Source organism: Taurulus bubalis (genome assembly GCF_910589615.1).
Source record: "Taurulus bubalis genome assembly, chromosome: 10".
Lineage (NCBI taxonomy): Eukaryota > Metazoa > Chordata > Actinopteri > Perciformes > Cottidae > Taurulus > Taurulus bubalis.
Window position 1 is genome coordinate 9628816 of NC_136598.1, and position 288358 is coordinate 9917173.

Genomic DNA, 288358 nt, shown 5'->3' on the forward strand with positions numbered 1-288358 from the left:
GACCAGCCTATATGTGAAAACGCCATTGCTTTCCCCAGAGGTTGTGACCTGGTGTCGGCACTCATGTCAGGAATCAGTGCACAGGCACAGGAGAGGTTAATGGGCTCTTGGACATCCCTCTTCCTTCAAAGGCTTCTATGATCGGTGCACATGAGTGTGACCATCCCTAAAGACAGAGGTGGGAGGAAAGCAGCTGCTGCAGCCAGGGATGGTTTTCTAAGGCCATCGCAAGGATTTTACACATGGTTTAACATGCTGCCGGTCGAATTTGGTTCAATTTTGCACAGTGGCCTTCCATGCCACTCCCACTTCAAATCAAATTGCTGACCTGGCCGTATCACCTGAGAAAACGCTGTGGTGCAAAAATTGTATTCCAGGGTTTTAAATCATCAGCTTTTTTCCTTCATTAGGAATAACATGTAAATGACATGTGACGTTCATTATCTAAACAAGCATTCACTTGGACTACTAATATTCATTGCCAACCAAGAAATTAATGTGTTTTACCGCATGTTCTAATCCATCACAGCGTTTCATCAGAATAGGCAGAATGACGGCCTTTTACTAAAACGTGTGCTCATTCACTTTTGCATGCTGATGTTGCATTTTAGCCTTTTAACTTGGAACCACGCACATCTCTAATCCCCGGGGGAAACCATTGTTGCCTTTCAACTCTAAACCTTGAAGCACTGAGCACTCTTGTGTGACATACATTCACAATACATAATATTATTCAAAGCTACTATAGAAAGCCAATTACCATGAGGGTGGTGGTAAAGAATCAATCCCATGTGTCCTGAAGGTCAATTCCTCGTCATTTCATTAGATCTTTGAGAGTAGAATTCTACTCATGTGCCTTTTAAACAGAGAGAATTTATTGACCATGTGGGTTCAGCAGAAAAAGCTTGGGGTGCTGACACAGATCTGTAATGCAGAGGAGCACGGTCTCCTTTGCATGCATCTCTGGGATGTTATATCGTATACTCTGTGCTCTGCATCGTTTCCAATATTGTGTGCATTGTCATATTTACAATGTCACCGGCCACAGTACACTTTTGATCTATGAATTATATTGAAAATACAGAGTTTCCACTAAAAATGAGAATACAAGAGAGAGATTCAAAACAAAGGCAAAAGGCAATAGTTTAGGCTAAGCTGAGTTACATTAATATGCATTAACCTGTCACTGATAGCATTTAATCCTTCGGGCTGATTGAAAAACAACTCCAGACACACTCGGTGCACAATCCATTTCAGGATGGGCCTGAATGGCAGCAGTCGTGAACGCTAAATGCTTCATGGAAATGGCGAGTGATGAAGTGCTGCACACAGGATCAGGGCTCTGACAATCATTTTGTCATTTAAACAATAAATACACTACTATATCCAAATAAGACATTTAACAGTTGGGTTTTAATTTTTCTTGAGAGTTAACATTAACTTTTTCAACAAGATAGACCTTAATAACAACTTTGACTTGAAGCAATAGCCTTGTTACACTTTCTCACCTGCATATAACATGTTTTCCTTTTATTAAATGGAGATTTAAAAGGTAAACTACAAAATAGTTTTTCTTTTCTTTTCTTGTATATCCTGAAACATTACATTAAAACTCTACATTAATAATGTAGAGGTCACCGTGACAATTATTGTCTGTCCTCGCTAATAGATCAACCAAATATTAGCTTATAGCAGATATATTGTATACATGTGTTGGCAGTACAGAGGATAGTACATGATTGAAGATATTTTAGATAATAAACAGTGTCACCATTACAGAGCATTTACAAGTTACATTTTCAACTGTGAAATGTCCTCCTCAGTACATGTCTTGGTCGCAATGCTTTCATAATCAAATTGAAGGCTTTATATAAAAAAATGTTTTATGTTAAACAATGAATGCTGGTGGGGTCTGTATATGTGTGGAACTATGCTTTGTACCTTAAAACAGGATGGAAATGAAGAAGTGGTGCACCTAAATGATTAAGATAAGCACACCAATGTAAAGAGTTAGCCTGAAGATCTGGTACTGGTCTCAAAATATTCAGTATTTGTTGAGCTCTAACTATTTATATTATTTCCTCTTCAGCTGGCGACTGGACAAGCAGAGCCTAATTGACCTCATTTGGACACTGTTACACATTCCCATGACAAATTTGGCTTTAATTAGAGAGCACAAAGCAAAAGGGTGAACTTGTTAATCATGAAAAGTTTCTATCGGGTTCTGGTTTGCCAAGCTCTGCACTGGATGAGTGTAACCCAGCAAAGGTCACTTTAAATCAGCCTCGTTTGAACAAGATGTGCACAACTCTGCATTTCATAATCACAGAGGAGTCGTACATATTTGAAAATGCTGCAATACACATTGTGTTCCCAGTATGCATGGGTGTTGTTAGGATTCAGAAATATCATGCAAATGCACTGAGATTTAAATGTTCAGGTTTCACACTAATGAGCTCCCAAAACACCCTGAATTAATGAATTCATCAGAATTAATTAAAAGTCACTCACAAAAGCAAGGCAGTTTGATGCATACCTTGAGGGAGTATAACAGTTCTATTTTACACATTAGGAATACAAAGACTGATCACTGTGGAAGCCTAGCCGAGCTTCTATCCCCCACAACATATTCAATACATAATGCAAATGTTGTCACTAAGGTAACAACTTTTAATCCCGCTTTTCATCAGACACATCATCAAGCATGTATGTCTCCTCTGTTGAACGTTGGGAGTTTTTCAGTTTTGGAAAGCCTGGCATATTGGACTGCAGTTTAGTTGCAGGACTTTTTCATTATTATGAGAACGAATCATACTTTATCTCAACAATACAGTGAAGTGGAACAGAGATATGCCAAACATTTTACCTGAGAACATACAGTAGAGTTACTGTGGCATGTGTGGATGGTATGTTCTCATATTCTTTTCTTGATCATGTAAAAGAGGTTGCAAATGGTGCTGAAGAAGGACAGAGTGTCTTAATTAGCACTACACTATCACAATGAGATAAACACCAATATGTCTGTCCACAAATCATTTTCATTATTCTGCATCCTGTTCAGCTTCTGTGTAATGATGTGCAGAATGTGTTGCAAGACACAGATGAAGAGGAGCGTTTGGAGTTAATGCCATTTCTCTGAATGATGTGAACACATCATGGCTTTCCTGCATCACTGCCAATTGCGATGACAAGCATGTTAGGTGCAGCACTGCTGCTCATGGATGTCTGGTGACTCTCCAGACTACAGTGGAGAGCACAATACTTTGTATACAGCTCTCCATACGAGCCTGTTATGACCCAGCATGTCTAACACATCAAGTTGTATAATGTCAGTGGTCCACTGGGAAATAACACCTGCTCTCAGCTTTGTACAGCTTGAACTTTAACAACATGTTATAATGAGAGCTGTATGTTCCCTGTCCCGGTAAGAATACAATTCCATCTATTTATTGCCTTATCGACGGGACATTGGGACCCACTACATTTGATAATGGATTTTCTGTACAAAAGTGCATGCAAGTCAGCACTCTGTGCATTTCATGATATGCAGCATACGTATTAATCCTTCATAAATGTTGTCTGAAGATGTATGAACCTCACGTAACGTCAGCATTAAATATACACAAATTTACACAGCGTGCCATGTCATGATTGTTATACACGGCGGTTGTGAGGACTGTTTTCCAATAAAAGTGCAACCATATGCTCGTCTAATCTGATCAGCTATCTTAACTCAAAAATGCACTCTTTATATCAGCCATATGCTGCCAACAAACTAAAGCGTTAGTCAGCTGGATGAGTGACAATAAAATCAAAAGTGATTCAGCTTTGTGTGGCAATGTCAAAGACAGTGATGAAGGGAAACCAGAGGCCCTTTAGTAACATTAGATCGTCATTACACAAAGAGGTTTCATATTGGCTTCGTCAGATGTTAATTTATATAACGCTATAAACCACCCTGGTTTATCTGGTTGACCTATTGGCCATCATCATACATGTCTAGTAGTGTAGCTGAACCTGCAGGAACTAAACATCGTATCCTCAACAAACATTTTACAATTTAGGCTTGACAACAATATCTTTTGTTTTGAGGGCCACAGCTGACAATTGCATTCCCTTAGGGACTTTTTTAGTTATCCATCAGTATGAGTTATCTGGCGCAGTGTAGGAAAATATTGGATTCAAATATTTGTTTCACCCCAGGAAAACATTTTACTATTTTGGACTGACATCTGTGACAACAGATACATATTTCCCTTTGTTTTCTTCTATGTGCTACAGAAAAACAAATTAACATACAGAGTTCAGAGGTCACAAATGGTTCTAAGACAGAGGATTTCAACGTGGGAGAAGGGCCTCTAAACAGTTCAAGGGGAGGCTAAATGAATGCAATCAAAAACTAAATCAATTATCAAAAGAAGAGCAAATAGAATAACCTAAATATGTGTGATTTGGTCAAAGAGATAGTCCATACATCCAGAAGTTTTGGGTCATTTGACGGTTTGACTCAGAAACTAATACATGTCATAGGACAGACTTTTTTATGTATTTGTTATAGTCTGAAGTGATGTCCAACAGCAATGTAATGCTATTTTGGCAAAACTGTTTAGTGTCCGTCTATGGGATCAATTAACATAATCATGACCCCATGATTAAACTAAGAAAGTCTAACAGCACCTTTGCTTAGCTTTGTCTGAAGGGATTATATTGAACACTGTACAAATATGTTATATAACTAATTAAGAATAATTTTATTTGGAGTTAATACATCTTCAGGAGGAGGAATCACTTTGCTGTGTAACAACTGTTCTGGGTTTTATTGTGATAATCTTATCTGGGTAATTTTGTAAATTGAAACAGGGCCCAGAACAAGTACATTCCAACAAGTACAGTATGCTCTGCAGCACAGGATTATTGAAAATACAAGGAAAAACCTTAAACGTTATTTTAATATATAATGCAAGTTGAGCTTTTTCTTGGAGCATGCTATTGTATAAATATTTGCACAATAATCCCTAGAAGCCCCATTATCCAACATTGCCCTCAGTTTTCATGTAATTTGACATATATTACAACTCCGGCTGTGAGGGCTTGTGCTGGAGTAAAATATTTCAGCATCATTTAATGTGGAAGTGGTTACAAGGATATTCCGCACAGCACCACAGTGCACTGTTGTATTACTCACATCGCAGAACTACTGGGCAGAGTATGGCTCATTAATTGCAAATGCAATGTTAAATAAACACTGTAGGACAACAGACCCCCAACCGTTTTTCTAGAGAAACTACTAGTGAAAGATGAGTCACCTTTGTGCCAGGAGAGAAGCAAGGTAATTACTGTGTCCTTATTGCACAGTTCCAGGAACGTGGAGCTGTAATAATTCAATCAATACTGGCCTTTTGTCTTAACTTTACAAACCGAGCATCTCTTCAAGGGCACACTCCTCCCCCGTGGGACATCGGTGGCATATTCAAGCAGACGCTCCCCTATCCACCTCTCCATCCTTGCTGATACAAACAAAACCTAGTGCCCTGGATATGCAGAGTGAAGTACTTTGTGTTAGGGCTCACGTCCACGATGGCCCACAGCAGCTGGTGTTCTCACAGACCACTGCATGGAAAATGGTCCGCTTTCACGATTAAGCAGCCCATGGTGGATTTCGAACTCTGTGCTTATTGGGGCCAGAATCACTTTGATATGGATTTGCACAAGATTAGCAGCAAGATTTTAAATCCCCAGTCTCAGTTTTGTTACATGTTGCTGCAGTTATTGTCATTATGCTTCTACAGCTATTTCATGTTTTTAATGTAATGCATTTGAACTGAAGATTGAAGCTCAGATTGTAACACCCTGTGTTTTCTGTGTGTCTTCCCAGTGTTTCCTGATTGTTTATTGCCTTCACCTGTTCTCGTTCCAGACTCCTCCCTCCTCATGTGGCTTTCCCCTGTGATTGTAAAGCCCCACCCTGATTGTTTCCACCTGTGCCTCGTTGCCTGTCTTCCCCTGTGTATTTAGTCTGTGTCTTTCCCTGGTCAGTTGCAGGATGGTCTTCTTGGTCTCCCATGCGTGTACATTGCCTTCGAGCTGTAGTAGTTGGTTTGCTACAGTTTGTGTCCCGTACCAGTCTTTATCTTTGTTTGTGACTTTGTTTAGTAAAATACCTTTTTGATTTTGCCTAACCGTGACCCCTGTCGTCTCCTCTGCTCCTGAGTCTCTGCCCCACCACACCTGGCCGTGACACATTGTATAACAGTTATGATGTACATGCCCCTTCAAACTAGACATGTGTTGATACCGATATCGGATATTGGCAGTGGTGTATAAAGTACCCAAAACTTACTTGCGTAAAAGTAAAGATACCTTACTTGAAAAATACTCCAGTAAAAGTCACCTCTTAAAATATTACTTGAGTAAAAGTCTTAAAGTATCTGATATTTTCTGTACTTAAGTATCAAAAGTATTTTTCTGATATAATAAAGTACTTAAGTATTGAAAGTAAAAGTAGAAGTACATGCTTTTAAAAAAAAAGCAAAGGGTCAGAATTTGGAGAATTATGAAGTTTAGTCTTTTAAGTGCTGTGGCCACCATGACCAAGGACCAGGATATGGGTTGATAAAATAACTGGCTTGGCTGTGATCCATACATATATATTATGTTCAACAAAATATATTGTACTTAAGTATACCCTTGCATCTACTATGAACGTATCATCATAATTCTCCAAAAAGCAATATGACACTATGAAGGAGTTGTAACAGTGTGGTTATAAGTATGATCATTTCACCCGGTACCGGTGCGTGGGTCTCTCGGTACCGGTCCGTGGGGGCCTTGGGGTCCGTGGGTCCCTTGGTATCGGTCCGCACAGAAAGAATGAATGAAACATTAAAATTAAATTTAAAAAAATCAAGGCCGGAAAAATGTTTTATTGTGAAAAATAACCGATACATCCGTCTGTAGTAACCTCAGCCGGAACCTCTTGACACATGTCAAGATGTTACGTTACTCTAAAAATGAAACTTAAAAATCTGTTAACTCTGTCGGTGTTCTGGATTAAAACCAAGGCAGAGTATCCTGAGATCACCAAAAAAGCACGAAAACCTGCTTCCATTTTCAACATCCTGCCTTTCAGCGGGTTATAAGTTAAGCAGTAGACTGGACTTAAGGTTTACTTAGTTAGGAGTAGAGTCAGTAGACTGGACATAACGAACACACGTCGGGTGTAGCCGCTCCTGTCTCTCCAAGATCGGACCCGGTCCGTGAAAACATTGTCTTCGCGTAACTGGTCCGTGGCGCATAAAGGTTTGGGAGCGTTGGACTAGAGGATATAGAGGCAAATGCATAATATTGTGATTCGCAAAACTTGCTTGTGTGGAGTCTGTGTTCCACCGCAGTCCTGGATGTTGTTTTTTTTCTAAAGATAGATTTGATTTTGTAGCGAGTAACGAAGGTTTCAGGGGAAATGTATCGGAGTAAAAGTACCAGTTTTCTTTGCAAAATGTAATGAAGTAAAAGTGAAAGTAAACAGAAATATAAATAGTGAAGTAGAGTACAGATATCCAAAAAAACGACTTAAGTACAGTAACGAAGTATTTCTACTTTGTTACTATACACCACTGGATATTGGTCCAATACTGACTTAAATACTGGATCAGGTTTGTTGCATTTTGTTTTTCAAAGTGAGGAATGTAATGTTTAAGTCATGCCTGATATTGCCCTACACACATAGTAACATCCACACGGAAAGCCATACATTGTATTAATAACACACTAGTATCAGATCGGTACTCAGTAAAGTCCAGGTATTGCTATCTGAAAAAGTCAGTGGATCTCTATTTCAAACTCCAAGGTCATTGCATCACATTTGTCAAAAGTGAGGAAGGACAACATTCAGTAGCTTTCACACAAACCTGAATGAAACTCCTATTACATGATGTACTACATCCAAATATATGAAACCTAAACCGCTCCATCAATCAAAAGAAAAAAGAAGGGAAAAAACACCACATCTGGTGTCTATCAGTTGAGATGAAAAAAGATGAGGAACAAGTTTGAGAAGCATTGCACGACCTCTTTAGCAGTCTGACACGGCAAGCGCTAACAAAAGTTTAGATACTTGGGTAGCTGTGTTATAAACAGAATGATGATGCCAGTGTCTCACAGCTCATCAGCACTCTTAGCACCTCCTTTGTTTATCTTTGCATAACTACACATCCTGGTCATGTTTCCTTTCTCCTCCTGACCATCTGTTCCCTGCTGCCAATCTTCTGAGTGTGCCAGCTTCTGCCTCTACGTCCTCTCCCTACTGAGTCAATCTGAGTATTGATATAATATTTTTCCTCTATACACACACACACTGTGATTTGTGTCACATCTTGAACATTGTAGAAATTGGCATCAGGCTATATAATGCAAATATGGAAAGTCATAAATAAGGATTCAAACTTATTTGGAGTACAAAACATGTTACAAGCATTTAAAGCAATAATGAAACACATCAAACTACTCGTTACTTTTATGAGCGAGCAAATTGAACAAATTGTTTTATGTTGTTCACTTGCAGAGTCTATGCAGGTAACATAACTTTCACATGATGTACCAATAATATCATATCTACTTATGATTCAGAGTCATATAGTGTGAAACAATAACCAAAACACTGATGCTAAAATATGTTGACTATAGCTTAATTAGCTTGGTTATGGCAATATTGATGATAACACAAGTGGTAGTTTTCTGATCAATACAGTGTGTATATCATAATATGGCAAGTGAATAGTTAAATGTATGTTTAAATGTATAATTAAATGTCTAAATAAATGTATGTTTAAAAGTATAATTCAATGTATAATTAAATGTATGTTTAAATGTTGTGCAATCATAGTTCTGCTCTATTTTTTTGGTACAAAAAACAAGTGTCACCAAGGCAAGAAGTTAAGAAGATAAAAATGTGTAGCGCTGCCAGATTGGCTATACTTCCTCTTCAGACCTGCCACCAGCAAGCAGCTTCCCCGCAGGTCTGCTTGCCAGACCAAGCAACCCAATAGTGAAAGCTTTTAAAGGGCGAAGAATGTACGAAATAGAAAATTAGTTACGTAATGTAACTCCATATTTCCATGAGTATAGAAGTAGCCCTCTAAGCTGTGGGGCCCTCTGGTCCACCAACACAGCGAAAGAAACGATGGTTTAAATTGGGAGCAGAACTATGGCTCCACGGCCGTTATATATTGCAAGTATGGATATAAGAGAGGCACCAGCAGGCTATAAGGGCGAGAAAAAAAAAAACTTCAAATTTGCATATACCCAATAGTGACAGCTCCTTGAGGGCTAAGCTTGTAGAATCTAGAGTTACCACACCTAACTAACTAACGTTCTTAGGTGTGTCAACTCAACACCATGTTTGTAGACAGTTTCTGCAGGCAAAATATTTCTCTTGTATGTGCCAAAGAAGATTGTAAGTTGTCCAATTCAAAACACAACCTTATTTTCTCCCACAGCACATTACTGTACCTGTTCCTTGACAGGCTTCTACACTTCTTATTTCCTCAAGCAACCAGTGGCTGGCATTCACTCCTGTGTATTAAGAACTGCACTGCTTGCCTCGGGCTTTTAAAAGGAATGACTAACACACTCTTTGCAAACCACTGAAAGACTGCTGTAAAAGATCTCAGCCTAAATAGAGTGATGCATGTGTGTGCAATAATACTCAGTGGTCAACACATTTAACAGAGAGGTCTGCTTGTTCTGTAACATTCAGATAAGTAGTTTTTGCAAATTATATTGTTATTATGGTGTTTGGAAAAGGCTTTCCCTTAGTTGGTTTAATACAAGCATCAGACATATGGAAGTTACCACCAAGTGATATATATACATATATATTTTCACGAGTTTTGGAGAAAAAGTGGGATTCCATCAGTGCAATTTGCATAACTAATCCATAATTCATACAGAGATGAAAATTTCATCAAGGAAACATGATGACTGAGGTACACGCAATTACAAGCTTTGCTCACATCAAAGTAAAATAAACTGATATAAATAAGTGATAGGTAAGGAAACATGCATTCAGGCTAAGTTGTATAATGATGTTTTGGGTCAAGCGAACTCCACCACTGATAAATTAATACAGTATAAAACAGCAAGATGATGGTCAGATTTTCACACTTATCCAGAATTTGAAAGTGCACTTATGCTGGTTCAAACTTTAGGATCCTTCTCCCAAACAGCTTGTCAGACCACAGCAGGGTGATTAGAGTGTGTTGCTGCGCCGTGTGCTAACTATGGCTGGGTTTGCAGACCTGACAGGTGTCACGGCAGATGCATTAGAATGCATTTGCACCTCTCCTCTAAAGAGAGTATTTCGAGACGTGCTCTCTGGTCAAAACAAAGCTGCCCGGGCAGCAATGCCAGACAAGGTGGTGTTTTGTCAAGCAAAAACCTCCCTGACAATCATCAAGTGTGAGAAATTCTACATTTTAAATTCATCTCTTTTATGCCTCCTGTCCTGTAAATATATAAACCTGTACCACATATTAGCATGAATTATATTACATCAACAAAACATTTGAATAATTTACTGTGTCTGTACTTCAACATTGTAGATTTACACATACACACTTTGGTCCAATCAACACATTTTTCTCTCAGCACTGTTGGTGTTCCATTTACAAATTCACTTTCACCCTCACAAAGACATCTGTTATCGAGGTGAATTAGCCTTTTTAGCTAATGGCTAATTCACCTCCAGAGTCTATCAGGAGGGTGCACTACCTGCTGTTTCTCAAACGGTGCTGCTAATTTTAGATGACTCTCTAGTTGCGGTACATGTAAAACAAGGTGAACCATAAAAACAAAAGCACACTTAAAATAAAGCCTGCATTTCAGTGCTACACACAGACATTGGAAGGATTTGTAATGTCACGTATTGTCGATCAAAACAGATTTTCCAAATTGCTAATTTTTGCACAGTTAAAATGTTTTGCATTAAAGCACCAGAAAACAAAACTAGCCTTGCAGATAATAATAATTTCCCCTGGGTAGGCTATTATCACTCACTAACAGTGCAAGAAAAAAAATCTCCTGTGACTTGTGTGGCCCTCTGATATATCTCATTTACTTGATAAATATTCCAAAACCATTCTCATACAACTTTTGATTTCAGCAGTTTCACATTTCATACACCCCTTTTTGCTGGCAGATCTTGATTGATTCCTCCAAATGAAATGTCAACATGTCATGGATCAAACCAATTTCCCGATGTTTCTATTGTTGTCTGGAAAATTGGGAGGGAATATCACCTGACACAAAGAATGTGTTTCTGTGCAGGGGTGAGGCAATACATCAAAATGCAGTGATTCTTTTGCCAGACAGAAAGCAAACACTGATGCTGCTTTCAGCGTGCGCAGCATTCCATCTCGCCAAGGAATTTGTCAATTATCTCGATACACTCTCTGTCTGTGCATGCAGGGTTAGATTCACGGTTTTGACTATTATGAGGCAGAAATATGTTATTTTCGGTGAGGTACATAGAAATGAGCCATTTCCAACTGTGCTTAAGTTTTTCAAATGTAGCCCTCGGAAATGAAATGCACCCCGTAATGCTTTGAATGCATCTCATTTGAAATGATGAATACTCCAGGTTGTATAAACTATAATAAATCTAATAGTCTCATGCAGCTCTGCAGTGGAGAAGAGGAGCTAGTTACAGCAGCTAAATCTGCTGCGCGTCCCCCAATCAATTAGATCTGTGAAATCCATTTCTCTTTGCATGTTTGCTCTTGTTTGCAATAATTACAACCTCCACCCCAAACAGGCATGATAAACACCCCCTGATTTAGAAGTGTTTGTTCAGATCGGAGGGACCTGCTGCTTGTCTTGCTGTTTATAAACCGTGGAAATCTACAGGGATTACACAGGCTCATCACCATCTGTGGCATTACTCCAAAACAAGTCTGCACAGAGAAGAGCCCTATCAGGGCGCCGAGAGGAGGAGGCGAAGTCAGACTGACATATAATGGGCTGCTCTCACCTCGTCTGCAGAACAATGCCATCACCATTAATTGGGCTGTTAGCGAGCTCAAACACACACACACACACACACACACACCCACACACACACACACACACAAACACACACACACACACACACACACACACACACACACACACACACACTTTAAGGAATTTTGACTGATTTTAACTCTTAGCTGTATCGAACAATGTGCTTTTTTGTTTGATTTCATACTTACTTAAAAAAAACTACACATTTGTACCTCTTATTACATAGAAAATCTCTAAAATCAAAATACATTTGATCCATTCTTGAGCAGTAAGACATTTCATGATTAGCTAGGATAGAACATGTTGTTGTTTCAGAACCCTATTGTTGAGTTTATCAAACCCCATTTTTCTGTCAGAACAACTGTGAGTGACCCGCAGGAATTTCAAAAACAAAACACGAGGCACAACAACAAAACTTCCGGATACTTCCTGCATCACAATGCTTCATATCAGATAGAGACTGTGTTTTTGGTGATTTGATTTGTTAGAGAGGCAACAAAATAACTTCATTGACTTTTGAATGACGGATGTCACAAATCCGACTCCTGATGATTGACAAATGCTGTCAACACATCTGACAGAGAGCATTTTAGTGACATCTGAAAAACACTGACAATAATAAAACATTTTTGCAACAACAGTGCTCGACTCTGGATATCAACATCAACTTAAAGAGTCATTGTTGGCCTGATAAACTGGCTGAAAGATATGAGTGCATTTGTATACAACTTGCATATTAATGGTATGGAAATATAACATTAAAGCACAACTCAATATTCACAACTCGGACTAACATACTGCATGCAGAAAGAACCAAACTCTAAAAGTTCTAATAATTAAAAAGAAAAGTAAAGAAGAAGTGAGATCGGTCCCCTCAGTTAACTGTGACAAATATTTTTACATACATAGATCCACCCTTTTCACAGCTGTTTGAAGGCCCTTGAGCATGAAAGTCCCCTCACTGTGGCCTCATCAACCATATGGAATTTTTCAAAGAGACCTTGCAAGCAAATTATTGGTTAAGAGGGAACGATTTAACTAACTCACCTTCGACAAACCGGATCTTGCGACTCGTGGAGGATAATTACATGTCACTCTTTGTAATGAACTTCTTTCAAAGCAAACAGGCACATTTGAATGGTAGAATGAGGCCACAGAGGGAGGTCTTTTAAGTGTGAGTGCAAAAGCTGAACTAAAATGGAGGGTAATCAAAGTGTCTTTTATGGCCGAAAGAAACACTTGCCATAATGCGTCCTGTTGAGAGAAAAATATCTTGCAATTAACCACTGTGGCACTGAGGGCTCACTATGTTCTTAATCAAAGTTTAAAAAAAACATGGTTCTGCTCCTGACCAAAGCTTTTCTATTCTTTTTTTCCTGTATTTGGGCCCAGCCCCAAAACAGCTTTTAAAGTTGAGTGTATCATATAATATAAGGTTGACAACTTAGACTTGAATGCAAAAGCCTTCTACATGTGGTGCCATTTGTTCTTACCATTTAACCTTTCAGAGAGCCCTTTGGTCAAGTTTTAAATGTATTCATCTTAACAACCTCGTCAACCATCAGAAATACAGTTACTATATCTCATCTGCTGTTGTTTTTTAAAGAAATAGATTCGACCACTCTTTAAACTTGATATTAAGAGTATAATTATAGCAGTAAACAACTTTTTATAGTGGAGTAATGTCCACCTGAGCAGAAAATGAAGTCCCTCTCTCTGTAGGTTGTGATCTGAGCTTATCTATTCTTTGTTGACATAACCGAGCTGGCCACCCATGATTTTAGTGCATGCTTGTGCATATGAGCGTGTCCAGCTGGATAGCTAATGGCCCCTGCTTTGCACTGAGCTCATACGGCGGTTACAGCTGATAAAGCCATCCGACAACACAGAAAAGTAGCGCCTGCCCTCTGACTCCCCCTCAGTTATACACCTTCCGCCATGTTGAGAGGCAATAGAAATGCTCCCAATCTCGCATAAAGCATGTTTAAATCTCAAATTATATAGCACTGATACATGCCTTCTTAAAGTAACAAATGACCTTTTAACAGTGTATGCTGGGGAATGTTCGATCTTAATCCTTTTAGATCTCAGCGAGGCTTTTGATACAGTAGATCATGCAATTTTAATTGACTGCCTCAAGCACTGGTTGGGTATCAGAGATACAGCACAGTGCTGGCTCAGCTACTACATTTCCCAGAGAACCTTTTCTTTCACCGTCGGCAATTTTTCATCCTCATTGCCAGACACACTGTTACTTGCTGAGTCCCACAGGGTTACATTTTAGGTCCTATATTCTTTTTCTTGTATATGTTTCCACTTGGCCATAACATCCGTAAACATAATGTCTCTTTCAGCAGATATAACTGTGGGTTTCTTGATTGTATTTCCCGCTTTATAGCTCTTTTTATCTCTTCTGGTTTTATTTTTAATGGCCTGACACAAACACAGAAACATACTTCCTATTAGCCCAAATAATAACAAGCTGCCGTTAACCTCTGCAAAAATGTGATGTCCGTGCTTTTCTTTCAGGATTCGGATGTGGCACTCAACAATGACAAAGCATCAGAGCATATTTTCACAAACTTGAGGATTTCATCACAAAAACACTTAAAACAGCAGACTGGAAAAATGATCAACTCAAGTAAAAAAATGACTTTTGAAATTTCCAAATTTGCACAGACTTCCCATGAAGTTATTGTACTTTTGACAAGTAACAAATTACCATCAGTATGTCAGCATGAAACAGGTTTGGACTTACTATGAATATCTTGTTTAGATAATTGGACATGTTGTTCTTCTTCCATTATGACTTCCACCACCTACATATACATTCATATAACTGTAAAATGGGTAAATGTTATGTCCATTCAGTAAATTATTCCAGTCGTTCGTGTGTATTATATGCAGGGCCAGCAGCCAACACAGTACAGTTCAAACTGTACAGTCTGTTTTGGTGCAAAATCTATTAGAAAAGCACAAATAAGTTTACTATTTTTATGTGTAAATACATTAGAAACTGAGAAAATAGTGTTATCGTGAAGAGAATCAGCACATATAAAGTGCATTCAAAATGAGGCTAATTTCAGCAGTCGTCATTCAAACTGATTGATACCTCCACAAAAAATAAAAAACTAGACAGTTTTTTTCTTTTGATAATTGCCTTTAATGATACATTAAGGCCATGTTAATACCGACATTTTGTTCCGTCTGTGAAAAGCGTGAGGGTAAATTAATATTAAAAGGTTACGGTATTCCTGACTGAATAGGTTATGTATCTATAAGTTAAATACCCTATATATTAATGTGTATATTAATGGATGTGTTATGGGCACAATTGAATTCAGATCATCGAGGCATTCATGCATTCATTGAGGCTAATCGAGGACATTATGTGCCTCTTGAGTCAATGACTTTAATGCAAATGTTCACTGGTTTGAATTGACCACTATTTTGGACTTAAAAAAGAAACTGAAAGTGTGTCTTCGTTATCACATTTAAAACATAATATTTAATAAAACTATATTCATAATAGTATTAATAAGACGACAAGAAAGCTGCACATTCTCATGTACCCAAGAACACAGGTTTCTGTAGCTAGTGTCTTATTAACAAAATAAAAGATATTGGCTCTTTCATTCTGAATATTCATATTTTTTCACTAATGTTCTTAAGTATTTTAGTAGCCCTCTGTCTTCCGGAATAACATAATCTGGTTCGGTTTGTTTCTTTTCCCATTTTCAATGCTTGATCTTGAAAGGTTGTGAAGACAAAATCCCACACTGTGAAAAGAATATGAATACAGCACACATTTGATGTTTTAATGCCTCTTTCATCTTTGCAACAAAATGGAAATTGGGCACGTATGATCGACTGCACTTTTGTTTCAGGGTTTAAGGTCTGAATGTTTGTAAAAAAAACATGTGCGTTGAGTTGGTTTGTGAGCCTAATCTCATTTTAACCAGTATTTTAACAGCAAAAAAATCCCTTGTTCTTTTTTTTCTGTTTCAGGGGATGACTGATGCTCTAAAATCCTACCTTTTTTTAATTTGCAACGTACTGAGACCTTGTAGCACAAGTTTAAGACACAGTCGGATTGAGCTTGTTAAGACCAAGAGAGACATTATCCTCACGGTGTGTGTGCCATGCAAGTCAATAATGAAAACGGCAGGTATTAAATTAGTCATCAGGATATGTATTATATTCAATCTTAAGAGAAGGCCAAAGTAATTATTTTCCTCTAACCTTATTTTACAATTGTCTCCTTGTTTCTGTTAAGGAAGCCTTGACTTCCCCTCTCCGAGGCCCAGCTGAAATTCGGCCTCTTCACCCTCTTTCTTTGGCGGCATCCCTTGAGACCCCGCTGCTCGATTTAAACCATTTGGCCTGTTATAGTGTGAGGTCAGGTGTTAACAATCCACTCCTTCTGAAGGGGCTGACTAGTCTGAAATCCATAAATTAGTTTTGCCAAAATCCCTGAGTGTGGCAATACAGGCTCTGCTCGCCTCCTCGTGTCCTCAAAGTACATTCAAAACCGTGACGTCAAGCCGTAGGAAACCACTTTGAATCACATATTTTAAACTCACTCAACATATCCCCAGTATGGCTGTGAAACATTCAGAAAGAGTACACATGCTATATCTCAACTCTTCATGTACCTGGTTGGCTCAGTCAATGCATGCCTTGTGTTCTGCCACACACACACACACACACACACACACACACACACACACACACACACACACACACACGCAGCCACACTGAAATCACCGCTCCCACCTTCTCTGATGTCTCTCATTAAAGATCTCCCTCCCCGTGTCAGTCTGTGGTCCTTTCTGAGATCCCAGCTCCTCCATCCTTGAAATTGAAGGCTGGAGTGAATCTTATCGCCCCTCATTAGCTTCATTCCCGTCCTATCTGGCTCCCTTTATTGCCCGGCGATGCCCTTCTCCCTCGCTAGCATTCATGGAGAAGTGGTGTCCTTCTGTCAGAGGACTTATAGGACTCCAACAGAAAGTATTGTATTGTGCCTGATCATGTTGCTTTGTTGTTTTTCAATTATCATACATTTCCATTCGGTGTCATTGAAACTTGTGACAATATAGCATATCAACTGTTTTAAAGGGATGGGTGCCAAAAGGCATCTGATATTTTATATTGTAGGCGTTCATCGACTGTAAAGCACAAAACTGTCTGAACTTAATTGTCTGATGAGGAAATATGTAACATTCAGTTCCACAGACTCTGAAATCAGCAGCAATTTGAGGCTTAGAAAATATATACTAATTATGTTACGTTGTGGATGCAGTTCCAGAAGCATTGCCTTATGCTTTTGTTCAGTTTGATTGATGTGTTTTGCATTGATGCAAATAAATTGTCCCTTTTTTTCCCCAAGTCACAAACAGAAGAGCTGACTCTACTCCTGTCTGACAGCACGAGTTGGGAGACGTCTGTTGTTTTGAAAAGTGGCTCCCCTGAAAATATCTTTCCTCAGTAGACTGCTGTGAGGCAGCGTCCTGTCCACACAGTCACTTAAAAACGATTGCTCCCCGACCAGAAATACTTCTTTTTCATCTTAATCAAGCACTGCACGTACAGAATCAGAGCCGCAATTCTCAGAGACTGTGCATGTATCAGAATCAAATTAGCTGCAAATATGAATAACAATGAGAGACTGAGATGCCCACTGTTCATATATTGATATTTTATATATATATATATATATATATATATATATATATATATATATATATATATATATATATATATATATACATATATATTATATTTGAGGAAAAAACATAAATATAAGATATAGTATGATAATAATATATTAGCTGAATATCAGAAACGCTTGTATCAGGCATTTGGTGTTTTTTGTTTATTTAAAAAATAAGTCAGCTTTTTCATGTGATCTAAAAATGCCAAAGTTGTACTATTGTACTTGCACAAAGTCTGTCCGTACCATATTTTAAGACTTTAAACCGGAACAGAACTCACTCAACATATTCTTTGGCCACAAATGGGTTAATACATATCAGGGTCTTACAGTGTCACTTTCTATCTCAAGTTGAAGGAATTTTCCAGCTCCTCTTCATTTTCTTTGCTCATTTACTTGCCTATTATAGTTTCCTCGCATGGCCCTCAGAAACATTGCACATGATTTAGCATTTCATTTCCACATCAAACTGTCAACTTCTCCATTGCGAAGATATTCTAAAAAACAGTTTTTCTTTACCTTTACCTTGTCCTTCAAAATTAATCAAACATTTCCTTCGCTGACTTTTTCAAACAAAAGTACGGTACAAAGGGACGCATAGTTGAACATTTTTTGAAACATCTATTGCATCTATCCAGAAATAAGAAAAGTACAATTATGAATATGTAGTTTTTTTCTTTTCCCCCCTTATGTTTATCCAGTATTCCTGTGGAGTAAACATGCACATTCTCTGCCCTCTCCACATTAATACGATTGCATGCAGTCATAGGTTGGAGCCACCACAATTTGGACATAGTGATTATACTCAAAGCTTTGATTTTACAAGAGATGCTCAGCTATTAATTCACCACTTTGTCTTTTATCATTTGAAATTGTGTAATAAATAGCTGAATGCAGTTTCTGTCTATTCTGTTTCTTATTAAAACATTTAGAGCTTCAGTTGTATGCACTGGCTATATTGTTTTGCCTTAGAGGTGTATTATGGAGATTGAACTCTGGGAAGTAATTCTCTCAGCTTGGATGCATTAAAATCTTTTGAAGAATAATTACAGGTATTGAAAGACTAATTGCATTTTTTCATTATGATATCAGTGTAGCATGCTTGTATACTCACATCAATTTAGGCAAATGAGAAGCTTGTTTGTATCAGCTTCAAATAAAGTATCACTGGCAGTCGAAAATGGCATTTCAATTGAGTTTTGCATCTGTCATCGTCTTCCCAACTAAAATAGGATTCAGCGGTGGGACATACAGTTCAGCACAACAGTGAGGGGGACGCTCAAAGCTTCGTCATCAACATCATCTGAATTCTCTCTGAATGAATAAATTACTGCCATTCTGGGTTGTAAACATGGTGTCTTGGGAAAAGGAAATGGAGAAAAGGAAGATTTTGTTGGGGTGATACTTGGGTGAATAGGTTTGGAACAATGGAGGAAAGCTGTCATACAAAAAACCTTTGAATCTGCCATTTTCAGTTTGATTCTGTCTCTGCATCAAAGATAGAGATGTTTTAAGTCGATAAGCCATCGTTGATAAAGCCTCTTCAGGTGGTATAAATAAAAGAACATGTGTGTAATGCGATGGACAGGCCAGCGGCAACCACAATAACCACAAAAGCCAAGCAGACCCATAAAAAAACAAAAGTAGGACACATACTTAAGCAACATTTTGTTGTCAATTCCTATTGTCCTCCTAAAGTCTCATACATTTCCTGTCATATTATCTCTGTACCTGCTGACATGTTAAATCATGTTTTTGTGTTAACCATTTGGAGCTCTGTTAGCTGACTTGCTCTGCTTTGGAAAATCAAATCAAGATCAACTTGTCTGACTTATTTAATAGCTGACACATGTTGCATTAAACCTCATCCATCTTTGGATAAGCGTTTGTAAATTTGTAAATCTTCATTTAATGTCATTATTTTTTCTTCTCCATGGAATTTGTTGTGTTTATTATTTACTAAATCTGCTGTCAGACTATAGTTTAGACTCTGCAGTCTCTTAGTGTATAAGGATCTGTATCATCACTGAAGTGTTATTTGGCTCTTTATTGACTCACGCAAGATAATAGATTCAGTCAAATGAAATATTTGACGTATTGAGTATATTTGAGTCTTTTCACAGTGATCTTAACTTTTAGGAATGGACTGATAATCTGCCACAGGTGACTTGTGTTCACTTTTTGTTTCTGCTAAAAGCAAGTGAAACAAGGGGCCTGTGAACTGTGCAGTGATGAAAAACAGGCTGCCAGAAATCTAGTGGGAAAACAAATATTTCTTTGCTGTAGCAATTTTACATTTAAAACATCTCCGTGTTGTCCATTACAGCCGAGGAAATCGTTTAACTGAATCAGACAGATTGCCTAGGTAATATAAATTGTAGCGGCTGCTCATTTTGCCATATTGCTTACAGATAGCCTAAAATCAATTAAATGCTTCCTTCCGCTCATCAAGTTAACACCCTTCAGATAAAATCTAATGTTTGTGTCAGCTGTTGTCATTGGGTTGCCGACTGTGTCTTTCCACAGACCCCTGTAAATATGTGTTATTTAGCTGTGAATCCCAGAGACAACATTTATTGGCATAACCTTCTGGGATGGACAGTAACGCGCTTGTTTCCTCTATTACCAACAGATGGCTCTTTAAAACGACACTCTGCTTGTGACTTTTAGCTGGGACAGTTTTATTTCGCGACAAGGACAACACTTTCAGGAGCCGCACTATTTCTTCAGTCAGTGTGCATGTTTATCAGCCTTTTTCCAAGAGGGATTACATCTAAATTATAGCAAGGTTACCCTAAATAGACTTCTTAAGTCTATTAAGTGAGTTCTGCCACTTGACTGCCACGCTGAAGTAGTTTGTGGCAGAACATGTTGAGGCCACGGACAACAAGATCAAAGCAGTGAATTTTAGAAAGACATGTAGATTAAAAAGAAAGAAACACACACACACACACACACACACACACACACACACACACACACACACACACACACACACACACACACACTGGTGCGTTTGTGTGCAAGGGAGTTCGAGGTTAAACAAATTTAACTTTGCCCAAATCAATGGGATCTTGCTCAATGACGTCTGTCTCTGACCTTTTATTTTACTGAATAACAAGCAAATTAAATCAATGCAGTTTGTTCCGATTGAGTTTCTATGGAAAAGCTATGCAAGTGTGGCTAGTATAGTTTTTTTAGTGGTTGAAAGAAACTGAGTATATTTACTACATTTCTTTCAGTGCAATTCTTGCTACTTTATAGGTCTACTCTACATTTCAGAGGCGAATATCTTTACTCCACTATATTTATTCTAAAACTTAAGTTCTTTGCAGATTCAGACTGATATTAGAAAGTATAATTAACAAATACATTATAATGTACTAGGTTAGAATACAATTATTGATTCCCGGAGCAAATTCAATACCCAACAGTATATAAATTAATTCAACTAAGCTCCACCTTTATCAGCTGTCATATTAAATCATTGTGCATATTAATGCACCACTAATTCACATCCAATTATATAAATTACATTATTCTGAAACAGACTATTCTGCATAATGAGTGGTATTACCATTAGTGCTTCAAATATATCCTGATGCTAATATGTTGCTTTTCCTTAAGTAATAATACAGGGTGTTTACTTGTAAGAGTATATATACTGTATTGTTACTACTCAAGTAAAGCGTGTACTGCTTCTTCCAACATTGGTTGTTGGTATACATCTTTCATGTCAGTCTGACCTGACAGTGTTGCTAAAATAAAGGTCACAGGGTCACCAACATCCTTAGGAATCATCCTGTATGACAATGCATATTAATACAAAATGCACTGGTAATACGCCAGTATTTATCGAGATAACAGACAAATCCTTCTATCCAGCTATTGAGCACCAGAGACATTGAGGCCTTCACAAAGCTGCATTTGTATTAGGCTTCTTTTTTTTTAAAGCATACAAACAGCCTGCGAAAGCTGCACGTCTGCATTCCGAGTCATCTCCCTCTGACGCGCCAGATGCTTCCTCTGCTGTCATCTTAAAGTTACACAGTATGCCGGCACCGCGCGGCTCGGCTCGGCTCTCCCTCACGCCTGACCCGCTGCAGAACCGCGCGTGTTGTGATGGGACGGGCTTGGCACAAAGCAGTGTGATGCGCCGTTGTGTCCGCATACTATAAAGAGGCGCACAGTGCACGCCCGCCCGCCCGTAGCTACACGCTGTCAGTGCGTCCGAACAGCAGCAGTCGGTGCTCGATTGGTTTCGTCTGGAGAAAACCATGGCAGACCGAGAGGATAATGTTGCAATTCTTGACTTCAGCTGCCTGCTCCAAATGGATCCCTGTCTCAAAACGTACGAGAAGGACTTCAAGAGGAGGTAAAACGCGGCTTAAACGGCGCTTGCGTGCACAGATTGACGCCCAAATCAGTGCCCGGTGAAGCGAGCAGAAGCCAGGCTTACGACGGCGTCCGTGTCTTGAAATAAACATGCACAACTAACAGATTAAAAGCGATGTTTGTAACACACCAGACCGTCGCCCTCTGCGTTGCGTTCAGGGTTGACATTAGGTGTGCTTGGAGGTCGCATTGAGCCGTGCGCTCCCCTCTCACGCCGTCCGTCCTCCCGCTTTCCCCTCCTGCTGACTAACACGCACGCACGAGAGGCTGTTCATCTTATGTATAATTAATGAACCGCTAGCATTGTATTTGACAAGTTGCCGAAGAAGGCGAGCCGTGTCTTCACTTCCTGTGTTTGACAGTTCGAGGGCAGCGTGTGTTTCGCAGTCAGCTGACGTCCACGTTGCGTCGTGAGCTGCTGCTTTGGGCTGAAACGCTGTCTGAGCCTCGCTTGAGCCGACCGGAGCACCGCTGTGGTCCAGCTTCACAACAGCATCGCCTTCCGCAGGCCTCAGCCCTCCATTATGATGCGCGCTCCTCCTTGTCATTGTGCCTGGTTGTTATCGAGGCATCAGTTGGATTAAACTCTTGCATGACTTCATGCTGCACTCGTATGCTGCATGTTTTTTTTTGTATCCCCTTCCAGCCTTGATTTGGCCTCATTACAATTAATTATTAGGGTGAAAGTTTTAAGTAGCTGACTTTGTATGTCGCTGTCTGGGAATCCTCATTGTGCAGTGTGTGTTTTGGGCTAGTTCATTTAATAATCTGGTTTCATGTCCAGCACACATTCAAATCATATTGTTAGTGCAGTTGCCAAAGTATAATGGTTGATGGTATCAAACTATGACTCTCAAGATGTTATTATGACCAGACTAGAAATGTTTCCATGATGCATCTTTGTAATTGAGTCATGTTTTTGTGCCAGTGATGCACAAACCAAAGAGGAAAGTTATGTAAGGTCCTTGTTATTTATAAAATAGTGAGAGCTGTGCATGAACCAGAACCATTCAGATGATAACTTTTGTGACCAAAACATGTCTTGTACTGTTTAGTACTTGACGTTACATACATGTATACACTTTATATTTCTGAATCAAAAATATATATTCTTTGGGGCTAATTGTCCTAGTTCCTTGTGGCATAATTTGGAGATTATTAGATCACCAAACATACTCTCATGCCATGATCATTTTTAAAGGAGGACAAACCATACAAAACATATCAACAGAATAAGGTTTAAATGTCCAAACCTGAAGTTAATACACATGTTTTTTTGTTGTTTTGCTAATTAGTCAATCAGTGACTATTCAGGCCTGTTTATTCTGAATCACTTTTAGCACCAAAATAATACAGAGAATATTTATAGGAATTTTAAAGGGTGAATATTTGCTTAAAGTGAACACAGACACTAATTCTAAATACCGTTGTACTTAAATGACCTCACCTTCCAGAGACCTGAAAATACTTGTACTCCAAAAGTAAATAGACTTTCCCTAAGTCAATAGTCTGCACAGGCTCACAAATTGTGTTCATCTTTTTGGTTCTTATGTCTTTTTAATTGCTGTGAGTTCTGGTTTTAACCTGATAAACAGACCGGACTGTTAGGGTTGCACTTTAAATACAAATAATTGCATAATGAATGAGTGGCAACACAATGTTCCATTTAATAGTAACCCAATGTTGTTTTCATAATGATTAGTTTTTCTTGGAGAGCATCCTGTCGGCCCATTTCTGGGTGGAAGGCCATATGGCTGACGCTCACACAATGATAGTGTAGTTATTTAGCTCAATTCCACACCTCCTTTCAAATTAGCCTTACCTGCTGGATGTCTTGATACAAAATGAGTGTAAAGTTTTGTACTTACAAGCAGACAGCGATACTGATGTGCAGCGCTCATTCCTGCGGTATCTGCTCTCTGTTGGGTTGTCCCCAAAACTAACCCTCAAAACTTTGCTTATAGGGCCACATTGGTTTAATCCATTTTCATTACTATGTCCGATCCTGCCTCTAATGTGGCAGGTAAGGGACCCCCTGCTTTGTATTTGAAGCATGTGAGTGGGGCTCTAGTCTTGCAGAGAGATGAGCATGTCAGTTCCATCTCAGACACAGCTTGGGATCGATCGGCTTCACAGAGCCCCAGACGTGTCTCAAACACCTGTCACGCTGATGAAACTCGCACATAAATTATTTTACATCTAGGAGCACTGCTGTGTGAAGGTTAATTCTTGATGAGCCCCCGATGTCCTAAGGCCCATGATCCATCCAAACACCACACCATGAGCACGGGCAAAGCAATCGAGTACTTTTTCCGACTGCGGTGTCACGCTGAGTCCCTTCGCCGAGCTGCACAGTGCTAAGAATTCAGCTGGCTTACGAGGAAGAGACCTATGACCACGCAGGCTGATTCTTTAGATTGCACCGCCATGTCATGGCTCAAGGCCGCCCACATCTGAGGTTCGTTGAACTTTGTTTCCCGCCAGATACAGCCCGGCATGGACGGGCCATTAGAATGATTCCTGCAGATTTTGCAGGCCTCCCATTCTAATGAGTTGTTCGGTGGTTTGTGGGCAGCTCTTATTTTTATTTCATCAGGATGCTACTTTCAGAATATAACCGTTGATGCCGGACTGGGGTTCCAGCCCCAGTGAGCAGTGCTCTGTTGACATGCTTCATTATTTACCCTGCATGTTGCGCAAGTCTGCAGGAAGTTCTGCAAGGAGTTTGCAGCTTGTGGCTCCACGCATCTCCTAAATTGGACCAAATGAAAGTCGGGAGCATTGGGAATGCTGCTTATTGCAGCAACGAGTTTTTGCAAAGACTTGAGTATGTCAACACAACTCATTTCAAAGTGAAAATACAGCAATAAGTCTGAGTCTTATGCTTGTGATGGTGATGCAATATATTTAAAGCAGACCTGATTATTGAGTTTGAAGTGTGCTCTGACTGAAAAGCAAAGAGCTAAAATACAGGGATAAGTGGAGAAAAGGCAATTTACAGTTCCTCGACTGGAATTATTGGAACGACTGGATCACATTCCTGAAACTATTGTATTATAATAAGTGAATGTTTTATGTGCCTTCGTTAAAGGGCAGCATTCATTTTCCTGTCACCTTGCTTGAGGGTCAACAAAGGTATGAGGTGAGCAGGAAAGTATCGCTGTCATCAATCAACCTCAACGTTCAGGTCCCTCTTTAGCCTCATTAATGGATTTAGTCAAAGAAGGACATTAATGGCATTATTTGAAAGTCACCTTGCTGCTGGGCCGCATGGAGGCCCTGTAGGCGAGCTGAGATCTGGAGGAGAGTTCAAGCTTTGTCCTCCTTGTGCTTTTCCAGGCTGTAGTGGACGGTCCTGACACCTCTGTGCTTCAGCTGTCACCATCAGTCATACACACAACGCAACAGACCTGAACACACTCTCTAAATTTAGAAGCCCGATTGTCTAACAGTGAGTGAATAAACAGGTTACAAAGTTCAGCTGCTCCGTGGGGCGAATTTTAAAAAGTGGATTATAATCATGACTACAGATTTGAACCTCTGACCGTTACAGCCCCTCATATCTAATTTCTGGAGATATGACTTAACCCATCGAATACATTTTTTTCTGACTTTATATTGACCAGTTACAAATTATACGTCTCCCCCCCTGGAAAATAGATACGTACCCCTATCGATCAGATGCAGAGCTTCTTGTTTGAAGAACGAGGGTCAGAACAATTATTTTAACTGACTTGATTTCTCTGATTCATCCGCCTCTTGCATTTTAATCCATCCATGTGATTAAGTGGGTCACCATAAAGCTAGCCCAGCGATTCCTTTCACTCGTGATGAAGATATGTTCAACATTGTAGAGATGGAAGCAAAAATGACCGGACTATTCAATAAACTTTGGTTAACCTCGAGAACTCTGTTTGAATCATACATTTGTGTTATTGTGTTAACTGACAAATAAAGTGCAGTAAAAAGAAACATTTGCATTATGTGACTTCAGTAATGCAGCACCACCAATATTTGTTTGCAACTAATGTATACAGTTTTTTTTGCAAGGATCGTAGTGTATCAGAATTATCATAGTTGAGCTACATTATGATATTTCTAGAATGCATTATGATAGGAACAATTGATTGCTGGCAATAAAATGAATAAAACATCCTTAAATCCAAGCAATAACACACCAAATACTGTACAATGAATACTTAAAGCAAACGATGACCACTCAGTAGTTTATATTGACAATACAATTCATTGTAACAGTGATGAAATGCATTATGGAAATATTGAAATTATGTAGGACAATACTTCACCATATAAATAATTATAAAATACTGTTGGGTTGTAGTTGAAGTCTTATAGATATTTATTACATTTTTATTTTATTATATTTATAGAGTGTATTTAACTATACTTATACAGTGCTGCACATTATAAGGCGTTAGTGTTTGACTGTTTATCGTGCATTATAGACATGGGCATCATAGAAAGTGTTAACTTCCAATTGCTATAGCAATGATACAATGCAGGAATTATTTGATTAAATAAATAAACATGATGTATTGAACTGAAGATAAGACTGTGGAATAACTAATCAAGTCCAAAACATTTTTTAAGCCAGTTCCACCTACAACCATGAGACAAAGGTTCTCATCTCTGGCCGTGTTTTTTAAGAATCCAAGGACAAGCTCACCATGATGAACCATGCATATAAGAAGATGCCTGAGGAGGACGATGCCCTGAGAGAGCCTCCTACCACGGGATGCTGGGATGAAATAGTGTGACCTGTCTTCCACTGGGTCCAGGCATGGAAAAAGCTTTTCTTCTTAGACTTTTTGCCAGATTGTCCAGCTTGGATGTCATGCTGCTCTGCTTCTTTTCCCACTCCAGTTCAGTCTCCCGCAGGGCTTGTTTGACCTCCTCTGGGGCCTCTAAGGAGGGAGGTATTCTCTCTTTTGTTTCTGCACATGATCGATGTTCTGCTGCTCCTCGCCGTGCTACTGAACCGAAGTCTCTCCAGCTGAGCCTCATTTCTCTTATTCAGGAGAGTGTGCCCCAACTGGTGTGCTACGTGGAGCACCCTCGAAGCCTCAATGAGATCTTCACAAACTCACTTTCACCAGCACCTCCGGAACGTCTCCTGCTAACCGATTTAGCTTTCTCTTGCGCCTGCTGGGCCCAGCTTTCCCCCTGTAAGACAGCTTCCTCCACAAGTCCCGCTTTCAGTCGCTTCATAGTCGAAGTCTCAGCTCGTGACTCTGGGACTAATTGAAAGTTTCCTCTTGTTTGTGAATATCGACACGATCCAATTTGCAGTTTCTCTCCGCAGCATTACGATCTGACAAGTTCTCAGGGAAATTGGGTTGACATGAGAAGAAGCAGAAATGTAGCCGACGCAAAGTGATTGGACGGGACGTTGATGTCTGTCACTTGCAATTTTGCTGTGTGCAGTAATATGCAAGTCTAATATCTCAGTTTTGCCACATGACATTTTCTCCAGTATCTTCATAGATAGAGAACAGTTATCCGAACGGAGAGATAAGAGAGCCAGGACTGTAATCTGTGACTCCCATCTATAATCTCCTGTTGCTCTATTACCACTGAATAGGATACAGAACCAGACTCTTTTGTAATTTGTGGCGACAAGGATTAGTAGTGTCTCTCGCCGTGTACTTCTTGAGAATAAGCACCAGTGCTTTTAGTGAATTTGAAATATTGCTGTTGTAGTATGAAAATACGGGGATGCATAACAGATCTTTCTAAGGTTGTGCATTTCATAGACCTGATCTACATCACATTTTCACATTAACAATGGGTCACATGAGTGTCTGTAACGGGAGACGCTCACAGTGTAGTTCCTCTCGAGTCTAAGGAGTGATTCGCCGTGTTTAGCTCATTGTTTTGGTTTCTCGGCCGTACCGTATCCTCACTCCTCTGGTTCAATCTGACTGAACTCATCAGGGTCCTTTATAGCCACAGCAGGCAGCTATTTTCAGCAAAAAGCTCTGATAAACCCGTAGGCTCTCTGCCCAGCTCCAAGTGGCAGACAGACACAGTTGTAATTTGTATAGAAAAATTACCATATTTTCCATAGCTTTTGACATACAATGAGACTTCCTTTTTATCGTAGACGCCTTAAAAATAAAAGCATCTCATCTTAACGCAGGTAAAACACACATTTCTAAAGCCAGAACACAAATTGGGGGGAGAAGGAGAGACGGGAACGCGCAGCCTTGGGCCAACTGAGAATGGCCCCTCCGGAAGTCTTTTTTAGGATGCTGATTGGATAAATTGTACGTCACTCATTTATTTCTTTAATCAGTGATTGGCGAAACTGCTTATTAGACCTGTCTTTCTTGGGCCAAATCGATCTGGCCCCAGCACGTGCACGACGCAGCAGACGTGCACGGGGGCAGCTGATAGGTGCACTAGCACAGAGGACAAGCAGGAAAGCATCTATTTTGCGCAGATATCCTATTTTACAAATATTACTGGGTATATTCCATAGCTCAAAAACACAAATATTGACAATTTGTATAATTTATTAATATTATTATATGTCTTATAATTGATAATATTATATTTTATATATGTTATTTTTTTGGGTGGCCCAAGATGGGCCCTCTATTGGCTGGCCGCCACTGGTGCCAAGTATTAATGCACTATAACGCAGTCCATTACTTTTTACTTTAATGATTGTTTAATTCAACATGCGTCCAACCTTCTCCATAAACTATAACACTGAGACTAGTCTCATTTATTTGAATTACAATTAAGAAATACATTTGTGGGAAAACTGAAGAATATTATCATTTAAGAGACCATTGATTCTCACATTATGATTCAAGGTGCTCATATTTTTTCTGACAAACGTAACACTGAAGGAATATTGTTATACTCTAGACTCAAAATGTCTGACTTGAGCAATATTATATCTAATGAAGGAACTGGGACATACAAATACTTATGCGAGCTGAATCATTTTAAAGATGGCATATTCACATGAAAATCCTTCACTTTTTGGCTTTAAGCCATAGAGAAAAAAGATGCTCCTCTACATTTGATAGAGGCACATGACTATCACAGATACTGATGAATTATGTATCTTCTCTATTGTTATATTTGGTGTGACATGTAAACACAGCAATTTGGTTTTAGTTTGAATAGGTCTGAACATTGAATGTATGGCTTTGGAACCTCATAACCTACTAAGAAATGTGGTGGCTTCAACTGAATACAGGAAGACAACAGTTAAAAATCCAGCTCCAGCTATTCTCACATTGACTTTCCTTTATTAGGAATTCAGTGCCAGCGCCAGGGGAATAAAGGTTCGCTATTTGTGACGAAATGGTCACACTCTGAGACTCGGCACTTTGCAGCTCGATGGGAGAGTGTTTTACCTATGGATACCGTGTGCAGTCCCGTGCTGGATAATGTTGTAAACTGTGGAAAAACTGAGTTCAAGGTGTGGAGATGTGGTTCCAGTGCCAGCATGGAGCAGAGTCAGAGGGATAACGTCATCAAAATAACATTTGTAGACAAGGGCACAGAGGACGGCTGCTTCTGCCTCATCAATAACAGGAAAATAGATCAAAGTTTTGATTTTGCCCATACCTTCAACTCCGTTAATGACTTCCTGAAATGAATTGTTCATTTTTTATAGGCGCACAATTCATTTGTAATTTGTGGTCTCATCTCGCCTCCTCGCTGCAATCTCGAGTGGAAGCAGACACAAGAGATGTGCGGTGAATACTGCATCCACAGGATTTTGGCTCTCTATTCCCGCCCGTCCAACTTTCTGCAACTCGCTTGTTATAATCATAGGCGTGACTTTCATTGCCTATTAATATTGTGGCAGAGGAGCTCTGCTCCTTTTTGGTGAAACCTTCCCCTTTTTTTCAGCATATTCTGGAAATGGTGACAGAGTGGCAAAGGAGGCATGTGGCATCATTGGTTGGACTTTAAAGGTTTACATTTGGCAAGTACTGCCTGTATCCACTAAGCTCAACACAGGGAGCAGCTGCTGAGAAATGGCGCTGTTACTTCAGCCCATCATCACCAGCCCCAGGGCATTCACAGGCCAGTCTGAGTTTGGCTTCAGGGCTATAGGGGAGAGAGTGCACTTAACTCAGCTGGCTGAAAGAGGCTTTCTGTACTGGGGGGGCAGGGGGGTCTGATATGGACACCAGCTGGCTACAGGAACTTAAGTGAGATAAATTGTAAAGTAGTTAGTCTATCCTTTTCAGTTGAAGGTAACAGTGGTGTATTTCTCCAGATATGCCCATAGTCGCACATTGTTGAGGGAGGGAGGCAGGTTTACATCCCGTGGTATGGACCTGAAAGAGCTGGCGTTGGTATGGAAACATTAAGATGCTGCTAAACTTGTGCTGCAATATTTTAGAAAACTTGTAAACTATGCAACGATGAAACATTTTCAAACGCATGTGTTTTGTATACACACATATTCAAACAGTTCAAATTGTCTCACAAACCTCTCCTATGGTTGGTGTTCACGAATTTCATCCAAAGTGACACATACTCCCATTTAATAGTTGGTAGAATGACAAGTTAAGTACTTTAATTTATTGGGGAAGTATGAAACATTATAATGAATGTACTTCTTTATGTTTGTATTGTAGCTTGAATCATCGGTTTATAATTCCTGTTTCCATTCATTGCTGTTCAAAGAAATAATTTTGATTGACCATCACTAGTTCTATGCTTAAAAGAACAAATATGGGCATCCCGTTAAAATGTATGACTGTTAATTACACCGGAATTTGTAAAAATAATTCATTAATCAGTGAAATTGATTTTTTTTTATTCATTTGGAATGACATGCGAGTGTGACCAATGATTTAGGAAATTGTGTTCATCACTAACTGTGTGGTCAAATAGTTGTTAATGGGTGATAAGTGATATCACTGATGGGGTACAATAAAGGGGCTGCTTATTCTACTGATGGATATCTTCTTCCCCAGTCATTTTAATGCGGGTGTGTATACATGGGCACGCGGCAATATCTTGCTGGCATCAACTCAGTGAGTACTTACTGGAAGGATAAAAAAATATATCATTTATTATTAGAATCTCCACTATTTTCCTTCATGTGGAGTACAGAAGCCGTTGTTTGGAAATGAAGACGGGTGTATGATGTTTTTATATGTTACCAACAACACAGTGAGGAGACACTCCAGGTGAAAAGGGTTTTAAAAAACTACTAACAAGTATCACCACGAGACTTCCCCAGTTGATTCCTTACTTAAAATATAAATATGCAAATGGAGTATTCTCCCATCAAAAATCTAAACATTAGATTAAGCCAGGTTTAAAATAGTATTTCTTATTGTTGAACTATTAGAGTCAACGTTTTTTACTGAGGGGAATGTTGGATGTGTCTTTATCATTCAATAAGTCAAAAAATTAAAAACATTTAAAACAGTCATGATAAAAAAAAAAAAAATGCCATGTTTCAAGGAAGCTATGAATGATGGATGAATAAAACCCTCTGCAAAAACCTTCAGAATTTATATGGGAATGACACGAGTAAGTCTGGTAAGTGCTCCTGAAGTGGAGATTTCTGGCTCACAGTATTAGAAAATCCTCATTTATAGAAAACAGATTTTAAATGAAGATTGGCATTTGGGGGGCGGGGTCTATTTGCATAAATGTAATTCAAAATAATAATACTATTTATAAGTATGTTCTCCTTGGTGTATAATCACCTGAAAATCAGAATTGTTGTATTCCGTACAATGAGCCTCAGGAGCTGGTCCTTTACATGGAGCTGGTCGCCATGTTTCTACAGTAGCCTAGAAAGGACAAAGCACATGCTGGCAAGCACCTAGATATGGACATTTTCTTTTTCATTTTTTTCTGCATGCCTGTCATACGAGAGAAGTTTCAGTTAGTTGCAATCTGCAACCTCACAGCTAGATGCCGCCAAATACTACATGCTGCGTCTTAAAGGTGTATTGTAAAACGTCATACATGTTGTAAGACACTACAGGGAAATAGGGTACATTTGTTTAACTAATAGACTAATGTGAAACCTCTCCATTTGATAATTTATTTTTACATTTTTTAAACGAGACATTATGTAATGCAAACCTTTGGTGAATTTAGGAGAATTCTACAGATGCAAATAAACAAAGTATAAAAAGCTAGAGGTGTATTTTTAGATGTTTTCTTTCCACTGTCTGAAAGAAGACATGTTATGGAAGCAAAATAGCACAACATCTCGAAATTGACCAGTGCATGAAACGCAATGTTTTTGCCTTTAGAGTCGGTGTTACCTGAATCAAATCCTTTGGCTCACTATATTTACTCTGACATTCAGCAGTCACACTGAGAGAAAGCTATAGCAACTCTTGCACGGTTATCGCCGTTTACTGTCATTTCCCTCTCCTCCCACACGTAACAGCCAGACATGAATGCAGTTGATGTTCTTCTTCGGGGGGGTTGTCAAAAAAGCAAAGGAGTGAAATCTATTCAACATCACTGACGATATATAACATGGTATGTGTCCATCAGATTATGTTTTCACTGGTGGGTTTTTCAATTTCGACTCATCCACCTGTGTGTGTGTTCCCTGTGGTTTGAAGGTATGAGCTGCTACAGAAGCAGCTTTCCCAGCTGGAAGAGGCAGAAGGAGGCTATGACCAGTTCACAAGCAGCTACAAGACCTTCGGTGTGCAGCGACAGCCTGACGACAGCCTGTTTTTTAGAGAGTGGGCTCCTGCTGCAGAGGCCCTCTTCCTCACCGGGGACTTCAGTAAGTAGCCTGAGGAGAACTCCTGTCAGCTCCTGAACATATCAGCGGTGTGATGTCCAGGTAGTTTCTCTCAAGCTTGTTCTTGAGTTTTAGTGCTGCTCATTTATTATTCACTCATGCATGTTAAGGTGTCCCAATTCTTACAAAATGTAACCCAATATGAATGTGAACACCCTAGATTTCAAGCTGAAACTCGACGCGTTAACCTCCATAGTGATTGTTTTCGCCATCCGTTCATTAGTACAAACTAATGAGTCTTTTTTCCGTTCAGAAATCTTCTTTTGTTTGTGTTCTTAAAGAAGCATGCAGCAGGTTGATGGATGAAAGTGTCCTTCTATCCAGTTGTATAATTGCAATCCATTTTTTGATTAATGAAAAGACATGACACTTAAAAATAAAGTTACATTCACTGTTGGGGCCAGAAAAGGACAAAGAGGTTTCAGGGCTGGAACAGTAGAGGAAGGTTGCATATCTTCGCGGTGCATTCAATAAGAAATGTGACATTGCTGATCTCTTCAACACAAAGGGTCCACAAATTAAGAAAAAGCGGAGAGAACCGCGGCACAAGGGTAGCAGCCCTTTTCATCAACCAACCTGGAAGTAGGAAATGTGGAAAATATTGATTACACAGGATATACTTTTATACTGAAGAGGGTTCTTTTGAATGTGGGAGTGTTTGTTAATATTTCAGTAGCTGGTTATTTCATCATCGCCTGCAAAGTTGTTGAGAGTGCAACCTCTGTGTGTGCGCTGAAATCTCTTATTCCCCCCGGTGCCAACTTTGAAAGTAATTTCAGGTTAATAGTCTTTTGAGTGTTATTTTCTATTAATGTGGGCTGTGAAAATGCTGCAAGATTATTTATTTTTGTCATCATTAACAAGATTAAATGAGACTTGCTCTCATCTATCAAGCAGATATACAAGGTTATACAAGCCCTCAGTGTCATTTTCTTTCCTTTATCAAATATATTAATGCTTCTTTTACACATGCCAGTAGTAATATATTACAGACAAACAAAAAATATAATAACAGAAAGAAAAAAAGGATGGTGAAATAATTCAAACCTGTGCACATAACTCTGTGCCACAGCTATTCTAAACTGACACCCTGCAGGTAATGATAAAGAAATGCAAACGCTAATAATAATACCCTCAGATGGATGTTGTGTGCAAAACCGGAGATTTGTCAATTTGTTTATTGTCCCTACACATTTTTTTGTGCTAGTTAGTTCTGTTGCTGCCATTCCCTCTTTCCATAATTTCCCCGTTCCTTTTTCTTTTTTAATTATCTTCCCAGGACCTTGGGCAGCAGCTCAATTCCAACATTCAATTCTGTGAGAGATTACATTTTGACACGGCTCAGTCATATTATTTGATTTCAATTTCATAGTAAATGTGGAAACAGCCCAGCAGCCCAAGTCATGAATATGGTGCAGGTTGGATGCATAATGCACTATTTCTGTGGAGCAGTTTAAGCAAAGGGAGATAAATAAATTGTGAAAAAAATATGGCTGTGCCTGCCCTGCCAGTGAAAAGTGCTGGTGTGGTGCCCGGTCACTTCTGGAGCATCTCCTGTGATTCATTTCCCATCCTGCGGTTATTTCTGCTCATGAATAGCAAACAGATGTGGATTGCTGAATAAAAACGACATCCTAAATTGACACGCCGAGGTGGATGTTTTGCGTCCTCATATATTCCCGTCAGTCAATGACAATTGGTAATGTGGTATCAGCAGGTTACGAATGTAACCCCTCTTTGTCGTTCCCTCAGAGATATAATTCAATGAGCAGTGAAGTGGTATTTTATCAGTTTTGCTTTTAGATGACTGAGCCCGCCCGCTGCTTTTCTCACTGTTGCGAAAGTCGCAGGATGCAGGCGAGCAGTGCGGAGTATGAAAACAACCAGACAGATTATGCATAACGAGAGAGCGGGGGAGAGATATTGCGATCACTTCATACCAAGTGAGATTCATGTTCCCGTCTTGGGCATCTATGATCGTATGGCTCTCTTTGATCACTACACTGCTAATCAGAATGATGTCTGGCTCTGTGTTGTAAACCAATTAATTTGACGTGATTTGAATCCTTGCCGTATTCCCCCTATAGATGACTGGAACAAATTCTCCCACCCCTACACCAAGAAAGAGTTTGGCAAGTGGGAACTGATTCTACCGCCCAAGCATGACAGGACACCAGCTGTGGACCATGACACCAAACTCAAGGTAGAGAACAGAACATCTTCATGCCTATTGCCGCGCCCTCAGCAGGTTGTCATCTTGCCACGGTACGGGGACGTGTCACCGTAATGTGCGAGGGAGATTCCCTGTCAGGTGTGGTGTCTTATTGACCAAGTGAAAACCTGGCGTGTCGCCGTCAACAACATGTCATACTCTCAGCGCGCGAGAAGGGAGATTACTGCATGTACACAATCTGCACAGTGGAGGGTAGATACACCTGAGGAGCCCAGCTGATTGGCTTTTATTTCAGCTCGTGCCAGTGCTCCCTCGGGACACGTTGCTGTGTTTGTCTGTGCAAAAAAAACAAACTCTCCATGATTGTTTTTAAGCTCTAGTAAATAATTCATCAGGGTTAAATGCAAAAGATGCAATGCCCATTATGCATTGTCTCCCAAGCAAATAGCGTGAATGAGAAATTATCCTGAAATGAGATGCCAGGCGCGGATCGGACGGCGCCGTGGCACCACTCTCCTTGGGACCGGGTCATCGCTGGCACACTCCCGCGCCCTGGACAGGTTGCCCAGCTCCCATTGTCAGCGGAGGTCAGTCTAAGGACGATAAGAAGCAGATGGAAAAGCTGGCACCTGGCCTTTCTTTGTGCACCCCCCGCTGCCTATGAATGGCTGTCTTGCTGCGAGCTCCACTTCAGAATTAGTTCCACAGCACTCCCTCGTGGAAGCACGAGCCTCGCTCCAATCACTCTCGTGTAGAGCAGCTTGCCCTCCTCTCCCCTTTGTTCGGGGCCCAATTTGTCTCCATAAACAAGCGGTGCCCTTTTGTGGGTACAGTACTTACAATGAGCTCCTTATGTTGAGAGTATTGTTAAGTTCAAAAACCTTTGGGCGATCGTGCGAAGAGAGCTCCAGAATTTGATAGGTTATAATAAAACTGATTTAATAAAAAAAGTTGATGATGATTAGCATACAGTTCTCGCCGCAAGGTTGCCTCGTTTCAGCAATCCACAGCCCATTCACAGTCCAACCTGCAAATAGTTCCTGTCTCTTGCGTCCACGAATGCACACCGAACAAAGGTTTCGCGTTGTTAAATACCCCTCCGTTGCTGAGCTTATTCGTTTCACAGGGGCGGAGTCTTCCTCTTCTCCGGCCACAAAAAAACAAGGTCCGGTAACAAAAACAGTCCGACACTCTAGTAGCTTCCCTACTTCCGGTGTCTAAAAGTCCTCACTCCGCCCTCCTGATCAACTAACAAAAAGTAGTCCCTCCTAAAGGCAAAGGTTAGTTGGCACCCCCTTAAAGGAACAGTTACACAGTCCTATCACATGCAGCATCCATCTTGTTTTACACATTTCATGCATACCTGAAACGCCTCTGTGACAAAAACAACAACAACAGTGTCTTCCTACCATTACTAATACACATTTCATACGGCTTCAATAATATCCCTCTTATGCGTTGCAATTTAAACATAGACTATCTTTATTCACCAGTGCAAGTCATAATACACCTATTACAATTCTACAGTATGCAAGACTTTAGAGAAGTGAACGGAGGTGTTATCAAAGTAATCAAATGGCCACTTTTACATTTTTCTAACTTCTCGCATATTGCCTGGCTCTGAGTTGTTTTTTTCTTTTCATGCAACCCCTCACCCAGCAGTCAGATTTTTCTTTAATATTCCTAATGCTGGCCAATTTGTCTGAAGGACCACTGCTCTCTCAGGCTTTATGCCAGTCCATTTATCCAACTATCTTTTACTAATCCTATAAACTGTGAAGCATGTCATAAGGGGAGCAGGCAGCTAACCCCTAGGTGGCCCGGCCATAATGAAAAAAGCCCAGAGGGGGGTCTGGCCAACGACTCGCTGGCAGGTGGCATTGGAACAGTCATTACTTCGCAAAAGTAGCCAGAATTAGTTGGGTTCTAATGCCTGTTTCTGCAGGGGACAAAACAGGGCGAACACATACTGCGGGTAACGCTACAGGATCGATTTCTCGTTGGCTTTTTCCAACTCTCACGCTGGCTTCCTCCTTTTTGCTTTTTGACTGATGGAGGCAAAATAACTTTTCATTTAGATTTCCAAACTATACTTATTTGACCCCCTACCAGTCCTGAATTGCAAACATAATAGATGAGAGGCGAAGGATAATGATTTAGATTTCCTCCTTTTTCTAAATTGCTCCCTGGCTCAAATCCCCTCTCAAGACGAGCCAGTGAGTGGCTTTGTTAATACCAAGAGAGGACAATAAAAAGAACACACCATTGAATCCAGATTCCCCACAACAACTTATCTGTTCAATACTATAGCTTATGTATTGTGTCTCTGGGAGCAAAGCATAATGGTTTAAAGCTGTGATTTTTATTTTATCGGAGAGCAGGGAGCTGCTTCTTGGAAGAGCAGTGGTTTTCATGTTGACATGTTGAAAAATGTTTGGTTTATTGGTTGAACAATCTGCACCTTCCTTCCTGTATAATATATGAGGAGTAACAGCACAGTTTTATGATGTAAGCATTTCCTGGCTGGAAGATATAAATAAATGCTGATGTTTAAAGTTTAAGACGTCACAGAAGCCCCTGAAGCCCAGGCCTCTAAAACTTGAGGACTATTATTTCAGCCTAATTCTTTTTTTTTCTTTGCAATGATCTTTTCATTATGACATTACTTTTTTCCATTCTACTTTAGTTTGAATACTATGTGTCTGACCTCTGAGCTTATGTAAAAAAACCCTCGTGTCCCCTCTCTGTCATTGTTTAAATGCCCTTGCTATAACACAACACTCATTTGTCTTTTTTTCTTTCTCTCTAGGTGGTTGTTCACACCAAGAAGGGTGACCGGCTGTACCGAATTTCTCCCTGGGCAAAATATGTGACCAGGGAGGAGAAGTCTGTCGTCTACGACTGGGTTCATTGGGATCCCCCTCAGCCCTATACTGCAAGTTATTTTAATGTTTTATTTGAAAAAAAAAAAAATGTTTCCTTTATGTTGTTGTTCTTATATTTGATTGATTTATTCCTGATTTATAGAAAGGTAAAAATCTGAAAAAAAGGATTTGAAAAACACCAATGCAGTGCAATCATTCATACAGACTGGTTGTTTTCCCCAAATGTTTTGTTACTGGAAGGGTTTTCTGAAACGCCAATATTGAAAGAGAACATTGTTTAATGTAAACAGCATAATCTGTGTCTCTTTCCAACAGCACAATTTAACAAATGGTTGGATTTGGATGCCAAGGACGGTAACATTGGTGTGGAAATCAGTTTAAACTGAGCAGATCCTTTTTTTTCGGGGGGGGGGGGGGGGTATAAAAACATTGAGGCATAATTCTAAAAGCCTCATCACAACTTTCATGGTTTGATGGCTAAAATAGATTAAAAAGAAAATGCTTTGTCAAGCTAGCCTCCTCTGTAATGTCACTAAAATGCCTTTATGTTGGGTCTCCTCGGTGTCCGCTTGCAGTGTGAAACATACCATTCCATTTGAAATCAGTCTTACGTCTCATATCCATTGTTGACGGGGTTGCTTGATGGTGAGAGGGTCTGAATGTGTCTCAATCCCTGACGCCCTCAGCACAAGTGTGCACAAGCAAAACAATAAGAGGCTATTAAAGACCACTGTGCCTTTCTATCGCTTGTTATTTAGCACCATTTTAATTAGAGGAGCCCTTGTACTGGCAGTATATTCGCATTATTCACAAGTGGCTCAATCATGCACTTCAAATAGTGGGTTTGTGAGGCCTGCTGGGTAGCCATCAGGAAATGTGTTCTTTGTATGAAACGCATCCTGTTGCCATTGTGTAACACAGACCGTGTGAATCATAGATCTCTTCATGTTTAATTAACATGTGCAGCACCGTTATCTGCCTTGAAAACCCACACTGTGTATTTGACCTTTATGGATCATAATTACTCACAGAATGTACTGTATTTTCTTTTTTTGTTTTAAATTTTTCTGAAAAAGTGTTATGATTTCTTGTTGTATTTTTGGGTTCCTCTCCAGCAAATCCACCCTCGGCCAAAGAAGCCCACGAGCCTGAGAATATACGAGGTCCACGTAGGCATCGCTTCACCGGAGGGAAAGGTCGCCTCATACACCAACTTCACGACCAACGTGCTGCCTCGTATAAAAGAACTGGGTAAGACGCAAGGCTCCATGAGATTATTCTCTACCCTTTTGGCATCTCTCGTATTCCGTTGGCTACTCAAGTCTGAGAAAAGCGCACGGCAATCATCCTGCTGTGATCCTCTTCATCTGAGTGTCAGTGAGAGCTTTTGTTGACTCAACTTGAGAACATTTTGTATCTCTTCGAGCCAAGAACAGAGAGAAAGTGGAGCATTGAGGTGATCAAATCAGAGCCAGCAATGTGCTCATGGGAAAAAAAAAACTATTTGAGGGGTTCGTCGAGAGCCATTTCTTTCCTGTGCCATCTCTGTCAACACTGTCCCTCCAGTAGCAGTGTTTTCAGTGGCAGACCTGTCACTCTCCCTTTGCTCAAAGCCACACCAGCAAGTCAACATCCTGTTTACTGGCGTGCCCTCGAGGGACCGCTGACCGTTACAGTGTTTTGTAAAGAGGGCTCCACAACACTAGTCGCACACAACACGGCAAATGTGGCTCCGAAACTGATAACTTATTCCTTTCTCTTTTCTTTCTTGACCTTGACTCCCACAGTTAATACAAAACTTTGTATAATTCAGCTAAATAAATACCATAAAGACAACCTCTAACGGATATTATCATAAACTGTCACAATTAGTTTGCCATCAATGCAGCTGCAACTGTATTCTTTATAGAGCACTATATTTCAACTCTCCTGCTGACTCACTTCTGATTTGTTTGTTCAGATTAATTAACTATAATCCTCTGAGGTGTTGGTTGTCTGGCTTATTGATTGTTTGAAACTCTGGTTAAATGTCAGTCGCCGTTGCAGCTGTCTGAGTTTAACTAAATAGGACAATTTTTTTTTTTTTATATTGCGAATCTTTTACCAAGATGACTTATGACAATGTGTGTATGTCAATAAATTCAGTTTATTTAGCCTTACTTGATCTTAATATATAACAGAACAGTTTTTCCCCATGGGCTACTTGAATTCATTAAGTGACTGTGACTGTTAATGCTTCTGCATTTCCCTTCATCTCTAAGACAATATTCATCACATCTTTGTTTACTTAGTAAAGCAGACAGAGGACATGTGGTAAAAGACTTGAAATTATTTTGACATTTTTGCAGGATTTAATCAATTTAAAAATAAAATATCTTTTTTAAAAATACAAAAGAAATTTGCACAGATCCAACACAAATTGGATTTCTTTTAATTTTCCTTAAAACTAAAAATATTTCCGAAAACATGTGATTAAATAAAACGTTCATATTAGGCTGCCTCACATAGAGGTAATTAGAATAGACTTGCCCCCAGACCATGAAGAAAAATAATGTGTAAACATGTCTTGCTAACAACTAAAAATACACATATTATGATGAACATGAGTATGATATGTCCTCTTTACAACAAACAAATGCTAAGAATGACTATAGTATAGGACTAGAGAATGACCATACGTCCATAGTGTTGCTTACAGCTATAATGAAGATTAGTTATACTCCAAAGAAATATCAATAAATGTTGTGCTTTGACTTGTGAGCAATTTACGTGTTCTCATGACACATGTGATTTATGAACTGCAAGGTGTGATGCATTTTCATAATAACTCAATTTATAATAAAGAGCTAGATTCAAAAGGAACTTTCAACTCCCTATGGTGGTTTGCAATTCTGCTTATATGAGCGATGTCATTATTTTCCATTCAAATACAGCCTGCTGCACTGACATTATTAAAAGGCACAGATATAACTGGCACGGAAAACCAGGATCAATCTGATGAATGCCGTTTCCTTGGTTGTGTCATTCTGTTTAGTGGGAAAGGGAACAGTCAGAGTAAATGCTGTCAAAGAATCTACCTGCAGCAGCTGAGGGAATCTGCACAATAGGATTCTTCAGGAGGCTAAACTCCAGCATCTCTAGACAGTTGCCTCTGCCAGCCATTCCATTTTCTTGACTGAGAGAGTGTGTGTATTTATAAATATAAAAAACAGAAACTTCCTCTCACCCCAGCGCTTTGTCACACCCCTTCAAAAGCCAACTTTTGTTTTGTCTCTAGCTCTCTCTAGCCTGAAAAGAAGCTGCGATATATATATATATATATATAAAATGTGCTCCACAACAGTGAAAAACCGCAGGGCTTCCCTCTGGAGTGCTCAGTGGCAGTTTAAAAGCCTGTTGTTCTCTTATTCATAGAAGCAGTTCGTAGCTCGTTTGAAATGTTGTACATGACCTCCTGACTCTGATAGCTTGTGTTTCCTTGTAGCCAAGGCTTGTCTTTGGGATACCAGAGCTCGTGTCAAAAAGGAAATGACTGGAGCTCACATATACAGTGTGACTGACAGGGGTCAAATAGTATTGAGTCCTGCTGTCCAACAGTAATGTGGCCAAATGCATCAGAACAGTAGAGACCTTTTCAGGTAATGCTTTCCGTCTCCAGAAATGTTGTCTTGTTTTATTCCATCCAACCAAGCACACGCATCATTAGAATATTTGCATTTTTAATCGATGTTTGGGATAATGTATTAATCAGCTGGAATCATAAGAAAAGAGAAGATGGCAAAACAAAGTGAAGCTATCCAAATTGACCGGATGTAATGCAATCGGTAACAAAGAAGCACCAATGTCGGGCGACATTGTATCATGCTGGCATACCTGAAGTGTTAGCATCAATTAGACAAAGTAAGTTTAATAATCTGGTTGGAAAGCCAAAGAATCTTTTTTTTTTAAATGTCTCACCTCCCTCTTCGCAGGTTACAACTGTATTCAGCTGATGGCAATCATGGAGCACGCCTACTATGCAAGCTTTGGATATCAGGTTACGAGCTACTTTGCTGCTTCCAGGTAAATGCTCGTCAATTTCACAGTATGATACGACATGTATTTTGTACACGTTTGAATAAAAGGTTTAAAAATAAATAATTATAAATACACTAATTTTTTTTATTAAGTGTGGCTTCAGCTAGAGGGGTCATAGACCCCTATAGCAAAGCGCACTTTATATTATTGCTCGGGCTTATTAAGTGTGGCTTCAGCTAGAGGGGTCATAGACCCCTATAGCAAAGCGCACTTCATATTATTGCTCGGGCTTATTATTAAGTGTGGCTTCAGCTAGAGGGGTCATAGACCCCTATAGCAAAGCGCACTTCATATTATTGCTCGGGCTTATTATTATTATTATTACTTATTATTATTCTTCTTATTCCGCCAAACTTTGGACCGTATCTTCTCCCACAGCATTGCCCACACATGCGTAAAAAATACATCAAAACGTGCGGCCCGATCGGGAATCGTGAGCTATGACTTTTCTAAGAGATTCGACCAGCCATTTTCCCGAAAAGTGCGAAAAACGGCGAGAAATTGTCCCATTCACTTGACTGGGGTTTCGGACTGAAGAGAGCAAAAAAACATACATCTTTGTGCCCACAGTGACTCGCCATAATGTATCGTAGAGAAATGATTTAAAGTTTAAAACGTTGACAAAAGTCTGGAGTTTATTTGCCCAATTGGGCATTTTTTGATAGCTAGCACAGTTTTCATGTAATTATTGTTCAAGTTTAGGAAAATGTGGGAACCATTTCAGAGTTTACAATGGGTGTGTGTGGGGAAGGTTAGAGCTGTGATGTCATCGCTAGAGCACGAGGAGCTGTGTCCTAAACAACCTTTTTGTATTTGTATTTTGCCATTCACTCCACAATATTGACTTTTGAGGCATAATTTATATATGAAAACGTTGGAAATATTGTGCCGGTGGTACACATGCGTCGTGGAATCCAACAAATGTATACTGTTTTGTCAGCAAGCCTGAAAGCGACATGAAGTCCGGCCAACTGCTCCATTAACCTCCATGTTAAATCGGACCACAATTTTCTCTCATGACGGAAACGTGAGCACTTTACAAACTGAATTTACGCCCTCATTTATAAATCCTTACAAATATTTAAGTAGACGGAAACGTTCTCAGAAGTCTTGTGCTTCTCATGATGTCATTATTTTCGTGATGGGATCCATGGTTGTCTGTCAAATACAGTAGTTTGAAAGTTAGTTTTTTCATTAAATCAACTCTCCTGTCTCTCTCTCAGTGAACACCATGGCAACGGTGACACACACGCACACACGCGCAGGAGGAACTGTCAGTTGGTCAGCTGACATCCTGACTGTTTGTGCTTCTCATGATTTCATTATTTTCGTGATGGGATGGGATTCATGGTTGTCTGTCAAATACAATAGTATTATTTCTTGGTGTAACCACACCTCCCTACTCAATTCTGCGCCCTACCTCGAATAATGGCCCATCTTCATTACCTACACTTACACCGGTCTCAAGACACAAATAAACGCCTCTTAACTTCTTTTCTTCCATATGCTTCCTCTTATTAAACACTTAAACAAGCTTAAGACTCATAGACACGGTTTAAACATCCTAATATTACCAATAAGGCACACAAATAGACATTTTAGACCATTAATAACGTCCTCTGTCAGACGCTCATGAGCCACACCCACGGTTTTCCCGCCTTATGCAAATGAGCTGCACCCACAGAGACTTTCACCCAGACCCCTGCAAAGAGCTCCTCTCCCCTCCTCCTATTCTAATTAATGTTAAATATAAACTAATCTCTAAATCCTTGAACTTATTCAATCCCCTTGGCTTTTATTCAAGTTCAGGAACATAGAAATCCACTACAGAGCTGTGTCCTAAACAACCTTTTTGTATTTGTATTTTGCCATTCACTCCACAATATTGACTTTTGAGGCATAATTTATATATGAAAACGTTGGAAATATTGTGCCGGTGGTACACATGCGTCGTGGAATCCAACAAATGTATACTGTTTTGTCAGCAAGCCTGAAAGCGACATGAAGACCGGCCAACTGCTCCATTAACCTCCATGTTAAATCGGACCACAATTTTCTCTCATGACGGAAACGTGAGCACTTTACAAACTGAATTTACGCTCTCATTTATAAATCCTTACAAATATTTAAGTAGACGGAAACGTTCTCAGAAGTCTTGTGCTTCTCATGATGTCATTATTTTCGTAATGGGATTCACGGTTGTCTGTCAAATACAATAGTTTAAAAGGTTGTTTTCTCATTAAATCCACAGTTCAGTCTCCTGCTCTGTGACAGTGTCACACCTGTTTTAAATTAGCCAATCAGGGCTGTCACCACGACAACCGGTGATACAAACGCAGGAGGAGCCAACTGACGTTGGTCAGCTGACATCCAAGACACTCTATTTTAAACTCTACAAAAAACGTTTCACACACATTCTTATATATCATACATTAGACTTAGACACACACACACACACAGAATTATCACAAAACGATTGACTGTGTGTGTCTATGTGCGCCCGCGTGTGTGTGCGCGCACGTTTTTTGACCCCAGAAAGTTGGTGAGTGAGGAGATACAACTTGGATCGACCTTTCACCCAATGAGTCTGTTGTTGCTGGGGAAAAATGGACAACACAACGAATCCGATTAGGCTCCTCCCATAGAAGAAGTCTGATTGGCTCTTTTTTATTTGGCTTTCGGTTAAGGATTTTTTTTTTCATTGTGTAAAAAACTACGTTTTTCACCCTCTCAAAGAAAGTCATTTGATCTGATAATTCTGAAGGTGGCAGAGGTTATTGAGGTTATTGTGTTATTGAGAGATGTGTTACCTCAATAACACATCTCACTACCGGTAATGTATACATATTGCGACGTCTTACGGCAGTAGTAGCCACACTTTCAAAATTTCTTGTGAAATTTTCTAGTTATTACTTATTATTATTCTTCTTATTCCGCCAAACTTTGGACCGTATCTTCTCCCACAGCGTTGCCCGCACATGCGTAAAAAATACATCAAAACGTGCGGCCCGATCGGGAATCGTGAGCTATGACTTTTCTAAGAGATTCGACCAGCCATTTTCCCGAAAAGTGCGAAAAACGGCGAGAAATTGTCCCATTCACTTGACTGGGGTTTCGGACTGAAGAGAGCAAAAAAACATACATCTTTGTGCCCACAGTGACTCGCCATAATGTATCGTAGAGAAATGATTTAAAGTTTAAAACGTTGACAAAAGTCTGGAGTTTATTTGCCCAATTGGGCATTTTTTGATAGCTAGCACAGTTTTCATGTAATTATTGTTCAAGTTTAGGAAAATGTGGGAACCATTTCAGAGTTTACAATGGGTGTGTGTGGGGAAGGTTAGAGCTGTGATGTCATCGCTAGAGCACGAGGAGCTGTGTCCTAAACAACCTTTTTGTATTTGTATTTTGCCATTCACTCCACAATATTGACTTTTGAGGCATAATTTATATATGAAAACGTTGGAAATATTGTGCCGGTGGTACACATGCGTCGTGGAATCCAACAAATGTATACTGTTTTGTCAGCAAGCCTGAAAGCGACATGAAGACCGGCCAACTGCTCCATTAACCTCCATGTTAAATCGGACCACAATTTTCTCTCATGACGGAAACGTGAGCACTTTTCAAACTGAATTTACGCTCTCATTTCTAAATCCTTACAAATATTTAAGTAGACGGAAACGTTCGCAGAAGTCTTGTGCTTCTCATGATGTCATTATTTTCGTGATGGGATCCATGGTTGTCTGTCAAATACACTAGTTTGAAAGTTAGTTTTTTCATTAAATCAACTCTCCTGTCTCTCTCTCAGTGAACACCATGGCAACGGTGACACACACGCACACACGCGCAGGAGGAACTGTCAGCTGGTCAGCTGACACTTGACTGTTTGTGCTTCTCATGATTTCATTATTTTCGTGATGGGATGGGATTCATGGTTGTCTGTCAAATACAATAGTATTATTTCTTGGTGTAACCACACCTCCCTACTCAATTCTGCGCCCTACCTCGAATAATGGCCCATCTTCATTACCTACACTTACACCGGTCTCAAGACACAAATAAACGCCTCTTAACTTCTTTTCTTCCATATGCTTCCTCTTATTAAACACTTAAACAAGCTTAAGACTCATAGACACGGTTTAAACATCCTAATATTACCAATAAGGCACACAAATAGACATTTTAAACCATTAATAACGTCCTCTGTCAGACGCTCATGAGCCACACCCACGGTTTTCCCGCCTTATGCAAATGAGCTGCACCCACAGAGACTTTCACCCAGACCCCTGCAAAGAGCTCCTCTCCCCTCCTCCTATTCTAATTAATGTTAAATATAAACTAATCTCTAAATCCTTGAATTTATTCAATCCCCTTGGCTTTTATTCAAGTTCAGGAACATAGAAATCCACTACAGAGCTGTGTCCTAAACAACCTTTTTGTATTTGTATTTTGCCATTTACTCCACAATATTGACTTTTGAGGCATAATTTATATATGAAAACGTTGGAAATATTGTGCCGGTGGTACACATGCGTCGTGGAATCCAACAAATGTATACTGTTTTGTCAGCAAACCTGAAAGCGACATGAAGACCGGCCAACTGCTCCATTAACCTCCATGTTAAATCGGACCACAATTTTCTCTCATGACGGAAACGTGAGCACTTTACAAACTGAATTTACGCCCTCATTTATAAATCCTTACAAATATTTAAGTAGACGGAAACGTTCTCAGAAGTCTTGTGCTTCTCATGATGTCATTATTTTCGTGATGGGATTCACGGTTGTCTGTCAAATACAATAGTTTGAAAGGTTGTTTTCTCATTAAATCCACAGTTCAGTCTCCCGCTCTGTGACAGTGTCACACCTGTTTTAAGTTAGCCAATCAGGGCTGTCACCACGACAACCGGTGATACAAACGCAGGAGGAGCCAACTGACGTTGGTCAGCTGACATCCAAGACACTCTATTTTAAACTCTACAAAAAACGTTTCACACACATTCTTATATATCATACATTAGACTTAGACACACACACACACACAGAATTATCACAAAACGATTGACTGTGTGTGTCTATGTGCGCCCGCGTGTGTGTGCGCGCACGTTTTTTGACCCCAGAAAGTTGGTGAGTGAGGAGATACAACTTGGATCGACCTTTCACCCAATGAGTCTGTTGTTGCTGGGGAAAAATGGACAACACAACGAATCCGATTAGGCTCCTCCCATAGAAGAAGTCTGATTGGCTCTTTTTTATTTGGCTTTCGGTTAAGGATTTTTTTTTTCATTGTGTAAAAAACTACGTTTTTCACCCTCTCAAAGAAAGTCATTTGATCTGATAATTCTGAAGGTGGCAGAGGTTATTGAGGTTATTGTGTTATTGAGAGATGTGTTACCTCAATAACACATCTCACTACCGGTAATGTATACATATTGCGACGTCTTACGGCAGTAGTAGCCACACTTTCAAAATTTCTTGTGAAATTTTCTAGTTATTATTATTATTATTCTTCTTATTCCGCCAAACTTTGGACCGTATCTTCTCCCACAGCGTTGCCCGCACATGCGTAAAAAATACATCAAAACGTGCGGCCCGATCGGGAATCGTGAGCTATGACTTTTCTAAGAGATTCGACCAGCCATTTTCCCGAAAAGTGCGAAAAACGGCGAGAAATTGTCCCATTCACTTGACTGGGGTTTCGGACTGAAGAGAGCAAAAAAACATACATCTTTGTGCCCACAGTGACTCGCCATAATGTATCGTAGAGAAATGATTTAAAGTTTAAAACGTTGACAAAAGTCTGGAGTTTATTTGCCCAATTGGGCATTTTTTGATAGCTAGCACAGTTTTCATGTAATTATTGTTCAAGTTTAGGAAAATGTGGGAACCATTTCAGAGTTTACAATGGGTGTGTGTGGGGAAGGTTAGAGCTGTGATGTCATCGCTAGAGCACGAGGAGCTGTGTCCTAAACAACCTTTTTGTATTTGTATTTTGCCATTCACTCCACAATATTGACTTTTGAGGCATGATTTATATATGAAAACGTTGGAAATATTGTGCCGGTGGTACACATGCGTCGTGGAATCCAACAAATGTATACTGTTTTGTCAGCAAGCCTGAAAGCGACATGAAGACCGGCCAACTGCTCCATTAACCTCCATGTTAAATCGGACCACAATTTTCTCTCATGACGGAAACGTGAGCACTTTACAAACTGAATTTACGCCCTCATTTATAGATCCTTACAAATATTTAAGTAGACGGAAACGTTCTCAGAAGTCTTGTGCTTCTCATGATGTCATTATTTTCGTGATGGGATCCATGGTTGTCTGTCAAATACAGTAGTTTGAAAGTTAGTTTTTTCATTAAATCAACTCTCCTGTCTCTCTCTCAGTGAACACCATGGCAACGGTGACACACACGCACACACGCGCAGGAGGAACTGTCAGTTGGTCAGCTGACACTTGACTGTTTGTGCTTCTCATGATTTCATTATTTTCGTGATGGGATGGGATTCATGGTTGTCTGTCAAATACAATAGTATTATTTCTTGGAGTAACCACACCTCCCTACTCAATTCTGCGCCCTACCTCGAATAATGGCCCATCTTTATTACCTACACTTACACCGGTCTTAAGACACAAATAAACGCCTCTTAACTTCTTTTCTTCCATATGCTTCCTCTTATTAAACACTTAAACAAGCTTAAGACTCATAGACACGGTTTAAACATCTTAATATTACCAATAAGGCACACAAATAGACATTTTAGACCATTAATAACGTCCTCTGTCAGACGCTCATGAGCCACACCCACGGTTTTCCCGCCTTATGCAAATGAGCTGCACCCACAGAGACTTTCACCCAGACCCCTGCAAAGAGCTCCTCTCCCCTCCTCCTATTCTAATTAATGTTAAATATAAACTAATCTCTAAATCCTTGAACTTATTCAATCCCCTTGGCTTTTATTCAAGTTCAGGAACATAGAAATCCACTACAGAGCTGTGTCCTAAACAACCTTTTTGTATTTGTATTTTGCCATTCACTCCACAATATTGACTTTTGAGGCATAATTTATATATGAAAACGTTGGAAATATTGTGCCGGTGGTACACATGCGTCGTGGAATCCAACAAATGTATACTGTTTTGTCAGCAAGCCTGAAAGCGACATGAAGACCGGCCAACTGCTCCATTAACCTCCATGTTAAATCGGACCACAATTTTCTCTCATGACGGAAACGTGAGCACTTTACAAACTGAATTTACGCTCTCATTTATAAATCCTTACAAATATTTAAGTAGACGGAAACGTTCTCAGAAGTCTTGTGCTTCTCATGATGTCATTATTTTCGTGATGGGATTCACGGTTGTCTGTCAAATACAATAGTTTGAAAGGTTGTTTTCTCATTAAATCCACAGTCCAGTCTCCTGCTCTGTGACAGTGTCACACCTGTTTTAAGTTAGCCAATCAGGGCTGTCACCACGACAACCGGTGATACAAACGCAGGAGGAGCCAACTGACGTTGGTCAGCTGACATCCAAGACACTCTATTTTAAACTCTACAAAAAACGTTTCACACACATTCTTATATATCATACATTAGACTTAGACACACACACACACACACACAGAATTATCACAAAACGATTGACTGTGTGTGTCTATGTGCGCCCGCGTGTGTGTGCGCGCACGTTTTTTGACCCCAGAAAGTTGGTGAGTGAGGAGATACAACTTGGATCGACCTTTCACCCAATGAGTCTGTTGTTGCTGGGGAAAAATGGACAACACAACGAATCCGATTAGGCTCCTCCCATAGAAGAAGTCTGATTGGCTCTTTTTTATTTGGCTTTCGGTTAAGGATTTTTTTTTTCATTGTGTAAAAAACTACGTTTTTCACCCTCTCAAAGAAAGTCATTTGATCTGATAATTCTGAAGGTGGCAGAGGTTATTGAGGTTATTGTGTTATTGAGAGATGTGTTACCTCAATAACACATCTCTCTACCGGTAATGTATACATATTGCGACGTCTTACGGCAGTAGTAGCCACACTTTCAAAATTTCTTGTGAAATTTTCTAGTTGTATTTATAGTCAACATTTTCTTATCAATAGTCGTATCCTTTTTTGCAGTCTGTATTGTGGTTGTGGTTCATTGCTAGTGGCAGAGTCAGCCAGTCCCGCGCTGGAATCAAGTGATTCAGGCAAAACGATGCATGAACATATTAAAAGTGATGTGGAAGACAAAGGGGCAACATGCGATCATGAGTTCAGTATCACCTTGCCAGAAGACATTGTTTGTAGTCTTCTTTAGTCTTTATTGAAAAAATATGACGTGATAAATCCTTTCATCTCAACCAGGAGTGAACTCTTCTGTAATCTCTTCTAAAATTCAAACTCGGAGGCATATTAATTAGTGTCACATGCCATTTACACGTCTTTACCTGTCGCTTGTAGTGTCTGCCATTTTCATGCAAAAAGTTTTCGAGAACCTCACTTCATAACATCATGAGAACAAAACTAGGCGAGCAACTTCCCACTTGATAGAAATAGTCACCTTGAATCAAGGTGAGGAAGTCTGACACCAACAATAATCTCTCTGTAAATACATTTGCTGTTAATCCAGCGAGTGGAGGGAGTCTTAGATAAAGGTGGGCTAGTCGGAGTATTTATCCTCTCTCGGAGATCCATCCTCACTTGCTTCGAGTAGAGTATAAACCCAAAGTGTAATGTGTATATAGTGTAATTTCACCCATGATTGATCTCTCAGTGTCATTTAAAACCTGAGCGGTCGAATAACAGGAAGCGGGGTAATACTGTCGCTATGTGAAAAGGAAGCTGATGTAATGATAGCTGGAAGGACAGCTGGGACGTGATTGGACAATATGAGGAGTGTACACAAAGATATGTGTGTGTGTTTGTATATGGCGGTGTGTACACATGCAAACAGTTACATCTGTGGAGTTTCCCACAGTGTCTTCTTTATGACCCTTTTAATGGTATTAAAGGACTGTGGAAGTGTTAGAATACTACCGGTTGTAGTGGATGATCTGTTGTGATCTGAGAAGGAGATTATGTTCGGCTCAATCGTCTTGTTATTTGAACCACAAACGCATTCTAATGAAAATGATAATTCAGTGTGTGCCCTTGCACTTTCTCTTAAATTGTAGACCCGTTGTCACCGTGATGCAAATTTTTAGGAAAAATAAATTCAAAGTCAACGACCTTTTTTTCATGGTCATCACCTTAAACAAGGCACAAACCAGGTTTTTTTTGGGGGGGGGGTGGGAAGAGAAGTTATTATCTAGTTTGGGCATTAGAAAAGGGGGATATTATGACATTTTGACTTAGATTTGGGGTTATCATTCGGATTGGTGGTTTGGATAAAATAATAGAAAGGGTTTAGGACTAATACAAATCTGTGCGTGTGTGTTTTTAGTCGGTATGGTACCCCGGAGGAGCTGAAGCAGCTGATCGACGTGGCTCATTCAATGGGCATCGTGGTGCTGCTGGATTGCGTCCACAGCCACGCCTCCAAGAACACCGAGGACGGCCTGAACTGCTTTGATGGCTCCGACTCGTGTTTCTTCCACTCTCCACCCAGAGGGGAGCACAATCTGTGGGGCAGCCGCCTCTTCAACTACGGCAGGTACTCACTGGTCTGGTTCCACTTTTCTGTGTTTGTATTAATAATGCATTACTCTGTGATGTACTGCTTGTATGGATATGGCTTGCACTTATTGACAGGGTGTTTTCAAAGAAAGAAATAACAGATTTCTGTGAATCAAGATTGAAGGAGAAATTTCTTCTTGCTACCACCGACAGTACCTCGAGGTTCGAGATTATTTTATTGCCATTGTACAACATGGTTGTTCTTCTAGTTGTCGTGGTCGATGCTACATAAGTAAAATAGGAAAAATGCTGTGCTGTAGTCTGATGCGACTGCTGCGACTGCTTCTCTATCACTTGCCAGACGGCAGCAGGGTGAGCCGGCTGGGGCGGCTATAAACAACACGAACCGTTTCTTTTCAGCATCAAGTTTTAGCATTTAAGTTTATTGGCATCAAATATGTTGTTGTTGTGCAAATATAAACAACATATGTGGATGTGCAATGATGCATATGGTCACAACATGATGGTCAAGTCAAGTCGCTAATGTTTACCGTTTGAAAACAGGGCTGATAAATGAGCACTAGAGTTTTAGGGGTTCTGAAACGGAAAGAAAAATGTACAAGCGACATATGAAGAGGTTGATAAATGAGGCCAAATGGGAGCTGACATACCATTTTTTTCTATTTTCTCAGACTATCTGATACAGCATGATGTGCTGAAGGTCAAAAGCAAGACATGATCTCAAAATGACAGATTGCATCTCTCACCAAAATGGCCATGCAGTCAGGTTCACTGTTCATCTGATATTCCTCAGGCGTAGAATGGCCTATTAATGATGACTGTAAGTTTCTTCAAATGCTCTTGATTTTACCCTTTCCACATTTTGTCAGACAGGTGTGGAATTTTAATCGTTGTGAATAATGATTGGACGTTACAGCATTGACGGCTTTTGGTATTGTTCATATTTTAAGTCGTTGTTTAGTGTACACCAAAACTATTGATTTGTGTTGTTGTATAGGCCCTGTTAATTAAGTGTCTCCACTCTTGCCTCTGTACCCAGAAAATGATCCCAGAGCACATTAAAGAGGACCCGGCACTGTTGAGTCTATCAAATGCTTTTTTCTTTTACTGGCTTTTAATAAGTGTGTGTCGGTGTGCAGCAGTTTCCAATGCATTATACCATGTTTAGTGCCAGACATGGGGGCTATAATAAGGGAACAAGGTTCTCCTTTCATTACTTATTGAACTCTCCTCATATCCGCAGCACTCATTAGACACAGTGCAGACATATGCCACGACTGGGAGGCATATGAGGAGTCATTTGTAAAAGCCCTAAGGAGCTCCGCAATGTCATAGCCGGTTCATTTGTCTTCTCTGCCTCTCACAGGTTGTTTGGACGTGTCGGTTTGTGTCGAGCTTTTCTGCTATTCCCTTAGGAAGGAAATGAACCTCGGAGGCAAGCCGCAATCCTGGTTTGAAACACAGGCGGTTTTTAATCAAGCAGCTTGGTATCAGCCATCACAGTCCGACCATGATGTTCTTATTAGGTTGACAGACGCTGACTGATGCTGGCTATTGGAGCAGAGATATATTTTCCTTGTTGCTGCCTCTTCTGCTCCGCTTGTACTTCTGCATCTTTTATCAAAGAGCACCTTTTTCCTTCTTCTTCTTCTTCTTGTACGTGTTTCCTTCATAAAAAATGCAACTCAGTCTGGAGAGAATGTTGTTTAGATGAATGCCTGGTATGCAGTTGTTAATTTGAGTTGTCTCTGAGTCAAATGCATCAGCATTATAGGACATATACTACAGCCGCTTGCCCTTGCTGCTGATACGAGAGCTGTTGTATGTCAAGAGGTATTTGGCGTCTCAGTATTGAAAGTAGCTTGTACTTCCATTTACTAAATAGTTGAATTAGATGAATAGTTTGAGTGCAATGGCGGGAAAGGAAATAAATCCTCTGCTTAAACCTGTGCTTTGAGCTAAAATGTTCCAAATACCCTTGAAACCTCAAAATATATTTTCCTTGTATATCAATTGACCGTCTGATAAAGAATTTTTCAACTCTTACATTTATAGAGTTTAATTTAATGTATGAGTAATGCATCGGGCTCTAGGCAGAAATGTTTCCTTCATACACCTTTTGAAAAATGTCAAAGTCACCTTGAGACAGTGACCGAGCCCACGGTTCGCCGTGCAGGGCGCTGGCAGCCAGAGACGCCGAGCCTTTCCACAGATCAGGGCCCTCAGATGTGAGAGTTCTAAGAAGCTTGATGTGGGCTTGTTCTGTAATCCCCCCACCTCTCTCAGGATCATTTGCATCCATTTTTCATCAATCTTTGTGTGAATTCTTAAGATATGAAAAATAGGCCCAGGGCCAGGCTTTTGAAAACTCTTTTTAACTCTTCTGCGTGTTCTCATACTGAGACCGGCCCGGTGTTTGAGGACCAAGGAGCAATAATTCTCCCTTTGACAAGATTATTCTATGCGTGTCTTTTATATTGTGTTCAAATAATTGTTAATGATGTGTGCATGGGGCAATATAAATAGTGTATGTTACTGTTCCTGTGTGCCGCTGGTGATCCTAAATGAATGAGGACCAAAAATAGCTTCTAGACATTCAATAAACAAGATTAGCACTGCTTTGATTGTAAGTATATTCAACAGTATGAGAGCGCAAATAAGGCAGTATCACATAATATAGGTTCTGTGATGCATAATGTAATGCAAAATCCATTGATCAAGGTATGCTTTGTACTGTCAGTCCCATAACAATCAGCTTATGCTATGTAGGTGTCAATACTATACACTGTATATGTTTAGTATTTCTTTGTTTTAAGCACACTTAAACATACCTTTTTCTGAAAGAGAGAAGATTATGGAATGGCTGTTTTTTCCTCGGCATGACTTTTGACTGAATGAGATCTGTGTCCATCTTTATTATGAGCTGTTGAGCTTCCAGTGTGCCGGTTTGACAGTTTTTAAATCAGGAAATTCTAAAATACCAGTACTGTACACAAAGGATGACATGTAGGAAAGCAAAGAACCGCTGATAAATTATGTTTTTATTTTAAAGAAACTGAGCAAAAACCATCACAAAGAAAACACAAAATTAATAAAATGTATGTTTCATTTTTGTTTTGATATACTTGGGCCAACTTTGCACGGCAGTTGGGGCCTGGCTACCGTCTGATCAATCAATAAACCAACATTTGAAATGTCAATTCCAATTTCATTCATTTCAGTATTTAGTACCCATGAGTTATTTCCCCTGCCCCATGAAGTCACACAGCAAGGGGTAAAGCTGTTTTCCCCCTCTGGTGGGTTCTCGCTAATGAGCTCAGCTCAGCTGTAGGTGTGCATGGTGCTGGTGGAGCTGCCTGTAGTGCTTCCAGTAGGTGCTGGATGGAGCCAGTGGGTAGGAACTCAGCAGCTCTGCACTGTCATGCCCCTCGGCCCCTTTAAAACTATCTGACAAATTGCAGAAAAGTACCATGCTTCTCAGTTAGCAGCCAGTCATTTCCGTGTATCATTCAAATGTAATGAATAGTCTCCATCTTATACACACATTTTATTGAGTGTTGACTGCAGAGAAAATACATTTGACGTGTTAAAAGAAATGTATTTATTTTTTCAATTCACCGATTTTTTTTTCCAGCTGTAAATTAAGCGCCAAAGTTGAGTCAGTCAATCTCAGCGTTGTAATATTTTTGCAATTGCATGTTTAATTGACAACTAAACTGAGCTAGCCAACAGTTTTTTGTAACTGGTCTAAAATTCCTTACTGACCAATGCAAAAGGACTTTTCACAGCCATAGACTGTGTTGCAGAAGTGAACATGGCCACAATGATGTCTCCCATTGGTCGTTTTAAAGCCTCGCGTTCCATATTTTGTCTGTCAACGCCTTTTTTTAATGTCGCCATGTTCTTTTTTTGCAAATAGAAGAAACACGAGATGCTGAATGACGTTTTTATGCAACCAAAACGGTCAAATTAAGTTTCATGAACTGAAAATACTGCGAAAGGGTTAGAGTTTTTTAAGATACCAAAACATTATAATACGGACAACACCCTGACTGCACAATGCTGTGGCAGCATACCCTGCTTTATTGTCTATTTTTGTCTAAACGGTACCATCATTTTCAAAAGAACATCATGATGTGTTTAAGCAACTAGTTATTGGGACCATAAACTCAATGTTTACAATGTTTACTGAGGTAGTAGATCAAGTGAGAAGTAGGGTCATTGATCGTTTGATAAACTTCTATCCAAACGGTCTTCTTCATGCAACGAGAGGAGTCACCCCCTGCTGGCTGTTAGAAAAGAAAAAAAAAAAGCAAGTTTAAAGTCCTTTCTGCAGCAAAGAGCAGCGCTGGCCCATGGGGCCGTTGTCGCGCTCTGTGTAAGAGGCCCTTCCTCCTCTACTTTACCAACCCCAGGGACTGTTATTCCCCTCAGCAAAGCCTGTAAGGCTGCACTCTCCCTCAAGACTCACTGCTAGGTTCTGGCACACCTCTTTTTTTTGTGTAATTAACCCATGCCAGGTGTGCCACTACTAAAACATGGTCCACTGGAGAAAACTCCAATGGGGCAGAATTGGCCTGCCACACAAGTACAAGGTGATTCTAATTATAGGGTGATAAACATACAAATAGTCTCATAGGCAGCAGAGTATCTCTCCCAGGATGCCAAGCAAAAACAGCTAGCTGCCAGGCAACCTAAAGAATGCCAGACAAATGGCAGATATCGGACACAAAGCACAGCAATACAGGGACAATCTGTCAGGCAGCGAGATGAGAGTTTAGCCAGCGAGGCAGCCAGCATTACCAGACTGCCTAGAGGGCTGCTCTACAATGCGCTGCCAAATATCAAGACGTATTTCTTCCACATGTCCAGCACAAGGCGCACATTTGCATTTTAAGAAACACACATTGCGGATTGGCGGAGGGAACCGTCTTTTACTGGACATTGACTTATTTGATGAAACTAAACACGATTCAAATGTCTCCCTTTTTTAGTCACACATGTAATAGAAAATACATTAACATCAGCAAGTCATATCCGTCAAGAATCTGCAGTGCATATGTGTATTTAATGTCCCCACAAGCTGGATGAATAATTCCATGATTGAATAAATAAATAAATCAAGCCTCAACCTAGAAATGGAAATGTATTGCAGGTGTCTCTCCTGTCAAATTTCTTTGTCCTGGACACATTAATGGCTTCGGGGAGAGGAGGAAAGTTTGAAATGCGTTAAATGAGGCACCTTATTTGTCCTTTTTTGGTCCAACAAATGCACACCATCCATCAGGCTGTCGAGCATCGTTGTTTGAGCATCACACTTTGTGTGGAATGACCTGTCAGCGTCTTAAATTTATTTGGTCTTATCTGCGGCTTACCTGTGATGTTGTGAAAACAGGGACTTTAATCTTTCTCTCTCCCATCACGACAAGTTGCCTTGACCCCTTATGCAAAGTTGACTTCTACAGGCACGGCATGATTCCAAAACAACAGAACCCAAATACCGTAATATGGGTCAGAGGAAATAAGCTCTGATGAGGATCAACTAAGCATGAAGCTGATGTGGGGGAATAAAAAAAAAGGGTCTGTTATTTGAATTGACTTTGTAGCAGTGTGTTCTTGCAGGTAAAACAACAGCACATATGATAGATGACCTTATTGTACTCTACAAGCAGCAATATCAGAGGTTTACTCTGTTAGTGCTCCCTAACCAGGTTTCGCTGTCATTGCTGAGCTTTAGCATGAGGACGGTGTAATATGCAATTTGCTTTTGTATTAACACCACAGGGCGAGTGATTACTTCATTGAACTGCATAGATAAGCGGTGTATTGCATCGGGTATAGAGATCTAACTTTCCCACTGTAATTGGACTTGATGATGAATGGCATTGTGGGTCCTAATGTGGCAGTATGGTTTCATCTTGGGGCCTCTGGCTATTATCTCCCTCCCGTGAGGATACATTGTGTCTGAGCCTTTGTTGGCTCTGCGCAGTGGAGTGGAGGACCTAATCTATTTATCACAGGGTCTGCGTGACCACCCAGCCAGGCTGCTATATCGGATCATACCAGGCTCTCTTGTGCTCTTCCTCTAGGGAAGGAGGAAGCGCCGATGTAACATGCAGCTTCACACCTGTCAAACAATGCTGAGGTTGATCATCCCAGAGGAATGGAGCACAGAAGGCAATGCATTTAAATGTATTCTTGAGTCATGGCCTACCCGGCCAAAAATATCTGGGATTGTATCTTTCACAAAAGAGGATGTAATCCTCAGAATTTCAATGTTGAAACATTCAGAGGTTGAATCAGTTATACGACTTTCAGCGGAGGTGTTGTTGAGAACAATACATGTCTGGTCTTTGGATGGACTTTAGTTCTTTTGAGGTATTATCGAAGGGTTGTTGAAGCATTAATTTGGGATTCCTCGCTGGTTCATCAACTTTTTGGCATGGTGAAATTGCATCATTGAAGCAAGGATTGTTGAACCGCCTCTCAGTGTGTGAAGTCACAACTCGCCCAAATGAAAATCAATGCAGAATTTTTCTAATTCAGGCTCTGAATGAGGTTTGTAAACTGTAAATATAGAGACCTGAAGGAAAATTCCCAGTTACGTTCCAAAACTAAGATGATCTCCATTCAATGTCATGGTTAATTTTTTTTTTTAAATATTTTTTTTATTCAGTCTTCCCATATAACTAAAGTAAAAAGTAAAGGCTAGTTGACAACTGCAGATTTCTGGTCTCAATCATATCTAACAACCACAATCTTTTTTCCCTGAAGCAACATCTTATCAAATGGGGGTCCTATCTAATAGATAGACACAGGACATTGGCTTTCAGGGTACGGCAGGGAGGGGGCGGGACCTGCAGCACTGCCAGCTAATGACCACATAGAGACCAGCTTCTCGCTACAATATATAATATATCCAGTTTCTCGGTATGGTGTACATTCAGGTCCACTATACACACATGATTACAGTCGTTGTTGTAGCTGAGTGTACAGAGAGCACCTGAGTGGAGAATGTCAAACTAAGCAGAGACAGCAGTTCACATTTCATTAGTGTGATGCATGTGTCATTCGCCTCACATCCACTGGGCTTTACTGCTGCTTTGGAGCATGGCCTCGGTGTGTACAGTGCTTCACTACGCACACGGCAAAGAGAGAACCAAATCCTGAGTTTTTAACTGACGTTTCCATGGAAACACACCACTGAGCAGGAAAAGGTGAGGTGCGTAGCGTACTTTGCCTTGAGTGGCTGTTCAGATCCAGATGACTCCCCCATCACGGGAACGGGATCCGGGGCCAGCACAGCACAGTCCAGCCAACAGGCGCGTGGGACATGTTCATGCTTTGTAGGACATCATGGGCAACAAAACCCAGCCACAAGATCTGCTTTTATATTCAGATATTTGGTTGGTTTTCGGGCATTTTTTCTTTTCTTTTTAGTATTTTCCCTCTTGCACAGAGGTGCTCGTCATACGATGAATATGGAAGCCAAAGTGAGGTTTATTAAAATTCCCCTGCAAGGTGTTTGTTTACTCAAGTGTAGCATGACATCCTATCAGTCCAAATACTGGTCAGTGGTCATGCAAGTGCTCTGATGGAAATTGGGGAAAACTTTGCTGCCGACTGAAAGCCACTAATTTCTCATCCTGACACCCAGATACGTGAAAGGCAGCGTCTCCTCTACAGTGAAGTTAATGAAAACACCATCTCCTGTCAATGACACTCCATCTTCAACATAATGGAGCTTTGGATATCAATACGTGAATGTCCTGTAGTGGTGAAAATTAATCGCTGGTGCCTAAAGTGCATGATGAGCTGTGTGAATAATTCACAGCTTCTTGTTTATCTGACCTTGTGTGTGTGTGTGTGTGTGTGTGTGTGTGTGTGTGTGTGTGTGTGTGTGTGTGTGTGTGTGTGCTCCTGTTTGTGTGTTTTTCTAGCTGGGAGGTGCTGCGGTTCCTACTGTCAAACCTGCGCTGGTGGATGGAGGAGTACTGCTTTGACGGCTTCAGATTTGATGGCATTACCTCGATGCTGTACCATCACCATGGCATCGGTAAGGCTGGTTTGTGTGCATCTCATATTTCAGGACTGGGTGTGTAACGCATGTCATCCTCCACTCCTTTGAAACCCACAGCGTGTTATGCAGCACAGACTTGTGTGCTTATATTTCTGATCTGAACGGCTTGTTTCAATTTAAAAAATAGCGATCCAACTTTTTAAGTCCTGATACAGAAACTAATACGTGGGCTTTTGGTATCGGCCGATAAGAATCCCATAACAGTGTTTGATCAAAGCTGTATGCCTCACTGTGTGGACTGAGATCATTATTTTATGGGGAAGGTAACATCAACGCAACATCAGACTTGACTTAAACATTGCTTTCTTGACTTTGTAAAAATATAATAAATGCACACAAAAAACTAACTGGAGCCTGATTAAAACATGTTTTCATTTCAAATGAGGTCAACCTTCTGACTGAAGTGTGTAATTGAATGAATATATACTTTATTAATCCCCAAGTGGAAATTTTTTGTCATCAGTAGCGCCTTACAACTTGAAGATACAAACACACAAGATACAAGATCAAATATATAAAGAAGCAACAGGGATGAAAGAGATATATATATATATATATATATATATATATATATATATATATATATATATATATATATATAGAATAACTGGAATGAAATATATTTATATTTACAGCCACAGAGTGTATTCATTAATTAAGTAAATAAATTATACAATGTTGTCTGATTAGAATTATTCAGGAAAGAGATTGAATTGAACCAAGCAACGATGTCACCCTTGGATAAACTGTTAACACCTTGAAGATACATCGTCATGTGCCAGCGAAAGGTGGGATAGAAGAAGACTGCTAGTTTTTGTAAACACAATACATGTCCAGCTTTGCGTTTGTATTGTGAGCAGGGAAATGCACTCGACACATTTGCCAGGCCGCCTGAATGCGCACAATGCATGTTGGTGTCTGAGGAACTTTGACGACTTACACAAACCTTCCGCAGAGAGCACAGGAAGGAATCCACATGGCCCTTTGTAATCACTGTCTCACAGTCTGTGATATGGATAATATGTGATTATGAATCTCTCTGAATATACTACAAGTAATGCTAGGTGCTACTTTACGGTCTCTAAAGTGATGGCATCTTACTGTGTAGCTCATGTACTTGTTATCAGATAATGAGTCAAAGTCTCTGCGCTGAACTGAATGAGTTTTGCGTTCCACTTTTCTCTTCATGTTGTGCACTGTTCAGAATGAAAGCCACGGAGTGAAACAGCACCAGTATCTTGAATATGCTGAGAAACGGATGATTTTAGGATCGGAGTGAAAGATATGATGTGTTGACTGTGTGGGTGTTTGCTCCTCAGGCTGTGGCTTCTCAGGGGACTACAGCGAGTACTTTGGCCTCCAGGTGGACGAGGACTCTTTGGTCTACCTAATGCTTGCCAATCACATTCTCCATACCCTTTATCCGGACTGCATCACCGTTGCAGAGGTAAAAAAACACACTCCACAACACACCTTTCAGCTTCCACTTACTTTGCAATGACACTGCCCACAGCTATTATTAATTAAAAGCACTTAATAGTCAGGCAAGGCTTACTTGCATATTCATTGGTGTAATTAAGAGGTAATGCAAAAGGAAATGGGGTGTCACTCTTTTTAGGCCTGTGGTATAGGAGTTTCATCCTTTTTTTTAATATGCGAATTGTGGAGTGGTATTGATGTGATCTTGGCTGACTAGAGGGAAAGAAAGCTGTGCACACAAAGGGAAAATGTGATATGAAATAGTGTGACTTCTCTGCAGGACGTGTCTGGGATGCCTGCTCTCTGCAGAGGAGTGGAGGAGGGAGGGCTTGGGTTTGATTACCGACTGGCTATGGCCATCCCTGACAAGTGGATTCAGGTAAGATGATTTACTTTCTTTTTTTTTTTTTTTGCCCCCTCTGTTTGTTTTGTATTCTCCCCAGCAGGTTTCACACACACACACTGTAGGCCTCTGCTCACACAGGAATGCATGAGCCACAAATACAGCAGAGGGAAATCTGAAAGCAAAAACGGGGGATGAAAGACAAAGGGAATGCCGGGACATGTTAGGATGCCTTAACCACTCTTGTGTTATATTATAGCTGAGTTTTGCTCAGCAGTTGAGCCTTTTTAAGAAGCTTTCAAGTGTAAAACTTGTTGAGCAATATAGTGACACAAGGCACTTGCCTGAAGGAACCTGCACACTGTTTTGCTCTGATGGGACTTGAACGGACGGTCTGCACAATGCACACAATTACAATGTAACAGTGGGCTAAAGGAGACATATCATGCTCAGTTCTGGGTCCATACTTGTATTTTGGGGTTTCTGCATGAACATTTTTACATGCTTTAATGTTCAGAAAAAACTTTTCATACTGCCTGAATATACTAGTATTAATCCTTCTCTCCGTTTAAGCCCCCTCCTCCCGAAAAAGCCCAATCGCCTCGAATTGGTCAGCGCTTTCCGGTCTTCCGGTCTGTTCTCCCGGCTCGTTTATTACGGGCTGCGTACATTTCTCCGTGGATGGAACGTTTTGATACTGACACATGTGGCACCTAGACCTGCTATATAATCCCAAAAAGAAATGTAAATGATGAATGAATGGACAGCAAACTTAATTTACACATTGACAGTATTCCACATTGATTGCTTGCTGTGATGAAATCAATTGATTGTTTTCCATAATTCCAACTATAAAATAGATCTTCTTTCACACTCTATAATAAGAAACTTCCATTTTGTGGACTCTCCTGTACTTAAAACAAGTGCTTTGCATAATATTATATTAAACACAATTAAATACAATACAACTGAGGATACAACTTTTTATCAAGCAAAGCTTCAAACAAACGACTGAATGTAAGGACTAAGAAGGATAACTATAAATATGCTTCTACAATCACAATGTCACATTCACAGGGAGACATATTTACAAATGTAAACAGGTCACATTGTTTTTCTTGACCTCTTTTGCTGTTATTAAGAGTGTCAAAAGTCTCCTGTTTGTTTTTCTTTTATTCTCCCAGAGCGGATTTTTTTTTTCTTTTATCAAACTGAGGAAGGTTTTTGTGCTTTTTCTAAAGCAGTGTTAATTTATTTTTCCTTTCCTCCCCTGCTTAATCCTACCCGCTGTGTGAATGGGAAGGTCATTATTTATCCCTTCAAACACAGAGTTATGAATAAATGATGGAGGAGAAATAATTGTGATTGAAAACAAAGACAAACTTTCATAATGTTAACTAAAAGGTCATCTCGTCACTGATCCAAGCTGAAATCTCTTTTGTGTTTTTTGTTTTTTAAGTGGAGCATTTGAATAGGCTGGCAGTCACCTTTACATTTCATGTTGATTCCTTTTTCCGTCTGATATGTCTGTCCTTGTGGTGGCTTAACATGATGTTAAAGCAAAGGTTATTTTTCTGTTTAAAATCAATGCTCCGTTAATTTTACTTTCCTGACGACAAACCCTCGTACCAGCAGGTATATCACCCACCACTCGTTCATAAGGCCAAAGGTCTTTTCAGCCGTAATGAATTTAAGAAGAAAAAGGTCAATTATGTTCACTCTGACATTAGGGAACACTTTAAGCTATGAAGAAATATAGAAAATGTAATTATTACATTTTGAGTGATTTTGAATTTCCATTCATACATTTAATTAAATGGCAATAGAGCATGACGATTTATAGTCCTAAAGTCCAAACATGCTTTGAACACAGAGTTCCCAAACCATATTTCTAATGCTTCAAAATATCTTCAAATTGTGCAGTGGTATCTGTGTGAGGTAAACGTACCTTACACATGTGTTCATGTGTAGAGATGCTTCTGCTAAACAAGTGTGTTTCTCATCAGTCCATGTTCACCTCAGAGCTTATTGTCTTCAACGCAATTTCCATTGAAAATTACGAAAACTATTGACCGCTCAACTTAAAGTTGAAATGTGACTTTGGAAAAGCAAGGGTGTTGTGCTCCTGTCCTTTTTTAAATGACCTTCCCGTGGCTGTTCTCTCGTTTATTTTATTTTTTTTCAATTTAAGTTTCATTAGTCAGTAAAAAGTAAAGATTATTTGACACATCACATTACCTTCCAAATTCAGTCTGGGTTGTAGCATAGGGATATGTGGTTGGGAACTGGTTCTCAAGCTTCATTCCGATGAGCTGAAATATGCGGGACCAGTACCACCACTTGGTTATTCTGTGCTGAGGAAAAGCTGGTTTGGAAGAGTGAAGTCTTGTGGGTAAAGGCCCTTTTAGGGAGACCAGTTTTTCTTGCCTACTGTCAGAATTTTCAGTTTTTCCATGTTTCCTCAAGGTTACCACCATCCATGCCACACAACATATATATACACTGTGTGTGTGTGTGTGTGTGTGTGTGTGTGTGTGTGTGTGTGTGTGTATAGTGTATTTAGAATATGCTCATCAAAATGTTGCTTTATAGGACCTGCAGCAATGATTGCAAAGGTTATCATCTAGTAAAATAAAGGATTTAGGTAAGATGAAAAATTAATAACTTAAATAGCAGAGTGAATAACTTAGTGATCACTGCTAAAATTGAAAGGGGATGATTACTCATTGCCAGCAAACGTAATAACACCATTGAGTGATATGTTACCACCCGGCACGGCTTCAGACTGGATGGGGAAATGCTGGACGCCAAATATTCTCCGTCCTTCCACAACAACTGTTGAAGCACCCTTTAGCTCGCCACTTCAGCCCAAACTGCCACTGTGAAAGTACTTAATGGCCCACAATGGGAAAACATTGCTTATAACCATCAGGCCATCAGGTATGAAAGTCCACAACTGTGTGATATGGAAGCCGAGCAGCACAGGGAAGGGTAAGCATACTCATCCATCCATCCAGAGATAAATAAAGATTATTATGTATTTCTTTATCTGAGAGTTGCGGTCTGCACTGATGGCACCATCACACACTGCCGTACACATGCACACTTGCACTCAGAAAGCTTCTTTCAACCCTGTTTTGGAGCAGTGTTTGCCTCTTCTGGAGAATAGATTCACTGTACTCGGGATCAGTACATAACTCATAATTTATTTCCTTGAGCCCCTCGGTGGTTTCTCAAAGCCTTTATTAGGAATGACGCCCACTCGGCATAAGTACTGCACAGTGTTTTAAGAAATCAGCAAGTATTACTTAAGAAAGTACATTTGTCGCAAAGAAGGCAACCAGTGTGTTCTCTCTGGGGATGTCTGTCTGTTTGGGTTGGCTGGAATGCGGATGCTTTTTTGTTGTTTTAGAACAAGTAGAGGACTTTTCTTGTTTGATATTTGAGGGAAAATGCTGCTTGTAGAAGGCCTAAAGAGGCTATCTTTTGTAAGATTCATGTAACGCTGTGGCATTTCATCCAGTTAGCCCACAGTAAAAGTTATATTTTGGTGAGAAAGCAGAGTGTGTGACCTCAGCGCCGCATGCGTCCTCTTGCACTACGGTTTCTTGTGTTTCTCGATGGGGGAAGTCTATGCATCGTTAATCAAGTATGTCTCTCACAGCGGTGGGTTTTACTCGGTTGCGACGATGGAGGGAGGGAGAAGGAAGGAAGGGAGGGAGGGAGAGAGGGAGAGCGAGAGAGATAGTCCCAGACTTGACCTTCCTCGGTGATTCTTGCAATAGCTGTGCGGCAGGCTGTGCTGCACCGCTGAAACGCAGCCTCCTCCACGGTAACCAAAGGTTTTACAGGATTATCCTCGGGACGCCTCTGGAGAGGCTGTTGCCACTTTTACTTTTCAAACAATATTGCTTGCAACACAATATTCGTTTAGGTACTTCTTCTGGTTGCATTTTTTCAATTACATTTGTTGCCTCTCCGAGGAGCCTTGACATCGCATGAATCGCAAAGCTGAGGGAGTGCAAGCGAGCTGCGAAATTCATGTATTTCTGTGCAGGGAAGCATTCACATGAACATGCCTTGGTATAGTCAGTGAAGTGCACTCAGGGCTAGCCTTGCCTCTTCTCACAGAGTGTCAATTAGGGAAGGATTTGAATGGACTGAAGTGGAGCCTCCAGTGAGGGGTGTGTTGTGGAGAAGGAGACATGGCGCAGGGGGTAGCAGGCATTCAGGAAGACAGACAGACAGGCAGTCAGACAGGCACGAAGAAACAGAAGGAGTGTGAGACAAAGAGACGGAGCAACATGGCTGTTAGCTTATTTATAGATTTACGTGTGCATCAGTGATTCTCTCCCGCTTCCTCGAGCGGGGTCTCACGCTGCGCTTCGTCCCCAGCATGACTGATTGATATGACTCATTTACTGGCTGCAGAGGGCTGTTAGGGCCAACAGGCTGGGGGAAATTAAGATATCCTAATGAGAACCAGATAAGGCGCACAGCACAAGTTTGGAAGATTCGATCTGATTATGAGCATAAAATGCTGTCACTCCTAATGGATAATGTTACAAAAGCCCTCTGATTTAACAAGCACCCTTCCCTCCAGCTACAATAGATTGAGATGTAATTGAAACAATTAGAGGCGGAGGAGGTAGGGGGCTCGCCGGTCGTGGTGAGGAGATGCAGAGACTTCTCCGGCATCTCTCTGCTTCTCTCCGCTCTTCAACTTGACAAACCTCAGAGTCAATTGTCACGATTTTTGTTTCTGTTCGTCCATTTATTTTAATTGAATGAAAATATCAGTCTGCAAAGCTCTCTCCTTATTAGTTCGAGGGGGAAATCCATTTCTGGTCAAAACGCGTTACTCCATCATACCGGAAACACTTTCATTTAACATTACTTAATAAAATGCAGGCTGCCGGTGAGCAATGATGGAGTCCAGCTTGTTTGTGTAAACATGTCAGCAGCTTCATCTCTGACCGATGTCACCCTCCTCTCACCTCCTTTTAACATTCATATTTCAGCTTCATTCTGCCTTATTTGTATGGGCTAATTGTACTCTGAGGCCTCCCTTGTACGGTGTTACTGGCGGTGCGAGATTTAGACTGTGACTCCTTTAGCAAACTGTGAGGCGAGCTGAGGAGTGCCTTTCAGCCGAGTCAAGCCAGAGACATTTGTGTGGGCAGAGTGTTCATTAATTTCAACAAAAACTGTGAAAGTATAAAGATAGGGAGGCATTAACTTGATCCGTGTGATTGCGTGTTGCACACCTTCGTTCCCTGCTCATCTCTGGGGGCGGCACTGTATGTGAGAAGAGAGGATGTCCCCATAGCAACACGGTGCCAGTAAAGACAGGAGAGGCAGGATGCTCGGGCCAGCCACCGAATGTAAAACAAAGAGCTTTACACTAAACACATCTCTCGCTCCGAGTCCTTCCCAGCATGATGTGATGGTAGTGGAGAGGCTCTGGAATCAGTCACAGCACGCCAGTGGCAGTGCAATGACCTCATCCTGCACCGTTAGATTTTTTTCTTATTTTATTTCTGGCTCTGCCTAATTAATCCGGGCACTCTGGTTGGCTCTTGACAGCAGGCTTGTAAAGTAAGATTTGTGCACTGCTCATTATCATTGATGAAGTGGAGTGTCAGTGGTGCCAGGAAGCTCGGCTGGTCGGGGCTGATGTGGGTGAGCTGGTGGTAGGGAAGTCGTCAACCCAGTCACTCTCGTCTCCGCTCCGACAGCCCCACTCCCAGATTAATTTCTCCCAGACCACTTTTGCGGTTGAATTGAATTGTAATGATTCATAAGGAAGTGTAAAGTGTCTGAATGTACGTAGATGTGGAGGCGGACAGGGTGATCTCCGGGGTATATTCTGCAGATTCAGTTGTTTGGCTTTTATATTGGAGCCGGTGGAAAAAAGAGGGCCGCATTTAGAGGATACATTTATTTTCAGCTGGTGTTGCATTCTGAGTGCAGGAGTGAAATGCTTTTGTAAGCTATGTATTACTATTCAATGTATCCATATATTAACCATTGTATTGTAATAGTCTCCAAGACGCTACTAACCTATCCAAACAATACACTTTTCATTTAATAGTGTCTTGAGGACAAAAATCTGATAACTGAGACCAACCTGCCTTGGTTATTAGGAAATGTAATTTCTTATATATATGCATACTTATGGCAGGTTTCACATGTGATAATGTGTATGCACCTAATAATCTTCTCGATGTTTTTCTATTCAATCGATTTTCTATCCCACGAGGTATGCAAGGACTTTCTCTGTCCCAATATACAGTAGCACTGAATATAGATCTCGGACGATGGAAGCATCGGTTTGTCACACATCTTTAAGTTGAATTTTAAAATAACACCTCAAGGCAAATGACAAGCTTAATTTTTTGGGGGGGCATTTAAGTTCATCTTTTATTCCTTTTTTCTTTGAATGTATGTACAATTTTTTTTCTTTGCTCCTGTCGTTCCTTACTTATCTATTTAGTTCATCGAATGTCTTTTACCATAACGTCTTAATGTGCCTGAAAATGTGGCTTAATACATCTCATTTTCCTCTAAAGTGTATTTAGTCATGAATGTTTAATGTGAATAAACTTTAACAAAAAAGGGTTCATTAAAAAAACAAGCAAATAAACTAATTAAGCAATACTACATGGTGAAAAATATATCATTTGAATACTATTACAATCCAGTTACGTGGGAGAAAAAGAGGTGGACATTAGATCAAACCTGGCAGCTGGGACGAGACAGTCTATGCCAAAGCCTGCTTGTTATTACGTGTTACTTGTCCTTTAAACTGTGATTGTTGAAATTATAGTGATGTTTGTTCCAAGGTATGAGGTCCTCTGCATCAGGGGCCATGTTGAGCTAAAACCAAAGAACAGCTAGCGTGGCTTGGCTCGAGGATCTGAGGCAGCGCACTGAGCTCAAAGGGATTTAAAAGGTCTGAGAATTTGCCGCACATGCAGATGAGAAGTGCCTCACTGAGGTGTTCTGGTGGCAGTGGGAATAACTAATATGGCCACACAAGGCTGAGGTTAGGAAGAGTGAATGTGAACAGATGGTGATGTATAGAGCTGGAAAGCCTCTATTTAGGTGGACCAGCCAGTTCATCTCAGACATATTGATCGACACAATTACCTTCTTTACACCGAGGATCATGGCTCTGTAGAGTAATATAAAGGTTTCCTGACATGTCAATCAGCTGTCACAGCAAATTCCACCGAGCAGACTTCAGCCTGTCACTGAGATGGGCTCTCCAACTCCCCCACCAATCAGACAGGCTGCGTGTCTATCACCAAGGGTTCTTTGAGGGCATAAACTCTCTCTTTTTTTCCATTTAAGAGTGATATAGATACTGTGGCTTTCTAACATCTCTCTTGTTTACTAAATCATCTCCGTTGCCCACTACTGTCGATGCGATTATCTTCACTTTGCCCCTGTGCTCTCGTTAGCGCCTCCACCTCCTGAAAATGACCCCTTCAGCAGGAAGTGTGCATGTACGCAGGCCAGTGGCAGGGCATTGATTCCATGGTTGGATTTATTGTTGAATCCCTCCGTTTGGATGAGAGGCTCTGACCTTGCCCATCTCAGGTGGGGAGGGCTGATGCCTTACCACCCATGGGCTGTAGTGAAGTTATTAAAAACTCCATTACCGCCATTCAAAGATAGACATAACTCACAGTGCAGGTATAGAGATGTCAAAACTGAGATTGATCTGAGAAAGAAGTGTAACCCAGAGAAAACTTAAGAAAGGTAGAAAGAGTGCCAAAACTGAAATACTGAGCTTTAGACATCAGTCAGAGCCTGAATGGATCTCTCAGTAACACATCTATCACGTCCTTTTTCAATAACCCGTCTCTGTCACCCTGTAGATCCTGAAGGAGTTAAAGGATGAGGACTGGGAAATGGGCAATATCGTCCACACACTGACCAACAGGCGCTATGGAGAGAAATGCATAGCCTATGCAGAAAGCCATGATCAGGTAGGCTATTTTCTACAAGATCCCACTGAAAAGTGTCTGGATTATCTTGCTGTGGGTCATAAAACATAACCCACCTTTCTAGGCGCTGGTTGGTGATAAGAGTCTGGCTTTCTGGTTGATGGACAAGGAGATGTACACCAACATGAGCTCCTTGATTCCTATGACAGCCGTCATCGACCGCGGCATGCAGCTGCATAAAATGATCCGCATCCTCACTCATAGTCTGGGTGGAGAAGGCTACCTCAACTTCATCGGTGGGTGATTGTGGTAACACAAAGTGTGTGTGTGTGTGTGTGTGTGTGTGTGTGTGTGTGTGTGTGTGTGTGTGTGTGTGTGTGTGTGTGAGAGAGATTTAACAAATTGGTATGTGCAGGTCAAAAGGATGCTGTGTTTTGATGGTGTCCTGGTGGAAGATTTCAGTGTTGGAACAATTAATCAATTAACAGAAAATTTACCAACAACAATTATGATAACGCATTGCTAATTAAATTCACAAAAAATTACAAACATGTCTTTGTTTCTCTCAAGTGTGAGGATTTTCTATTTTTCTCTGATGTACATTGTTGTAAATTACATATGTGTTGGTTTTCTTAACCATTGGTAAGACAAAACAAGCAATTTTACTTTTCCTTTGTCTCAAAGACTATTTTATACTATTGAATTATTGAAAAATAATTGGCAGAATAATCTTTAAGAAAAAACAACCAAATGCTGCAACCCTGATATGCTGTAATTATGTGTTTGCATAGAGGAGTTATTTTACACACATTCCACTTAAAAATTATGGCTCACAATATACATACTGTATAATAATATTGTTTAGCTCTCACATCATGTATCATATTGCGTATGACACAGCATATCAAATTGCATAGCATTTGCTTGTCGTATAATCATTCTATATATATGTATATTGAAATCATATGAATAGGTAATATTATTAACAGGCTGTATAATGAACAGTCAAGAGGGTTTGTGATTGTGAGGCATGGTCTTTCTGCTAGGTTCACTTTTTGTTGAGGGTTGATTTTAGACCCCTCTCATGTACCGTATTCATCCTGAATGTGAAGCGCTCCCCTCAGGCGAACACAACAATCCTTAAGAGTTCAATGAAAAGATAGAAATGCACATTTATTCTCCTGTCCATCCAACAGCCAGGAACGGACTTCACTCTACATTTTTAATTGATGAGCTGTTCCTTGTGTGTTTATTTTGCACCACTGTTCCAGGGTGTTTTGTCCATTTATTCGTGTGCATATAATTATGCCATAGTGTGCTTCTTTAGCTTCAGGGCAAAACAAACAGAATTTATTTTTGCAATAATAAAGATATCCTAATTCACTAGGGCTTGAAATAGCTTGAAGTATCCCTTGCCACTTATTTTTCATTCGGGGTGAAGTGCTCAGTTATTAGATTTCTTATATTTCTTTCCTAATCCCAATCAAAGCAGCTGACAATTGTACCAGCGCAGCTCATAATGAACAGTATGTCAGAACTGACCCCCTGTGGGCAGTTGAAGGACAGTTGATAGTAATCATATCTCATTCTCTGGCTTAAGTATAGCTAAAAGTCGCTCTCTGCTGTGCTCTCGGTACTGCGTGTCTCATGTACTTTTACCCTCAATCAGTGCAGCATCAGAATCATCAGGAGGTTGTGTGGTGTTGGAAAAACAACTTGAAATGTCTCTTTGACAATGATTTCATTAAGTCAGTCCAATCCCTTATCTTTTGTGAAAACTACTTAAGTTGCAGACTTGTCATCTTTGCCGTAACCTATACTTTTTTTCATTGCATATTATGATCACATATACTGTATTATTGCACAGTCCAAAGCCATAAACATATCCGGTAGCTAGAGGACAATATTTTATCAGTCTCTTGTGCCAGTTGATGACTGAATTAACCAGTAACTAGTTGATGCATTGCAGATTGAAATACTTCAATCTAGTTAAATATGCAATAATAAAAGGGCATGAAACTCATTGTAAGGATTGACTGTGTTTATTAAGCCGAGCCCAGTTGTCTACTATTCACTTCATGTTAAGCATTTCTCTTACAAAGCTAGAACGGAGTCAGAATCAGAGGACTTGTGTTCTTTATACTTTTCATTGATGAAAATGGGAGGGACATCTTGTCCAAGTAGTAATACATACTACATGTATGCTATATTAACCTTTTTATACTATACATTTGTCCGTGCTTTCCATTTGCCTCCACTTGTAAATCATTGTGTTTTCATCTTCAGCATCAGTACTTTCTGTTTTATAGAATACATTTTAATTAGAGCTGTTAAAATGATAGACGCTGAGATGTAGGTGCCGATAATAAATACCTGTATTCTGAATTCATATTCACTTGAAATTTGAACGAGAGAATGTAAATCAGTAAATTCCTTCTGAATCCTCCACCTTGATATAATGTGGAAACATGTCTCATCGTTGTCTTGTAAAATCGCCCCTTAATGGCGATCTGGCTTCTCCTCCTTCTGGCTGTGAGCAGTTTTTAACCTCTAGATCAATGATAATTCTTCTTGCAGAGTCCAGCCTGCAAGCCCTTTATTACCCGCTTTACTGAAGGAACAGATGGATACTTTATCACACATACGATTTTCCTCCGCTCTCTCAGTTATTCAAATTTCCTTCTACTTTTGTTTAAACCTTTCATGCATCGATAAATCTGTCAGTTTTGGTTTGTAGGTGTTGTATCATAGCACAAATGATGTTGTAGTATTGACAGAGCTGGAACAAAGGTACCCCAATAAAGTAAAATTAAGTCCTCCTTTTCAAAATGATTACTTCACACGTATGCCTAATTGTGCTCCATTCCCTTAAATCAGAGTTGGCAGAATTACTCAGACAAATAAGGCAGACGAGAATTTCGACGAATTAGCCCCTTCTGTCAAGTTCAATGCTCGGTGGTTTGAAGCGCATTTCTGGAAAAGAGACCGGCAAGGAGGCACAAAAATGAATATCGTTCTCTTTTGAGAACTGCTGTCTGGCTGACTCAAAGAATGGTGCTATCATCTCTTGATAACAGTAATAACAGATGAAAGTCAAAAGTTACCCTGAAGAACACAAAATCTGAAAGTTTCACAGTGACGCACGGCTCTGAAGTTCATCCCTGAGAACTTCCAGCTGTCGGGCGAGCATTAGGGAAAAAGAAAATCAAGTAGATGTGAGATGACACGTCGTGTCAGTTGATCAATGTCGACAGTCATTTAGTCAGTGCTGAGCAAGAGCAAATTGTTTGAGCAAGCAAATCAATTGGAAGTGTCTAACCTAGAAAAGACCATTTATTTACTCATGACCAATAGCAAACACCACACAGCAAGAGGACAGAGGGCACATCGGCATTTGACAGGCAGGGAGATGGATACTGTCAAGGATGTGGAGTGTCAATGACATTAAAGCGCCGAGTGGCGTGGCAATAATGAAACGCCTCAGTGGTTTTATCATTACATCAGCAGGGACAGAATGGAGGCACTTGCACTTTCTGACTTTCAGGGCTCACAGAGACTTAAGATAACCTTGCAGATTTACAATCTAAATCATTGAGCTAAAAACTTCTCCCAGCACTCCGTATTCATGGATCGCTACAATGCAACAGGCCGCTATTATACTGCAGCCTTGCAAGGTGAATTTAGAAACCAGCGCTCCCTCCTCATACATTTCAAATGGATAACCTCACTGAGAGCTCGCTGTGCTTGCAGGCTTGTGGTTTTCGGAGGAACATGGCACGGCCACCGCTGCTGTTGGACCAGTAATGCGTATTTAATGTGCGAACTGGGAGCGGGAGTGTACGATAACGCAGTAACAGGAAATCAATCTAGCAAGCGTAAATAATCATTGCATCGTGTTTGCAGCTTCTTATATATTTTTTTGTCTCTTTTCACTACGTCTGAAACCTGTGACTCTCCCCTCCCCATCCCCTCTGATTCCCTCATTGATCTTCCTTTGCCAGAATCCCTACAATGGAAAACACATTGATCTTTGGCTCCTTCTTGTGCTGCTAATTACTGAGGGGACTGTGTCACTGTCAGGCCCTTATCTGATGCAGGGCTGTGTAGAGGAGTAATGGGATGTGCCAGTTGAAAAGCTGTCTGACATAACCTCGTGTAAACATGGTTGCTCCCCATTAATCATATCGTTATTGGAAGCAGCATAAATGTAAGCATCAACATGTTCCAACAAACTTGTTTTCACCTCTTAGCATAGGTTCAACATCTTTGTGCAACTTCTTAAATTAAATGTAATAACTTTCTCTTATTTGGGTGTTTTAGCTATCACTTTTTATTGGCTTTGATAACATTTAACTGGACACCTTTTATTGCTGACATGTGGTGACCTCTCCATCAGGGTGAGGCGTAATCTGGAGATCAGACTTATTATTGCTATTTCTACCCTAAACTAAACCCTCAACCATTAACTTACCTTCCTTTCCCCTAAATTAAAGTGTTTATGGGAGTTTTGGTTTTATTTTTTAGTCAACAGCCGTGAGAGCTGCTCCGTGAAGCAATATAGCCACAGTGTGCTACATCTTAGAACTTGACATTTAATGGCAATCCATCCAGTAGTTGTTTCACTTGCAACCACAAATGTAAACCAGCTGGTGGAAGTGGAGGGAAATACAGAGGATCACAATTCATCCTCTGGAGACCCTGCATGCCGGTACTGAATTTCTTTGCAATCGATTCAATAGTTAGTGAGATATTTCAGTTTGGACCAGATTAGCCATGCCCAGAGTCATGCAGCTAACATTGTATTGCTCTTTGTACCAGTGGTCTATTACAATTTGGGGATTTACTTGTAAATATGTAATATTGGCCATCAGTAATACAAACAACATTGGACTCACCAAGTTAATTTATTAAATCAAAGCGGAAACATTACTACAAACCTTTTAGGTTTTATATAAACATCCATCCCACTTCCTGGGTCAACTGTGACCTTCCACACTTGCTGTGTTTATCTGTGCAATTTACCTGCAAATAAAGTGGTTAAAATAATCTGGCTGGTTTGTTTACAACTGGATCTTGCTGACTACTAGTGTTTCTCCACGTCTGACTTTATTGTAGTCAGACGTAGTAAAACACGGCAATTATCCTTTAATGAATGTTCCAAAAACAAACTTTATATATATTACACTGAAACCCCTCATGGTATTTTATCTTGGATAATAGTGCCCCCGATATATTATGAGACGTAAATGATGATTTTATTCGTGTGTGTTTGTGGTGAGAATCCATCATATTTTGTCCTTTTTGCAAACTGTGCTATCTGGTTTATTTCAGCTGTGAGGAGGCAGAGGAAGGTTATTATCACGGTGATTAATGCAGGCATATGGGAGGTACATTGGCGTGTTATCGTAGAGGAGAGGGAAATGATTACCTAATGGAGGTGTGTCCAATGTGTTTCTTTAAAGCCCAAATGAAAAGAAGAGTCAAAGACTTCCACGGGGCACTGAATCAACCTGAACAGGAAATCAATCATCTCCGCTAGACTTTATAAAAAAATAACATTAGGAAAGTGAAAGCAAATACAGGCAAAAGAGGCTGGTGCGTTTCCACTGTTAATGAAGTGTAGCTCTTTTTTGAGAGCTTTTATCAAAGCTGCAGCCTGTATCTGGGCACTCTGTCTCGGACAGAATAGGCAGATCACAGTTTTTTCCCCTCTTACTCCTGTATTTGTGTGTATGTTGGTGTGTGAACACGCCTTCCCTGTAACACACACACACACACACACACACACACACACACACACACACACACACACACACACACTCCCACAGAGCAAGTGGACGATAAGGAATGGCTCATTAATGTAAAAGTCCACACTACAACATTTGCACATATTTATGGGTGCATTTTGTTTGTGTGGTGGAGTTCTTATGTGTGCAGGTCAAGTGCGGGCCTGTAGATGAAGTCGCATCACGTTGAAATATGTCGAGTGCAGCGTGGAGTAGCAGTTCCGTTATCTGCTCGTCATTTTGCCCGACAGTGTTCACGCCTGTTCGGTTCCCGCATTCTAAACCAAAGAACAAAAATGATCCATTGTTTCCTTTTTGGTTCTAGTCCATTTGGGGTTTACACTGATTTATTACAAACAAGGCAAGAGTTGTAAACATGGACTGACAGGTAACTCATTCATTGGTCAGTATTCTGCATCATCGGCGCTACATGAGGCCCATTTGGGAAAATCCAAACAGAATTTATTTCAGTGACCGACCGCAAGTGATGCCGTGCCCACGGGTGCCTGAAGCCTTTACTTATTTTTCCCGCTATAGCCACAAAAAACTCACACATAGAGAAACAGATGGTTGTGAGCAGCAGTTCAGACTGTAACGGAAGGTTGGAGACGGCAGACAGATATGAGCCGTCGTGTGCTGCAGTGTGATTAGATACAATTGTTGCCATAATCAGCGCACAGATGATGCAATACTGTTTTCGTTTTTCTTTCTTGTCTCAGTGCATTAGTTTGGTCGATGACATAGATAGCAGTGTTCTCACTCTTACATGAACAAGACCAAACGGGCCTCGGAAAAAATCCCACGTAAGGAGTCCATCGTAGGGCAGGGATGTCGATGTGTGGCCTGCAGGGACGGGTTGTTACGGTCTGATTTGGCAGGTGGGGGAGACCTTCAGATTCAGAGTGGCTGACAAGACAGTGTTGGGGACGCTTGTGAACACGTCTGGTTATTAGCAAATATCATAGATAATTATTCATATTAATAAAATGAGCCATAGATAATATCAATAAAGACAGGGCACCAAACATATGTAACTGCAGTAGCTCAAACGGCTATTGCAATTGCTATCCTTCGTAATTATTATTTAACAAAAATAATTATACTGAATGATTTAATTGACATTAAAATCACCTTGGGGCACTGCCTTTAACAAAAGGAAAATGATAGCCACTTAATGTATAGTCTTATGAAATGGTCTTATGAGATATACTAAGCTTATCAATTTGGAACTTGATTAATACTGAGATTATTAACCGTAACTAAAGTTTGTGTGTGTGTGTGTGTGTGTGAGGGAGGCAGGCAGGCAGGGAGAGACAAAGGATGGCGTTATTGGTTCAACATGGTGTCTGAGGCGGCATGGCCCACAAAACTCAATGGCTGACCTAGTAAAACTAGAAAGAAGGCTGAATTACAGATTGCAACTGGGACCTTACATGGTCTATTTGTCTTGAATGAACACGTGTTCAGTCATAACACGGCGTGAACGGTGCCAGAACTTTGACGTTAGACTATGTCCGTGTTTAAAACCAATTTACAGTTTATGTAAGTGATTGTAATATGTGTACGATAATACGGCAGGTTAGAAAAGATAATACATGTGCATGCAAGACCCTTAGTCTTTGTGAAGCACAACTAACGCATCAATTTTGGCAAAGTCTGTAGTGGATCAGACCCAGTCACATTACCGGGTACATGGGGGAAAACTTGCTTGTTGCTTTTTGTAGCTTGAAAGGTCAGCAGGCAGACTTTGTTGTAGCCGCTGGCGCTAAACTTGTTTACCCTGGGTTAGCAGTGCGTCCTGATCTAACCAGAGTCTGTCAGGTCCCTGCTGTGAAAGAACAAGTTCTGTGTATGCCTGCTCAGTTTGCAGGCCGTACCTGAGAGACGAGGAGTTGAACGGCGGTGCCGCTCTTGCTGCTTGCAAAGGTGAGAGAGAAGAGACAGCTGAAGTCTGCTGCTCCTTGCAGTGGAGGTGAGGAGACAGAGAGAGAACAAAGAGGAGGTTGCTGCTATTTATCATGGGTGAGTTTTCGCCTCGAGGCGTGATTACTGATGGATCCTGGCAAACTGAGTCAAAATGGCAAACAGGTCGCCAAGTTGCACATAAAACAGCTTGTGTGTTTGATAGTGTCGGTTGAGCTCTGTTCGAAACATTGACACAAGGACCACTTCAATTAACTCAGCCAGCGAGATGCATGTGAATGTTAAGCTCATGCACCACAAGTTTATCAATAGCTGCACGCATGATCCCACTGAAGACGAGGGACGATGATTGGAAAAAGGATGTGTGTTAAGTCTGTGGTGATTTGTTGAGTGAGTAGTAAATGGCACCAGCTGGAAGGAACACCAGTCTGCAGCACACTCTTATTACTATTATTTATGAAACTGCCAATGAGATTCAGTAACGTTGTTCCAGATTGTTCCGGTCCTCTTAGAACCCTATGCAATGATATGATGTGTCATGAAGGGTTGAATACTAGTTTTGGTCCCAATGAGCCCGTTATGACTGATGAGCACATATTCAATCAGAGAGTAGGAACTAATCAGAGATATCACCTGGTGTCCCTTTGGCTGGAAAACCTGAGCTCCGAGAAGCCAAAGCCAAATTGCATACCATTTGCAAACAGTGTTCACTATACGCAATTTCATATTCCTTTTTTTTTTTTTTTTCAGTGCACAAGAAATCAAAGTACTTCTGTTTTTTACTTGTAGACGATACAGTGTGGGCTGACAGATTTCAGTTAATTTCAGCTTTGGGAAACTGCTGCACATTAAACTTTCAGAGAAATTGTATTTCTTTTTTTATTTGTTTTTTTGTTTTGTAAGAATGTCATTCAGTTTTTTTTTTATCGCCATCCACAAATTGTTCAAACAATTCTACAAAAAAAAAAAAAACTCTACCATTTTGCATTGCTTTATATGACTATACTTGTGAGTGTGCTGTTGATGGACTCTAAACACATTTAGTATTCCTAAAGAACAATAGACTGCATCCCTAAAACCTAGAATAAGTATGTTGCATGGATTGGCACACATACACACGAGACATGGCTGAATACCTGTGTAATGCCTTTGGCATTTGAGTCTTCATGGATCCTTTGTCTGTGACATGTGAAGTACAGCAACCTCTGTAGTGCATTACACACATTGATCCATCTCACAGTCATTCGTCACCACAACATGTTTAATACTACAGTGGTTGCTCTCACTCACACCACCTACATGAACCCTATGAAACACATTGCAGCACAGAGAACATGTCGAAAGTCATTCTGGGAAATGAAGGAACTCAAAAGTACTGTAAATGTTGTTGAGCCAGACAGACAGAGGGTGGACAAAAATAGTAAATTATGCATTGAACATCACATATTGATGCCCGACAGTGACAGAGTATCTGGATGTGTTTTTTCTCTTCTTTTTCTCCTCGAGAATGAGTTCCCCGAGGTAATCGTGGGGCTTATTCCTTAGGTCCTACTTAAAGGCAGGAGCATCTCGCACAGTGTTTTCTTTCATGCCATCGCTCCCTCTTGACAGGTCTTGATATCACATGAATGCTACCTGAATCCATAATTCATAATGTTATGCTGTGACTGCCTTTGTAGAATGAGAAATTAAGAAATTAGGTTTCTTTTCTTGAAGGAGGTTTGTCAATTGGTAGCATGTCCTTGACATCTTTCATACAGCACAATCCCCCATTGCAAACTTTTCAAGTGGGTTGAGAGTGTAGACGGTAGCTAGTTTTCTTCATTATTAGTTTATGTAATACAAATCCAGCTATGTAGGCTCAGCCACTAATTTACCCCATTCTTTGTGATGTGCATGTATGTGCTTGGCAAATCAGAATGAGCAGATTCCCGTATGTACTTCAAGGAAACATTGATGCAACTCCTGATGCTCATGGAGGGTACATTGTTACCAATCTCCTTATGTCATCTAACAACTAGTTACAATGTTTATATTTCAAACCGGCAATGCCCTCTGTTACCTACAGAGCCGGTCAACCACCAACTAACTGCCATTCCACACCTGTTTATGCTGTAAAACAGAGGAGAGGGGACAACCAGACTCCTCCATGTGCATTCAATTCTGATTGACTGTAGCCTAAAATGCATGTTCAGAATCAGAACCATTTTTTGCTATGTATGTTTTTATATACAAGGAAGTTGTCCTGGCGGGAGGTCCATAACATTTAACATTTAACAATAAACAGAGTGCAATAACAGGGAGCATGAATATTTACAATTAAATCTACAGTAGAATATAAAATGAAAGTTAAAATAAAGTGCACAGTCAACAGGTCGTATAGAACAAGCCGTCTGTCAATACTATAAAACTGTCTCGTAGTAAGTCTCCCAATTCCTGGTACCCAGTGCGAAGCACAGATGTGGAGAAAACCTAAATTTCCATTAAGTCGGTTAGAAAGAAGAAATGCAGTGCTTTTAACTGTTTCTATTAATCTCCATTGAAGGGGACTGGAATTCTTAGTTTGATAAATCTGGTTACTGCAGGTATGGTGGACTGTGAATCTGCATCTTGTATGCTCAGTCTGCAAAACAGCTGTTATCAGTTCTTTACACTCCCGTTTGTCCTTGTCAGGGTCCAGGTGGGCCGATTGGGCTTGTGCACCATGGCCTGCAACAATTTCCCCCCAGTGCCTGAGGTTGTCCATCACAGTGCTGCCTGCAGCTTAGTCATTTCCACATACATTTCTCTAAGGCAGGTCCATACACATTAGTAACCAATAAATTCAACATTTGTTTTGTTCAAGATGTGTTAAACTGTAAAGTGGTGTCATTGTTGAGCGGAGAGAGAGGATGAACGCTGAGGAAGGCTCTTGAATTGGGCGATTTCTTCCTCGAGGCTCTGAGGACACCGGGAAGATTAACACATTGGACAGTCCATCTAGTGGCAGCATAGCACTATCAAGAACTTCATCGTCTCTTTGCTTGAGGGCAGTCATCCCTACCAGACATATCAACTGCCGCCTTGCGGCCGGGGCCATGACATGGCCCACAGCGGCTGCAACATCCATGGTGAAATTGCTCATTTGTGTCGCTAAGGCAGATACAAAAACAGCTCAGTCAAAACTGGGGGCCTGAAACTTTAAGAGACTCCTGCCAGGAAGCCTTGGCACACACTAGTTTTCTTCAGGCACTGGAAGATAAAAAATGTGCCCTCTGGGGCCACAATGCTTACTCCTGATGGTCCTAGACACAGACTTCAAAACACTCCACAGTCTTCTGTGGAGTGAAGGTATTGTCTTCAGTCCTGCCAGGAGGTGTGGAATTGTCTTCAGTCTGTAAAATGGCAGAGGGCTTATTGCTATGAATGTAGAATAAAACTCGTCTGAAACTGATCAACAGTACATCAGCTGATCTCCTTATTCAACAAAAAGTAATTTATACACATTACACTATGCTGTATTTTCCAGAAAATAAGTTCTCACTTCAATCTGCTGTTTTCTTTAATGTGGTACTCCTTGCTCAAAGGATTTTTCTGATCACTTTCATTCCATGTTTGTGATTTGTGACCATCATATCTCAAACATGAATGGCTCCATGATTAGAGTAACATTTAATGTGTTGATTCAAACTCCCCCGCGGAGGAAACATGACGATTTTGGTGATCCTTTGATCTTCTCTCTTGCGCTATGGTAAGGCCAAACTTTTAATGTTCAACATATCTCAAACAAGAAATTTTACTTTTAGGAAGAATCATATTTGTTTTTGCTGACCTTCTGACCTATTCTGATGTGCCATCATTGCTAAAAAAAAAATTCTCATCTCATGGCCAATTGCTAACGCAGCTGTTGTCTGTTCTTACAAAGTTTCCCAGGATTCGAGTCAAACGATCTATTTGCTATTTTGCTTCTTGTAGTGCAGGGAAGAAAATCTGCCTTTGACTGCCAGTGTTTAAAGTCTGTGATGTAATTTTCTCCTTTACATTTCAAGTTCAGATGTGTAGGAGGCTTGCTATTCATGCAGATGTCACAAGAAAAGTCTCGCTCTCACTCTCACTCTCTCTTCCCTTCCTCTTTCTCTTTCCTTTCTCTCTCTCTCGCCCTTCCCTTTCTCTCTGTGTGTGTCTTTGCTGCCCTAATTCCTAGGCGAGTGCTGCAGTGGGCTTGTTCTGTTGGCAGTCCGCGCCTTATTGTTTGCTACTTCTTTAACACCTACATAATGTATTTCATTAGAATCTGCTGTCAGCCCCTGTCTGTTCCACTTCATCCCATTACTCTGATTTTTTTTTCTTGAGGAGGTGTGGGCTCTTGGCACCACAAACAACTGGTCTGTATTCTTCTCCTTCTTGTCATGCATCTTACTCTGTCTCTTGTCTGTGCGTTTCTTCTTTTGCCAGGAATTCAATTATCCTGGCTGTTGTTTTATGATGTTGTGGTGACATCTGATGACTGATTCATTATCTCATCTCCGGGCGTGACAGCATTGTAGCAACACGACCGCTTTTTTCCTACACTTCGACAGTATGCGTTCAGCTTTGCAGCTGGACTGTGTGACTCCTTCTTCATTGACGCTGCCAGTCTGAAGTTTTCTATTCTCGCCCTTGCTGGCTTTCCCTCTCAATTAAAAGATGTTAAGGAAAATGAAGAATATTCCTTAGTTACATGAAAAGTGCAGTTCTGGTGGTTGTGAGGCTGCAGAATAATTCCGATATGTAGTTAACGCTGTAATGAATATGAATTAATCAATAGTGGGATGAAGAGAGATCTCCTGGAGAATATCCTTTTTTCAAGATTATTTGTGTCAGATAAATAAGAAGTTCGGTGCAGTTTCTCCCCGTTTCCAGCGTTGACTTGAAGTTTGCTCTCCGTTATGGAGAAATAATATATATATATCCTGGTGAATTATTTTTGCATACATTTGTTGAAGCACTGAGACTCAATTGAAAGCAATGGGATTTATTCGCAATGTTTTCACTTGTGTTTATGTTTTTTTATTCATGAAAGGGCACGGTCTTGGGTGACAGGAAGGTTGGCACACTGTAAATGGTGAAAATGTTGCAGGAGCATTGTGGCTCTGTTTTAATATGGAAAGTACTAACCTCTGCTGGGGTTATGCGAAGGTCGCTGACTCTGGTCGCTTTGAACCATCTTCTTTTGTCTTTTTAAAAAAATGCACAAAACCTGAAAAAGAGCCCCACGTAGCACGGCACAACAGAGCATGCTAATTCACAGAGAATGTCTGCCTTTCCCTTCATTATGTACGTTCTCTAATAACGCGTCGCACTCTCTGTTGCAGGGAATGAGTTTGGTCATCCTGAGTGGCTGGATTTCCCTCGAGAGGGGAACGATCAGAGTTACCACTATGCCCGGCGGCAGTTTAACCTATTGGAAACGACTCACCTCCGCTACTATCAGCTCTACGCCTTTGACCGGGACATGAACCGTGCCGAAGACAAGTACGGCTGGCTGGCTGCCCCACCTGTAAGGACACCACACTCTCGCTGTACAGTAGGCATTGTACACTCTCAATGACAAACTCACACGACAATATACCGTCACGGCATCATTCTTTAGTCACATACAGAAGATTTGATAATGTCTAGTGTCCCAGCAAATTGTTCATAAATGATTTAGCTCTGTGAATAGTATTTTTCAAGAATGACTGCATTTCCAAAGCCACCATCTTTCCACATCTTTACAGTTGTCTTCTTTCCACATTGGAGTAGTCAGGCAGGTGGTGATGAATGCACCATAAGGAGAGTTCATTTAGAAGATGTCCTGTTCCTCTGGCTGCTGTCAAGGTGAACAGTAATAGATTTCACTCTCATCCTGCAGCGTCTCTCTTTACCTACATTTGAAGCCCACGAGAGAGAAAAAATTATGTTTTTCTCTTCAGGGGCTGGTAGCAAAGTAATGGGATAATGCAAATGGAGAGTGTGGCCAAATTGACAGGGATTAGAAGTGAGTCGGTGTAATTGATTCAAAAATACCCTCCCTCGCATCCCTGGGAATCAATCGTCAGATTAGAGCTCCTTCACCTTGCTTTACACTCTGGCCTGGGTATTTCTCCTCCACAGACAGACAGACAGACAGACAAATGCAGCAGAGGAGAACATGCATCAGAGAGCATAATTAGGGACATGTCTGGTTCACAAGTATAATTTCTGTACATTGGCCTATCAATCAGAAGTGTTCTGATTTAGGGGAACCTCTTCCACCCTTTACAACCAGATGAAACGGAGCGTTGGCGGTAAGGCAAAGGAACATGTCAGAGCCCGGCTGATTTCTGAGCTCCTTTGTGGGGGGAATGGGAGGGAATGCTGATCCCAAAGGATGCTGCTGGCAGGGAAGATGCATACATTTGGCACTAGTGCTGACCTGCTAAACATTAGGAGCTGTTTTTCTTGTCTTTTTCTGTCCCTTCAATATGTGAAACCATGCAGATGACAGCTCTACAATGTATCTTTAAGACACCAGCTAATTTTGTTCTTCTTCTGATTTATCACCTCAAATCATGTATAAAATGTTCTCTTCCATTATATAATAGCAGCCTTAAGGTTATCATTATGTGCAAAGCTCTTGGCTGCTGGAGAACAGGAAGACCATCCATCACCAGGACAATTCCTGAATATTGGGCTTTATTACAGATACCTTGAGTTGACTCTTTTGAAGTGCACTTGAGGCAATTCCCAGAGCAGATGTGCATGTCATTATTTATCATGTTTTCTTTTACTATTTTCATGAAATTATATTTTTGGTCAAGCGTGAGACAAAGTTCTGTTTTAACCCCTTGACGTCCTATGGCCCGCTATCGGGCCAGGAAACGTACACTGTACAGTTTAAATGTACAGTGTACGGTACATGCACACTTTAGCCGATCTTTATTTATAGTTCGATACGAGTGTGGTAGTGCGTTAGAAAGCTACGGTTCTCTGGATTCTAATTATGTCAACCATTTCAAGATCGGACCACCACAGCAGCTATAGTTAACGTTAGTGTCAAACAACAACAAACAAACAAACAATATACACATCTAGGCAACTCACCGACGACGCCTCATGGTGACCCGTAGCTCGATCACATTACAACAAAAACTGTCTTGTTACGTCGTAAAAACGTCCAGACAAACCAATCCAGTAAAATATTTTGTCCAAAACACTTGATTATATGCATAAATATCCACAAACTGGTGCTGCATCATTTGAAATCAGCCAGCAGATATGACAAAATATTTCCGTATCTTCCCTTTAAAAGCCGTTATCATGCCTGCACTGAAGAAAACATGATACCGGACTGTCCGTTGAACTCTAACCTTTCGATTGACACCAAACGTGAGCCAATAGGAGCAACATGTCCTCTTCCCAGCCTACATTAGCCAACGCGAGTCAGCGTTGGACCGCGCCCACTGAGCCCGATTTGAGCCAATGAAAAGACGAAAACGGTATGCAGATTAGGAGCGCGTCAACAACTGCGTCACGGTAAACAGTGGACGTAGTTTCATTCATTTCATTCAGCGTCAATACAAAAACTGATAATGGCGAATCTGTCGGGGAAATCACGTTATTATTCTACAAAAGAGGCAATGGAAATGTTTCTGAAAGGAGACAACAGGCTCGTTCGTTAGAGCTGCTTCTCGCCTGGAATCCAGACGAGAGCTGCGTCATCAGCAGGAGGCGTTCACAAAAAACTGAGACCGAGTCTGACAGTTTTCAGCTGACTGAAAAAGTAAACACAGGAAGTCACAGATAAAATGACTTCCTGTTAGTTCCGATCTTTAGTGTACTTGTAGTTTACAGATCACGTTTTGATTTATGTGTTTATAAATATATATTTATGTAGAAATGTGTGTCCATCCTTCTTTTTATGTCTGCCTGTGAAATTCTGCGCAGAACTGGCTCATCTCGAACGAGCCTATTATTTTCGACAGGTATTTTATTATTGTTGTATTATTATTATTATTATTATTATTATTATTATTATTATTATTATTATATGTTGTAGCATAGATATTATTATAGTATTTCGACATACATTTAAATTTGAATTATGAATACATATTGTGTAGATTGCCTTTCACATGCATTTCCCCAGTGAGGCTGCTGACCTGTTGGGGGAAAGGAAGGTGTTTGTGTAAAGACACTTTAGGTGTTACTGTTAGTCTGGGTGTGGTGTGGTGTGGTGTGGTGTGTATTGTCTTTTATTTTTCTCTAGTTTTGTAAATGACTAACTGTTATTTCTTTATTTTCACATAATAGGCCATCATCTCCAAATTCTCCAAATTGGCCTTTATTGGAAAACGCCTAGACATAACCTTAGTAAAACATGTGTAAAATATTCATATTCATATATTAATGTTTTCACTTAGACTAGAAAAGGCTTCAGGCTATTGTCCCATTCAGTTTTCCAGTTCATAAATCCTATTTATAGTCATCTACAGGCATCTATTTGCAAAGAAATGTTCAGGCGGAAATAAAAACCTTATGCTTTAGTGTGTTCAAACTCATATAACTCAGTGTCAGCAGCACTTAAAGTGATTCTGACTATTGGTGGGAAATACTTCAGATTGTTACCTTTCAAAAGAGACCAAGACCATGCATTTACTCCAAAGAGTTCAAGTACAGCTTCCAATTTACTTTGGGTATACCTGGATAGGCGTTTTTCATCAAATTTTACAGGAACGCTAAGAGGTTAATATTAAGCTTCCAAATGATTATTCTGTGATCACTGTAAAGGTTTTTACAGAATTTTATTAGGATTTCAACACTTGTTTTTTGTCTCTAAATTGAAGAAGAAAAAAATCAAAATAATTCAAAAACTGTCTCGTCTCCACACTACATTTTTTTTTTTTTGCAGTATCATAAATTTGAAACTAAATTTATAGACTGTAACTGCTGTTACAATGTACATCTACAATTGGACAATGTCTAGGGGCCTTGATTTAGTACAAGTTAGTTCCAAGACCAGGTCTATGTAGAGTCAAGGCACCTGAAGGACTACTCAAATATGAGTTTCCAATACAGAAGATGCACAGACAGAAAGTGACCCCTTAAGCTGTCTATGCAACTGGTGTTAAAAGACTAGAAGTGACCAGTCAAAGTAGACACATTAATCAAAATAGCCATTATGTAAAACCTAAACCAGACTGAGGCGGTACATAATAAATCGGTTTCTGTTGCTGACCCTGCGCTCCGGTCTCCGACAACGCTCGGAAGCAGCGGAGACAAAAATGGCTTATTCAGGGATTGATGCAATATCACAAAAAGACTTTGTAGAACATCGCTCACAGATAACGTCAATAACCACTCAGAGATTCTGCTGTAATAACCAGATGAGACTGAATCCTCTGTACAGCTTATCAATGACATTGCCAAGGTAATCATGCTTGGAGGGAATATTCTATATCTGCGTTCAATATATCTCTGTGGTGGGAGCTTCCAAGGGCGTTTTGTAGTTTAAGAAGCAGAAGAGGATCTACCGGCAACTCTCCCTGTTTTACCAGCTGTAAGTGAACTAAGCGGAGACGACCACATGCAGGGACTCTGCTTTAAAGTGGGATTTGTGCACGCCTCTTCAAAAGGTCAAACTCTGGACATTAAGTGCAGCGATAACATCACTTGAGGTGTTCCTCTGTGATGAAATGTAAATAAACAAACCAGTTCACGATGGCATCCTGAGTCTGTGTTCTACTTTAGCTAGCATTAATTAACTGGGATGCAAACCATTACAGTTAGCCATTAGATTATATTGTTTACCGGTAATATAACCCAAATCTAATTTGTAGTAGTAAAAGTAGTCAGTGTATCCCAACATTTATATTTTTGTGCGCATTAAAAAGTAAATTTTCTAAATTGAGGTCATTGGATATTACTCCGTATGATTTGGTCACACAGTGTTCCCTTTTACATAACCCGTTATTTTAGGGTTGCGTCTTTTTAAATGTATTTCCAATGTCTCTTTCCTCTCCCAATACATAAAAGATTTGCTCTTGCGAAACCAATGTTGAAATACAATTTTTCCACCAATGTGCCGGCAGCACCTGCAGCTGACTTAACTTCTGTTCCAGTGGAGAAAAGCAGCTGTTAAGAGGGTCACAGTTTGTGGAAATGTTGAATTTGAATGGTAGTTTCATTGCCGAGGTCACAAATGGGGATACTGTAGGGATTAACCCTGCTCTCATTGTCTGGCTAAATTTCTCCCAAAAGTGTTGCTTCAGGTCAGAATGCTGCTACATGCAGAGACCGAATCAGAAACATCACACACACACACACACACACACACACTCTTCAGCCCAATGTTAAAACTATGCAGGACATAGAAAAATATCTCCCTCCGATACTTAGGGAGGTATCTTTCTTGTCGCACACTTGAAAATTATAGGTTAGATGATCATTTGTATTTTTCCCACAACAGATTCAGAATATAATCACAATAATTTCATGATCACCGCCAAGTCTACTGATTGCATTTCCATTTATAAGTGAGAATAAGTCAATTGTACTTGTTCATCAGGGTGCCGGCTATGTTTCTTTTCCGATGTGGAAGCAGTTGCAGGCAGCCAGAGAAGCTTGACATTGCTCCAACTTTGTGGACTTCTCGCTCAGAAATGGACTTAGTAAAAGTCTGTCTCCTCACTCCCTCACCTCCATCCTCTCTGCCGGTCCAGTTGCAGGGGCGCTTATCTTCTCGTTCAGCCGTGAATATGCTGCCCTGAAATTGGCTTGGCGAACAAGACACTAAAAATAGGGGGTTGGGTGACATTAATAATCTCTGCTAATGACACGTTAACAGTAGCTCGCTCCGCAGGAGAGCAGTGGCTTTATCATGTGCAGCTGTCTAAAGCTGACGGCGTGTGCCTCGCGCTATCCTGGGCCGCTGCCTTCTGCTGATGAGTGCCACCTGAAATGTGGTGTGGGAGTGTTGCTCAGCCTATTTGGAAATGTGTAGTCCACTGATATAATGTGCCCCATTATAACTCTCTAAATCCAAGATGAGAACGGTAATGACTATTCATGAGGAAATATTTTATTAGCTTTTTTTGCTCCCTCCCGCTCTCTCTTTTCTCCCTCCAGGCTTTTGTCAGCGCCAAGCATGAAGGGGACAAGGTCATTGTGTTTGACAGGGGACACGTGATCTTTATCTTCAACTTCCACCCAAGTAAGAGTTTCCAGGACTACAGGGTGGCTGCAGAAGCTCCAGGAAAGTATCCTTTTTCAACTAGTCTGTCACGTCACTGCTTCCTCCTTTCAGATGTTCAGACATTGGCTTTCCTCTGTTGCACCTCAGTGCACACTCGCTCCGCCTCTCAGAGTAATGACATCTTTGTTAGCTATTCCTTTCATACAACATGACTCGTCTTTTGGGCTTGACGAAACCCCTAGCTTTTGATATTTCAACCGAGGCAGTGCATGTCTGGTAAAAGGGACAAAAATCGAAAGATGTGAATTCCATGATCCGTGTGCACGTGGATACTTTTTGGGAAGGTGTTATGTGTGTGAAGCACTTTGAGCCAGAGTGAGGTGAGGCAGGGCATATACTATTGAGTACATTCATGGTCCTGGGTGGATACATTGTATCAACGTATGTAACTTTATCTATCTCCACTTATCCGACACTTTATGACAGGATTGTCTAAAACCGGGAACCACATTCTCATTAGATCAGCTGTACTTTCTAACATTACAGTGCCACTAGTGTGGCTGTGTAGATATTTAAATAAAAAAGTTTTTTTTTAACAAACCCCATGAAAAGACCAGAACCAATAGCACATTAGTCCGTCTTTTAATACTTTTGTTTCAACTGGAAATGTTATATGTATCCATGTGTGTATATATAATATTGCGTTTGTTGGGGACTATTCTCTGCTCTGTCACAGTGGCCGTGTTCATTGAAAGTGGATCAGGGATCTCAACAGTGTCAGACTTAAGTAAATGTGATTTATAGAGAACTGTGATTTTGATGTCACTATTCTCTGAGGCTAATACTTTTGTGATGTAATATTAGCAGTCACTGTTGAGAGGAATTTGAGTCAGTTGTTTATGCTGGTGTAGTTATGCCATTACAGTGGAATAAAAGCAAACAAAGCAGTGATTCAGAAAGCACTCTCTTTAGAGGTATTGGCTGCCTGTCTTCCCAGTGAGCAGCACAGAGGAATTTAATGAGTTCCACAGTGATTACAGCAGGCTTAATGATCAGGGATGAGAAGGGGGACTGAAAGCTGACAGATTTGTATTTATTATAACGAGACATAATTCTCTTCTGGGGCCCACTGAAGCCACAGCCAACGGATACGAAGCGGTGTTTCTTTTTTCACCGATGCTTTAAATAAAGTGATGGCGAGCCAAAACGCAGACAGTTTGTTACTTTTCTCTGGATGCCCGCGGTTCAAATTCCTGCACATGAGCAATTCAGTCCAAATTATGATGATTCAAATGGCTGAAAACAAGGCTGTTAAACAGCAGTTGTTCCTCTGCATTTTTTTTAATTTAGATGGATAAGGTGATGGATAAGGTGACGCTTCTTTCTAACTATATTAAAATATTAAAACTCTTATTAAAATGTAATGAAATACCTAAAATTACATTTTCTTTTAACAATGATATCATTAACAAGCAGTATGTTTTATTACGCCTTATTGAGGAAAAATAATTTCATTGCATTTTGCCTAGTTACATTATATAACATAGTTAACATTATCAGGCAATTATTATATTACATACTGTTACATGGATTTTTAAGTTGTAATGTCATTACAGACTTGGTAGCATGATTATAACTGTCTATGAAAAACAATACAAAAATATGTTAATCAACAAGTGGAAATATAAAGACAATACACATGAGACGGAACAATAAACACTTTTATTTTTTTTAATTAAAACAACCAGCGAAGTAACCCCTGATCTCTTAATATCAAGCGTTAATTGTGAGCTTGTTTGATGTGCAGTAATTGTGCTTTCTGCCTCGTGTATTTGGCTCTGCCTTCATGGGGTGAATCTGGGGCTCACCACTAATAGCCCTCCTGCACAGTGTCTGTAGCATCGTTTTTGAGGGTTTATTTTCATTTAGATGGAACCACATCTTTTCCTCCTGGTGCTTCTTTTGATGTGTAAGGAGCGTCCTCAGACACTTGCTGGGTTGAGAGGAAATGCAAATAAATGTGAGGGCAAAGCTCTGGCTGTCATTATACCGAGACGCAGTAAACACATAAAGGCAAGTGTGTGTGTGTGTAAGGTAAATGTATGAGGAGATGCAGATCCTCCGATGGGAATGAGTGCAGAGGATCCAATTAGGAGAGAAGACAGATGAAAGTGCCACTCAGAGGCAGAGGAGGTAAACAAGACGAGCTCAAAGAGTCCAAAAGTGTTCTTTCATTACACTCGGCTGTCATATACTTAAACTTTCTTCTACCTGTGAGGGTCAGGGATGTCACAGTGGAGCTCCACACCACTGCTGTATCTGGTAATAATGGCTGGATGCAGCTGACCATGGTGTGCACCACTAAAAATAGATCTAATACAGGTGTTATGTCAACCCGGTCTCACTTCCGACTCGTCAAATACTGACGGTTGGCCAGTGCCCTTCTGCGTCAGGTCAAAGCCCCGTTCGGGGGTATCAAACGCCGGAGTAAACTCATCCATGTCATTAGACGCTCAGAGCAACTGCGTAATATCAAGTGGAAGGAGGGGAGGTGGAGAAGTCAACCAAATACAGGACTGTTGTCCAGGATACCACCGTTTGTCTCTCAACCAATAGTGAATGTTGACATTTTGGCTCGTTAACTTCAACTCCACTCTTTTCCTAAACCTAACTGAGTGGTTATATTGGCTAAACCTAACTCCCTGTCCAGATGGAGGTTTATTTTGAAAAGACTGGAATCAAACCTGACACTAGAGGGGTAGTCACAGTTTGAAGCTTAGGGCTACTGACTAGTTGACAAGTTGGAAGCGAGAATGTGTTTGTTATTTCCATTGGCAATATGGCAAGTTGGATATTATATCAGAGGGCATCCCTTTCCAGCAAAAACCTATATTAAATTACCTTTTGTTGCAATCCGTCACATGCTTGGCTGCTGGTCGAGCAGGATCTCAAGGTGGTTTCTCTATTTGCTTGTTGTATAATTTTCAAAGTTAATTTCCTTCTAAGAATGTTGCCTCGTTGCAGAACTGTTTGAAAAGGTATCATGTTCTGCATAATACTTCAGTATTAATTATACAGAAAAAAAAGTTGTCAATATTGTAACGAAAATAACTTTCATGCTTTGATGCGGTTCAGTTGTGTTCCAGCTAATGAGCTGCTGGTTTTATTGTTTGCGGCAAAACTGGAAGTCTGCTGTCTTAACTTTCAAATAAATAACAACTGGGCTGCAATCAGCCCTCCGTAACGGGCCTTAGTTGAATTCAGTGACTCTTTGACCTCTTCATATTTTTAGACAAGCATCTCTTTTGCTTCTCATTGTCCTCTTCTGAATGTTTTTTTTTTTCTCTCCACGAGAAACTGGAGAGAAAGTGAAGCTGAAAATGTTGGCCATTTAAAATGCACTCAACGTGAGCTTTTCGACAGGCACTCAAACCATCACTTTTTTCATTTTTTATTTTCTCTCTGACACATTCTTCAGGCACTGGGCTTTATCTGGCTGGTTAGAGTATTTGAAATCCCAGTTGGATCCCGTCATGAAAGCTGTACCTGTCGGGGCAGATTGGTCTTTGATTTACACTGTGCCAAAAGGCAGTTGAGATTGTGTCAGGTCATCATTCTCCTTTTCTGTCTGAGCCGTTCCTTGAATGCCGTTTGGAATAATTCAACTACAGGTGTAGTGACACTAACAAACTGAAATAAAATGCACACAGTTGTGTGCATGGGTGACAATAATTTACTCTGATATTATCTAGAATGTACCAGATAAGGTTTCTGAAGATGGAAAATATGCATCTATTTTAATTTTTTTTACCACAGCGTACTGCATCAAGACGGATTGCTTGAGCAAAGTTACATTACTTTTCTCTTCGGGTAAATATCATCCACAAACATCGTCATCAATCCGGAGGCTTAATCTGAAATCCAAATGTTGTCGTGTTCAAAGACTGTAGACAAATAGAGGCGCTGCCTTTTATTTCAGGCTGTGAAGGGAAGTTACAGTTTATCATAACTTGGGCCTTATTTTTGTAGTTTTTGATAAAATGTATTTCGATAATGATAACACTGTACTCAGAAAAACAATTCCTCAATTTTGGAACATGGTGATATCAACTCAGACTGAGTAGAAAAAAACATGTGAAGACAGTTTTGCTTTATTTGAAGGTACAATAAACCATAGATCTGTTAACATCTACAAAATAATAAAAATACACTGAACAGGTAAAGGAAGCAGTTACCTGGTGCACAGACTATAATCTGCAGCTCAAAACACCCCAAACTCCTGAGTTAATAATTGGCTAATTAAAAGCACATTACAAAACATCCATACTCATCAACCACATCAGCAAAGACAGGAAGTCTACTCCCTTTCTGAATTCCAATAATCGAAAGTGTTCTCGTCACATCATCTAATAGTCTAGTTCAACAGTTCAGACAGTCAAACACACAAAGGACTCCAGCAGATTCTTAATCACTCAACATAATTGGCACCCTCTTCCAATCAATGAAATCCCTCACCTAAAATGAAATACAAAAAACACACAAAGTTATACAAATGTTGGCAATCCCCTCAATGCACAGGAAAACACAAGCTACGACAACTTTGGTCGGTCAAAGTTAATCCAAGATTTCAGTGTGTAAACTGTGATGGGTGTTAAACACAGACTAGTAATTAATAAGTTTCCCTTCTTCACACTTTGTTTTCTCTTCCGCATAAATTTGGCTCACCCAAAAGGTTTGAGTTTGAAATACTTTATTTATTATGATCTCTGAGCCATCTAAAAGTTGTTTTTAGATGCATTTTTCTGGACCAAAGCATTGAAGGATGCTCATCTCTATTTATAAAATGCATGCCAATGGTCGGTCTAGAGCTCCCCAAACGTGTTTCACAACTAACCAACACAACAGCGATAACGCAACAAAGTTATGCTGATGGCTGTTAAACAGCACTTTTAGGTGTCATGCTCTTTATACAAAGTGATGGAATCTTTTTAATTTAAACAAATAGTCTTTCAGGGTTCTCACTCTACATCAGTTTATGTAAGTTCCAGCGAAAGGTGGGGAGAAGTCGAGTCTGAGGGGGCGAGATGTGGCGTTTTGAATGCTTCCACATTCTTTAGAAGGACAAACGCATTCAGCTCAGCTCTTGTTCACCCACATCGGTGGCTATTACTTCCATAAAGCCAGAAGAAAACAACAAGCTGATAGAGAAACTAAGTGGGGGCTCAGTCTGCAATCATGGTCATGGCCAGATTGTTTTCAGGTCATCAATGGCTCTAATCATCAAGCTTCGGACTGCCATCTTTTCTTTCTGCTCATTGGGAGAATTGATTGTGTTCTTAAATCATTCCCCTTTATTCACAAAGGCTTTATTGATTACAATACTTTACAGCTGCACTGCAAGCTGTTGTTGGCTTCGTCTGTAGCCACTAACAAAGACGTAATCGCTCAAAACCTCCAACTACCAATTTGTGCTGGTTCTCGCTTTCTTGCAGAGAAGTTTGCCAAGGAACCCTGAATTACTGTCTCGACGCCTCATTTCCAGAGCGCTCTGCCTCACCGACATGCATTATTACTGTGCTTGTGCAATCCACATGACTGGAAATACTCAACAAGCTGTGTGAGGGAGCACTGTGGTGTTACTTTCCCTCAATCAGTTATTGGAAAGTATTTACAGTGCACAAACGTCTCCCATACACTGTTAGAATTGGTCAATGTCAAGGTTTTTATTGTTTGTATTGGGAAGATTAACCTTTGAAATAACATACATGCTCAGTTTCCCAGAAGCTTTATAACCCCTGGGAGAATATTTCCATATTCGTCTGATAGATATCGTACAGCCGAGGAGAATGAGTTTGTTCTGTCAATAAAACAGCGGAGCAGCGGAGATGTGGGGGAGGGGGTCTTCCTCTCTCAAGAGAAACAATGCATAGAGCGGCGCTTCTTTTTGAATCATCACTATCAAAGCAGACACGGAGGCAGCAAAAGCGGAATTTCCCTGGCTCTGGGGCGGAGGGAGGCAGTGTTTGAGGATCACACTCAAGCGCCACAATATCGCCTATTGGGAGATCAGGTGATTATTCAGCCAGCCAATTAGGGAGCTTTTTACATGTCTGCTCCTCTCTCCTGGTGTTTGTTACACTACCATTCCTGAGAGCGTCTGTCCCTTAGAGACGGGAGTAAATAATGCACCGCGCAGATGTTCCTGTGTATTTACATTATACATCAGGGTGTACATGAAGACTACTAGAGGAAAACTGTAAAGAATGTTTATGTACATACTTGTCAAATTGCACTTTCTTGCTTTTTAAATTGGGCTCTTAAAATGTCTTCCATATTTTTGCTGACATTAATAAGGACCTTGCAACCGATTCTGACATCCATCCCTTTTTGTTTTTGCAAAGCAACAAAATGGGAACTGTGCTAATGTCGAGCAGTTGAAGAAAGGGAGGAGGGGTTTCCTTTGTTTCTTTAGACAGAGAATACTGACTATAATGTTAAATCTAAATTGTTAGGAAAGAGTCCTCACAATTTAGACATGACATTAGTAGTCAGTATTCTCCCTGCCGTAGAGCATAATTTAATTTTGGGAAAAGGTGGATGTATGCTGAAGCCCTCACTGGAGCATATGTCATGGTTCATATATTAGATTTCATGCAATGTCTTTCCATCTCGGTTACTCCTCAAGAACGCACACGTTTTATGAGACTACGTTAACGTTATTATGGAGGCTGCCATCAGTCAGCTCTTCGGTGTCTGAGCATCCCTCTTCAGAAGCATGGCGGATGACAAGGGGCATTGCTCGCCACACACACCTTTTATACATGTGCAAAGATTGCAGACAGAATTCTAAGCACTATCTTAGTGTAGCGAAGAACCACCACCCTCTGACATATTCTTTTGTTTTACAGTGTTGGATCACAGTGAATTCAGCAAGCTTGTTTGATGGTATGTGGAATATACTATATATTTCAAATGCACAACATATACAGGAAAAATAGGAGCGCTTTTTGATGCAGGTTGTTGGTTCAGTATCAGACCTACAGTAAATGCAGAGATGCCTTCTGGTGCCTTCACCAAAATATCAACCTCAATGCAGTTGTTTACATGTTACGTTGTACTTTATTTGGGTACATTTGTAGTGATTTGCTCTGTTTGACATTAATGAGTTATTTTTCTTAACATGTGTCAAAAAAGCTTAATTATACCACCGTGATTCAAATAATCAAACGTGAAAAAGTCCTCGATGAGTGGATACTTTTTTCGAGACAGTGTATTTGTTGTCAGTCATACGGATCACTTTTTTGATTAAATCATTATTTATGCAGTGAAGTGGATAAATTAGACAGGCAGGCAGGATGGCTGAGCCATGGCTGAATCACTTTTGTATTTATGTTCATTTCATGCAGCATTCTCTTTGTCTGTTAGGGCTCCGCTCTGTCACTTTGTAGTGCTGCGAAGGGGAGATGAATGCTGATGGATGCGAGGATTTCAATGAATATAAACCAGCTGAGCACTGCTAAACCAAGTCTGAACACCAAAAGCACTGGCGATAAAACCTTCTCCTGTGCTGCTTACGTCTTAGATCTTATAATCTAGTTTCCCACTGCTATTGCGCCTTAACGTCAATCTTTGTCAGATACAAAATCAAGCTGGATTCGGATGAGGATCAGTATGGAGGTCACGGACGGCTGGACCGCAACACAGAGTTCCACACAGAGCCGCGGCCCTTCAACGGCCGCCCCAACTCCATGCAGGTAATTCTTTTTTTGACTCGTCAAAGGTCATCTTTTGTCGTCAGCGAGTCCTTTCTATGGAGTGTACTTCAAACACAAGTCCTGGGCCGCTGTTGTCGAGTACAGTCTCGAGACCACTTTTATGCCGTATCACCACCCCACTCTGCATACTAATTCATGGTTGGAGGATGTTGTACATTCACGCTGAACTAGTGACAAAATTAAGTGTGCTCAAAAATGTCAGAATGCATACTAAATGATTATGGAGTGTACTTTGATAAACACCATTGTCCTGCAATGCAGCGCACATATATAGTCGAGGAGCTGCTCACGGCTACAAAATGTCAAAAGCAGCTGTGGGTGGTGATGAGACGGCTCCAGAAGTATCTCGGGTAATACAAAGTGTGGGGATTAAAACTTTGGACAAACATTTTTATTTATTCTTTTTTCTTTGTTGTGTCCAAATGTATTTTGCCTGTAGCATTTCCAAGGCTTATGTCATTACAAAATGTACAAAACTGCCTGAATACTTTTTGCAGACTGTTTAGATGAAGAGCATAGCTTTGATCTTGCATATTTTTTTTTCCATTTCAGTCATTTTGACTTGTCCTGTGTCATTAGAAAAGCGATTGATGATTGCATTCTGTCGGAACATATTTGGACTTAACGTAGCAAGAAAGGCACATGGCGTGACTAATAGCCTTAGCAATGACTCCGTTCCATAAAAGTGTCCCAGTAAACCACAGCAACGAGTACCTGGATCCTGACACTGGTACAATAACACATTTATTTATTTGTGTTTATTAGTTGCACACGTAAGGCTCATTATATAAGTGGGTATCTGTAGGATTAATATGTATATCCACGAGTTAACAGATGAATCATCCCCGGTCGACACCAGAATATCTTCCTGGAGGACTTTCACAATGTAAACATTAATAAACATGAGATGGTTACTCTATGCTGACCTTCACCTCCTGATATATCAAATGATTATCTGGCAGACTTATAGCTTTAATATCTGAAGACGCACATAAACAACGCTCTGTAGAAACACAGGCTTTACATTGTAGCCACGATGAGGCTGAATCTTCTTCCTGAGTATAGAAATCTCTAGTTAGTTCACATTATTGTATTTTGTCTGCAGCACTCGTGCCAACAGTTTATAGCTTATAATGCTTTCCCGTTTTACAGTGGTTTAGTGCTTTCCTTTCATGCAGGGAAAGAGGTGTACACTCAACCTGCTTGTAGCAATTACAAAGTATGATGAAATAGCTGTCAGTGTATTAATGTTTTGTCCTTTAATGTTTTGTGTTTGATTTCACGAATCAATTTAATTAGCTTGAAATGGAGTTTGTAGCGAGGATCCTTTCGAGCCATTCTAATGAGGTTTAAGTGTGTTGTCATGAAAGAGGGTTGCCTGTTCTGGCAAAAAGCCACCATCTCATTGGTCTGGGCCTCTCAGCTTAACCACTGCTCTATAATTTAGTATCTTCCTCATTAATATGATTAGCTTTTAATACCGAATCCAGAAAATGATCAAATATGCCTGCATAAGGCTTGCTATGTCTACCAGGGGATGGTATCCATTGTTTGTGAATATCTTAGTTGGCTTATATGCATTTTACTCATGCTGGCAGTTATCCTGGAGTCATTGGGCGTTGTGTGAATCTGATATCTACAGCTCTTTCAGGTTCCCTGGCAAACAATGTACATTATTCATGTTGTTAGAACTTAACCTTTTTATGTGTACACCTCTTAAACTCACAAGGCATTATGGAGGGGAGAATAATATCTGGGAGACAGAACCACTGGGCTTCCATCACAGAGACTGCTTTGGGCTAATAGCATGAAATAGGTCGGTCTTTGAAATATAGAAAGAAGCACTGATATGCATTTTAAGTTAGTGTGCTTGAAGATCTTCCTCATGTTTACCTCCTCTTTTTTTATTTTGTATTGATGTAATTCTTGCTCGACCGAAACGCTGAAAGGCAATAGGATGTTTATGAATAAGGTCAGGGATGAATTAGTGAGGATCAGCACTGACACCCCAACACTCCAACTGTAACTCGGCTGATTGTGCGTATTAGATCTTATGTTAATGAATGCAATTAATGCGTGAGGATAGCGATGTCTGTGAAGTGGTCTGCACAGTCATCATCTCGCTCCGTGGCCTTGTTTTGTTTAGTCGGATAATACATTTCTCGAGGCGGTGCACTTCAGCTGTTTCAGTCGGTACCAGAGATGACGTGGCACCTGATAAGGTGTTTGTTTCTCTGAACTCAACTTGAACCCCTTCAGATCAATACTAAAAGTGTTTCAGTTAATGGAGGGAGGATATTGCTCCGCATGTATATTAAGAGTTGGACGGAGCACTTTAATACATCAAAAATGTGTTTGGAAAAACTCACGCTGCCATTTAGAGCATAATTTCAGCATTATTTAACCTTTTTAAAAGCCTCTTCCTCCCTCATGCAGACAGTTATCCTTCATCGTATTAGCTTAGGTTTCGTCAGATGAGGACTCAAATTCCACATTCTCTTAAATCTCTTATTAATTCAAACACTGCTGCTTCAGCCACGTCCCTCTTGGCCAAAATGTGAAGTTTAGTTAACAAGTCATCTGCTAATGTTGGCACCATCATTGAGTAATGGGGAATGAAAGGGAGTGAGAGGACCGGGGCCGACAGGGAGTCGGCAGGGCGGGGACCCTTCAGCACATACTGTAACTCCTTTACAGGCTCCCTGCTAGAGATTGCACAGGTAGACTGTAGTCTTGCATAAGGATGATGCTTCTTCTCCTCCTCGTCCTCCTCACACCTACCTGGTTATGACAAGAATAATCAGATAAGAGCCTCTGCGGAGTCTGCGAAAGGTGCCCACATCGTCCATGTTTTATTTAACAACTGTTGCTTTTAAAGTCTGCGCAAACTTCTTCTCTCCTATCTTTTTAATGGGTCCGACAGTTCTCCAGCTTCCTCGTTACTGAGCAATAATACACTCTGGTTTCTCCTCGGTCCTCAGACTTCAGCTGCACACAATTGGATGAAGCCAGCTGAGTCGATGGCTCGGTTAGGCTGTAACATTAACAGATGTTTACAGATGTGGTCCTGGACTGTTGTTGTGTAACATCTATTTAACTCTTCCAGTCATGTCTTTCTCTCCATTATAAAACAAATCAATAGAGTAAAAAAACTCTCCTGAAAACAAACAAACAAGAACAAAATGGAAGCTGTAAGAAGTGACACAGATGGTTCGACAGTGAGTACAGAGGACTGCTGCATGTTGTAGTAGGCGTTGCTAGGCTGCGTCTTTGTCACTTCAAAAATAGTATTTCACTGGAAAACGAATGAAACGTTTACATGACCGTGCTGCGTCTGTTATATGGTTTGCTAAAATTACATATATTTTGATTTCCCAGTAAAAAAAAAATAGAAAAAAGGGTTCATACGTCTAAATAATGGCTTTATTGTGAATTAATAAAACATTAATTCATTAATTAAGCTATTAGTTAGGACTTACACATTATTTGATAAAAGGGGCTTTATTAAGAAGTGGTACCGAAAAAAGATCACATTTAAATGTTTTTGAACATTTGTAATTAATGAAGTGCTATACATATTTTCAAGTGCCGTCTATACCTAAAATAAAAAACCTCTCAGCCCTCCAGCCAAACTAAAATCACACTCAACTCTTCTTTGCTATTGGCTTAACCGTTTTGGCTGCTTGTGGAAAACTGATATCCAGTAACTGTGATATTTTGCGTCCCCAACATCATATGTGATGTGAAAAAAGGAAACTCCTGTCCGTCAGACCTGCGGGTCATACTCTCTGGCATGAACAGCAGGCTCACATGTCATTAAAATACACTTTTAATGTTTAGTTTGTTTGACCTTGCACACGTTTTAGATCAGTAATTGACCTGTGCCCTTCCATTCACTGTTTTCCATCTCTCACCACTCTTTAACGCCATTGTTTTTGTTTTTTTGTATATGGTGTGTTATATGAATAGAGTGAATGTTTGAACAGCTTGCCATGAAGCTGAGTAAAAAAGATGAAAAATATGCTCTTCTCTTTATGCAAATAACAAAATGCAGCTAAGCCTTCATCTGAGTGAACTGACAGCGTGATATACTTAGCAGAGCATTTCATGAGAATCTCATACATCAAGGACGACTGCTATTGAACGATTACAATTTATTCATTTAGCAAGACAAAAACTTAGTGTAGTCAGGGACAGCAACACTCCATGTGAGGAAATAGGTTTTAGGTTTAACCTCTTTTGGTAATTGTCACATTTACAGTTTTGTTTGAGTCTTATAATGTCAAAGACATAACACTGATGAATAATTAGGCGCTTCAGAACCTTTTGATAAACTTTGCATGCATCAAAGGGCCTGTCTCCTTTGACAGTTTCACAAAAAAGAAATTAAGTGAGGAAGAAAAGGAAAGTAAGGGAAACGTAGCGGGCTTGTAGCAAATTATCAAAAGACGTACTTTTCCATCAGAAACATCCAAGGCCTGCTGCTGAAGTGTGAACTTACAGAGTAGAACTGTGACAGGACGATGAGAGCCATACAAATCTCTACGACTGAATACTCTTACTCATGCTGGTATACTGTAAGAAACTCATACACTGTACACCAGTGGCGGGCCGTCAGGGCCTTCTAAGCCTTCTCTGCTGGCCTAAACACTATTTTCTAATTTAATTACATTTTTTTTATTTTTATTAAAAGTTATATCTATTTTATAATGGAATTGTTTTTCACAAATACACTACATGTATTATAACTATGTTTTCCCTATTAGCTTATTTTCTTATTGCACAGCTTGTGTCTTCATCTGTTCCTCTGCTTCAGGCCTTTTGTATGGCTCGGCTTGGAGCTGTTAAACAGCACCTCTTATCCATGCATTTCACCTCTCTTTTTCTGTGGAAGAAGTAGCCTGGTTAAACTAGATGAAACAGTCTTCTTGAATGTCTGGACGTCTGATTCGTCACAGGGTCCAGCGTGACCATTAACATGCGCTGTGATTGGTCAGTGAAGCTAGTATGACTTCTGTAAACACAACATAAAGCTACCTAGCTGCCAGGATTAAGAAGAGTTCATGCTGAAACATAAGAGAAGTTATGTTTAGTGTTTTACGTGTTTTAACACTCAATGGCTGAAGGAGGAGTATAAACCGGCTTTGGTGGCGGATTTACTTCATGCCTTTTCTTATGGAGGGGATCCTCACTGGCGTCCATGAAGCGCACTTCTTAACTGTTAACAAAGAGAAGGATGGACTTTGTCTTTATTAAGTGAGCAGCATCGGGTGAGTCAACTGCTTTTTTTCTGCTTTTTGTGTTGTTGTTTTTTCCCCCTGCTTGGCTCTCCGCCGGCACCCACCGTTGATGCCACTGCCTCCATGGCGCAGCTAGGCTAGCTGCACCCAGGGACGGTTTTGGGCACGGGGCGGCACTTTTTCATGTCACGTGGGGGGGCGGCACGACCACTTAAAATATATATATATATATATATATATATATATATATATATATATATATATATATATATATATATATATATATATATCATCTGGGCCGCGAAGCGGTTTTCCATTATCTATCATATCACTGTGTGGGGAATTGGTAAATTGGTGCCCCCTGCAGCTGCAGGCGACCCTGCTTGCTAAGAAGGTACTTAGTGCAATAGTGTAATAATTAGATTTTCTTTATCGTGTTTTTACATGTGTTTATTTATTCTATATTGTATTTGTATATTATTCTTAATATTTTATATTATTGTATCTCTGCTCTTGTTCATTTTTTTCTATATCTGATTGTATATATATTTGGCACTTTTATGCAGAATTGTGTGCATTGATTCTCTTAAGTGTGTTATGCAAATGTTCTATTGAAAGGCTTTGTGCAATTGTGAAATATAAGTTTTTAATAAAAAAAAGAGATTTAAAAAAAAAAATCCCGGCGGGGGGGGGGGCGCTCGGAGGGGGTCTCGCTAGGGGCGTAATTACATGTAGAACCGCCACTGGCTGCACCGTGGATGCCACTGCCTCCACGGCGCAGCTAGGTATCTAGTGGTATCAGTAGTGTGTGTGTGTGTGTGTGTGTGTGTGTGTGTGTGGAGGGGGGGGGGGGTGTAGGGATGTTGACGGTGCATAACAAAACAATAAATTAAGGAGGAATACAGGAATACATTCGTCTGTGCGTCTGAGCCTCTTAGTCTTGACACATGTCAAGAGGCTACGTGATAAGTTACCTCGAAAATGAAACTTAAATGTACGTTTCAAGTGCCGGTGTTCTGGATTAAATTAATGGCAGAATATCCTGAAAACCTGCAAGCAACATCCAAACCATGAATGTGAATACAGATCGCGATAAGTAGTGTTGCATGCTGCTGGGTGTGGAAACCATGGGTGTGAGTAGGGACGCGAGGACTAGGACTACTATAAATGTCAGTCAGGGATCATCAACATTATGTATTAGAGTAAATTTAACATTTTCTCTGAGCCATAGAATATAGTCATGGCCGGCAATCTCAGAGGCAGAGCCGCTTGATGACGGAGGTGGGCCGGCCCAACGCCATCGGCCTACCGGGGAAATGTCCCCCATGGCCAGTCCGCCCCTACTTTGGGGTAAATAGGATATCTATGCAGCGAATAGATTTACTGATCCTTAGCGCCATCTATCGTCGGGGAGTTTGAAATTGAACGAATGCGCGCGCCCAAAATCAGAATTTTTTTTGCCGTGAAAAATTGGTTGTGTGGCGTGAGTGCGTGTGAAAACATGGAAAAGCGTGTGTCACACGGCGAAACCGTGAGAGTTGGTAGCTCTGATTTGGTGCATGTAAACATACTCGGTGTATAAATCTGTATCCTGATCTTGTTCTTCCGTTTTACTGGAGCTTAATGGGTTGTGATTTTTCGTATTAGTTGTGATAGCATAATAATAAGGATTACCACATGCACTGACTTAATTTCCTAAGTAATGGATCCAAACGGAGAGATGTCTGGAGACTTTAAGATCACAGATAGTATGGTTGTGCTCTTTCCAGCAGCCCGGGTCAGGGTACAGAGACGTGTTGGATGATACATTTCTGTGAAGCACCTCATGAATCCTTTATCAGTGTGTTTGAACATTGATCATATTGAGTATGAGCCTGAAGACTGGACTCTGCTCTTAAAGTGAGACGAAAATCTCTAATTATCACATCAGTGTCATCCGAAACGATACGTAAGAAAAAAACAAGTAAAAAAAAAAAAAAAAGCCTAACAGCCTTTTTAATTAAGTACATGTACTCAAAAAAGGCTCCTCTTTTTTTTTTGCAGCTCTGATATTAACATTTGGAACAAATTGCCAGATTTGCAAAGGTTCTGTTGTACAGTAACTGCTGTTGTATCTGGAAGCTGTAAGTAACTGCTGTTGTTGGATCTGAAATGTGATTCATGCGAGTCTGCCGGTGGAGTGATAAACACCTACTCCAAATGACTCATCAAAAAGCAGCAGAGGTTTTATGGAAATATTCAGAAAGATCCAGTCAGATGCCCGAAGACCAAGGGCTGCTTGTTGTGCATCGCCTTCTAGAAACGTTGGCAGCAGAATGTGTGCTACACTGATGAAGATGCTGTGACATTAATATTGTGTGACTGGATGTGTGAGCTGGATCACATCATTACGCTGAAGGTTAACCAGGAATGTGAAGTCATTATCGCTGAGAGCAACGGTGGGTTTCTCATATGAAAATATAACTGTCATTTGTAACTGAAAGTAGTCCCCATTTATGGATGAATAATGAGGCAGTGGGCTTTTGGACATGCAAAGGGTCCCCCACACCTCCTACATAGGAGGAGAGAGACATCTACACAGCTGTCTCATTCTGAAGTCCTTCTCTTAGTGGTTTGTGTCTGTTTGTAGTCAATGCGTCTCCTTGTGGGAATTCTGCATCACTTTGTGGTTATTTTGTGTCCCTTTCATGGTGGTGCTATGTGTCTTTTGACCGCTTTGTGTCTCTTTATGGTCATTCTATGTCTCTTTGTGGTCGTTTTGCTTTTCTTTATGGTCATTCTACGTGTTTTTGTGGTCGTTTTGCTTTTCTTTATGGTCAGTCTACGTCTCTTTGTGGTCGCTTTGCTTTTCTCTGTAGTCATTTTACATCACTTTGTGCTTGTTCTGTTTTTCTTTCTGGTTGTTTTGCATCATGTTGTGGTAATTTTATGTCCCTCTGTGGTGGTTCTATGTCTCTTTTTTTGACCATTTTGTGTATATGTGTGGCTGTTTTGTGTCTCTGTGGTTGGTATGCGTCTCTTTTGACCAGGGTGTGTCTCTTTGTGGTTGTTCTATGTCTCTTTATAGTCATTCTGCATGTTTTTCTGCACCGTGTGACAATTTTTTCTTGTGGTGGTTTTGTTTCTCTTGGTGGTTGTTCTGGGACAATGTGTAGTTATTTTGTATATTTGTGGAAGTGTTATATTTCTTTGGGGTTGCCACTGTTCAGCAAAAGTTAGGCTTTAAAGTTAGCCATGAACACCAAAAGATGATGTCGCATCAACAAAAAAGGTTTCAAAAGTGGTGTTCACTGTGTTGTATTCCAGGGTGGAGATTCAGGGTGCTGCAAACTGATTTCATTATTGTATGGAAATAAACAAATTGAATTCTGGAGCAGAGAGACACATGCTACAATTGCTCAGGAACACAGCAGAATAGTTAGCAAAATGGTTCGCTAAAATACGAAGTCATGTAGTAAAATCATTGTTAAAGCCCTTTCACCATTATGCACAAGGAAGCATTTTAACCATTGATCATATTGTGTTATCAGATTATTGTCCAAGGCTCTATTTTCATGGGTGGTTTTGTTTTAGCTCAACTCAATATCATATTTATTCTGTTTCATGAGAATTGTTACTAAAATGCACTTTCTTATCTGTGTCTAGTCTGAATCATGAATATTAATGTTTAACAGGTACTTTACAGAATGTAGTATGTATCTAATTGATTTATCAATTAGATATGACAAGGAACATGTTAATTAGAATTGCTTCCACTAATTGCAGTGCCAACATTTGGAACTATTTGCTGCTCTTTGTTCACAGATTGATTTAGGATGTGTCACTATTGCTATCTATTTGGTGGAAATAAAAGCTGTTGACATATTCCAGGTTGGGCGCAGTGGTAGCTTTTGTCTAAACAGGTGCAATGATTTATTCTGCCTTCCCTTCTCTCTGCGGTGCTTCTGCATGGAGACTCTCCCACTGTGACTGTTTAATTAGTCACCAATGTCTGTGTCACTGTTTCAGCGCCGAGCCGCTCGACTCCCTCGGTGACAAACTGTTGCCAAAGAAACACATCCGCAGCGGGCTCAGATCCACTGATGCCGAGGGGCGGCTTGAAGAGTTCAGGGGGTGATTGAATTGTTTACAGTTCTGCGCTCTTTTTCAGTTTTCTGTTGGGAAATATAGCATCATTTATGTCTGGTCGGCTTTTCCTTTGGCATAAATCTGAAATGACTAATGGTACACAGTGGCTCCTTACCTCCAAACGACACTGTGAATATCAAACGGATTGATCAAAGACTTTATTAGCTACACCTCTCCAAAATAACACCCTTACTAAGATTTCTTTGTACTGTGTGTATATAAGGAATCTGACATTTCCAGGCTCGGTTCCTTCTTTTTTTCCTTCAGTGTTCTTAGTTTTTGCTGACATGTTTTTTCTTCAGTCCTCCAAAACCCGGGAGATGCTCGTAGCTCAGCTTATTCCCACTGGCAGATTGTATCTTCACAGGGTCTCAAGTTTACCGTTGATGCACAGCCAACATATAGAGATGATAAAACGCAAAGTAATTGCATTGATTACAGAGTTCAGAATAGAAAATTATGGTTATTTTATTTTTGGCCCCACTCTTACAGCATGATTGCTCATTTGGGGATTGTTCCCTTGAACGCGTAAGCTTTGAATGGGATCAAATGTTTTTAAATTTGAGACCGTTTAAGTCACTCATCATGAAATTTGCAGCACCAACTAAACCAGAATGCTCTGTCTCCATAGCTCAGAGCTGAACAGGAAGTTCTAGAGAACCGGCTCAAACACAACTTTATGCTGGAGATCTGCTGCCTCCACTGCCACCCAGAGGTCTTACTGCTGCTGCAACTCTGTCACACTCTGATTATACTTCTCTAACCTTGGCACTCCTCTTCAAACACGGCCGTGGTGTTTGTCTACTTTCTGCTCTGAAGAGGGCTTTTTTCTGCTCGGATCCGAATATCCCTCTAAATACAAGCCCCCTCCTCTTCCCTTTTCCCCTTTTTTTTTCCTCCTCCCCTTCATGTGGCCGTCATGTCGACCTTGATTGTGAGAAGCAATCACGCCTGATTATCGAGGCACCACCAAGTGCCTCCGTGTCTGACTTCTAAAGAAGGATAAACTTGAAGATTCAATAATTTCCAAAATTGGTGATCTTGTTAGCATCATTAATCTTCAATTGTCAACTCACTTTTCTCCCCACTTGCTTCCCTCCCTTTGTCTCTCTTTCTCCCTCAGGTCTACATCCCCTGCAGAACAGCTATTGTCCTGGCCAACGAGGAGATAGATTACTGTTATTAGAGGATGATTGTCTCCACAGAGACCAGGATCGAGAATGGATTCCAACCTCAAACTGAGTGTTAACAATCACCTTCATCTTAAAGTGTCAACCTTGCACAACACCCAAACCCACTTTTTGTGTTAGAGTCTTTTTCTAAATGGGGAGAGAAAGCGTTGTGAGCTTTTGTGCTTTCAAACTCCATCTGCAACCATAGATGCTGTGTAACCCCATTTACTACAGATTGGTCCATTTGGGAAGCGTCCAACCTAACCAGCAGCTAGATGCTAAAACTTAAAACCCTGCCGAGTCCTTCCACCACCAACCAGCAGTCATTTATAGGCTCTGTTGAATTTGGCATGCCATCTGAAACACATGACCGGCGACTGTGACAGAGGGAAGCAATTCATCAAGCATTTAAACATGATGAAAGCGCAGAGAAATTTAGAAGATTTCAGAATGCTATCTGTGTTGATAAACTGTTTAATTATTTTGTATTCAAACACAGATAAAATGATGGTGTCAAAGACACAGGGAGATTTACTGTATTACCATTTACATTGAAATTCAAAACGTCCAGGTATTTAATCACATGGTGATCCATCTTTCCTAATTTGCATTTTGGGACCTTATACGTATAAAAAAAATTGCAATTTGCACAAAGTAATAAGCTGCTTTGAATTATTATACTTTTAATGGGAATCTAAAACAGTTGAGTTGGAATGTTTGAATTAATGCAGCTATTGGGAGCATTTATGTGGTTATTTATGGCCCTGTTATTTAGCCAGTAATTTGCAGCTAAAGCAAAGTGATAACATCATCTAATTGGGATTGTTCACGGTGCGTTGCATAATGCACAAGTAACGTTTTTAGCTGAATTACACTGTTTTTTCTTCCACTTAACACAAAGTAAAGCATGGTGTTCTCCCACAGTAGGTCCCATTAGAGTAGTTTATGTCCTGTATTTCACTAAATTCTTCGTCGTCTTAAGTTGGTACATTTCGTGTGACTCACACACCCGACTACTTTTAAGATGCCATGATTCATGTGCACCATGTTCATTAGATGCTGCAGCACTCCTTTGGGATCGTTGCAGAAAACCTAGACGGAGCTTAAATTCATGCAGAACGACATGTGCCTCTCCCAATTAGCGCAGACGTTTGTGGCTTTTGTCTCAACACACTCGATGATTGAACATCTCAAAGAACAGCTGCAACGCTCATCCTGTGTTCCCCATCGCTGTTATGTGTGGAGATTATCGATGAACTAAAACTGATGATGGGTGACTGTTTTTGTGACCGCTGAATTCAACCCAACATGTCATTAAAATGGTCTTTCATACCAGAGGATTCCTCTTTTGAAATTATGTTTTGCAAAAAACTGTGATAATTGATCTGTCTCCAGCCTTTATGTTCTCGCTTTTTCTTCTTCTAAAAGTCCCCTGTTGCCATATGAATGGATGTCTATTGGACAACTTTCAGCATTCGCTGCACGTTTTATCAAAGCAATATTGTTATAAGTGAAACAAGAGCTGATTTTGAGCGTCCCAGATAAAAGCTAACGCTTTGATTCACTGTCATGGATACTGGGATGCTGTGATCCACACCTACTGCATTAGCACACATTCTCAGCCATTTAAGCTGTGTATTGTAGCATATGGCAGGTTTTGATCTGCCTCCCCTGCAGCTGAAGGAAACAAATTCATATTCACGACCATCCGCCTGTGTTTAGCCAAAAGTATCATGAACATGTCATTTCTTTTTGTGTTGCACTCAAAAATGCCTTTTTCTACCCCTCGAAAAGCACGGAGTGGATCGCTGCATAAATTTCTAGCGACGATGCTGCGATTGATGTGGAGTGTTTAATCATCCCTCATCTGACCCAATGTCATTGTCATTTTATCACCGCCAACAGGAATTGTCTGCATTTGTTCTCAAAAGTAAAATTGATGTCTGATAAACAGTAACTATTGCCGCATATTTCTTTCATTATTACTAATGATAATAAATCAGTGCCTGTCGGGCCACAAGAAAAATCGTGGATGAACTAGATGTGCAATCTGACTACTGATTCTGGCCCATCACACACTGCTGTGCGTATGTGAGTAGGAGAGCACTGGACCAGACTGTAATAAGGAAAGCCCTGTAGTGTTTGGGATGACAAAGGTAGGACTCTACCTTGCACTCAGCACTCCAGAACATAAAGTTTCAGTTTCCATTTGGTGACCAGGGAAGCTATGAAATGTTGTTAGAGGACTGTACAGAGTAGCCGCCTCAGTGGTTTCCACTACCTGATGTAAGGGGGATGAAAGACGACTCATCAGACCATAATACTTCCATCTCCATTTCCGAGGCATCCTCACTTTGTGCTGCTTTGTTCACTGGCAATGAAAAGCAGTTTGGGAAGAATGCTTTTGTCATTTTTGAGGCTGTATTTCTTTTGCAGTGTTTAGATTTTGTTCTCTCTTTTTTGACATTTTGTTCTGGTTGCCACTTTAGAACAGGTTTACTAGGTCCTGGACGAATCACTTGATTTAGGAACATGTTTTAAAGGGGCATGACATGTCTCATGCAACTTTTCCGTCTCTTCACTGTCAAGTATCTAATAAAATACATAAATTCCAACGCCTCAAGAAAACCCTCTGGTCTTTTCCAAAAATGTCTCTCAGTAACTTTATAAGTATTCATGTGCTACCACAGGGGATGTATTGTACAATATAATGCAGTTCAATCCATCCAATTACCATGCACATTTGTTCACAGTAGACAAAATAACAGAAACACCCGAGCATATCGCAACACCACCGCAAAATGTGTCCTCAACTTGCCTGAGTTAGATCAACACCTTTCTGAAACCGGTGCACTGAAACTGAACTGAAAGCTCCACAGTCTCAGATGTTGCACTGATATATACAGGGGTTGAGTGCAAATCCCTGTAGATATCCATGCCCTGAGATACCCAGAACATGTCTGATGTACTGTTGCCTATATCTGAAAAGATTTGATAAGTAACCCTGAAAGCACAGAGCGCATCCTGTGTTGTAACAGTTTGTCTGTTTGTATTTCGTATGGGCTCACAAGCATACAGATGCCTGGGGGGGAAGATCCTGGAGAATGCAGAATTGTCAAAGTCAGAATTGGGGCTCTGACATGCACAAAGAAGATGCTTTCAGAGGTCGACCCAGGTGACTGCACAAGTCGGGTGGGGATTTCACCATGCAGGCTGCTGCAGCTTTAATACAAAATGCCTGTGATTGTATTAGATTATGTCACTTGAGCTTTTCAGGTAAATGCAAGCTTAGGTTGAGACGAAGACTAAATCAATTAAAAATGTGAAGTCAAAGGTTCTCTATGCGACATTCAGAGTCTTAATATAGCAGCAAGCAACTATTTGCTATGTAAAGATATAGTGGGGTAATATCCGAGCTTCTCTATGATATGTTGACGTAGCCAGGCCGGCCGCGTCTGCCTTTTTAAGTGTATGTTAAGGCATGTACTATAGTTCAAAGTATAGTGTAAAGCAATAAGATTCAAATGGTGGCTGATGTTTTCCCTTGCCGCGTGATATCACGGTGCTCAAACAGCAGAGAAAACCAGTACCTTTTTTAAAAAACCTTTTCAACAGCATGTACCCCAAGAGAATTTCTGCAAGTTAGGTTTGAGCATAAATGTTGGAGTTAAACTTACTTAAACCCTTGCGGTCTCCATTCAACAATACATTATTCATGTTGAGAGCTATTAGAGATGTACGTTTTTTGTTCATATTCATTTTAGCACATTTAAGGCACTGGGGAATGCTGTAACGGGGGTTACAGGCTTATTCTCCCGATCACAAACATGCCAGAGGGATGACACACATGCTCAGTTAGACCCTCCCCTCCATCAAGAAGCCAGACATTAAAACATATGACTAAATAAATAATACTATTATATAAATAAATAAATAAAAAATACAATATCATTGTAAAACCTATTGTTCACATTATTATGTTCATTGAGAAATACGCAAAAACATATTTCTAACATGTTGCAACCATCCCTGATTGTGTTGCAACATTCAGCATCTGACTTCTTTCATTCATATTCATATGACAGTCATATGTCGTCATCGTCATATGTATGTTTGGAGAACCATCCCCAACCTTCCTCAGATTAAACATAAGAGTGCTTGATATTATCTCTCAATATGTGGAACGGTCAGGAAAAGAAGATCTTCATTGTTGTGTATGAAGAGAGGCAGCCTGTGGTGCAGGGACTATTCCCTCCTGCAGGGTTGAATGCCCGGGGGACACAGTGTGACATACCTGATGCTTCTGTGAAAAACTTGTATTTTTCTAGGATGGTAAAATACTATCCTCCATAATTTTAGCCTCATGTATACTCAAAAGCTTCCTTTCTTTGGTTGGTTCGTGAAACCTTAAGATGGGACAAATCATAAGGAGCCCTGAGAACCAGAACGTTGAATAGTTTCAGTTCCATGTCAGGAACACGAAAAGGGTGGAACAAAAGTGCTTATGAGAAAATTACCATTTTTCAAACCTACATCACAAGAAGAGGAAGTTTTGGAAGTTTTGACACGTGCTGTGCCTCTCATGATTTACCATTACGATGGATTCAGAGAGCTCCGCATTCTTTTTTTCTAAATAAACAAAAGCCGGACGTCATTCAGCATAAATCTGAACATATTCATATAAGAAAAAGAAAAGTTGAAATTCAATCTATACTGGGGAAAAGAAACCTACAATGCCAAAAATTGTTTGCTGGTGGCTGGGTTGTTTTTATCCAGATGGTAAGAACAGTTATTGAGAGTTATTACAATTTTTTTCTGGAAAAAGAATGCTTATCTTATAATGTCAATGTTCCAGCCCACATCAGAGCCACACACTTTTGGGAGTATTTGTAGTGTCTGTTTATCCTTTTGACAGATGCTTCCAATTGTAATGATATAAGCCAAGCTAAAAGTGTGACCAAGAAATCTCTATATTGAAAACACAAAGAAAACATTCTCTATCTCTCTTCTCATTGGATTATTAGTATCAAACACTTTAAAAGGAGAAATCCTTGTTCCTCCTGGGTCCATCTGATTCAATGCTTTTATTGCAAAGATATGACTGTAAAGGTCACTGGTGCCTTACTGGAGCACACTGGCATCAACGAGTTGGTACTCTGCAGAGAGAAGAGAGTGCTGCCATTCTTTTTCTCATTGCAGTCAGTTTTTCATCTTTATGCAACGCTGCAGCGACTGGTTCCAATGGCGATCTTTGGGACGCAAAAGTGCCATTTGTTTTCTTTTGTACAAGGTAATTAAACACATTCTCCCGGTATCTCGAATCTATTCAGTTCTCATTAAACCGCTTGAATGGAAACCATCAGTACTCGAGCTCCTGAGAACCAGAGCAGGAACTGCATTAATACAGAACCTTGAAATAAGTTCATGGGGGTGGGGAAATTATCCACCAGACATACTGTATCTGGAAGGAGCAAAATGCAGCGGTATCTGGTGAGGGGGAGCGTTCACTGAAGTACTTCCTCCTTTACTCCCAGAGGAACTGCATTACCTCAGAATCACCTTAGAGCGCTGACTCCCATTTATCAAAGTGATCCACAATTGGTCCACGGGGTGAGCGCCAGTCAACCATAAATCTAGAAATGTCAGATAAGGCAGCACTTCTCCCACCAATTACGTCTTAGTGAGCTTTGATGCATGTAGTAGTTATCGTCAAAGCAAAAAAGGGAATCATAAAGCCGCCAATATCCACCTGATCTCAACAACCTCTGCAGCTACACCTGCAGCAGGGGCCTAAAACATACTGATGTTGACGGGAGGAATCCCAGGCTGGATGGAGCTTATTCATGACTGGTGTGGCCTCCTTTGCAGTTGGAAAGGATGCCCTCGCATTGATAATCCCAAATCCTGGTGTAGATTTTGGGGCTATGTATTGAGAGTAGGGCTGAAATAAGAGGATCACGACATGGTACCCGCTCCACAGCCACAGCAGGGAACTCAGAGAGTGGCGCGGAACGGCTCTGTTTCCCCCACTGAGACTTTTTTGCAACTTTTTGCACAAGCAATTTCCATAAATATCCTGTGTTGACGCCACTGCTTTGTATGCAACCATGCAGGGAGGAGGACCAGCAGGGACACATGAAAACTCATGTAAACTGATATGAGGCTCAATTAAATATGAAGATTCAAGATATTTGTATTGTCATATGCACAGATAACAGACAGTTACTCCGTACAATGACAAACATATTTTGCTCGGTCCTCCTTCCACACAGAATTACAATAAAATTCAGGTAAAAATTTGAATTAAAATTAAGAATAATAAAAAAAAATGCTGTAAATGAAAATAGTATAAGAAAATATACAAAATAAGGCACACAAATATGACAACAGTATTGCACAATCAGTGTCAAGACATAAAAGGTGTGTTTCCGTTTCTGATCGCCTCAAAGAGAGCCACAGCAAATCCTGCGGGGGATTCGCTTGTGAAGACCGCCCTCTGCTGGCTACTTGTGGTACTTGCAACGCGGGAACAATTGGCCTCTGATATTCGTTAGATTATCAGGTGGAGCCACAAATCTGCCGGGCGGACCTCCCAGCCGTCGGCGTGCCAGGCCTCCGTGCACACGCGTGCGCGTGAGTCCACACACCAACAAACCAGCAGTAGTGGGACGTGTCCGACCGATGACTGTTTCAAGCCACTATTGTTGAGTTGAGTTGAGTCGCGCCAACTGAAGGAGGCAAAAGCTGTTTGGCGGCTTCTCAAAGAAGGTAAGAGGTTTTAAGTTGAGTACTTTGACTCGTTTTTTTTTTAATGAACAATGTTCCCATTTATTCCGCTGCAGTTGTTTGTAAACAGTAAAATAAAAAGAGGGTACTTCAGCCATGCGTTTCCTGCAGTAGTTCATACGGAAGCAGTAGACATGGTCTGAGGGAGAGGAGGAGATCCATCCGGCTGATGCAATACAAAGAGCAGCTGCTGGACTCTACTGGTCTTCATTCTGGACCCGGGTACTTTACAGTAGCTGGAGCAAGGAGCTTCACGTGCGACGCATAGTTTATAGAAGTGAATCTGTTTTGTGTGGCTGGCTGCAGTTTAAAGTAATGCATAGGTGGCCACGAGGAGGAACATTGCCTTTTATAGCGAGTGTCGTTTCCAGCAGTAGTGCGCGTGCACTCATATGAACCCGCACTGTAAATACATGGACATTACTGTACTATTACCATCCGTGTTATTAAATAGGCCAATAACAATTTAAACAGAAACATGTTTAAAAAAGCTTTTTATGTGTTTTTATGCGTTATATTACCTACATGTGCGAGGGAATCTTTTTGATTACATTTTCATTCAGGCCCACTGTAGCTACATGTTGGACTTGTTTGTTTCGAAACATTTCTCTGTAAGGTAAATAATTAGTTTAAAGAGTTAAAAACAAACTAAATCAAATGTTAAATTAAAAAAAAACATGTCTCTCAGTCAACATTTTCCTCCTGTGCAACAATATAAAGAGCAATGTTCACCTATGGGTCGTTTCAGAAGGAGGACAACGTTATGTTCCATGAGTGTGAGTCATTTGTGCTTAAGGCAGGTCATTGTTTGGGTCTAGTTTGGGTCCACAGTTTTTTTTTCTCACAGTACTCGCTCCAATACAAGTGCAACTGTTCCTCTTATCCAAACTGACTGGAGAATGGTCCCTTTTGTGTGATTGGCATGGAAAAGGCTGAGACCAAATATACTTCTTACAAGGATGAATGCCTTTCAAAGTTCATCCAAAGCTCATTTGAGGCTTCAGAAGTCCGAGTTAGTCATATCAAACTGGTATCTTTAAAAGTTACAGTGTTTTATGATATTCCCTTTTTGTGTTACTGTAAAAGACTGAAATAGATTAAGAAACACTATGTATTTGAAGAAAATAGTGCCATCAAAAGCTGAACAGAATAAAACATACAAATCCTGTATTTTAGTTTGATTTAAAAGATCACAAAGGTCAATATCAGTCAGTCGGAGAAGTCTAAACAACTTATTGATTTGACTTTACTAAATACAAAACATATGGTTTGATGTGGGGTTAAGGCAGCATGTTTGGCTGAGACTCTCTAGGTATGGAGAGACTTTCATGGATGTAAAACCTTTAGCAGCTCCCATCCAACCAACTCATTTGCTTTACTTGTCCTGTCATGGTTTGGCTTTAAAACTCTATGTTGTTGTTTATTTGTGTGTGGAGATTTTCAAGAATGAGAACCGTGACAAACTTGCATAATATATTGGCTATAGAGACTTTAACCCTAGAAACAATGGCATGGCTTCAAAAACCAGGAGTACATTGGTTTATAAATATATTGTTTACATCAATTAAACGGTTAAAGTTTAGTTTCAATGAGGCTGTTTAGTGTCCTGTACCATTTCCTTTTTTGAATCGCTCACTGTAATGACCATGATACAACACTTTGTGTGGATGGATCAGACATCTGTAATGAGGAATGTTTTGCTATAAATTAATACACTATAAATAAACATCGATTAGGTATTGTTCTTGACGTGTCAGCCAATTTAACATATTGCTTTGAAAATATTAGAGTAGTCGAATTAAACCTTTTGGAGCATTTTAAATACACAGTGATCACCTGCCAAATAAATGTGAATTTTCCAGTTTTGGGAGTTATTAGGAGGCACAGTGCCAGCTAGTGGTCAGAAACATATCTAAGACTGTTATTATAAATCTTGGACACCTGAACTATTAACTGAAATATAGTCTTTAAAAGTCACACATGTTTTATATATGTATTGTATTGTGTAGATTCTGTATTTGGTGTCTCTGACACTTCAGTCATAAAACATGAGGAGGGCAGGGAAAGAATATGAACACTGAAGTGAGAAACCTGCAAGGTCATGTCCGCTAAGCTCTAACAGGAGGGGGGGGGGGGGGTATTGCTGCACCTGGTTTCAAACTAGGGTGTCAACATCTCTTAATCTACATCACGGATGATCCTATTATTGGCTGTACTGTGTACGTGTGGTTTACATTCAGTCATTAAACCAGTAAGAAATTAAGATCTTCAGGCCTCAGTGATTATGTATCACGAAGGGGATCATTTTAAGCCTGTTTTGTTGTGTGTTTTTTGGGACATTTATTTTCTTTTGTTTTCTTCCACAAGGGCAAGAAGAAACTGTGTGTGTGTGCGTGTGCGTGTGTGTGCTTAAGACCCCCTTGAGACCACCTTGAAGGTATGAACATATAAGCAAAACTCAGAAACGAGTAAAAGCTGTACTTCCTGTCTGTGCTCCTCATAGCTGGCTCTTCTTATAACATTCTGCTCTTCGTAGCTGTAGTGCTCCAAGGTCAGTGTGGCCCGAGGTATGTCACTAAGGCCTAATTCCCTGGAAAGGAAAGTTTGTTTGGCTTGTGTAAGCGGTCTGTTTTATGATCGCTCTCACATGGCACTTTGTTTGCTCCATTCCCGGTTATACAACAAGGGCAGGTGTTTTTTTTTTGTCCACGTGCCAAGTGGGACATCAGTGGTCTCTGAATTGGCTCTGTGCTGCCGCAGTCTTTCAAATTCATGCGGGGAAAATTGTAATTAATGAAATTCTGCAGGTTTTTTCAATTTCATGTGAGGAAAAATGGCAGGTTGCATACTTTTACCCTTAGATAATGTGTATTCCCCAGATGCAGGTGGTTCTGCAGGTGTGGGTCTCACAAGTGTACAAGTCCAGTATTAATGCCTGACTGAAAGCAAATCAACTATATTCTAAGGATGTAATGTCATCTAAAGCATGAATATACATGCAGAAAATCAATGGAAAGTTTATAATGCTCTATTTCTAATATACCAATACTAGATCTATGTCGCTATCTGAGCCAATTGGCTTGGATTTATGAAATTGTTATTGCGACTCAACTCTGGGCTTATAAACTATATCACAGCTAACATAAAAGATATTTAAAGGAGCTCAAGTATTTAGCCTCATGCCAAATAGTGATGGGCATGTGACTGACTGCTGGCCAGTGTGTCACGAGCAGGTGTTGAGTTCGACGATTGGCTGAGAAGAGGGCAGGGTTCTGCCCTTCCCACCTTCCTTTTTTTAGCCCGGCCACGGCATGTCACATCTTGTGCACGCTACACTACGCCTCCGCTTTGAATTCTGAACCTCTGGCTGTTCCCGCCTCCTTTTGTTCCACGCTGCGATGTAACAAATGTTCTCGCTTGCACAGCACACAAGGGCGTATTATTTCACGTCCGACACGAGAAGTACACAGTTTACAGATGCACTTTTTGGGTTTCCTTTCCAGCTTCAGCCTTGTGTACACTCACCAGGGGTGTTTTGGTCTCTGCATGTTGGTCTAATCAGACGGTTAGCCCGATGGAATGTCTGGCTCAACCTGTTCAGGTCATCATAACCTCGACGGACCACACAAAAGGGGATAGGCGTCACAGCTGATCTGTGTCTTTAGCTCGGGGGCCGTGTGAAGAGTCCCTGTTCTATTTGTGGGCTGGACACCTGAATGGTTTGTGTGATAAGAGGCGTCTGTGTCACGTGTCAAAGCAGCTCTTGTAAACGTCTCTCTCGGCTCGATTCAACCTCAGATGACTGGAAATGAAATCTACAGCTCCACTCACTGGAGTAAGTGGTTGAGTGGATTTTTAAGCTGAAAGAAGAAAAACAGTGTATAGCAGTGAAGACAGGAGATCCTGTTCTGTGTTGTGAGTATTTGTGTGCATTGTTAGTCAGATCTATATCTGTCTCTGATGTTCTCTTTTAGCAGAGGCTTTGAAATTGGATCTCAGATTGTCAGGATTATGCCCTGCACAATGTTTACAAAATATCACAATGTAATAGTTCGCCAGATATTGTTGTTATGAACCGTCTCGCAACATCATGGTTGAGTTGACCTTATTCTGTTTTATCATCATATAATGAACGGTGAGATTTAAGATGTTACTGCTGACTGGAGCATTAATATTGCATTTTATTTTAACTGAAAAACATATTGTTCACTTGCCTCGATTTGACATGTTGTTATTTGATGGGGAAAAAGAAGTTAGCAATCGTTTTATTCCTCTATGTAGGTTCACCCACAGTGGGACTTGGCTGAGATGGAGTGTTACTGCTGCCTGCACTCTCACCTGGAACAATGTGTTGATAACAGATAACCGTACTAGAATATTACAGAATAGTAGACAAAATATCTTCTGTAAACATATTGATGGATCATACTTTTCCTCTAGAAGGTATGTTATAGTGCATCTAGGGTATGTCCAATCAGAAGCTCTGTTAGACCATTACAGTGTCCAATATTAGTAAGCAAATTAATTCTTCACTCGAGTAATTTTTGAAGCAATATGAAGGAGAACAAAATGAGAGTGAATAGCACTTGGGGTTTTAGTATGTTTTTAGTAGTTTGACAGTTTATTTAACTCGAGCTTTGTGGAAATGTGCAGCTTGTAGTACTTTAATAGTATTCTCAGTACACACTTTTAGTGCAGTACTAACTTATCCAAGCCCTTTAATATATTACCACTCAACATATCTGACCTTGTTTGTGCATTGTGTTATTAGCAATAGTGAATGTGTAGGTTTTTTAAAGCAGGTTTTTCAACCCACTTGTTGTATAATCTGTGACTCATGCTGACATGAATGAAGTCACATTTTTGCAACAATATCTGCAAGCTGTTTATTACATTGGGTTAATGCCAATCACGATGCAAAAATACTGTTCACCAATAGTAACGCTCTGTTTATTTTGTGACTCTGTCCAAACCCTCACTGCATATGTCGTCCGTCACTGGACAGAAAGGGCCAGTAGATTGAGCAGAGAAATTTGAGTGTGTCTTTTACTGTAAATGGCAATGCGCAAAAAAGTTTTGTTCTGAAAAGAACAAAACAGAATGTCCGATTTTATGTCAGCACTTTGTCATCGTTAGATTAATCAACTAAGCTATTATTTCTTAAAACATCGAAGTTAGAAAGTTGATCTGGGGCTGGAACAGCACATATACCTGTGTGTATATGTATGTATATATATGTTTTCTTTGTCTGATAAAATGCAGAGTGATCTCAGTGCTCAAGTCATTCCTGTCTTGTTTTTGTCGACAGATAAATTATCTTGTGTCGAGCTTTTGGTGCCAGCCAGGATGATTCTGGCAACATTAAAGGGCATTGGGAAGCAGCTCCTGCGGGTGAAGGTTGTCGACTGTAACGCGGACGACTCCCGGTTGTCTCGATGCCTCAACACGTTCGACCTGGTGGCCCTGGGCGTTGGCAGCACGCTGGGTGCTGGAGTCTACATCCTCGCCGGCGCCGTAGCCCGGGACAGCTCTGGACCCGCCATTGTCCTCTCCTTCCTCATAGCCGCCTTCGCCTCAGTCCTGGCCGGTCTGTGCTACGCCGAGTTCGGAGCCCGCGTCCCCAAAACTGGCTCGGCTTACCTCTACAGCTATGTGACAGTTGGGGAGCTGTGGGCCTTTATCACAGGCTGGAACCTCATCCTCTCTTACGTCATTGGTGAGACACGTTGGATAAGGAAGGAAGGCATTTAGCTGCTGCACCAGATATTGTTCAGTGTACATGAACACTTTCCTCTACACAGGAACTTCAAGTGTGGCCAGAGCATGGAGCGCAACCTTCGATGAGCTGATTGGCGGGCACATTGAGGGATTCTGCCGACGTTACCTGACCATGAATGCCCCAGGCATCCTGGCAGAGTATCCAGACATATTTGCCGTCTTCATAATAATCGCTCTGACGGGTGAGGAGCAGCTCGGATGCATCTCGGTGAAAAATGTTTCATCTCATTTTCCCTTTCGACATATTAGGCTTTCGTCTTCCACATTGTCTTTTTTTTTAACTGCTTGCAGGACTGCTTATATTTGGAGTGAAGGAGTCGGCCTTGGTAAATAAAGTGTTCACCTGCATCAATGTGCTGGTGCTGGTGTTTATGATCATCTCTGGCTTGGTCAAAGGAGACCTGAAAAACTGGAACGTGAACCCTGAGGAAATCCTCAACGCCACCAGTAACTCTAGCCTCAAGTGGGTGACATGAAGAGCTTTTTTCCTAAAATGTTATGTGCCTAATAATATACCTGTATGTTGTGCTTTAAATAAGAAAATGCCTTTTCTTTGTTTTACTTCCAGTATCTCTGATACTCCACCATCTGCAGAAAGTCTTGGTGAAGGCGGCTTTATGCCGTTTGGCATGAGTGGAGTCCTCTCTGGCGCCGCCACCTGCTTTTATGCATTTATAGGCTTTGACTGCATTGCCACGACAGGTGAGAGGGAACACATTGCATTGATAAGCAACACTGGTGACCCCGATCCACTCACATCTCCAGCTATGTTCCCTCCCCAGGAGAAGAAGTGAAGAATCCTCAGAGGGCCATTCCCATCGGGATTGTGGCCTCGCTCCTTATTTGCTTAGTGGCGTACTTCGGTGTGTCAGCGGCCCTCACTTTGATGATGCCTTACTACCTGCTGGATCAGAACAGCCCTCTGCCAGTGGCCTTCAAGTATGTGGGCTGGGAGGAAGCCACTTACGCAGTGGCCATCGGATCTTTATGTGCCTTGTCGACCAGGTAAGAGGCTTTCCTACTGCCTCTCTGCATGAAAAGTTGTAGGTTTTTTTTAGGATTCTATAATTCATGTCCAGTACATTCTAGTTTCTTTAATTTAGTACGTGAGGGGATGTAGTTGTAGTATTTTATTTATTTGGAGCTGAACCATTGAGTGAATTTTGTAATTTATTTTTATTTATTTATTTTTATTTAATGGACATTAGTTTGCTCATCTTTGATGAATCTTGGGTTGTTTTCATGGTTTGAGCTTCTTAGTTCCCTTTTTGAGATATCTTAATGCTATAGCAAACAACATTTTAGATGTTGGAGTCCTTCAAACCTTGCGGCAACAGTCCTCTGTTTTAATTTTCTAACCGTGTGCATTCACTTGCACGGCATGCTTTTTTCTCTTTCCCATACTAGTTTACTAGGCTCCATGTTCCCTATGCCCAGAGTGATCTGGGCCATGGCAGAAGATGGCCTGCTCTTCAAATGTTTGGCCAAAATCAGCCCACGAACCAAAACCCCTCTAACAGCTACAGTAACATCAGGTGTTGTGGCAGGTGAGGTCATGACCTAAACCTACTGACTGGCTGTGGTCCCCATTATCCTATAACCCAAGACGCGCCTTGGCACACAAGGCCTCAACACAAGCACTTGGCCAAAAACCAAGATGACGATACAGCGCAAATGTCCTGTAAATTTTATATTCCTTCAATTATTGCCATGTGCAAAGCTGGCACAGGAACACGCTTCGTACAGCATCCTGTTCTGTTCATCAGGATGTCTGGCTGAGAATAGCTGCAGTTGAGGCCTTGTGTGAAACCTGACTTCCCAAACGTATTCGTTAAGTAAAAGAAATCTCTGCCTCCTCCTCCTCCTTCTTCCTTGGCTTAGTCTCCTCGGCTCCATGTTTCCACTGCCACGCATTATCTTTGCAATGGCTCGCGATGGTCTGCTCTTCTCGTTTTTGGCGCGTGTCAGCGAGAGGAAGACGCCCAACTTCTCCACCTTGGTGGCAGGGCTTATGGCTGGTAGGTAGCTGACATGAGGCCCGAGGCAACAGTGCCCTCTTGGGGAAGGAGGATGTTGGCTTTCATCACATGAGGTTGTAATTAAATCAAACTCTATAGCAATAGTTTGAAAATGTGTATGAATTATGTAAAAATACAATATCTGCATTATACTGTGGTCAATGTGCATTTTATATTTGTTTTACTTTTAGGATTAGTTTTAAGACATCTCTCATCTTGACATTGTGTGTTTTTCTCCTGTGTCCTGCAGCTGTGATGGCTTTCCTGTTTGACTTAAAGGACCTGGTCGACCTCATGTCCATTGGCACTTTGCTGGCCTATACTTTGGTGGCTGCCTGTGTGATGGTCCTCAGGTACACCTCATCTCTGAGTTGACATATCCAGTCTAAGCTTGTCAGAGCGCTAGAGAATTACCAGGCTGAATCTCTCCATATTTTAACATCCTCTCACTTGTAAAGGAATCCCCAGTCAGGGGCTCGGTTATGCCAGATGTGTGTAGAAGTGTTCGAATGGGCAAGATACGAGATTGGGAGCATTTCTGTTGGCTCTCAACGGCTCTCAACGTGTCGACAGCTGAGCTGGTGGCTGACGGCTAACAATGCAAACTATGGCAACAGTGCTGAAGGAGCTAACAGGGTTTAAAGGGGGGGGGGGGGTTATCAGCTGTAACCGTTAGCTAGCTACTGAGGCACACATGCGCTAACATGCACTAAAAGCATGCACGTACAGCCGGTAGGTCAACAAAGCAAGGTCAAGCTTGGTTAACAACACACACTGACTGGAGAGCGACTTCATTCTCTGCTTAGGTAGACATTACTCTACTGTATATTCACATGACACATGGCGGTTTAATGCCACAGTAATGCTCTGAACCCCGTACAATGCACCTTTAAAGATGCTCACAGCTTCATTTTTAATTTGATATAAATGCAAAATAATACTTTTAATGATTTCAAAGATTATAATTTGCAGTCACCGACCTTGCTAAACCTACTGACCGCCGGTTTTATCGTATTTAATTTATTTCATGTATTTATTGCATATTTGATGCATTTAATACATGAATAATCCTTTGTAGCATATTCACTAGAGAGAAATATCTGCTAAACCCCTCATAATGAAGGGGATGCAGTATGGTTTTAAACTTCGTTAGGATTTTCTAGAATGTCCTCATCTTTTAGTGAACAGCAGTTATGGGAGTACAGCAGTTTCTCAGCGTGGTTCTGACCATCTGTTTTTCCATCTGAAGGTACCAGCCTCAGCAGCCCAGTGTGGCCTATGAGATGGCCAACACTCAGGATGAACCTGAAATGGCTTTTAACGAGGGCAACAACGACGATTGCTTCACCTTCAGGAATTTACTTTGCCCTTCAAACACGGAGCCGTCCCCTCTGTCCGGGTTTGCCGTCAACATTTGCACCAGCATAATCGGTGAGACGCGCACAAAGCCCAGGGAAAAGCAGATGATGGCGGTGGAATAATTCACCTGGTTACTGATACAGCACATCATCTCACGGTTGTATGCTCTCCTCCAGGTGTTTTGGTGTGCGTCTTCAGCATCGTAGCTGTCCAAGGACGTCTGGCGGTCTGGTCAGTGTCTGTCCTCAGCATTCTCATGGTGGCCTGTCTGATTGTCACCTTCATCGTGTGGAGGCAGCCGCAAAGCAAGACCAAGCTGGCCTTCAAGGTAGACTGTGTTTCTTTCACCAGAGAGTTTTCTCACTATATTTCATACACCATACTTCTGTTTACTAGACGTTTTCATTAAAAAAGCCTAGTTTAACAACAAGCTGTTCCAGATAGTGACCAGGACAAACAGTGAAAAGGAGACGAGAGGACTTGCTCTTTAGACTTTACAGTTTCTTCCAACCTGCTAAAGGACTCTAAACCAAACCAATGCAAAAAGTGTGTACTTCACATTATTGCCGGTCATCTTTTTCTTAATATTTAAGGTTGTAATGTTAAATGCACACACTTTCTTCCCACAGGTTCCCCTGCTGCCCTTTGTCCCAGTCCTCAGTATGTTCATCAACGTCTATCTCATGATGCAGCTCGACAAAGGGACCTGGATGCGCTTTGCCATCTGGATGGTTTTAGGTATTTTGGAATTTGGGGCGTACAATGCCAAATATGATCTGTTGTTGTACTTGTTTTGAAAATGAATTAATATCTTTGCCACGATGTTTATACACCATTTGTAGGTTTCTTCATCTACTTTGGCTATGGTATTCGCAACAGTGCAGAGGCCTCGGTGACCGGTTCCAACATCTACACGCCCGCCTGCACAATAAAGGGCGAGCCCATGGCCACAGAGAAGGAAGCGTTTCTACACAACACCCAAACCGCCACAGGAGACGATGAGGAAGATTGCTGAGGAAGCGGGAGGTTTACTATTCCACTCTCTTTCTGTTAAATTACATTACATTTAGCTGACGCTTTTATCTAAAGCAACTTACATTTTTGCTCTACACACCGTAGACACAGCAACGGGGAGCAATTAGGGGTTGAGTGTCTTGCTCAAGGACACAACGACATGGACTAGCAGAGCCGGGGCTGGGGCACGAACCACCAACCCTCTGATTGAAAGACAGGCATGCTAACCACAGGCTGCAAATCTACGAAAGCAATACGGCGACTTCCATGCGCCCTTCCAATTATTCTTTACTTATTCCAGCCAAACATTTTGATGAAAGTGAAAATGCTAATTAGATGCGAAGACTAAGTAAAACATCTGAAAACTAATATTTTCATTTTTATTTTGCTGAAAAGTATTTATTTGTACGTTTTTCACTTTGATATGATTTTATTTCACTGAACACAACTAATTATGTGGCACTAAATCAAACAAAGACAAAGAACAAGTAGTTTTACATAGTTTTTTGAGACATCACATATATCAATCAAACGCATCAAAACTTTATTTTGGTTCCTTAATCCACAGTATATCAGAATCATGAGCCCCATTCTTTCATTTCTTCTGTCATAACATATTTTAACTTTTTTTTGCTCGCCTGGCTTGAAATCGCTCAACATTTGCATGTGTTGGCTGTTTACAGAAAAGACATTATGAATTACAAAAGAGTTCTGTTTTAAATTAATGAGGCTTATCTTTTTTGCCTTCTTTATTTTTTAAGGCAAATATGCATGCGTTTGGCAGAGTTCCTGGTACATATTTGTTCCTTGTTGTGGTGCATTAGGAGGCACAGTGCCGGCTACTGTATCAAAATCCCATGGGAGATTGTTTTTTAACTCCACATCCCTTTATTTCACACTAAAATGAATTGCTTTAAAGTTACCTTGAGGAAGTTTTAGCTGGAGGTGAAACAGTCTCAGTTTAAAACTGATGCCTCTTAATGACCTGCATAAGTAAAGAAGACCATCAGGTAGAAGATGGGCTGTTTCTATGTAGTTATTCTAAATGCTTGTAGTAGGTGCAACCGGGTCAGAAATCTGACGCCGGAAACATTACCGCTTTTGTCCACAGGGGCTGCCAAAATCAACACACAATGAAAATTTCTTGTCAGAGCTTAAATTGAGAATCCACAAGTAATTATTTTTAAACTCGGCTGAGAATTTCACTGTATCTTGATTGCCTTTTTATGTTGTAAGTTTACCTCAATGGTAAAAATTGTGTAATGCGTTTTGACTCCAGAGAAAATGTGCTGTCCAGAAGGCACAACTCTGAAGGCCTACCTGTGTTTTATATTAAATGCATAACTCAAAATAATTCATCATTATCTGGTACAGTACTTTGTGATCAGTATATCTCAGTGTGACAGTGTCTTCTACAGTTGAAAGATGTTTTCCTCACAGGACACATCAAATACAACAATGTTGTCTCCTTCAGGGAACTTCATTTTTTTAACCAGCCAAAGAAAAGGAAAGCTGCTAATGTGGAACGATGTATTATACGCGACAGAGGATATATTTGAAGTGCCTATTTCTCAAGTTAATGTTACACCTATGAGAGGTCTGATATTGCTCTATCAAGAGCTCGAATTCTGAAATATATATGTCTGTATATAATGTACACTTTGGAGTTTGAAAAGCATCTACGGTATTTATGATGTATAAGAGGAAATTCCACCTTAGTGGAGCATTTTCACTTTTTAGTTCACATACATCTGAACGGGCTAAAGTATCAGCTGGTGATTTTTAACACCGTTCCGTTTCCACAGAGATAGTCATACTGTATATTCAGAAACGAACTACACCAACAGTTATGTTTACCTCAACAGTAATATATCTGGTGTGCTTTTGTCATTCAGATGCTATTTAATGATTATGGATATGAAAGCTGATTGTCAGAGTGTGCAGATTCCCAGGGCAGCTAAAACCTGAACGCAACATTTTTGTGTGTTCACTAAAGGGCTTCCAAAGACTGGAAGTCTCTCCACCGAATCCTCTTTTAAATGAACGCTATGATGAAATGTTTGCTTAAAACTATTGATGTTGCCAGAAGCAGATTTATTTTGATTATACATCCGAACAATGTTGCAATTCATTGACAGAGTTGCTTTAGATTCCTTAACGATGGAAGTGAAATAGCGTCAAGATTAACATGCTACTTAGCTTTGTACATACAAACACAGTGTATTTAGTGTTGTCAAATATGATTGTGCTGCTGTAAGTTACAGTTTTCTGTCCGCAAAGCCTTTATCTAAACTGTTGTCTGATGTTTGCATCAGTGGGACATTATCACGTATACATTTTGGTGTACCAGTACCTGACATTTAATGTTGCAAGCATTATGTAAAGTAAATAACTGTTACAAACTGTGCCATTGTGGCTGTTCACAATAAATAGATGATATATATTAGTTTTGAAGCACAACGACATCAGGAATCATTCATTATGGGAGGCTCATCTAAAGAAACCACAAAAAGTGCATTTAATGTCCTTGACACTGTGTTTTAAACATGTAAAAAGTTGTATGCTGCACTATTTTTTTTGTGTGTTGATTTTTTTAGTGCCGCTAAGTTATAAAGGTTTACAGTGTATCAGAGTGGTGGAGGTTAGCTGTTCAGCATGTATTGATTGGTTGTGGTTTGTATATTTACTGCTGTAAATAAATTTTTGCCGAAAGTTTAACAGACTTTGTCTTTGTTATTCTTGCTAATTGTGTTATGGATATTTTTCAGTTTCTTTCCACTCTTTATGCGTTCTGAATTTTGTGTAAATAATGGCATTCTATTTTGTTTGAATTGACTAAAACTGTAAGATAACTTAGTTAGCCAACTATTTATTTTACTATGTATAAATAATATGTATTATAATATTATTATGGCTTTTAAGTTTTGCACTTGCAAAAATACAATCCACTTTGTATCAATGATATCTTTTCGAGGAGTAAAATTGGACATGCTTTCCCTTTTACGTCCCTGAACAAACACAAGCCATGCTTACTTTCACATGCACACACACCTTGGACACAATTACATTATTTTTCTTTTTTTTCTTTCTTTCTTTGTTGTCTTTCTTATGCATATTTCATATTTGTAATTGTGTCAAATTTTAAATATTATATAGGTGGAGGCTTCAGATGCGCCCAGTTGGCTTGTTGCCTCTTCTTGCACTGTGATATTCATTTCTCTCTGTTATGTTTGTTTATTTTGTATTATATAAAAACAAAAACAAAAAATTTGCTCGTGTTGTAGCTTTTTGTGTCTTCTCTCTGCTGCGTACGTACACGGACTGAGGCTGTTGAAAGTATGCAGCTTTAAACATGTGATGATGGGAGAACAAGTGCAGGATCTCACCTGCAGGGGGCGACAAGAGCACGTGTTCGCATGGGCGTTGAGTCCCCTCTCTCCTCTCATCCTTTCCTCCTCTTTTTCCAGCGATGGTGCAGACGGTGTCCTCCTTATCACGTCTATAGGTGGACGTCTTCTTCGTGTCTTCTCTGAGGAGTTCCTCTCCTCTCCAGCGGATTTACCTGAATCTAACCGGTAAGGTCTCGCCGCTTCACCCCGCGGGCGGCGGCGGGTGTTTTCGGTCTCTCTCCCTCTCAATATCAATCTGAGATCCGCGGCAGTGATAATTGGATGTATTGACACTGCTGCATCTGCTGGTGAGACTGCGGAGGATCCGGTTGCTGGTGGTGTTTGTAGGAGCGTTGTTATTTTCATTTCCCTGATGTTTCCAAGAGCGCAAATTCTAATAGCTCAAGCGAAAAATAAAAAAAGGTAACCTCTCTGTAGGTGAGTGTGAGTGCCCGTGTGTGGTGGGGTCAGACCTGCATGCACTATTCTTTCACCTCTCTCTCATGTTTGTTTGGTGTCTTTCCTAAACGCAACACATCCTCCTCTTGCCTGCCTGTTTGCGGGTCATGTGTGTAGAGTGTATATTTAGAAGCTGTGCAATGAGGAAGAAGCAGCACGAGCGGAATTCGTGAACATCAGTCATGAAACCAGTAAAGTCACAGATGCCTGCTGGTGGTTCCAGTGACCACAGTTCAGGCCTGATTTTTGTTTCATTATGTAAGAGGCCTCGATGCTGATGATGTTACTGTACGCATCTGCCCATCAATTCAGAAATAATTTACATGTGTTTGCATGTCACATTAATGCTGCTCTGGCATGTATGTTTGCCTTCACTTGGCACACTACTGTGTCAATGTGCTTAAGCCAAGGAAGGTCTTGTTTGAGCTTTAGTTGGTTACACAAAGAAGTCAGGGCCACTGAAGCGTTAAAATGGGAGGGAGGCTGGTGTCAATATTTCATGAGGATTCCAGTTTAAACATGATGTGCAGCTTTGGTGGACAAATGTAGGCCTTGATCTGTGGCCTGGCTCATACGAGTGCTAAACCTGAAGAAGTGCCTATGTTCCTGAGAAAATCAAGTGGTTTGAGTGAACCTTCTCACAAGCAAGGATGCACTGATATTTATATGAGGCCCCCCTGGTTAAGGTCTCGCCATCATGCTGCATATCGGGAGGAAGGTGGCGGTGACTTGCTGAACAATTGGGGGATGGGGAAACATGCTCAGGGAAGCATGTTGTGGGTACGAGCATACATTTCCTCCATCTGTGTCACCGATGCAAACGTGAGAGGACACAACTAGGAGACAACATTTTACGAGGCCAATGCTGGAAGGAGCCTAAGAGCCGAACACAGAGACAACCGGCATACACAGTACAGCAGTATGTGCTGTCTGGATGGAAATGGCATATGAGGTAACGGAAGTGGAGGATATCAGTTCAGTCAGTAAGATGAGCAGCAGCATCGCGCTCTTTCCGTAACGCTCAGCTCCCCAGAGGTTTTTCTAATTAAAAGGTTTAATTGCTTTCATTTCAACCAGCACAGGGACTGTGAAGCAGAAAATGATGAACTCCACAGTATGAAAAATGTTAATGTAACTCACAGGTAAAAGTAAGGCAGGCAAGGTAAAAAAAAAAGAAGCAAAACCTTGAGTGAGCAAGAGTGCATTTTGGGGTTCTGAGAGATGTTAATGTTACATGTTTGCAATAGTCATTTCCATTTAGTTTTTTTTTGTAATTTGCCAAATTATATATATACGTATACACATATATATAAGCAACACGCCGCATGTGATAATCTTAACCACAGGTGCATTGGTTGTTTGGTTACCCAGAGGGAGTTTGTGTCTTCGTGTGGTTTCATAGCAGTAAAGTAACCTTGTGGTACAGACCTGATGGGGAGGCGGGGCAGAGGCAGGTATAAGGGAATCTGATTCATCGCTTTCTGCTCTGCATTGCAGGTGCTGAGACGGCATATAGTGCAGTGTGTTGGTCTGTACTTCAAACCACACACTGCTGTCTCTGGGCCCTCTGTGTTTTATTTCGAATTGTCCTCCCAGAAATATAAAAGTTTGAAAAAAACAAACATGTTTTGTCCCATTAGTATCCCCCTCCTTGTTCGAAATATGCAGCAACGTCTATTATTAAGTTTTATTCTCATAAGAAAGGAAATGAGACGCTATTTCCTGCTATCTAAGTGAATTTGTTTGGACTTGAAGGGAAATAAAGAGATGAGGTGGAGCTTTGGTCAGTCAGGTTTCATGCTTATCAGCTGATGAGTCTCACAAGGGCAAATGGAGAACTCAGTTTAGCCCCAAGTTGTTTTAAACAGGTGTCTGTTTTGCACTTCAATTTTCAGTCATGACATCCCTTTTAGAGACAAAATATATGTCTTGTGACTTGAAATGAGTAGGAAAACACGAAAACCTTGAACGCCCTTTTTAAGTATGACTACACAATGAAAAACATGATAATAAAAAAAAAAAAACATTAACTAATTGTACTTAGCTGAACTTGACAAACAGAAATGAATAATGTTTGGCGGTGTGGGAAGTTAATGTGCAAGTGCTTCTGAGGGTCTACAAGAGGCCACTCAGGAAATAGGTGAATCTCAGACATCCTTTCTTATGTGGCTTTGGATGAAGACGTGAATGAAAACAGCAGGGATGGATCACCACTGGGTTTTTCCAATGTTAATTTGGTTGTTATATCAATTATTAAGTACAGCTCTTATGATCAGTAGAGACTGTGAGCGGCCACATTGTGGTACCATGCGCAGCAAAACCTTATATTCATGTTTACACTTGATAATAAGTTTGCCTATAATAATCTTATCAGTCTCACATGTACTGATGTATCTTCTCCTCAGTTAGAGTTGCACATCAGTATCTTTTTGTGTGTGACAACAAGATCCTCATGAACAAATACAGAACTCCAATAAGCACCAGTGGCACCAGTTCAGACATGACTTGTCACACATATTCTCCCATGTAAACACTGTCATTGTGTACCCATTCATCGCTAATGTGGGAGAAAAAACAGACTTAACCGCCACCTGGTCGCCCCACAGCGCAGCATGCTGTCATTATGCCACAACCACACAGCTCCTAACACAAAGATATCATCTTTTCCTCTTTGTGTCAAGCAGTGACGCGTTGTTGCTGGCAGCTAACCAAGTGTTCTGGGATTGGTAACATTTCATGTTTTTACAGGAGTTTTTCAGAAGAAAGGGGAACAGTAAGCACCAATGACTTGGTGATTGTAGAAAATCACAGTTTGCCGCATTATGTGAATCTTAACAAAGTTGCTTGAGACTAATCACAGTTTTAAAGGCTGATTCTTGAGCAGAAGCATGACACTTTATGTCTGTCAGTCACAAACACAGGCAGAGACAATAGTGTGTCCACATAGAAATGATAGCATCATCGACGTATATTACCAAGAGCAAAATTCGTTGGCTACAAAACAAGGACTTTTAAAGCACAAATAATTGTGCTGATCAATGCAGTTCAGTATTGCTGCAAAAATAACTAGTCAATTCTAATTAGCTTAGTAACTTCTAGTTATAATCAATGCATCAGGTATAATGGAAATGCCATAATGTAAGTAGAATTTATTTTTGGCCATGTTGCCAACCGTTATGGTTTTATCCAAGTGTGATCGATCAGCTTTCGGTCAGTGGAGAAAATTATTTTGGCAAATAAAACAGTGAGGTATGTCATAGTTTCAGCTTTTGCAATCATGCATTGATGAATGGGTGGATCCTGGAACTGCATGAGAAAGAATCCCATTCTGTTTCATAGATCTGAGAACACATGTTTGTTCCCTGTGATCTATGGAGTCAGATCGGTCTCAATATAAATGAATGCACACAGAAGGATTCACAAATGTATTAAAATGACTATCTCCACAAACATATTTTCAAAGCAGTATTTCAATATGTATATATATATATATATATATATATATATATATACTATATATATGATGCAAACACAAATACATCCTATTTTAAATAAATATATTAGAAATACACAAATACTTGATATTAAAAGTATTTTAGATTTTCATCAAAAACATATTTAGATGTTGTGACATTCATATACAAACTGTTGATCCTGCATTTACAAACTGCTTGTCATTTGTAAACTTCACTGCATATGTGTGCGTGTGAAGGTTTAATCCAAATGCATATTTCTGTTTGGATTCTTTTTTCTTCACAGACACTCCAAAGTCAAATGTTTGGACCACTTTGTCAAATCTAGCTGTTTGACTAGATTCGGAGAGATTCCTTTCTATGTCATCTCTCAATAGTTGATATTCTAATGTGTCATCTTTTTTCAATACAGGATAAGGACCCCAGAATTCACGAAGATTCATCCTCCAAATTAGACATCCTGGAATGAAATGTGAAACTTGATTCTCGGCTCCTGCTGTGCCACTAAGAGTCTTTGATGGGGAGACAGACTTTTTGTAATTGATGCCATCGATGATTGATTTTGAAAGTGCTCTTGAGGGCACTGTCAACTCAGAGCTATTTCCAAGATGAGTGCACAAAGAGAGACATTTGGTGATGGGGAATTAAGCAATAACAACCAGCAGGGTGGCGTGCTGGCTGACGGCGATGCCAACGCCAATGAAATCCAGACAGAGGGTCGCGGGATGACGGCCGATACTGGTGATACTGGCGATACCGGCGATACTGTCACTCTGGCTGAGACTGAAACGGCACAGCAGGACAAAGTCATCATCTGGGGTACCGACTCCCAGTGTGACGACCCTGATCTGGCTGAGTTTGAGAGGCTGGAGTGTCAGGAGCTGGAGGCGTACCTGGTTGAGGATGGAGAGGACTTTGTCGGAATTGCAGACGGAAAACCGCTTAAAGGACGGCTTTCATCATGCAGCAAAGCTACATTAGCGGCTAATAAGAGCAGGGAAGAGAAAGTGTCTGTTCTGCATGGCGCCAATGAGTGGGAATCCAGTGCCTCTCATGTCTCCGAGAGCAGAGAGACATCCAGGGCTGAGTTAAGCTCAGAAACCGATGTCTTTGTAACCTGTCTGTCCACCATTTCAAGCATGGACACTGCTCTGGACACTGCTGGCAGGACCCAGACAACAGACTCTTGGAACATGGCCTCTGGTCCTTACTCAACCATCTCAGAAGACTTGACTCTGGTTTCCCAGAACGGCAACACCATCACTGAAAGAGACAAGGCCACTGAGCATCCTTCCCTCTCCTCTGGAAAAAGTGCAATACACAGGAACCATGTGGACATGAATTTGAATTCAACAGTTCACTCAGAGGATGTGGTATCACAGGCACAAGTGGGCAATGGAGTTGACCTGTGTGAGGGTGACATTGAAGAGCACATGAAGAACAAAAACCAGAGAAATAAAGCAGGGAATACCATTTCAGAGGGAGAATGTTATCGAAGGAGAAGTACAGAGCACAAAGGTTTACACGCTGCAAAAACATCACATGAAGAAAGCACTAAAATGGATAAAAGCACACAAGCTGATGAGGCACCTATTGTGAACTACAGCCCTGCCAAAATGGGTACAAAGGGGACTCAGTCATCAATTGAATCCAAAGCCACAAAGAAACAAGGATCATTTGATAACTCGTTCAATAAACAAAACTCATTTGACAAGAGTTTCAAAAAGCAGCCGTCGTTTGAGAATACTTTAAAGAAGCAGCTTTCCTTTGACAACAGCATAAGAAAGCAGGGCTCCTTTGAGAACACTGTCACCTCTGGCTCTTCAAGTCTGGAGAGGAGGAAACCATGGGGAAGCCCCAGTCGACCAGCCACTCCTACTTCCCCGAAAACCTCCTGTTCCCTAAAGGGACGACCGCCTGGTTCTCCAGCCAAGGTCCAGAGCATGAGGCCACTGAGCTTGGAGCGCAGTGACTCCCCCCAGAGAGGTTCAAGTCAAACAGTCAGACCTCCAGGGAAGACACATTTGAGCAGTTGCATCCCCAAACCTGTCTCGTCTCAGCAGAAAGAGCCTGAACCCAGAAGGACTTCTCCTCCCCAGAAGCCTAAAAATGTCCGACCAAAAATCATTACCTATGTTCGTAAGAATCCTCAAGCAAAACCACAAGGGACAGATGCCCCAATCGAAGCCTCTGCACTCCCACAGAGACTATCTTCTTACTACAGCCAACCGGCTCAAAAAGATCCAAAGGTTGGTCCTCAACCTAAATCCACACCGGTGGTATGTTCCTCCAACTTGCTGTTTGACAAATATCGACAAGAGATGCAGAAGTCGGGGTACTATCCTCCAGGCATGGCTGCGACTGGGCCGAAACCTCCAAGCAGCACCATCCCTCAAAGGCTGAGTGGAAAGTCGGGCAGTTTTCATGAGGAAATGTCTGAGAAATATCTCCAAAAGGTGAACAATGGTCTTTTGAATCACAATAATATAGTTTGTCATTGCATGCCATACAGATATATATATATATATATATATATATATATATATATATATATATATATATATATATATATATATATATATATATATATATCATTGTCGTGAAATATTGAATATTTAATTTACTGTTTTTGTAATGTTCCTCCCCAGCATGTTTCCCAAGAAGAAGGCAATGTCTACCGCTCACCCAGAGCTTTGAGGCCTCAGCTGGGCTTGGGGGCAGTCACCAGGCAGCCAGCAGCCAAGACAAGAGTTCAGCAGACAGGTCAAAGGTCAGCCCCGGTCCCAAGCCAGTCTGCTCAGGCAGGCGGAGCGTCCACCCATGGCTACCTGGACCCTGCAGGTGAGACGCTTCTGCTGGCATTATCGGCTCAAAGTAAAAAAAAAGTACATGTGGTATCAGCACATACTAGCTATGTATGTTTTATTTTTTTTATTTTAGGACCAAGAACGTTAAATATCACAAGAGTATTCTTCACATGCTGCATACCTACGTGCTTATGTTGCCAAACAAATAGTGTTTTTAAAACATTCAGACCATTGTGGGAAAACTATTTTATGAGAGCTTTCTCATCTCCATACTTTGCTATTCTGTACACATCCCATCCTCTCCTTGTCGGGCTGCAGAGAAGTTATTTTCTTCGGCTCGCTGAATGCATTACCTAATTTTCTTTCCTGTCATGCTTCATGGATGAGGCTTGGCTTTTGGCCCCTACACTATTAGAAGTGCAAATCATTTGATAGCAATGTAACTCAAAAAATGTAAATCAAAATATGTTTTTAACTTTGTGCATCGTCTTTATAGCTGCCGGATATTAAATTACATAAATCCTTTTTATGACTCATCAGATCAGAGTATTATAGTGCATACCAGTGGTGCACATCATGGTATGCATATTTCCTGAATATTCCATCCCAATAAATCTTTAACCATTACGTAAATCAAAGTAATTTAATTTTTAGATTCACACACTGGTACTGTCTTATCGCATGTTTACCCATCTACCTCCAGGAGAGCAAAAGAGGTCAGGAGAGAGAGGTTCAGAAACCGGCCCCAAGAACGCCCTGCCCAAATCAGGCCAGTCTGGTCTCCGACCTCCAGGCTTCACCGCCCTGCCAGCTGCCCGTTTGGCCACCTTCGGCTTTGCCCGGACCTCCAGTGGCTCCTCTGTATCCAGCAACCAGTCCAACGAAAGCAGCTCTAAGCGTGAGTCACGCTCTTTGCATACATTTCCTTTGAGTTGGGTTATAGGGTCTTTACCACCTTAGTTTAAAATGGGAGAGACTCAGAGACAAACAGACAGTGTGCTGTCTCTTTTGTCTGCCTTATATTCCACATTTACATCTCCATGTTAGTTTGTTGGTAGTACTGGCTGTTCCTGCTACCCTCAGTTACTATAGTAACAGCCGCTCACTTCCTCTTATTTTTCATTCATTTATCAGGAGTAGGCACTGAAAGCTGCTGCATTAGAGGTTTCCACGTCCTTAAGTCACTCTGTCCGCCCTGTGCTGCCTCTGCTCAGCCTGCATACTGCAGCATTTAATCTGGATCAGATCCTGGGGCTCAGTCCAAACCTTCCTGCAGTCTTCATTTGGAGAAATCAATGCTGGTAGAACTCACTTGACAAGCTGATTATCTAACAGTGGTGTAAGAAATGTGTCAGAACATGCTGAGGAGTTGCCACATTATTACAGTGTGTGTGTGTGTGTGTGTGTGTGTGTGTGTGTGTGTGTGTGTGTGTGTGTGTGTGTGTGTGTGTGTGCGTGTGTGTGTGTGAAAAATCTTTTTCTTTTCCCTCGTGCGTTTTCACATTCATCCCATGATCCTATTCGACTGAGCTACAAAACGCCTCAAGCAGCTGTACAGAATCTTTACTTTTGGTAGTTTTGACCACACATACAGATGTACCTCCATTAAATCAAATGTATTCAAATCACTCAAACTAAATGTCCAGATAAACGTCAGATTAGTCTTTTGCACAGGCTAAAGTGTCCCTGTACTGACTGTGCTGATTGGCTGAAATGATGATGGGTTAATGCCGTCCTCGCTCAAGTGGCACCACATTTGTTCCAGCCTGAGACAGACTGACTGCTGCCTTCCCGTACTGTCTTGTTCTGACCTGCTGGATTCAGACACTCCCTTAAGCCTCTGGTGCAGGCAGGATCCTCAGATTGTGGGGGGAAGAAAACGAAACAGCTGTTAGCTCAGGCAGGGTACGCCCCTCCCAGCCTCAAGTGCAGAAACTGCTTCACATATCAGTAGCAGTTTCTTCTTCCCTATTAATAATCTCTGAAATGAAAAAAGTGTCTGCGCTGTGTGACGGAAAGAGAGTCAGGTTGTGATATGACAGGATAATCTACTGAAGCTGTGTTTCCTCCGACACCTCCGACCAACTTCTGTCTTGCCTGTGGATCTGCTTCTCAAACTTTAACCACAGTCAAGTCAGATAATGCTCTTTCTTTCTGCTTCAGCATCCCTCCTAGGAGTCTCCAATGTACACTTCACTGGGTTATTTTGTACCATTTTTAACACAGATCTTTCAGAAAACAACCACAGCTAAAGATGATGAATGTAAGTTATGTAAGTGTGACCTACTCTGTCTTTTATCGCCATCTTTGTTAGTTTCTCTGTGGATCTGTTGCTTCATTCGTAAATGAATGACACATAAGCTGTGTTCCTTTCGCTGCCTTACTGAATGTATGGGTGTGTACCAGATAGTAAAACACTTGGGAGTAACTCAGACAGCATAGACAGGACTGGCAGCTTGCATGGCAGTGTTTCCCTTCAGGCTGTTGGCTCTGACAGCGCTGCTCCATTAGTATGCCAACGTATGCCTCGAACACACCGCGTTCACTGAGGATGAACCTGTTGTGACTGGGAAAGCTTCAGCAAAACGTTGTGACTGGGAGTGAGTGAATCCTTCCATGATGAACATCAGGATGCTGATGACGTATTGAATGCATCTGTCCAGTTAGCTCCGTGGGAATCTGCTATGAGCATACAGTATGCTCATGTGTCTGATGTACTGTGTGAATCACAACTTGGCTGGCAAAACTCAAGGTGTGTGTTTGGAGTTACAGCATGTTTGCCAGATGCACTGCATGTTGAGAGGTCTTTGTGGTTTCACTGGATCCGCCTGGTATTTTCAAACGATTTAAGGAACGTAAACACGCTGAACGGCTGTGCGAAACGGAATCTGCGTTCTGACGCAGTACTTCTCGGATATGGATTTATCAACAGATCAGTTCTCCATAAAGTCTGTATAACATTCGATCGCGCTCGATCAGTTAAAGTTGACTATGTATGTAAACTTTCACCTTTTTCACTTTTTTAAACGAGCAAAAAAAAGCACACAAAAAAAGCCTTACATTTAATATGTACAAAGTAGACCCGACCTCTCATATTTTGTAGACTTGGTATAACTACTATTTACTTCATAATCCAACTTTGGATTTAGCGTACCAGTTCCAAGTCAAACATCAAAGCAGTTAAGGCAGCACAAATATCTGAGGCATGTTATGAATAATAAGCCTCTTTTCTTGTGGATTAGTCCCTCAACCTTGTCATGCCCTGCAGGGAAAAACACCACCAGAAACAATTCTCTTTAAAGTCTCTACCCGGACTGTTCTATTTTTCCATCCATCTGATCAAGAGGAGATCTGATTAAATATGTGAGGTGGAACAGTGCAGACAAATTTCACTTCAAAGCACTTTTCTACAAATACTTTAAGAGACCTGCACCATAACAGAGTTCTCATCAGTGTGCTGCTGCAGTCATATCACATGCTTATTTATTTAACTTGCGATTGGATATATAAAAAAATAACAATCAAACTAATCAGATAAAAATGAAATTGAACATTTTCAATATTTGCATTATAGAGGTCAGACATCTTAATTGAAGAAGCTAATGCTAATTTAAATAAAGAGGAATTATTGAGAAATAAAATATTTGAGAATTGTTCATTCAGTAGATAAAGATTAACTTTGTTACAAATAATGCAATAAAAATGGCTTGTTTGTATTATTCCCAACCTGTCTGCTCTCATGAATTAGTCACCAGCAGACTACAGTCCTTGTTGCTGGTGTACCACTGATCAGGGGATGCTTACAGCAGCGGATTTGCACTGTGCATGCAGTGTGAGTCACCCTCCAACCGACTGCTTCAACCAATCTGCTACTTGGCTCAGACCTTCAGTAAGTTGCCTTTGGAAAGAAACACATCTACTGACTTTACCAGGGGAATCTGCTGCAGCCAGGAGAGCTACTGGGATCCCAGTGGATGCTGCATGCAGGCCCCGGGCAACATGAAGTTCCTTTGTTTTGCATTCAATTATATTTTACGACAACAGCTTGTTGTTTCATGTGATTTCTGGCTCCTTAAACCATTTTCTGTTTTATTATTTCTCAGGTCAGAATAATTATATTTTAGTTCAAGGGCATAAACCTGTTCTCCTTCCTCTCTGAGAGTGCGGATGCGCCTATAGGAGTTATTGACTGAGGAGCTGAATATTTCATGATAAGTAATTGGAGCTATCTGGTTTCACTTGCACCAACGAAGTAAATATAAATGCTGAATGGTCTGTAGTGCTGGAATCCAGAGACGGTTCAGAGTTTATTCTGATTACATTTTATGAAAAAAAAAAACAACGTTGTACAGTGTGTAACAACCATGAGGATCTCCCTGTTCGTTTGGGGGGATGTTTGTTCGTGAAGATGTTTCTCTGTTGGACTACTCCTTGCTTCAGCCTCAATTTGTCTATGAATCAAAGCCCTTCATATCTGCAGAAAGCTAGAGGCGTAATAACAGCTGTTATGAATAATTAAGATGTTTGCAGCATTCTGCTTTTCCACTAGCGTGAGTGAATTTCTGCAGTTTAGAAAACATTCTACTCTCAAAGGAAAAATAGTGATCTGCTGATACTTGATCTAATAGCAATGCTACAAAGTAGATGGTTTGCAGCATGTTACTAATGGACAAAATATGATTTTTTTTTAATATGCTAAGATATTTACCGCAGTAAATTATGCACTATACTGTGGATGTACAAATTATGAAAATATATAATGCATCGACTAATTAAAGCTAGAATGCTCCCATCACACAGGGTTTATTTTTTTCTTACACTTTGACTAAACTTAATTAGAGCTTTGTTCATAATAAACAATTGACTCAATGTGAAAATTCACTATCAAGAGAGCATACCATAGCCAAGTTGCATTCTTATTTTGTCAGGAACATTTGGGTTTTGATAATTATGTTTTGATTCACACTAGTGCACTAAAATGGACAACATGTCTACCATTTCATTCTCACAAAACAATCAAAACAAGAAGTGCAAACATGGAGTGACTGAAAGCGGATGCCTGTATCCGCTCATCCACCCCGAGTCATTCCTGTTCATCCTCACAGGGTTCATAGATCCCTGGCAATGGTAACCTTTCCAAATTTAGACATATTCACAGATTTCTCTCTTCCCTGACATCCTTTCCTGCTCTGCAGATCTCAGCAGTGGCAGCGATGACACGCTTCTCAACAACGCCACGCCGCCCCACAGTGAGGCCTTCCATGCTCAGAGCCGGCCACCGCCTCCCAACGCCCCCAGCCTCCAGCGCCGCAGTCTGCCGCCGCAGCGCTGCTCTCCGCTTGGTACGTAGCCAGTTTTATGTGCATTTGGTGTTGGAGCGATCTCCAGAGACATCATCATTTTGCTGCTGTTTCTACAACCCCCAGATCAAGGTCACTGGGTCCTGTGATCACATGACCCTTGAGATTGGATATGTGAGCGAGTGTTAGAAGGAGTGGTAGAGGGAGGTAGCAGCTTAGCATTGGAATGTAGTCTACGGGTAGATGACGACGGATGAACTGTAGCCCTCAATCCACATGTTGGTATTCATTCCTCAGTAAGAGGCAGAGGAAACTCCCAACATGGTAATGACGACCCTGTTCCACCTTCAGAAAGGACTGTTTTCATGTGTCATTCTTCTCTGCTCAGGTTACTGAGTTGCATAAGGGAGCAGGAAGACATGTGATATGCAGGCTAGTTTACTGTATATACATGTGTGGATCTGGACCTGCATTCTCTGTTAGGCTTTCTAGAAACGGCATTGAACTCGATCGGCGCGCAATGCATGCTGGTTAGATTTGTGTCCGACTTGCTCCCGACTTGCTCTGACGTCATGCACACGTGGTCAACAATACTCTCACAAGATCAAGTCGCCGTCGATTTCAGAGTCAGCCGCCGCAGTTGCTTTCTAACGACTGCGTGGCCCAGTGCATGATGGGAAATGCCTGGCTGTCGCCACATCAGAGAGCTGATTGGCTCTTAGATCTGACCGCAAACATCACGTGTTGTAGAAAATCCTTATTTTATGTTCAGTTGGAATACTTAACGCTGGATTATTGACTATTAGTCTCATGTTTGATCTAAACACATTTCTTGTGTGGTTGTTAATACAAAATCGTCGCCGATCGATTCTGCGCAGAACTGGCTCATCTCGAACGAGCCTATTGTTACACTCAGTGGGATCATACACAGAATGAAAAATTATTAACCTACAAAAAAAATCTCCTGCTGTAATGATTATTAACTGTTGCTGAGCATTGCATCAGAGCAGTGATACAGTCCATAAATGTAATCCATCTCAGCTGATGTAGGCGTCTTTGTTGTAAGTCGGTGCACCTTGTGGCTCATGTTGAATGTGAGTACCAACTCCATCCAGTGGTCACAGAGTGTATTTCTGTATGGGCCAGGAGCAGCATCAGAGCCTGTGTGAACAAGTGGAGCAGCAACTCCAGCTAGTGGCCACTGACTGCACCACACGGTCACCTAAATATGTCCTCACTGGTGGTTTGCACCAGTAGCTCCCAACGTTGTGACCGTATATATCAAAGTAGGATTTTCCCTTCTCAGGTGTTTTCATTAGAAGCCAGACTCATTTTAAGTCAAAATTAAATATTAGAAAAAAGTCAGAAAAATAAAAGTAATTTTGTGTTGTAATAATTCATGTGTTTTCTCTTTATATCCCAGTAATCATCTCACATTACCTTAAATTGAAAGCCCTTTGGAGGTTCTAACCCTCAAACTGGGAACATTTGCTTTACACAATGCATGCAGAGGTGCCCATCAAACATTTACAATTAACAGCAGTACACTATATATATATATATATATATATATATATATATATATATATATATATATATATATATATATATATGTATATATATATATATATATATATATATGTATATGTATATGTATATGTATATATATATATATATATATATATATATATATATATATATATATATATATATATATATATATACACATTTATAATTTTCATTCTAGTTTTTCAAGCTAAAACATATTTTAGTGTTCTTCTTTTAACTTATAAGGCATTGAATGATCTGGCACCACGATACCTATGTGAGCAATTACATGCCGTCCTCTCTCTCTCGTTGCCTTTCTCCTGGCCATCCTTTCCGTTAAAAATAAATCAGTTGGCTTCAGAGCCTTTTACCGTGCCCCTAATCACTGGAATGGACTTCCATTACATTTCAAAGAGGCACGTTCAGTTGAAATCTTCAATCAAGTTTGAAAACCTAACTAGCCTCGCCTATCCTCGAATTTACTTGGGTTACATTGATGTTTTTAATGGGGTTGTTTTTATGTTGTGTATTATTATATTAGCTTGAAAAGTATTTAGATGTATAACATATAAATAGTTATGTGAGGTATAAGTACCTCAAATGTAACTTTACACCACTATTAAACCCTAATTATATTATAACTTGCAATCTATTTATAAAAACTATATTTATTGGAGAAAACTAAAAGTGTATTTCTTGTGTTTCAAATGTCTGAGTTATTAAACATACAAACATTTATCTTGACTATACAGCCTCGAGGAGAGAGATACAGAGGGACACAGAGGCTGTGGTGCCTCCAATGTCCTCTCCCAAAAAATGTGCAGTGGTTTCGCCCAAGCCACAGTCCCCCGGTGAGTGTTACGTGTGTGTGTGTGTGTGTGTGTGTGTGTGTGTGTGTGTGTGTGTGTGTGTGTGTGTGTGTGTGTGTGTGTGTGTGTGTGTTAATGTAGATGTTAAGTAAACAGATACTTAATGCACATACAGTGTGTATATATATATATATATATATATATATATATATATATATATATATATATATATATATATATATATATATATATATATACATACATCGTATTGTATGTTTGTTTTGTTCCAAAATGGCACAAAAGGGAGAAGTCAATCGTGCCATCAGCTTCTACTGTACCTTTAAATTTCACTGCCACTCTCTCCGTCTCTCTCTCTCTCTCTCTCTGTCTCCACACTTTATTACAAGACCCATGACAGCCTGCAGTTGTCATAGCAACAAGCTGCAGGAGCTGTAATGCTAGGATGGCTCGTTCAGCAGCCATCCTGCTGGGTCAGATTACCGCAGCAAGTCAGCATGCTGTCCTTTTCTCAGAGAGTAGACAGACATAATAACAGCTGGGTAGAGTTCCAGTGCAGGTGATGAAAGATCCATTACTGCAGACATGATGCGATAATATCTGGAGGTGAGAGAGGAAACTGCAGCTGATTGGTCTCAGCAGGGAGAAGGCTTGAGAAACAGTGAGACCATTTGTCCATGTTGAACGATATAAACCACTGTGGTTCCAACCACCTAGCCATTAATTTGTGTGTGAGCTCAGAGAGTATGCCAACTGCTGATATTATCTGTGATATCTCAGTCTGTAATTAGATTGTTCATCATTCTGCTCTCTGTTGCTGTAGTTCGTGGGCGGACAGCAGCAGTTCACGGCGCTGTTCGGACTGAGAGGGCCCAGGAGTTGGATCGGGTTCTGATCCAGCAGCTGCGGGAACGCTGTGAGCAGCAGGACCTGCAGTTGCAGAGCCTGCAGGCCCAGTTAAAGAAGGCCTCCCTGTGCCTGGACGTGTTCAGCATCACTACCCAGCACTTCTGTCGAAAGGTAGGCTACAGCAGAGCTCCGGGATCTCGACACAGTTGATGGGCAAGAACACTGGGTTTTGCCTCCACAATACGAGCACCATAAAAGATTTTAAAGTTCAAATTTGTTCATCTTAAACTGTAAAACAGGGCTGTAGCAGGTGGCACATCCCTTTTATTTAAAGGTCTGTTTCAGGAAGCTCATCCAAGATTTGTGAGCATTGCATTCACAAGACAATGTTATCAGAAATGAATCCCAGATGTTTGCAATGGCTGTAATTTCTGATAAATTAACTTATGAATGTCGTACATTTTTATCTTCTGTTAAATTAAAAAGTTGAATGTTCAGCAGGGATGCATTTTGAAGACAATCCTTGCTTGCAGCTGCAGTAATGTGTAACAATAGCATAACTTTATGAAGTGAATTTGAAGGATGGATAACCCATCTCAAGTAAGTTTCAAATCTCTGCAAGTCGGTTTTTATTTCACAATCAAATGAACGGAAGGAGTAGTTGATTACTAAAGTTGGGAAAAACGTATACAATCAAAATAGAATCCAAAAAAAACGTTTTGCAAAGTATCTGATATAATATTTTAGGCAAAATATTTTAGGCAAAAGCATGCAAAAACAGCAGTACGCAAAATACTGTAATAGATATTGCCTAAATCTTTTGCCTAAATCAAGCTTGCATCGTGGTTAATCTTGTGATCAATCCATTGTGCAGCCTTGTTCCAGGCTAATACACATACCTGCCGTTAAAAATCTACAAAGGAAAAACCACTGTGAGCTTCAGAAGTGAACTACAAAGTGTGACACTAAGCTTTAGCACAAATGAAACCTGCAGCATCTGGCTTTTGTTTTCAGCATTACTTTGTTCACAAAGCTTTAAACCCTGATTGTTGTGGCTCTTTGAATATGTAACTCTGGAGCAGCAGGATTTGTCAGTACATCTTGTGATGAAGGTTTGAGGAAATGCTGAAGATTTCGAAAGGGTTTTCCAATAGGAAATGATATTTGAAGTGGATACATTGATATTTGATCGAGCTGTGTTGTACTTCATGTTGGGTCTGTCCTACAGCTGCTGGAGGATTGCCTCAATGGGATCTAAACACATTTGGTATTCATTTTAAATAGCTGGGTTGATGTGTCTCATGGGTCTTCTCCTGTTGTGTAAGATAATCACTGCCAACGGTGTCAGTCGCCATCGTACAGCCTCTGTAACCAGTCTGCTTGCACACTGTGACTGAGTGTGTTCTGCTTCTCAAACCTGGATTAAGCGCTTTGTTTCTTCCCCTTTCCTGATCCTCTTCTTGCATTGCATCCATTTCCCAGCCCCACCCACAGGTCCTGCTGTATAGTGGGAGATGATACATGATATTAGAGCTGCCTGCCTGGGCCCAGCTGTGCATTTAGTGAGACGGATTGTCTCTCGGACTGAGGTCTGACGCCTGGAAGACTCTGAATTATGTGCATCTGAGATACAGCTGTAAACAGGGATTGGACACACACTAAAGATATCCTGTTCAGTTTTAATCTTATTTTTAATTTGTTGGTTTGCAATCACATTTTCTGACAAAATGGCTGTGTTTTACAGATGCAAACTACAGGTGAACTTGATAGCAACAATTCCTGTCTATTTTTGCAATATTGGCCAAGATACTGTTGTGATGGCTGACGTTAGATTCAGATCTTCCCACCATGAACCTCCTCACTCTACTGTTACCCAGCTCCACTGATGTGTTCATTACTGGTCATACAGTCTCTGTCCTGGATTTTAAGATGTCTACAAACAGGACATCATATGCTGATGATATTTTAGAGGGCTTAATGTGTGTATGAGACTGATATTAAAACAATAGACTGATGTTCTTTTGCAAGAAGTGCTTTATATTAAATATAAATTGAGCTTTATTGAGCAGTTTAGAGATCATTGTTTCAGTCAGAGCTATCTCGGAGAAATTATTTTCCATGAGGCGTATGTATGTGTGGAAATGCCTGCATGTAGCTATTTTCTCTGAGCTAAGTAATAGAGCAAATAATTGTCCACTTATTGACCATCTCCCTCCCCCATCTTCTCCTAGTCCACTCCTTTTGTTTTTTTCTCAAAGATGCAAGAGACTGCACTGTGTGTGTGTGTGTGTGTGTGTGTGTGTGTGTGTGTGTGTGTGTGTGTGTGTGTGTGTGTGTGTGTGTGTGGCAGTGTTGCTCACTGCCATGCGTGTGGATGTGTTTGGTGGGGGCGTAAGGGGAGGGCAGGCATCGCTGGGCTGGGCTGGCAGTCTTTGTTCCTGCAGGGAGAAACGCCGGTCGCAAACCAGGAAACGAGGTGAGTCTCCGGTCTTCCTATCTCTCCTCCCCTCGCCTTCCTTTGCCTGGTTCCCTCCCCCCTCTGCCTCTCTTTCTGTATCTCTCTGGCACTCGCGTCCATCACTGCTGCCTCCCCGGTCGGCTCAGGGATGCTGCTGTCTGCTAGCATAGTATGGGCCACTGCTGCTGTAGGCTCCATTTCCTCCCTCTGGGCTTTCTGGACCAAACGGTAAAGACAGTATCTCCTGAAGGCAGCACGCCTGCTTCAGCTCCCAACATTCTTGTCTGCATGTGTGGTTGTGCGCATGTGTATTTAAAGGGAGAAGGGGCTGAGTGTATCGGTCTATAGGAGCTTCAAATTCACTCCTTTCCTAGAGACAGAGCTGGGAGAGGGAGTGTAATGCTGGGCAGGATTATGCTGAGTCAAAGCATGCTTGTCCGTTGCACTTTCCCTCTTTCTCCTCTCTGAGTTCGCAGGGACATTACATAACAGGCTATTGATGCTCTGCTATATTCCTACACTTGTCTCTATATTTTATTGTGTACATGTTGTCCTTACTGTATGTATGCTGGTGTAAATTACAGTGTGTTAGTCTCTTCCATAGTCAATGTTGCTGAATTTCTACAAGAAATGGCGTGGATTTTGTTTGGAGTTTTTTGTTTTGGAGTTTGAGTCTGAATAGCTTCAGGACAAAAAGTCCAAACACAAAAGCGGCTGCACATTAGAAGGTTTTTATGGTCCCACTGAAACTGGATTGATTACATGGGTGCAGACTTATGAGAGGCTAATTAACTCATTACAGTATCTCGTTGAGAATGAGTACCTGCAGTATAGATAGCCATATTTATTCTTTTCCAGAAGGTAAAATGAACAGTGCTGAAAAGATTTACAGGATGATCAAAAAAAAGAATAATCTATTAATTTGTGTTGCCAAACATTAGCTGTTTCCAGTCTCTCGAATGTTAGGATTTGATTACCTTTTTTTTCTCTTCTGTTTCACATCATTGTTGGCAGAATATCTTTGGGTTGTTAATTGGACAAATCAAGTGTGATGACAAACATTTTTCACGATTTTCTTATGTTACAGACCAAACAATTGTTGAAAGAATCACAAAAATAATCAATAGCGTAATCAATAATAGGAACAATCATTGGTTGCGAACCTAAAATAGATTGTGTTGCCTTGGTTAGGGCTGAATGTCAGATGGGAAAATTAGAATGCATGTCACATAACTCCCTGTAGATTTAAGTAGCGTGGGTGTGGCGCATTTGGGTAAATGATGGGTGGGAGCAAAGGTGGAGCTGAGGAGTAAGAAATAAAAAAAAGCTGCTGAGCATCCTTCATCCCTCATGAGGTCACAGTAGTCTCTCCCTGATGACTGTATGCTCCAAGTAAAACCTCTTAGAGGGTGACATCACTGCTGCCGAGACACACCGTATATTGTCTCATACATATTTAACCCACTGCTCTCTAACTCTCTCTTTGTGTTTCTCGTATGCCCTGCTTTGTGATTTCTAACAGTGTGCACATAGTTGTCTAACTACATGTTTGAAGTTGTGATCAATAGTCATTTAACTGCCTGGTGTGTCTTCCTCTGTGAGTAGGAGGTGCTCTAAGGGCGTCGCACATTACGAGTCCCCGGTGGCTCCCGGAGACGGTCTGTGCATCTGTGTGTTTCACAAATGCTGTAGTCGACTCCTGAAGTATTGTAATTCAACGTTGGATCCTTTGCTATGATGACCTAGGGTGAACTAGACGACACACTGATGTCAGATGATGGTGCTGCAGTGAACAGAAATGATGCAAACTCTGTTGTCACCATTCTTCATGTCTTTCTTTCTGGTCTATTGTGATCTGTGAGCACCAGCACACAGTTGTTATTCATCTAACGTCATCAAAAGTACGCTCGACTGTTGCTATGACTTCTGACCGTTAGCCCTGTTTTGCCAGGCTATCACGTGGAGTTTGAAAGTCATGTTTATCAATGAATCATGGTCCCAGCTAATCTCATGTCAGTGCATCCTGGAGGATAGAGAACAGGAGACGGTGTTTTATTCAGAGAGCATTCTCGTGTTTGGTTTGGTAAAGATACTAAATGGGTTATGGTTATTGTTATTATAAGACATGCAAGGCATAACCATTAAACCAGGTGTGATGGAACAATTTAGGAGAAAAAAAATGCAAATAAAACAACCTCTGTTCTTGCATGCTAACATGAACCCGAAGGGTGTTTCCTTCGTTGATATATATGGGGTGGACAAAATATTTGAAACACCTCTCAGTATACAGCAATACAATTAAACACTACCACAAACCTTCAAAATGACATGTAAGTCAGTTTTAACAAAAAAATGAGCGCTATGGTAGTAGAACTTTTGAGAGGGCTGTTGTATTAGACTGCATTAGTTATAGTTTGATGCACCTCCTAACCTGGCAACTGTATTTTTTTTTTCTTTTTTGGGGGGTCAGTGAAGGTGTTTGTACAGTTCAGAGGTGTTCACTGCTGTCTGTGTTTGCATTTCAGAGTGAGAGTGCCATTGTGAAGGAGAGGGAACTGTCCCTGGAGCTCGCCAGAATCAGGGATGAAGTGGGTAAGTGGAATACAGCGTGACAGACATGGCACCACAGGGATTTACTGCTTGTGTATTATACAGTAGACTACCACACGGAAGGGAGGAATCTACTCTGCTGAAGAAAGTCTTTATTTAGCCAGATCAAACACCATTTACCCTGTTCTCATTGTTTCATACAAAATGTATGTATTTGTTTTTTTATAAATATTTTCAAATAAAAGAAGAAAAAAAATGAAAAATGAACAGATCAAGTGTTAGTCATCCAGACATTACAATGCCATGATAACAATATAAATGATTTAATAAAGGGTTTTACTTGTAAATCTTCTTGAAACATCGTACGTGACCTGAATTTGGATCTAGTGAAAGAAACTAAAGCTCCTCGTTGTGTTCCAGCTTTCAGTGTTGCACACTGGGAGCAACTGCAGCAGGAGAAGGAGGAACTGGAGCGTCGCTTTGAGGCCGAGCTGCAGGGATTGCGGGCTCAGCAGCAGAGGGAGCTGGGAGTGCTGGAGGAGCGGCTGAAGACGCAGCACGTGGCCGAGGCCAAGGGCCTGCAGGCCCAACAACGAGCCGAGCTGGAGGAGCTTCGAGCCACACAGCAAGAGCAGGTGTGTGTGTGTGTGTGTGTGTGTGTGTGTGTGTGTGTGTGTGTGTGTGTGTGCGCGCTATAAGCCCGTCTGTTTAGTCCACGTCCTAAATGAAAAGGCAAGATGTGGACTGTGAAGATAAGACAACTTCTCGCTTACCGTCTCCAGATTGAGGAGATGAGCGAGAACCACGAGGATTCCTTGACGGAGATGGAGACGGCTCACGATGACACACTGGCCACGCTGCAGGAGGAGCATGCCCGCACTGTGAAGAGTGAGCACCACGTTACAAACCTGTTGCTCTCCTGTACTCACTATCTCTGCTCATGAGATAATGATGTGTTATGTCTCGTGTCAGATCTGAAGATGGCCCATGAGCAGCAGACCAAGTCTCTGGGAGAAGAGTTTGAAAAGATCAGACTTTCACTGCAGGTAAAAAGTTCTCCTTGAAAATGTATGTGTTTTTTTTTATTTATTTTTTACAGATTCATTGAATGATACACTTTGTTGTCAGAGACAGTAATTACCAAGTTGATATCTGTCCGGTCCCCAGGATCAGGTGGACACGATGACGTTTCAGAATCGTAGCCTCAGAGATCGAGCCAAGCGCTTTGAAGAAGCTCTGCGCAAGAGCACAGATGAGCAGATTTTGGTAACTGCTGCACGACACAGTACAGGAGCATTATGTGGAGCACTTTGGTGACAGTAGCTTGATAGAACTTGTTGGTGACTGTAGTGGTTTTCACTCATGTTATCTGGTCTTGCCAGGATGCTTTGGCACCATACAAACACATTGACGAGGACCTGAAAAGTCTGAAAGAAGTTCTGGAGATGAAGAATCAACAAATTCACCTACAGGAACTGAAAATCTCAGAACTGGAGAAAATAGTAGGCTTCAAATTTCTGCTTTTATTTCATTTACTTTCAAATTCCAATATCACCTAACATCTTGTGTAAGCTATTGGTAGCCTCGAATGACAAAAAGGGACTTATGCACCCAGTAATTTATGGAAGAACTTTCTCCTTTGTTAACCTAAAGCAATTGCCATATTGCCTAATTTGCTTATATATGTATATTTCTGTAATATAATGTCATACATCATTTGAAGAATTTAATGTTGTGCACTTTTCTTCTGTGTTTTTGAGCAGGCTGAAAAGAATGTGTACCTGGAGGAGAGAGTACAAGTGTTACAGCAGCAGAACGAGGACCTGAAGGAGAGAATAGACAAGAACCTTGCTGTGTCGAGGTCAGATATGTTTGAATGCATACTAGTATACCAAGTTCAAACTATGGCTGCATTATTAATCGGACTTATAGCAACATTTCAACATGGACTAGTGCAATATCTAAATCCCAAGAGGCAGAATATTTTTTGAAAGGTTAAATATGGGTCAAAACACCATTCTGATTCAGTGTTGTGGTGCTGTGGAGATGCCCAGCCTACAAATCCTGATCTACCGGCTTAAGAATAAAATTCTTTGCCTGCCACAGATCACGCCATGATAATGATATATTTTCAAAACAAATTGGAATAATGATGCAATTTTACCGTGAATCATATAACAATTGCAATATCAGTCAAAAATAATAGCAATTGGATATGTTTCAATCTAGTTCAAACCAATAGAAGTAAATGTCCATTTTCCCACCACACAGAAGAACCTCTGAGTCTTTTCCGACAGAAACGTCTCCTTCCAAAACCACGTCATTGAGTTGTTTCACCGTATAAACATAGAATACTGATAAACATAGAAAAGATAGCTCTCTTCTTCTCTGTTGCCCAAACTTTGATCAATGCCTTCACCACATCCAGAATTGAGTACTGCAACAGTACTGCAACATTGAGTACTGCAACAGTGTACCCCCCGCCCCCTACCTCTTGAAGTATAGTATACAGTACAGTATGCAATTGTATAGCACAGATGGTTCAGGGTTTATACCGTCAATGCACATAGAGCGATTTTAATCAAATACAACAAATAGCCAAACCTGTTTTATTAAAGCAGGGGCACTGCAACGCCAGTTACATTGCATTTATGTTTTGACTTTTCCCTGTTCCTCGTTCTTCTCAGGCAACTCTCCGAAGATAACGCCCACCTGCAGGTCAACGTGGAGAAGGAGAGCAACGAGAAGAAGCGGCTGAGTCGCAATAACGAGGAACTGCTGTGGCGTCTCCAGACCGGCGAGCTGAGTCCTCATATGTCCCCCAGCTCCTCCCCCCTTCATCGGCCCCTCTCCGGACCAGGTTCTCCAGCCCGCCCACACTCCTACCATCAATGACACTCTCAGTGGAAGCTCTTGTATCAAACGCTTCCCTTTATCTGGCATTCCTGATTTTTTTTAAAACTCTTTGCTGAATGTTCATAGGATCTTACTCCATGCAGATGGACACATTTCTTGACAAATGCCACTCACCAATGCCGTGCATTTCCAATGTCAACCCCTCTGACCTGATGAATTGTATTAATGATCATGCCTCATATTGTTCAAAAGGGAATTCGCTGCCGACGCTTTCTCTATTCCACCAGAACGCCGCACAAAACAGACGTGCTGCAATACTCCAGTGGATGAAAGACCGGCTCATTGTAAACTTCAGAGAGCAGCAGCAGAGTCCCGGTGCCTCATTTCCATTTTTCCGCTTCACATCTCCACCACTTTCTCATGCAGCGCTCAGGATGAGAGACATAGCAAACATCGAAAGTGCAGCAACGAACACAAGAAGCGCCTTTGCCGCCTATCCTCTCTCACCAGCAACGTCTATCAAGGCTCAGGCAATAGCTTGATTAAAAATTACAAAACTACCTACAGCAAGTTACTCTCAAAATGGGTGGATTTATCTGGGGTATGTTCATCTTTTAATGCTGAAGAATTTCATATATCAGGAGTGTATGAATGTCTAGCCATATAACCTCAAGCTCCCATCCTACGTTCTTCTGAAGCAACTAAACATCAGTGTTGACATGAAATGTACGGTTACAACAACATAACTCATAAATCCATCGAACTGCCAACACAGCGTTACTATTGTATTCATCATTTTGTAAAAACTGTACATGTATTGCTCTCTTTAACGCATGTTCTGTCTTCCAGTAATTAAATTAATTTTAAAATGACCTACAGTGTGACAATATGGAGCAGAAGTTACCTCCTATTCCTAACAAAAGCAACCAGGATGTATTCAAGTGATGCCAAGAAGTAATTAATTATTAGAGTAAAGTATTAAACATTGCTAATCTCACAGGTTTTTAATGTGAGATGGTGCCCATTACTTTCAGTCAGGTTGAGAAAATAAAATAATGTCAATCAGGATCTGTAGAAACCACCAAAGAAGAAAACATTAAACACAGCAGTTGATTATGTACTGAAGCTGTCATCTTTCTGGAGTTAAGCGATGCAGAATCTGCCCTTAATGGTGCAGACACTGCAGTCCACATGTATTAACCTGTCCACATGAAAATCCAACATTTGGTCATATATTGCATTTGCTCTTTCTTTAAATGTATCTTATCATCGCTCTTGCAGCTGACTCCAATTCTCTGTTGCTGGTTGTTTTCTTTGTGTTTTGAAATGTACCACAGAAACTCACATGAGCAAATGTGATGGACAAATCTATTATAGCTTCCGAAGCTTCATTCTCCGTTTGAATGTCCGAATGAATTTTTGGCAAAATTCCTGTTGAAAGCGTCGATCCAAAATTTGTTAGAGAATTGGAAATGATTGAAACAAGAAAATCCTGAAGATTTGCAAGCTGTTACCTCATTTGTCATTGTAGAGAATAATATCAGGTCTCAAGGAGAATTATGAGTCAACTGCCATATCTTTTTTTTTATTAATTGTATTTTTATTGAAGCTTATGTTCACTTTACCACTTTGTTTCGCAATATATCCTTTGTATGACTATTTTAAAGAGCGTAGTGCAGTCTGCAAATATATACAAATACATTGAATTGTTGAAATAATGATATTTCTCTCCATCGGGTACTCCGGTTGCACTGATTGCCTCCGTGTCCTGTGGACATGACCTTGTTCTCATTTACTGAATGTTTGACACTAGAAGAAGAAGAGGAATTTGTTTACAGTTTACATCCAATGTCAAAGTCGGTTCATCTCTTGACCGTTTACAGGACTTCTGTTCTACTCTGTAAAGATTGTATTTTAAGACGTTATTCTCTGGATAAGGCTTATGAAAGCATGTCTTTATAAGGTTGTCGTGCATTGTTTTTTGTTTTTTTCATCAATATATTTATTTATTTGTCCTTCTTCAGAACCGCAACTGTAGCTTAGCTGGTTAGAATATTGTGGTCAGTGATGAGACACTAATGTCTAAACTGTATATGTTGCACTTTGTATTTAAGTATTAAATCACCATGAGAAAATAACTATACAAAAGCAAGTTCTGTTGTGGATGAATCTTTAAGTAAATAATTATTATATATTATATCATGTCAATCTTATTTTGTGAAACTTTGCAGAAGTGATAAGCAGTGCATTCTGCAGTTTACATGCAAGGCCTCTTGGACCATACATATCTGTAATAGTCACCACTAAAGCTTATAACAATAACTTAATTATTCCCTCTTCATAAAATTCTGCAATATATCGATGGGCAGAGGAAAGATGATGGTGGAGTTCTTCTCTCCTGCAATGGAGGCGAGGGTCTGCAGGTATCGCAGCTGGAGACCAGAGGGTGACTCTGAAATGATCAGGGAGGCTTCTTTCAGAGCCCTGGAAGCGTTCATCTCTCCCTCTGCAGAAATGATCTGAAGCGCAGACAGAAAATTGTTATTTCTACAAATGTTCCCTCTCTGCATCAATAGAAAATTTAATGAAATCGTCCGACGGCCACTTTACCTTTGCTCTGGCCTCCCGAGTAGCTTCTGCCTCTGCTGCCATGGCTCTCTGCAGCTGCTGAGGCAACTTCACATCCTTGATCTCCACACGCTCCACCGTAATACCCCATGGATCTGTGGCGTCATCCAGAGATGCCTGCATGGGAATATCAAATAGCAAATACCCCAGTCACACAGAACCACCGTTAGCTCCACTAATCGGTTATGTTTTAATCAAATAACTATGAAAGATGAAAAAAGGACCAATTAAAAATGTTTAACATCTCCACTTCTCTTGTGCCCTGCAGCTGCTCAACCATATTACCACACAGGTTATGCTCACCTGCATACTGAGTGATATGCCCTCTCTGTCAGATAGCAGTTCTGCAAGGTTTTTGGTACCAAGTACATTTCTCAGGGTGGTTTGAGCCAGCAGCCGTGTAGAAGTGTGTGCGTTGGACACATTGGCCACGGATGAGATGGGGCAGTTTATGCGGAAGTACACCACGCCATCAACAGACACCGTCACCGAGTCTCTCGTTAGGATCTGCAAGGTGAGAAACAGCACTTATTATGCTGCCACAGTTTTCATTGATGACAGAGATAAAGAAGACAAAAATGATATTTCACATCTAACAAATGCAAAAAAAACAACAACAACAAAAATGTTACCTCTTGTGGAGGAATGTCAAAGGACACAGTTCTCAAATCGACTTTCACAAAGGTGTCAGTGCACGGCAGAACAAAGAAAAGTCCTGAAAAGAAGAAAAGACCCTGTTTGGTTCCTAAATTTTGTGGAAGAAGCCTTTTAAATTATATGCTTTTAAAGGCAGAAAACGACTCCATGGACATTGTTTTTCTCACAGTATAATGTACAGTGGTATGCCATTAAAATGTCATAAAATGTCACAGTAGAGTATGCCATAAAAAGAGTTAAAGAAAACATCTTAAAATGTCATAAAAGTGTCATGTATAAAGTCATACTATGCCAAATAAATGAGTGATTAAAACAAGTCGTAGTACAGTAAGCTATGAATATGTCATGAAAAAATGTATTAAAAAGTAATAGTATATCATAAAAATAGACATAAAAAAGACATACAAATATAATGTATAAAGAGATACAAAACTCATAGTATAGTATGATAAAAAAAGTAAATAATGTCATCATATATATATATATATATATATATATATATATGCCATGAGAAAAAGTCAGAGTATTGTATGCTATAGATGTTGAATCAATCAATCAACAAACCCGGTCCCTTAGGTTTCCTGTCTGTGATCCGGCCGAGTCTAAAGATGACAGCTCGCTCGTACTCCTTCACTATCTGGATGACAGAAATATGGCCAGCCATACAGAGAACATAGGAAAGACCAAACATAGATTCACCTTAGAATTAGATTAAACTCACTGAGCCTCTTATACAATGTATGTTTGTCTAAGACGACAGTCTCTATAACATCTTCACATTTCATTCACTTGATTGATTGGAATAAACTGAAACCCACACATGCACTGCTCCAATTGTGAAGACTCATTTTTCTACAAACACAAACTTGCCATTGGGGAAATTTGAATGATTCTGTAATCAGATAAAAAGTGTTCACATATTGGATTATATTGTATTAACTTGTATAAACACAGAGACATAGTCACAGAATACATTACACAGCTTTGTTCTGTGTGTCACCTGCCATGTGGAGCCCCCTTTATGAAAAAAAGGAATTACATTTCTTTATCCCACATATGCTTTGCTCCAAAAGCTTCAGACTTTTTGAAAGCTAGTCTGATGGAATTAGTTTGTCTTTTCTGACTCGCCAAAAATTCATGAGCAAAATTGTTTGAACTTTGTTGGAATTTGGAGACTGATAATAAAAACAGTCTAATTGCAAAGCAGTAGATACTGACTGAAGCCCCAGCAAGTCCAGTACAAAGACACTGGTATCCGTATCGGCTTTTACAGACAAGTACTGGCCTAATCCCATACTCAGTAGTGTACGTCAATAAGAATATACTCTACCTTAACACACATAAATAATGTGATCGGGAAGGTCGCTGTTATAAAGAGTAGGGATATCAAGACCAAGAGCCAACCGAAACATCCCAGTCCCCCTGAGTTCTTTTCTGTAGAGAAGGAAAAATATTTTACAAGCTTGTATTGGAAGGTACGGAGAGGTGAAATATTTAGCATATTTTCCATGCCATGTCCTCACATGTGAGCACCTGTGGCCAAAGATTTCTGTGGTAATTTTGTTCACTCAATTAAACAGTAGAACAATCCAGTGGGACAGCATCTTTTATCGAAGATGACTCAAAACATTCATGCAATCGAGCCAGGAGATGAAGTGGATTCACACTTCTAATTTGTCAGCAATGGCGTAATTAATCTCTGAGGGAAGTCACGTTACTCCACATCCACCTGAGTCACAGGGTGTTGTGTAAAGTAAGCTATACTAAATCATTGATGTACCTTCCTTAGGATGCTTACACTGTGATGTAATGCTCTGGCATCTCTTTCTTTATAAAGCAATTTTTGGAGATCTGCCACCTTATATCACCTCTTTATTGATCTGGACCTCTGGATCTTATCAGACTCACTCCATAATTGGTTTACACTTAAATCCCCCAGATATACTACAATTCATTTCAAACATTGTAAGCAAAAACCTAAATTACTTGTAAACAATTAACAAGGACTTCGGAGTTTCTGTGTCCCTTAAAAACAGCAGACTCGGGGCCCCTCAAACAATATCCATTATCCCTGGCATCTTCACCCTGAATAATTCAGACTGTTCCCTCTCCTTCTGCGTCCCTGTCATACTGACTCTCAAAGTGCCAGACTCATCACTCAATATTTTTTTTAAAAGTCATAAATACTATTTACCTTCGATATTCTCCTCGCCATTGATCTGAAGTTTTCCCTGTGTAACCATCTCGGCCGTGCTGGACGTGGTTGAGATCATTAGTGATCGTGTAGTGAAGCAGTGCTGCACTTGTTTACTGTGTTGGGTGTGGCCTGTCCCCTTCCCTCCGCCTGACACATAACTCCCACTTGGTGTGTGACTCTTGGACTCACCTAGTGGGTGCCAACAGGCAACCTGAACCTCAGAGCCTAAGCAGCCACTACGTGGCTCTTGTATTGGATGCCTTAAAATTCAGCTCTTGTGCTTTTCCATGATACTCTCACATCCACAGACAGGAGTCTGACACCTGTTGCGTGCAGGTTATGAATAAACAATAAGTGGCATCAAAGTCGTGAAACATGAGAGCTGGTGCAGGCAAAAAGGAGATGTGATCATGTGCATGTCACCTGCCTTATAATGGAAATGTACCCTCATCTGATATTAAAAAAAAAACAATCCAAAACGTATTAAAATGTTTTCGAAACAGGAAAAGAGGAAATAGACAAAGTATGAGAGAAGGAGGGAGATGGAGGAACTTGCAATAAAACACAGCGGAAAAAATATGATTAATTATATTGAATTAATTTAATAGCAGTGCAGTGTTGAGCAACTGAGAGTAATGCAGATACATAATTACAGGATGTAAAAGAGCCCGGCTACGCGGTAAAAACAAATCCTTTCTGTGGTGAGAAGTATGTGTGAGCTGTGGAGCCCAAACATGTGAGCTGCTCAGTGCCATCATGTTCCACTGAGGTCCCTTTAATTGACTGTCCCATAATAGCTGGTCACATGACAGCCAGCTCACCAGAGTATAATGAGTGCATGTGTATCCCAGTGCAGTTGTTCACAACACGATACACAACAGGCTCATTTTGCATTTATGATTCTATTTTCGTATAGCTTTACATTATTAGCATATGATATTACATTTTAAGTTGTTGCTACCTTACCACAGGTGGAAATTGGTGAGCATTCAGTCAGGTTCAAATTAATCTTCTAAATCATTGTTGGTGTACAGTAGCTGCAGTTGAGCTGTCTGTTTATATTCTGCTCTCTGAGTTCTTGTCATGATTTGACTGGCAAAACCTTTAGTGAAAAGTCAGTGAAGAGTGATGAAGTATATTCACAGTAAGTGTCACACTTTGACTTAGGGATGGTAAGATTTTATAAAAAATCACAGTAGCCAGCACAGTAGGGAAACATGTGTCACACATGTGTCAAGATGCACCACATCAGTTACCAGCTCGCTCCATCATAAACTTGCGACTCAGCTCGTAGGCCAGGAAGAGGGCTCCGTTGGCAGGGAAGGTGCGTATCATGGTAGGAGTCAGGCCCGAGTACAGAGCGGTGAACCCTGTGGGACAAGAGAGAGTCAAGCAGATACACAGGTCCTTCCCTGCGGATAAGTCCGCCCCCCAGCTTGGGCCAATTAGCAACATGATGCATCCACACTGCATCACTCTTAGACCAGCAGTGGTGCGTTCAGAGTTTTTCAAAGTAAAAAAACTTCAGCCCCACAATTAAAACACTCAGGTCCTGTATTTAAGTTGACAAGTTCACATTAACGTTCTTGAACGTGATTACAGTGTCCTTGCAGGCTCATTCATTGAGATTGTTAAGGGTAGCTTAATTTGTGACATGTCAACCAACATTTACAGTATCAAGCTTTGGCCATTTTTAAATTACCATCTTACGTTAATGGTTAATATACAATTTAATTATACTGTATTAGACCTGCTCCATATACTCTGAGGCCAGGTTATTCCCTTTATGTCCCCATCATGCCAACAGATGTTGCAGATGGTGGAACATGTGGCTATGACTCAGTACATTCAGCATGCAGACAGAGATGAGATGTACAGTTATATTCAATTAAAATCCCAGAACAGATCACAATGTACCTTTTTCACACACTACGGCGTCTCTGTAGTTTAAAGAGATCCGTGGAAAAAGAAATTCCTTCAGAGGCTGCTCTGTTGAGATGTGTTGTCAGCCCGCCATAGGCCCATTAGCCCCATCGCCATGATTTTAGCACCACAGCATACAAGCATGTTTTTGCATCTTGTTTCATGTGCAGCACAATCAAAGCTCAGTTCTGCTGTTGTTAAGATGGGAACCCTTCACACTGTACATCATTATATTCATATATATAACTAATTGATTAAACTGGTGTTTTCGTTGTTGTCAAGTTTAATAAGTCTGATCTGTGCCAATCTTACTTTTTGCCGATCAAATAACCATATCTCCTACAGGGCTTATTCGGCTAATTTGAATAGCACTGAATCATTTTGTCTCACTATGCACATCGACAGGCACCATGAGACAGTATAACTATAAACAAACAGTCTGTTTAAATCATCCGTATTACTTCCTGATGTCTGTCCCTCTCATCAAACAACTGCCTGAGGGGTTTATCACTATAGAAAGGAAGGTAAACACTGGATAGCAGCCATGGTGGCTGTAATACCTTAATGTCTCACTGTATTTAAACACTACACATTTTTGTTTTTTTGCAGATGAATAAGAGAATGTTAGAAAACATACAACAACTAAACAAATATTGTTGGAGAATTCCTCTCTATTTTTTTGCTGATTTGAATGTCTAAGCTGGTTTTGAATAAAATGAGAGAGGCAAGTCTAGACAGTGAGTGTGTGTTCGAGTCAGCACCGGTCTCTACTGAACCATGTTTTTTTACAAAAAGCTAAATTATACAGTTGCTGTTCTTTAAACGATGATTATGTGGTTGCGTGATGCAATTTTACAGTTGTGCTCCCCTGTTATCACAAATGGCGTTTTGTAAAACTTAGATTGGGTCCCCTCCAACCTACTTTTCACGACCTCCTCTACCCTTCTCGTTCCTTCTCTCCCACATCGCTTCCTCCCTCAACCCCTTTCCGCTTCCTAAATCTCACCCTCTTGTTCCATCTCGCAATAAACCATTAGAAACCCATATCGCTATTAGCGTGGTCTTTGTTAGTGAAATATGGTCTGGATGGAAACATTTTAGAGACAGTTCACGTCAACAAAAGGCAATATTGATCCTTTTATCAGTTAACTGGGCTGTTGAGAGCCATACACTATCTGAGTACATGTTTTATTTAAAAATGTATGTTCAAATCTTACCTTCAGTACGTATGATACCCATGAAGGTCTTCATGAAGCCCTCTTGCCTCCCAACTAAAGAGTACACCTGTATCCTGGACTTCACACAGTCTATGGGATAGACCATCAACCACAGACAAGCGCCCCCAAATCCACCGCTGAACATGAGGGGAAGAACACCTGTGAAGGCCAACATGATTTTGTGGGAGAAGATCACAGAAACAAGTGCAAGATTGGAAACACAACGCAAAAACATCTCATTCAAAATAAATAGAAAATAATAAGCATACCTATACCGTCCTTGTCCGTGCCCATGGACTGTGCAAATTTAGACCGACACAGTTCATAGGCCCCAAAGAAGCAGAAGTATCCTGGTATCTCCCGGGCCATGGTGGACGTCAGTCCTTGGTAGAAACCCAGGGGGCCGTTTGTCTTCAACACTGTCTTCACTACTGACCACACTGTGCTGAAGTCACATCACAAAACAAAATCAAAAATGTGACACTCTGCTCATTCCAGTGTCTCTTTTTAGCTGCACTGACCTTCCCTGTCCACTTGCGATCTTGCCAGTTGCTTCCATTTCGTGCATTGCCTGCAGGCGACATTTCACCAGCTCGGTTGGACATATCGCCATGGAGGAGAAGATGGAGGCTAAAGACCCCGCAGATGCCTTCTGGATATCGCTGATGAGCAATGAATACAAGTACAATAGAATAAATTAATAAAAGGTATTTAGTGTGCGTACAGGAAGACTGCCTGGCTCAGTTTTCAGGATTACTCAGGAAATTTCAATTCTTAAATTAAATAGATGTACTTTACTATTTAAAAATTGACTTTCACACAGATGGCACACTTTACTATGATATGTTTGTATGAACATATTTTAGACATACTGTATTATGACCTTTTTGAGGATTTTTTTATGACTAGCAAAATATAGTATAATAGCATAACATGTTTTATGGTTAACTATACGACTACATTTTTATATGATTTTTAAAAATAAATATTACACTATGAGATATTTTTATGACACACCATACTATAATTTGTCTCATGGCACACTACACTGCAGATCTTGGAATTATTTTCTATACTTTATTATGACAATATTCTGACTTTCTATGAGATTTTGTGGCATACTTTACAGTTTTCTGTCATTTTTTATGTTTTTATGACAATGTTATAATATACTATACTTTGACATTGGTATGTTTTTTAATTATATGTTTAATGGCATTATTATGACATTGTTAATGATGATTGTTATGGCACACTATCTTATGACATTTAATCATATTTTGTAATGAAAAACTATATGACATCCTATTACAGATTAATTACTTGTTTATGACATACTACATTATGACTTTGTTATTACCTTTTTTGTTTACATACTATACAATGACATATTATTCAATCACATTTTTTTAATGGCATACTATTCTATGACTTGTTTATGAAAATACCATGACAGTCTTTACTATGACATGTTTTATCACTTTTTATGACATACTGTGCTATGAGGTTTTTTTTACATACTATAATCTATACTGATCTGTCAAAATGTGGCTCCTGACCCCATCCAGCTATGGAGCTTATATAGATATAAATACGTGGAAATGTCAGTGTCGAACCTGAGATCCGCCCCTTTATCCATCCTAGACACAAAGCGAATAGCATCCTGGCACAGACCATAACTCAAGAAGAGCACCGCGTTCTCGCTGATGCTGGCGATGAGGGCCGGGGTCGTTCCTCTGTAGAGACCCTGTAGTCCCACCTGCCTGAAGGTCAATGTGAAGCAGTGGATGAAGCCACGGTACATGGTGGGGAAGGTCTGCATCTTCACCTTTGTGGTGTCAAATGGCTGACCGCTCAGCACACAAGCTGTCCCACCTGGGGAAGGATTTTAAGAGGTGTCTATTTGAGATTCAATAAGAGAGATGCAACTGATGTCAGAGCAAAATGTGTCCAAAGCAAATCAGGGAACAATTTGACTTTTTTCATGTTTACCCAACTAAATACACACAGAGGGTGTGATTTTGACTTCAGTAAAAAAAAAAATAGCAAGACAAGATATACATAATATGTTTAATTATATAATCAATTCATCAAGAAAGACTTACATTACTCCTTAAATACAATTAAGAATGCAAATTAAATCAGAGATAGGACCTGCAGCCTTTCTTTGAAAAACTCTTTAAAAAAGAATGTAAAAAAACCTGTGTCTTGTCAGTCAGTCAGACAAACAGACAGATCGAATAAAGAGACAGACAGAGATAACATATCAAGAGATGTGAAGATAGTCATACTGTTAACTCACCGATTGCTCCAGCTGAGAAGTCGATGATTACCTGGATTATGGGATGTGGAGCCATGATGATCTATATAACATGCTGTGAACATGAAGCTTTTTAACTCCCGTGTCATCATATCTTCACACTCAAAGTACTAGTACACTTTGTTCTGATCGATTAAGATGTACAACTACACAAAGAAAGAACAATAAAGTCACAATATAGCATACACGTATTACACACATCCGACACAAGGCAAGGAAACATATATGTAAAGCAGATCCGGACACATTGCATGCTCACCTGTACTCCCTGGTCTCTTGATGTTTGTTTGTCTCCCTCACAAACTCTGAACACTTTGAATGCACTAAAGGCAGTCTGCGCGCTGCTCCATGCCGGCACAAAATAATCTAGATCGTTGCTCGCCGACACCCTACCACATAACATGTTTCATTTCTTACTAAAGTGTAATGTTTTACTAAACTTCCGCTTTCTTATGAACGTCTTGTGAAATCAAATGACGGAATGCAACAAGTCACTCCTGCCGCGCGTAAAGGAACGCACGAGCGCACAATGCGTTGCGTCAAGCTATTCAGAGGAAGTCACAACAATACAGGGACATGTTTATTCAACACCAAAATCAATGTGTAATAATGGGCTGTTAAATCGATTTAAGAAGCTTATTTCATATCTCAGCATGTAGTTTGATAGCTGAGTAGCTGATGAATAAATGGAACAAGAAAGCGCTATAGGTGATTCAACAAAGAAAGCGCGTCTTTTGGTGAGGTGACAGTCAGTGGAAATGCGGAAGAGATTAGATGCTGGCTGAGGCTGGTTGTTATTCTTCACATTTGCCACAAGATGTCAATAAAGTCCGTAGTGGGCTGAGGACACCCAAACAGCTTCTGGTCCAACAGACCACCGAGGAGCAGCACACCTCCAGCTGGAGACGGAAACTGTCAGTTTAACACGGAGGTGCCACTCTTCCCTCGTGTCTCTTTATCAAAATATACTTATATACTTTCGAAAAACATATTTGTCTTTTCTTCAGGCTTTACAGAGTTGGTATTAGTGTTATCAGTATTTTTGTTTACATGAAGCCCGTTTTATATAATGCAGTACCCCTATTTTTGAGGTTTGGTATTTGATTTAAAGTTTTGTAAACACCATACAAACGCAGTGATATAGGGAATAATTTATATGATCACAACTCTCTTGATCAAACGTGTAACATCCTTGTCTGAAGGGGAATACCTGTGGGCTGATAGAGATAGAAACACGGTTGACATATACGGTTTTTTTTTAGTTTTTTAGTTGTTTTCTTTGTTGGTGCCCAGATTAGATGTTTACTAGACGAAAGAATGAAAACAAGGAGCATTTTTTCATCCAACACTTTCGATGCCATTCATTGGCGCTCGTCTGGTGTCAATCAAATGTGGGCGGTGTCAGCTGACATGATACTTCCAGTAAATCCTCACATGCTGTACAACCCAGAGAGTCAACAGGCTGTGCGGGGCGCGCTCGGAACATCACTACTACGGGACAACCAAAACAAAGCAGCGGGTCAACACACTGCGGACACTCAGACAACTTGTTTTTCACAGGAAAAGGATCTTCAGAAACATACTTTTTATTATTGTTAACACAGATTTATTTCTTTTTAACGGCTTGGGATGTGACTTTCAGTGGACACTTGGCGCCCAGGCGGAGCACAGCATTCCCGGACAGATTTACCTCGTTCGCACATTTCAAAGGCGAAGTTACGACGTTTGAGGGGCGACAGCTTCGTCACACTTACATGACATTGTAACATTTGGCTCCGTCACCTCTCGACCATGGCGGAAGCGGCCCAGCAGCCACACCTGGTGGAAATCGACCCGGATTTTGAGCCCCTGTCGCGGCCCCGGTCGTGCACTTGGCCTTTGCCCCGGCCGGAGTTCATCAATCCGGGCGACTCCAACACGTCCTCGCCGGTGCCGTCCGTGAAGCAGGAGCCCACCGGTAACGAGTTCATCAACAACCTCAGCCTGCTGGAGGAGACCGAGGACTTCCCGGAGCAGAAGCCGGTCATCCTGTGCTCCGACTTCCAGTGTCAGGAGAACTGCGTCCACCAGCAACCTCCACAGCAGCAACATCAGCAGCAGCAACATCAGCAGCAGCAACATCAGCATCAGCAGCACCCGAACCCGCAACTCCCGCATCAGCAGCAGCAGCAGCAGCAGCAGCAGCAACAGGTGTCTTTGCTCTCCTCCCCGGTGGGCTCGTCGTCCTCGGCGGCCGCGGCCGCAGCTGCCGCCGCTGCCCAGAGGAAGAGCAGCTCCTCCCGGCGCAACGCATGGGGGAATATGTCATATGCAGACCTCATAACCAAAGCTATCGAAAGTTCTCCCGAGAACCGGCTAACTCTCTCTCAGATTTACGACTGGATGGTGAAGAGTGTGCCTTATTTCAAGGACAAAGGTGACAGCAACAGCTCTGCAGGCTGGAAGGTACGTTTTTTTTAAACGTGTTTTCTCATTTGGTATACTTTGGAAACAGTGTGCGCAAGTTTGTGTGCGTGTGCGTATGCGTGTGTGTGTGTGTGTGTGTGTGTGTGTGTGTGTGTGTGTGTGTGTGTGTGTGTGTGTGTGTGTGGTGGGAGTTTCCAGCCTGAATAGCGCATGGCTATAGAAGCAGTTCTCATAGCCTACAACGTTTTCCAGTTCTGACTGTGGCACTTGTGGCAGTGGGTTCACAAAGGGACAGTTGTGCTTTATGCTATAAGTTGTGGTATCACTGTAATATCCCTCAAGGGATGACTAGCGTTGTGACTAGGCTATAATGTGTTTTGATCCGATTTGTTTATTGTTTATCTCCATCATGTATGGTTGTCACTGATACGCCTCCTGCAGGGTATTTTTTTGTCATATTTGCTTTTGGTGTTTACTAACACACCCCCACCCACCCATCCACAAATGCATTGACAAAAGAGCATGCATCAATATTGTGTGTCTGTTACATTGTTTAGAATTTGCTCCCAGCCATGTTTTTGTCTTGTGAAACCATGCCACCCCCCCTCAGTGTGATACGTCCAGTTCATGGCAATTCAGTAAACTGGGCAATTGCTACCATGACCTTCGACAGTCATCTGACTTCTCCCTGCAGTATGTGATTTATATGAGTCTGCTGACTCAACAGGGTTTTTGTTCTCCCTCACTCACGGCCTTATTGCTTCCCTCAACGTGCTTTTCATAAATACAGTGAGTTCTGGCGTGGTGTGTTTTAGACAGCTCTCCTGTCTGGTTTGAAAACAATTAACGCTAAATCAAAGTTGTAGTTTATGTTCATGTTAGAGTGTGCACCTTGAATGAAGCTGTGTTTGGACGTATTTTGTCGTAAGGAGGTTCCAGAAGCGTTCATGTGTCCTGAAAGCTGCCCAAGACATTACACAAGAGGGGACTTAACATTTCTGATGTGGTGTGGCAGGCCCTCCCACTGTACGCTATTGAAGGGCGTAAACCTCCCTTCGGAGACACATAGTTTCAGTGGCGTCTGACAATAAATTAATGACAGTCTCCTCTCCGAGCGGGAAATCATATTGAAACTGTAGTCACACATTGAGAGATTTATTGCGGCTTCCCTCTGTCATAGGCTGTCTGGGTTGCCAATAAAATATAAAGCAGTTGTTGAGTTTTTTTTTGTCTTCCCTTGTCACAGCTTCCATGTTTGAGTCATGTGCTGAGAGATGACACATTCATGTCAGGCACCAATGCCTGTGTTTCTTTTTGTTTTGTTTTATCTTAATCACATAGATAGACACAGAAAAATCACAATAATATTCCAGTCAATAACTTTCTTATTTTGCCATACACTGATTTAGCTTTTTAAACCAATTTAAAAAAAGGAAGTTAACAAATCCACAAATGCAGTTGTCAGCAACGCCCTGCTCCATATTCATCCAATTGACCGCAGTGTTTACAAAAGGCACAAAACTCATGTTGAGCTGTCAAACGTCGTCCCGTCAGTCAAATGATATGGGAGTGGGAAGAAAACCTCAGTGTGGTGAAACACGCACGGGCAAGTACACAAAGCAGGTACTGGGCAGAGGATGTTGTGCAAGTAGGAAAAGCAACATTTCCCTCCACTTATTCATCACATACAGTACATCGGTACTTTGAAAGGAGCAGCATTTCTCCTACGCCATTGCTGTGTGTGTGTGTGTGTGTTTGTGTGTGTGTGTGTGTGTGTGTGTGTGTGTGTGTGTGTGTGTCTCTAATACAGGGCTGCTTGTATGAACTTGCTCTCTGTTTTGCTTGAAAAGAGCGAAGGTATCATTGAGCAGTAAATAACACTCATCCAAAAATACTTAATACAAAATGAAGAGGGATGCATTAATGTGGGGATACATCCATGAAGACCAGTTTTTGGACGCTAACGTGGATCTGAATAAAGAATCCAGTGTGGCGGTACGGTGGCACCTTAAAACACAAACACACAGGTTATTATGTAATTAGGAGGTTCTAGCAGAGTGTAGTTAAGACATGGGAGTCCAACATCATAACACACAATCGTAGATCATTTACATTTTCCAAAGCATGCAGCAGAGTCACAGGGAGATAGACTCATTAATGTACCTAAATAAACAGAAGTCTCTCAGTGCTGTTCGCTCCATTTAGCAGTTATTGTGCGAATGACGGCTTGAAGAGGGGCGCTCAGCCACCGCCTGGGCTCGCTGCTTATCCTGCCATGTTGGGGGTGTAGACTGAGTAATACTGTGGGAAAGCAAAGTGGCATTCACTGCTGCGAGGGGAGTTATTCATGGAGCTCCCCTCGGTTCCACACAGGGGGGCTATCACACATTGTCCTTTCACTGCGAACTTACTTATGAGCCGCGGCCAGAGACGAGCTGCTGTGTTGCTTCTTCTCCAATGGCCCTCTGATGTAAATATGAATTCCCAAACAGTGAGATTCATTAATCAGTATTTAACTCTTTGATCCATTTAATTTGACTATATGTAGTCGACTGAGGCGCCGTGACTGATTGGAAACACGGAAATATGTAAATTGCGTGGCAGACCTCATGCGGAAGACACCAGCTTTGCAAAGGGACTCTCCATATTCACACAAAAGTTCTCAAAACAATGATCATACCACCTTGGATTTTTACTTTGTGAACCTCCAAGAGAGAATAAAACAAACAGAATGAGACCTATACACAATTTGTGGTGAGTGGAAATATTGGTTGAGTGTGAAAGTGGCTTCTTTTGTGCTGCAGGACGGTGATCAAGATGACACAAGTCACGACCTGAATGCTTTGTTTCTCTTGGCACAGGAGGCTGTTCCGACACCCTCAAACATTGATTGTAAATCACTTTCGGTTCAGTCAGTCTGAAGTTACCCAGGGATCATTCCTCTCTGTGACTGATCTCTCTGAACAGATGGGGCTCTCCTGAAGGGAATGGGCTGAAGCACATGAAGTTTCATTAATCTATGATTAAGGCTGTCTGCTTTGTAATTGTTTGAGGCCGAGCTCGTTTCTCAGCGCTGCTGATCCTCCACAGTCGGTCGTGTCTGAACTGAGTCATGGCAGCCTCCACACTTCTCGGGCCGTCTGCGACAGTGTGATTTTTGAGGACAGTTGTGCCAGGTGGGACCAGCTTGGTGTCCAGTCCACTCCAGTCCAGTCCACACTGGGCCTGGCACATGATGCCATCCAACAGGAAGAAGAACAGATGGCACAAATTATGCATCACCAAACCTTTCTGCAGAGCTGCTTATTTATTTATTTATAATAATGTCCCACCCGTTCACGTTTTTTTTTTAAATTCCACTCCATAAAATGTATGTAGTCCAAGTATTACAAATAGTTTTCAGGCTGCAACACACACACACACACACACACACACACACACACACACACACACACACACACACACACACACACACACACGTGGCATTTTTACAGTACAATACATGCAGTACACACACAGCCTTGCATACCTGCAAAAAAAAACAGTTATTTCTTGTATTTCGTCACTGCGTACGTCACCACGGGATAAATATTTGGTTTCAGCCAGTAAAGCCGGGTGCCTCGGCCGCTCTTTGATGTCAATATCCAGATCAATTCGGTCATAGGTTTCCTCTGTACGCGGCGCTCTCTTGACCTGAAATTCCTCAACCTACGCTGGTAAACACTCCCACAGATCTCCAAACAAACTGTGCCGGAGCAGACAAACACGCAGGTACGAGCAGATTGTACAGCAAGTGACACCGGGGTCATTACCATGTAGATGCACCCATTGACTGCAATCCCTCTTAGTCGAGCAGTAAACACTGGAGGCATCGCCAAGAGGGGAGATAGGTTGTGTAGTAGGTCGGTAGTAAGTGTGAGTGTGTAATACTGGGATTTGACTTCATAATGCATGGATCCCAGAGATGTAGCTGGTTTATCTGGTGTCAATAATTTTTTCAACGTAAACACATATTAAAAGCAAACAATCCTGATACGGATCCCTTTTGTTACTAAACATGTTTCCAGAGACTATCCACCAATCTTGCCATTGGTAAATAAATGCAATAGAAAAATACTGGAGGAAAGTGTAGCTTACATTTTGCAACACTATTTCACCTATTACCCAGGCTTGAAGTACAACAATATTTAAAATATAGGGAATACAGAGGATATCTTGTATTATGACTTGGGAGTGCCGAATTGGTATCAATGATGGAGCACAAGTTCTAGAGATTTATGTCGTCTTATATATTTCCCAGCCTTAACTTAGTGTAAACATCACATTGAAGGTCATGCTAACAGCTTTAATCAAATCGAATCAAATCAATTGATAACGTTGTGTCTCATTGTACCCGTTTTGTTTGATTTGCTTTAATGGCAGATGGTTTAACTTTCCCGACAGTTCATGCAGAGGTGTATGTAATTGCTGTGTGTTATCTAAAATATCCCACCCCATGAACCCAAGTTATACAGTGTGGCTTAAAGAAATAGAGAAGCTAAGAATTAGAATAAGCACGCTAATCCGGAGTTAGCACAAAGCCGGTTGTACTTTATCGTCGATCACAGACTGCGTGTATCTCTGGGTCTGAATGTGTATTAGTAGGACAGGGAGCTGGATAGAACAGCAGTCCTCCTGTTTCTACTGGTTCAACACACAACACACACACACACACACACACACACACACACACACACACACACCTCACCCCCCTGAGGTAGGCGAGGAGTCCAACCTTGGCATTGCCCCAAGACATGAGGGGCAGCTGTGTTTCTCAGGCAAAGAGCTGGAGGAGTACTCCTCACCCTCCTCCCCATTTCCTGCCTCTCCCTCTGCACAAAAGCAGGGCACACTTAATGCTGTGAAGGGTTACTCTCCCCCTTTGGTCAGACCCTGAAGAAGATAACCACTTACTGAAATTTAAATTAAAAAGAGAAAGAGAAAGAAAGTGAAGGAGCAGCAGAGACCCAGAACGCTCTAAGTTCAGACTGGGTGACACTTGTTAGGAGTTGCATAACAAGACATTTACTGGAATCAGGGAGCCGCAGGCCAAAGTCTGGTGCCACTGGTTAGTCAGCGGAACTGTGAGGCACTGTGTTAGAGATATGTGGGACGCTAGTCTCCCGTGTGTGTGTGTGTGTGTGTGTGTGTGTGTGTGTGCACATAACCTGGGCCTCATAATTAAAGCCCTGCTGCTGGCAAATGCACAGACACGATGGCAGACAGACAGGCCGACACAGGGAACATTCCTGCACAGGCTTTTATATCTTTTTTTATTTTTATTGTAGCGTGATATTCTGACTTTCCTTCTCTCCCCAGCTGATTTTAATCCAGTATCTCCTTCCAATGCTCCTCCCCCCTTGCTTCACTTCGGCATCACTGTGTGCTTTGATGTGCACACCACGGGTGTTAAAAAGCAGCTGTGAGCATTGATGAATCCTGTTAGTCTTTGATACAGGGAGTGCAATAATGATACATTATCAGTTCTTGGTTATTTTTGCCTTTAATTGACGAATTGTTGAGTCGATCATATTATTTCAAATAACAGTGGAAATTCCCATCACAAGTAGCGGTTTAACTCACTGGTTCAACACGAGTAGATCCACCTGTGTTCGGTGTTTTTGGCTCAGCATGGTATGAAAATGTGATGACGATGAGTGGAAAGTGATGTAACTGTGCCCATCCACACTGATTGGATTAGGCAACTGTCTGAAACTACAGTAGTTTATTTCACAACCCCATGTTGTCCTCCTGTCCTGCTCCACATTTGTTTACCGGCCGGCTTCTGTGTTCCCTGCTGTTTTCTGTCTCTCCTGTCCTCTACCAAGAAACATTTTAGGATATTAATGACCTAAAACTCAACAGACTTATATTTGGCGCATCGGGGATATCAAATGGTGTTTATGTCTGTGGTACATGTTTGCTTATTGATGGATTTAGCCGCTCTGCAGCTATGAAGTCGCATCACTGCATCAAATATTGACAATTGTTTCCATAACGGCATGGTCCAGAATGCCATGGGAGGAAGCCACCGGGCAACGGCAGAAGCTGTGAGAAACACATACCACACACAGGGGATCATGTCTGTCTGAGTGGAAGAGGCTTCATAAATTCAGACAGTTGGGTTGTTGCTCTTCTTGCCAGATGATTCTCTCCACTCAAAGATCCTCAAAACATGAAGAACCTATGTAATATAAGTATGTTTTACTTTGAATAAGCAATAATTGAGAGTTTAACCACAGCTGCAGGGGTTTGATTTGCTTTTTGATGTTCCAGATGGTCTGCCGTACAATCACGTTTTTTTTTTCCTACGTCAAGAAATGTCTGGCTGCACCAACCTGAGCCAGCAACGAGACATTTTTACTTTAAAATTGTGACAAATGTTTCTGTGCTCGTCACTGCAAAATACAAAATTTGGCCTCATAATACAGCTGTTGAATTTGAATCCTTCTGAAATCCCTTGTTAGATTTCATTGAATGTGAAGGTTTTCTAGTTAAATTACTTATTTTTCTATTCATCTCCATCATCATTATTTGAATTTGATATTGTGTTTAGATTTGAATTAATTCTCTAAAACAGATGATGTACTCAATTTGAGCATGACCGTATGTTTTATGAGCTGAGGAGTAATAGCTAACAATGTTATAATTGATACAAAAATGTAAATAAATATGACCCTTCACCCGTATACAGCCTATCTAATTGGAAAGGACAAAGGAAAATACCGGCAAAGTGCCCCTTTCATTCCGTGAATTCAAACAAATCATGTGTATACGGTGTTTCCACCCACCTCAGACACTGGCATCACACAAACCCGCAGGAACATTGCCAGAGTTTTGTTTTGTCAGTTCTTTTTTCTGGCTGTGGGCCAGAGCACAGATCATTCAGTGAGTGTGGAGTCCAGTAACTGCACAGAGAGTTTAAGTGATATACAAAAAGATAGCAGCAGAGTGTAGAGACTCATTCATCAGAGGACAGAGGAAAGGTGACCTTGCCTGCTGCTTTACTTTGGAGTGAAAAAAAAAGAGTTGACACCCAGCAGCGTGGTCAGGTAAACAGTCATTTAGGATGAGTCAGACTGTTTTGTTTTTCTCAGTGCGGGTTTGGTAGTAGCAGGCCGAAAGCACGTGATTGTCTGTTTTGGCAGAGGGTTTGCCCGGGCATGGCTTGGTTTGTTTCACAGAATATGCTGTTGCTCTGTCTGCCACCACAACTTCTCCTCGGTCAGAACGTTTGGAAAATTCTCCCGTGGGGTGAGCTGGAAGACATCAGCAGTGTTTTACAGTGTGGGATGGGGAACTGTGGATTTTGGACAATGGTCACCATTCAAACGAGAAGTGAAAGCCCTCAACGCTTCTTCAACCATGAAAAATGTGGTGTCCTATCAGTTTCTCATAGCTTTTGTGTTTATGTGAACCAACTGCAGACGCGCCGGGAGGGAGTAGAGCAACACTTTTTACGGGACCGCTCACTGCTGAGGGCCCCAAACCACAGGCATTACCCAGACCCACATTGTTGTGCAATTCCCGCCCTAAGGCGATTAAGCGCGGTGCCTGTCAGGCTGGCCGGGCATTATCACACAACCGCACATGCATTCAGGCATGTGCGGTTGTGTTCACATACATGAACGCTCGCAGGCGCTCTGTAGCTGGCTGGCATGGGTCGGAATTTAAATGCACACTTGAATCAGAAGTGGCGTTATGACTGTGCGTCAGACAGCAGGTCCCCCGCTTTTGTTGTCACGGTGAATAATCGTTTGTTTCAAGGTCAAAGTGTAACCGCCCTCAGGGGTGTTCACTTCGGGTTTGCATTGGTGGAGCAACAATGCGGCACTATTGTCTGTGTTGTGTAGCGAGGCTCTTGGATGACTTAGTGTTTACAAAAGAAACACCTCACGGGGAGAGGAGAACTTACCAGCGGTTAGGTTTCACTTGAGCACATACCGCATAGACATAACCCAAATCCCGTCTAGCAATGATGGGATGTCCTTAGATTTCCTGAGAGTCTTTACGTATGCCCAGAGCACCGCAAGATACACAATGTACTGTACGGTTTGAAGGTGGCAGCTTTAGTTTCTCCATTAAAGGTTCCTATGTTGGATTCTAGGAAATGCAGCAGTGCCAGTCAGGCAGATTAGACATGTGACCACACGTGAACCCATTTTTTCTTCAATGAATCATCCCTCTCCTGTTTGAAGTAATTGACAAGAGAGCAAAAAAGGAATCTGGCTCCGTTGAAGACACTGGGGTTTGTGTTAAGAAACCAGAATGGTTCATCATAAACTCATTTTTTTAAAGACACTGTCATTTGGATTTGTACTTAGCAAAAGATGAGAAAGATGGTGCCATTTTGCATCTGTGCAGTTACCCACATCTTCTATCCAGCATTAATCTATTTCTCTCTATCTCTCTCGCTCTCTCTCTCTCAATACAAGACAATCTAAATCTTGTTATGATGAATTTAACCTTCGTCATGGTGAACGTAAACAGTTGGTCCTTTTCCATTACTGTTGTTACTAATATCAGTTTATTTTATTACCTATGATAGTTTCTATGTCAGCGATATGAAGTTGTCTGCAGCGATTGCATAAATTATCTCACAAATGTCGATAGGGTCTATTACTTCTCTCTTCCACCACCTCCTCCTCTACCTTTAAGAGATGCAAAGGAAGTGGGTGCTATGAAAGAAGCGCAAGGTATGCAGTACCAGGGCGGTTATGTCATGAGTAGAGGAAGCAACACTGAGCGTGACGCCAGATTCTGACGCTTCCTTCTCTTCCAGTGTTTCCTTTATTTTATTGTTTCCATTCTTCCGCTTAGCTCCACTCAGAGCTGGGTTATATGTATGTGTGCTAATATGTATATGTAAAAATGAATCAGTGTTATTGCTTATCGTTCCTCTAAAACATTGATTTAAATTCTCATATTAAGATATTGTGGTTTATGGTTTACACAATCAGCTAAAAAATACTGTATTGACATCAAGTGAATGCTGGAGTAAGACTTTGGTTTGCTCATGTGCGCTCCTGCCCTGCCCTGTACTGGTGCCAGCTTGATAATGGCCCCTGTGATTGGGATGCCAGGTCCAGGTCTCAGTGCCCTGGTTTAATGTCACTCGGGCTATCTACTGTCTCTCTCAAACATGTGATCCTCATCGTGAACGATAGGGTGTCTTTTAATATTCATAAAATGCGATTTTTAATGTTGGGTAGCATTTCTGTTGTCATAGTTTTCTTTTCTATCACTACTGGAGACTTCTTTCAACAAGCAAAATGAACACAACATAGTAGCACAATTCAGCTGTTTTCATGTTATTCATGTGTGTCATTGAATGGCGCTGGTGTAATAGCAGCAACGCCAAATAACAAGGACGCTGCTGATAATGCAAAATAAATAAATAGCAACTGTACAAAAGTGTTAAACAAAGCAGTGTGTTTATGTTAAACAAACTATGTTGTGCATTGCAAAAACGCACAAAAAAAAACATAATTAAGATAACTGGGAAAAAGTCTAATCTAATCTTCAGTTTCTGTGAAAACACTTAAAGCACCCATTCTGTGTGCTTCATATATATATATATATATATATATATATATATATATATATATATATATATATATATATATATATATATATATATATATCACTGTTATTTGCTTTTCATAATGAGCCCGTGGGGAAAACATATATATATATATAATGGTTCCCCTAATCTCATAAGGTTTCTCTTTAAGTCTTTTTTTACTCAGAAAAGTGTTATTTGTGGCAGAGCATGAGTCATGCTAGTTATACAGGTGAGTGCATTGCAGCCCAACGTGCAGACTGCATCATGGACATATCCATGGGAGAGTTAAAAGGAAAGGAAAGAAAGCAAAGAAGAAGTTCATTATTAAAGAAATCATTTCATGAAAAACAACATCATGGTTAGTATCAGTCTCTCATTTGGTAATATAATTGACAATTAAATAAAATATTGTGACATTTCTGCTATTCAACAGGAGACATTTCAGCGCTGAACTTTTGTAGAAAACGATCCATATTCAAACGGTGTGGGTGGTTATTTTTCTTTTACTCATTATTAATATTGTTGATATACTGCATTTCTTCCCATGAAAACAGTTTGGAAGCGCACTTATTTATGTCAGGGCCTACAGAGTAGTAAAACAACACAGAAAGGGTCAACTCTTTAACCCATTGGGGATTTATTGTTGGAATCAACATCCAGCCATAAAAACAGCTCGGGGATATCCCCGTGTTTGCCAGGTTGAACTGGGGTAACAGGCGTATTAATATAACACCTCAATCGCTCCTCTCCCTCCCCGCCAGCCTGCCGTGGTGGGTCAGGCCTATGGATGCAGGCCGCCACACAGGCACCCAGCAGTGGTCCACACACTGCATCTTTATCCAGGCGGAGCAGGCAGCGGCCCAGCCCAGCCGCTCGGCTGATCAGAGGCGAAAAATACCCCCCGCTCCACAGTCACAGCTCTGTGCATTTACAGGCTCACATTGTGTTGCACATAGCAACACATGCGCATATTTCAGCATGGTAAACTTGGCCCGCACAACCCGGTCCCTGTCCGTACACATGAGCTGTGTGCTGCATAAATCTGAGTCAGGAAATCAGCGAGCACAAGGGAGAGCTCAGCATGTAAGCACCCATTGCTGTTACCACGCTGCTGGGACATTATTTTAAAAGTATGCAGCAGTTATCATAAATGATGTGTATAATTCAATCCGTCACTCTATTTATTTGCAGGCAACTTTTATGGACCTTGTGACACATTAACACAGCACTGACATATTTTGAAGTGCCATTTGAAGTGTAAGCATTACAAGAAGTTGAGTTAGTGATAATGAAAGCAGTTGATGTGTCAGCTGGGGGTAAAAAAAGTGCAATCACTAATTTTGTTAGTTTTTATTTAATTGCTATTAGTTATTTAATTTTTAATTGCTTTGTAACATACACTTGTATCATGACAACAGGAAATAAAACGGGCAAGAGCAAAGAATAGATTATATTTCAGGTTTACAGCCAAAGAACACAAAACATTCGGCCTTCTTGTCTCAATCATCAACCATTTAAACCGTTAAACTTGTTGATTGCGTATTTAAAAGTGTTCAATACACAATTTACTTACTCACTCATTCAGCCAAGTTTTCTTTCGGAGTGATTTGTCTAAATGTCAGACCTTGGCCAATACAAAGGAACTGGCAGATGATGTATTATTCTCCCACCAGGTTCTGTTTGTTTAGATCCATAATAGGGTCAAGTCATAAGTGGGGAAGTGTTTCTAAAATGTACAGTAAGAGCTTTAACCGCCATTGTAATCCTGCTGGAAAAGCCTACCTGGACAAGGGCCCCCTCTTTTCCTCTTTCCTCTTGTTTTGCCCAGTCAGACTACAGAGTTTTGATTAGGAAGTACTGGCTCTTGAACCCACTGTTGGCTTCAGCTAGTCCCTTTGCATTGCACCAACCAGGGCCTCATTCTGCAGTGTTTTGCATAGAAACCAGAGGCATCAATGGGATCAGTATCAGGACTGGCCAGCTCTTCCTGTGCGGATACAATGCAGCAGGAAGTTCGCTAATAGCCCCTCGACTGCGTCTACTCGTCTCACACTATCATACGGCGGTGAAAGATCCTGGAGTGTCAGTGGCTTTGCTGCTTCTCACCCTACGCACAGAACCACTCACGGACTATTTATCATTTGTCGGCAGCGTCTGTGAGACGATCAATCCTGAGCTTAACCAATCATCATCCGCTCAAGCTTCCAAGTTTAGCTGAGTGTGTGTGTGTGTGTGTGTTTGGGGGGAGGGAGTTTGGTTCCACTCAGATTCCTTGCAGAGGATTGTGAAAAAGAGATCCTGCCAAGAGGCCGTCAGTAAATACATTTGCAGACAGGTTTGCTGCTGCATGACTTATGTTTTCTGCCTTTCCATCTGTGCTATATATAATGGTCTTATAAATCACCATTTTGAATAGGTACTTTGCTGGAAGTCATAGACTGCTATTTGGGCTCATAGCATCCTAAAGTGAATTTAAGCAGATCCACACTGAGCGCTCTGTGTCTGGGCCTTCACTCTCCCCTCTCTTTGCCAAATTGAATAATTGGAAGTTGACGTCAGCAGGCGAGAAGGGACCCTTTTTGCTGCAACATGAGTGTGAGATCAGCTGTGGCCAGTAGTGTACGATGTCCCAAAGGAGCACGTGAAAAAGACAAGGGAGGAATAGAAGACTGGAAAGGGGGCGAGATAGATGGCGAGGGCAGAGATAATCTATTTCTGGTTCGAACCATGTCCTAGGGTCAGTTTCCATTTTTAATCCAGGACTGCTTTTAAAAACAGAAATTGTGGCCAAACAGACTTATTTTTGTATCACTGCGAACAGTGACACATTTATCCGTTCCCGACCTGAGGCGCTGTGCTGTGTTGCTCGCTGCTACGCAACATTAATGACAACAGTCATTTCCTTTTCTACGGACTGTTTTAATGAAACCGAGGGTAAAAATAATATTTTTAAAAGGCCCGGCGCTTTACATTTCCTGTGCTCTGCTTTTTATTTCCACTGCCTTTTATGATCATTGATGTATTGACTTAAGTAAATAGGTCAGTGATTATCACTGGTCAGTTCAATATTGTTGCTGATGATAACTTATCAAACTGCAAACACATGAAGTCATCGCAGTCTATTCCGATTGCTGTGACTATATTGTGTGTGTGTGTGTGTGTGTGTGTGTGTGTCAGAGAAAGAGACAGCCAGATTCCTTGTGCATCTGATTATGTGTGAAGATCAGTAAGCCCAGACTGTCTCCCTTTCTTTCAATAAAACAACACTAAAATGGCTGTAGATAAATACTACAAAGTTATACCAGCTCAGACTAATTCCCCAGTGACTACATATCCTATGACTCAGCACATTAAGGTCAAATTTAAGTGCAGACATTTGCAAATCAAGTAATTTGATCTTGTCTTTATTGACCATTGTAATAAAGAAAACAATTCCCCCCTTAAAAACAAACTACATTTGATGTATCGGTGTTTTATGTAATTTGGTCTCGAAAGCGTCCCAAAGAAATATTTTAAGTTGAAGATCTGACTGTGAAAGTAACTATTACCTCTTGCTCATGCTTGCTCTTTCCCCGGCTGCAGGGGTTTTCACTCTCGCTAGTTCACCACAATGGCCACCTTTAGCACACCTGATTTTATAATCTATTGGAATCAGTTAAAATACTGAGTGTATCTGACATGAAGGGGACAAACCTGCAGTGAGAGTGTCTTTTGGTGACTCTGTGATTCCAGTGAGTGGTAGTTCCCCGTCACTTGTCGCCGCACCAGCTCACCTGGAGCCCCGTGCTGCTGTTAAGCGGCCAGTCTGCTGAGCTGGTCTTAGGCTAATAACGGGTTTACGTGTTTTCTCTCTCAACCACATTGCTCAAACTCAGCCAGACTCAGCACAAGGCTCCAGACATGACCAAGCTCCAGCTTTAGCGATACTTACTTTGGCGGTTAGAAGTGGTGCACTACACACTCTATAGGTTGCCCTCTTCACATCTGCAGACATGACACAGAAAATAGCTAGTTACAGAGCAGGAGCACACCTACTGTTTAGTCTGAAACACGGTTCACAAACGGTGAAAAGGCTTGTTCAGGACAGCACCGTTTCTCTAATGAGTTCAGTGGAAATAGTGCAGGGAAACCACATTTTCTTTTCACTTTCACCAGTTCCATATCTCTGGTACATATCTCTGGTACATATCTGTGAAACTTCTCAGGGAACTGCTGGCGTGTGAGCTCGTATCTGCTGCTCGCTTTCAGTCAGGGAGGAGGGCGCATTGCTGCAGATGCTCTATAGCTGTATGGGCTTTGCAGCTGAGGTTTCACTTGTGGCTTCACTTGATTCAAAGTGTCTCTGCAAGAAGGTGGTGTTTGCTTTTCTGGGGATTTTTTCAATCGACGAGTTGACATTTGAGCAGCTCTGAGAGCGTCAGCACCTCGGACAGTGTACCAGCTGGCTCACTGCCTCCAGGTTTCTGCAGGTCATTGCTTCAGTCTGCTGGAGAGAGTAGGAGAGGACACGGTGGTGAAGGAAGGAAAACAGAGGAGGGGAGATGAGGTGAGAATAAAGGAAACAGGATGAGGAGAGGAAAGGACAAGGAAGGAAACAAGATAAGGAAATGTAGGAATTGGAAGGAGGTGACAGAAGACAAGGAAAGAAGGCGAGGAGGGAGAAAGAGAAGGAAGGAAACAAGATAATGAAAGGAGACGAGAGGAGAAGAGAATAGAAGAGAGGAGATTAAATTAAATGAGTAGGAAAGGAGATGAGGAATAAAGAGGAGGAGAGGGTGATGTACTGAACACTGTGGCCTTTCAGTAGTGATGCCAGTGAGGGAGTATAAACCAGCACAGTGTGTTCTTTACTGATGCTTGCTCACTCTGTCACACACAACCCCTCTTTCTCTATTTCTCAAATAGCCTACCCTCTAAAGACATTATCCTGCTCTCTCTCTCTCTCTCTCTCTCTCTCTCTCTCTCTCTCTCTCTCTCTCTCTCTCTCTCACACGCACTCACACCACCCAGACGTCCTCACTGCAGCCACTGGTTGAGTCATGACATATCCAGTCATGCAATTAAGTTTCAGCAGTCACACGACAAAGTGAACATTACTTTTCAAAAAGTGTGACATCATGGATTAGTGCCTGTTGCGAAACGTAAACTCTATGGCCGTGGGGAGCGGGGGGACCAACGTTAAATTTGTGCTGTCCACTCGACTCACGGCGCTGTGGCTTCGCATTCCATGCCTTTTTCTCCGCCTCGTGACCGCCACGTTTCCTGTGAGGCAGGAAGTGAGCTCTGTTTCCTGTCACAGTCCTCTTTCATGTGGTCACTTCCTCGTGTTTAGCCAGCGCCGCTCTGTTGACTCAACAGAGGTGGTGCTCCTTGAGGCGGGCTCAGACAGAACAAAGACAAGTATTTGTATTATCTCTGGCTACATGAACTAGCTTCAGAGATAACGTCATGTAACTACCTGTTTTCAAATGATTAAATTCCTCAGTGCAATAAAAAGGCTTTTATTCACATTACAAACATTATTTATTTATAGTATTTTGCAGGCTACTTCATCTTCATGCAATCTTTTATTTCTGTTCCAAAACTGTCTCCACCGTCTATTTTTTGGTGGGGAAAAGACAGTCTACTTTTGAGATGTGATGGTGTTATTGTCATATTTTTATATAACACAAGATAGGTCCGTCCTCGTGCGACGGTAATCAGAGTTCAGTTCTGTGAAATCGTGAGTTTTGTAACCTTGCAGAGGAATGTTGATTGTGATGGCTGCCTGGCTGGGAATCCTGTCTTTACTGTTTCCTCAGAGATACTAACAAATTGGCTCAGATTACGATTGAACTTTGCGCACAGTGATTAGCTGGAATGTTAAGATTCCTGTGTACTGAGATAAATCAGTGTCACACATAGTCCCGGAATCCAAAAAAAAATAATAATAATAATGTTTATATTCATATGTCCGTGTGTGGTTTTGTTGGTGTCATTAAGTGCTGCATGACTGTGTGTGCATGTGCATGTGTTTATCCCAAATCGCGTTTTCAATTCACAATTACACTGGCTGTATTGGAGAGAGCAACAGAATCAAAACCATACCACGCTGCTGTTTATCGTACTGCCAGTGTACTCTAACCATGAGCTCTCACACACACACACACACACACACACACACACACACACACACACACACACACACACACTGGGAGACGAGCCTTTTCCATTGGCCCCACCAGACCATCTCAGCCACACTCCCCACACGGCACTCCAAGTTCTGCCGAGTTCTGGTATTTCCCATCAGAGCAGTTTTTATGACCCCTCACTTGTTCTCCCTCTCTTACATCAAGACTTTTTAACTGGTTTTACAATGTTCTACAGAATCACAACACACTGGTATTGACTCAGCCAAAATAGAAACCAGAGCCTCCAAAGTGGAGACTTTAGCTCTGAGTTTCTCCTTCCTGTCATCAGGAAGATATAGGGCTGTAACAGGACATCACGGCGTCGGCACTCACATTGCAGTCATTCCTTGTTGCAGCACAGCAGAAATTACCAGCACTCTTAGCGGCCATGGAAAGGAGAGGCTCATGACCAGACTTTACTCTTCACATTTTGTTGGCGATGTGCACGCGGAGGAGTGAGGAGAAAAGCATTGGTTAGGCTAATCAGGGAAGGGATGTCACGTCGCTCTGATCGTGCAAACTACCCCGAGACTATTGGCTGAGACAGTCGGGTCATTTGATTCAGAATTTCATTCGTTTGTGAAGGGCCAGTGTTCATGCAGGCCCCCATGTGCCCGAGCGCCTGAGGTCCTCCAGAGAGGAGAGAAAAGAGGTGGAGGGAAGGAAAAGTAGGAGATTTTACAGAAAAAACAAGAGACAGGAAAATGAAAGGAGGGTGTTGTGGCTGGAATGGAAGATAATATAATTTGATGCAGCAGATTAGTCAAATTATTGATCCATTGATTGTCTGAAAATGAATCAACAACAATTCTGTTCATTGTTTAAAGGCAGACTATTTTACTCACGCAGCTCAGTTTACGTAGAATGAGGAGTCCCACTCAAACAGTTGTATAATGTCCCTTATGATGTCATCAGGGTCATCTCAGTTCGGGCAAGAGATTTACAATTTCTAGCTCAAACCTTTCATTACAAACTGACGTTGTGGTTTTTGAAATATGTTGGCATTTAACAGACGAATAAAAGATGTTATCAAGTTGAATTATGAGAAATGCAGTGTTTTAAGAGCTTACCAGGGTCTTTAAATCAGGATACAGGCTCTTATAATTTATCTTTTCAAATTTGTCTACCAACTTTATGGAAGTGTACCACTAAATGGCTGGAGGAATTTGCTCCTTGTCACAGTTTTATATCATGGTAAACATTTAAAGCGTTGTTTTTGAGGCTGTTGGACAAAACAAGTGAAGATATCTTTTGAGACAATGCAAAACTGTGATCAGCATTGTTTAGGAATTTCCGATTTTGTGGGGGGGGGGGGGGGGGTGAACAAATAATTCAATACATAGTCAAGAAATGTATCAACAATGAAAATACTTAGGTTGGAGTGGGACACGATTTTGGAGATGGTACCGACGAGGCGAAGCAGAGGTGAAGGCTGAGCAGAGACTGTGAACCAGATGTGAAGCAGTGACTCACAGCAGGAACGGGCTAGATGACGTGAGCCACTATGCACGCTAAGCTCTGCATGAGTGTGTGTGTGTGTGTGTGTGTGTGTGTGTGTGTGTGTGTGTGTGTGTGTGTGTGTGTGTGTGTGTGTGTGTGTGTGTCGGGAGTTCCAGCCTTTCTTCCAAAACAACAAGCTTTACGCATGCACAGTAATGTCTGGCCAAGGTTTATTGCTTCATGTTGTGGCCCGGACGCGACACGATACGGAGCCAAAGAGTGTAAATTATCCTCTGAGGGTTAAATGGTCACTTCAATAACAGTTTGGACAGATTAAGCGTTTCAAAAATCATAACAGGACGAAAAACAAAAGAAGGGTTCCAGTACAGTCATTGTTCCAGTAAAGTAGAGCAGAAATTGTGTCTCTATGTCTGTGGTTTGCTTTGCAGGCGTTTGCCCAATATTCTCGCTCTTGTTTGCAGTGTTTTAATACCGCTTCACTAGCTTCCTGCGCAAAAATTAGTTTTTCCACTGGGGGTGTCACTAAGCAACGTTAATGTGTCAGTTTCCTCCATTTGATTCTGTGCTGGTTCAGACAAAACACATAGTCAGGTGGAATGTGAGTTGATTTAATGGTGTTTTAAAATGGACTCCTCTGATTTCGTGAAGGAAATAAAGGTCATCATGTACACTATGTGTGGAGATACGAGTGGCTGTAGATTAATCCTTGTTCTGGTCAGGATGTGTGTGTGTTTTGCACATGCATGTCTTTGAATTGCACATGGCATTACGTTGTTGAGTGAGCTTAAAAAGCTCCTCTTTCTCTTCTGTAAGTCAAGCCAGGTGTGTTTTTAAAAAAGAACCACCTGTACGGATGGATTTGCAATTATGTGTGAAAATGGATCTGAGGTGTTTTGAGAAAAGGTCAAACATAAATCTGTTGTCTACTTTCTGGTTTGTCTGCCTCTCACCCAGCCTCTCTCTTCCTCCCTCTCCCCCAGAACTCCATTAGACACAACCTGTCGCTGCACAGCCGCTTTATTCGCGTCCAGAATGAGGGCACGGGGAAGAGCTCGTGGTGGATGCTGAACCCGGAGGGCGGCAAGAGCGGCAAGTCCCCGCGACGCAGGGCAGCCTCCATGGACAACAACAGCAAGTTCACCAAGAGCAGAGGAAGAGCAGCTAAGAAAAAGGTAGACGAATAAAGAATCCAGCGCAAGCTTTTGTGCTCTAACATCGCTGATTTTAAATGTTTGAACCATGCCAAGATTTTCTTCATAATGTATCATGATAAAGGCCAGACATAATTTGGGATTTTGGTAATATTCTAACCCTAAATTGACCTGTTCTTGGTATTTAATGGCTAGATTACAGCTAATTACAATCATCTCGACTTATTAGCTTTGTAGAGTTAAAGGAAATGAACTAAGAATGAATTAAGTCATATCCATCCATGTTACTGTGTAAAGTCGTCATGTCTGTAAACATCCCTTGAAAAGCTATTCTTAAAATATTATGACTTTTTTGATACCGTATTTAGCGAGAATACTTATATGACTGTATTATCTTTACATAATAAAATCCAACCCTTGGTTGTATTGCCAATGGTATCTGCCCACAACACATGTTCCACTGACTGTCTCTGACGCATACAGTACACTGAGAGTCTCCTTGTCTCCCCACAGCTGTCCCTGCAGGGCGGCCCTGATGGCGGCGCAGACAGCCCAGGCTCCTACTCCAAGTGGCCTGGCAGCCCCAACTCCCACAGCAACGATGACTTTGATGCATGGAACAGCTTCAGGCCTCGGACCAGCTCCAACGCCAGCACCCTGAGCGGTCGTCTCTCACCCTTCATGCCCGAGGATGACCTCGGGGAGGCAGACGTGCATATGGGCTACCCAGGAGCCCCCGGGGCCAAGATGACAGCCACCCTGCCCAGTCTCACAGAGATGACAGGCTCTCTGGGACACGGTTCTGAGAATGTCATGGAGAACCTTTTGGACAACCTGAACTTGCTCTCGCCCAACAACTCTCAGGTTGGAGGAGGGGTGACGACCCCTGGCTCATCCCAGGCTTCTCCCTCTCCAATGATGCAGCCAAGCCCTGGGTACCCCGCTTACAGCTCCGCCAGCATGGCCGCGCAGCCTCAGCAGGAGTACCGCAAGTGTGTGTATGGCCAAGCGGGGATGAACACCCTGTCGTCCATGCCTCTGCAGACACTGCCAGAGAGCAAGCCCAGCTTCGGACCCAGTATGGGCCAGTACAGCTGCCCCGCGGGTCTTCTGAAGGAGCTGCTGACGTCAGATACAGACCAGCACAGTGAGCTCATGCCGTCGGTGGACACCGTGGTGTCTCAGTCTAGCGGAGGCTGCATGCTGCCGCCATACAGCAGCAGCCAGCATGCAGCCAAACTCATGGGTGGAGGGAACGGTCACCCGCATTGTCTTGCTCACACTCACCCTCGCAATGTGCACAGCCAAGCCCTGGCCACGTCTCCAGCCATGAACGGCCGCCTGCTCATGTCCCTGAGCCACAGTGGCGGCCCCACGCGTTTGCCTGCAGCCAAAGGCCCCATGCAGATGCCTTATGGCCTCTCCAGCCACCTCAGTGCGGGAGGCATGCCTGGCGGCTTCTGTCCTCTCAACACCAACGGATACGGCCGACCAGGCCTGCCACAGCCTTTGCACTCTGAGAAGCTGCCCAGCGACCTGGATGACATGTCCATCGAGAAGTTTGAGTTTGACATGGAGACGGTCCTTCACGACACTTTGATGGACGGAGACTCCCTGGACTTCAACTTTGAGCCAATGGTGACCCAACAAGGTTTTTCCCACGGGGTGAAGACCACCACGCACAGCTGGGTGTCAGGGTAGACACTGTAGAGCTGTTGCTGTTTGGTAAAAGGCACAATCAGAACTCATTTGAGACAAAACAAAAGTGTATCTTTGGATGTTTAATCCTCAACCCAACTTCACCTGCAGTCCACGTACCATTAACATTTGTGTCAAAAATACTTTTCGGATCACTTCAGCGGACTGAGACTGGTCTTAATCAGCTGAGGACACATCTCTATTAGAGCCCTTGAACTGGTGTAGATGAAAACTGAGTTATCTTTTAGATATCAAATAATTTGTACAAACTAAGTGCCAAACAATTTGCCTTAACATAAGAGCCAAACTGAAACACACCTCTCTGGTTTACTCACCACGGTTGCAGTGATTTCTTTGCAAGTGACACTGCCAACACATCTCATCAGCAGCAGCAGCAGCACAATCTGTAGAAGTGTACAAACTCATACCATGATGTTTACTGGGTGTCCACAATCAACCTTTCTGTATGTACAGCGTAGTGATAATTGATTACCACTACGGAAGAATTATGAAGGTAATCCGGCTCATGGGTTTGTGGACTGACATGATGTAAAGTGAGAGACTTCTCAAGGGATCCTCGGATCATGTTACATAATAATTCACTTTGTTATTGCCGGAATGTACATAGCGTCATCAAGCAGTTTGTAAAATCAGGCCTCTTAGTGTATTTTCTAAGACTGTAAATAGTGTTTACAGAGCGGAAGCAAAAGACGAGGCAGCGGAAGTGAGCCCACGTTGAAAACTGGATCAGATTCTTTGAAACACATGTCGAGTGGACCGATCTGTGCTTTAGGAATTCTTCTCAATCAGGCTGTAAAATGGTATCACACTTTCTGATTCATTGTACATACATTAAGAATGTATATTAAAATGATATAGTAGATGTTTATTGGATTTAGTATATATTTGAGACCTAAATTATTTGTGGTTAATATAGATTTATTCTAGTGCATAACCTGAATTGTCATCAGAATTGTTCTGAGTCATTCGTCACTCTGAACCTTAATACCACAGGGGCCTATTTATTGTGCCTAACAAAGTAGATCGACTGCAGGCTTGAAGGGTTTTATATTGTAAATGTCTACGGTCCAGAAGATACTCAAATCCAGCAATCTTGAAGAAAAGTTCAGTGTATTCTTTATTTCCAGTTCCCTGCGTTCACTGTTTTTTTTTTTAGAAGTCTAGAAGAACCTAGCGACTGTAGATTGTTATTGTTAGGGTTTCCTGAACGCTTCGCAGCTATGTGAATGTTAAGAGGTCAAGGCAGGTTGGTGGATACAAGATATGCTGTGCTGCTGTTGTTTTCGCCGGGGATTGTCATTAAAGACACTGTGAGTATTTAAGCAGCCTGTCCCCTGTATAGTTTCAGAACTTAGAAAAATATATATCTTCTTTGTCTCAAACGGTTAGTGTGACTGATTAAACTTAGTACAGTATGATAACTTTCATCTGTCGATCATCGGTAGGATCATCTTGTTGGCTTTTAATGAGACTCCACATTCACTCTGCCCCTTCTACCTCTATCCATCTCCAAGTAAAATGATCGATAACATAAAGTTAACGTGTGAATTTATAGCTTCAATCATCTCCTTCATAACAAGTATATTTTAATTTGTCCCTGAAAAGCGCCACTAAGTGTTAAGTATTTTATCTAGCGTGTATATTTGCATTTTCTGTCTCGCTTCTCCCACTTATCGCTATACTAACAATGAGCTTGTCGGCCTGTCAGTGACTTATAATGCAGAGTCACAAATAGTGAGTTTGTGGTTACCTTTGTGAAGATGGTGTCTGTGAACACTGCTCTTTAATTAGTTTGGGTGTTTGGTGGAAATGAAAACTTGCATACCCCAGACTAGTAATAGCACATGATCTGACACCGCCGATGTTGTTGTCATTTAAGAATCCAGGGAGTGGGGCAGGTTTAAGAAAAGTCAAATGAAAATCTTAACATTTCAAAAGGCCGTTAAAGAAGCTGCTGTTTGGCTTTGGTGCCAGGTGCCAGGTGTTGCCTTTTCTTACCCAAATATGCCGTAGTATACTATAGCCAAATTTGCCTTTTGAAGTCAAAGTGATATATTTATCATTTTTATCATTTTCAGAATGAAATATATTTGTGCCGGTCACTCAAGTCAGGATCACACAGGATTCACTCTAAAAGTAAAAGAGCTGTACTAAGTAAATTATATCTCTACATTTTAAAATGATTGAATCTATGCATTGTATTCCTTAATTTTATGTTGCTATTTTCTTTTTCTTTGAATTTATGACAGAGATATTTTATTGTAACATAGCGCTGTGAGATACTATGGTGTTGTTGTTGTCAAAACTCTATGTTCCAGATAGTTATATGGGATAAAAATGAAGTTTATTTAGAAAATAGATGATGCAGTGATTCATATGCTAAGCTTTTGTTAACTGACAATGTTGTATTTCTTGTATTTAGCTACAGTTTTTAGAAAATAGCATCGAAAAGCAAATTAATAAAAAAATGTTAAGATATATTGCTTTTTTTAAATGGAAAACACAATATTTAGTCTGTCAGAGAAGTCCTGCTCAGAATGCAGATTCTGGACCAATTTTTGTAATTTTTTTGAGTAGAAAGATATTGCACTTTTACTTACATGTTATGATAAAGTGCTCCTCGCAGCAAGAGGAAGAGTTCCCATTACATATTTTAAAAAGAAAATCTGTTACATTGAATTTATATGCAGAAATAAATTGGAATCGTGCTGTGTGATTTGCAATCAATACAAATATGTAACTTGTTCATTATTAATGTATTAAGACCTGAATAAATGTTCTTCTGTGTTAAAGATGTGTCAAATTTGTCATTCAACAATAACACAGATATTGCACACAGACGTTTTGGTACAAACATTAGAGATAATCTGTCACCATGTGCTGTAGACTGGGAGATGAGGTGGAAAGTTAGTTAGTGGGCTATTGAGCTCACATTATGTTTGTCACATAGAAAGAATCTACTTGGTTAGATAGTTCAGTGGTTCTCAACCTTTTTTCAGTTATGTACCCATGAACCAGTATTTTTGGTTGAAAAAAAAGATGTCATACACAGCACTGTGCCATCAGTGTCTGATTTAATATAGAATACATACAATTCAGTTCATGAACTTACACTTTTATACATATACATATATATATTATTGAATATTTATTAAATAACTATTTTCAAAGGATTTTAAGGAGCTCATTTTACTTTATTTATTTTTATCTCGCGTACCCCCTGGAGTGCCTTCACATACCCCCAGGGGTACACAAACCCCTAAGGTCGAAAACTTGAATAGGGAAAACAACCTTGCAAGACATCTATGCAAAAATGATGATGACTTTTTACAATACATGTATGATTAATAATGACAATAATGTAACGAGAGGGAACGTTAAACTTAGAAAATCTAATAAGCTAACAAGGTATGGCTACTACTAAAAGCTATAGCTACTGGCGAGTGCTCTGGGCATCATACCGTCAGCCACTACTACTACTACTACTACTACTACTGATTCCTGCCTCCAGACCAGGTGTCACTGATTAACTGGTTCAATGGCATACCATTTCTCTTCGTATTGTAATATCTAAACTGGGGAGTGGCTTTGCAGGAGATGTGTCTGAGGTTGTCTGTCCTAAGATTACATTTCCATCCCAACTAATGAGCCAACTGACAACTGGCAAAGTGACTCATGTCGTATTACAAGACCTACAGTACTTCACAAGACGTCTATTAAAGTTGCGGAGGGTCATTGACAATATATTTTGATATAATGTAACGATGGCGTGTTCGGAATAGAAAAAAGCGAACAAGTCAAATAACCAAAAGCTATTGTCAGCTATCAATATTTTGCCTGACAATCAAAGAATATACAGAGTTAAAAAAAAGTTATGTCTTTCATGCAGTGTTCACACTGGAACTAACAGTAAAGTAAGCATTGTCACAGGGTGATAAAGAATCCTAGAACAGGAGGTTGAAGCCATGCACAGGGGCTTGTTTTATGAAAGACAAAAAATGATCTACTTTTGTGCTGCACTCCCCATTCTGGCGTCTCATTTCTTCCCTACAATGATTCTTCCTGGCTTTTCCTTACAGCCACATTCCTCACAATGCACCCCCCACCACTGAACCCAGTCACCCCAGACAGCAAGCTGCACAGCCTCCCTGGCCCCAGTGTCTTTGACTTTGAGTTGAGAGTAAAAGGTAACCTTTAACTAGACAAGCCACTGGGGACTAGTCTCATAAAAAGCACCCTGGCTAAGAAGTATTCTTACGAAGTTGCAGACTAGACTGGTTCCCCTGCTCGACTCTTTGTCTCATTTTAAAATGTTTATCCTCTTGCTCATTCCTGCAAGACTGAATTTCGCACGAAAGAAAGTTTCCTTGAAATGAGTATAAGCGTCAAGTTATTGTTGCTGAAATTAATCCCATGCCAGAAACTGCACGCATAAAAGTCAGTTTAGCCACTAGCATGTAGAGGAGAGCTTGGAAGGTTCAACTTAGTGCAAGAAGCAGCATTCTGTATGTTTCACCTCCCCCTCCGTATCGAGGGGGAAAAAAGTAGTGTTTGCATTTCTTTACAGTGCACAGCAATGTGGGCCAAAGTTTTTGGTGTCAGAGCGAAGTAGGAGGGAGAAGGGGGGCAGAGTGCTTGTGAGCACACAGCTGAGGAATGTGGGTGTGGACTCCTGCCAAAGGCATATGCGATCCTTATGTTCCCATAGGTGCTAGAAGGCAAAGTGCGGTGAGACTGTTGGGGCCATCTCAGGACACAGGCACCATGGAGTTCACACTCTGTGCTGCATTTTAGTGTAAAAAACATTGACACATTTATTAAAGTGGGCCATACTATTGCATAAGTGTTTTGAGGAAATAAAAGTTAGACTTACATTTTAATTATATGTAGTATTTACCTGATATTCACAAAAGAAAAACGGGAGACAAGTGTATAGGCATGCACATTGTTGCTCATCTAAAGGAAAAAGTGTTAAGGGCTAAGTGGAGCAGTACAGTTGTGAGTAAAAAAAAGAAAGAAGAGAAGAGAAAATAAATAATTAGAGAGGAACCAAAAAGTCACATCATGGCTCAAAATCAATACTAGTTAAATCACACTACCAGATTATTCTGCCATTTACAGGGTTTCTTGTACAAAACATCTTAACATTGTACACCACGTCATCCTGTACTAAAGCAACTCCACTTTTGGGCCAACAAACGTCACTGTGGCACGATACACCTCAGGAGTGGGAAGAGAGAGGGCGACGTAGAGAGACAGAGAGAGTAAAAGAGAAACAGATGTCAATCGACTGTTGTGTAAGTGGAGAGGAGACAGACGAGCTTGGTGGGTGTGATTTGTGTCCTGACTTGACCTCTCAGGCAGCACAGATAAGACCCAACATGGCAGGACACACATTCACACATAAATATCTAATCCCCTCTCATCCTTTCTCGTTTTATCTTTACTGTCTCTGAACGTGCTGCTTACCATCACGGTTCCCCTTTTTGTAAGTTATGCATCACTGGAACTGATTATCCCCATATGACTTCAGCTTCCAGGGCAGTTACATTCCACATCAGTCTTTGCTCCTTGCAGCCTTTGTACTGTCACACTTTCCTGCTCAATGAGCCCTCCTGAACCACCTCTGACATCATTTAAGTATCTATCACCGCAGCATCATATACATATCCCAGGGAGCTCCATTTATCACGTAATGTAAGTGTCAGAGACTCCGGTCCCTGACAGCTGAGGTTGGATTCATTGAGGGAGTTTTCTGTCATGTCAAGCCCTGTGTGGCCGGGAGGAGAGGATTGAAGTGAAAATTAAGGGAATTTAAAGATTTTTAAATAAATTCAAAGGTGCACTACTGATGCCTGGTGGATGAAACCACCCCTTTTACCCAGCTATACCATAGGCGATGGTTACAGTCTGCCTTTGTGTTGCTCAATGCAATGGGAGTCTATTTATGGATGTTCACTCAGCCTGGCAATGGCCTGCTGAAAGACATTTTCCATGATTTGTATGAAAATGCCCCTCTCCACAAAGCTTGGGTTTGTGGTTAGCTGCGACTGGCACGCGACTCGTGGTATTTCCTCCAGAATGATAGTGCGAGACTCCCACACTGGCACTCTGAAGAATATACAAGATCTTCTTGAGAGAGACAGGATGTAAACACTGAAGTTTCTATGGTACAATTACAAGAGGACAAAGAGGGAAAGGAGAGAAAAGAGGGAAATATTTTAACAAAGTAAAACATCAGACAGAAGAAGGAAAGAGGTAGGTGAGGCAGATTTGTTTGTGTAGCATCTTTCAAACATAAAGACTTGAGGTAAGTGCTTTGCTTATTGATAAAATGGGTTGAAAGACAGGACAGGAGAAAAAAACACAGTAGTCAAGATAAATAATCTAAGGTAAAACTGCAACAGGCAGAAAGAGAAAGTAAGACAATGAAGGATATCAATGTGCATGTTACAGTGCTACTGTAAATGAAGCTGAATATTTCCTGTTTAACTTGTGCATATTATTCCACTAATTCACTGAAACGGAAGAACCCAGATCCTTGACTTTCACATTATAAATATGCTTTATTTTTAAATTCACCTTTTCCCAAGAACGACAGTTATGTAGTGTGTTTTACGAGAGAGCCAAAAGAAAAACAAATGCTCTATTTCATATACATCTATCTGGCACTGAATTATTAATCTCTCCAAACAGATCGCAGCTGTACACTTTCACAGAGACTAAACACAACAGGGATTGAGACTGAACTTTGCTGGGTTGTGGCTCGTGGTACAGTACATTTTATGGTTTTGAACAATAGCCCTCATTTGCATGTTTAAGTCCCAATTTAATACCCGCAAGCTCAACATGATTGTGTACTCTCTCTTGTGGAGGGAGCAGCCCCAGGACGTTTTAAAACTGTGAGGTGCGGTTTTTCACTTTAGACCCTGAGAAATATACTTTTTGTGTGTTTGTTGTTATCAAGAAGTCATTTTTATTTAGTTAAAGGACACACCTTTTTATTATTCATTACAAGTTGACCCTACCTTGCCATAAATCATGGGTTTTAAAGTGTTACTCATCAATGGCAGGGAATGGGAAAAGATACAGCACTGGCTCATTCAAGCGCTGATGAAATTATTCATAAGTGTATTGGATTCTGTGTCCCCTCTCCTCATGGGTGTCATAAGGTGTTTAACGCTTGTTTACGTTTCGTTTAGGAACATATCGGTTACCTGAGCCCCGGTCTGATAATCTGCATCCAGGGCACATGTGGGCGAGAACCAATATCCAACCAGGACGGGTAAACAACACCGTCGACAACACTGAGCGCGTCTGACAAACACTGATCGCTGAGCTTAACAAAGCAGCATGTGTGTTTGTAAAAGTCTGGCAGGTGTTGTAGGTGGAGGCCGTCCGTCTCCGTGTTCCAACCACAGCATTTGTCCCATCTCTGTTGCAGTCAGAGATGTGTCTCGTGATAACAGAGTCAACAACAACATCATTGTCTGGGTTTTGGTTTGGAGATGTCTGCTTCGCCTCGGGGCTGTCCCTCGCTACAGCACATTCTACGGTGTCATTGGGAATTTACATATGTGGAGTTTAGCTTATTGTTTCATCAATGCAAGTTTACACCAAGGGAAAGGTTTCAGCTTGTGCTTCAAGCGGGAAGAGCCACAGCTAGTTAGTGAACTACTTTGTCTGCACAGAGCTGAGAAGCAGACAAAAAAGAAACGGAAAAAAAGTCCAACCAGTTATCCACCCTTCAGAGAGCAAAGCAGAGGAAGTTGCAACCAAAACCCTCTTTTTATTTCAAAATGTATAGCATAGATTATGTTTTCATCTTTTAAACAACCAAAAGATTTGTGTTGTGGTAAACATTCTTGCATTTTATTTAAAGTGATCAATTATTTAAAAATGCTCCGTCCGTAACTTCCCCTCACTTCTTTCAACCTGAAATGTGTTGTCTAAACTTGTATTTTTGAAGGTTTGATTTGAATAAAGAGGCTATAAAATGTGTTTTTTACAGACATAAACACAAAAATGAAATGTCCTTGGATTGGTAAAAAATGTACAACTCCAAATATGATGTGTAGTTTAGAGTCATTTTAGACCTGTTTGAACATTGGTTGTGTATTTGACACATTTATACAGATCAGACTATTTTCTATTATTGCCCTCCTCAGGACATTACTACTAAAATACTACTAAGTGTTGCCGTATACACTTTCCTTAATGCTTGAATAACCTTTGTTTACTGTCATGCGCCTTTTCTGTTAAAAAACAGGTCTTAACACCTACTGTTGCTATGGTAATACCACACAGTCCTGTCTTTCTCAAAGTGACCAAAAATAGCATCGACCTATGAGTGTTAAAATGAACAGTTCCTATGTCTTGCCTGATAAAGGCTCAAAAAGAATATAGTCTGAACTGTCACCTCGTATCATCTATAAGAGAGCGATACATCTTTCAGTGACTGAAGGATAATAATACGTAAGCATAGAGATAATGGCAGAGAAAATGTTTAATAAATAAAAACTCTTTGAAACCTTTAACTGTGAGCAAGACAATAAATTGAGCTTAAAACTCTAAAGATCCAGGGTGGACATGTCCCAGTCTCTTTATGTTTTCGGTCAAACTAGAGACCCCCGCCCTTGAATCACACAGTGTGGCTCATGGAGGATTAAACGGTCCAGCATTGGATAAACTCTTGATTCTTTCTATGTGTTGTTGGTATCGAGTGGTACTCTCCTTTTGATAAGAGACTACAAATCCTGCTGATACTCTCCGAGCCCTTTAACTATTGCTCCTAATAATTGCATTATGGACTTAGCGCTCGAGGATGTGGACGGCCAAACGTGTGTGTTCTGAGCTACTCAGTTATTGACTCAGAGAGTTCAGGAAGGAGCTCATGTCAATAAGCTGGCCTGCCCCATGCTGGCTGCACCATACGGAGAGGTCTGGTTGTAATTCGTGGGACAGGCCAGGGCATAGTGCCAGGGAATTAGAGAGGCGGGCAGCAGGAGACATTTTAATTTGTGCTGCCATGTGCAAAGGCATGCACCTCCAGCCTGGGTCGGTTCCTGTGATTAGGCTGGCCAGCGTATTCCTAGAAAGGGGAGGAGCAGGAGAACCTGGGGGAAATAAAACAAAACCCAGGAAATGCAATCGATCATCTAACTTAATTCTTAATTCATAATAATGATGTGATGGGAGCACCATCTTGTTCATCATAAGAGGCACATTTCATCGCTATCATTATCAGAGTCTAACCCTGTCTCCTAAAAATGACGTTTCCATATCAGTAAACTGAGTTGTCAATTAGGTTTTGAGGGAAACATATTATATATAAACATATGGTTTTAACATGTTAACGTTGTGAATTGAAACAAAACGCAACAAAACTACTGTATTATGTTCAGGCAACAAAACTACTTGTTGAGGTTGAGTAAAAGATCAGGGTTAGGTCTCAACTCAAGTTAGGTATGAACGTTAAAATAAGTAAGCAACTAGCTCACAAAGAAAGAGGAACATGAGTAGCCAATCATTTGCCATCAGGGCAAAACAGAGCAAAAAGCAGAGTAAAAATTACTTCGGTCTCATTCTTAAAAACAACCTATTTTTAGGCCTCCGCTCGAAAATTGCATACTCAAACCAAAAAAAGTTTTTTAACAGGTTAATTATTTGTAAATAGCGACATCTTTGGTAACGTGCATTGCTTTAGCATTTTGCACTTTTGCACCCTAGGTGCTGCCGGGTCCAATGTGTAGAGAAAAAAAAGCTACTCAGTGTAACAATATTTAATCTGCCACTTATTGTTGCTTCTAAATCCATTTTCCATCCTGCAGGAAAACATTCATCCTGGCACAAAGAGACCCCATCATAGGTGTTTAATGGTGCCATTGTAATTGAATGTCAGGCTATTAATTAGCAGAGGAGAACAAATAATGGCCATGTATTTAAAATACTTGCCCGAGATTGACCTTAAAAACTTCTTATGTTTACCTTTTTTCTAGAAAGTCTGCTTTCGTGGTGTAATGCCAATTATTGTTTCTATTTAAGTATTTTTGTGATTTCCTTTTAAATTAGAAGCAGGAATAGTGTCGCATTGTCACTGATTAGGCTCCATGTCTCTGATTATCTCATCATGAAGACTCAACTGGTGTAAACCTGACGATGGATCTGGTCCTGCGGGATGTGCTGCCGGCTCCGGCAGGAAGGGAGCACCTTCACATCTCCACGGTGACAGATTCCCATGAAAGCAGCCGAGCGGCGCACTCGACAGCCGAAGAAGATGAAGAGCTTTGTTCGAAAGAGAGACATTCAGGATTCAAAGGAGAACTGTTTCTACTAAAACTGTTGATAGAAATGGTGGATTAAACATACATTTTCCCTCAGAATACAAAAACTGTGCCTTGAAAATATCTGTTCATGTAAAAGACGCATTGAGTTGGGCTGCAACGTGACGCTTGAGAGCCTTTACGTTGGCCTGAGCAGTAATGTATGCTCAATAATCCTGTGTAGTAGCCGAGAGCTGATTGAATACACTGGAGGCTTGTCAGGTGTAGAGCATTCCTCTGTTTCCTAGACAATGAGATTATGGGATATCTCCAAACCGCGGGGGCAGCCTGGGTATCGCTCTCATTAGCGAGCTGGGGAGAGGATGGCAATTACCAGTCTGAGCCCCACAGGAAGACAGAGGCAACTCTGAAGGGACTTGTTAGGTGTGTGTGATACACTGTGCATAAAGGTGTCACCTTTTTCTACAAGTGAGAGACTTGGATGTCCCTCTTTCCTAGCAAAGAGCACTGCTAATTCCACGTTAATCAGGATAATTTAAAATCTTAGAGAACTTGAATATCTCATGGTTTAATAAATTATCAATTATAATTCACCAGGTCATATGAGGATTGATCAAACCACTCTAGCATACAGACACATGAGGGATTAGAAGTTTGTCAAGGTGAAACCACGAATAAATAATGAACTGACAACTCATTAAGTTATTTGATTCATGCATAGTTTGGCATAAAGTTAGGGACCGGTTCATACGTGTTGCGTTCAGGATTTCAAGACTGAGCTTGAAAGATGAGAGGACTTGTTTTGTTATCTACTGTATTCATTTCCATATTATAAAGATATACTTTTCAGGGGAACAACTTTGAGGAGTACACGTTACTCCTTAAATACCATTTCCACCCACAGTGCTGTGACGCTGCATTCAGGTTCAGTGGGAAAGCATGATACCGTGCAAGGGATGTACCAATAAGACTTGTTACCTCTTTGTGGGGACAAAGTATAGACTCGTCCAGCTTTTTTCCTCGTATTTTTGACCCAAGCTCTCCTTGTTTTTACTATTTCTTTTTTATTTATGTAGGCCATCATTCTTATCAGTGATTTGCATTATTATATTCACTACGATAATTGCTGAGATATGTCGTAGTTAATCAACAGATTTCTAGGACAACAAGACAAGCAGTCAAACAAGTTTGAAACAAGTCCAGAATACTAAACTACTTATTTGGAGGTAACAACCACAATAATAACATACACTTTAAAGTTATACAACCAATTATTCATAGCTGTGTTTGCATGATATTTCACAATACAAGAGATAATATAATGCTATTCAAAACAAATGGCATACAGCAGATAACTGTTTTAAGAGCAAGTGTGGTTGTCTGACCACTCATGTCGCCCTTTGAGCTCTGCTGTAAATCTTTATCAGCGATGCCATCACATCTTCGATTAAAGACAAGGATTTTATCATTGTGTTTCACTTTTCCACAAAAGGGTTTTCCTTTTAGTTTTTGCTCTGCCACTGACATGTTGAGAAGTTACTAGACACACGAAAGCAATTTAAGCCTTTCAAAAGATTATTTGTCTTGAGCAGCATTTACAACCGAAATAATAACACAACTTTGAAGTTATACCCCCCAGATTTAAAAGAGTCTTTATCTCGACTAACATTAAAGCTGTTTCTATTAAATTTAGTTCAACTTTAAACAAACTTAGTGTGCTTGTTGACAAGAAGCAACAGAAACATGTATCAATTGATTTTAATTCAGAAGATAAGAATCTCAAATTCTAAAGCAGTATACGAGTGCCTTGCTCAAGGGCACATCAAACACGAGCAAAACTGCCTCCTTACAAAGTGTACACTGTATTAGTCACTACAGTAGTGTTAGAGTTACTCAGGAATAAAAATGTGTGCCTGTGTGTATGTTCGTGAGAGAGAGACAGTGTGTGTGTGTGTGTGTGTGTGTGTGTGTGTGTGTGTTGCGGGGAGAGCCGATTCAGTGTTGCTAATGACTGCCTTCCCATGAGCTTAATCAAAGATTTGTACATTTAATTGCTGTCAAGTCAGCGCTCACCACCTGCCACGTCTTGCCACACATGTGCTCACCCCCTCTCTGGGAGTGTTTCCAGCTCCATCCATCATCCCTGGCTGAAGGCTGAGACAACACAGCCTGCTGGGCAACCTGCACTCAGGCGCCCAGCCGGGCCCAGCCAGGCCTGCACAGCATGGACCCAGAGAGCCTGCTCGGCGCGTCGGGAGTTCTGTCAGCACCTGGGCCTTACAGTGCCAAGCCATTCCTCACGTTATTAAAAACAGACAAGCCTAAAACTGACACTGCCTGAAGCCAGTGAGATGTATGTTTTTTGTTTTCTTCTCCCACTGAGGCGGTCACGTGACACGTAACCTGGCCGTGACATGAGATACATATCAAAGCAGAGGAGCTCTGTGAAACGCCGCCAACCGCGCGCCTCTGCAGGCCTCACCCTTTCTCCCACGCTAATCGCTATCGCCGTGTGTGAGAATCGGTGGTCCGCGTTGTCCCTCAGCACAGCCCAGGATGGAATGCGGGCCCCGATCTGTTATCAGTCTCGGCTTGTTTTCCCAGCTGATGCCCACAAGGCCCGATGTAACGCAGCCACACTCTTGCACAAGCTGTGGGAAGATCTGTCAGAACTGCTCGCTGTTGCCTCTCACCTTTGGGTTTGCGGGGCCACTACAGCATGCATGACAGACAGTATTTGTCCCCAAAAGGCCCGAGGCTCCCAGGGAGCTGCCGTGCAACGCGGTACTGGAGCATCAAGTGGACTTTGAGATTTTGGAAGGGCTTGCAGAGTGCCAGACAGGTTCCACAAAGTGGGTGTCGTTGCATGGACCATCGGTTATAAGTGGTGATTCCATGAGCACATCTGATATCATACATCTTTATTCTGTACCTGCAACTTAGTTTTGGAGGCCAAAATCATTGAACAACTTAATTACATTTAGAAATGCAGACTCTGTTAATTATTAAAATGTTAAATATAGTCAGTCATCAGAGCTGCAGTTATGTTAGAAAAGCATTAAGTTAGGACATGGCAATTCATATTAATGTCTATAGAGCCTCAACAAATAACTTAATGATCCTAAATAAATCCACAAATAAATTGTGGCTTATTAAAGTGTTGTATTTTTAAAATTTGTTAGATTTTGACCCCAAAACACCAGAATGTTTTAAACCACATGGAGGCAGTCTAAGCATTTTCCCTAAAACAAGTTTTGATTAATAACTTTCAAAGACCATCTGTGGTTTTATTCTCCTCTCTACATCTGTTTTTACTCCCTTTTCCAGTTACACAAATTGATAAATAGACGTGTACAGACCAAAATCTAATAGGAAACTTGAGAATAAAAGTAGAATTTGGCTCTGGAAACAGATGTCAGACCAGTTTCACACATAACCAACCTTTCCCACAAGATCACATGCATACGTATGGTGGTGGCTCAGGTGTTACAGTTAATCCAGTGTCACACTCACCCCTGAAAGTTTGCTTATTATCCCATACACGGCTCCAGGCTAGACGGAGGAAAACAGGTCTGACCTGAACGGTGGGAGTCGGTTTGACTGTGAGCTGGCAAGTCTGGACAAGGTCCTCTACAGCCTGGCATCTCCTGGGGCCAGAGCGCTGCCTGCAAGGTGTGATCCAGACCTGCTCCCACGGGTGCCTGAGCCAGGGAGCAGGTGGAAGGCTACAGCTGCCTGTTGGACTCCCTGAGCTCATCAGTGGCCCAGCCTTTTCTCTGTCTAGAGGGAAGAGAAACCAAGATATTATTTTTTATGGACATTTGATACTCAAGAATGTACCATGTCTGTCCTGTTTAAACCAACTTTGAAGACATGTTTCTCTTGATATAATGAAATAGTGTGAACTATAACAGAGTGAAAATCAATCAACATAGTTAATTCTACATTGTTAATCAAATCCTCTATTGACGATACAATTTTAGATTAACCGATACTTTTGTATTTGATTCCTGATTGCTGGGTTCATGCCTGTTTTTATGCTTTAATCTTACACCCTTTTATTAAATTGCAGCTTTTTTTTTGTATCATCTTGTTTGTACTTATAAATTGAGATTATAAGAAACACGGTTATTGGCTTTTTGTCGATGGTTAGATGAAAAGATTCATACCAGTCATATTTTTCAGTTCAATGTGTAGCTGGAGCCTCTCAAACAAATCAGAAACATCACGTTAATTAGCGAGCCTCTGGGATGGTGATAGGTGGATGTTGTTACCTTTGGACAGAGATCCTCGTTTCCAGGCTCCATGCAACTTTAAAGTAACTGGCAGCTCGGTTCAGTGTTTACCAGATTTACCAGACAGACAGATCAGTGGTGTCAATCTTCTCATCTAACTCTCAGCAAGAAAGCAAACACTTGTACTTCCCCAAAATGGAAGTTTGGAACGTGTTCTATCTACTTTTTCCCTGTGATGGTTTTTTTCTATTTTTTGGGGGAGTTTTTCCTGATCCGATGTGAGGTCCTGGGACAGGGATGTCTGTCGTATGTGTACAGATTGTAAAGCCCTCCAAGGCAAATTTGAAATTTCTGATTTTGGGCTACACAAAATAAACTGCATTTGAATTGAAAGAAAGAGTGAACTACTCCCCTTGAACCAGCCTTAATTAAAGGATCAATCAATTAAATATGCCACTTTAGTGGATTTAATTGCGTTATATCATTTCCTTACATATCTTAACATAAACAACATCAAATGAAAAGTACACAGCAGCACAGATTCTGACTTCATCAATACTGTATGTTTTTATTGTCCATATGATAGACCTTTTTCTCAGCAGACATTTTGCCACGTCATAGAAGGAAGAACGCAGGTGTATTTAATAACGATGACGTCGTTAAAGTGATCACCTCTGCCGAGTCTTACTCTGACAAGTCAGAGCTCTTCTACCTGCTGTGGTGAGCCCAGTCTCACGTCTAACTGTGTCTGCTCGTCATAACAGGAGAGGCTTCACTGGGATCCACCTGCTCATCCTTTTTCATGGAGTGTTTTAATTATCAGGGTACAAGCAAAGCAAAGTAAACGCTTTGGTCCATCATATTGCATAACCGACATATTGCTGCTCCTGATTCATTTGACATCAGCGTTTCTTGAGCTATAATCAAGAAAAATAAATAAAAAATGAACCAGACAACCCAGGTTTGAGGATTGCACCGGCAGAAAGAAGGCTTGACCATATGGCCGCTCTCATCAGGGAATAAAAAAAAAAAAGAGTTCATGATCCCTCTCATATCGTGACAGCAGATGCAATCTGAGTGGTCCATTTCGCTGACTCACATGTTGGGCCACCCACGCACGAGAGCACCGAGCTAAAATCACACTGTTTCCACGACAACCATAATTTATACCTTCAAAACAACTTTTGGTTTCATCTCACACACAAAAATATGGAAGCCCATTTCTGCCACTGTGATAAAAAAATTAAGATCCTGTAAGTCATAATTATGAGATACTCTCTCATAATTTTGATTTACTATATCATAATTATGAGATGCTAACAAATTATGAGACGCTAAGTCATAATTATGAGATAGTTAAGTTATAATTATGAGATAGTATTTCATAATTATGACTTACAGGATCTTAATATTTTTATCACAGGGCGGAAACGGGCTTCCATACAGACACACACAAAAAAGTATTTACAAAACTAGTTTTTGGACTGAAATACGGCATTTTTGCAAAGTTTGAGAAAAATAAGTATAACAAAGAGGGGAAAAAATGAAGGGTTGTGAGATAAGCAGATCTTTTTGATAGTTTGACATGATGTCTTTATGGATGTTGAACAAAACATCCAAAGCAAAAACAAATCCCCATCACACTGCAAGATAAAGTGGAGAAGTGTTTTGTGAAAGCCTGATCCTCCATTCTTGAATTTGATCTCACTTCCTACTGTGATTTCCTAGTTCGGGTCAACGCACCTTCCTACCTCTTGATCAAACCGGAGCATTTCATTCGGCCGAGCCAAGATTTCACTTAAGTGAAAGTCAAGACCTTTCGGCGTATGAATGGGAGGAAATGTCTGCGGAGCTTACACCATGCCAGTCATTCAATGATAACACCCCTTCTTTGCTACTGTGCACTCAGGTTAAATACCAGCGCTTGTTTTCGCTACATGGGTTTGATTTGCCTCCATGATTTTGAAACAGAACGTTTAAAAAACAGTGTGGAAAGTTTTTAGATCCCTCCCCTCTCCTCTACCCCATCCTCAGTGAAAACAGGGCCTGATCTGTCCCTGGCCCCCGGCTTGTTGGGACAGCTGCTCAGATGATCTGGGCTCTCTGCAGGTTCCATGATTCATTTTCTGAGTCAACACCACCAACTCCAGATTCGTGATTCACAGGCAGATTTGTAAATGTGAATGATTACTCAATTTAATTTGTACAGTATAAACACTTGGCGTGTGAATACCACATGGAGACTGCAAAGGCAATAAAGCAAGACACTATATAATGATAATAGAATGTTGCTTGGTCAGTATGCATTCGGATGTATGTGTCTTTAGCATTTCTGTGTACGGTTTTCACCAAGTTGAAGCAACACCACGCTGCTGGAGACACAGGCTGTATAGCCGGGCCCACTGGAGGGCCAGGACCAGGACTGTCAAACCCTGGCTGCAGCGAACTGAAGATTTTCTCTAGGGACACTACCACTGTTCTCCACAGGGGCCGTCAAAAACAACACATACGTCAAGTTCTTCTTTAGTCTTCCACTGTGAAAATAAAAATCACACATTTTAGAGCTTTCAGTAGTCACGTAAAGAAGCTCCTCATCCAGACTTCTCATTCCCATCCTACTGCTAAATAACATGTACAGGACCAATCTGATAGATGATCAACAGTGACGGGCACAAGTCAAATAGCCTAATCACAAAAACTAGGTACATTTTTACATATTTCAAGTCCACTTGATCTGGTTTACCACATTTTTCTACGCTTTCGAAACCCACAAAGTATGTATTATGGGACATGGATTAATACACTCTGTAGTGTGACACATTCTTTTTTTTCTCTGTGACCCAGGGCATTACCAGAAAATGTCCCAGTCACACCCTTATGACGAGGGAATGGGCGAAACATTCAGTATGGCTGATCTGGATCGCTCTGGTTCTGCTCCTCACCCTGGACTGCATTCGCAGCCCGTCTTTCAGCCGGTACCTCCCTCACCAGTCTGGCGTGGAGTGTGTGTGGGCTTGGGGTAGATTAATGATGTCAGGCCAGCAGCCACTCCCAGTCTGCGTATAAAGCCACTAATCACCAATCTACCTTCAGCAGACTGCTCCGAGTTCCCCACTCCTGCTAAATATTATTGTTGTGAGTTGTAGGTCTAGTGACTCATACTTTCCATTGACATCTTACTCATTCAGCAGCTACAATGGGAAGGAGTGGCTTTCTGCTGACGCAGTGGTGCACACATTCCCACACACTGCTCCTTACCGCCACATTCAACTGTAGTTCATGCTCCACAAAGTTTCTTTAAAGCAGCGAAAGCCTTTTGCAAACTCTGCCAGCGATGAGCTAATTAGAAAACCCATTAGAAAGTGAAGAATAAACACAATATTAAAATGCATTGCATTCACTGGAGTGATAATCCTGCTTTGTCAGCTTTGACATTCATAGCTGTAATGTTTTGTGATTTTGGTCACTCATAGCAATCTGCCAGCCAACCTGAAACAACTGGCACTTGCTAAAGGTTTCACTTGGGCGCAGCAAACGCTACAGCCTACAGACAGTTTACTGCATGCATGTTCTGAGCATTCAAACGGGGAAATAACTAGTCAGTAGTCTGGATGTGCCCTCCAAAAACATTGCAGTGTAACAAAACAAACAAATGCTCCGAATACAAATTGTGATTCCACGTGATAAAAATATGACTCTAGCTAATAAATGTTTTGCTTTGAAATGCCGCTGTCAGCCCAAAGAACAGGTGTAACATGGAGAAACTTCACTAAATACTCAGGCCAGCTGTCTCCAATGTCAATTCAGAACGCTGTGTCGAATGACCGCTGATGAGGATTGAGTAAAGCCAATTGACCTTTTGCTAAGCCCCGACCCCTAATGCTTCTCAGTCAAGCTGTCAGAGCTACCATGGAGCCCACACTGTCACTAACTGCATTCCCTACATAAAAAATAAATATTTTTCCTGCATTAGAGGGCGGGACTTAGCGAAAGGGACAGCTGTACTGATCACACAGTGACACATGGCCCAACGGCTCCCAAGTGCTGAGCACTTTGCTCATTTTGTGTGACGGGACAGTAAAATGACACACCGCCTTTATGCTGCTGCTGTTCTAGTTCTGCTGTCAAGGGAAACTTCCACTTGATGCTCTCGCGAGCGTGTGCTACTGTGTTTCTCTGTCACTAGCTAAACTTTGTTGGTTTGTCTGTTCGAGTGCACACTATGGGGAGTCAGCATTCAGGCCCACTTCACGTGGTTCGGAAGGTGAAGGGCTATTAGGGGAAAGGTGAGTATGGGACTGTGCTGCTGGGTTACTCAGTAACTGGGCTCTCTTCTTCCCCTCTAAGGCCTCTAGTGCTGTTCCTGCGCACCCCCCCCCCCCCTCCACACACACACACCCTGCAGATGTGTCACTGTTCTCTCCTCAGGTTCTCTCTTTGAAAGAAGGAATCATCAAGCAATACTCTATTTCTCATATTGATTTTCACTGTCACATCTGTCACAGACTGCAACAATGGAGCGGGTTGATCAGCAATGTCAGCAATGAAAACAACAGGGAGGATGACAGCTGTAGGACGAGAGACACAGAATGGACACATTGACTACTTCATGAGAGAAAATACAGGGACTTATAGGGAAATGTGTGGTTAACCTGTTGCATCTGAGGCATTTTTCTCTATTACTTTACCTCTATTTGTAGGATTACGAAATACCATGTATGTGTATTTCAAGGAATCTAGGTTCCTCTGCAATTATTTGGTGTGTGAAAGCTGTTCTAAGGTGCTCTAAATGGGCCAAGAGAATACTATGATCAATATGATTGATCCAAGTATAAGATGCAGATGCTCAACTTTAAACTCACCCCCCAGTGAGTACAGAACCAGTGTGGATGTTGCCACCTCTGACTGGGTCCCAGCCTGCTCCCGTTGCATCGCCTGGCGTCAAAACACAGCCATGTGTAATGCGGCTAGAGCTGGTGCTCACTGCCATGTTTATTTTCTGGCCCTGAGCAGGCACACATGAAAGTGGGGTGACCGGGTCTGTGGCCGTGACCCTGGCGACAAGAACGACCCCTGTCGATATAATCACTGCCTGTCTCTCTCTCTCTCCCGCGGCTCGGCCCTGGTCTTTCGCCTCAGGACGGGAGTCACGGGACTGTGCTTTGAAGAAGCGCGCAGCAGGGCCACATTGGGACCAACGAGAGCGGAGACATTGTGAGTAATGATTGACAGCATGTTGGATTACTCACGGAGGTATTAGTCATGGTGAATTTGTTACATGTTCTTGTTCTCTATTCTGTAAGTGTGAATAGGTCTGTCTATCTGTCACGTTCATGGATTTGGTCGTGTGGTGGTGGCTAACCTGGTGATCTTTAAAATGTCTGGCAGAAAAAAGAAAGGTTCTTCAGTCTAATTTCATAGAATAGAATCTCTGACTACCACCAGGTTTTCAATAAATCTCTTTATTGACTTCATAAAATATATCATGTCCATGCAGAAGAAGAAAAAGATGACTTTTTCATAGGTGACTCAAAATCCAACAACACAGGACAAATATGGTCATTAGTGAAACAATTCGGAAACCCCTGAATGTGCGTGTGCTCGGCCCAGGACACTGTACAAAGTGTTCATACCAGCAAAAGCAAACATGTTTCTGCTGGGAGGAAAAGCTTACACAATGAAGTATCACAGCCACACGCAATACTGTACAAGCATTCTGGGGCACCATCGGGGGGTCCAACCTCTTCCAACAGCGCGAGGGCACGGCCGCTCTATCATTGGCTAATCTGTGGCCGGAGAGAGCCAGTCATCTCCGCGCTCCCCTCTCATCCCACAACTAACCAAACACTGTGCTGTTAGTGTCTCTGATATGCTTTGTTTGTCAGGCCACCTGGACATGCATCTGGTCAGCAAGGGAGTATGCCGGTCAATAGCAGTGACAGATGGACGTGCATTAATAACTGTGTCTCATGTGCCAAAATCACAAGCCGCAAACGTTGACTTTTGAGGCAGTTTTGGAGTGTATAAAGTCCTGTGTTGTGTTGAGTGAACTGAATGAAATGCTGATTAGTGTGATGGGAACCACAGAGAATCAGAAAGGAGTACTAATTACGGTTTCAGGTCAGTACTTCAGTGTTCCCCTTTCCCGTGCTAATAGACAAATTATATAATAGCCTCCGAAGAGAAAGAGGTTTGACATGAGGTAACCTTTTCAAATAATACAAGCGATGTGGAGAAATAATTATGGTTCGTAATGATATGAGGCGGGAGCTATTTGAGCTTCATAATGAGATGGATGACAATGCCCCGGCTTGAAGCAGCTAGGGCACAAAGCATGGAGATGTTACATAACTAATCTAATTTCTTTAATAAGGTATGTTAGGGCTGAGGCAGATGAGCGGCTCAATTTAAACCCCAAATCTGGTTTGAAATCAAGAAAATAAGTATTGATTAAGAACGCGTTACGCTTAATGTTAAAAAGGTTAAATAAAAAAACTCTCCTGCAGAAAGTTTGTGTTCAATGTTTAGCAAAGGGCTCGGGCGTAATGCAGCCGCCCACAATCTGCAAGTACTGTACAGCACAGATTTTTAAATGAAAAGTGGAATCAAAACAGACAACACGTAACATTGTACACCTTACAATGTTCCTATGTTGTTTAGTGGCTCAAAGTCCATTATTTGGTCATTCATTTCTCGACATCTTCCTATTGGACAGGACTTTATCTGTGAGGAAGATTAGAGCTGGAAAGTAGAAGAAAGTATTTTACCTGAAACATGGTGTCACTGGTCAAATAAAAAAATAAAAAGGTTTCTAAACTCAGAACGTTCCAAATTACCTGACGCTGCAATTCATCATTTTAGTCAATCTGGGGTAAGCCATTTGGAGTTTGTAGTGCTTTATTGCTCTATATTTTTTACTTTTAATATTCTGTCCATGCTACTAAGGGTTAGGTTATGATCGATCAGAAGTAGTCTGAAAAATGTGAAGGGTAACAATATGGAAGCCAATGGCAGTGACAGTTGACCTGGGTTCTTTATAGAAATGTAAGAAAACGGCATCATCATTATGGCAGCGTCCTATGTAAGGACAAATAATATGTCATTAATCTATTCAGGCAATATTGTGAACTTAATTACTAAATCAATTTAGTAAATTGACTTTAATTTAACTTTATAAAAAGCTCTTCTGCATTTGCATTTTGCTCATTCCTCTTCTTCAACTAGTTACCAAATCCTACTTTGAGCGGCTGATGATTCATTTCCGAGCGAGGAAGCAGCTCATGCCATTTCTAAGCATGAACATAGAGAATAAGCAGCATTATTTCAGTAAGCTGTGCATTTGCTTGAGTCATTTTCCTTTCAAAGTTTCTGCTGAGGCAATAGATAAGACTGGAGTTGTTAGCTCTGGATCGACAGTAATCATCAGTCACTGGAGCGAGATTGTGGGGGTGGGGGGGACGGGACTCAATATTATCCTTTAACCCAGATTCCTGCTGGTCTCATGCTTCAGCAGGCAAAAGCTTGCTGGCCGCTGTCATGTGGAGTGGATGATGGGATGAATGTTTGCCACCCTGCTCACCACTACCTGCCTCTAAGTGGTTACTCCATCACCTCTCACATCTGCTAACTCATTAATACAGCCACCGGCAGGAAAAACCTCTCACAGGCTGAACTGTGTAATCCCACACGGATTCACACACAACTGAGTAAGTGAGGGCGTGCACTGTGTGTATTGTTACACATGCACAATAATCTTGTTATTCAGTTTTTGTTTTGCCAAAGAGTGCTGAGTAAAAATACTCGAGGATCCAGCTTGTATCCGACCGGAGCCAAGCAGTACTGGAAGAGAGAGCTGGTCTATTTAAAGGATTTAAGAGAACCGTCCAGATGCTGAACTTTGCGGTATTCCATTTATTCCCAGTACTCAATGTCCCGGCCAATGATATCGAAGTTACATCCGGTGAGCTGGGGAAATCCTGGGTCTCAGTGCTGGCAGAGATGACAGGCCTGCTGCCATGAACCTTGATGTCAGACCGCAGGAATGAAATGCTGCCTCTCAGGCCAGAGACTAGAACAACAGCCTGGATCAATATCAACTTATCTTTACTGTTTCAGTGGAGCTTTATTGGGGATTATGTGGGCTGGGGTGGGGTCAGATATGATATCATACGCTATCATCGTTTACTTTACAGATAATATAGCAAATCAATCCATTTGGATTCTATAGATCTATATTTATGAAACAAAAGCCTTATTGAGTCTTTTATTCATACCATATGTGTATTAAAGGAGCAATAGACAATCATATATTACTTTATTCCAGTCACCACTGCATTATATAGAGAAAACATCACTTTATTTATCAAACTAGAGTTCCCGCCTTGCCCCTGCCAACCAGTCATATTGCAGTTTACATCAATGTCGGGTCAAAATGTCACCACTTCATCATTTGATCCTATTAGGCATAATGTGCTAATGAACTTTTTTTCTCCACCTGAAACACCACAATGCATGTTATATGGTAAAAGATGGATATAAAAGGTAGCATTTTTTGTATTACATCTTAGTCAGCATGGATATTTTTTTTAAAGTCAAACGAGATGGCAGGACAGATTTTCCATTTCATCGCTCCGACTCGAAAACAGTTGAGACGAAAACAAACACAATGTTGGCCCTGAAGCTTCTGAGGCTCCTCTTCACATTGTGGCTTATTTTGTGGAAAAAATTAGACCAGTCTCTTAAATTGTAGCCTTTTGTTTTATATAACATTCAATATTTTCAAAAACAAAACAACAACAAAATACATTGTTTTGTACAATTATGGACATGGTAAAAGAGAGTACATGAAAACAGACAGAAAGAAGGACATACATGTGCTTTACAGAGAGAATAACAAGCCGACTGCAAACAGCAGTGAAAGTGTATGGATCCTATACATATAATGTTCTTTCCTCCTGGCACACAGGAGAGTCTCTCTCTGAAGTCAGTGACCCACATACCACAAAGAAGAACCCCACCTTCACAACCACATTTTATATTATTGTATATGTTATTATGCCGTACAAATTACACAGTTCTATAAATAACCTGCAGGCGGTCCTTCACTGGGGCTCTCCTCGTGCTTTTGAGATCAACCAGGTGGGACAAACGTGTCTCTCAGGACAGCAAGGTCTGAACCTGCTGTGGTGATCTGGGGAGCAGGTTCTCTGGGTCTTTGTAGCCGTTGGCTGGGCTGGTGAGCGCCGTGTACACCTCCACGTAGGCTCTGCACACCAGCTCTGTGGACTGACGGAAAATCTGCTCTCTACGCACGCACGCACGCACACACACGCACACACACACACACACACACGCACGCACGCACACACACGCACACACACGCACGCACACACACGCACACACGCACACACGCACACACTTTACATTTTTATACTCAGAAAAGTACCAGAAGTGAGTGGGCCTTTTAAATCCCAACATTGCAGGTCTAATTCAGACGAGCAGAGACTGTAAGAGCTGTAAGAGCAAGTTCGCTACGAGGAAGAATGTTCTCCTGATTACTTGTTTTTTTATGTTCAGTGATCATCGCTGTGTGTGGGAAAGTTGGTTGGACAAAACATAGCATTTGTGCGTCACTTGCAGACATTTTAGAGACCAAACCATAAATCCATTAAAAAAAAGATAGATATTGTCTTTGTTGCTTTCTTGAAGGCAACATGGATTTAGAACTCACTTGGGGCATTTAAAAAAATATAATTAGAAACAACATATCTTGTTTGATTTTGTTCATCATTTATTTCTAAAGTTTGATTTCCTTTCAATTTAATTTGCCATGAATATTAAAAACCTCAACCTATACCTTTAAGTGAAGGACATAATGTGACTACTTCTTGCATTGTACAAATGGAGGATGCAACAGTCTGACTGAAGAGCCCATTGAGAGGACTCAAGGACACAGCGGGAGCGCCTCGGTCGTATCCAACTCAGGCTCTTGAGATCCATATTTTTAATTGGCCCACAGAGAACAGGGTGCATTTGGTATGAAGTAATGTTTCAGACACAGCACTACGGTTCTAAAAAGGTGCACTGTGAAACAATGGGAGTCTAAAAGTAAATTCCCTTTTTCTTTTTACTACAGGAGCCTTTTCAGAGTGCTGGTGGGTGTTTTAGTGTATTTAGGTGAGCAGAGAAGCAGACTTAAGAGATAGCGGCGAGAGAGAGAGAGAAATAGAGAGGGGAACAATTTCAGCGAACGAGTGCGAGTGAGAAATGGACCAGAAGCTAATTAATGGCGTCCTGCCCATCAGTCCTCCCATGTCCATTAATAGAGAACATTAACCTGAGGTACAGAGTGCTCCTCAAGCCTGCTGCACTTCCCAGTAAACGTGACTCATAGAAAGAGCCCTCCAATGTAGCAGCTGGAAGCTAAAAGCATATGAATTTCCTGATCAGTAAGACAAATACAGGCAGTCTTGCCGACCACTCTCTCAATGTTTTGGTGGCTTTAGCAATTTAGCATCCAAGCTCGCCATGCATTTATTTGAGTGTTTTGTTTGGAATGCAGTAATGATCGTATTACATCTGGAAAACTAATGAATGTTGAACGTTATTGCGCCGACACCCTTGTTCTAATTCTATCGCTTTGAATATGCTGCATACCTTGCTGAAAACACCATGTTGTGAACATTTAACAGAAAGAGCTATTATCAACAATTGGGACAGGAACTCACTTGATAGCAGCACTGAGCAGGAAGTTGAGTTGCGGCGTCACAAGAGTGTCAGGCGACGACAAGTACCGATCAAACTGGACCTGTTGTTTGTGTGATGAGTCAAATAATTATAATCATTACGTTTAAATGTATTGATTTCTGCAGAGAGATGTGTGTGTCTCAAAAACACACACACACACACAAACTCACCATTGCTGCTTTCACAGCGGAGCTGTCCATGCTGGGGAGGAGCGACAGAGGACCCTGAGACAGAAAAGTCAACATCAGCTTGGAATCCAACTCAAGGTCGGTGTTTGAACAGCAACAATGTTGAGTCTCAATTCATTCATTCACAATGGCTGGAGTATATGATGACTTAATGAATGATTTTATTTTTTGTTTAAAGAAAGTTATTATTTTTTTTTTTTTTTTTAAACACACAATCATCCAATATCCTCCCTTACTCTTGATAGCTAACGGCATCACTGACTTTGTGTGAACACAACAGCTGGTGACTTTAAAGCAATTAGTTGACACTGATTATCCAGAATGGCAACATTAAGTCAAGCTTAAATGCCTTAATTGCCAACATTAAAAGCAGCTAATAGAAGGCAGTGCAAGGGTCAAAGCTAGAGTACCGAGAGGGATTTTATGGGGGTATGGGCGCATTAACAAACACACTATGAGCCTGCAAACTTATCGGCCAGCTACAAGCGCGTGTTGATTTAAAACGCGGCTGTCTTGCATGTGACTTGTTCATCTGATGCAGCAAAGGCAATAACAAGGAAAAAAAATGCGAAGCAGATCGTGAAGGTAAAGCTGAAGCGTCTATAATAAACGCAGGGATTCTTTTCAGTCGTTGACATCTGGTATGCCGTGGAGAGTGGACAGCTAGTTTTAAATCATTTTAAACAGAAGACTATTTAAAGCAAACCCGAGAAAGGCCACGCGAGGAGGGAGGTAGCCTGCGAGAAGAATGACAGTTCTTGATTGAGCTTTGCGTTGCGCTGCAGCAGCAGGGTGTGGTGTGTCCTGGCATGACCCAGGGTTTCAAGACGTGCATGCGAAACCACAACTATGGGTCTCGGTCAGCGCAGTGCGTAACAAAGAGGGAGCAACAATCCAGGGCATCAGCTCTCTCATTTGCACACAGCCAGTCTGGAGAAACTTGTATATTTGTTATAAAACATGAAATTATCTGCCTCACGCTCTTCTTTTCTCATCTGAACATGTGATTGAAATGCTATTATGCCCTAATAAAGACATCAGTCATGTCATAACCATAGTAATAGCTAGTGTAAAGCCTAAAGAGGTAGCATAAACAATATTGTTAGGGTCTATAAATTACATAAAAAGGGGACCATTAGGGAAACAGGAAAGATGAGGAAAAACACAGTTCTCCAACTTGGTGAGTGAGTGCATGTGAATGCGGAGGTGAGTGCTCCATGCGAGACCTGTTCAGCACTATGCTGCTGGACGCAGCTATAGATGTAACTCAGCCCAGCTCTCGTCAGCACGTAGGACGCCTGCTCGTTGATCAGCGTGTCAAGATGAGCCTCGATCTAGAAAATGTGGGAGAGAGTGGTTTACCATCCAGTCCAAGGCCGCACTGTGAGCCGATGGTACTGGTGGCTAATAGAGAGCCACTGTGCCATTGATAATGAAACTTCCACAGGAGCTCTTGCGGTGCTCAATTACAAAAGACGGGCTAAAAATAGAGGCTAGATGGCGCGTATGAGCATGAACAACAATGCATGACGCACACCCTTTTATTAGATAGCAAATTACATCTTTTAAATAAAAAAAGTTGGGCTCTGTGGGTTTTAATGAAAGGAAGGAGAACAATGTTCAATGAACAATACCTTTACGCACGGACAATGTGAGAACTGTAAGCTGAGCTTCAATGTCAGATGACATAGTTTTAGTTGTCTTGTCAAACTAAGGTTTGGTCTGACATTATTAGTTTCACGCCCTTGACTAGTTGTAATTGAATGTACATAGATACCTCAAACATGGAAAAACTAATTGAATTGTCTGACTCACTATTAATGTGTGAGACTATTGTTGACTATTGGGACAGACCTGGAATTCGAGCATCTCCAGCCTCTTGTCAGTGAACTCAAAGAGAGCCAAGGTCGTCTTCATGACATACAGGGAGTTGACCATGTAGGTAGCCATGTCAGCAGTGCCGAGGTTACTGGCAGACACGGTACATAACTGTAGGAGGGGATCCAAGATGCAAGAGAGCACCTGGGAAAGGTAAAGTAAGACAGATCCTTAAGATATGAATGAAACATCTTTGGCGGGTGACAAAAACAATGCTCAACACATACATATCAGATAAATACTGAGCAATTGGTTCAAAACGACTACAAAAGGGAAACGTGTTTGACTTTTCTACTGTTTAAGTGGGAGTTTACTTGAGCAAAGTCCGCCTGGCGAGCATCCAAAGGAACCACTGATGAGTCGTGGGAGGCCAGCACCTCCCTGAGGAGGGAGAGGGTCTGAGTGAGGGAGGCTGTCGGTCCCAGGTCTGCAGGCGGTAGCTCCACCTGCTCCGGCAGACACGGACGGAAGAAGACAGAATAGAAGTAGATGGAGGAAAAAAGATTAGTCGTGCGTGTGCTTTAGCCTCCACCAAGACAAGCAGTCCTCGTAACATTATCAAAGCATTAAACTTCCCTAACGAGCAGCATGACAGACCGAGTATACGACTATGCTTCCTGCTGCTACTCTGAGCCACAGCTTGTTCAGAGTCAGTAGAGCATTTTTTTTAATGAAGAGGGTTTTGATTTCATTGGCTGCTGGATTCACAACACAGAACTGAGCCCAGCCACCGTTGTCCACCTAATAGAGCAAATTATGAGAAGGCTGTGTTCCTGGCATTAGCTGGAATTGACACCAAAACCCTGAGGGCCTCCAATTTGATTAACACCGAGCTACAGGGATAATTCTTGTAACTGCTATTGATCAGGACACAGCCAGCATGTTATGTGGAAGAGCTCCCGCTCGTGCTGAGGTATATTTGGATGGCAATTTAACTAAATTGTAACAAGTTTGGGGTTTTTTGGCAGCTAGCGCCATTTCGATGCTGTGGCCAGAAGGCTGAAATTGTTTACAAGCAAAAGTGCTTCAGAAATGGCCTTGTTGTCTTGGAGGGCTCACACTGAACTTCTGCACTATCATTTAAGCGTTTTTATGAAAAAACATATCAAAAAGTCTATATTTCAAAAGCTTATTTTTCTTCACAGGTGGTGGCATTGTTTAACTACAAGTCACTTTTTCACATCTGTAAAATAACTAAATTGTGGATTATGAAATAGAAATGATCCCACTCATACTGCACCTTGTCCATGAGTCTACTTGCATGAAGGCTCAGGCTGTTAAAGAACATCTTTTTGCTGAGGATGTGCATTTCTTCAATAGTGATGAGCAAAGAGGCCACACTGGTCCCAATGATGGAACTGGACAAAGATCATTGATTATTTACATTAGAAATGATATATTTATTTTGAGAACACAAAAGTCATAATACAACTTTGCAAAGCAAACCAGTTTTCAATTTACAATGACACAAAATAGAGAACAGCACCAAATACCCAAATGAGGAAAACATTTGATCAAAGTATGTTTTTCTCTGTAAATTATTAACAGACTCTGAAAACGGTTGCCGGCTGGGTGAGTTAAAATACCTGATGGTGTGGTGGTAGAACTTGAGCAGGTTGGACAGCTTGTAAAGCAGAACAGCGCCTGGCTCAGCCACAATGACCTGCTCTATCCGAACCTGAGGGACAGATCCATAAAACGCAGAGTGAGGACGTGAGCGGAACGAGACAGAAAACGGCGTGCAGCCAACAGAGCTGCTCAGTGTTTCTTTAACAGCGCCTTCTTGCTCACTTTCAGAGGCCTGCAGACTCCCTCAGTGATGTGACCAACCACCTCCTGCATGTTCTCCTCCACACCTAGTGAGTGGAACACACACACACACACACACACACACACACACACACACACACACACACACACACACACACACACACACACACACACACACACACACACACAGGGGTTAAATACATCAACTGTTTTGAGGTGTCCATGAATACAAGCACAGTATTAATGAATACAAAATAATTTATTGTGTTTAGGCAGGTGACAGCAATGTCATTATTTAAACTTATTTAAAGACTTTAAGTCTTTCTTTGTCGTACATGCAACAGCCGCTCAGCTGAACACAGTGGACCAAAAGAAAAACCCTGTTCTTGACTCTCTCCCTCCTGAGCCATGTTCATTCTCAACTGCTACCGGATTAGTCCAGCTGAACTAAATGTACTGAAATTAGTTCTGTTCAGACTCTCTAACTGTTGCCAACATGTCTAACCTTACAGAAAGACTGCTCACCCAAACTCTCTCCAATTAACACGCTACTTGTGAGTCAGCGGGACATTTGTTTACGCCAAATTAAAAAATACGACACAGCAAACATTTCCAATGAGTGCAAGATGAAAACAAAAGAGGAAAATAGCAGTAGGCGTGATTGGCATGCAGCAAACATCTTACCTTGCAAAGTGACTTGTTTCAGCAGAGCATCTAGGTGCTCTTTCTCAGAGGCGGTGGCTTGGTGCAGCCAGGCCAACATGTCCCCGACATACCTGAAAGAGCGACAAAACAGTCTGTATGAAACAATAGGTTACAGAGGGGCCAACCCGAGGGCTAATCTGACCACGCTGAGACCACAGCTACACTGAGGCATGGGTCACCGTGTCACACACACACCCCTTCTGGGGTTACATAACGGTGGAAAACAGCGAGGTTAAACTTGAATTATTGTGTGTAAGCCTGTGTGTGTGTGTGTGTGTGTGTGTGTGTGTGTGTGTGTGTGTGTGTGTGTGTGTGCGCGTGTGTGCGTGTGTAGTGACATAGGGAGGTGAGCGAGAGCTTGATGTTCTCAGAACTGTTGATGCCTCCTATAAAGTGGAGGTGATGTTGTGTTCCACACAACTGGTATTCTGAGAAAATCTCCCATTTGGCTCCTGGGCACAGGAGGAAGAGGGAAGAGGATGTTGTAGGACAGGAAACACAGACGCACTCAGACCCTGATGAAATAGACTTTTAACATCTTCTTGGATTGTATGTTGAAAGTTAAGAATCTGAGGAGTTTGGAACAAAATCTAATTCAATTAAACATTTGAAATCATACAATAATCACACTGTGGGTTTATTAAAAGGGGCAGTTGTGTTTTAAAGGAGAAGTACTATACTACTGTAATATCTTTAGACAAACCCATTGATTCCATTTGAATGTCTCTGTATACAATGTAGTTGGAAGTTTTGCAGTTATAATAATATTTTGTGAGTACGAGAATTGTTTTTAAGCAAAATCCTAACAATTACGAAACAGCCTGGCATTGCAACATGAATTTTACAAAATATATAAACTCAGCTCTGGTTGTGGCCACGCGTTAACTGGAAACAGATTGAAAGTTTGATCAAATTTATTTGTTAAATTAAATGAGATGATATCAGATTACATCTGTGGAGATAAAATACATATTTTTAAAAAAGAGATTGATTTTATTTTACAAAACATCCTTTAAATTGAGCTCAGCCACACTGAACTCATTATTTTAACCAAACACATGAATGAAAATGTGTATTTTTGGTTATCAGAACTAAAGCTTGATTGTATGACAGTAAGAAATAACAATGGTCCAGGTCGTCCCTGAGAGGTACCTCATGGGGTCATGTGAATGCATTTCTATGGGGCGAGGAGTCCCTCCTAGCCCACCGCGGGTGAGGGCATCGATGAAGCCTCGGACCACCGCGCACCTGCGCGCAGTCCCAAACTCGTCCAGAGTGTACCTGGCCAAACAGACGAGAAAGAAGGAAACATTCAACTCCCAAGCCTCACGGGAAAGGACACCGGCCGCAGTGTTTTCCGTGCAGACTGTGTGAGGTCAGTCGCTGACACACATCAACAATGCACGCAGCCTTTCCAAAAGGAAATGTTTTGGGTTTGTTTTGATTATTTGGCGGTGGCGGTCTCAGTGACAGACTAAACAGAAGATAGTGCCGAATTAAGATTCCGGGAACGGCAATCTCCACTCTCACAGCCTCAACATCCCCAGCCGGCGCATGACCTTGAACACTTACTGGGCACCAAGGCAGGTGCATTTCAGAAAAGGCAGACAAACAGAATGAGGGCTTGCCATTAAAACATATCGTGGGGTAACGTGTTAAGCTCACTCAAGTCAAACTCACAGTAAGCTGAAGGAAATCTGCAATACTTCACTATATATTGTATCATATAAATTGTATGATTCTCAAGAATGACTAAACCCTTTTCGGATAAAAATAGATTCCTTCGAAGCCATCGTAAAATACGCCATAAACACACAGGTGTGACCCAATAATCTCCGTATTTCCGGCCGATTAGTTACCTATTGTTTCAAAATGTCAGCTTTAGCAGTAGTTTAATGCAAAGTGTGGTTGAAAGGGATTGGACGGGATTGAGGAGGAAGAGGAAGAAAGAAAGGACACACGCTGAAATTACTGAGCGGGAAATTGAAAAAACAAGAAACAAACGCGGCAAATGACAGTGAATCACGACTTCTCGATGCGTATGCCTTAAATTTATCAACTAACCCACTAAAACACTTTGAAAACAGGAATTCTAAACTAAATAGACAAGCTAAATCAAAAAATGTGGCTGCTTTATTGTTTACAATACAAATTAATCTCATACGATGTCTCAAATATATCAAGTCAAGCCACTCAATTTCCAAATCTAACAAGTACATAATGTGTTTCTGCTGCTCTGATGAATGCCTCTTGAATGCCACTATCTGACAAAGATATTACAAACAGAAGTGGTTCGAGAACATTTTTAGGGCTCCACCGGTCTACTTCTAAAAGCTGTTCATGCTCTTAGAAGATGTGTAAACACCGATTGCCACGGAGAGGAAGATAAATAAAGGGACAGACCATGCAACATGTTGTGTGTGTTTGTCAGTTACTTGTAAAGGACAGGTCGGTCCTGCAAGGCCTCCATGGCTTGAGTCAACACAGGGCAGATATCACAGGTCTCTTGGGTCAGTCCTCTGCATTCATCTTTGTGGAGAGAAGGAACATGGGACAAGAAGTGCATCTATAAGAATGTTACAGTGTCCAATTAGTAACTATGCTTGTGGTGTCAGGCTCCCTTCATTGCTGCTAAATGTTTTGGGCCATGGTAAAACCTTGTTGGCAAGAAAGCACCAAGAACATTTTTTTAAAATCATATTTCCCCATGAGCTTGTACCAAGTCCTCTAAATGATGCTTCAGACGATACAAACATTGAACAGGCAGTTGCCAGACTGTGGAGCACATGCGTCAACACACTCCACTCCACTCCAGTCTAGTCTAGTCTAGTCTAGTCGGACCTGGAAATAAAAGTAAATACCAGATCCCAAAAAATGTGCGGTAATATTTTTGTGAAAATATAGTTCTCCCTCATAAACTGACGCATGCATAAAAAGAGAGACCCTTGACTAAATAAACTAACTTCTATTCCATGTGGAAAAAGGACAAAACATAATAACTTTCAGCCCTTTCATTCCACCATTACCAAACATTCACGTTTCTGGATTTGGGTCTTTTGGCAAATCCAACTAACTAAATTATGAGCTACAAGCGATCATTTTGCCTGTAGCTCATAATTTAGTAGATGCTCTATATTGGGATCTGTGGTGTCTGTGATCTAAATGGTTTCTTTCCACTTCAATTTCAATAACAAAACACATGGCTAAGCTGAGGAACATTTTGGTTTCTGGCATATTTTTGTCAAAACTCAGTCAGGGGTTATGAGTCACATGAGTCCTCAAATGTGTCCTTTACACGCATTACTTGCACTTGAAAGAGCACAATTTTGAGTGCCCTAACTATCAAACGGTAGAAACTTAAGACACAACACTGACTTAAATCACTGTGTATGGTGTAAATCAGTATGAAGGCCTTGTACATTGAAGGTCACAGTGAGTACGCTGCATCAGTCGGTGTGTGCTGCACTCACTCTGAGACCAGCGGTAGAGCTGCTCATATGATGTCTCCTGTAACACGGCCATCTGCTCCATGATCTCTAACCTGGAGCAAGCACACAAACCAAAAGCACATATTACATATCCATAACCTGCTGCATAGTGGCAGATCCCCAGCAGTGACATAAATACCAGACTAGGATGTTATTTTTTTTTCACTCATCTGTTCCACCATTCAGGTCGAAAATGAATTTAACAACTAGAACAGAATCCTTTTTTTCTCCATTGTGTCAGAGGGAGTTGAGCACAGAGTAACACACTGGGGAGAGACGTGCAGCTTACCCTGCAGTTTGCTGGTTGGTTCGCAACAGGATTTTAACATCCTCGTGGATGTGCTTCACTCGGCTCAGAGCTTTGAAGAAATCCTGGGAAATTGAACGGCACGTGAATATATTAGGAGCAATGCATGTTTGACCAAACGCAAAACAATTACAGCGTTGGTAAAAAAAAAAAGTTTTCTGGTGTGAGCACATTGTAACTGATCATGCAATATTGATCGATATATAACCTTGATTTGAAGCCGAAAGATGTGTGGTGTTGTTTCATGTGCAAAATTATTTAATGCGTATATCATAAGCATTTAAAAAGAAAACGTTTTTTAGATTGTTTGGTTTGTAGTATGCATGTAGCATAACGTGATGGTAGGAAAAGGTAAAAACCACCTCAAATAAAAAAATATTATGGCGGCATGTTGGCAAAGTGAGAAGATCTAACACTAGACGACAGAATTAATGGAGTTTCTCAAGCTAAACAAGAAACTGAAGGGAAAAGACAGCTACAGATACCCGGTACTGCATCCTCCCAGCCTCTGGGTGCCGATGGGAGGATCCTTTACGTGATTCCATTAAGCAGTCAACATTTTAATGGAGATTACCTCAGTGATGGGTGCATCCCGAGCCCCACGCAGCGTTGCCGTCTCCTCGTTAGACAGCTGGAACTTTGCAAGGAAGGCCTGAGCGACCTGAGCTCTCAACTCCAGCCGGTGACTATGGGGAAAGAGATGCATGTTGTCATTTTCTTCCCCTGCCATTGTTGCACTTTAATATCCGTGTATGGAGAATTATTTTCTCCTTGTGATGTTTTGTCATTTAGTTTCTGTTCATTTCAGCTGGGAGCTTTCTAGTCATCACGACTTTTTTTTTGTCTGTCTTCAAGGCCCTCACAAAAGCATTCAGTTCATATCTTCCGTCTTTCATCAGCGTATTCTGTCATCCCCCTTATGTTTCCTTACTGTGCAAATAAAAAGACCTGTGGAAGAAAACTGGAACAAAGTTGTAAAAGTTGTATGCTTTTATTTAACAAACAAAACAAAAAAGATGCATGTTGTCAACAAGCTGTAATGTTTGAAGCTGCCCAGCAGATGGCAGTCACACCCCTCTGGTCACAGTGAGCTCAGACTGAGACAACATGGTGGGACGCACGCACGCACGCACACGCACACGCACACGCACACGATATCATGTTCACGGAATAAATAACAGAGGAAGGACAAGAGACGCAAAAAGAATACAGGGCCATGGTTTTTTGTCACTATCAATAACAGGGGAGTGATCGCTATCCGTGTCACTATAAGTGTCTCAACACAATAGTGTCCATGGCAACCGCCCCAGTCAAACAAGGAACTCTTGTCACGGGATAGCAGGACAACAGGGAGCGCTCCATCCAAACCACCTAGGCTACATTCTCTCCTCCCGTCTGTGAAAACAAGGCTGGGTCGGTAAATCACCAGGTTGTTGTGGTGAAGGAGAGGAACCCAACATAATATGACCATTGTCTCTCACACACACACACACACAGCTATAACCAGTGCTCAGCCGGCTGACAGTAACGGGTTGTAAATGTGTAAGAAGATTCTATGATTTAGTATTTCGGTGTGCAGGTCACGGAGCATCACACGCGGGACCTCGAGGACATCTTTGCCCTTTATGTGTGATTTTGTCGCGACGCATAAAGACGACAGCTTCGCTGTCCCAGAGCCTTTAATCTCACACACACACACACACACTTTATAATTACAGTGAATTATTTCGGTGACAGAAGATAGTTATTATATTGTTTGTATTTAAAAAGATACTTGTCAGTGCCCGACCCTGCATACGTGACAAAAAGTTAAAACAAGAGGCACAGCTACGCGATATACCATTACAATTATAGTGATATATTTAAGAAAGATAACAAGCTATGCTAATGAGGCTATTAATTAAACTAAGTGCTGCAGACATTAGGGAAACAATTTCCACGAGAACATGCTTGTCTTAATTCAACGCATGAGCAACATTAACATGAAATATGTAAAGTCTTGTACAGCGAGGAGCTACGGTTGTCTCATGAAGGAGAGATTTTATCACTAAAATGCAAATATATGCAGAGACCTTTCTATTGGTTCTACTGTGAGAAACGGTCTTGCACTCAGGCAATTTCTATCATTAAAAGATTGTTGAGTTATTAGCTTCACAAGATTGAGAGAAAAAGACAGAAATGTACATGAATCAGGGATAATAATAAAAAAAACGTCCAGCGCATCAGTTTTATGGGACATAAAATTGATTGGCCATCCGATCCTAATAGGCATGAACTAAAGCTTCCCAGGCCTCATCTGATTGGTCACATTTAACACGCCATAGCTTGGACTTTCATTCATAAAGCATTTAAGGCATAGACTGCATCCTTACCAATATGGTGCCTTTAAATTAGGCTGTGTTCCCTGTGTTTATGAGAGTTGATTTGAGGGACTCACAGGCGCTGTATTCAAGACTTTATAAGATTAAGCCACAGATCCCTTTGTAATATATTTTGTCAAATTAGGCCTACTTGACACTGAAATGCATAAAACACAAAATCACTAGCCATTTTTGTAAAAGGACCAAAGGCAGCGTCTGTTTTTATTGCCAGTCACCTTGCAACAGTGCTCTCGGGGTTGCGCCACCTGACCTGGCAATTCAATAATTTACTGACCTCATGAGTTTCATTCTAAGGCTGCAATTGTTCCTAATCTCTTATTTATAAAGGCTTCCGTCGGTGGACGTGTTGAACTTCACAGACGTGGGAGCACCAACAAACCTGTGCAACAGATTCACCTCCCAAAACCAAAAAATGACAGACCGCTGAGGAGAGGGGGATTGTGGGAGCTGTATCAGCGAACCAAAAGAGAGCAAGGGAACAGCGGGATCGTTCTCCACGGCGCTGTCAGGACATGACACGTTCTTCTCCAGACTGCAATTATCGAATACCAGAGAGGGGAAACATACTTGAGTGAATCTGCAACGTCACACTGCACTGGCAAGTATGCAGAGACTCTGGGCTGGTGGTTCAAAGGAAGGACTCAAAGGATCTCAATATGGAAGACTTCTTGCAGAAAGTGGACTTAAAGACAGGTTACATAATGCGACATGATGGAATGAACCACAGTTACAGCGTTGTCTCTTTGTGTGTGAGCACACTGCTCAGATCTCTCTGAATTCTCTCTCAATTGATTTTGTCTGTTCAAGCAGAGATATCGTTTAAGTAGCATAACACAGCCCAATCTCATGAACAGCTTCGGCAGACTGAAACACTGGGACTGCCGATGCCCGTTTTAATAACCTCACAGAGCTGAGCTGGTGGTGCAGCACCAAGTTTATGAAACATGAGAGCATGATCGGTGAATAAAACTCAATGGAATTTATTTGATTTCAATCTCATTTTAATTGTTCAATTGAAATATTTACTTTTTTTCCACTTTTTCATTTCTGACTGATAATCCATACGGTGCGGATGATGCTGAGATTGACTGTTCTCTCTGTAACACGCGGACGTCCAACCCTCTCGTAAATTGGAAACCATGTGGGTCGATTATCCACTAAAATCTATTAGGGGCCATTTTAAAGGCTTTGCGTGGAAATTTGGCATTCACAGAGCCGCTAGTTAGCCACGCGCCAATGAGCACAGCCAGCTGGGCCTTAATATGGCCCACGTGTCCTTTTACACAGGTTGTCATTCACACTCCGAGGTCCCTGATCGTTCTCTCGAGGGTTTCAGACCTCTTAATGACATCATACTGAAAACGTTTGCTTTATGTCAGGGAAGATTGTCTCACTGACACAGAGGGCTCAATGTCTAACACTTCCTCATATGCAGTATTAGTTGTGGTTATTAAATGCATGCCTGCAGTCATGTAGGCCTTCTGAAGCTACCTGTGCAGTTCAGCAATAGCCGGCAAACTAAACCAACAAACCACCCCCCCTCCCCCTTCAGCTCCAGCTGCTCGTGAGGTCACAAAGTCCTCGGAAACATCCGTGAGGGAGACGTCTCAACTTGTTCAGCCGATGACAAGTCACGCTAATGCAAAGATCACACGGTGCATGGCAGCTGGGGAGCGTTACGTTTCATTAGGGAACGACACACAACACCCATTTAGGGATCTCGCTGACAGCGCCTTTGAACAGAGCCAGCCCAAAACAAAAGAGCAGCACGTCTGTGAGCCGGCAGACAAACACGGGTCGCCGGCCTGACCTCTCCCACCTTTGCTTCTGCACACTGTAAGCAATGTGCGGCTCCTTTCCGTTTCATTAGAGCTGACAAATGACACAGTGCCACTGGCAACAAACAGTTTGGGACAGGCCTGCTCTGCCAGGTAAATACACATCAGGAGCACCAAATATGAGATTATGGAGCGCTGCTGCAATAAGTGTCAACTGGAGAAACCTAAAAACAGACAGTGGCCGGGGACTGCAGAGGATAGTGTGTCCTGAAAAAGGTCTGACCGAGAAAACTGGAGTGGTGTGGTGTGGTGCAGAGGGCTGACTGATGGGTGGCTGAAGGAGGACAGCTTGACTGCACGCTTCCCCTGGCAGAGAGAAATCGCTCAAGACAAGGTCAAAGCCCTGTGTGAAGACACTGTCCCATCTGGCTGCAGGGTCACTGCAGTTCCGCGAATGAAAATGTCACGCGGACGGACAGCAGGTCCCGATGGGGCCGCTGTGCAAAGACGGGCACTCAGAAGGGCGACCATGTGAAACCTCTGACCACCTACCTTACCATATATAAAAGAAAAAACTCCCTTTACAAAACGATACGACTTGCATTAATTCACTGCCTGCACGTATTCGCTGGTGGCGGATCCCTACCGGTGTCTTTTACTGCTGTCAAATTCAGAGCCCCCCCCCCCCCCCCCCCCTGCGACACCTTTCTGCCAAGGAGGTCCTGAAGCTGTGCCAGCGGAGCATGGAATTGCCTCTGTGCATCACAGCTGTATGCGGTGTCTTCTGCCAGATATCTACATTATCTTTGCCCGTGCCGCTGCCTCTATGTCGGCGCACAATGTCACTGAGCACTAAGGTCACAATCGCCACAAAACGCTAATGAATCAAATCCCGACCTTCAGTTACGAGCGAACAGAAGAGGGCGTTTTCTTTTCACAGTCTTGTCGAACACTCTACCTCGACAAATTCATAGATTAAAGATGGAGTGCGGGCCTTTTGTCTCCCCCTTCTGGCAGTGAGAGTATTCACACTAATTGAGGAACCATGATGATTAGGGTTGGGTATCGAAACCGGTGCCACTATGGCAATGTGCCAATACGAGCGGTACCTACCGGACCGAAACGCAACGCAGATTTCGGTGCTTCCTTTTGGTGCCTGAACCGAAACTCACTTTTTTTGTTCACACTACTCTGATGAGTCCGTCCTGGCAGCAGTTTGTATAGCTACAGTAGCTAGCTAGCCATCAACCTTTTAACAGAGAAAAGTCTGAACGGTAAATGGTCAAAAGTGTGGTTGTATTTTGCAAAAAAAGAGCAACGCGAAATGCAGCAAATGCAACAACACAACTGCGTGCAAAGAAGAAGGGCCAAACTCCGAGAAAGAAACACTCCGTTTCCTCCACCAAACCTCGTTGAGGAAACCTCTGTTTTAAATGCTGGAATCTGGACGAGAAAGCTGCAGAAAAGACTCCTGAACTATAAACTATAAACGTCCTGCTAGAAACTTCTGTTTGGCTGATGGAAGTCAACATCAGAGTGGAGAAACCGCAGCTGACTGGCAAGAACACCGGCTGAGAAACGCTCCAAGCCGCGACACAAAGTGAGATTATTAGGAGACGTGTTTGATCCTCGGTTCACTTGGTGTTTGCCGAATTCACGAGCAGCGCCGTCTGGTTCAGAAAAGCTCTCCCAGTTGATATTAATGATGACGTGTAAAGCAGCAGAGTTTGTAGAATCACGCCCTATCAGGCCACCTGATGCTTTTTTTCTGTTTTTTTTTTATATATTGTTTATAGTTTATAAGTTAACAAGTTTGAAGCTGTAGTTTGAAGTCAAGTGTTTTGTATTCATTTACATTTATAGTAGACTTTAAACGGTTAATATATTGTTCAATTTGAAGAAAAAAAAATTGCCTTTGCAATAAAAAAGTATCGGTTCCGGCACCGTTTAGGCACCGGTATCGTTTTAAAAGAATCGTTTTAGCACCGGTATCGAAAAGAAAAAAACGATACCATCCCTAATGATGATAGAGCAGCAGCTAGCTATCAGGAGTGGTGGTTCCAAATAAAAATAAAACAATTAAAGAAAATACATTCAGAGTTCAGAGGATGGCATTAAGACTTGAAGAGAGCGCTCCTGGAGGCGGGAGGGATGCAGCGAGCTCACCTGGAGGCTCAGGAAAGTCACCACCAGACACCACGACTACAGCTAATTACTGAGAGCTTTCCCTGGCAGCGATACGCTCAATAAGCATCGAGAGAACTTGTTTGGCAAGGGAACGTGACGGATGTTCATTTATATGTAAAAGTCATGCACTATAGCTTTAATGATAGCTCAATGTATATTATTGGCAGGCTTTAAACGCAGAAAAACATCCATCAGTATTTCAAAAGTAACAGCTGGGCGAGATGCACCATCTGACTCCACTCATGACTCCACGTCATGCAGAGCGCTATGTATTAGATCTGCATATCTGATGGCTCCTAATATGTGTTGTCAGGCAACCCCAATGCACCGGCTCAAACACAGGAACACTCTGAAGGGCTGCTCTCCAGTTGTAATCACCTGGCTTCCATGAGATAAGGGAGTAACGCAGTGTAAACAAGAACTACTTTGATGTGCATCTCAAAGCCAAACATTACAAGACCACACGAATAAAAGAATTGATGTTCCGTTAATGATGATTGCTGCCCTCCTTATGCAAATAGACAACTGCGGGAGAAATATTCATCCAACTCATAAATCATTCATCCCTCCTCATCAGAATTAAATATGTGCTTGCCAGCTCCTTCTGCCCTGCACCATATCTCTCAAACGTCTGTCTATAAAAGGAGCTGCATTTCACAGACTAGAAATCTACTCTTCAACTTATTAGTGTTGGCAGGTCAAATCTATATTTGTGCAAATATTCAAATTATCCACATTCCTAATTGAATTTCTTGGCTCTAACTAAATGGAGAAATACCCTTGGGGGGTCACAATTTTTAGAGGGAAGTCTTGGAAAACAAGGAAGTGCGAGCTCATTGGCCGAGGTCTCACTTCCCAAAGAGTGCGTGTGCAATAAAAGCATATCACTTCCAAAGTGGACCACATTGCTCCTGCAGAGTGGTTTGATTGAAGTGCTATTCGTCTTGAGTCGAGCTCTCGCCTGATGTAGATGCCTATCAGCGGCGTTTGTGATAGGTTTCCTTGTGGCCTCAGAACAGATAAGGGGAGAATGGCAGTTTGGGATTTCTTTGAAAATACTGAAGATATTTTAGAATAAAGTTGCCACCTTATCTCTCTTATCCCTCGCTGACATTCTGAAACGCTCGTTTAAAGGTTCACAGGCGGCAGTCTCGTCATTTTGGTGATTTAGCTACAGTCATATAGACACAACGTGTGCTTGCTTTGAAAAAGTAAAAGTGTGTCTCTGGATTAATTTCCATATCAACACTTGGAGAGATGGAGAGAGAACAATGTCCAGTATGGATCAAAGTAATCCATTAAAACAACGATGAACAGAAGCTTAAATAAAAAGTTCAGTTTTTCTGAATGCTTACTAACCTTTACCGAGTAACTCGATGTTGTGCAATAAAACATTACATTTTGTCCACCAGAGTTATTAAGCAAAATATCAGAAGAACCGTACAATATAATGCAATCCAAATCAAGAGAACCAAACTACTGCCACAAAAGTTAGTCAGGCTGAATTAGCTTTCTGATACACTACGTTTGGGAAACTTACTGTTTTGATTGTTTGATCGGGGTAGTTAATAATTACCATTTATTGGATTGCATTTTATTGTAGAGAAGTATCTATTTTCTGCTCAGTCAGTGTAAAGCGCGCGCACACACACACACACACACACACGCACGCACACGCACACACACACACACACACACACACACACACACACACAGCCCCTTTAGACATAACTCACTTTTCTCCCTGCAGCTTGTTGGTTTTTACAATCAGGTCTTGAGTTTGCGCCTTTGCGGCCTGTTGAAGAAAAGTTGCTGTGTTATGAAAAATTGCAAATATTATGCTCACAAAATGAAATCTGCAACATGAAGTGATTAACGTCTTACATTTACACACGCCATGCATAAATATATTATCTGTAAATATGTATTGTTATGAAAAGTTTAGCTTTAGTGAGTCAATATCTGGACATTCAGATAAGCTATAACGTACTGTACCTTTAAGCGATTGGTCATTTCTTCAGAACATATGCTCATGGCCTGAACATCCTCATGAACACTTTCAAGCTCCTGTGGAGAACATGAAGTCACAGTTTAATATGCAGCCTTGTTCACACATGCAGAGTAAAACACTACTGTTCCTTTACAATGTTGTGGAGTAGCTTGCTTCAATGTCAGGTTTACAGATTCCCCACTACAGTCTACAGTCTTGGTGAGAGTAAGATGCTCATAAATTATCCCCAAAAAAACGTACACATCTCCTTGAACTAAAAACTCCATCTCTCGCCCTGAATTTTAAAATGCACTTTCTAAATTGGATATTCTGTTCTACATCACAATCACAGCTCTGGTCAGTGGTCACTGAAAACCTTTCTGATAATCTGAAAACAAAAACACCAGGGCCAGTCTCGGTTGTTGAGTAAAATATAGTGAACAATCTATAGACACAGCAACCTCTCCATGAGAATATGTGTCAACCAACCTCAGTCAAATATAATAATAATAACTACACAGGTACTTTTCCTGGTTAAATTGGGTTGGACATGAGCGATGTTTAATGGTAAATAAACAGCATTTCTTTCGAAACGTACCTCTTTCACATCCTTAAATATTCGGGCGAAGTCCTCGTTGATCGAGAGGCTTCGTCTCTCGATGTCACCGCGAAGATTTCTCCTGGTGCGCAAACTGTTGTCGGTGAAGAACACGGAGAGCGCCTTCAGAGCCTCGAGCATCTCCTGGAAGCACAACAAGGACACCACAACGTGTGTGATAGGGACACAAACCAGGACCCCGCACCCACGTTTAAAACTACTGCAGCAACACGCTAACTGTAAAATCAATTACGCTTTTTGGACATTTATACTGTGGTTAACCACAACCAGTGAGGAAGAATAGGGGGTCGGTGACATTACCCCCAGGAGCAGCCTTATGTCCAGTTATGACGCGACTACCTTGCAGATTTAGCCAATGACAGCTAGCTAGCAAGAAGCTAAACTCTCCCATCGTACCTTGTCATTGTCGAGCCTCGTCTCCAGTATTTTGTTCAGCTTCCTCGACAGCGGGTTATTGGGCTGAGAAGGCGCATTTGGGTTCTGTAATGCAGCGGAGCTGTCAGTAGTAGTGTCTAGTTTAGTATCAGCCATCGTACACACACAACTCCACGTCAACTTTCGGAAAGATGTTTTGGTCCGTCTGAAATTAACGTCCGGTGGGAAACGATACAACGTTCCGCTACTAAATTAATTATTTTTGCTAAAATACTTCATAGTTGTTGTTTTTTACTTCATAGCCACTGGACTGACAGAAGATAATACATGCGATGACATTATACAAATATAACTTTTTCTCAACTAGGCTTCTTCACTTCTTCCAGAATCTGTGTTATTATATAATGCTAAGTGCTGGATAATAACGTTAATGCCATGTAACTACATATTCAAAGTAATTATTTACAAGGATTGAGGATTGAAGCTCTTTTAGTCAGTTTACTGGGTCGATATCTGAGGCAGGTTAACTTTTAAAAGAAAAGAGAGACGAGACCATAATTATAAGAGATGCCTGATTTAAAGCATGTTCAGGAGATGCTGCGTTCAGGTACATATGGAAATATTACACTTGTTATGGATCTTCCTTTGGTTCTTTAGAATGAAGATAGTGGAGATAGTGGGTTGACCTTGTGGTTAGTGAGGTGATGTCCCACATACACAGGCCTGGGTTTAGTAACCTGTAGGCTAAATTACGTGACCATCAGCGACCCGACACAGATTATTCCGCTATTGTTCACCTGTAACACACTATTAATAAACAGCTGATATAATTTTAAATTATCTTGTCTCAACATGGTGTAAAGCATATTAATATGTTTATTTAAGTATTATTTATTTAAGGTTTCCACCAAATCCATTTTTTTTTCTGAGCAATTGTGTATTCTATGAGATCTTTACTTGAATGTTGTCCACAGAAATCAGAGATATTTTACTCTTTTGGTGGCCTTTCAAGACACCATTGTTCCAGTAAATTCCTCTGCAGAGTCACAAATAGTGTCTCTCAGTTAATAGGTAGTGTATCCTAGGCTAATACACATATACGTGTTTACAAAGTCTACTTGCCTGCGTAACACAGGCAAGTACACTTTCACCAGCTACCTTCTGAAACCACAAGGTAGCCGGTTCGATCCCTGTCTCCCCATAGTTCGCATGTCGAAGTGTCCTTGAGCAAGACACTGTTCCTCCCCGGGCGCTTCACAGCAGCCCACTGCTCCTTAGGATGGGTTAAATCAATGCAGAGACCAAATGTCATGTATGTAAAATATGTAATATGACGAACGTATAAGAATAACAAACTAAAACAAAAACTTGCAAGTATTCACTAATTCGAACATTTACCATGTGCTAAAATACTATAAGCCTACTACACCAATACATTCATAAATAACCTAGCTGTCCTTGTTTTCCTATCTTTCCTCGCCACGGCGACTCAATTTAGGTTAACTAGACGCAGGATCGTTATTTCCAAGTCCAGCAGTTTACGAGGCGTCATTGAATGCATCGGGAGCATGACAGGATTGATAGTAGCGGTGAGTCCAGCCCCTGGGTGGGGATTTGTGTGATTGATGGTCGCCTCCCGAGAGCGTTTCATGGTCTCGCCCCCTCTCTCTCTCTCTCCCTCCCTCCCTCTCCCTCCCTCCCTCTCTCTGAGCAGGAATGTGGAAACGGGGAGTTCAGTCAGTCAGTCCGCGCTGCACGTTTCTGCACCGCTCTGGAGTGAATAATTGATCTTTGCCTCGGTTAAATATATTGATGAGGAGGAAGTGATTTGTGAACGGATTTTGCGGTCACTTTTTAATTTTTTTTAGCCGAGGGAGGGTGGGAGGCATTAACATTCTTCGGTCGAACGCATTTCTCTCCTCTTTTCCTCGACTGAAGAAAAAGTTTGCTTTTGGGACCCGACACAGCTGAAGTCAGCAGATGGAAATAAGCTCTCAGTGGACACCGAGCGCACCTTGTTCCGGAGCTCTCCCGACATGTAAGCGCTCGTTTCTCCTTTTCTTTTTCTTGTTTTCATGATTTACATTCCGGCGGTGTGAGCACTGCGATAATACAGCGCGTTCCGGGAGGTCACCCCTAACGAAAAACCACTGCGATGTGTTCCCGTCGCTTCCTCAACTGTATGTCCAGTTTCTCTCGTACTTGCTGGGCATTCGTTGTTGTAGTCCCACAGTTACAGTGGTGCTCCTATATGTGTGCACTATAATCATAACGTGTATTATATGAATGATTTAGCTGTTTTGGGGAAGAGTTAACATTGTTTTCAAAATAAAACTAAGTCACAAGTAACAACACGTGATATTACCAGTTAATAGCCTACCTGTTGGGATATACTAGTTGTTAATATTCATATTCAGGGATCCCTTAAAGGTGCTGCATTTTGTTAACTAACTAGAATGCTTTATGTATTTATTTCTCTTGTGTGATTATAATGAAATAGAGAATAACTGTTCTGTCCCTCATCTCATACTTGAGTTGATGATGTGTCGGCCTGAGTTTGATAATAGACAAATTGTGTCTGCTATTAGTCATGAATCAAACCAAATCGTATTGAAGATATTGAATAGCTGTGCCTCTTATTAAACAATGTCCAGTTTTGTTGAGTTTACTTACTGCTAACTTCATAATTTAGGAAAAATCCTTCAGTGCACTACAGGAAAGGAAAGGAGGGGGGATAAGATCTGAAAAACTAATAAGTAATAATACTCTCCTTCTTGGATTATTTTCAACCTATCGAGCTGTGCCCTATTCAAGTTATTCCAAAAGCCAACAGCTTGTTCCCACTGATGACTTTTTCTTTCTGTCCTCTCTGCGTCTCTTCCTCCTGACAGGGGCCGGGAGTCACTGAGAAGGTGAAGGCTGCTCCTGTTAAATGCACACTGCAAGGCTTCCCACCACACTGCGACTGCTCGTATAACTGCTGTTTACTGCAGGCTGTTTACCATGGCGTCTAGCCTGACATGTACGGGTGTTATCTGGGCACTGCTGTCCCTGCTGTGCGCCGCTGCCTCCTGCGTTGGCTTCTTCATGCCCTACTGGCTGCTGGGGACGCAAATGGACAAGCCGGTGTCCTTTGGCACGTTTCGCCGTTGCTCCTACCCGGTGAGGGATGAGGAGAGGCAGGCCACGGTGATGCTGGAGCAGTGCGGGCGCTACGCCTCCTTCCTCGGCATCCCAAGCCTGGAGTGGAGGATCTGCACGGTGGTGACGGGCGTGGGGTGCGGCCTCCTCCTGCTGGTGGCCCTCACGGCTCTCATGGGCTGCTGCATCTCAGACCTCATCTCGCGTACGATCGGCCGCGTGGCCGGCGGCATTCAGTTTGTTGGAGGTGAGTTTGTGTTTCTGTGTTTGTGTGTCTCTCTTCTGAGCCGAGGCTCTGGTTGGAATTCTGAGGAGATAAGGGGGCTATCAAGTTTTGATCTCTCAAATCACATGTGGCGCTGATGGTTTGCTTTACATTGAAAGATCCTATCTAACTCCTCAGATGTTTATAGAGAACTGTGAGGTTTTAATGGCTGCGATTAACTTATCATCTAACGTGGTTTGTTCACGAAACGAGATCACATTCGTGAGGAACAAGGAGGCATAGAAATCTTAACAACCGTGAACATTTCACCTCAGGCTCCAGGTTTCTTGACCAACAAACCTGCCGTTGGCCCAGAAAAGCTGTTGTTTCCTCAGATACAAGGAATGGAGCCCGGTAAAAGACATTGGGTCAGTTTCCATTTCTTAGCTCCTGATTGCAGATTAAAAATAGCACACATGCATTTCTGCACCGAATGAAGATTTGAAAGAAGGTTTTCAAAAAGAAATACCCCACTTACAAACTGAATTGTTGATTTCACATCAACTGTGTTGGTGCCAAAGATGTGGCTTTGGTCTCAACTAAGAAAGCGTGGACTATTTTACTTTTACTCTAGATTTTGGCATCAATTCACATCTTTGTTTTTGTTCAACTGATGAAATGATGGAAAATCGAGCCAGCGTGCCCAAAATATGTCAGCCTGATTTTCTGTTGTGGTTTTGATCCTTTGGAGTTGCAAAGAGACACACGGCCGTTCTCCTTCTCGTTGCAAAAAATGGGAGTCCTGGCCATGGCAATGCTTTTTTGTTTAGTTTGTTTGTTTGATTGCAATAAGTGGATGCGGCTCCGCGTTCTCCCGGGAACGCAAGGTCTGAGCGAAGGCTTCCACTGTAGCTGCAAGTTTCTGTGCCCCAGTTTAAGAAGCTGCGGTGCTCCGGCCCTCTCATTAACTCAAAAGCGTTTGCTCGCATACTGTGGGCTCACCACCAATCCCCGTCACTTCAGCCGGGCTTTAAAAAGTGATGTGACAGAGAAGCAGGTTGCAGGCAGATTTGACAGAGCTGCCAGGTTTTTTTCTTCTTTTTTTCCAGAAGGATAAATCTACAGAGGACCACCACAACGTGTCATGTCCTAGTTCTTAGCTGCTTTGGTAATGTCAGTATTAATGATGTATAATATGGAGGATGATTAAGGTGAAGGCTGGCTGGCTTATTCAGAAATGTGCACTTTTATGTAAGGAGGGATCCTTTTAAGCTCACAGCAACCCCATACATGGAGTATTACAGCAAGATGCTATTTTTGGTTATAGGATTAAAAAAAAAAAATCTCTGTCTGTCTTTCTTGCAATTTCTCTTTTTTCTTAGACTCACAAATCCAGCACCGGGGTGATTGTAGAGGGAGGGAGAGCGGAGGAGGGCGGGTAGAAAACAAGGGGCAGCGCTCAGTTCTTTTTTACTTGAATGCTGGCGAGCCAAAGGGCAGAGATGTCTCAGAAGGGCTAATTGGAAGTGACACAATTGGGAAGCTCGGTGGGCCACTCCGTGCATTGTCTTCTACCGCTCGCAAAGAGTGGAGAAATGTCAGGGTAAATTGGGAGGGAGAAGAAAAAAAAAAGAAAAAATACCTGATGATACCATTCTGTATTCACTTCTTATTAACTGAGAATCTCGCTGTGAAATGAGGACCTGCTGGTGGTGAGTGGGACGGGGGTCATACTGAAATGTTACCGAGAGATGTGATCAAATCTCAGCAATTAGTGGGATCAGTGAGAGGGAGTAAATGAGGCCATTTCGTATTCGCCAGATGTAAAAGAGCCTCATGGTGTCTGATGCCGGTGTCTTCCTCCTTTTGTGCTTCCTCTGCTCGTATTGTTGGCCACTAATGAAGAGTGTCTCACCAGAGAGGCCGGGGCCTCTGGGCCGCCGCGAGGAAAACCTCCACTTTAATATCTCCCTGTAATTTGTCTCAATCCCATGAAATAGATTAGAGCAGAAAGGATTTATCAGCGCTTTATCTCATTAGCTGCACGACTGAAAGAGAACCGTTTTAACAACAACTGTTATTGTTGCTTGTGTTGTTGTTTACCTCTTGTAATGCTGCTTTCTCCCAGTTCACTTGTGGGCAAGTTGCTCCAGAGCTGGTTAATTGCTAATGGCAAAGGTCCAGATTCCCTCTACGGGCCGGAGAGTTTGAGTCTGAGTATGAGACTATGAGACTGTTCTGGCTCATAAATCAAAGCCCTGCGCGCTCGGTGCTGTTTACACTAAACAACCGTCTGTGCAGTAATTTCTTGTCTTAGTTATGCAGCGGTGCGAGCTCCAAACGACTGTTGCACAGACGGGAGGTTCAGACATTAAAAGATTTTTGACTTGGATTTGGTTGTTAGGGATTTGGATCCCCTCCTCCCCCTGCAGAGCCTCGCCTTGTCTTTTGGGTTCCTCAAGCAGAGTTGTGCACAGCAGGGGGGGAAAGCTGTTTAACGTTTGTTTTCCACCACTCGATACAAGACCTCAGTGTACCTTTTTAAGTACTTTATACGCTTCCTTTAATTTATTCTGTTGTGTCTTTTTTTGGTGTTTATTTCCTCTCGCTCTTCTCTGCGCCTGACAGGTGGTTTGGTTTTGACATTTTGCTATTTGATCGCCTCATGATGACTGACACTTTGATGGCTCTGTGATTGGACGACGGGTCTGCTCCATCACCAATTAAATAATAGGGAGTGTGGGTGGGGGGGTATTTTCACTTGATAACATTTCTGGTTGGTGGATAAACAAACTTAAAATGTGGCTTTCTGAAATGACGGTGGTGCAGTTGGAGTTAAGAGAAAGAATACCAGCAGACAGCAGTCAGAGTGTGTGAGAACCGTGCTGAAAAAGAGACAGTCAGGGCTGGGTGCCAGATTTGTAAAAGAGAGTGCTTTAAATAGTTATCTGTGCCAGAGCCAGAGTTAAATTATAAAGGGAGGTTACAATAGCTATATCTAGACTGTGCACTGAAGTGACGTCGTTATTATATGTATTTTGTTATGGAGGTATCTGAAGTTTCGGTGATGTCCATTTAGTAACAAGAATTGCAAATTTTTCACCCCGTTGCCCTTTCAAACCAATCAATCAAATAAAACTGCCGTGATCCCCAAAAGAAAGGCTCCAAAGGTTGATTTGCAGCATGTGAAGCCCAAATAACATCACAAGTCACAATAGAAGATGGCAGTGATAAAGCATTGTTCCAAAACATATCTTAAATCTCTAAAAGATATTGCCTCGACCCACGGAGGATGTCAGATGGACTGAGATCTCTTGATAAAAATGTCAGGCGATATAGCCGTCCAAGGCTGCAGGATAAAGGCTAGATCTTTTTTATTGAGAAGGTGCTGAACCGCCGCGTCCTTCAAATTGAGGGCGAAATAACAGGACAAACAATGTGATGCATTGGAGGCTGCACTTGGCCTCTCGCAGGGAGTTTGTTGGGGCAGTTTGGTGCAAGCAGAGGACTTCATGTGAGCTGCTGCTGTTTCAGAGGAGGTGCAGACCTACCGTATTAGGTTTTCTGTCCCGAAGGGATGGGGGAAGAAAAAAAAAGAAGAAGTTTAAAACAGCCCAACGCAGCATATTTCACTGCTATAAGGGAAGGTTGCGGTCAGCAGGGAATCCATACAATCTAATTGTGTCTGTCATTGTTGGGAGAAGTGCTGAGAACTCTTCACAGTTTTAGCAGGAATTTCCAATGCCATCGCTCTGGGATAGGCTAAAAGCATGTATTATTGATTAGAGACATTTAATGTCTATTACATTAAATATTACCCCTGGGTTCTGACAGTCCTTTGATGAAAGGAGATGAAAAATGTGGGTTTTCTTCCACATGCATCTCTGCCTTGTGTTGCACCCCCGATGTAAGGCCTTTCAGAGTGAGATGACAAACTTATAATTTATCTGACGTGCATTTATGCTTCGACCGCTTTCAAAACTTTTTTTTTTCTTTTTTCTTCAAAGCGGAATTGAAGATGAGTGAGTGAAAGTAGAACCATCATTTAATAAGAGTAGATGAAACGTTACCGGCTGGGTTGTCTGAACAAAAGGACATGTTTGTTGGTTTATGTTTCTGGGTTTATAGCCTCCATATGGTGCACGGGCCTGTTGGCCGCGCTGGTTGAACACTTCCCCCCCACCTGCCTCCGGTGAAGCTGCAGTTGATCTGATTCATCAAATAATTGGCAGCGTTGCCTGCTGGGAAAGCTTCTCTGTTTCGTTTGCTGGTTGATTGGCTCCGTTTACATCTCCGTGCCAGCATCTCGTTTGCCCACACTGGTGTGCGATGTCAGTAAATGAACAATATGAAGCCACGGAGAGCATGAAACGCACATGAAATACTTTCAACTCTGGGTCTGTTTCACTGTAGTTTGCCTTCCTGAGTAGCTCTGTTGTTCCCTCAGAGGTGACCTGTAACATGTAATACAGCATCCTGGTCATGTGTCGGTCAAATTGAATGTATCACATCTGCATGCGCCACCTCAAAGTGTACGTCAAGGGCATGGGCGCGCGTGATAAATTTAAAAGGCATAGAAATAAATTACGGATGGTCTGCTATTTTGGCTTCCGTGATGTTGCCAAGGGCTATTTGGCACAGGGGCGTGTTGTCCTGTTCGAGAGCCATACCACCACAGCCGGGAGCTTTGTCCTTGTGTCGGCTTTGTGAGCTCCTGCCAGCTGGATCGCACCCAGTCCCAGAATGTGTGCTTCCACTCCCCTTTCGCCATCAGCACTCGTTTTCAAGAGGTACAACAAAATGCAATCGCATTCGCATGAGGAAGGCTTTGGGATGAAGAGCTCATGTTTCCTGGGGGGGGGGGGGATTTTTGTCCGGGGGCAGTGTCTCTTGACAGTCCTGTCAGATCGCGAGACATTTCCTCGGCGATGGATGAATATTCCCTGACGCGCCTTTTTATCCTTTTACTGCCAAAAACCTATCTGTATTCCTTCCTCCTCAAACGCCTGCCAGTTTGATGTGACGATGATGGACTACATTGTCTCATGTGTCATGTAGGCATTGCATAAAACTAATGAGATAGCACTGGCCCATATGTTTGAGAGAAGGATGCCGGGCCTTCTCACTACGGACACAAGTCACGTGTAATGTTTTTTGGAACACTATCTCGCTCTTCATCGCTCTTCATTGCTCGCGTTTCCGGCCACTGATGGTTATAAAGTGGACGTTTCCTCCTCTGGGTTGATTGATCACCTAAAGTGCAGACCCCTCTTGTAACACTGTAATGGGCATATTGAGCCCGGCAGCTATTTTTGCTCAACATACAGTTCCCTAAACCCCCATCAACATCACCACGAGGGTGTGTGGAGTCAAAGTGGTGAAAACGAAGCCTCTGCACCACATGCAGTCTATTCTCTCCAACATTCTGGTCTATCTTTCTCCTTCACCCATCACTCTCTCAGGATGAACTCACACCTCCTTTTCTGTCCGTCCCCCCCTAGCATTTCGGGTTTCAGTATTATTTCCAATTCTCTCAGTCTTTAACTATTTCAGCCTTGTTTCACCTTTCCCCTAATTCTACTTTCTGTCCGCCCCTCTGTGTCCTTCCTCTCTCCTTCTCCATCTTCTTTCCTCCTCCTCGTTGCAGTGGGTGTGCACGCTGTCTGTCATCTCATTTTTTTAAAAGATTGAGCCAGTACCCAGTGACCCCGAAGGGTGGACCTGGGCTCAGCGAGAAGAACAGAAAGAGTGAACGGATGAAAAAAAAGAGTGAGACAGAAACGGAGAGAAACAGGGCGGAAAGACCAGCATCAACAGGGATTTAGTTTTGTCAAACAGGAAGTCTGGGCACCCAAAGGACAGACAGAAGGGTTATTTCAGTCTGCTCCTCTGTTAAGTCATTGTTTTCACTGCCATAGTAGCAGGCGTGCTGCTTATCGGCTCGTTTTTGTCACTCGGAACAGAACTGTTCCAGAAAACGTGTCTGGTGCGTTTGCATTTGTGCCTGGCTTTAATGCAGCTATGAAACACCAAGCCAGTTGTGGGGAATAAATTAATTTGGGATATACATTTGATGGTGCTAATAGGTGATCTATAAACATTTGCTGGTTCCAGGCCAGCTAATCAATATTGTAATGTGAGGAGTATCTTTGTTTCATTTATCACTGTAACAAAACTAATGTTTTTAGGTTGTGGATGGTGGTGAGACAAAATAAGCACAAAGAGTTAGCTATGCTAGCGACTAAATGCTAAAATCAGCGCGCCTACACGATCACACTTGACAAATGTATTGGAACTCAGGAAGCAAATTCACTTCCTTGTGAAGAGTTTGCTTGTTTCCTGAGATAATTACCCAGGATGTTCTCCTCTGCTCCTATAGACGGAGCCAAGCAGTCAGATAAGTAATTGCTAACACGTATCACGTCTTTGCCGCTGACACCTAAAACAGTGAATATGTGTGAATCACCGCTCCGGCAGATGCTTAACAGATGGTGGAGGCGCCGCTGCTCTGTATCGCTGGTGACACACATTGTGGAGGGCATGTTTGGTGTCAGTGCACTAGCCGGTACTTACAGTGAGCAATACTTGAGTCACAGGTAGGGATACAAGAATAAACCCCTTTCATGTAGTCTGAGCCACCTTAGGCCTCGTTTCTGTGGCACATAAACCCCGCTGTGTGAACAGAAACACAAAGTGAGAACAAGGGAAAGAAAGAAAAAACGGAAAAACTGTTTTCCTGAACTTCCCCACATGTTACGTCTAATTCGAGATGAAGAAGATGGAAAGCCCACATTTGACCTGTTAGACATCTCGGAGGGAGTCAGAGGTCATGAGTCGGCTGAATAAATGAATAAGTATGGATTGGATGGATTGGGCCGGAGTCCTTTGTGATGAAGTAGTTTGCTCAGTATGCATACCCTGTTTTACAGTCTCAGAGGCACCATGCCTTTAACACTACAGTTAATTATATCCTGTTCCTCCTAGTGGGGGAATGTGGGGTCAATACTGCTTTTGTGCTGCCTTCTCGTAGGTCGAATAGCAGGCCAGCGAAGAAATAGAATATGGGCTGGATTTGTGAATAAAAATGGCAGCGTATAATAGCCGGGAGAGGAGTCTATTTTGGGCCAAAGAATCCACAGTAATTGCCTGTCTTTAGTTTCTTTTCCCTCAAAACCATATATACATTATATTGTACACGCCCCTGTCCCAAAGAGCCAATGTGAAATACCCTCTGAAGAACAAGGACATTTTTTCTCCTTTTCGCCACGTTGACTCCTGGATGTCTCTATTAATTTGACTCAGTGTGTCTGAGCATCTCCTGCATCTTATCCCAGAGAGGCCAGGAATAGCATTAGGAGCTGCACGAAGAGCCAGAGCCCTCATGGGCGGTAATGTGTGGAAAAGAGTCGTCTCTGTCTTCGGGTGAATTAGATCAGGGTCAGTGTGCAGCTCCAGGAGAGAAGCATTGTCCCCCCGTGGGTCACTCAAACACATGTGGCGGCGCTGCTAGACAGCGAGGACAGGTGAAGATAGCGTAAAAGGCAGCTGGAGATCAGATCAGAGGAGGACGGGGGAGTGGGGGTCACCTGTGCACACGCGTTTGTCCGTCCCCAGTGGCTCACGTCTGTTGGATCACTTGGTGCGGGGCTGCACGTGTGAAAAGTCTCGTAAAGTGTGAAGTTGCTTCCTGTGTCCATATGTGTTTGTTTGAGAGCGCTGGTAGTTTAGCCTGCATGCGGCTGAGTTTATTAATGTCCCGTGTGCGCTGAGGCCAGGGCCTGCATTCACTGTCTGCCCGAAGTAATGCTGGGAATTTAGGGTAAGTATATTCTGGTGCCCCGACACCCCCCTCCACCAAAACTCCCCCATCATTAGAACCACTACCAGTTTAATTTGAGGCTTTTAATGAGTGCGCTTGCATGTGTTGCACAAGAGAAAGTGTGAGAGTTGAATAAATTCCGCAGCTTTCCTCTTGTTGTCGTAACAGCAGCGGGCTAAAGTCTATATTTAGCTTGTGATCGTGCTAACAGAGGCAAGGATTTTTCCGTCATGAATTTATCCCATATAAATTAGAGGCAGCAAGCCCCAAGAGAGAGAGAGTGAGCGTTTGTGTGTTTTAGTGATCAATACAAATAAGAATTCCTTTGAAGGAATGGGATGTGCATTCTGGGCTTTTTTTGATGCCTTACAGAAACACAGCATCAAAGGCACCTTGGCGTAGTAATAAGCAAAATGTCACTCCCGCCATTATCATAAAATGACAAACCTGTAATTGTGCCGCATAAAATTATGTCTCAGGAATAAAAGTGCATGCCTCAGTTTTTATAAGGCTGACACAAGCTGAACAATATTCTCCATTTTGTGGCCCACGTCTGCTTGTGGAGACCGGGGAGGGTTTAGTGTTTGGGTGGAAGGCGACACACTGTGATTCCAGTTCTGCTTTGCTTCCCAGACTCTCATTCCAGCTGGTCAGCTGCAGTTGGGTGGGCTCTCCCCCTTATAGGATCTGGTTTCCACAGCAGCATGGGGTGCAGACCCAAAGCAGAGAGGGAGGGAGAGGGAGGATCAACATTTGGAGAAATCCCCCGAGTCTTCGTCAGTCTGTTGCTTAAGATAAACAATTGAAGCAACAAGTTGCCTTTTAGATACAAATAAACAACACACCATTCTGCTGATTGGAGTTCAGCTCTAAAAGCTCATTTTAAACCTCCGCGAGCAGATTGTCTTCAAGACTCAACAGTTAAACGGCACCTTGTTGACTGGCCTTCCTGTCAACCCAAACGAGAGACGAAAAACCAAAACCCAGCAAGAAAGAGCCTGAAGTCCAGCATTTACTCCATCCAGCCAGCAGACAAAGGCTGTGAAAGTGCTGTAAGAGGGCCCAGAGATGGAACGCCCGTAAGACAGACTGGCTAGATGTATTTTGAATGCAGCGCCATGAAAGCATAACACAAGGTCTCTGGAATGCTCCAAGAGAGCTCCATCTCCGAGAGAGCTATAAACAGGACAGCAGACGTGCTCGACCCATATTTGCATGTGTTCGGGAAGATCAGCAAGCGCTGATGGCCTTATATAGGATTGTTGTGGACAAAACAGCTTGGTGGAAGCAATGCGCAGACCTGTCTGAGGTCGGGAAACTGTTGCAGAGACGATTGTGAGACATAGAATAATGTCGGAGTTAGAACATGAGGGACTTGCTCCAACAAGTTGTGTCAGAGGCAGTTTACAAATAGCTGTGTGGTAGGTGGTGAGAATGGTATTAGCAGCGATACCGTATCTCTTTCCTCACCTGCCCTCCATGACCGCTCCGCCTTCTCCTCTGCCGCTTTCATGCCCTTTATTACCCCGAGTTACGTATTCTCTTTTCTGTCTTCTCTTCAGAAGTTGCTTGACTCTTGTACAAGTTCAAAATGAAACAGAAACAAAATGACACCGAAAACTGAAATGAAAAGCGCAGGCTGCAAAAGTTCCGCTGCTTTCTAAAAGGGGAGCATGGGAACAAAGGTACTCTTTGATCTAGCAGAGTGACTTTGCTCTCTGCACTAATTCTGTCTCTGGACCAGTCTGAGCCCCCTGGTATTGTTTTCCCAGGCCTGACGAGCCAACGACAGAGAGTCCCTGGCCCATGGGCTCGCGACCAATTTCTAGTTCCTTTCGCATCAGGATACAACAAGAACTTTCCACAGGAGTGATTTAATGTCACACTGTGACCGAACCCAGGGCTTTTTAATCACATATTCCAGCTATTGCTTGAGCGTGGCTCACGAGCTGCTGTCTCTGGCAGGGGATGGTTGGAGGAATCGAAATTATTAAATGTGATTCACTCTCTGGCTTTATAGACTCACCAACATATTGAAAACAACAATCATCAGTGTGTGGCTCCAAGATAATACAAACACTGACCACCGCCATTTGTATGCTTTGTCTTGTGGCTTTCATCTACAATATATTGAAAGAGTAATCTAAATCCATTCAGAAGCGAAAATGGGATCAAATTATTATTAGTTTTTTTCTGGCAATGATTGTGCTGTTCTGGTATCCAACATCTGAAAGAAGTATTGATTTTGTATTTCTTTTTATGAAACACATGAACCTCAATTTCTTACTCCACACCCAAGTGCCACTGCAGGGGGAAACTAGAAGGGAACCTCAAGGACACGACTAAAGACAAAGGTGGCACCTGTTCGGGTGAAGCAGAGGGGAGGATTTGTACAGAGTGATTACACGTGGAGCCAAAGCGTACAGCTCGGATGCCAGTGGTATCACTCACATCTCCTTATCTCCTGCACCGCCAGCTAAGACTTGATCATTAGTGAATGTGTCGCTATCGTGGCCGTCCAGATAGTGCTCCTCTAATACTGGTCCTTTGTTGGTATTCCCCTCAGGGCAACTACCTTCCCTGCCTCCCGCGGTTTCCTGTCTCTCTGCTGGAGCACGTAGATGCAGGAAAACCGAAGATGTGGCTTGCATTAGAACATTGCCAGAGGTGGCTGCTCGAATTGAATTTGGCTCTCTCACAAGGCACGCATTCATGTGATCATTTCCGACAAATATAAGGAGATTCGGCTGATCGCTTGTCATAACAGCATAGTTTCAGTGGCTGGCTGGACTCCTCTGACAAGTCCAGAAGTCAATGTTATTTTTCCCAACATTGACGGATCTCTGAGAGATCCGCTGGATCAGGAAATGAAGTCATTCAAAGCTGTTCTGCTCAACGTGTCTCAGCCTGACCACGATGGGCTTCGCCATCTGACATTTGAAGATAACCACAGAGTAAGTGGTTGGCCAGAGCTTTTTTTTTGAATATTTTTTTCAAACGGAAAGCACTCAGCCTCACTCATGACGGATGCCGAATGGCTCGCAAAGAGGGAGATAATAGAAGCGGAGAAGTCAGGCACTCAGGCCTGCTGATAAAACAGCAGCCACACAGCAGAGTGGACAAAGAGTAGGTTGTATTATTTTGATCGCCCCCTTGATATCGGATTTTTGATTTCACGTCACATCCAACGTCTTTCTCTTGACCCGCCCAGAAATGTAACTGCATCAGCTCTCTGAAGTGAGGTGGCAGAGGTGGCTATTATAGAGGGAGGGGACTTTGACATCCGTCATCCAGTAGTTGCACTGCCCATCACCCATGAACAGCAGCGACACCAAGGTCAGTCTGTAAGCCATCCGGTAAAACGACCCAGGCTGCATGCACAAAATGTCAATAAAAGCAGAGACAGCTGTCCAGGCCACAGAGACCCTTTTGGGTTTTGGCCACGAAATGTCCATTATTATCTCAGCATCTTCCACCAGCCTCCACTGTGTCTGGAGCTCTGAGATCATTTTGCTTCCACTTCCCCAGGCAATGCAGTTGAAGATGAGTTATCCATTTTTATTTTGCCTGTCAAAAGAGATGAGAAACAGCTGAAAAACATGTGGCCTTGCTGGCTGTTGATCCGTGCTGGAAATGTCCTCTAGGATATGAGCAGGATTTTATTATGTATCTTGGCGGATGCATCCCGTATGACCAACTTTTGGATCAGACTGTAAAGCAAGCGAGCTGCACCTCTTTATGGAAATTCAAGGGGCTGCTCTGTAGTCTGCTCTGCTGGAGAGACTACTATACCGGTCTGTTCTACAATGGAGTTTGATTAGTCGGGACCCACTGACCCGGCTTTTTCAGTCCAGATACCGATAGCCATGCCTGGGCTCTCGGCCCATACCGAGTACTGATCTGATACCAGTGTTAAATCAATAAGCTTTACGCCTCACTGTGTGGAAGTGGGATCGTTCTCTGAAGTGTAAAGCAACATCAAGCTTGGCCTGAACATTGCTTCTAACTTCTAACAAACTGAATTGTTGTTCATTGTTGAAATAAACTATGCCACAGCAATTTGGTAAAGAATATTCTACAGTGTAAAGCTTTTTATACAGGAATACAAATTCCAGTATGGATAGTATATAAACATATAATTGAATTGAGTAGATCAGCACCATTGCCATCGATTCCTGATCCAGTTATTTAAGTCAGTATCGGTTTCCTACATCCTTATCGATTAGTGGACGTAATCGACAGATTTGTGAAAATGGCTTTTCCTCACAAAGAATCACACATAAGCACCACATTTAATTGTGTGTTTACTAGCAAAGTGATCATAAATTCATCAAAAAATAAATAATTCAGCGTTTAAACAATGAGTGGTCAAAAGAGGGCAGCCCCACTGAAAATAGACATTTCTTTCAAACCGCATACAGCGTTTCAGGGTGGAGTTTCCCACTAACTCTGCGAGCAGTCATATAACTGTAAACATCAATATATATTCAAAGCCCATTTAGGATGAGAAATATGTGTTTTAACAACACAAGACAAACAGAAGAGACAAACAAGAGTTTGAATGTAAATGTCACAGCTTTCAAATAAAGTCTGACAACGTATCATCTGAAAAGACTGCTTTCCCAGTGGTTTGGAGCTTTTATGTGCTGGTGAATCTCGCACTCAGCCTGTTCTTCAGGCTTTCAACCCAAAGGTAAGCGCACGCTGAAGAACAAGTGGCAAATATGTGGTTGCTGGTCAATCCACAGCTTTGCTCTCCATCCTCCAGGGACACTTACAGTGAAAGACTTGAGAGGAGCTGAGCACTTTTTTTTCTCAACACTTGTCGGCCGGATACTGGCAACTGGCGCGTGTAGATTTCCCCAGCGACTTCCATTCAGTTTGAAAAGAGAGTGTTTAATACCACACATACGCCACTCCAAACTTCAAACAGAAAAGGCACTGGTGTTTTACAATTACTGCCAGCGTGGTCACTATGAACGGTTTTCTCTGCTGTAATGTGTGACGGAGGGATAGCCGCCCAAAGTAAAAACCTGCATGGGTTGATAAGGATACATAAATGGGAAGTAACTGATCGCTTCTTAAATACTTCTGTGGGCAAGAGTTTGTGATTTCATTGATAGAAAAAAAGAAGAAGAGCTTTCCTTCTGAAATCGCGTCAGAAGCTCCCCCAAGTGTTCACAAACATTCTCTTTCTTGGAAGGCAACCGAACAAAACAACACTTCAAAAGCAGACAGCTTGCATCGTGGGGATTTAAAGGTGTGTTGTCGTCGATCCACAGTATTCAAACAGTGTCACTGAGTCATCCTTCCTGACTGCCTCCTGATGGGCTCTCAGCAGGGTGTCGCCGAGTCATGAAGACACCTGCCCTGAGAGCCACAGCGATCTGTAATAATCATGATCAAAGCTCGGGATCCGTCAGCTGGGAGCCAGGCAGTGTCCTTGCTCTAGGAGGCTTTGTTGTTCTGAAGCGGGCTCTTCTATCCTTGGCAAGCCCCGCAGGCAGTTACACAGGAGGCGAGTAGTAGGTCGGTGCAGGGGGGGGACTCGAGCAGGAGCAAGGCCCCGGGCTTGTGACAGGGCCGTCTGCAGGACTTATTGATCTGTGAAAAAGAGATATACATCCTCTCCGCAGCTACCGACTGACCACTACTTGGCACTTGGTGATGAATGTCTTTGGGCTGCCTCGCTGCGTACTCTAGATGTGTTTCTCCTCACAGTTTTGTTTTTTAAATCTTCATTCTTCACATGCAGCACTTTGATCTTCTCTCTGATTTTGTCTCAAAAAGCCCCCAGATTGGTCGTGCGTCTAGCAATTAAGGACCCCCCCCCCACACACACGCACACACACACACACACACACACACACTCTGGCTAAACACACCATCCTCTAACATCCTCCTCTATCTCACCGCTTTGTGGTAATTACTCCGTTGTTAGACCTTGAGCTTGAGAAGTAACACCTAACCAAGGGCAACGTGTCGCGTGCAGAGCAGGGCTGTGATTCATTGGCATGTATATGGCTGGATATATATCTTCAGGAAGCAGTAATGGGTGAGGGTGGAGGGGTGAACATGGGGGGGGGCTTGAGCTGTCGCTTGAGTGGCTGCTAATGTGGTCTCGCCAGTAATAATATGAAACAATTGGAAGGACGATCTGTTATTATTATGTTCCCGGAGCCAAAACAGTGCACACAAAATGCTGCACACAGACTCTCCATGATATTAATACGGGTAGGTGGGTAGCTCTTTTCCTTGAGTCCAAGGTGATGCCTTCAAACAGTAGGATTTATAATTTAGTTTGATTTTAAATGGTTACATTTGAATTTTCTGCCAATTGAATAATTGATTGTTTGACTAACTGTCTCAGCAATAGATATGTATACCCTTTATATGACTTTATAGAAAGGTTCTGAATATTTCAAACCCGAGATCACATGTTGGCTGCTCCTCTTTTGAAGTACAGAGAGAAGAAACACTCCGCGCCCTCTCTCTCTCCACCAGCCCATTGCTTTCTGCTGTGGCACGTCAACTGTGATCCAGACCTAATCCACCAGCCCAATAGTGAGGTCCCTGCAGGGAGCCAGGGGGCCCCAGGCCCAGCACCATTGCCTCATCCGTCTTCAAGACAGACTGCAGGCGGGGGCCAGCGTAGTGCAGAGCTCGGAAGGGGATGCTGAACCCCAAAGCCTTCATCTGGTCACCAGGCGGGCACCCCCCTCCCCAGGCTCCATCAGTGAGCGTGCAAATTAAATTAAGTGAGGACGGCCCTTTTTGCCTCGCGGCAACAAGCGTGCGTGACAGTGTTCGCACTCCGAGGTGACGGTGAGCAAATAGCCTGGGAGGTTACATTCCCGGGCTCTGCTGTTTTCCTGTTTCTCACTACGGGTACCATTTTGTTTTGGAAGCTGCTCACATATCGCACATAAATATTTGCTGAAACAACATTTTATATTTTTGTTTTCACCCTGTTGCAGATTTCCGTCGTAGCTCTGTCACGTAGCCAGATTAGAGCAAACAATCATTCTCGCAGTTATGCAAACACGGGCACATGGTGCAGAGGCAGCCAAAGATCCTCCCCATCAGTGTGTTTGTTCTCAGCTGAGCTCAAAATCAGGAAGACAAAGAAGTGTTTGCAAGTCATTTGTGTGAATTTTGTTTTGTTTTTGCCTGTGTTTTGTCACAGAATGCCTCTATTCGACTAGTTTGAGGGCTTTACAGTCTGTTTTAGCATTGTGTGAATCTTTAGGAGTCTGCATTTGCTTTGTTTATTATTCTGGCTTGTATATAATTCAGCATTAAACATTAAAGCTCCGTCAGACAGACGGCCGGCCTCATGGGGAGTTATTTACTCTGGCAAGTACACTCAGAAAGTCTTGCAATCGTGCCAAAGTGAATGACAGGTTGCCCCCGAAAGAGCGGCTGGAGGCCCAGCGGCTTGTTTGTTCCCTTCGAGAGGAAGTCAAATACAGCCTAAACAAACTTCAACGTAACACTTCAGTGGAGGAGACAAACGGCACATTTCAGCTGAAGCCAGATGCTGATTAATCATAAGATTAGAAATCACCCAATTTTAAAGTTTTGCAGGTTTTTTTTCAGCAGAAAAATAGCCCATGAAATGAGGCATTTGAGATAGTAGCTCATCTTTAACCGTCCCTTCCCTCATTTCACCCCCTTCTCCCTGCGCCAGCACCCTGAATAAAGAATACATTAGAGTGTAATGAAATAAAGGCTTTTAAAGATAGATCTGAATAGAGTGTCAGTCATGGGTAGACGATCACATTACCAGTTGTCCGTTGCAATGACTTTCCTTCCCATTAAGAGGTATTATGATCTCCTCTAAAATATAATTATAGCGGAAATGGGCTCATGTCTGTGCTGCTGAAATGTTCTGGAATATACTGCAAATTTTATTTTGCAGTTCTTTTTTTCGTTGATGATGGCTGTATGTTTTTTTTTTTTTGAGGCTTCATTAGATAAAAAAAAATCTTCTTTTTGTAGCTCGATTTCCTCCCCTACATTTCCTGTGCATTTATAGGAAATTAAATACTTTGCCACATGCTCCACAAATGCTTGAAAACCCTGCACGTCTTTCTATAGAGGAATAAAGAGATGCAGACATGGAAGTCAGTGGGTAAGAATGGCGTATAATCAGCCTCTTCCTCCTCTGTGCCCCAAACCTCAGCTCTGTTACTCTCACTCTATTCCCCTCCTTTCCTGGGGCTGCTGAAGGTTGATGGGAGCTGAGGCTGGGGGAGGGTTGTGGAAGGAAAGGGGCTCTGGAGGCCGCCTGTGGAATCTTTGCATACCACCAGAGAAAGTGGGAGTTTTTTTTCTTTCTTTTTTCACCTCCGCAAGCTCCACACCCCCCCTCCATCCCAATGCCTCCCAGCCAGCATCATAAAGTGTGCAGCAGCAGCAGCTGGTGTCAGAGAAGAAGACGGAGAGGAGCGACGCCCTGCTATCTCCCTTACCATCTTGTGCAGTGGGGGGGCATATTCCACTGAAGAGCGGAAGATGTGGCACCCATTCCTACAACAAATCACCAGATGGAGCAGATCTAAATCAAGCCCCCCACCCCCTGCTATAAATACAATGGAAAACAGGCAGACACAGGGAATAACAAGCGGCAGCATATGCTGTGGTCAATCTCTGTGGGTGCTATTCCTCCATGCTTTGTATTTCTCCTCTGAATTCATCCATGAAGGCTCTCAGTTTAGCACGCACCACAGCAGAGGAAGCCCAGGCAGCAGGACATGCCAATCAGACCGGTGGCCTCTATTTTCATATTTTTCTCTGCTGAGGAAAAAACAAGTTGCATCCAGTGAAAATGAAGTTACGCGATAAAACGCTGCGTTCACCTTTATGGTCCAGCAACTGCTCGGTATTACGTGAGACTCGCAATTCTGTAATTGAATGCTGAACGAGGGGCCAGTTGGGTTAAAAGCTGCTGTGCTCCTTTTTTCTTTTTCTTTTTTTCCCCTCCCCCTCCTATCGGGTACCATGATCTCTGGATGGGTGGAGGAGCGCTTACTTTGTTGGCCCACAAGGATCAATTAAGCCATCAGGAGGGGGAGACAGTAATAAGGCGTGTAATAGAAGGCTTGGGTTCCTTGGGGAGCGATGTTAAATTCATCACCACCTTGTGTTCACACATTTATCACCAGCACATTACAACTTGTAATCAGTCACAGATGTCAGAGGTGGTGCTGACTCTCTGTCACTCCTCATGTGTTGACACCGGTATGTGTAACTGCATAATGCATTCCATGTACGTCCCTGCCAAATGCGGGGCTCTATGTGAGCATCTCATGTGGAAAGACGGAAATTATTAGAGAAAGAATTTTTTCGTTTTAACACAGATTTCATCTACATCATCTGTGATTCATAGATGGAAGATTTTCATCTCAAAATGGGTCAAAGTTCAGTTTCCTTGCAACATGATGCTGGTGCAAAAGAAATGGAGTGGTAACACCTTTTCATTTGAAACGAGGGTGTGGAAGGAAGCGCATTCCACACATGAAGTGTGATACTAGGGTACGGATGCTTCAACACGTCTGTCCGCCGTCACAGTTTGATAAGTCAATTTATGGCTCCATATTTGGTTTTCACTCCTCCTTCCACCACAAGTTGGTTTCAGTCTAACACGGCTGGTGCCAAAATACAAGAAAAGCCAATAGAAAAAAAGCCTTTTTGTCAGCATACACACATTTGTTTGACTTCCTTCCAACCAATCACAATACCGCCCAACTCCCGAGCTGAGGAGATAATGGGTGAGTTTACGTGTTGCGATGCCAAGGTGAAGTGCAACAACAGTTTCCGTCCAGCGGTTCATTGTTTGCCGACCAAAATACTGCTGCACTGCGCCTTGTAATTCCTGCGTTTTGGAATGAAACGGTTTGCTCACACAACCAACCCACAAATTTGACTCATTGTGGTCTGGAGAGAAATTCAAGCACGCCGTACAGCGGTGACTGACAGTGCTCTCCTTCACTCATCCGTTATTATGAACCATTCCTGCTCCTGGCAGGATGAACACGCAGCTCACTTGGCTGTCACCAGCTGTAGTTATTGTTAAATAAATTATCCAGGAAAACTGGTCAGAAATGAGCCATGCAGCTACAGAATCACACTTCATTGCACATCCACAACACCTGGTGGAAGCAGTAATTCACCAGTTTGTTTGGGGGTGGAGAGAGTTTGGACTCGTGTCATCATCGGAATTGCTCCCCACAGTTCAGTGATTGGTTAGCCAGCTGTCAGCCTCGGTCCATTCCCAGTGGATGTTGTGTGAGTTTCCAAGCCGTATGGTGGAGTAGGGATGAGGATTGTGGTGGTTATTAGCCTTCCTGGCAAACTTTCACCTCCTAAGATTGTTTTTTTTTCGTATGATGACCTCATGATGCACACGTAGGTGTAAATAAAAACTCCACTTTTCTTCATTTGGCCCCTTTATCAAGTAAAGTGAAGCTGTCTCTCATACACAAGACGCTCATTTATTTTATATTTTTCAGTATGCACATTTTCTATAGCTTACTTGTATACTTTTAGAAGAATAAGGACTCAGAAATCTCAAATAAGCTGCACTGTTTTCTTTGCACAGCCTCTTACCTGAAAACCCTCCTGAGGGTTGTCTGTATACATTGCGGTCTAATTGCTCTGCTGCATTTCTGTGCTCCGATTCTTTACGAGTTGGTATGTATGTGTATTCTATACAGTAATAACCCTCGGTAATCGGATCCCTCAAATAGAAACCGGGATAACGGATACGCTGAGAGTCTTGCGGAGCGCTGCCTGTCTAGTTGGCCTTGCCATATGGTGTTGGTGAAGGAGCCAGCGCCTGGGGAGGATGCAGCCGTATGGTGGCAGGAAATACACAGACACAGCAGTGTGGCAAAACAAGACAGAAGAGGAATGCGAGTCTTCTTGCTTGCAATGCAAAAACCACAGAGCTAGAGTGAGCGCATGCAGTATGACAGGGACGAATAAATGAGAGGGAGGAGAATGGAAAGGGTCAAAACTGACCTTCAGACTAAATCACAAGGTGCAGAGCCATTCATTTGTTCCCTGCATGGCCATAAAGACTAATGTCGTTTAATACATCACGCTGGATCTCTTCCCTCTTCCTTTCCTGTCCCATTAAACATGGTAACAAAAGAGAGCTGCGATAAAATCGTTTTTCCCTCCATAACGCCACAAGCTTCTTATTGAGAACAGCCTTTGCCACGATCGCGAGAGTGAGGCACGCCGCCGTTTGACATTTTAAAGGCATTTCTGTTCTTCTCCCTGTTCCACACTTGAAAAGAATAATCGTGGAGCATTGGGATGACTGATGAGGGACCAAATGTCCGACCCGCAACCCGCCCGAGGAATCTGTTAGCGGCGGTGAACGGGCGGGTGTGTAGGTGGCTCCCCCGTGTTTTGTGTGCGTGACCTTTTCCGAACGACTCCGAGGACTTTCGGTGCCATCTGTGGCCTGCGGGTACCAGTAATCCCATTGCTGTTACACTCAGCAGTAATGGCTACCTTTGCAACATGCCCCTGATCTTATTGCTCACATGCACTGGAACAAACTCCATTCTTTGTTGCCGTTTCCTCTGGAATACCTCTCGTATATACAGTATATCTCCTTTTTGCAGTTTGTACTTCCCCTTGCATTAGCGTCACTGTGTTTTAGTGTGATTTATAGCTAATGCTTACCCTCGGTTTTTATCTTGACATTTTGTCAAAACAAAACTGTTTTGAGGGGGATTTGCTCGCAATAATATACTGTATCTCACTTTATTATTCTGTAGTGTTTACTCTTCAAATACCTGGTCCAGCACACACATGCACAGAATGGATTAACATGGAGGCGTGGTTTAGACATTTCAAATGCATCACATTTTTCCTTCTTTTGACTTGAACTTGAATGCACTGCCGATGTGTTTATCGTAGCTATTGTTGCTGCGGTATCAGTTCCTGTCCATCTCAAAATACATTTACAGTCAGCACAGACTTCCCTTCATTCTTTTGTATTTTCTCTTAACTGCCGTCGGCTGATTTTTTCTTTTAAAGCACTACCCTCCTTCCTAAATGAAAGCGCGCTACCTGGGTGTGTTTATCGACCCGCTCACGTTCATGCTTATGTGTCTGCCATTGCCGGGGCTCCAAAAGGAAATCTTTTGAGACAGAATACTTTGGTCCCTGCTGAGAGGAAGCCCATTTTAGCTTTTGGCTCCATGACAAAAACTGAACGTGGTGCGAAGGAATTCCAATTGCTTTTTGGACAAAGGGACCGCCAATAACCGAGCATTTCTGAATTAATTCTCAGATGTGAACAAATATCTCTTGAGCTCACTCATGCATGCACACACACACAAACACACACACACACACACACACACACACACACACACACACCCCACCAACACCAAAGTCATACTGTTAATCTTGATGTTGGTGATCCATCCATGGCCGTCTCTGTCCCTGGCAACTTCATTTCCACTCTTGTCGGGACAATCCGGAGACCGCTCTGCGTGTCAGGAAAGGTTTAGCAATTTGTTTTGTTTGACACTTGCTTCAGCGGCTTGGTTTGCTGTCAAGTGTGTTGCAGCAGCTGAAGGTTTTCTGCTTTTCTTTTCCTGACAGTTCACCTCATTTTCCTCTGCTCTGCATTCCCCTCTGTGGAACACCCAACTTTTATGCCCTGACTCTATTTTTCCTCCTCTCCTGGTGAGTGAGATACAGTATAGTGGATGATCAAAGTCTTGCTTCCATATTGTGGTGGAGGAAAACAGAAATCAGCTTCAGGATATGGCACAGATTCCTCTCTGGAACGAGAACTGTGGACTGTCTTTTTTAATGGTAATTAGTTTTTTTGCGAAAACCTTCAAACTTGTGCGGGTAAAATATATTTCCTCAGCCATCAAGAGACCACTCAGCGAAACAGAGAACCCTAAATTGCAGTTTTCAACCCGGGTTAGTTTTTTGCCTGTTTGATAAGTCTCTCATAATTTAAAATAATTTGCAGACGTAGGCAGTGATGACAAAAGGATTTGTATTTGGAGCTGCAGGTCAAATAACGTGGTAGGGTGGAAGAAACACACAAGATTGACAGTCCGGCAGTGAGAGGGGAGTTAAGCCAAACTCTATTGGGTTTGTGCACCGTGGCTGTATGCAATATTTTCTCCTTGCCAGTGATTTATTATTGTGAGGCTTTCATGCAGGACAGGTTTTTTGGTGTTTTTCATTAAACTGGCTGAAGTGTGTAAGTGCTTCCCTGAGGAATGATTCATCACCGTTTTTTCCCGGGACGCGACCAGAGCTCACCTCCCTAACTTATGAACCACTGGAGCAGCCGGAAGAGTTTTCTACCAGGTGCCCCCCACACCCTCCCACACCACCACCACCACCACTCCCCACTGGCTTCTGCTGTTCATTCATCTCAACATTGCTTTTAATAGTTGGGGAGGTGGATGTGGAGGTGGGGTTACAACCATTGAGGGATGGATGGTCTGCTGGCTACAAAGTCTGATCTTGTATATATATATTTTTATAAAGCTTACATGGAGAAACCCTACATTATAGCGCAGCACAGCAGCACTCCCTCCCGGGTGATGAATTGTGAGTGATCGCCTTTGCGGACAGTCAAGCCAAAAGTCACACTCACATTTACCGTTTTCTCTGGGATCGGGCCGATCTTTGCATGCTGGCTACAACACAGCGTGTGCAAATGAAGATCCTAACGCAGAGCCCCACAACTGCTGTTTGCCTGTGATCATCAGATCAGTAGCTGAGTAAGGACATGGTGACCTTCAGGTTTGGGGGATGGGGCGTTTTATTCTTTTTTTCCTTTCCTTTCTGTAGAGACTTACCCATGGGGCTGAATTCAACCTCTCCTCCATCAGGACTTCCCGTGTTCCCAGACACCAGCAATTGTGTCTTAATGAATTCACTGAATGCTAATCAGGCAGCCTAAGTCCAGGGGGTGGGGCAGGGTTTAACATGGACATGGTCCTCTATAAATATGCAAAGGAATTTTGTTTTCCCCCTCCGTCATCACATTCTTTCTGATTGAGGGAAAAATGAAATGTCTTGCCTTTTATATTGGCCTCTTTTAGTCTAGTCTGTGCTGCTTTCCTGCTTCATCTTCCTGTTAATGCGCTTGTTTGCCTCATTATGGAGTTGAGACAATTCTGTTGAGATTGAACTTGTCTCGCGGGTATACCCTGTGATTGTTTCGTCCTCACTGGCTTTTAAATCGCTCCAATTCAGTGTGCGTACATTTTGCCGCTGAGCCCCCTGTTTATATACATCTTTCAGCACCACTGGCCAGAGGTTATATCCTCTAACATTAATCAAGACTCAACGGACTCCTAATCTTTTATCCGAGTCCTGTTAGCCCCACGGACAAACACTTTATGGCTCAATCCATCAGACTGACTAGCTCTGAAATGTCCAGTGGTACACTCCGAACAGCCCTAGTGAGACTTTCAGTCACTGCGAGGCTACAGTAATCAACATTCAAGAAGAAGAAAAGATTCATTCCTGAAAATAAGAGTCTGCACATGCAATAATCTATGATCGTGGACAATTCAGTCATAATTTGAGAGCAGGAACAAGTCCCTCTCAGAGCCACATGCACTCAAACTGATTTAATCAGGAGACGGATTGTGGCCGAGCTCTTCTGATAGTGAATGGGAGCCTTTGTGGACACATGACACTCCATCGCAGGCGAATTTTTCTGCCTCTTCACCAAGAGCTCTTTATGGCACAAAGTTAATTTGGCTGCAAAGTTTCACAGTTTCGTCCCATAAAGTTGATCTCTAATCACAGTCAGTGCAGCAGACCCAAGTTTTATCTAATGTTAAGCCTCTGAAGAAGAGCCGTTCATGTTCATGAATACTGGTGGAACTTTACAAAGCTCTATTTGCACGAAACTGATATAACCTGAGGTTGGGAAGTGATTTGTATAATTGAGGGAGATCCTTGATGATTTTAATCCCAATGCCAGTCTGCCACGGTTGTAATTAAAAAAATTACCTGCCACATCGCGGTGAAGTCAGAGGTCCCCGGGTAATACTTACTAATCGCAGGCAAATTGATTTTGTTCTTGGCTTCCAAAGGTGTCTTTTTCCTTTTTGAGGTAAAATGTTGCTTTTCAAAAACACTTGAGGCAGTAGTGGAAACTGTGGAACTTGGTTGGGAATGCTTTTGGGAGGCAATTTGAAGTGTATCTTTGCCTAGTGTCAAACTAAAAAAGGTTTCACTTTACAGACTCGTATCCAACGTTTCATTCCCTGGTCCTCACGCTTCAGGTTATGGAGCTAATTGATGAATTACATGAGCATACTGTGCTATTAGTCCCGTGTGAATTGAGCGTGAGACAATGCAGTCTAACCAGCCTGGCTGCAGGATGAAACCACTGGTGCTTATATAGCACTGTTCCTTTCTGCAGATGTTTTTTTTCTTCTTTTTGAAACATCTCAGTGAGAGGCAGTTTTGCAAAGGACTCCGGGAACTATTGATTTTCATTCGTCCTTGCTCCCATGCTATAATCTCTGGATTCATGCCATCTACTGACTCGCATGACATGAATCCTTGCAGCGTGATTGAAGCCATGTGTTTGTGCAAGGCAGGAGTGCAATAGAGGTGTTAAGTCTGCGTTGTTTGAAGCATATAAAGAAACCAGGGCACCGTACTGTTTTTAAAAGTTCTCATTTTATTAGAAACACATCATGCTGGAACACTGGCCCCGTTGTTCAGTCTGCATTACGTCGTGCTTTTCCCACATTGACCAAAGTGGAAGCAGGAGTTAACAAAGGAAGGCCAGGAATTCATATCAAATAGTTCTGGGTGTTTTTCTGTATTCAACGTAATTACCCATATAAACTGCTTCTTTCTCAGCACATAATTTAACCCTTTTGGTTTACATTTGTTTGGCTTCATCTACTGATTTTATTTATTTACCTTCAATGTTTTTGACTGAGTTTGCCTCCGGGTTTAACCGACAAAATTACAAACTGTTAATCAAGATGATGATTTAATGGCTGTGCCTGTCCAAACAAGAAGCAAGTCGTCACACTGAACCGGTGCCCTGATGTGGTAAAAATAATTGAGGGTTTGCGAAATGCCCTACAGGCGCTCTGCTTTTTTCATTGTGTTTTACCACACCGGGCATCTGTACCACTAAGGCCAAATAAACAAATGACAGTGTCATGTATCTTCTTCCACACAATCAGCATTAGGAAGCTGAAAGAAATGCTCAATGTTATTTTATTACGCGTGGGTTCAAAGGACTCCCTAACAACACTGTGAAGAAGACAAGGTAAACGTTTATCTCAACATAACAGCATCCGCTGTTTACCTCATTTCTTTTTACTCCCCTGTCAGAGATGACATGGCAGCATAAAAAGATAATGGTAAATATTCATGTGAAATGGAATTGGTCGCCTCTTTCTTGACATTTGTTTAGTTTCAATCGGCTGAATCGGCGGGGCAGAAATAGCTTTTCATCCTGGAGCGGACGGGATAAACCAGATATTATGTGATTATGTAGGATCAGAATAGCAATTCAATATCATACAAAATATCAAGAGCACACACAGCCCTGCACAACCTGATCTGTGCCTCTCCATTGTATTGCCCCATTGTATTGCTCACAGATTACTTGACATGTTACATAATGTGCTCTCATTTCCACTATTGTCCTCTTCCTCGTGGGCTCTCAAATGTCACGATAACAGCATGTGATAGAGAGGAGCCACTTGAGCTCCATCATATAATATTTATCTATCTACATATATAAAAAAGTAAGAATAACTCTAAAACGGGAACCGACAGGATTTTTAGTAGTTTCAGAAACATCAGAAATGTCTGAAAATGTCCACTTAAAAGAATAGTTTGACATTTCTTGCAGAGGGTTTGATGAGAAGATTCACACTCTCGGGCTCTAAATGTAGAGCTACTGTACAGGCATACGCTTAGCTGAGCATAAAGTAACAGCTAGCCAACTAAAATCCACGAGTCATTCCACTTTTTTTTTATGGATTAAACAAACAAATAAAATGTGAATTATTGAGTTATCGTGTTATCTTTGGGCAGAACTAGATGAGATGTTTCCCCCTTTTACCAGTCGTTGTGCTAAACTTAGGTAACCAGCTGCTAGTGGTTAGCTTCATTTTTGCTGCACAGAAATAAGACTGGTATTGATTTTCAATACAGCAAATAGGCTAATTTCCTCAAATTACAAACATGTAAATACATGTATTTTAAAACTCAACTTCAGATTTGGTGCTTTGTTCTGAGTGTTGTAGTGTATCAGGTCATAATCTGGTGTTATTACAACCTTTCCAGGGCATTAGAATGAGAATGGTTTTCACAGCATACCCACACAATGAAACTCTGGGGGCAGAAGTGACCTGTTAGTTTAGGGGATGATTGATTTCTGGGAGTATGGGAAGTAAACTTGCTCCCCAGGGGTAATAAGCTCGCCTGCTGTGAGTCCCAGAAGACGGCGTGAATGCAGTGGGCCGGCACTTTAAACACATGCTATGGAGTACTTTGTACACTTGGCAGTGGGAGTCAGTTTTTCCTCGATCCCTGAAGCGCTGCATTGTCTTTTGAAAGGAGGCTCTTTGTGTTTGCAGTATGGAGCAGCTCACATGATGAGCCCAGTGCTGTCAGAGAGGCATTTTGATGTCTGCCAGCATCTGTGTGCAAGATACTAAAACATTCATTGCATATTTGGATGCTATTAACACGAATATTAAAGTGTAGATTGCGGTGTCTTTGATTCCCCTCATCTCCCAGAAGGCCTTGTGTTAGCACGTTTACCGCTCATTGTAAAAGGTAATTAAGGCAGGAATGCATCACTGTAGGTGGACGCTGACTTTTGGACATGTGGCCTACCGTCGTGCTTTTCTGTCAGTGGGAGGAGGAGGGGCTGCTCAACACATCAGACATGACCCAGTTAGAAGAGCTACACTTGTAGGACCATATAAAGTGGATCCTACCCTGAGGAGGATTTGGCTTTGTTCTCCTCATACTTTTTCCTCTTCACTCGCCTCTCTGATGGATTGAACAGCCATCACTTTTTACAAAGGAATTACAGACTAGCATGCTGATTTGCTGAACAATCCTTAGACGGTGCTCATATTTCCTTTCAAGCATGCTTTTCAACTTACTTTGATTTTTCTAAATGAGTGAAATTTCCGTTAAATGAGGCTGAAAAGCTGTTGTCCAGAATCTACTGTAAGTTGGCTTTGACTCTATCTTTGTCATGTGCAAGTAAAGTAGCTTATTGTCACCACCCTGCCACCAAGCCTCACAATGATAATAAGTCATTAAAATATTGCAAGATATTGCAAAAGCTAATCTTCCCCCTGACTTGAGTGAGAAAAAAAGAAGTCAGCAAATTAAGACCAGTGCAGCAGACAGGGTTTTTCTCAGTTAGCCTACTAACATACATGAGCTCTTTGTTTCTGCTGGAGGAGTGGCGACATTTACAAGAGAAAGGTACAATTATTTTAGAAAAGCAAGAGGATGAATTTCTTTCAGATCCTGCTGAATTCTTTCCCTTGTTTTGTTATTTCTTTCCCCCATGCCTCTTATTTGACTTCTCCTCGTTACTGAAAGGAGGGGGAAGAATGTCCAATTTGTAACATGAGATCAGAGGAGCCACGGTTCAGGTCGCAGGGAGGCGTGGGTTTGTCGCTGGAAAGAGTGAGACATACAGAAAATATCTGCGCCCTCGTGCGAAGAGCTCATTCTTCCCACACGTCCAGAAGACGTTGCCTTTTGAAAGTTTTTTGCAATGTATTTAGCCCCTCCACCCAGTTTCATGTTTATGCAATGTGCTGTAGACCGGATGCTTTTTTCCCCCTCCTGCCTAATAATCGGCCACTGCTTAATGAACCAGAAGTTAATTTCACTCTTGTAATTGCTGTGTTTATTAATTACCGGTTGTAGCCGGAAACTGTGTGACAAATGAATGGTGTGATTAGATAAGGCCGGCTCCTGACAGAATGCCTGTAGCGAAAGCAGTGAAACAGATCAATACAACACAAGCTGCTCTTTCCGCCCAGGGCAGGGGAAGGTGACTGATGGAGTGAAATGAGACCGTGTTACAGGAGAGTGGCACAAGCCAACAAACCAGCACATACTGTACATCACTTTGTCAGATTACATATTCCCCAGTAACAGGCCAAGAAAGACCAACGAAATGTTCAGCCGAGTCTCACCTTTGACAGCTTTCCATCACCATAACCTTTCCACAATCTCAACTTTTTAAATGCTGTACAATTAATCAATATTAATCACACTCAACACAATTTTGGATTCCCACAATCAAATGAGCATGATAGATTGGATATTGACACAGAACAAAAATTGTTGCATATGAAATCAAGCTCTTCCTAAACTCACATGTCCACATTGAGATGTGTTGGCTTCACTTTTGGGGAGCTTTCATGCAATAATCTACGGGCAAAATAAATGCACCGAAATTCAGGTGAAAAATAGCCTTCTTTTAAGTCATATTTTAATGAAGAGTTTCACATGAACAGGAAGTCACAACATGAGCCAAGGCAGTGCTCTTTATTTAAATGTGAATAGTGTGCAATAAAAACACTTTGACCCTAAAAATCAATGAGTAATCGTAATAAATCATCATGCTCTCAATATTGATCAAATTCTCTCATCTAATTGTGACTATCGTTTTGACCATAGTTATGTACAGCTTTTAAGCATTCACATGTTCTCGTCGAATAACTTTTAGGCTAATAGGAGAGCTATACAATAAGAGAGAGATGCTTTTCAGAACCAATTCACATTATTGGGGTTTTAAATTCTTAACCCTATCCCTGACATAGCAAAACTTCACAGAAATGTGAACTTGATGGACCACAACACTACGTCTAGTGTGCTGATGGCTGTTTAAAACAGTTAGATTCACTTTATTATTAATTAGTCCCAGAGGGAAACTGACACACACAGCAGATACAATAAGAACTTGACAAAGCGGCAAGTGAAAAGCACGACGGCCTGTCTGCAGGATGACATGGAAATATTACCATGCAGGCCTCACATGAACAGGACACAGACAATGCGTCTTGTTAAGTCCTTTGACGGCTGCTGGAATAAAAGGAGTGTTTGTAACTGTCTGACCTTTTCTCGGGCCGGCGGTGGCAGATTCCACAGGGAAGAGGCAGAAATTTTGTCATGGAGAGGATGGTCACACTTTGGAATGAATAGTCAGAGCATGGTGGAGAGCCGGTTTGTCACAGAGCCCTGTTCTTACCGGCCCGGTCAGTAATACAGTTTCCTGTGTTTGATATTCAACGGACTCAAATGAAGACTGCGAGACTGGAAAGATCTAATAACGTATCTGAAAATTTCACAGTTGGGAGGAAACGTCGTTCAACCGGAAAAACATCTTCACCATGAACACACCTCTCATTCAACTGGATGATTGAGGTATTATCGTATGGGGAGGGCTGTGCAGGATAACCACAGTCATTTAGAAAAGTAATGAGGATAAAAAAAGTAGAATATTGGCTGAATAACGCTTGAATGCCAGCCCCCGGCTGCAGCGAGTATTCTTATGCATCACTTTGCACATCACATATCTCACGTACTCCACTTACTCTCTTTAAATCCCTTCTCTCCTCTTTAACCCCCCCTCATCCTGCATCTCTCAAAGCTCCAGAATCTAACAGTTCAACGGAATCTCCAGATCCCCTTCTTGCTCACATGAAAACACCAGCTTCGGCGGCGAAAAATGCTCACATAGGAGTAAGCCCATCTAAAAAAACTGCAGTAATCCAACCTGAATGACAGAGGGAAGCAAAACATGACAAGAAAAGCAGGAATGCTGATGTGTGCCTTGTGTTTCAAGTGAAGGGAGATAAAAACAACAACAACAACAACATGCCTCGACATGCAGGGATGGTACGGTTGACAGATCAGTCACATGGGCTGTTTGGGCTGAGGTGACACCGTGGGACTCAGTCAGCACCTGTCGCTTCCTCTAATTAAAACTCAGAATAGCATACACATGTTGACAATGTCATATTAAATACACTTTATTTATCTATCAATTCCAATGCGAGGAGCCATAGAACGTGTGATAATGGTACGAAATGTCATTTTTTTTGTCATTCAAATCAACACCCACGCTTACCACGGTATTAGCAATACTACAGCAAACACTCATTGAGCAGCTTCTTTGTCAGAAATACCACAGAAGAGCAACTAGTGTAGCTGTTTACGGTGCATAATAATGGAAACTGAGCAAATATCTTGAAAATCTTAAGGTTCACAACTCCAACTACCCGTTGAGTATTCAACCTTTTCCTTGTGATATTAACATGTTCCTGTAAAACTGCCTTCCCAGGTGTGGGTCTCTCTTTCAGACGATCATCCAATCCCAGAAGGGAACGTCTTACATTAAGCCGGCCCATTCAGGCACATCCCCACTCAAATTCCCTGGCCACCAAAATGCTGTGCAGCTTAGCGGCAGCCCTTTCTCCCCGTCCTCTTTGGCCCTCTGAATGATAACCTTGAATGGTATTGTCTCGGGGGGGGCAGGAGGGAGGGGAAAGAAATGCATTGCTTCTTGACAGAGAGCAGGAAAGCTCGACAAAAGGCATCAGTACTCCCTAAATCAGAGAATGTGGGGGATATGAAAAGGGGCCACTTTTTCATTCAGGTAAAAAGCGTCGACAGAAAAAGGACGGGGGAACAATGGAGCGGCTCTGATGGAACAAAGCACTTCTCTGTGAGCTTTTTAAAGCCATTTCAGAAGTGAGCTCCACTATGATGATGAAATCCGCGGCAACGATTTGCAGAAGAAAGTTCACTGTGTTAGAGCAGATTTTATGGATTGAACACTGATACGTGGGACTGATTGTATTTGGTTAAGTCCATTTATCTGAACTATATCCCAGTTCGTAGAATAACCCTTCAGAGGAGCCATTAGGCGTGAGATAGTCATTGTGATAACGACCTCATGGAGATCAATTGAAACTCAATCTGTGAATAAGTCGTCTGGCCTCTGAGGTTCTGCTCTGACCCTCTTCCTCTCCACCTCCTCTGCCAGAGACGACCATCAGCCTCAGCTGGCTGACGTAGCAACTGAAACGAGACCCCAGAAAGAGGTTTTTCAAACGGCGGTTGTGGGCAGAAAGCAGCAAAGTAAACAAACAAACCTCCCAGGCATGCGTTGATAGAGAGGCACTTTAACCTCTGCCGATCTCACAGAAATCGTTATGTTTGACCCGAGGGCGCGGGTGAGGCTGCCAAAGGGAAACTCGTTTTTATTCTAAACAACATTTAGGCGCACGTGGGCGACCGTGAATTGAGGTGGCAGCAGATTTCTCACTTTTCTGATCGTTCCTGTCCGTCCGTTCCGCAGTGCAATGGAGTCGCTGTGCACCGGCTGCAGCAACAGCCGCGTGGTGACTCGTTCCACTACGGCCTTCATAGCCTGAGTGGAGTTCTGAAATGATTTCATCATGAGACGGCCATCTGCTCACAGAAAAAGGAGCCGCTCGTTGAAGTTGATCATGTTGTCTGCGGGAGAAGAGAGAACCTCTCTGAGGTCTGGGTGAAGCGATGGAATTCATAAAAAAACACATTTGTGGAAGCCAACATGGATGTTTTCATTTTGGGCATTTGCACTTCACTGCTTTCATTCTCCATAACATCCAAGAGTTTTATTTGACATTTAACTTGTGTTTTTGTTCTTCTCTATTTTCGAGCGAGACAATTTTTCCCCAAAGGGATAATTATGTTTTTTCTTATCTTATGAAGTCTAGCATGTGGTTTAGTGCTTGTGATTGTAGCGGGTCCACTAGCAGTGGTTCTCAAGATGCAGATTTCTTTTTTTAATAATCCTTGTTATTATCTTAAAAAGATATTCAGCGCAAAACAGATTAATTACAGTCCCAATAAGCTATTTTCTGGCCAAATATTAGTAATTTTTTGCACAGATTCATTTATTTGCATTGTTCTAACAAATTGATTGCACATTTGATTGTTTTTTGTCTGATGAAGCAATCTGGTTTACTTGAAAGAGATTGATATTTTCTTTAATTTATTATTTGAAAAAGCACGGCTGGAGGAGTCAGAAGAAGTCATTTCAATAAAAATTCAGCATGGACCATTTTCTTACAATTTTGTTGGGGCGGTGGGGCATGAACATGTTTCTTCCTCCAAAGTGGGGCGTGACAAAAACAGTTTGAGAACCACTGGTTTAAGAGGTCTCAAGCCAAAAAGGTTGAGAAGCACTACTGTAGCTGACAATCACGCGCCAAATGACACAAATCCCCAACTGATTGTTTGTGCAAATCTGTGTCAGATTAGGAAATGAGGAGGACAGGAAGTATCAGTCCCCAACAGCACGCATGGAGAATCGGAGCCCGAGGTAGCTGCCTCTCACAGGTTCACACATCTCTCGAGCAGCTTGCCTCATAAACATTGTGTGAAAGAACATTTTCCATTCTTGATAATCTGTCTCCCACATCCCAGTCACCAGCCTCCTTACCTCTGGTTCTCAATAACCCCCATAGTGAGTGTGGAGGATGGGATTTGACGGAATTAACTGTAATGGCAAAACAAATTAAAAATAAAAATAAAAAGCCAAAAGAGAAATGTGGGGCAACGGTATGACACGGTATTGAATTACACCTTGGCGATGTGTTTATATTTTTTATCTGCTCCCACAGTGTTTCGCGTTACGCAGTATCTGTCTCCACAGTGTCATGGTAACATGCGAGTGCTCGCATTGATTTCACCCACTGCAGTGTTGCAGGCTCACTGAGTTTATCCCCTAAAACAGAAAAGACTGGCAGTTCACCCAGAAACCTTTGATTCTTTTTTTGTTTGTGCTTCCACAATGGAACTGAGCCTTTGTCTCTGTTGTGGCAGTAATTTCCCTCCTGTCTGTATAGTCTTAGATTCTCAGTGTTCCATGTCATCATCATCATCATCTTCTGACCTGATGTGGAAACTATTCACTGAAGTCGTTCCCCCGTCCTTCTCTCTGAGGGGCCTGTTTCAGAGCAGCGGCTCTTTATGGTTTTGATCATTTTAACAAACCGGTTCTTCAAAGAATGACTGCAAATCCCCATGAATCTTGATTTTGTCAAATAGAAACATTACAGTTTGCAGGACAGAATAACAATGTCCATGGGAAACAAAGCCACATTCTGCCTTGCATTAATTCCCCCCTCCCTTGTGCTGCAAGCAAATTCCATTTGATTGCATGCTGCTGTATCTCTCTGCATTACACTTGAAAGGGAATTTTTGATTTGGTTAAATATTAATCTTGAATACATTATCATTCTTGCATGCTTTACAGTCTTTACTGTTACAAATTTGAATCAAAACACATTTGATAACATTATATAACTTTGAATATTTTGTAAAGACCGCGTGTGTGCTCGCCTGCTCCCGAAACGCATTCCTGCACCTTGTAGAATAGTGTGTTTTTATGTTCGGCACAGCTCCACAGTGGCTGCTTGCACAGGGATTTACATCAAATGCCTTGGTGTTACTTAAAGGTTGTAATTTTGGGTCTGAAGCAGAAACTCCCCTGAAGTTTTCTCAAGGGGTTGAAGAAGAAACGGCAGAGTGGTTACATTTGACAATCCCCGGATCCCCTCTGATCCTGAGCTGCTCGGTCCGAGCCTTTTTCACAACCCCTCGTTCTCATCAACATGCCAGAGTTTCGCCGAATTGATTTTCTACCACAGGTGCCATCATCAGCCGGTCTATTTTCTCCCCAGAACTGAGCGGATGACATTTGCAGTTCTTTTGGACGCGGCTGGGGATAGACACAGATGTCTTTTTCACTTTTCCAACTCCACCTCTGATTAGCCAGTTTGTCTGGCCCATCGGCATTAGCATATGGATTAATTCCTGCTTGTTATCTTGGCCTATATGTAATAAGGCAGTCCAGGATGGCAGCGCTAATCAGGTTGGAAGGCAGAGCTTTCTTGCCTTCTCTTCCTCTGCTGCCATCCTCACATCCCAAAACTGATAGCAGGGTAGACACATCGGAGGGGATTAAGCTAATGTGATGGCAGAGCCACCTACAGGGTAATTTCAAGAGACAGGACTTGGCATCCGGGGAACAACTTGTCAAGACCCGGCTGTAGGCTAATATTGTGGATATTAATCCTTAATGTAAATGGCCTTGACTAGATTTTACTCTTGTCTCTGTGTGCAGCTTTAAGCGCAGTCATAAGTCTCTTTAATCACTGACATAATGCAGTCCCTCAAGGATTTTCCAGAGTTTTACAGTAATTATTGCACACCAAAAAGATCCTTTTTTTTGTTGTTGTTGTTTTTTGCTCGTTCTTGCCTCTGTGAGAAATTGCCAAGCTATTTGCATATGTTCCTTGTTCATTTGCAGCGATTTCTTTTTATGAGCTGCTGGCAGAGGAGTGCTTTATTTTGTCGCGGTAAAAACGTGATAGTGTTAAAATCACAAGCCGTGTCATTTTACAAAGGGATTTGAGGCTTGTTAGGTAAAACCATTGGAACGGGTCAGAGTTACCGCTTATCTGCTGGAAACAGTTGATAAGGTGACAACAACAAAAAAAATCTGAGCATTAAGGTTGCAGACCATCACTCTTTTGGAGAGCAGCAGCTCGTTGTTTTTGTTGTCTTTTTAATCATTTTAATTAAAACAAACCAAATAATGAGGGAGAATCCACAAGCACAAGTTTTAATTAATAAACAGCACACTGCTTTGCATTTTTCTTCCTCATTAATAAAAAGATTCTCAAATTATAAAAACACACCTAGGCGAGGTCTCGCAAAAAAAAGAAAAGCAGGCCTTCCTTAAGGAGCTGAGTGAGCACCTTGATGGTGAGAGTTTGTCCTTGCTGTCTTGTCAGCCCCGAGACGTGATCAGTCAGGTTGGTGCGAGTCCTTCATCACTGACGGACTCTCTTTCTCTCATCCTCAGGTCTGCTCATAGGATCTGGCTGTGCACTCTATCCACTGGGATGGGACAGTGAGGAAGTGCAGCAGACCTGCAACAACAGCTCAGACCAGTTTCAACTAGGTGAGATGTCCACCAGGCACACACACACACACACACACACACACACACACACACACACACACACACACACACACACACACACACACACACACACACACACTCACGGCTACAGCCCACACACCGATGCTTCAACCATGACTGTGTACATTTGTCTGTCCCAGAACTGATAACTGATTTTCTGGATGAAAAAGCTGAAAACGGAAAAGATTTATATTTCTGAATGATAAAAAGTCAACAGAGAGTTTTCTGCAGTTTTAAAGCTCTGAATATGTGTCGAGAATAAAGCAGAAGCCTTATTCGTGCTCTGTATTCAGCTGGCATTGTCAGGGCTATCTTATAGATAGACAATAATGCGCTACTGTATCAGACGCTCAGCAAGTGGAGGGGCTATTCATTCTGCAGCTGCTTTTTTTTTTATTTGATTCTAATCAAATAAGGTTTGATCCTCTACTTAGCAGATAAAAATCACTTGGTGTGATTGTAATGTTTTAATTTAATGTCAAAGGTACATTTTTGATAGAGTTGTTGAGACCATTACTTATGTAATCAGGTACGCATAGATTTGCCTTCTTTTTCAATTTACATCAACGTCTGTCATGCTAGAGTTTCTGCCACTTCAATTTTTATTTTTTAAAGAAGTTAGATCTATTTTTTCTACTTTCTTCCTCACACATTAGGATACGCAGAGCTTTTCTTTGCTCATACAGCTGATCGAAAAAGTGCAGCTCGTTACAAAACAACTAGTTAAAATACTCCCCCTCCCCCTTCATCCAGTGTTACCTTTAATTATTTAAGAACACATTGTTTTCTCTCGTGCCTCCACAGTGAACAGAGAATCAAAAAAAAGTCTGGGTGAATTAGTGAGCCTAAAACTAGATAAATGAGACTTGGGTTATACTGCACAAATTGTTAGAGACCCTCATTTACTTCAATTCATCCAGTCTTTTCTCCGTTTTTTTATTCTCCGTTCACCATGGAGGCATCAAAAACAATGTGTTCTCCAAGAATTCACCGTAACACGTAGGAAAGTAACTGACTGATACAAATGGTCACTTTGTGGGTGGGATATTCCTAGAAGTCCCACCAGTGTCCCCAGTAGGGTGTGAAATCCAACCATTTGTTTTTACGATCAATTTGACCATATGCTACTCAAGGACAAGTTGTGACTTGACAAAGCATCACTAGTCAGTGAGCTAAACCATCACTAACAAGGCAAACACAACAGCTATCAGTTAAATTAGTTTTCAGTTCAGAAATACTTGTAGATTCACACAGATCGCAGCGGCCTATACGTGAGCAGATAGATGTCCAACCCATTTTCATATGATTCTGTCAGATTTAAATTCCTAAACATGTCATCTTAATTACTGGAATTTTAGACCATGTCAAAGTAATGATGTTGGATATCTGGTTGTAATCTTGTGATTTCCTCTTTGAAAGAACAGGCTCTTCTCAGGACATATTATACATTATTGTTTCATCGCATTGTTCAGCTGAAGACGGCTGCACCGCCGTTGTTTCAGCTTCACTGAGGTCTTGTTTCATGACAAGGCCGCGATGTTCTCCCGTGAGAGCAGTGGGGTTCACACGAGTGGTGCCACAGCGTAGTATCATTCATTAATCATGAATAGAGCAGTCAGTACTTTAGTAATTCAAAGATATAGCTTTGAGTGTCGCTGCAGCCAAAGCACATTAATTACATGCATGTTCAAGATGAAAAAAGTATAAAAAAAGTTGGGGAAATGATCCCACCTATGTCTACAGAATGAATGCATGGAAGATCCAAGTCATTGCTTTGACCTGGCATGTTTTCAAATGGAATACTCCAACATCCTGTTAATAGTTAATAAAGTACAGCCACGTTTTCAAAGGAGGAGAAGCTCATTTTCAGTAATGCCGACACAGAGAGAAATTTGCAACAGAAAAAAATTAGACGTGTTTTCAGTTTTGCCTGCTGAATCAGGTTTTTGCAGTGAGAAGACATCTGATATGATTTGTTAATGAGACGCCTCTTCCTCCTACCACCCGGCTGGTAATCAGATAACTGCATTTAATCAGACATCCTCCCCAAATTTGATGCTTATAATGAGAAGCCCTGATGGTCATCGCAACATTTTCCAAATATGGAGGCAGATGTAGGTCAGATCCTTCTTTAATAGTGCACATGATTCCCTTTTGAGGATTATAGAAGGAGGCCCTTTATGTTTTAATTTGGGCTTGCTTTTGGCTCACTTTCAGCACATTTTGCCTCTGGTGTGCTTTCCAAAAGTCTGTGCTGTGAGAGTGCATTTGGCACATACCAAACTGTCTGCATTTGGCACATACCAAACTGTCTGCATTTGGCACATACCAAACTGTCTGTTTGCAAATGAAGTTTCACTATGTCCAGTGCATTTGTCTCAACAATGACAACTCTTTTTCACAAGAGGAAGGGAAATGTTGTGGCTTGAACAAAAAATGTGAAATAGTTCACAACATTGTTTTGCTCTCAACTCAGGGGACTTTTTCCTCATCTGAAACCATGGTCGAAAAGGATAGAGTGTGTCATGTGCTGTATTTGTGATTTTATAGAGACAGTGTCTTATTTGTATGATACAAAAGCATTTCAAATGAACCGACAGTTATGTTATCAGAAGGCGGCGACCTTCACATCCATGCTCACTCATACACAGCAAACACACAACTAAGACAAAGTGCAAACATCCATCAACACTGAAAACTTCCACAACAAGCAGACATGTTCTGCAAACATTTACAATCTTGGAATGAAGTAAGAACCTTCTTATGACCACAAACATGCATAAGGGTGGACATTCCACACCTGGATCACCATCCGGCTCTTCATTCATAATTATATTGTCCAGTGCCTGTTAGAGCACTGGACAAAACTGTAGAGATATCCATAGTATGAGCACAGTCAAGGTAATAAACAAAATAAATAGGCCTTGGTAAAAACTAAAGTGTCTTGAACCACATAAATATTAACATTACAGGTACATGACTTGAATAAGAAATAAATCCTCCTGCAGTTTATTTATCTGTATGGAGTAAACAGTTTTAAACTTGAGCTCCTTTATTGTAGAAGTAATAATAAACAGCCCAGGACTCCTCAGACATGCTGGTGAAACCAAAAATGGAACCAGTTGTTCCCTGGCCAAACGCTTATCTGTCCAAATTTCATTGAAATCCATTCACGGGTTTTTGGAGATATCCTGCTGACTGACGGACAGAGAAAACCCGACGGTGGAAAGATATCACCCTAAATCCTGTGCTTCTCTCTGCAGGTTCCTGCCAGATCGGCTGGGCGTATTACTGCACCGGGGCAGGTGCGGCGGCCGCCATGCTGCTGTGCACCTGGCTGTCTTGTTTCGCGGGGAAGAAGCAGAAGCAGTACCCGTACTGAAGGGAGCATTAGGAGGGGGGCGGGGACAGGCAGAGACCCCGGGCGGTGCAGGGAAAGGGAGAGGACCCCGGCCCCGTGGACTCACACCAATACAGCACATCAGGCACCAAAGACACCAAGTCGTGATGGTGCATCATGGGACACAACTCATCTGACAACTGCAGGGACTGTTTCATAATGCAAAACACACACACACACACACACACACACACACACACACACACACACACACACACAGCTTTGCAAAACGTGTTCTTCTCTCAAGAGCTGTTCTTAAATGAAAAATGTATGGACCAATCCTATTTGTAAAATTGTTACATTTCTTTAAGAGTATTCTCTTTTTTGTCTTCCTCCTCTTCAGTCATTGATGTTTATGTGAATAGTGTGCCCTGTGATGATGAAGAGAAAAGTAATCTTGCTTCATTGTTACGTGAAGTGTTTCTGTCTCCTCTTTATGTCTCATCCTTGCCTTAAACACAAACTGAAATGCAATAATCCCTATAATGTAAAGCAATCCAACACTGGCTGCCTGCTTCCTCGACTCAACCTTTTCAGATCCCAAAAGTCTCAGCATAGTTTATTTAACACATTCATAAGATGATATACGTCGTGTATGATAATGTATTTTATCATATTAGCACATGTTTTGGATTCACTCTTCGAAGTATTCTTTGTCATTATTTTCATTTTGTAAATAAATGTTTATCGAAATGTTGTATTCAAAGTTATTTCGGTCGAACATCACACCCTGAGGTTAACTGAACAGGCATCCTCTCACATTCCTGAAAAGCTTTTCCCATGACCTCTTGATCTCCGTAGTGTTCACTACAAGTTGGAGTCCCCCCCCGACCCCAAAATCGATAAAGAGGATAAGGATGAGCAGCGCTTGTAAATTTGACTTTTCACTATTATTGATGAGGTAAATCCCGTGACCTCTAGTCAGATTATTTGCCTTTTAATCAGGATACTCAACTTCAAAGCGTCTTGAGTCTTCCAGACAAAGCCTGAGATGCAATCACACCCTGGGACATTAAGTAGCCGCGCATCCATCAGCTTAATGTCAAGGGCTATCTCGGTGTCCCTCCACCTGCCTTCACAGCGTGAATAACTATAACGGCAACCTTTTCATAGCAATTATCACAGCTCTATGTGAGCTCCACCCAGCTTTCACTATTTTTAGTCCTTCTGTTGTTCCTCTCCGTTTTACCATCCTTTGATTAACAAACAACACTACAGAGATTCATCCAAGCTCGAGTCAGCTCATTTACAATGCAGCTGTACTCCAAGTATTTGGCCCTCATTATTAGCATGCTCGTTTTCTCACAACATGCGGCGTCGCCAGATAACGACCCCTCCTCCCTCCTCCATCGTCACTTGAGAAATCTCTCTCAGTACTTGCTCTGTTTAATATGTTAGCATGGCTCCTCTGCATTCTGCTCTCTGGCTCTGATCTGCCGCGCTGATTGATATCACCCGTGATTGTTGCAGAGTGTCAACCAAATGCCTCATCAGCACAGGCTGACACATTGGGGTTAAGTTGGACTGCTCCCTCCTTTACATCAGTACCCGCACCTCAGACTGACAGACAGGGTGTACGATGCAATCTTACTAAGGTGTTGTTACTCGTAGGAGGCTGATTGTCTTAAAACATGCAAAATGTGTGGTAACCGAGGAACTGCCGCTGCTCTCATCAGCTACTGAGTAGAAGGGATATTACAACTGCTGGAACTGATTAAAGAGGACTTGAGCTGCCGATCGCAAAGTATAATTGTTTAATACAGTGAAAAGCAAACACTGGTTTATACGGACCACTACTTTAATTGGGTAGGCCGAAAACTCCAAAAGAGGAAAAATAAAACCAGAACTATCTGTTTTTAAATACAGTACATATCATTCTGAAAAAATTACAAGGATTACATGTTTTTCCATTACAGTTATGATTTGGGGAAACCAGCAGGATTACATTCTGGATAAGCTCTTGAGGCAGAAAATTAGCAGCTAGATCAAAACATACAGCCTGCATAAGAATGTTCTTTTCTTAATCATCCTAATTGATTTTCTTTAACCTTGAAGGAAAATTGCAAGGAAAACCAAAAGAAATAATCATACCACAAAGTGAATGCTGCCGAAGTTACAGGCAATACAATCGCATGGCGTCAGTTGAAAAGCCTTAAATTGTGCTCTGTCAGTTGTAATAGTAGTGGGAATTCTTTGAGGGGGAAAGCACTGATATTATGCATCAATTAATTTCCTTCTAATTAGTTCTTTCCTCGACAGTACCCTCGCGAGATAATTACTGCCCTTAAGAGCAGCTCTGCTTAAAAAAGGTTTTGTGCTAAAATAACAACAATCTCCATAAAGATATTGCATTATTAATTGATAGTGCTGTAGGATAGCAAGATAGTGGTCTGTCTGCCTTGTGAAATTGCATGTGACTGCACTGGCAGTGGAGTAAAATAGTTTGTATGCGCATCATCTGCAGCATTAGAATAAAGTCAGTCACTCAGGTGTTTCACATTAACTAGAATGCAAACAATCAGCGTTCCCCAGAAAGTGCAGTGGTTTGGGCCAAACATATTTAGATTCTGATTTAAAATCAAACTAAATGTTTGTCCTATACTGTGCCGTACATGTCCCCACTCACTGCAATTAGGAACTGCCAGTTAGTGGCATCAGATTATCATATCCCTGTCCGCATGATGGGCATTCATTAAACATACGCCAGACGAACTGCATCAGCATAGAGGATTGGAGGCTGCTACTCAAAGCACAGGGCTTCTAAATTAAAAGTTTGTTTGATCTCAGGAAAAAAAATCCTCCTCATACTGGGAGGGACATATTTTATGAAGACGAAATGGCAGTGTCCTCGATATTATTGCCACTCTGTTTACCTTTTAAAGGTCATACACACCCACATAGGTGTTTCCAATTCTGGCTGATTACACCTCTGCTCAGGTTCAAAGAGGGCCGTTATTGCAGGCTTTTTTCACAGCAGACGTTTTGATTTGTCACAGTTGGAAAAAGCCCAGGGGAATCACGGTAACATCGACGAGGGCTCGTTCTGTCCAGGTGTCCCAGCGAGCGAGCCGTGACACGGCGACAGGCAGCCAGCATGCACAAAAGCAGGAGCCTGAAACCAAACAGAATGTCGCCATCTTTCATTTGTATTCGTTTACGCCTGTCAAAATGTCTTCTGTGGAAAGGGATTCTGATAAAGGTGTCATTTTGTGCCACCTCACATTGTGTGCGCAGCAAAGCTAACAAAAGAGTCCGAGAGATGTCAATCAAGCGGCGTTGGCGCATGCTCGTGCCCAGTCCTGAGGAGAGGTCCAATCAGCCAGAGTAATTAAAAGCACCTGTGTGGGTTTAACACAGGTTTGCAGAGACTTAAAAGTCAAATGTGATTATTAAGATACATTGGGGAAGTTGTGTGGATCTAACACAAGGTCACCAGTCAGTTGTTCCTCACTGATATAGATTTGACTTATCCCAAATGAGCTCCTCGTTTTCTTACTCCTCATCTGCACCACTTCGTTCCATCATCTCCAAGTAATTTTGTCTCTGGAAAGAGCAGAGTTGCACTGAGCGATGGGAGGAAGGAAGCAATAATGAAAATGTGTTGGTATCCTCCCACTGTTCCCGTACAGCTATCATCAATGTAAACCTGCAGGATGGAGGCACGGCATCGCCTTTCAAGCTACCTCAGTTCAAGTTCAAGCTCCGGCAGTAGCATTATTCCGAAGCCGGGTGAGACCTGGCTCCTGCAACGTTATACTTTCTAAACACCAAAAGTAACGCCTCACAAGTTTCCAGATAACTGGAATCATAGCTCTGGGCACAGTCTCAAAGAAAGAAACAAAATATTGTGAGCTTTTCGAAGCTTGCAGAGATGGTGAAGTATCCTGAATGAATCTCTGTCAAACTGAAAAAAAAGAAAACCCAACCTCACAGCCTTCTCTTTATTCGGGGAGCATAAACTCCTATAGGGATGGAACATCAGAGACAATCAACAAAGTGCAAATATTTCAGCACCCTATGGAAGACCTACTGTAATGTGAGATATATGCAGAGAAGATGTAAGAGCAGCATTGGCTGGGCTCCTATCTAATAGTCATTGCAACACCGCGGCACTGTTCAGTGTAATCAACTCTGCTATCAGCACTCTGCCGTACAGAATCCTCCCAGGAGAAACATGCTGATTCTTTTATCTGTCATCAAAAGCTTGTGAGCAGCCGGTTCCCAGTCTGCTGCGGTTTTGATGCCTTTTAGAATTGTCTCAAACCTATGTTCCTGTCGTGTTTTTAAAGAGGCGTTGAAATGCATCACCTGTCTCCGAGATGTTGTCCCAGCAGAGCTCTTCCAGAAGGTCTTTGGTAAAGTTAATCCAGGCACGTTATCAGTCACAAACAGCTCTCTGGCCACTGGTATTTATGCAAGTTTTAGAATCCAGCCTTGATCCCTTAATCCCCAGTAACCATAGACCTAACTTTAAAATTATGTTTTTGTCAAGTTACTTTGAGCCCACTGATATACCTAGAAATTAGAGACTTATTTAACTAAGACAACAGATGAAGATCACCCCACAACATTGTGTGCAATGTTAAAAAGAAAAGAGTTATCCCTAACTCTGCAAACAAGCCATGATGAAACCCATTGTATGCTATACCAAGTAAATAACATATAGCATAGCATGTCATTCATAGAGCTAAATATTGTTTGTCAGGTGACCAAAACATTTCAGGGGTAAAATGCCATATGTTCTGCTTTGCCAGTACCCTGAGTTGTTGGGGTAACTTCCTCTGGTACATTTTTGTCTTGCTGTGACATTTCTGTGGTAATCAGAGACTTGTGTGGACTTTTTGGCCATCTACCACAGGAATGCAGCACATGTTCTGTGGTAATTTACCACAGGTTCTGCATGTGGTATGGTCCTGTGGATGTGGTAAGTCTATCAAAAATACCTCACAAGTCTCTGAGGACTGGAATAGAACCCACTTGATGAACATAGTCACTGTGGTACGTGGGGTACCAGTATGTAACTCTCTTTACACAATGTCAAAAAAGAACGTCTTGTCTTTCATTAGGATTTGTACACAATAGGCTTATTCTTCTGAAGCCATCACTCTTTCGTCAGCTCACCTCATCACCCCTCTAAAGAACTTTCCTGTAGGTCTGCTATGAGCTTCTCAGCTCTCTGATACTGCTGAAGAAGATATACCACACCAACATCTAGTATGGTGATGTTATTATATTTGTGAGTTCTTAATAAAGCTGGTAGGTTCCATCTGTATTGGTAAACTGTAACTGTTGCCTCTAAGGGGGTAAACAAGGGAGAAAAACCGTAGTAGCACTTAAAAGGCACTTACTGATAGCACTTTGTAGTTTGACTTTATTGAAGAAATTGAACTTGCTTGATTCTTGTTGTTCTGAGTTTGTACTCATGGTTGAATGCACTTATTGTAAGTCGCTTTGGATAAAAGCGTCAGCTAAATTAAATGTAATGTAATGTAAAATGCAGCCTGATACGGCTGCATTTTAAGGATATTAAGGATATTAAGGATTAAGGATATTAACAGCACTAAAGACAGTGAAGTGAAAAACAGGAACAAGGTGACAGCATCCAAGTTAATTATCAGGGGATCAGCATATGCGCTCAGCTTAAAAATGGTAATGAAACCTCTGTTACTTAAAGTTGAGATTCATTTTGGATTGTCCTACAGAGTGACCTTCACCATCCACAAAGCAGCTCCACCGACACGGCACAAGGTCGTGGTCTGGCTTCTTTGATGTCCATCTGTAATAGCCTGCTAATCAAAGTGAATTGCCTTTTCGTTTCAGCTCATTCATTCACAATATTAAGATGTGCCTTGGAATTAGGCTACATCTTAAATGGGATCTGTGTGCGTGGGTTTATTACATCAATGGCACACGCAATGATTTTCATTTCTCACAGGACATCAATTTGAACATTTGACACTGCCGTCCTAATTTGTCTTATATGTTAAAATGTGCCACATGGATATATATATATATATATATATATATATATATATATATATATATATATATATGTATATGTATATATATATCTATATATTTATAGATATATATATATAACATCCATTTTTGTCATTCTTTCTCTGGTTTTTATGGGGTATCTGATGTTCTTAAGTATTCACCTGGCTTTCTATATATAATGTGAGCTTAAAATATAGACTGGCAAGGCAACAGGATTGTATTCTATTTTCAGAAAGATATATTTCACTGAAAAACTCAAACATAAAGATTTAAGCGAAGCTTAAAAATGACTTATGATTATAAAAATGATTATATGACACTGGCAACTTTCTCTGAGCAAATTTTTACATCACATTTTACTCTTGACTCAGTTGTTTTGGTCCCAAACTTGTCATTGTCCCAAGGGGCTTCAAAGTTATCAAGCTGTCACTTGAAGAAGTCATACTTTTCATATTCTCTCTCATATGAATAAACAACTCTTATGAATCGCTATATACGTCAAGGAGGCCCACGTGGGGCCCAATCCCTGGATTGAGAAACTTCCAGGCTCAAGGTTCTTAACATCATTCAGTTTTAATTCTTTATTGCCCCGCAGCTGCTTCATGTCAGTCTTCTGTCCGCACAAACTCCGAGAAGTATCACAGGCTCTGACAGATCCCGTATGTTATGATTCTGCATTTAAATGCTCCCTCAGCACCAAAACCACTTACAGAAATGCCCGTTCCTGGACAAACACGATCTTTAATTTCATAACCAGTAAAACCCAATGAATGATGATATAGTTGGCCTTGTGAAAGTCTGTCACCTTAGGAGCAGATCAGACTCAACGATCAGCCTGACAGTACTTTACTTCAGGCAGGTATACAAACGGCGTCTTGTTACACCTCACAGAAGGGCCAAGCTGCTATTTGGGGTTTAAAAAAAATATTGCCATGGAAGAGACAGAACATGCCTTCTCTCTCAGTCCATTTAGATTTTATTTAAACTTCTTTTAGATCTTTGCATAGGTAGAATTAACTTCATGACGTTTTGTATGAGGAAAGAAAAGGTATTTTAAAAACGTTTTTTAGTTCAGCCACTTTCTTTTCTGAAAATCATCTATTTTTCTGTCATGAAAATCACCAGATGGAAGTGGCAGTTGGTCGACCCTGATTTACCCCTAGACTGGTAGCCTGTTATATAATACCAAGAGCTTATTGCTATCTTGTCTCAAAGGCTCAAATACAGGCAGAGTTGACAAATGTGTTTGACATTTTCGTTGAAATTCGGATTACATCGTGACAGCAATCAATGTATCAAATGCTCTGACCAAAAAAAAAGAAAGAGAAAATCCGGTATCTGTGGCTGTCGCAGGTGTGTAGGAAGCCCGTCCAATCCACAAGCTGCTTTACAATTGTGAGTACTAACAATAGCCTTGTCAGCTGTTTACATTCATTATGACATGTTTAGTTTCATAATGATAATTTTGCAGGAGTGGCTTTGGAAGGGAGGCCTGACATGGTAACTTTCTTGCTAGCTTGAGCAACTTTTGGAGCTAGTGCTGCTACATTCATTGGAGTTGGCAAAACTGGGTTGGGTTTTTTGGTTGGATATGTTTTGTAAATCTAGTGTAGGCTACTCTTGCTAGTTTCTCATTATTTCCAACCTTGCCAGGAGTATTTCACTCAATCTGTATGAAAACACAGAAATCGTCCATCTGTCGGTAGGAGCTCAAAACATCTTCGAAAGCCGTGGTCGAGGGTTCGAAACCGCTATCCGGCCCTTCTGTGTGCAGTTTGCTATTCCTCCTCGTCACAGCCTGTGTTTTCTGCGAGTCCTGCAACTTCCCCCGACAGTCCAGAGACATGCAGGTATGGATAACTGGTGTATAGTTGTCTGTCTCTATCATAGACTGTGATTTTTATGTGTCAGTACTGTGATCGACCGGCTTCCTGCCCAGGGTGGAGACCTAATTTACTGCGCCTCACGCCCAATGTCAGCCTGGATCGATTCCTGCCCCCGGTGATCCCTTGAGGAATTGCGGTTATAATGGATGGAACATTTTCACCTCCAACAAAACATAAAGTGGCCATCACATTTTATTAAACAGCTTGTGCAGCACAATCTAGGAGCTGTAGACAAACTATTGTACCATGCCCAATATTTATCTCATTATTGCCTTCATTTTCCTCCTGTGGAAGAGCACTGCCAGAGGGTTGGACCCACTATGCAATCATTTGGCTATGAAGCACTTGTTTTGTGCTGCACACAATGTTTGGGAAATTCTGCTGCACACTGTCTTACTGTGTTTTTTCAAGTTTCAGCCCCTGAGGTACAAAACTTGTAGCATACACTAATATTTGTGCTGGCCGTTTACAATTGCATTGCTTTTTATTAATTGCATTATCATTACACTCTGCACAGTGTAATGTCATACTGTAAATTTGATACGAATGTGAACAGACTTGTCAGATCAGGAACCAGGGTTTTTGTATCAGCTCCACTCGTAATCTGTTACTCCTTCAACTTTCCTTGCTTCCTTTGTAGTTAGTGGTTAGTTTAACAGCAAGGTAAGGTACATCTTGGCCTAAAACTGATACAATCTGCACGGAAAAAGTCAAAAATACTAACGCCCGAACAGGGACTTGAACCCTGGACCCTCAGATTAAAAGTCTGATGCTCTACCGACTGAGCTATCCGGGCTCTGTAGGTCAGATGAGGTATGGCTAATAACAATTTACAGAAGCTGACGGTGTTTGTACTTTATAGAGGCAAACATGGCCGTATAGCAGCATTTCGAACAGTACGTACAGTATAGACGCAATAGCATCAAGTGATGACTTGGAAAACAAATACTATAAGAGGAAACGGTACTTAAAGTTTAGGTAATGCATGTGTATTAGGTCCTAAGCTTAAACAACTAAGGTTAAAAAACAGAACACAATATTACACAATTGGACTACGAGGACAAATTGTTAAAAGAAGTTTTTTATTATTTAGAGGCTATACTCTTTACCGGGTATAGCCTCTAAATACGACATGGCATTATCTACCGCCATCTACCGACCAAACTGCGCAGTACAAGTGTAATTCGTCTACGTCATATAATAATAAGGAAGTAGCGGCTGGACAAACAGCACGAGTCAGGTAGATTTGGGGGGTGAATTTGTCTTTTATTACTCGTTGTAAATGTCTCAGTGTGAGCACTGAAGACCAAATCAAGACAATCTTATCGCCTCCATTGGCTCACTCTGTTGTAGCTAGATTAGTAGTTGTTTGTATCCTTTGTTGTGGTCTCTTTGTGGTCTATGAAGGAGCTCGATGGATAGATACTCGCTCCAGAAGGTCATCGGTGAGGGCTCTTTCGGTCGGGCCTTGTTAGTCCGGTGTAAAAGCAGTCAGGAGAAGTATGTGGTCAAGGAAGTCCAGCTGCCAAAGGTATGTGTAAACAGAGATATCACTGCTACTGCAGCTTATCCCTCACCTGTGAAGTAACTGAATCCCCCCAACGCAGCAAAGCTTTCTAGTAAAAATTATTTTAGTCATAAAATAGAGGATTACGTGTAAGGAGATGTTGGCTTTGCACCACCCTGTAAACCAACCTGCTGCAGACTACTTTATTCCTGTTTATACTGTTATGTCCCTGGGGTATGATATGGAAATGTTTGGTCTATTTGCTCTGTGCTGATAACCTACCAGACTGTACAGAGACGTGGAGGCTGATTGTTTGGCATAATAGAGAATGCATCCGTGCTCGTATTTGCATTTTTATAGAATCACTCTAAATTGGAGAATTCGAGGAGAGAAGCCATCCTGCTGTCTAGAATGAAACATCCCAACATCGTGGCCTTCAGGGAGGCATTCGAAGGTATTCACAAAGCTATCTGTCTTCCAACAAGACATACAGTTATTCTGGTTTGTACTGCAGGATAGACCGTGTGATTGTGTTTGTTCAGCTGATGACTTCCTGTGTATTGTAATGGAGTACTGCAGTGGAGGAGACCTGCTCCAGAGGATCAGGCAGCAGAAAGCTGTGCAGTTCTGTGTCGATGACGTAAGCCTCAAAACCCCCTGCAACTATTCTCACTATTCTTGTGTTTCACATGATGTTTTAGGCATTTTGTGTTTCTGTTTCCAGATCTTGAGGTGGTTTGCTCAAATGTGTGCTGCCGCACTGCACATCCACGACAGACGGGTTTTGCACAGAGATCTGAAGTCCAAGGTGCAGTAGTAGACTGAAACGGTTAAAATACATAGAACAGACATTAAGAACTCATGAGGAAGACCAGATGAGTTGGAACAAGAAGTCGATCATTTAGTTTATTGGTTGGATGCATGTTGATAAAATCTCATCAGTGTGAACGCTGGGGAGGGAAATGAACAATGATGAAATTGCTGACTGAGATAAGATCACAACTTCATCTCCCACTTATGCATAATATCATCATTTTGGGCGCTCTTGTTTTGGCCTCATCTCAAGCCGTCGCTTCTTTTTCATTTCCGTACCCAGAACATTTTCCTGACAGATAATGGGACAATCAAGCTCGGAGACTTTGGCTCAGCGTGTATTCTGAACAGGTACGGAAAGAGAACGGCAATAATTTATAGTTTGCCTCTTTTAAATCACTGCTCGGTGCTCCATTTGCTGCTGCTACATTTCAAGCTCTGACCTTTTTTTCTCTTCTATTTGTGTTGCAGCTCAAAGGCGTACGCTCATACATATGTTGGGACACCATATTATGTGGCTCCAGAAATCTGGGACAACAAGCCATACAACAATAAGAGGTATCTCCCCTTTGTTCGACTGGTTCCTCCATGTTCTACTACGGCACACGATCAAAGAGAAAAAAGGTTCAACCTTCATAAATCAAATCAATGTCCATTTGAGGAAATTGGGGCATTGCAACAGGAAGTATTCATTTTGGAAAAAGCAAAAAAATGTAAACCCCCAATTATAGAACAATAAAAGAAAAGCTGATGAATAAATAGTATTTGTAAAATGTGGTACAGAGGCCTGGGTACATAAATTGTCATACATACAGTGTCCAGGTGTTGGTGTACTGAGGAAGACTACGCTCACTAGAATATGTATGTATATTAATGCCTATACGATATCTGCAGAATGTTCATGTTATCTAAATTATTGACCATATGTGAAGAAAATTAGCAATATTAATTCCCATGATGGGGAAATTGAGTCTTACAAGATGCAGCTACAGAGGAGCAGGATGCAAACATTACCCTCTGTAATTCTGATATTCTACTGTATCTACTTTGAATATTACTTTGGAGGGAGAGCACATGCAGATGCTGCACCGGTGGCGGGACCAATAAAGGCTTCAAAGGATTCCTTTAATTTTGAAAAATGAGGAAAAGGCAAATGGGGTAAAAAAACAACAACAACAACAACAACAATAACAAAGCTCCTTCCCGGTCTGAGGTAGTTCAGTCTCTCTGGTTGAGGCTTCTCCGTTGTGTCTTCCTTTCTCCTGACTGAGGCTGGAGAGGAGCCTTTCAGGGTGCCGAGCTGAATGGAGATGAGTTCCTGCCGGTCCTCACCATGATTGAAGCAAGTGGCGGGGAGCGGTACTGAATACCTTTTGGGGATCCACAGCTGGCATCTGTTCCCACAGGGCCGCCGAGCCGTGCTCTGGCTCCATCTCCTGGTGCTTGTTGACCCGATGTGTGAAGCAGCTCTGTTTTCTTGACATTATTACTGCATAGTTACGAGCACAAACAATTTCCAAAACTCCAGTCATTACAATCTTAAAGGGACACTTTAACGTACAGACTTGTCTTTAACTTTCCCTTTCGCCTTGGTTTTCCATCGACATAGCTCCTTCACACAATGCCCAACAATGTCTCGTCTTGTGCGGTGCCTGTGTGCCTGTGTTCTCAGCTCAGCGGTGATTATGTAACTCGTGCGTGGGTTGGCCCGTCTCGTCTTATCTTCTCGCCTGTGCCAGTACATGACTGATGTCTGGAGGGGATGAATAACCATCTCTGTGTCTGTGTGTCCTGCAGTGATGTGTGGTCTCTGGCCTGCGTTCTCTACGAGCTCTGCACCCTGCGACACCCGGTACTTCCCCCTCCCTCCTCTCGCCATGTTTCCACAGGTTTTGACTCTGGGCCTCTCTCCAAATATTGTCAATGAATCGTTGTGTACAATATTCCTGCTGTCATCTTGCGTCACAGCGAGATACAGTAAAAGCTTTGTTGTGAAAAGACGGAGGCCCAGTATCTTCAGCTGAGTTCTGATCATCTGCTGTGTATTTTTTTTATGGCTCAGATGTTGCGACGTGTTTTTGTCTCACGCCTCGCTCTCGTGTCCAGTTCCAGGCATCCAGCTGGAGGAGCCTGATCCTGAAGGTGTGCCGGGGTGCGTACCCTCCCCTCCCCAATCGCCTGCCCTACGAGCTGCAGTACTTGCTCAAGCAGATGTTTAAGACCAACCCAAAAGACCGGCCGTCCCTGCACAGCATCCTGACCTCTCACCGCGTTTCCAAACTGCTGCGTACGCACCTGCCCTCCCAGGTACACACACACACACACACACGTGCACTTAAAGGTGCCGTTCCCCTACAATTTAAGCTTCCTGCATACAGTTGAACCAGACGTGATTTTATAGCCGCTCATCCGTTAGTGCAAACACACTGTCACGACACGGTGTCCACGTGAGATATTAAACTCTTATGCAATTTCCCCAGCTGGGGGGACCCTCCCCTGTGTGGAATCTGACCTTTGAACCGGCGCTGTTAGTTCAGATGGCCCCCGGAGCTCATGTTATGTGTTGTGATTTACTGCAGCGCTTTTAATCTTTTACAGGGACTGGAGACGCAGGAACAGGGAAGGCGTACGGGTCGATGGGACAGACGAAAGGGGAAGAAGGTGGCTAATCTTCTGGGAGAGAGGAGTTTAATAAAAACGTCAACATGTGAAGGTAGAGTGCAAAGCAAAGTTAACAGCGTTGTCAAGAAAATGTGATATACCCCTGCAACGGTGGGAGAGCCACTTCACAGACATTTTTGTGAGGATACATGTGGTTGTCAGTGAACAAATGCGCACATGTCACACGTGATTTCATATGATTTTCTCAAGCTATGAGAGGACTTTGCTTTACCTGCTCACCACCACAGCCAAAACACAGGGAAAGTATCACATGAGTTATTCCTAGAACACTTTCAGATGCTTTATTTTATGAAAACCTGAGAATGTTAACAATTGGAAGAATTTGTGCTGAAAGTAAAATGAACAAACCATCCTTGTTGCAACTAAAACAAATCTTTATGACAGCAAGAGATGTTCACAAATATTCTTCTTTGTTTATTGTTTGATGCTTTCTCTTCCTCCCCTTGCCCTTAGTGCTTTTATCCCTGCAGCTTCTACAGAATATGAATGTGACTTTTCATCAAGACTTGTCTTTTTTTTTAAGTATCCTAAGTAACCTTTTACCTCAGGAGTGGAGTTTCCCGAAGCCCCCTGTGAAAGCAGAGGGCCCGGTCCTCGAAAGCGGTGGGCCGCTGAGCCATCAGACACTGTGCGGCAGATGTTGGCCAACGCCAGCCTCGTCTCATCTGACAGCATGGCTTCTACTCATGGAGGTATAAGAGCAGTGGCAACATGTTCACTTCCTCGCAGTTTGTGCAGCGACATACAGTATCAGAGTGTGTGAGCTGTATCCCTGTGTTTGTCCAGGTGTATCAGAAGAGCCAGAGGACAGCAGGCCAAGGAGACAATGGGACAAGGATCCTCCTGAGAGGCTTCTGAGTCTCCTGGAGAAGGCCCGGCTCAGCAGAGCCTTCAGCACCTTTTTAATAAACACAGGAGGTCTGTTGATATCTGAAAAATCATTTTCCTCTTGATAAGAATATGTCGTCATTGTCGCGGGCGATATATAAACCGTCCTCTGGGGTTCTCTCTTTCAGTTGATGACCCTCTGGTGGGACCCCTCTCCCAACCACAGGGGGACGACACTGACGGCGGTGAGCCTGAAGTGGCCGAAGACGAGGAGCGTCTGCAGTCGCGCTCAGATGATGAGGACACGTAAGTAACCCTGACTTCTTACTTACCCCTTATTTAATCGCTTCTGGTTTCACTCTATTCTAATATGCGTTACTCACAAGATAAATTCACATTAAATATGAACGTACAAAGAGTAGGGTTGTCTGACTCTTTTGATATCTGTTGAATGTATGGAATGTGCATATTTTTGTATCCCCTCAAACATGGAAACAAAGTTCAAATGTATTTCTGTTTCTCCTCACTTCACAGAGACTTTGAGGAAGACTCTCCTTGCGACTGGATGGGTGAAGTTGAGAAAATGTTGTCAGAACACTAAAGCCTCATTTGTTCTGAGCTGACACAATCACAAGGATTTTACATTCCCGAAAGACACTAAATTATTTCACATCATGTATAGAAGACCATAAATGAGGACCAACTTTTATAACATCTTTATATCTAAGGTTTAAAAAAAAAACAGTGAAGCTCAGGCTGTAACAGTAACGCAGTAATTTTTCTATATTGATCTGCACTGATCCGTGTGAGCCTGATCGCAATGCTGCAACAAAACACAACTATTTGAGTTGGATATTGTTGAACTTGTTGTGAAACCTTTTTTTTTTTTTTTACATAAAACTGTTTGAGATGTGTGTTTTCCTCCCATTTGATTTTGCACATCCCGCGTACTGGTCGAGTTACCAACAATAACATTCCCAGTAGATTGAGGCCGTCTGGAAGCTCCTGTTTGCCTTTGTCAGGGGGAAGCAGGAAATACTCGCCTCAGAGCAGCTGTGTCTCTACGGGGTCGCACCACTTTGTCTCCGCCCTTTTGATGTCAGAATCAGAAACCGTTTATTGCCAGGAATGTAGTTAGGCGGAAGGTACATACATTAGACATTTGACGAGACAAACAACAATCAACGGCAGCAACAGTGCAATGATGTCTAAATCAGATAAAGATAAAGTGCTCAGACAACAGATAACAGTGTTTAAATATGAAGTGCACAGTGACCGGTAAGAGGAGAGAAAGGAATAAAAATAAATGGTCTGAAAGAATTGTCCGAGAATAGTCCTGTGATGGTAGAGTCAGTCAGTGGGGAACCCGGGCTCCGTTGATGAGCCCGACTGCCGACGGGAAGAAACTGTTAGTGTGGCGTGAGGTCTTAGTCCTGATGGACCTCAACCTCCTGCCAGAGGGGAGGGACACGAACAGGTTGTGTCCAGGGTGAGAGGGGTCAGCTGTGATCTTTCTTGCCCGCTTCAGTGTCCTGGAAGTGGACAAGACCTGGAGGGATGGCAAATTGCAGCCAATCACCCTCTCCGCAGAGCGGATGATGCGCTACAGCCTGGCTTTGTCCTTGGCAGTGGCTGCAGCATGCCAGACGGTGATGGAGGAGCAGAGGATGGACTCAACGATGGCCGTGTAGAACTGCACCATCATTTTCTTTGGCAGGTTGAATTTCCTCAGCTGCCTCAGGAAGAACATCCTCTGCTGGGCCTTCTTTGTGATGGAGCTGATGTTCAGCTCCCACTTGAGGTCCTGGGAAATGATGGAGCCCAGGAAGCGGAAGGACTCCACAGCGTCGACGGCGGAGTCACACAGGATGAGAGGGGCGGGTGGGGCTGCATTCTTTCTGAAGTCCACAACCATCTCCACTGTCTTCAGAGCGTTGAGCTCCAGGTTGTTCTGGCTGCACCAGGTGGTCAGTCTCCAGCCTGTAGGCGGACTCGTCCCCACCAGAGATGAGTCCAATGAGGGTTGTGTCATCCGCGAACTTCACTTCCTATGCAGTGTGATAAGTACACTAACCATGTCCAGTCATTGGTACTCTTTGTCTTTCCCTCCTTGGCAAGACACTAACAACCCATACAATGGGGCAGACGCTGAGAAGGGACTGCTGGTCTATGGATGTACCACTAGGTGGAGTTGAAATCCCTGATGTGAGCCGTTTGTAGTGAAACGTCTGCTTCTGGCTCAGATATAATTAAACCTTTGTAAAAATCCTTTTTGATATTAAATATCAGATATAGTCATAAATCTGGGAGTGCTCATGCTACTTAGGTATTGGCACCCCAAAGAGCATAAAGACATTTAATAAAAGGGAACCAGTAGCGCCGGTTTCTATCTTTGTTTTGCCAAATTAGAAGCTCAACCATATGGAGTAAAAGCAGGCAAGAGCTTGACCACATGTTGGTAACACACAAAAAAGGCCTCGTCCATGATGGTTTGGGCTCAACAGGATATAGATACAGACCCTTGAGTCAACAAAACCATAATGGTGCTGATTCACCACCAACAGTCACACCAGAGATGCATTATCCTGTTGCCAAAGTATTACCACCTGGCTCACGGCTGGCAACAAAAAGGGAGGCCACACTTCAATCTTTAACTCAAAACCTGTTTATTGTCAGGCCCAAACAATTCATGCCATCAAAAACCCAGGCTGGTGCAGCAGGTCCTGCTGATTGAGAGAGACCGAACCTCCCACTTGGGCCGCCTTTTATTCCCTCTTGGAGGCCGACTCCCACCAGGCAACCATTTTAGGCTGGGGACCCAACTGTAAGAGTGGGCGGGTCGTCACACCCCCACCCTTAAGATTGGGGTCCTCCCTGCGGACGATCTCAATCCAGCAACTCGGAAAACTCCCCTCTGCCACTTTGGTACCTAAGCGTTTTAACCCTTAGATGCACGAGTGACTGGACCCTACACTCTTCCATAAGTGGGTCAAAAATGACCCATATTAGAATCTGTGTTTTTATGCCATTTTGGTTAAGAATAATCACTAATATAATATTTAGTATTATATTTAGGACCACAGAAGAATGATTTCATGTTTGAAATATCTTTATTTTTCACTTAACATTTTTGAAAAAGAAAATTAACCATAGTGGATGGCTGCCATATGGTCTGTTTCCAGTCGGAAGGCTCTGGTCCTCTTAACATCAAAGCGCAAGGTACGGCGAATGTCTTCAAATCTTCCAATAGCCATAGTGGCCTTGTACATGGGATTATGTAGAGGACTCCCAAACAGCTCACGGACTGATGCATCCCAGTTCTTCTCACTTCCTGCAAGCAGGGTCAATCCAATGAAGGCTATGAATTCATCTTTGGTGACATTTTTCCATTCTTTTCCTCTAGCTGTTGCTACTCTCCGTCCTTCCAAGTTTGTGCACTTCACCACCTTTTGTATTATATCATCAGTGATAAAGAGCTCCATCTTTTGGTGAGAGAGTCTCATGTCCGACCAGTGAAACATAACCGTCGGATACAAACGCAGCATAACCAGGGTCAATGTCCTGTTGAGTTGAGGAACCTGTCAGCTCTTGATCCAAACCTCGATCTTCAATCCCTGGCCGTTCCAAAGATGGCCTTGTGTGTGCCCGCACGGCAGCAATGACACGATCCCTCTCTTCCCCACTCAAAGACACCGCAGCCCCAGATGACTTTGCTGGCAACCCTCCAGGCTTTAACTTTTTTTTTTAACACCGGACACTCATTTCGCCAGTGACCCTTGCCAAAACAGTAATTACAGACACGACTTGGGTCCATTCTACCCCGGTCTGCTTTACCTGACAACGTATGTGCCCCTTCCGACCACAACTTACTGGTGTTAACTCCCCCCATGCTCCTCCAAGCAAACTCTACGCGAGACAACTTCTCTTTTTTGAGTGACCTGAACCGCTGGCGATAAGCTTCTGGTACCAACTCATATGTCCTAAGTACAGCCGCTTTAACCAACTGGTAGCTACCACTATCCGCAACACTCAAGGCTGAAAAAACCTCCTGGGCCTTGCCAGTGAGCACACATTGCAACAAGAGAGTACGCTCCTCATCTGACCACTTTCGAGCCTCGGCTAAGCGTTCAAACAAAATAAAGAAGACGTCAGGGTTCCCTTCATTAAACCTTGGAATTAATCTTAAGTTAACAGAAACATCAAAAGATACCGGCTCTCCCCTAGGTGGATTGGCGTTAAGTTTCCCTTCACTTATAAGCTCCAGCCTATATCGCTCCAACTCCATCTGTTGTTTAGCCTGCACATGCGCTAATTCAGCCTCCCGAAGATGTAACTTGTTTTAATTTAGCCTCCTGAAGATGTGTCTCTTGTTTTAATTTAGCCTCCTGAAGATGTGCTTCTTGTTTTAATTGTTCTACCATCACCGTATTTTTATGTTCCTCTTGCATTAGTTGTCTTTGTTGCTCAAACGTCAAACCACCTCCAAGACCGGTCAAGATGGGACCTTTCCCCGGGTCACTCACAACAGGCAACACTCTTTTCTCCAACAAGTGAACCTTCAAGCTGGCCAACAGTTCATCTTTATTCAACTTTTTGGAAAACTCAATACCATAGTGGTCTGCCATCTTCAAGAGCTGGTCCTTTTTGTAGGAACCAAGCAAATCCTCATCGGGACCTAGAACAAAGTCTTCAACGGAAGCCTTTTTTTTTTTTTAACCACTCCACCTGCAAACTTTGCAACCAACCAACTAATACCAGGGTTTCCCAAAACAAAATGGCCGACAGGCTGCTTTAAATAAGGAACCCAACTCCTCTGACCATCTGCCTAACCGGGTCTAGCTGAGTAACTCCTCCTTAGTCTTCATGCAGGTTAGTGGCAGGATAAATTAAGCACAAAACCCAGTAACCCGGTTAACCTTCAGCAAGCTGAAAATCACCTAGACAGTCATGGAAGTGCCCCCGAGCAACTGCTCTAACCACGTACTGCACAAAAATAACAAACAAACAAAACAAAGGGTCAATGAGAGACAGCGGGTGCCCCTCATTGCTTATGCCTATCAGGAAAAGGGTTCCAAATGACTCACCAGCCTGTACCACTACAGCAGGTCAGCAACCCACTCTAACCAAAAAGATCTGTGCGGAAACCTCCCTTTAACAAAATTACCTTTAAGATCCCGGACGAGCCCCCATTTGTTACCACCTGGCTCACGGCTGGCAACAAAAAGGGAGGCCACACTTCAATCTTTAACTCAAAACCTGTTTATTGTCAGGCCCAAACAATTCATGCCATCAAAAACAGCTTTCCATATATCTGCCCACGATGTGTTTTATTGAGGAAGCCCGGGGCCGCAGCTCGCCCCTTATCTTGAAGACACACTGGATCCCCCTCAGGGCCTCACACCCGAGCCCCCTGCTTTTTTTTTATTCTTACTCTATCTCCCCTTGTACCTCCAATGATGTCCGTGTTGAGCAAGGATACAGATAAAATGGTACAACACCACCATGCTATGTGTCCTACAGATAGGAGGGTCTGCCATCAGCGTCCACGACAAACCAGACGGCGTCTTCGTAGCTCAGCCATCTCATGTAAACTGTCTGAGCTGTAATGGTATCATAAGTATTGTGTTATTAAGGACTCTAATACTATTTTTTTGGAGGTTTATTTAACCTCAGAACTTTTTGAGACTAAAATATGGACTAGCCTTAAGTATCGCATCCGTCAAATACTTTTCTGTTTAATTATTTATTCTTTGATCAAATATTTTCTGATCAAAGCTTTTCAATCTTTAAAGTGTATTTCAGGAAATCTTCTTGTGTTGAATTACGTAACAAAAAAAAAAGTGAAAACATGTTCAGGTTCCTCAAACTATCAGAAAACATCATCGTATTGCAACCAATGTCAAATGTTTTAAACCCAGCTCGTTCCAGTTCCAGGTCTTGGTAACAGGGTTTCTGTTGTGAGCCGTTTGTAGTGAAACGTCTGCTTCTGGCTCAGATATAATTAAACCTTTGTAAAAATCCTTTTTGATATTAAATATCGGATATAGTCATAAATCTGGGAGTGCTCATGCTACTTAGGCTTATTGGCACCCCAAAGAGCATAAAGACATTTAATAAAAGGGAACCAGTAGGGCCGGTTTCTATCTTTGTTTTGCCAAATTAGAAGCTCAACCATATGTTGCAAACTGACTTTAATAAAGTGTCACAATTTGTTTTGTCCTACAATGAATAACCCTGTGGAAGTCGTCAACAGCCAACATGCACAGCTGATGCATGCAGTAGTATATAAAGTATACCTTTTTGTCTGCTATATTACAATGTCTTTATTGATTCTTACATTTTAAATGTTTACTCCCTTCTTTGTTATTCTTATTATTCATATTATATTAATGTAATGATAATGAACATAATAAAACAACACCATGAAATCTCAGAAATGAACAAAGTCTTAATAATATTAAACAAAGATAGAATGCATTGCAGGACTATTTTTTGCATGGAATTGTTCAAGTGTGCATGTTATTAAGTCCACCCCCTAATTGTTATGTCAGGGGTGCTGCATGGGAAAAACAAAATCGTGACTGAACAATTTTCTGAAGTTGCACGGAAAATATGGAGCCGATCAAGCAGTTGAACACGGGCTTCCTCTTGCAGGAAGGATGTGAAGCCGTGTCTGTTGTATCTAAATGGCTATAAATGGGTCAAAAAAGGAATTTCTCTTTGAATGAATTGTTCCTCTGTGCAGCATTCCTACACTGAGTGTTAACAGCAAGGTTGTGAGGTCAAAGTCAAAACAGTTTGATGATACGACGCATTGTGTCACTGTCTGCTATAATAAAAACCTCTCCGAACTCGCTGCAGTGTTTTGGTTTGTGGGAGAAGTACACGCAAAACCCACAATGCCTTGGGTTTTTGAACATCGCGTGCAAGCTGAGCAGCTCACGAGTGAAAAAAAAAATCTGTGGAACTGAGGGCCCTGTTCACATTTCCTCTTTCTCTTTCTCTGTTCAGTTTACATTGTGGTGCTACTCATTTTAAAACATGCAACATCCTCCATTACAGTTTATACTCTCTGGTCCCTGCTCAGACATCTAATCTAAAGGGCCTAATTGGTTTTATTCCCGCTCCATCCTGGTGACCTGATCGTCACCAATCAAGCAGCTTCCCCTCTTATCAAATGATGCTCAGAAGACCTTTAATTTTGCTTGCATCTCCTTCTGTCACTGCTTACGGCGAAATATTGGTGCTGGTTATCTGCAATAATCTCTGTTTCCCTTCTGTGACGGTGCTTGCTTTTGTGGCTTGCTTTCTGAGTGCCCTCCCACCCCACCAGTTTCACACAGGAAGAGCGCTGCAGCTGCAAGATGAC

The 288358-nt window shown here is 41.7% G+C and overlaps 9 protein-coding genes across 9 annotated transcripts; 6 read left to right on the top strand and 3 right to left on the bottom strand.

Annotated features, from left to right (window-relative positions):
* The first annotated feature begins 22023 nt into the window (after positions 1-22023).
* gbe1b (glucan (1,4-alpha-), branching enzyme 1b) lies at positions 22024-107127 on the top strand. Its single transcript, XM_079225369.1, has 16 exons — positions 22024-22148; positions 32767-32936; positions 35042-35157; positions 37937-38062; positions 39128-39263; positions 41984-42074; positions 51530-51739; positions 59664-59779; positions 61123-61250; positions 61563-61661; positions 69512-69622; positions 69705-69876; positions 82623-82807; positions 88396-88526; positions 96099-96216; positions 106729-107127. Exons 1-16 carry the CDS (start codon positions 22051-22053, stop codon positions 106789-106791), a joined length of 2070 nt encoding a protein of 689 aa, XP_079081495.1. The 5' UTR covers positions 22024-22050; the 3' UTR covers positions 106792-107127.
* Positions 107128-118909: 11782 nt separating this feature from the next.
* LOC306742858 (high affinity cationic amino acid transporter 1-like) lies at positions 118910-126444 on the top strand (the record flags this gene model as incomplete). The annotated part of the gene is made up of 11 exons (XM_079225295.1): positions 118910-119279; positions 119365-119523; positions 119633-119804; positions 119910-120043; positions 120124-120346; positions 120749-120888; positions 121610-121712; positions 122609-122790; positions 122895-123046; positions 123348-123456; positions 123561-126444. 11 exons carry the CDS (start codon positions 118910-118912, stop codon positions 123731-123733), a joined length of 1917 nt encoding a protein of 638 aa, XP_079081421.1. The 3' UTR covers positions 123734-126444.
* Positions 126445-131661: 5217 nt separating this feature from the next.
* On the top strand, positions 131662-150287 carry mtus2b (microtubule associated tumor suppressor candidate 2b; the record flags this gene model as incomplete). Its single annotated transcript, XM_079224494.1, has 13 exons — positions 131662-133509; positions 133702-133894; positions 134564-134758; positions 139056-139202; positions 142359-142555; positions 147368-147434; positions 147813-148027; positions 148175-148280; positions 148365-148438; positions 148560-148658; positions 148775-148894; positions 149156-149253; positions 150080-150287. The coding sequence occupies 13 exons, from the start codon at positions 131662-131664 to the stop codon at positions 150285-150287; spliced, it is 3567 nt and encodes a 1188-aa protein (XP_079080620.1).
* A 1005-nt stretch (positions 150288-151292) lies between these two features.
* stoml3a (stomatin (EPB72)-like 3a) lies at positions 151293-154916 on the bottom strand. Its single transcript, XM_079225361.1, has 6 exons — positions 154864-154916; positions 154098-154170; positions 153509-153591; positions 153180-153383; positions 152859-152993; positions 151293-152767 (listed from the first exon to the last, which is right to left on the bottom strand). Exons 1-6 carry the CDS (start codon positions 154873-154875, stop codon positions 152576-152578), a joined length of 699 nt encoding a protein of 232 aa, XP_079081487.1. The 5' UTR covers positions 154876-154916; the 3' UTR covers positions 151293-152575.
* Positions 154917-156342: 1426 nt separating this feature from the next.
* slc25a15a (solute carrier family 25 member 15a) lies at positions 156343-161649 on the bottom strand. The gene is made up of 7 exons (XM_079224997.1): positions 161450-161649; positions 161173-161245; positions 160487-160745; positions 159392-159532; positions 159140-159315; positions 158871-159029; positions 156343-157100 (listed from the first exon to the last, which is right to left on the bottom strand). The coding sequence occupies exons 2-7, from the start codon at positions 161225-161227 to the stop codon at positions 156979-156981; spliced, it is 912 nt and encodes a 303-aa protein (XP_079081123.1). The 5' UTR covers positions 161228-161245; positions 161450-161649; the 3' UTR covers positions 156343-156978.
* Positions 161650-162981: 1332 nt separating this feature from the next.
* Positions 162982-183683, top strand: foxo1a (forkhead box O1 a; the record flags this gene model as incomplete). Its single annotated transcript, XM_079224619.1, has 3 exons — positions 162982-163635; positions 181812-182003; positions 182496-183683. 3 exons carry the CDS (start codon positions 162982-162984, stop codon positions 183681-183683), a joined length of 2034 nt encoding a protein of 677 aa, XP_079080745.1.
* A 22879-nt stretch (positions 183684-206562) lies between these two features.
* cog6 (component of oligomeric golgi complex 6) lies at positions 206563-226787 on the bottom strand (the record flags this gene model as incomplete). Its single annotated transcript, XM_079224575.1, has 19 exons — positions 206563-207523; positions 208947-209026; positions 209136-209189; positions 210380-210487; positions 211008-211175; positions 211346-211477; positions 212272-212389; positions 212618-212709; positions 212823-212887; positions 213486-213577; positions 214659-214787; positions 215942-216035; positions 216977-217047; positions 217284-217366; positions 217876-217987; positions 225384-225442; positions 225643-225714; positions 226236-226379; positions 226653-226787. 19 exons carry the CDS (start codon positions 226785-226787, stop codon positions 207376-207378), a joined length of 1956 nt encoding a protein of 651 aa, XP_079080701.1. The 3' UTR covers positions 206563-207375.
* Positions 226788-228595: 1808 nt separating this feature from the next.
* LOC306742894 (LHFPL tetraspan subfamily member 6 protein) lies at positions 228596-267960 on the top strand. The gene is made up of 4 exons (XM_079225340.1): positions 228596-228669; positions 229523-230019; positions 263754-263852; positions 267137-267960. Exons 2-4 carry the CDS (start codon positions 229635-229637, stop codon positions 267253-267255), a joined length of 603 nt encoding a protein of 200 aa, XP_079081466.1. The 5' UTR covers positions 228596-228669; positions 229523-229634; the 3' UTR covers positions 267256-267960.
* An 8534-nt stretch (positions 267961-276494) lies between these two features.
* nek3 (NIMA related kinase 3) lies at positions 276495-281875 on the top strand. The gene is made up of 13 exons (XM_079224473.1): positions 276495-276690; positions 277027-277120; positions 277209-277306; positions 277391-277474; positions 277763-277830; positions 277951-278037; positions 279277-279331; positions 279586-279786; positions 280078-280192; positions 280710-280853; positions 280948-281079; positions 281178-281295; positions 281524-281875. The coding sequence occupies exons 1-13, from the start codon at positions 276574-276576 to the stop codon at positions 281588-281590; spliced, it is 1380 nt and encodes a 459-aa protein (XP_079080599.1). The 5' UTR covers positions 276495-276573; the 3' UTR covers positions 281591-281875.
* The last annotated feature ends 6483 nt before the right edge of the window (positions 281876-288358 follow it).

Excerpts from the sequence above, each read along its gene's own strand:
- gbe1b (XM_079225369.1), top strand. The coding sequence starts at position 22,051 with ATGGCAGACCGAGAGGATAATGTTGCAATTCTTGACTTCAGCTGCCTG. Across the intron at positions 61,251-61,562 it reads ACTGCATCACCGTTGCAGAG|GACGTGTCTGGGATGCCTGC; the intron begins GTAAAAAAACAC and ends ACTTCTCTGCAG. Across the intron at positions 82,808-88,395 it reads GCTGGCTGGCTGCCCCACCT|GCTTTTGTCAGCGCCAAGCA; the intron begins GTAAGGACACCA and ends TTCTCCCTCCAG.
- stoml3a (XM_079225361.1), bottom strand. Across the intron at positions 153,384-153,508 it reads TTGACATTCCTCCACAAGAG|ATCCTAACGAGAGACTCGGT; the intron begins GTAACATTTTTG and ends CTCACCTTGCAG. Across the intron at positions 152,768-152,858 it reads CTCGGGAGGCCAGAGCAAAG|ATCATTTCTGCAGAGGGAGA; the intron begins GTAAAGTGGCCG and ends TCTGCGCTTCAG.
- slc25a15a (XM_079224997.1), bottom strand. The coding sequence starts at position 161,227 with ATGGCTCCACATCCCATAATCCAGGTAATCATCGACTTCTCAGCTGGA. Across the intron at positions 159,030-159,139 it reads CACGGACAAGGACGGTATAG|GTGTTCTTCCCCTCATGTTC; the intron begins GTATGCTTATTA and ends TGGCCTTCACAG. Across the intron at positions 157,101-158,870 it reads GGGTATCATACGTACTGAAG|GGTTCACCGCTCTGTACTCG; the intron begins GTAAGATTTGAA and ends CTTGTCCCACAG.
- LOC306742894 (XM_079225340.1), top strand. The coding sequence starts at position 229,635 with ATGGCGTCTAGCCTGACATGTACGGGTGTTATCTGGGCACTGCTGTCC. Across the intron at positions 230,020-263,753 it reads CGGCATTCAGTTTGTTGGAG|GTCTGCTCATAGGATCTGGC; the intron begins GTGAGTTTGTGT and ends TCTCATCCTCAG. Across the intron at positions 263,853-267,136 it reads CTCAGACCAGTTTCAACTAG|GTTCCTGCCAGATCGGCTGG; the intron begins GTGAGATGTCCA and ends TTCTCTCTGCAG.
- nek3 (XM_079224473.1), top strand. The coding sequence starts at position 276,574 with ATGGATAGATACTCGCTCCAGAAGGTCATCGGTGAGGGCTCTTTCGGT. Across the intron at positions 279,332-279,585 it reads TCTGCACCCTGCGACACCCG|TTCCAGGCATCCAGCTGGAG; the intron begins GTACTTCCCCCT and ends TCTCGTGTCCAG. Across the intron at positions 280,193-280,709 it reads AAAAACGTCAACATGTGAAG|GAGTGGAGTTTCCCGAAGCC; the intron begins GTAGAGTGCAAA and ends CTTTTACCTCAG.